Below are 288,358 nucleotides of genomic sequence, written 5' to 3' on the forward strand. Positions count from 1 at the left end.
CTATGCTTGGACGGGCAACACTTTGATTAGGAAGAAGCAAAACGTCACAAAATGGGGAGTAAGATTCTGAGTTCTCTTCATTAAGCTGCTTGGTGAAAAGCAGGGGTGTGGGGAGAAAGAGAAAAGCTGGCTTGATGTTTAAGCCACAGAAGTTTGCTTTTAATCAGTCGTAAGATGGAGTCTAGGAGGAGACAGCAGCCTTAAATGGATGAGGGTCAAGGAAGTACTGTATTAAGATTGTTGGGAGAGAGGAACACAGAAATGTGTGTGTGTGTGTGTGCCAGCAATTACCCAGATCTTCTTTCTCTTTCCCCTCCTCAAGGTTCTCTCTGCAAAAGGAGAGCTCCACCACATCCTTGACATGAATGACCCCGACTGCAGTAACTGGATGTGCTACGTGAATCCAGCTCCCACCCATCTGGCCCAGAACTTAATGGCTTGTCAGTGCGACCTGGAGATCTATTTCTATACCATAACACCCATCTTGGCTGGAGCTGAACTTTTGGTTTGGTACATGCATGGGGTACCTAGACAATTCCAAAGCTTGCTCTCAGGGGAGCTGGCAACTAAACCAGGTGAGGGCGCACTGTAGGTGGTGAACACCACACTTGTCAATAGTTTGAACAGCAACAATTCAGGCAAGGGCCATTTTGTTCCAGGACCAGCAGCATAAACACATAAATAAATCTCCTCCTATTCCCCATCACCCAGCTACATATGCTGAGATGGAAAAAGTTCATTTTTGAGAAACAGACTCAGATATAGCAACAGAGGAGAAAATCAGTTCTATGTGCATTTCTAATTTGCAGTTCTCAGTATGTCAGCTGAAATGCAGCTTTCCTTTGAAATGTGCACTTCTCTAAATTTTGTAATGCACTTTTCCCCAGCCAAGTAATGTGTACAAAAGTGCATATACTAGGGTAAAGTGTGCATAAAAATAATACATATGTTAGGGAAAATAACATGCAAAATGCATTCTATTAGGATAAATTGCTTTGCAAAAACGTGTGCCTTTGGAAAAATTGCAAACAAAAATGTCTGAGGAACTGGAACCAAAATGCTGATGGACTTTCAAAAGGACTTTTTATATTGCAATCTGATGTGGCAATGTGAAGCACTGGATTTAAGATTGGGGAAACAATTAATCCATCTTTACTTAGAACTAGTTTGTCTCATAGAATCTGAAAAGAGGTTTTAAAAATATGTGTTTGACATTCTTCATTTCTTTCCTTTTTTAAAAAAGAGGCGATGATTGTGGAAGATATATTTAAAGTTTTCAGATATTTTTGTTTGTTACCGCTGTATTTCATTTCTCTAAGTAAAAATAAATAAGTTTCAAGATAAAGAAGAACAATTAAAAGTAGATTTGCTTCTTACTTTGTAGAGTATCTAATCTCAAGGGATTTCCTGGTACAGCCCTTCCCTGGGAAAGTCAGTAGACCACCACAGAATGCCTCCAAAGATGACCAAAAATGCACAGCTATTTACACAAAGATAGACAAGGATGAGGAAGAGATAATTGATGTTGAAGAGCTAGAACAAGACATGCCGCCAAGGAAGACAGCAGAAAACCAAAAAGTGTATTCAAAGGCACAGATCCCTGGGAGCATGCAAAAACAGGCCACAAAGCTTAACTTTTCCCACAATGCATCCAAGGAAGAAGTTGCTTCTGAGAAGCCTGGTCTTCCAAGCCAAAGAGACATGGGCCCAGAGAGACAGTATGGCCCCAGTTGCTACCCATACAACGCAATTACCTCGCTCTGGAAGGAAATTCCACTCCATCTCAGCAACCCGTCTTCCTCCTACTCAGGGTGCCTGCCAAGAAGCAACCTGCCCCAGGCTTATCACTATGCCTACAACACCTCAGCTGCCCACCACCCCACACCTCTACTGGGCCCTCAGACCTTCTCATTTCCATTTGAATTGCCTCTAACTAGTCCTAGAGAAATCATATCCCTAAATTTGTCTTCCCTGGGGAAAAGGCAACCTCCCACTCCGGGGATGTCTCAAGCTGTCTTCCCTCCCATCTTGCCACATGGAAAACAAGTGGACCAGAAACCACCAAATCGTTTCTCTTCCCTCCACACCAGAATCTTCTCATTTCTGGACTCTGACCAAGGGCACTCTGCCATTTCACATGGCTCCATAGTTCAGCAGCTGAAAGCTCCCTCCCAGCTTGCCTGCCAGGATGAGACCATCAACCTCAGTACGCCAAAGACCAACCCACCAGATTCCCAGGAAAGCAGCAAGTCTACGACGTACCCTCTGGGGGAGAAGAATGGCAAAATCAAATATGAGTGCCGTATCTGCTCCAAGAGCTTTGGGCAGCTTTCTAATCTCAAGGTACATCTGGAGACATCAAATTGAGAACTAATTCATAATAACCAATTATCCTCCCCATCCATAATTGTCTAATCCTCTCTCCACATCCTACACGATGGCCTAGATCTGTTTCCTGAAGGTCTGGGCATGGTGACTAAATAGCATTTGCAAACAGCTGGCAAGTACCAGTTTGTGCAGTTTGTACCCAGATGCACACCCGCCCAAGACACTTGCTCCACCCATGTGCAATCGAGGTCTAGGTGTCTGTACCTGTGTTAACACTGGACTTTCCATTGTGACACTGTGTTTTGGGGGAAGATTCATAACTCAGCAGCAGGGGATCTGCCCTGTTTGCAGAAGATTCCCAGGTTCAATCCAAGGCATTGCTAGGTAAAGCTGGGAATGTTCCCTGCCTAAAACCCTGGCCAGCCACTGCCTGTCAGCTAGATGGGCCACTGGTCCAATCCAATTCAGTATTAAAGCAGCTCCCTCTGTTCCGAACCACAACTGAACCCTTTTGTTCCCTTCTCTATGTCTCTCTTCCTTTTCCCACCCCTTCCAAGCTCACGCTGAACTGTCCTCCTCCTACAGGTCCACCTGAGAGTGCACAGTGGCGAGAGGCCTTTTCAGTGCCAGGTCTGTAAAAAACGTTTCACCCAGCTGGCTCACCTGCAGAAACACCATCTGGTGCACACAGGCGAGAAGCCACACAAGTGCCTGGTAGGTGGCACTTTTATTTCTTCATTAAAAGGCCAGGTGAAGGGTGGGGGGAGGAGACCATTTGGCCCCTTGGAGATATGTGTGTATGGAAATATTACAGCATTTGTGGCTTTGGGGGGAAATGGTGTTTAAGGAGGAAAGTGATAGTGATATAAAATTATACATGGAGTGGAGAGGGAGAAGTTTTTTCTCCTTCTCCCAACAGTCAATATGAAATTGTCCAAACCATAAGGCTGGAAATATGGAGAGGGGAAGCTGTTCTCTGGTCCCTCAGTACTGGAAACACAGTTGGTAGATTATAGGGACAGGGCCTGGGATAGTGTCTATCCAACTGGTTAACTTTCACACAGGCCATCAAATCATACTTAATTTTATCATTAGTTTATTAGGCATATTAATATTTCAATATCTAAGTGTAAGAAACGGATGCCAAATCCTCAAACAAATCTTTCTTCACATTTCAGACCTCCTTAATTCTTTTATCATATGTGATTGTTGCATTTGTGTGTTGCATTAATTTGATTTAATGTATTCATGGATTTTTTTAAATAAAAGTTCTATATTTGTACATGGTTTTGGTTGCATTACAGTGCAGCAGGAAATAAAAGTCTCAGCAGGCAATAGAAACCTACAAATTATAATGCAATTCACCAGTGATTCATTGGGGCCACACTGAATTTGTAAGCAATTAGGACTAGAAACCAAAAGGAGAAAGCTTCTAATTAAAGTCATGTGGGCCTTATTTCTTTGTATGGCCACAAGGAAAGGCACTGCTGAATTACCCTACACTATACTCAGAGCTTGGAAACTTTAAAAAGAAACAAGTTCAAAATCAACATGTCTCAAAGAGAACATTCATGAACATCCCTTTACAAAACAAACCAGTTCAATCCATAGTTCAATTCAAGTTGATTCAAATAATCCTTGCTCATTTTTTTCTGCATTCAGAATGTTATAAGTCAATGCACTGAAGTATAAAATACAGTGATACCTCGTTCTGGAGGTCCGTTCTTAACCTGAAACTGTTCTTAACCTGAGGTACCACTTTAGCTAATGGGGCCTCCCGCTGCTGCTGTGCGGTTTCTGTTCTCATCCTGAAGCAAAGTTCTTAACCTGAGGTACTATTTCTGGGCTAGTGGAGTTTGTAACCTGAAGCATCTGTAACCCAAGGTACCACTGTATGCTTAAGACGACTAAGGGAACATCAAAATATACATACAGTGGAATGTAAATGGGTTAATCTCCTTTTCCTGATGATTATGATCTTTAAGTTTAAAGGCCCAAAGAGTCTAAAGAGGGGGGGGGGACACCACATGTAAGAGAATAAACTTGAAGATGAAGTAGAAATCATTCATAGTTCTATCCCAAACTGAAATTCAGTTCACCTGGCGTATAGGCAGTACTTTCAGGTGTAGTTCAGAGATTTCTCAACTAATTCAGTGAGCGTCATTAAACCAAACTAGTTCATTCTGAGCGGTATGAGGAAATTACCATTTTTAATTCCGCTTCCAGCTGATTGTTGAAAAGCAGCACCTCAGTGATGCTAAAGAGCTCCTAGGAGGCTGCTCTTCTGAAGTCTGACAAGTAAAGGAGCAAGCTCAAGGCTTAATATGAACCTCATTGTTCTGGAAATTAAGCACAGATGAGCCAGTCTAGGGCTTTCTCTTTTCCCATAATGCACTGGTGCCTAGGCTAACAAGAAACCAATCTCTCCCCTAGGTCTGCCCCAAACGCTTCAGTAGTACCAGCAACCTCAAAACCCATCTCCGCCTGCACTCTGGGATAAAGGCTTATGCATGCTGCCTATGCCACAGCCGTTTCACCCAGTACATCCACCTCAAACTCCACCAGCGCCTCCACGATCACCAGCGCCTGCACCACTGCCCCAGCTGCCGCAAGACCTACATCCACTGGGTTAGCCTGGAGGTACACCGGCGGGGGTATTGCCCGCTTAACCCGTGTGCCAACTGCTCGCCTGCCCAGCTCCGCCATTTCAATGACATGATTGACCGCTTTGACTTCAGCCCACATGCCGACCAGCTGGAGGAGGGAGAGCCTGATCCTGTCAGGGCTGCTGTGCTAGTGGAGGCCATCATCCTGAGGGAAATGGTGGCAGCTGGTCAGCACAACGCCCTCTGTTCACCAAACCCCCACAGGCAGTTTGCGTTCTTCCCAGAGATGAGCTACACCGTTTGTTTTAAGAGAGAGTCTTTGCCGACACAACCAGCCTAAATGTTTGGGCTCATGGCTGGCCCGCCAGTCTGTGAGTTAAGAGGCAGGATGGAAGCTTGCTGACTGCGTACACGCCATATACAGTGGTACCTTGGGTTACGAACTTAATTCGTTCCAGAGGTCCGTTCTTATCCCGAAACTGTTCTTAACCTGAGGTACCACTTTAGCTAATGGGGCCTCCTGCTGCACGCACGCATCCTAGGGGTAAAGTTCGCAACCAGGAACACCTACTTCTAGGTTAGCGGAGCTCGTAACCCAAAGCATTCGCAAGGAGGACAGTTCGTAACCAGAGGTATCACTGTACGTATTTAACACACATTTAAAGCACATGACTTGACCTCCCCCAAAGAATTCTGGGAATTGTAGTTTGGTGTTGTTTTTTTAAAGGGCACTGGGAATGGCAACTCTGTAAAGGGTTAACTACTGTTTCCAGGAATCTTTAGTGAAAATGTGTTTTAAACGTATGGTGTCTACGTAGCCACTAACTCTGGAAATAGCTCCCAAGAGGCGTGCCTTGAACCAGCCTTGGTGGTTCTTGTTAGTGATGATGCCATTGAAACCCTTTTTTCTTTTCCCAGGCCTTTTACATGTTTGGGGTTTTTAATGTTGCCGTTTTACCTTATTGTGTCGCTCAGCTGTGTCTTGTTTTATTTCAGTTTTTATTATTTCCATGTTTTATTGCTTATAAATTGTGATTATTCTCCCATTGTATGCTACTCTGAAAGTCTTTGCTGAAAAGTGGGCTATAAATAGCCCAAATACAGTGGTTCCTCGGGTTAAGTACTTAATTCGTTCTGGAGGTCCGTTCTTAACCTGAAACTGTTCTTAACCTGAAGCACCACTTTAGCTAATGGGGCCTCCTGCTGCCACTGCACCACCAGAGCATACAGTAATTTCTGTTCTTATCCTGAAGCAAAGTTCTTAACCTGAAGCGTTATTTCTGGGTTAGCGGAGTCTGTAACCTGAAGCGTATGTAACCTGAAGCGTACTTAACCCGAGGTACCACTGTAAATGAAAGAATTGAGCTGATCGAAGACATTTTGCCCCACCCACCACTGGAATGCACTTCCTCCCTGGTCCCCATGAGGAAACCATTTGTGCTGGGAAATGGTCCTGACCCCTTGATTAGAGGATATACAACCCTAGGACTTTACCCCACACTTCTAAAAATGCTTTAATTTCTCTTGGCCTTCTGGTATTGAGGCATGGGTAGCATGGCACAAGGAGATTATGCCTTGCTTTATAGGAAAAGTTCTGACTTTTTTAACTGCTAAAATTTTTCGTTATTCAAGCAAGTCTACACAGATAAGCAAGGTCAGCGTGTATTTAGCATGCAGTTTTATTTTATAATGCATGTTTATTAACTGCTGGTTTTATTGATATTTTGATTTTTGTTAGCTCTGTTTTAACTTTGGACTTTTATTGATAATTTTAATGTATTTTTTATGTAAACTGCCTGTAGGTTTATACAATAAAGTAGCTTCTAAAGTTTGATAAATAAATACACATATACAATACATGAATAATCCTCCACACCTGCCCCCTGGTGTCGAGAAGTATCCAAGAGTCAAAATAAATGCAAAATAAAACAAATCCATGGTTGCACCTCTCAACTGCTTTTGAAGCAGCCGTGGTGAGACAGAGAGGCAAACTGGATCAGCAGCACTTGTGGAGGGGTGTGCGGAATTCAGCCCTCATTCTACTTGCTCTGTTTTTAATCAAACTGTTCCCCCCTCCCTCTCTCAGCCCTGCTTTGCTTAACATCCAGCCAGATTAAGTCTTCTGGAAAATGCAACTCATTGTTCTGTGCTCGATGGGAGACATGGGTTCAAAAGTAGGTGTCATCATACAGGTGTTCTGGAAGGATGCTCCAAACATATGTGGCAAAGAAGGAGCCAAATGTCTTTGAAAAGTGGAAGGTGGGAGCAAAGATCATGGGTAGGGGTGTCTGGGGATTAGGGATGGAGGAATCGATCCATTTCAGTTTCTTGGCTTATCCCTATTTCTCCTTTTTCTAGTCTTAAGTTCAGGCTGAGGAAGAGGGATGTATAGGTGGAAGGATGAGAGAGAGAGAAGAAGAGACATGAAGGCGAATGGTTTCAGTTTTAGCACTAAAATTGCTTTCTTGAAATCTGAATGATCTGTTTATAATACAAATCCATCTACAAGCTCCCAAAGAATGAACTCCAAAGATAGAAAAGCAATAGGATGGGAGGATGCAGAGGGTCTGGAACTGTCAGGATTTGGAGGGAAGGAGGCCAGAATCACCAATAAGACCATCAGAGTGAGGAAAGTGGTCAAATGAGAGACCCCCAAAAGCAGAGGGCAGCAATGGTGGCTGTCTCAGAAGTAGGGAAGAGAGAAATTTGATTAAGTTTGCATTTCAAGGTGAAGCTAACTAATTCACTTTCTGAAACAATATGGGGATCAAAACACAGCCATCTTTGAAATGTGCACTTCTGTGAATTTAGCAACGCTGTTCTCCAGCTAACTAATACAAAAATGCACATGATAAGGTAAAATGTGCATAAAATACATGTATTAGTGAAAACACCACACACATATGCATTAGGGGAAACTTATTTGTAAAAATGTGTCTGGTAGGCAAAAGTGCATACAAAAATATGTATATCAGGATTTTGATAAGGACTTAATTTTTTTTTTTACAAACTGATGTAAAAATGTGGAGACCTGTCCTGAACTTAGTATTAGGAAATAAGAAACAGAACTGCTTTCTGGGTAAGGGAGCAAGCAGGACCGGCCCACCTATGAGGTCATGTGAAGTGACCGCCTCAGACGGCAAGATCCCCAGGGACAGCAGATTCCCAGTTTGGCTCAAGGAACCAACCAGGTTGAAAGAAAAGTACCTATAAGATGTCTTCAGCTCCTCCCACATATGTGCACATTTTGATGGTAAAATTAGCCACACCTACCACTTAATATGTAGATAAAGCAGTCACAAGAATAAATATGGCTTCCACCATGACATATAGTGGAGGAACTGCCATATTCGCTTGCTGCTGCTCTCACCAGCTGGGCTATGCCCTCTTTCCTGTCACAGAGTTGATCAATTCCACCTGCCCTGGAGGTGATGGCATCACCCGGGCTCCCATTAGCCTATCTGCTGCAATGGGAGTGACAAGAAGCTAGCAGTTCTCAGCTAGGCACCAGAAAGCCAAGGCCTCACCCAGTAAGATCAAGAGCTTTGGGTTGCATTACAGTCAAGCAAATGGGCAGCACCAACAGTCATGAGGAAGAAAAACAGGGTAGGGTTACTGAGAACACCTTGCTCAAGGACTCCCCAGAACCTGGAGCCAACACTGGCAGACAGCCGTCTGGCACCCTTGGGTATATGATGTGGGAGTGCTCACCAACAGCAGCCTTCTGGTGTAGTTTTGACCTGTATATAATTTGGTGCTTGTGGTTTCCTTCACTCTGCTGGTGGGGTATGTGCCAGTTTTATAGGACATAACCCTCGAGTAAATACTTCCCCAAGCAGTCCCAGCTGCCAAGCAACTCATCTTGCAAAACTGCGAGGACAAACCCTCCCCTTCCATCACCCAATGGGCTGACAACACCTCTACGAGCTCCAGCTACAAAACAGATTGCATCTATTAAAACAGCTCCAGGAGGACAGAAACCACACTGACTGTGTGGCAGTGACGTTGCTTTAATTACATTTGTCACCAAACTCTCGTGCTCAGGGCCAGCTCACGTCTGTATCTGTATTGGATTTGAAATGGTTCTTATATGCCAAATTGTTTTAATTGTGCTTTTATATGCGAAATTGCTGTAATTGTATTTTTTATATATTAAATGGTTTTAATTATTTGTATACAAGAAAATGTTTTATATGGGTTGCTATTGCTGATTTTTTTTAAATGTTAAATGTCTCTGAGACATTTCATATGAAGCAATTCAAAAGCGTAGCAATAATAATATAGGATTTTGCTACCTTTGGCAGAGCAGTAAATGGTGTGCAGGAGCCTCACCCCACAAGTAAAGGGGACTCACATCTTATGTGAGGGTTGGGTTTCAAGGGCTACGCAAACACTTTACTGAGGAAACAGCAAAAGTAGTGTAAAATATGAAGAGAAAGGAACAGAAAGATTTTGTCTATCTTAGTTCAGTGAGACATTCAGCTTAAACATACAGGGGGAAATTGCATCAGAACTACACATCCAATTGGAGCATGTGTTACCTCAGCAGAGAGCATGTCTCTTTGGTCTCTAAGCTACACCTCCACCCATCCTCTGGCCTTGGCTAGTTGATTTTAACATTAACATAATTAACCCTTATGCTGAACACTGAATAATCCCTGTTGTTGCACTTTGAACGTTTATAGTGTGGCAGCAACTGTTAGGCTTGCCTAAAACGGCATCAGGGAGGAATTATGGCAAGCCAGATGTATGGTAATGCACTTTGTGTGTGTCAGTAATGATACTTTTTGAAATAGGCAACCCTAGCACCTGTTCTGTGGAACTCACTGCCTGTTAATGTTGTTCAGGCACCTTCATTGTACAGTGGAAGCTCGGTTGTCGAACGCCTATTCATGTAGTCGTACGTTTCAGCTTTCGAACGCTGATAGCCTGGAAGTAACTGCTCCAGTTTTCAAACAATTTTTGGAAGCCGAAAATGCTACACGGCTTCAAGTTTGAGGTACTGAGGCTTCCGCTTTCGGTTTCCAAACGTTTCAGAAGTCAAGCGGTCTTCTGGAATGGATTACATTAAAAAACCGAGGTTCCACTGTACTGTTTTCGATGCCTGCTCAAAACATGGTGTGGTACGTAGGTTGAAAATGTGAATGACTGACCCAATGCCACCCAGCAAGCTTTGTGAGTTGAACCTGGGTCTCCACAGTCCTAATCTAAAATGCTAACCACCTCATCACACTGGCTCTCACATTCTATTCCATTTAAATCACTGATTTCACTGAACATATTGGTGACACACACGATCACCCACATTAATCAGACTGAGGTTTAACAGGATCTAGGAGTGGCTGACTCACTACAAAAAATAATTGTTATTCTCTGGGTGCTTATGAGATGCTTTCCCAATTCATTGCTAGCTGACAGCAGGTCACACACCCATTCGGATTGGATCTTTGACTCTTCTGAGTGGCTTATATATTTACTGGTGCTCTGCATCATAATGGGACACACCTATGTGCTGTGTAAAAATATTCCCTTCCCCACATCATCTCTCTGTATATTCCTATCCACTGAGGTTACCACTTTGTGCACCTGAAATAGAGGGTTCTGTGTAGGGATGGGCAAATCTGTCTATTTCAGTTTCTTCTGATTTCTAAATTCAATTCTCCACATTAATCTGCAGTTGTTGTTTGTTTTTTAAAAAAAGTCCTTGTGAAAATTCACCAGCGTTTTAGTGTGAATTTGTCCTAATATATGTATTTTTGCATACAAATTCGCTTATACACTTTAAATGCACCGCTGTAACTTCAGCTCCTTGAATTTCCTGTCTGTGACACAATTAATAATGATGATGAAATTGAAAAGCCAACCTCAACTTCATGTTTAACTTCACACATATATTTTTTCTTTAAAGTTTAACTAGCATAGAACAATTGGAGTATGTACTGTTTTGGTCTCTGTCTCTCCATTTTATCAACCAATGGAAATTGCTATGATAAATCAATTAAAATTGCTTTAATTGGAATGCAAGCCTTGAACATTATGAAGAATTAATATCTGAACTTGCTTTCCATTTCCCTTCCAATCCCTTATTCCATTCCTACCATGTCTTAGATGAAATGCCATTATTTCATGTAGCAGATAAATAAAATAAAGTGTGATAGAGGCAAGAATTGATTCAGTTTTAGGTTGTATCCAACTAAGTTCAACTCAGTGTTAATCCACTAAAATGACTGAATCTAATTTAGTCATGCCCATTAACTTCAATGGGTCTGCTCTGAGGACTAGCATTGTACACAACACTTTGTTTTGGAGAGGTCAAGGCTAGAATGGGAAACATCTTAAGTTCTACTCAAGGTTGTTAGGGGGAGTGTTTCAGAATGATTTGGATTTAGACTGGAAAGAAAGGGGAGTGGTGGTTGAAGAAGTCACTCACTGTATCTTAGCTTTATCTGTTGCTTTGATCATAACAAGGATACTACAGTTGCTGTTCTGGAATTTGGTCTTATGATCCAGCCTGTAAATCGATTTCACTGGAAGAGGATGCAAGATAACTAGAATTGTAAAGCATAATTGCAGGTTATTTGAAAATGCTAATGAATGAAGTACACATGAATCAAACAATAGGTGATAATTAAAATAATAATAATTAGAGTTCTTACATTTCCCCCCTTGGCAAGGCTCCTCCTGTGCCTTTAGCAACTACATAGCAGATAGATTTTAGCAGATAAAGTTTTCCCCATAGCACAGCCTCTCCATGCTGGAAAAAAAGCTATCCCTGTTGAAATTCTGCTTGCCTGTGTTGTTGTTCAGTCGTTCAGTCGTGTCCGACTCTTCGTGACCCCATGGACCAGAGCACGCCAGGCACGCCTACTGCTTGCCTACTGGCTGTTTAAGGCACAGGATCCCTACCAGAAGAAGAGTGGGCAGTGGATAGCCCTTCTTGCCAGCAGCCTTAAGTCTGAACTTTTATAATTTTCTAGAGGTAATGAACCTCCTGAAGCTGTTGGACAGTGACTACAACTCCTATAATCTGATCATTGGCTATCCAGGCTGGAGCTGATGGGAGTTGGAGTCCAAAAAGTCTGGAGGGTCAATGGCTCCCTAGCCCTATTCCAAAACCCTGCGGTATTCAAAAGGAGCCACTGGAAGCTCTTTTTCGAAGACAGAGACTGACAGAAACCTGAAGTTTCATTGAAGGTAAAGCAAACATTTTACAGTACATCCTTTTTTACATGCTTGCTAAATTCAGGCTATCACTTATCAGTGTTCTTAATGCAGACTGACAGCAGGGTTACTTCAGGAAATACAGATCATTAGTTATAAAATGCCAAATTTTCTAGGGCCCAGTACAAATGTTAAGAAAACCGTCAGCTCTCTATATTGGACAAACAGGCCAAACCCTACGCCAAAGGATAAATGGACATAAATCTGATATCAGGAATCACAAGACAGAGAAACCAGTAGAACACTTCAGTCTCCCAGGACATTCTATAAAATATCTCAAAGTAGCTGTCTTACTACAAAGGAATTTCAGAAATAGACTGGAAAGAGAAGTTGTTGAATTGTAACTCATTACCAAACTTAAAACCATACAGAGACCTGGTCTGAACAAATACATTGGATTCTTATCTCATTATACTTGACAAAGCTATCTTTAGCCATCTCACCCCTTGCTTTCTCCTGTAAGACCAATTGCAGTCGTTAACAGTCGTCAACAGGTTTTCCACCCCTATCAGCCAATCACCCATTCCCACCCCCACTCTCTCACTATATACCGGTATAAGGGTCTGGTGACTTCTGTTTCAGTGTTATCTGAAGAAGTGTGCATGCACACGAAAGCTCATACCAAGAACAAACTTAGTTGGTCTCTAAGGTGCTACTGGAAGGAATTTATTTTATTTTTATTTTTACTATGGCAGAACAACACGGCTACCCACCTGTAACAAGAAAACCAGTCACTGCACATACAGTATGCTTGCTATCAGATATAGGGGGTTGCCAACATGGCAAATGTGGGTTTCAAGATACTGAGGTTAGAGGTGGTTTTAGGGTAGCACAACCGGTGTGGCTGCACTGGGCACTGTGCTGCCAAGCGGCACAACAATGCTGTAAAACAGAGCGCGAGAGGCAGGGGACACCAAATTTTAGCATCACACAGGGCGACACTGAAATTTAAGAGCCCAAAGTCCACCACTGCTGAGGTCTTCCCTATTGCCCATGAAGCCTCTGAAGGGCCCATCTAATCACTCTTAAAGGATAGTCACCTTTTCCTTCCTCAAAAAGAACAGTTGAAGAAAAAAGTTGGAAGAGTCACTTCTTTTTCTTTCAGTGCCATGTGCTCAGATCAATTCTACTAGATCTGCCTTTTATTCAGATCCTTTGAAAAGTGAAGTGTGTGTGTGGTGTGCATGCTCTTTTCGTGTCTCGCATGGTGGTGGGGGGAAAGAAATGACCAGAGGGGTTGGTGCCCACAGCACTCACTGAAAAATCCTGGTGTGCTGATGGACGTAAAAAGATTGGTGACCCCTGAATGAACATGATAAAAAAGCGAGGAAATATTGGGAATGAACAGGAAAACAAGCAAATTGAAGAACTAATTATTCATAGTAAATAATCTTTTTTTTAAATAAAAAATGATGTCTTAATAATAATTACACACACACCTTTTTTGGCGGAAGCATTTGCTTTATCTTGGTTTGGTTTTAGTGTTTGTTTGTAGTTTTTATCAGTATCCTGGCATGTTTTAAGATAACTTTTGTTTAGCAGCGCTGTTTAATGTTATTTCATTACACCGTAACTGATGTTTTTATTATTGATTTTGAATTTTGCGCATTGACTTATAAGAAGTTATCCTAAAAGACAGAGTAAATAATAACGATGATAGCGGTGATATATTGCTGGCTACAACCCTATGCAAGTTTTCACCATTAAACTCCACGAGACTTACTTCGAGCAAACTGTGGGATCTGTCCCTGATACCCTTTTTCTCGCGGCTACAGACAGTGCCACGTGATTCGCCTGTACTTCAAGGCTGGTGAACAAAAGTCAGCTTGCCATTTATCCGCCATTTATATCTATCGTTTTACCTCTGCCTGCACTTCCAGTTATTATCGATACCAAGCGTTAATGCTGTTTTGATATCAAGCAGAATATTATCATCACTATTATTTTTACGATCAGAATTTAAATGTTTTGCACTGCAGTATTTAGAACTGATTTTCGTGTCACACACAGAGCTGTAGATATAAGATACATACACATATGCTAGGCTAAATTTTTATTGTATGCCAGCGCCGTTGTTGTCAGAATATCACGAGCCTCTTCGAACACCATCCGTTGCAGCTGCAACGCGAGCGTTCCAATTCGAATCTTTCAACGCTTGGCCCGGAGAATTCCAAACGCGCGCACGCGCACTCCCTCTTTCTTTGAGGGGGCAAGGCCTCGGAATCCTCCTCCCCTCCTGCAAGGGGCGCGCGCTCGCTGCGCACTTCCGAGACGGTGACGTAACTCGGAAGGCGGGTCGAGTCGCAGTGACATATACGGAAGGGCACGTCACGCTCCTTTGCAGAGCAGCTGCCGCCGCCGAGTCTCCAAGAGGTGCAACTTCAGACCTGGCAGGCGGGTGAGTGAGAGAAGCGCCGATGCCACAGTCCTGCGCATACTGGTCAAGCTCAGCGGGGCTTCCTTTGGAGTGACTGCCCTATAGAGACAAACACCCAGGAGTCCTTCTTAGGCGGGAAGAGGGATCGGGGCTCTTTCTGCCCCCTGCGGTGGTTTTAGGGGATCCAGTGCCCACTACGTCTTGGGAGGGACCCCTTTCAAGGTGGAGGGAAGAGAGAGGGGCCCCTCTTCCAGGTCGAATGGCTTTTCTTAGTTTGTTTCGGTGGGTGACAGGAACCATATGTTCATCTTTTTGAAAAGATTCGCCTGTTGCAGTGCCAAAGGAGTTTTTGTGGTGATTTAAAAGATGAGCGAATAAACTGCGGTGTGAGGTTTTGTGGTCTACAGCGCTGTTCACTGGGATGGGATTGACCTTTGATGAATCTGGTGAATTGGGGGGGTCATAGCTCAGGGGTAGAGCATCTGCCTTGCATGGGAACAGGTCCCTGGTTCAACCCCTGGTATCCTCAGGTGGAGCTGGGAGAGACTGACTCCCCTGAAACCCACTGCCAGCCAAGTGTAGACGAGCTGAGCTAGGTGGCTCAGTGGTCTGACTTGGTATGAGGTGGTTTTCTGGGTTCCTATGAACCCAGAAATCCTATGGACGCGGGTGGCGCTGTGGGTTAAACCACAGAGCCTAGGGCTTGCCGATCAGAAGGTCGGCGGTTCGAATCCCCGCGATGGGGTGAGCTCCCATTGTTCAGTCCCTGCTCCTGCCAACCTAGCAGTTCAAAAGCATGTCAAAGTGCAAGTAGATAAATAGGTACCGCTCCAGCAGGAATGTAAACGGCGTTTCCATGCGCTGCTCTAGTTCGCCAGAAGCACCACAACCCCAGAGTCGTCCGCGATTGGACCTAGTGGTTGGGGGTACCTTTACCTTTACCTTATGAACCTACAACAGGTTGTGCTGTAATTAATTGGTCACTCTGCAATCCTAAGCATGCCTACTCAGAAGTAAGTCCTGTTGAATTCAATGGACCTTTCTCCCAGGTAAGTGGGGTTAGGCTGGCAACTTAAGTCTCTTACAGGGCAAGATCCTATTGTTTTTTACTCTTTCATTGATGCTACTGCTGGAGATTTATAGAACAACTCTATAGCATATGGAAAGTAATCCCCATTCTGGGTCTCACTCTGAGATAAGTGGGTATAAGGTTGCAGTTTTTCTCCCTCCCTATATGTAAAAAGAAAATCCATGAAAGAATAACATGATCTTATATAGCTCTACTCAGAAGTAAGCCCCATTTAATTGGACTTTACAGGTAAGTTCCTAGGATTACAGCATATCATACTTCTAAGTACAGTAGATATGCATAGGGTTGAACTGTTAAGCACTTTTTCAGAAACCCTGGAACATACTAGGGGATAAGGAAGAATCTGTTCCAACTGTAAAGGCTTTCATCTTTGAGATACTTTATAGGAAAGATATAAATATTGATGATAAGTATGGTCATTCACGTGTGATGGTCATGTGTATATTTGTTTACCTATACACAGAGAGAGCACTAGGAAGTAAGGCCCAAGGGGGAATGTCTTGCTTCCACTCTCTTCATTTAGTTGGGCCATGAAAATGAACCTGCTTTATGATTTCTGTTTTTAAAGGTAGGGTTCCCCCTCCTCCTCCTCCTCCTCCTGTAATTAGAGAGGTGACAATAATTACATCTTCCTCTTTTCATGAAATACCTTGTTTTGCCCAACAACCTCAGTAATTAGGACGGGGGAGGTTACTGACATCTTTAGCGAAGTTACTCCCACTACCTTTTTCATATTGCCAAATAATCTATATGGATAGACCAGGAACTTCCTGGGTGTTTTCCTTTTCTGCGTGCAATGACTTTTGTATCATTATTTGTGGGGAGGAGCAGTCAATAATGTGAAAGATCTTGCCTTGTAATCTGAAGTGGAACCCTCCTAGGTTTGCCACTTCAGTGAAAACTACACCACATTCCTTCAAGTTTATTTTCAGACATCTTTTCCAAATGATTCTCAAAGTGGCTCTCAAGAGCAGTAAACAAAGCTAAAAAAAATAAAGCAGAAATGCTGATATATGGATGACTAACACCTCCATCATATTTCCAGCTGTGTTAATCTTGTCGCAGCAAGAACAACTAAGTCATGTGGCACCTTAAAGACTTAACAGGTTTATGATGGCATAAGCTTTCACGGACCACAGTTTGTTTTATCAGATGCACAAAGTGTTATCCTGAGTTACAGGTGCATATAGTCTTCATATTATATTACTATAGTCATAATTATGATTATGGATTGTATTAGTCACTTTTTCTCAGAAAGGCAAACATGAATTGACCTACAAAATTAAAAGCTAGTATAAAAAGAGGAAAAAATAACCTAAAATATTCGCCAATATTGTGTATAAAATAGAAGATCCAACTCAACCCCGCTCTACTAAAAGAAGCAGAAAATTAAAGTCCACAGGTCTGGGTGAATAAAAATGTATTTGCCAGGCACCTAAAACAGATAGTGATGGTGCTAACATGCCTCTCTGGGGTGAGCATTCCACAAATGGAGCTGCCATTATTTATTTTATGAAGTACAGCATCCCCTCCTTTTCTGCTGTGTTCTAACCCCACCTCAGCTTTTTCTTTCCACTGCCCCAGTAGCAGCCTTCCAATCTTGTCTTCAGATTGTATTTTAAAACATTCCTGTTCACAAAGGCATTTGATGGCTGAAAGATAACTGTTCCCAGCAGTTGTTCTAGTTGGCATCCACCTGTCTTGGGAGACAATGGAAGAGTGCACCTTTGTGGGTAAAGTCAAACCATTGGAGACTTAACAGCACTTGCTGTGGCTGTACAGACCAATACGGGAGAGACATGTTTTGTTTAGTAGAGACAGATGAAATTGTCTGGTGGTGGTGGTGCAGGTGCACCACAACATTTATTCTCTCTGCACTCCTCCCAGCAGTAATTCTTCCTCTGGTCATTGCTATGGATACACAACCTGACTGTCTCCTAATAGTGCAATTGTCTGCAAGGGATTCCCATAGGGCGGGATTAATGTTGCCAGCCTCCGTGTCACCTTTGCAGCTATCTTTGTAACACAGAGATGGTCTGTCAACTGACCTGGTGCCTAAAGCCAGCTCCCCATAGAGGATTCTGCCATCTTCCATTCTGTAGACATGACCAAGCTAGCGTAGATGTCACTGAGACCAGAGCGTAGACATGCTGGGAATGTGGGCTTGGGAGAGCACATCTTTGTTTGAGTCTCTGTCTTGTTAAGTGATACCCAAAACCTTCTTGATGCAGCTCATGTGCAAGGTGTCGAGGCATCACTCCTGCCAGTTGTAAGTTGTCCACAACTCAGTTACATAAAGCAGTGCGCTCAACATGCAAGCCTGGTAGACCTTCAATATTAACTCGAAGGATATGTGACTGTTTTTAGATGTTCTTGATGTTTTTTTGTTTTACTATTTTGTTTCACTGCTTTGTTTCCCATCCACACCACCACACCCAATCCTGGACTTCTTTGGGATAAAGGGCAGGATAGAAATTTAATTAATAATAAGGATGGTTAAAACTCTTTTTTTCTTCCCATAACTTTCAGGCTCTCCTTTCTCTTCATCTTAAAAAAGTTTGCTTGAAAAGGGAGGACCATGTCTTGGATAAAAGAAGGAGATTTGTCCATCTTGGAGAGATTCTGTGCCAGTGTGATAAAGGTAAGTGTTACGCTGATGCTATCACAAGTTATTTGACTTGGATGCTTGCATGTGAGTGTTAGAAATATTGCTACATGTATGATGCTATAGGGCTTGAAGGGTGAAGAGCTGAATCCTGCCAGCAAACCAGATCCCCTATCTTGTAGGCCATGAGATCTTGCAAAGCAACACACACCGTGATGTCATACATGACATTTAGGTGGGCATGCTTGGCCAGAACATCCTTATGGGCCAAGTGGGGAGGCCTGGCGGGTCTCATTAAGCCCATGAGCCATAGATTCCCACCTCTGCTATAGGGGAACACCTCTGGAAATTCTGGCCCTAGAGTCTCTCCTGGAGAACCCTTTTTCTGCAGTGGCACTCCTTCTCTTGCCAGTGATCTCTCATGGGCCAGTGCTAAATATAGGCAGGGGCATCCACCTCTCTCTCCTCCCCCATAGTGTACTGCCGAGGGGACAGGCAAATTACTATTCTCTAAGTTCTGTAGTGATCACTTTCAGAATGCCATATGTTTCCTCCCTTCAGGCTTCCCACCTAACATGATATTAGGCTAAGGGCCATGTATTGCCTGACCAAGAGCTGCAGGTTCCACAGCCCTGCCATAGAGGATAGCTCTTTTGGCCATAGGCAGGAAGGAATTTCAGGCAGATAAGTGAGTGGGATGGTGGAGAAGGGTTGGATGGCTCTGCCTGTCCTCTGCACCCAGCACAGAAACAATGTGGGCTGCTGCAGGGCAGACAGAACTCCCTGTTCCTGCTCCACTATTCCAAAGCAGGTTGGTGTGTTTGTGTGTGTGTGTACACACACACACATACATATATACATATATATTTGCAGGTTGCCAACCTTTATGAGCATATGAACAAGGCTATCCTATGGTGCTGTTAGATCTGCCAGGATTAGGTTCTGGACCACCTTTCAGTTTCTGTGTTTTTGTTCTAAAACTCAGCAGTTATTATTAAAAAACCTGTAATTTGGGGGGTAGGGGTGTACTGCTGACTTAATCTGTGTCGCTTTTGCTCCTGCACTCTCCTCTGCGCACAACTGTTATTTTAGGGTTCCCCCCCTTTGTGCTCACCTTTAGGGAGGGCAAGCCTGAGTTCATCCCTTGTCCTGGTTTTCGGGGCCATTAGCAAGACATTCTCATTGCGCCCCCCTCCCTTAGCAAGTCTACCCACGCACTTCTATTGTTGTGACTTATCATTGCTACCACCCGCTTGCTTGCCAGACAGAACCAGTGGGCCAGACAAGCAGTGGGCAGCAGGTCTTTATTTGCTCATCCCTTATGGGCCAGAATGAGGTACAGGTGAACAAGCAAGAATAGGAGGAGCGGGTCTAGGTGGCTCTTGTCTGAGCCAGCGTGATTGTGGGCTGTCAGCAAGTGCCTGATTCTGCAGACCTTTGATCTCTGCCCTGGCTCATGATACAATACATGCTTAGGGTGAAATTGAGTCTGATTATCATTTTTCTGACAGCTTAATAATTTCTCTGCTTCTTTCTCTCCCCCCCCCCCCCTTTGCATTTAGGCAGGCCCAATGCCCAAGCACATCGCCTTCATCATGGATGGCAACCGCCGTTATGCTCTAAAACACAAAGTGAAAAAAATAGAAGGACATTCACAGGGATTTGCAAAACTAGCACAGGTGAGGAGGGCCTTTTCTAGACAAGTGGCTGTTTAGGATGCAAAGACTGAGATAGTGGCTTCAAGGCTTGGTCCATATCTGCCATGGATAGTTAAAATCTGTGTGTGTGTGTCTAATCACCCTGTTGCCTGTTCTTTTTTCTGTCTGCCTGGGCCCAATTTCTTCCTTTTGAGGTCCAGATTTAAATTGTTGGCTTTAACCTTTACAGCCTTAAATGGCTTGGGACCAAGTTACTTTATATACAGTTTTCTCCCCTCTGTACTTACCTGAACCTTAAAAGCTTCAGGGGCCTTGTTTTGGGTTCTCTGGATGAATTGAGGTGGGTCACCTCCAGGGAGAGGGGCTTTCTAGTGGTAGCACCCTAGTGGTCATCGGAGAGCATGAAGGGAGAAAAAAAATACCTATTTAGCAGATATCTGTAAATCAAATGGGGAGAGAGGTTTGTGTGTGTTTCTGTAACCCACCCTAGAACTATTTGATGAAGGGCGACCCAAAAACACAAATTTAGTTTTAGTGACTTGTTTGTTGTCACTTTGGCTTTGAATAAATATCTCCCTTTCTACAGACACTGCAGTGGTGCTTGAGTCTGGGTATCAGGGAAGTCACAGTCTACGCCTTTAGTATTGAGAACTTCAAGCGATCCCAGGAAGAAGTGGAAGGCCTGATGGAGCTGGCAAGGCAAAAATTTACCCGTCTTCTAGAAGAACAGTAAGCTCCTTCTTTCTAAACCCCGCCACCGCCGCCGCGACCTGCAAGTCCAGGGCTGGGAACCTGAGACCTTCCAGTTGTCATTGGACTCCAACTTCCATCAGCCCCAGCTAGCATGGCTAATGGTCAGGGATGATGGGAGTTGTAGTCTAGCAAGATCTGGAGAGCCACAGGTTGCCCTCATTTGCTGTTAAGGAACATATTTAAAAGTTAGGCCTGACTTGAGTCATCACTTCTGTCACCAGCAGGAAACATTGAGTTGTATTAAACTGACTTTTACTCAGAAAAACTGATTTAAATTAATGGACCTAAGTGAGTCAAAGCCATTCATTTCAGTGGGTCCATTCTGGGTAAAAGTCAGTTGGAAAGAACCCATGAATTAATCCTGCATTAGAACATGATTTTTTACCTGGTGGGGGAAATTGCTGTAAATATACTTGATTCTAAAGTAGCTTTTCTGTATTGTCTCAAAGGCAAACTGTTGGAAGTAGGGTTTGGTTTAGTTATTTGTTTTACGTATTTATAACCTGCCATTCCGACAAATGTTCCCAAGCCAGTTTACCTAAGCAAAATATTCCTTTTATTAAAAAAAATATAAGAAACCACTGAATAAAAGCAGCATAAAATCATTTGGTGGAGAGAGAAAGACAGTTAAGCAGTTTAAACAAATTAACAGGCCTGGGGAAATGGAGGTCTTTGCTGGTGCCAAAAAGACATCAAGGTGGTTGCCAGGTAAACATATTGGGAAAGTATTCCATAATTGAGGTGCCACCACTGATAAGGCCCCGTCTTCATTGCCTGCCTGCCTGCCTGCCACATCTCACCTAGTGATTTGGAGAAAGACCTCAGGTGAAGATTTTTAAAGTCTTGGTAGGTACATATGGAGACAAATGTCACACTAGTTGTCAGTCTCCTTACTGACTAAAATTTTTGTATAATTCTACAGGGAAATGGCTGAGGTTTCTGTGAACTGACAGATTAGTAACTGAGGATATGGAATATTGCTGTGCTTTAACTTATTTTTGGAACAATAACTTCCCAAAGTTTCATCCATTTATTTTATTTTCATTATATAATTTCAAGGGCATAAGCTTTAGCACATTAGTGTCCACTTTGTGAAGTGCCACAGTAGGCACATATGTGGGGTGATGGTGGATGGAGGTAAAGAAAATCTGGTCAACAGTGACGGTTGGAGGGAAGTGAAATGGAAAAAATAGAGACTGTGACAATTAAAAGCTTAAATGTACATGCATGGACCAGTTACAAAGCAGTGTTGATCACATAAACATTAGTAGGCTAATTAACCCCCATGGTGATAATATGAGAGCAAGAAACTGACCTGCATCAAATTATTATAATTTTTTTGTGATCATTTCTAAATTCATAATTATAAAATTATTTACATACCATTCTTTTGCAAAAAACCAGGGTGATATTTACCAGCAAATCTCTCTTTTTTTAAAAAAAAAAATGATATTTTATTGAAGCGTTTTCAATTACAAAGCAATAAAGTGATACAAAACAAAAAAAGGCACAAAACTCTGTAAAGGGGAAAAAACCATATGAATATATACAACAATAACCTAACCCATACACACTTTTATAAATTTGATACTATTATTCTAATGCTAATGAAAATATTAATAGCCTACCACATTTTGTATAAATGCATTCCAAATATTGTCATTTATCCAAGCAGAGTCTACGTCTGTAAGCAGTCTGTTCATTAGTTGCAAGTGTTATCATATTATGAAAAGGAGATAATGTATTAATTCTTCCACTTCATCAATACCAGTCTCTTGGCTACCATTAAAGCGCATAAAATCTATTTCCGTTGTCCCATTGTTAACTTCCTACATCAAATTAAGCTAAGAAAGCTGGAGGTATATTATTTATAGGTATATTATTCACATTTCCACATATTTTTGCACTACAAAATAAAATAAAATTAGCCTGAGCTTTTAGAGGTCTTCCTGTGAATAGCTGCTGCTTGACTGTATTACAGCTGTTAGTGGTACCAGGATAAAAAGAGAGAAATGTGGTTGTGTTTTGGATTTTACTGGGTCAAATGGACCATTAGTGTATATTGACAGAGCAGCAGGAAGAAACTAGAGTAGTGGGTACTCACTGGGTTCTTTTCAGTTCTGTGCTGGACTATGGAGTGTTTGGAGGATTATTCCACATCCTTGTGCTATTATTGGGATGAAAATGGCCATCCACAGGCCGCAAGAATGCCTGCTTCCTCAAACAGTTGACCTAAAGAAATACTTGATAGAAGGGCTCTTTAGATGATGCTGGACTCTCAGTTCCATCAGTCCCAACCATTGGTGCCCACAGGGTCTCTGGGTATGGTCTGAAAATACATGAGGACCTCCATCTTGCAGGTTCTGAGCAAGACTCTGATCAGTGCCTGGATGGATAACCACCTGAGAATCTCATGTATGCCATGAGAGAAGAAAGTTGGGGTTTAAATAAACCTGAAGGGGCACAGGCTTTCCTACCATTATTATTATTATTATTATTATTATTATTATTATTATTATCATCATCACTTAATAAAAAAAATATACCGTCCTTCATCAAAAGATCTCAGGGCGGTTCACATAATAAAATACAAATTAAAACACATGTAAATAATTAAACCAAAGTTATTTATCATTGAGATGAGGGTAGCATGATGGTTAAGAGAATGAGCTGTGAACAAGGATGTCCTCAGATTAAAGTCAGCTGTCATGAATTCAGTGGGTGGTTTGGGGGCAAGCTCCAAATCCCATTCCCACTGCTGGGATAATCGCTGTAACCTACTTCACAAGATTGTGCATAAGAATTACAGAATAATTGTATGTGGAAAGTACTACAATTATAAACAATTAAATATTTTGTATGTAACAAATATGTAAGAAAAGTGTCATATGATAGCTATTACATTAATTATAATGTATGTTTCGTACTGTCCTGTCCTGTACTTGAAGTGAAACTTCAGGGTTTGCCAATTACTGACTGGTTAACTATAGGAAGAAAGGTTGTTTGCACTGGAAAAGTGGCTGGGGAAACCCAGACAGATGGGCGGGATATAAATAAGAAATTATTTATTTATTTATTTATTTATTTATTTATTTATTTATTTATTTATTTTTATTATTATTATTATTAGGAATTTTTATATTTTCAAATTATCTGTTGGTATAAAGCAAACTATTAATTGGAGCAGTTATATCCTTCCCTCCACTGCTCTCCTAAAGCTAAGACCTGCTCACAACCAAAACTTATTTCAAATGATACACTGATAAGAGGGATAGCCAGTAAAGGAAGTAAACAGGGATCCAAACGGCACTCTTGGAGCTTCAATGTGTGTCCTTCCTCTGAAGTGAAACAATTAAGATGCTTAATTTGTATATTTGCAGGTCTCCCTTTAAATTGAACAGCCTCCTTTTTACTGTAGCGTAAACCTGATTATATAATTTTTTCTCAGGTTACGTCTAAGAAGAGTGGGCATTCACTTGGGACCCTGAAGGCAATAATATTTATTGGGGATCTCTTAGCCAGTGAAGCCTAGCGATGGCAGGACTTGAGCACCTTTGCCTTCCACCCTAGGCTGAAGCAAAGTGCAACTGTGTAGATACCCTGGTCCTCTCTTGTAAAAGTCAGTAGACTAAATTAATGAATGCTTCCCCATGCAGTGGGTTTGAAAAACCAACACCTACACAATACACTTCATTGCTGTTCCTTCACAGCTTATTAAAGTACAGTGGTACCTTGGTTCTCAAACTTAATCCATTCTGGAAGTCCGTTCCAAAACCAAAATGTTCCAAAACCAAGGCGCGCTTTCCCATAGAAAGTAATGCAAAATGGATTAATCCGTTCCGGACTTTTAAAAACAACCCCTAAAACAGCAGCTTAACATGAATTTTACTATCTAACGAGACCATTGATCCATAAAATGAAAGCAATAAACAATGTACTGCAGTCACACAATCAATCAATCAATCAATCAATCAGTAGCTGAACTGGGTTCCATAAAGTCACAAAAACAAAACAAAAAAGAGCCGCAAAAACAAAAACGCAAAATACCATATTTTTCACTCCTAAAAAGTAAGGGGAAATGTCTGTGCGTCTTATGGAGCGAATGTGTGGTCAATCACTGGCTCCCTTTCTGGCCCCAGCCCCTTGCCCAGGCCTCCATTGTTGAATGTCCTGCAGATGGAGGCTGTTTGTTTCCCCAGCAACATGTGACTGGCTGATTAGATTATCTGTCTGGAAACTAGAAGCGGCTCCCTTTGCTTTCCTAAAGAAGCTGCAGAACTGTGAGTTGAACCCCATTAAAACAGGATTTTTTCCCCTTTGCAAAGTAAGCTCAACAACTTTGAGCTGATCCTCAAAAAAGGGGCTTTCCCCCTTTGCAAAAGAAGCTGCACAACTGTGAGCTGATCCCCAAAAAAACTGGGCCTTCCCCCTTTCCTCCTCTAAAAACTAGGTGCGTCTTATGATCGGATACGTCTTAAGGCACGAAAAATGCGGTAAATAGCAAAAACAGACAGACCTCAACGTAACACTCAAAACGGAAATGTGGCATTCAAATCAGAAACGTAACACTCAAAAAAGAAGCGTGGCACTCAGATCGTCAGCATAATACTCAAAACGGAAGCGTAACACTCAAAACGGAGCATGTTCGGCTTCTGAAAAAGGTTCTCAAACTGAAACACTTATTTCTTGGTTTGCAGTGTTTGGGTTCCAAGTTGTTTGAGTACCAAGGTACCACTGTAAGCTAAAATCATGGCTGCTGGATGATATAGTAAACGTCTTTGGAGCTTTTGGCAGGACAGTTTCAAATGTGTTGCTGTCTTGTCATTGTTCAAGTGGCCCCAGATCCAACTCTTGCTTGCGTGGAAAACCCTTGTGACTTGTATTCTTCTCTCCCCCACTCCTCCATGTGTCCTGTTGCAAGATGTAAGCAGAATCTCTGAATAACTTAGTGTCAGTTAATAATGACTATATACTGTATGTGCTGGCATCGCTGGGGTTTGTCTTGTCTGTTGTGTTAGTCAAATTCCTCCATCCTCTTCCTCTTCTCCCCTTTTAGGGAGAACTTGGAGAGACACGGTGTGTGCGTTCGTATCCTCGGGGACCTGACCCTCCTGCCGAAAGATATCCAGGAACTAATTGCCAAAGTTGTGCTGGCAACGAGGCACTACAACACGTGAGTCCTGTTGCAAAGTCTTGCCATTTTAAAACATGGTTTTTATTGGAGTGGTCACAAGAAGACCATAAAAACAAATAGAACATCAGTAGGGGCATGTTTGTCAGATGTTTGAACAAAAACCAAGTGATCATTCATTACTCTCATTGTGCATGTCTGTATTTAATGTCAAAATGGGGCAGGAAGGTATTAAGTCAGACCACTCCCTGTACATAACCTCTCCGCAATTGTATCAGAAACCCTGGGCCCGTCCATATCTTGGCTTTGTGTGGATTATGAACCCTTTGTGCTTCCTTTAATTGTGTAATAATAATAATAATAATAATAATAATAATAATAATAATAATAATTTTATTATTTATACCCCACCCATCTGGCTGAGTTTATTCAGGGCGGCTTACAGAATATATAAAATATAATAAAGCATCAAATATTAAAAACTTCCTTTCAGTTTCCTTTTAGGAGGAGATTCAGGATAGACTATCAGTTTAATTGGATGAACTCAAGTTTAGGTATGATAAGAGAGGGAGGAAAACTTTCTTAACACCATGCATCATTTTTCTTCTCTCTTTATTTTTTATTTTAAACAGGTGTTTTTTGAACATTGGTTTTTCATACACATCAAGACAAGAGATTAGCAATGCAGTGAAAGAGCTGGCTTGGGGAGTCGAGGAAGGACTGCTTCAACCCAGGTAACCTTGCATGTTTGGGGGCATGTTTGATTTCCGCAGTGGGGCTGCTGTGGAAGCATCCACTCTGTGGCATACCATCTTCAGTCGCAGGTTGAACTCTGTTCCTTAGGCTTGGCAGAAGTAGCTGGATCACCATAGTGCTGACTATCGGGCCTTTGTGCCCATCATGAAGCCATGTTTTCCCATCCCCCACCCCCATGCTGCTGCCACCACCACTCCTTGGAGCACATTCCTGCACACTGGTTGGCTGGCCATTGTGTCAGTCATGAAGAGCAGTTTTCAAAGCACGAAAACCGTTTTTAAAAAAAACAAACCAAAAAACACCAGCAACCTTAAAGCACTAAGCAAACATTGGAGGGCATAAATATGCAAGGCTCTTGGAAATGCAAACAGAGCAGTCATGAAATCTGAAGCCTTGGCGGAAGCGCAAGCTGGCAGTCAGGACTTGAGTCGCAGGCTCTACCTGTGCTGCTTAGGGAAAAGTAGAAGAAGAGTTTGGATTTGATATCCCGCTTTTCACTACCTGAAGGAGTCTTAAAGCGGCTAACATTCTCCTTTCCCTTCCTCCCCCATAACACTCTAGGGGAAAGCAAAGCTCTAGTAGGGGAAAGCAATGCTCATGCTGCAGGAGGAAAGCTCATGCTGCAGGCTACAGCTTCCCAGTCTGTTTGTATACAGCCATAATAATACTTTCGCAAGGCTAGCCTGCATGGTGACTTCCAGATGTTCTGGACTTCAACTCCCATCAGTCCCTGCCAGCATGGCCAGTGGTCAGAGATAATGGGGTTGTAGTCCACCAGCATCACGCTGACTTACTCCCAGTGTCCTACACCTCTTCCTCGTCTACATTCTCCAATGCAACTGTCTGGGCCTTCCCACAGAAGTCCGATGCCATTCTGAAACCCCTTAAATATTCTTAGGGAAGCAGTGGTGGAACTTGGGGTCTCAAATTTCAGCGGTGCCCTGGGTGATGCCAAATTTTGGCACCCCTCCACCTCTCGCACTCCATTCTAAATCCTAGTCGCAGGGGCCTGAGGCCCTGCACCAGGGCAACCAAACCTCTTGAGAGAAGTCACGTGTACTAAAAATTAGTGTGCCACCTTTCCGTCTCAAATACCTGCCCATATAGCTTTTTTAAAACCAAGCAAAACTATTTGAAAAACAAAAGAAACACATAGCAAGAATATGCTACAGCAAACAACATGAAACAGACCGCTGGGTACTCAATAGGAGGTTGCTAAGCAGTGCTGGTGTCATGTCCCAGGCTCCACCTGCTCCTGAGTCATACAAGTCTTGAGAGCCACTAAGAGGCCTGGAGGGGGCTGCATTTGGCCTCAGGGCTGAGGTTCCCCATACTTTCCCTAAATGAAAACTGATTTTCAGCTATTCAAGCCGCAAATCCTCATAAGACCCCCTCCTAGCAGCTTCCTATAGCACATGGGGAACAGAATGAAACTCGGCAGCACAATTGCCCTGGGGCTGAGTGAATGTCCCCCAGTGCTACTTTCTGGAAGTGGTCCTGCAGATAGGAGTGGAACTACCACAATACTCCACCTCTTGACTTCCATCTCACAGAGCCCCTTCAGGTGGATAGCATTGTGGACTGTATTGAAAGCTGCTGACTGATCAGTGTCACCCAGGAATGTCTTGCATTCTACACCCACCACCTGGGCACAGTCACAAAACTACCATTTTGGGGGTTGGAGGACCATTGGGGTGCAATGGGGGCTTCTCCACATACTAAAGTATTCTGGTCACTGAGACCCATAGGAATTTTTACATCAGTGGATGCATGGAGCAGGACCACCTTAGCAATGGTGCCATTCTTGTGGAATTTGCTTCTCAAGAGGCTCAACACATGCCATCCTCCTGTGCTAAGCCTTGTATTTAAGCACTAGTCTGGTAGCCATAGGTGATAAGGATTTGCATGTAGGCAAGCACATGGAGTTCCATTTAGGCAAATGATGACTGGGGAAGGAGGAGGAGGAGCACCTCCACACCTGGCACAGAAACCCAAGAAACCAAATCAGGCTGAAACAGGATGAGCAGAATTCTCCATCCCTCTCTGCCAGCCCCCAGCAGGCTGGTGACACAGTCTGCATGCTAGTTAGTATGTGCCTACTTACTCTTATTCACAAGGCTTTTCCATGCACTGAGATGCTTCTTTAGAACTTCCCTGTTCTTTCAAGTCTCTGGAGGGCATGAGGACCAAACACAAGTAGATTGATTTTAGTTTTATGATCTTAACAGATGTCATGGTCTTAAATGCTGGGACTCTTTGTATTGCCTTTTTGTGTTTGTGGTTGTAACTGTTTCATTTCTTCTTCACCTACCTGGCGCATTCTTCTCTAGCAGAAAAGTAGTATTGAAATGAGAAGGAAAAATAAGTGCCATAAACAAAGAATGAGCAATTAGGCATAGTGCTAGTATAGATTCAAGAGGGTTTTTTATTATTTTGAGTTTCTAATCTACCTTGTGCCCATTAGAATCTGCCCCACACTTTAGAAACAATAATAAAATGAGTCTGATCGTATATGGAACATGTTTATCGAATGTATCTTGTGCCAGTTTACTCCTTACCACCCAAAGCAAGTTCAAACAAAGTCCTCAGTGCTTTCAGAAAAATGCTTGGAATTTGCGTCTTGGGGAAGGCAGTTTCCTAAGTGAGTAGGCCATGCTGCTCTCTGCGCCCTCCTTTTCTTCTTCAATGAGATTGGCACTCAGATGGATTAATTTAAAGTTAAGATCCAGAGGTACAGAAATAAGCACATGGTGCAGTCTTTCTAGTCTTCATGGCTAGGAGCCTTACCACTGCCTCCTAGCCATGATTATGAGTGTAGGCTACCTCTGAATTCAGAGACAGTAAACCTCTGGATACCAGTTGGAGGAGCGACAGCAGGTGAGGGTTGATACCCGCGTGTACCACTTATGGGTTTTGCCATAGGCATCTGGATGGCTGCAGTGTGTGAAGGAGGATGCTGGAATAAGTGGGCTTCTTCTTCTTCTTCTTCTTCTTCTTTGCCTGATCCAGGTGGTCTTCATGGTCCACCTAATGTGCATTCCACTTTGTAGATAAACTTTGCCTCCCTAATTTAAATTTTGTGTCTCTTAGTGATGTATCGGAGTCGCTGATCGACAAGTGCCTGTATACATGTAAATCTCCTCATCCAGACATCCTAATAAGGACTTCCGGAGAAGTCAGACTTAGCGATTTCATGCTCTGGCAGGTAACAGTGAACTGAAATTACCCATGAGGTTGGAGGAGTGAGATCCACCTCTCCTGCTCTGCTTGGTCTTGTTTAGAAATAATTTAGCACTTTGGCTCTGGAGATTTTGTTGTAAGGTTTTAGGAAAGATTTTGTCTTTCAGCTTCGGGGTGGAATCTAAATCTCTCTTCATTAAACCATTAGAATAAAAATACATTCAAAGATATGCAGTCCTACACCATGTACTGGAATATCAGTGTGAACAAAGGAGCTGTCAGATCAGGGCTAAATGTTGAGAGTCAATATCAAGCTTTAAAAACAATAAAGCCACTCCTACTGGCTCAAAAAAAAATCTTGTCCAGATATAAAACTGTTGTTGCATAAATGACTGGGTCATGCCTCAAAGAAAGTCTTCTCAAACAAAAATGTACTTAGTAGGCACCTAGATAGCTTGATGCTGGTGACTGATTTCGGCTGGTAACTGATTCCAGAGAAATGGAACTGCAGAATCAAAAGTCTGGCTTCTAGTCCAAGTTAAGGTATATGGTACTCTCAACACTATTGCATCTGAGAAGAGCAATAGCTTGGTAGGGCTATATTGGGCAAGGGTCTCCCTTGCAGATCCTAGTCTCAAGTTTTTTCAGCCTTAGAATGCTAAAAGCAAAACCTTGAACTGTACCACTAGCTAGTGCAGCTCCCTCAGCAGAGGTGTTATATGTCAATGGAATACCTCAACAATCAACCTAGCTGCTGCATTCTGCATTAGCTGCAGCTTCTGGGTTAAGCTGCATGCAGGTGCCAGTCCTAAGCAATGGATAAGAGCTCTTCTTACCATACTGTTACAGCAGGAGTGGCCAGCCTATGGCCCTCCAGATGCCATTGAAGTCCAGCTCCCAACAACACCACCTTGATTGGTCAGTGGTCAAGGACAATCGCAATGACACTATACCGCAGCAGTGTCTGGAGGGCTGCAGGTTAGCTGCCCCTGAATTACAGCTTTCTGTTTTATGCTAAAGCATGAACTATAAATGGGGAAATTTCCTTTCAGGATTCCCCCTTTGATTTCTATGTCCCGTTTGCTAAGGGACCTCTTCACCCCATATATCCCTAGCTGGCAACTGCACCCCTCAGCTGGAGAATTCTGGGAGTACCACATGCCCCAGAGGTGCGCTTAGCCTGTACTAGAACCTGGGCTTTGAGTCTTGCAGCTACAGCCTTCTGGAATCAGTTACCAGCTGAGGTTAGACAGGCACCTATCATTTTGATGTTTAGAAGGCTAGTGAATTGTGTAGGTTGAATGTGAAGCAAGTGCAGCTCTTGCCCTGCTTTGCACATGCCACGGTCATTCTACCTGCTGGTTTCCTGCAATGTGATCCTTTTCCCAGCAGAAAAGGAGGAGTGCCCTTTGCTACAAAAAAGGACTGCAAGAAGCAGGCCTACAAGAATCTGTGCTCTTTGGCCTGCATTAGAGTTAGCTAACTTTTTCCAGGCAGAGGGCCACGTGGACCCCATGGTTGTCCAGGAGGTATGGCCAAAGTGGGAAAATGTGCACAACAAGAACTGTAGTTCTCAAGGCTGCTTTCCAAAACATTTCCCCCATAATGTTGTTTTGTTATTTTTATTGTAACATAAAAAGAGTTACTAGCAAACAAAAGTGCAGTAGCAGGGTATCACATCATACTATACAGAAAACAAGCAAGCAAACAAAAAAAGGATAAGAGGAAGAAATGGCAACACACCAGTCCAAACTGAGGCATCCATATTTCCTGAGCTGGCGTGGATGGTGAATGTTGGGCATTTAAGTCAAAGCATGAGAAATAAAATCCCACCAGGAAAAAAAATCCCACCAGCAATCTGGATCATCCATCCCTCTGGATAAACAGTGTTACCCACGCCCCACACCCCGCAATAGCTGAAGACCGTATGTTCTTAAACCATCCTGGCTGCAGTTAGCATCCATGCCAAAGGTTGTTTAGAGCAACAAGCCTTCACGTTAACAGTCAGCCTGTTCAGTAAAGACAATTGTGGGGAAGCCTGTACAGGTGATTTAATTATTTTAGATATTTCTTGATAAACTTGAGGCTATTCAAAACCATTGTTATAAATAAGTGTTAAAGTCATTGTTTTAAAATGGACCAATTGAACTGGGGTGGGGGTGGCTTGGAGGCACACAAGCCATTTGGCATCACAATAGTACAGTGAGGGACCTACATGAGCTGTTGGGGAGGGGGAGAGGATTTTTAAATTTATTTTTTATGGAGAAATTTGAAGGGAGCCACAAATAACTTTTGGTATCACAGCAGGGAGCCCACTGAAGTGGGGGGGGGAGAGATCTCCTAGAAATGTATGTACAGTAGTACATTTAGAGTAGGCCACAGGTTGTCACCCCAGGCATACATCCTTAAAGCTGAATTCCCTTCCTTCTCCTACCCCCAACCCCCACCCAAAAAACCAAAAAACTTTTTAGAGGTGTAGTGTTGGGTTGATCATGCTCCCTTCACTGCCAAAAGGATATTGAGGTGGAATGGCAATTGGTATTGGATGTGCACACTCTAGAATGAGTCCTCGCAGCCTCAGTTCTTTCTTTCAGTAGCAGTGGGGCAATGGGGAAGTCACTTTTCATGACTGCAAAGCTCATAGTGCAAAGCTAAACACCTCTCTGCCCTGTTTTCACATTCTTATAGTAGAATTTTGAGGTTACAGGATTCCAGCATGATCCAAAGTATCTGCACACAACCCATGCAATCAATGAGTAGGAATGTATGTAGCATATGGATGAAAGGCCTTTTGTGGGTTTGTGCTAGAATAATTTCACTGGCAACGTTGCTTGATTCTGTGGTGTTCTTCCCTCTGCAGGCTGCCTGTTAAACTCCTTGTCTTTCTTTCTGCAGACATCTCATACATGCTTGGTTTTCCAGTCTGTGTTGTGGCCAGATTACTCCTTCTGGAACTTGTGGGAGGCTGTCCTTCAGTTCCAAATGAACTACAATGCTTTGCAGGTAAGACCCGGAGGGCACACATCTGAGGCAAATCTGGCAAACTCAGAACTCCCCACCAACATATTATGAATATTAACTGACTTTCTCAAGACTTAAAAGACTGGGAATTGTGCCAGTTTTTTTAAAAAGAAAAAGAAAAACACCTTATTGCTTTTAAAAGCAAGCATTCCCCATCTCAACTGTAACACTTAAGCAAAAATTCATTGCATCTAATGTCATTTATACATTCACGGGCTAAACACAAGATTTAATAAATAAGAATAATATTATAAAAATCCCAATTTCTGGAGATCAAATTTTGAGTATGATTTGGTGAGGTCCTCCTAGTTTTTTTTATGGGTAGACCGTAGAATTAGTTCAAAGCTGATAAAAATAAGTTTCCTTATACCAAATTGGTTAAATATATGACATCATCATAAAAAGTAACTAAGCCCAAATGTGCCCCTAGTGAAAATGGTATTAGGTGATCTAGAAACAGATGTAGACATTGGGTGATGTTCAGTGTTAGTCATATGCAGAACAGACCTATGGAAATGGTTCTAATGGCTTTTCCATTGTGGGTAGATTTTACAGTGGGTCAGGTGTTTTCTTCTGTTTCAGTTAAATACTATTGTAAAATCAGAAGTGCAGAAATATTTGATAGTGACCAAATACACTGAATTTTTGCATGTAGCAAGACAAATGCATTGGCGTAGAACGGAATGCAGTCGCTTGGTGGAAGTGTGTATGGAAGAAAAATAATTTTAGGACAAGGGAGCAAACTCTTAACTTTGAGAAGGATTGGGTGTTCTTTGATTTGTTTTGTTTTTTGGAGCTGTTGCATGGTGGATGGAGAGGCCTTTGGGAACCAAACAGAAGCAAATTTCTCTAGCAATTTTTGCTTCTCTATTCCAGGGAAGCCAGTGAGGTGCTTTCAAGATGTTATGGCACACCACTCTCATCAACCTTGACAAGTGGCCATGCTGGCTGGGGCTGATGGGAGTTGTAGCCCCGCACACATCTGGATGGCACCACATTGACTATCCCCCATCTACACTATTAGGCTTGCTTCATTTTCACCAACTCATATGCCATTTCTTTTCAGAAAGCCAGGGATTTGTACATGGAAGAAAGGAAGTGGCAACAGATGGAAAATGACAAGATCTGCGTGCTGGAGAAACTGAAAGAGGAAGGTTCTGCATCATGTGCAGATGCGCAGAGACGGCGGACTCTCCTCCAGGAATGCAGAGCTAAACGGGAAGAGAGAATCCAGAGTTTTTTGCAAGCCCTGGAGAATAAGCAAATGGACTTCCTAGAAAAACTGAGTATGGCATCAGCATGACAAAAAGGAACTTGTAGGGCCAGGAGTCGGGTGCAGGAGGTGAAGGACATGAATCAAGTTACAAACAGTCCAGCTGCTGCCGGTGGTCTTCACTTGTTAATGGGAATGTAAAGTTTTGTTTCCCTTTTTGTTCTCAGTAGACATATACAAGACTTTACCACCTCTGTGTTTCTGGTTGTTAATCAAGCTTTGGTTGGGGAAGACGGTGTCTGAAATAAGTTTATGCTTCCTGAATTCCATGTGGGTTTATAAAGGTAACCAAACAAAGAGGTATTGGGTGTGGAATTGGTTAAATAAAGGACAACCTTGAGTAGATGTTCTTGGGAAGGTCTGTCCTTGTTTCACTCCCTCTTCCCAAACTGCCTCAGCTAAACAAGTTTCCTTAAACTTCTTCGAATTCTGAAAAGTTGCTTGCCGTGCAGGGAGGGGTGCAGTTGGGAAAAGTGGACAAGGACCCTGTTTGCATGCACACAGACAAATGGGTGTCTAGTTTTAGATAGGCTTTTTGATGCCTAATTAGAAGACTGGCTCTCCCATTAAATAAAAATAAAAATTCTCATCTCAAATTTCTGTGTGTGGCCAGAAACAACAGAATCGCCCTGATTTGGTGAACCTGTGTACTTGTGAGGCTCTACAAGGAAACATACATTGCCTGCCCCAGAACTATTTTGGCATTAAGTGGTACATAAATTAATAAAAACTAGATTGGGAGACTGTTCTTTCTGCTTGGCTCTGTATGTGCTACAGAGCTTTGGGCATTCCAGCTTGCTGGAGGTGTATCTAATGCAGCATACTTTGCTCTCTGTATGTGTGTGGTTTTTTTTAAAGTGTTTTACTTTCAGATGGCACCAGAAAATGTAATTTTTTAAAAATAAAAAAACTTGCAGATTCAGCATGCTGGATACAGCTGTGAAGAGGCTGATTAAGTCATCAAACCATGAATAAAGCAATTTTTGGGGGGAGACAACATATTTTAAAAATAAGCTGAATATTATTAAAAGTTGCTATTCTAAAGCTATGTGAATCCAAAGAAGAAATGTGCAGTTTAATTATCTTTTTAAAAAATGGTGAGGATGAGCCAATTGTCAGAGAACTGATACTGTAAATCATCAAACCATTTAAGAATTGTGTCCTTTTTCAATGCAAGTAGCTAAGGATATATACAGAAATACATGGTGACCAATAAATTATGGGAACTTTGTTCTCATGCAGTGGCTTTACCTACTGTGGGAAGCTGAATCTTTATAGCTTTTATGATGTCTGAAACAGCTGTTTTAGGAAAGACCTCGAATTCTAAAGGGAATGTCTCTTTCTTAAACAGGGCATGCACATAACCTCCCAGCCATGTGTTTTCAGAGGTGGGAAAGAATATTAGTAAATGTTTCTTCTGCATTAAAAACTTGCAATCAATAAGTTGAAAAACGTGAATGGTTTGTTCAGTGGGAAACAAGAGGTCCAACATCCTTAATGAAGGTGTTTCTTTATATGATTTAGAAGTAGATGTTGGCACACCAGTCCAAACCCGCTCAGGGGTGGGCAGCCTCCAGTGCATGGGTCAGTGTTGGTTGGTGCTTCAGGGAATCCAATTTGGTTTGTGATGCCATTTCCCCAAAAAATCACAACCACGTGTCCATCAGCTGATTGGCTTTTTAAAATCCTGCTGGGTGTTACTTCACCATGCATTCCCTATGGGGAACATCCTTCCATATCAGACTCCTGCAGGGAGCCTGACTGAACCCTGAGCAGGTGAGCAGAGGGTTCAATCCTACTTGGTGCTTCACCACCACCACCACATGGGTCAATTTTTGATAGGGAGTGGGACTGCCTAGCAACCTATCACTTCCATCATGATGACAGATGGATGGGTGATTCCCACTTACCTGCCAAAAGTTGGCCAGTAGAGTGGGGGAAGTAATGACCTGGCTCACTGGGTGTATACAGAACAGTTTGCATCAGTGTGGTCACTGTGGCATCCTATACTGGCAAGCATGCTAGCTGCCAGTTGCATCTGTCATGGTCACACATCAAAACTAGATTACTGTTAGTGTGCTGGTGGTGGGATGTTGTGTTTCTGAATCTTCTGAGACCTGATAGTACAGGATGCAGTAGCCAGACTACTGCACAGTGTTTTTGGAGCTTATTACTCTTGATTTACATTATTTGCACTGGCTCCTGGTCTAATTTCAGGAGCAATTGAAAGTGCTGGACACTTGCCTTCATAGTTCTCAACTGTGTGGGATCAGTACAACTAAAATACAGTCTGCTCCCATATGATCCTTCCCAGTGACCAAAATGTTTGGGTGTTTGGGAACTCCTTGGTGGAGCATACTCAGTTCTGGCAGGCAGGCTTTTGGACTGGATGGTGGGTCATTTTGCTGGATTCTGGGTTTTGTACTATCTGCTGCTTGCTTGTTCTGCACACACACACCCCCAGCATGCATTTGTGTTTGTTTTGTGGTTTTAATTCTTTGTCTTTTTAAAGCTGCTTTGGGTGGCTCAAATTATGAATGAAAAAGACATTCAACTACCCTCTAGCAGATTTTCAGGGTGTCCAGTAGGTTTTCAGTGGAACTTGCTTCTGTGTGCTTAATGTCAATGACTTTAATCTGACTAAACAGGCTTATAGTACATGCTTGCCTGTTTAAAAGGCTTGTAGATCACACTGAGAACAATTGGAATGAATGGCGGCTGTGTTGCAGTTATGTGGTTCATTGCACCTACTGTTAAGGGGTATTTCTGTTCCTGGAGAATGAGAATAAGAGGCCAACTTGAGTTATTTTTAAGAGTGCGAAGTTGTTTAGCTCTACTGTAGTAACTGTGTTCATAGTGAAATATAACTAGAATCCTGATGGAATAAAAGCAAGTTGAAGATTGTTAGATTTGGCAACTGGGATATGAAAAGTTAAATCTTAAAAGTTCTTAGTGTAGTTACCAGTATTGCTTCCAGCCTGTTTAAAATTCTAAAGCGATGGGAAACCTTGAGCCTGGGTACCAAAAGTGGCCCTCCATGACTGTGTCTGGCCTTCTGGGCTCCTTCAGTCTCATGCCCTTCCTAGAGTACTTTTTCCTGATTAGAATGTGACCTTGAATTGTGATAATGCCTCTTGCTTGCCTGATTGGAGGGAAGTACATACATTTTATAAACCTTTGCATCTCTGGAAGGAAGCTTAATATACAAAAGTAAATCTCTCTCTTTGCTTCACCCACCCTTGTGTCTGGCCACCCATGCAGCCTTGGATGGTTGCCAACAAAGGAATTTTGCCCTAAGACTGAAAAAGGTTCCCCATCCCTGAACTCAGGAGCGTATCTAGGAGTTTGTGAAGTTGGCCCTGCTAAGGGTGCAGGCCCAGCAGGGCACAAAAATCATGCCTTTCCACTCTGGCTAGGAGCCCACCTGCCCATCTACATGCTCCCCAGACTGTTCCTATGCTGCTCTGGACAGTCAGGTGAAGCATGCAGGCTCATCTGTGTGCCTTGGCAGGAGCACCTCCCAAGTGAAATGCGGTAAAGAAGGATGTCATAAGAAGACAAGCCCTGCTGACTCAGGCCAATGGTCCATGTAATCCAGCATCCTGTTCTCACAGTGCACGACCAGATGTCTGCTGGAAATCCAATTGGTGTTCTGCCGTGGAGGCAGAGCATAGCCACCATGGCTAGTAACCACTGATAGCCTCAACCCCCATGCATTTGTTTAATCCTCTTTTAAAGTCACCCAAGTTAGTAGCCATCACTACATCCTGTGAACAGTTGTGTCTAGTTCAGCATTCCGCTTCCAAAAGTAGCAAGGTTCCACATACAGCCCCCTCAGCAATTGCCTAGTCAGTGGCATGCTGCCTCTGAACAAAGACGATAAGATCCTCCATCATTAGCTGTGCATGTGCAATTGAAGAATGTGTTCTAATGCTATATAAGCCACATGAAATTATTTGTTTACTTCACCCTGAATGTAACCTTTACCAGTTAATAGTGCAAGCTGTAATGATGTTGCATGGTGTGTCCATTGCAAGGCAAGTTATGTTAAGGGAGACACTATATATATGATGACAGATCAAATGTGGGCAACATGCCTTATTCTGCAGGTATTCCATATCTGTCCCTGCCTCTTTCTAACTGCTGGGGTTTGGGGTGGGTATTCTACCAGCAGCAGGACAGAATGGTGCTGAAAAGGACAGCTCCTCACCTGGCCCCTGTCAAGGAAGCGTCTTCGGTAAAAGTGTCCCCGCGCCACAAGAATGCTTCCGTTTCCCCTCTTTCTTCCTTTGGAGAGTGGGAAGGCGAGGTGGCTGCTGCACCTGAGGCCCTTTGCTGCTCGCTCTTGAGGGAGACCCTGCCAGTTCGTAGTCAAGGTTGAAAAGGAAGAGGGCGCTGTGGGTTGCGTTCTGCCCTCCTCAGCTAGGCAATGACCGCACCTTCCTTTCCCTTCGAGCGCTAGAAGAGGCCACCATCTTCTTCTACCCAAGCTTCCACCCAGATTTCTTCTTGTTGTTGTTATTGGCTTGGAGTGCCTGGAAGAACAGGGGAAAGGCCCTTTCTCGGAAACATTTTCTTCCTGCCTGCGCCTTCGCAGGAGAGGCGCGCCATGGCTTGTGCAGGTGCGCCAGGCAGGTCGGTCTTTCGCCCTCCTGCAGCGAGAGAGAGACACTGCACTGGCTTCTCAGCGGTAACTTTCGACCGCAAGCTTTATATACGCTTACCTGGGCGCAAGTCCAGTCACCGCGCCAGAGGAGTTGTGAAGATTACGCAGAGAGTGCCTTGTCAGCCAAGATGATTTATTTATTTATTTATTTTTGCAGTGCATTTTTAAAGACCTAAGAGAGATTATTGTTTCTTTATTATTTTTAATGGAGGGGGGAGGCAGCAAGAGTGGTATGAAAATCTACGAAATGCATTTTCTTTCCTGAGTACATACGTAACGAAAAAGAGGTCCGTGTTACTATTATTATTAAAAAAAAATCTATACGGTGCCGAGGGTCGGTCTTAGTATTGCTATTTATTGTTGTCATTAAAACAAATTCGCGCCGTGGTCGAAAGACAGAGCAACAGCTCTTCAGGGAGGATTTACTAGTTGCGCGCGCGCCCCCTTAGCTTCTCGCCTCCCCTCGCAGCGCCCGCCCTGGCAGGCCCTTGCCACGTGACGCGCTCTGTCCAATAGGCGGCCGGGGCGGTGGGGATCCGGCTGGAACCGGTTGGGCCGCGTCCGGCTCTATATAAAACTTTATAAACACCCGATTCAAATTAGTGGGGTCGTGAGCGACACGAGCGAACCCAACAAACGGAGCCCCCCTTTCTCTTTTCCTCTTCTGCTCTTCCTTACTGCGCGGCTTCTCTGCACCCCCCCCCCTTTTTTTACAGGCGGTTGAGTTTCTCCCTTCCCTCCTCCAGAGACCGCGCTTTTATATTTCCAACCCAGCCTCCTTTTTCTCTTTCTCTCCCCCTCTGTCACGCGCCGCCGACATGCCCAAGAGAAAGGTACGTGGCTGCGGCGAGATAACCTAATGGCTCGGACGGGAGACGGGGAAGGAGGAAGTGGGGAAGATACATGGTAGTTTGCAGAAGGAGCGGTGCTTATGCGGGGATGAGATTTAGATCAGCCGCCATTTTCTTTCCTTTCTCCTCCTCTTTCTCCCTCCCCCCCACCCTCTCCGGTTCTCCTTTCCTTCCTCCTCCACGAGCAGTTAACGGTTGTGAGGCAGGGGGAAGCGCGCGCGCGAGGTGGCTCGACGGTGCTTCTGAGGACTTAAAAGTGGGGAGTGGGCGGAGCGGAGCGAGAACGACCGTTAACCGCCGCGCATTCTTGATCGCCGGGGTAGGGGGGGTAGCTATAAGGAAGAAGAGAGCGCGAGAGACGGCGCGCGCGCGCGCGCACTCGAATGGGCGCGAGAATATTAATCATTGGCAGTTTCTCGCCCGCGCGCTCACTTAAGTCCCCACCAATAGGGAAGGGGCACGCGCCCGCCAGCGGGTGGGCAGAGGAGTAAGATATAGAAAAGACTAAGCTTAGCCGGAACGAGCTGGCTGTTGTTTTTTTTTGGCGGGAGGGTGGTTGGCTGGAGAGAGGCACGTGCGTGGCTGGTTGTAGGTGTTTGGGCGCGGGTGCGCGCCCGTGCAAACATAAAGCGGGGTACGTTGGAAAAATGGGCGCGTGCGCGCACTCCCACTCGCGTTTTGTCATCCGCCTCCCCACCCCCTCTTCCTTCACAAATAAATAATGGGGGTGGGGTGCGTAGGCTTTTCTCCCCCGCCATCCCCCGCGCTTCCGAAAAAGGCGGGAAGGCCAAAAAAGCGGTAGTTTTGAAAGCCCTGGGGGAGGGGAAAGATCAGCCCTATTGAGTCCTGGCGAGAGACTTGTCAGTTGTTTGCGCGGGGGATGGAGGTTTCCCCTGTCAGTGAAGATGTTGAAGAGGCCCCGCCTCCCGCCCTACATGCGCTCCTTAGCGAATCTTTCCCGCCCCCTTCTCTCTAAGGGTGAAAGTGACCATCTTAAGTGTTGGGAGACGAAGGAGGGTTGGAGTTGCCCACACAGTACACGTTGTGGCTTGCTTCTCTGGAGCCCTTTAGGTTGCCAAATCCATGTTTCACTTCAAAGAGGCATTCGGGATTGGTTTTCCCAATTGTGTCTTGGGAGGAGGGGGTATGTTGGGCCCAGGGGAGTTGCCTGAGCTCTGAATCTAGGGATGATACCTTAAGGCTTAAAGCGACAGAGAGTCTGTGCAGCCTTAAATGTCCCACAGTGCGTGGTTTCATAGGTCTGAAGAGGCACTAGGGTTAGGCAGGCAAGCAAGGTTCAAATTGCAAGATCAAAATTCCAGAAATAAGTGAGATCTTGGGTCTGTTACATGGACTAAATAGAGGTCATAGTGTTCTGAAATAAAAGGAGCCATTATGTTGCCTAGAGCTGCAGTGTAAGGGAATAAAGAATAATGCATCAAAATTAGGGGCATCTGGCAATGCTGTTATCCACACAACCCTCCCACAAACACATCTCTCATTGGGAGAACATATGGTCACTAAGGATGCAGAAGTGCATACAATATAGCCATTTTTTAAAATGAGAAGATACTATGCCGCATAATATTTTCTTTATGCAACAAGAAAAATTATTTAATTTTTCACAAGCAATTTCTTGGTTTTCCGAGCATAGGATTTAACATGCCAACATCTTGATTTAAAATATAAATGCCATAGCTTAGTAGTAAAGCATCTGCCTTGCACACATAAGGTTCCAGGTTCAATCCATGCTTCTCCAGATTAGGCTGGGAAAGACTTGTCTGAAACCCTGGGAAGTGCTGCCAGTCACTGTAGACAATACTGAGCTACATTGACTAATGGTTTGATTCTATATATGGCAGCTTTCTGTACTTCATACAGGGAGGAAAAATAATATTAAGTAGTTGAGAGAGTGTGTGCTAATTTAAAATTTGAGGGGAAAGGAATCGGAAAAAGATGAGATTGTCAGCTTTGCAATGCATTAAATAATTTTCTTTATATATTTAAGTAACATCAGCTTATCCAAGTTTTTAAAACCTCCGAAGAAATTAGATTGATGGCGTAGGGTTTCTTCAGCTGTTTCACTTTTTAAATTCCTTATAGGCTGAAGGAGATACCAAGGGTGACAAGGCCAAAGCAAAGGATGAGGTAAGAGTATTACTATATTTTTATGTTATAGACTAAACCTGAAATCCCAAATGCATCCATTTTCCACTAAACCCCATTGAATTCAGTTGAGCTTACTTCTGAGTAGAGATGGTTAAGCTTGTGCTGTAATTTGCAAAGATTTGTATGTATCTAGCTTTCTTACCACATTGTCCTCATTTTAACTTTACCTGTCAGATGGAGAAATGCTACTAGAAGTATGTTAGCTTTCTGATCTTGAAAATTGTATCAGTAAAATGTAATGTGTGTATTTGAATGCTGGATTGTAGGTCTCTATTCTAAAAGAAATAACTCATTATTCTAATGGTTAACTTTTCTTTTTTAAAACAGCCACAGCGGAGATCAGCAAGGTTATCTGCAGTAAGTATGTTGTGTGATGGAATGTCCTTTAGGGTTGTTAGCAGTAGTAACTTCTAAAGAACTACTGATAGTCAACTCATTGACACCCTGAAAGGGATTAAGTTGGCTGTTAAGCATGACATCATATACTAAAGTGAACAAATACCTTATTGTTTCAAAACTACTTTTTAATTGTTCCGTCTTTTCTAGAAACCTGCTCCTCCAAAGCCAGAACCTAAACCTAAAAAAACAGCTCCAAAGGTAAAATTAAAATTGTATGCAATTTGAGCTCAAATACATTTTTGTTCTCTGGTCTGAGATACTTACGTTCAAACAATTGTTTTAAATCTTGTGAAGTCCTTTGTATCAGCAGATGTTTGTGTACTATTAATTATTTCCATTGATTGGCAGAAGGCTGAGAAGGTACCTAAGGGGAAGAAGGGGAAAGCTGATACAGGCAAGGATGGAAACAATCCTGCAGAAAATGGAGATGCCAAAACAGACCAGGTATAATAGCAATATAGCAGATTTCTTTACTTTGCTAAACTATATATTTAGTGCTGTGGACCAGCATGTTTTCCCCAAACTCCTTTGTTAATTTGTTGTGAAATGATTGTGTATGAATGGAATATGTATACTCCCGATTGTATATGATATTGCATTTTTAAAAATTCTGTAAGAAATATTTGTCTTTGTTCTTCTAAGTCTAACATCAATACTTTCTCATAATAGCTTGCGTTGTGTTAATGGGTGTGTGTCTATTTCATACAATTTACATAGATTCATGCAGACATTGGCCTATGTGGGTAGTAAGCTCGCATTAGCATAAATAACTCTGACGAGACTGCCTTTGTCTTTCAGGCACAGAAAGCTGAAGGTGCTGGGGATGCCAAGTGAATTGTGTGAATTTTTGATAACTGTGTACTTCTGGTGACTGTACAGTTTGAAATACTATTTTTTATCAAGTTTTATAACAATGCAGAATTTTGTTTTCCTTTTTTTTTAAAGCTATGTTGTTAGCACACAGAACGCTTCGTTGTTGTGTTTTGGGGGAAGGAGAGGGGACAAATGCCATTGACACTGTTACTTAGAACCTGGGCTTTTAAAAGCCCCCCTTCAATTTTACAAGAGGGGGTCTACATGGACACAAGAAAGGGGGATTCCCTGATATTGTTCATCTTTGGTTTCTGAAATACTTGAGTGAACACTGAAGTTCCCAAAATGCTTGTGTCTGAGGAGAAGGTACATTTAAAACAGTACTTAGACTTCCTCTGTCTGTTCTTTCACATTGTCATTTGCATTGCATTTACCACTCCTTTGAGTGTGGCATAGGGTCTTTTGATACTTGCTCTCATAAATCAGATTCGTACTCACAGTGTCAGGCAATCCAGACTTCTGGTGTCAAATACTATGGGGTGGGGGAAGGATGGCTCTCAGATGAACCACATTTCTTATATTGTGAATCTTCAAATTAAGAATTCTACGGTTTTGTTTTCCTCTAAAAGTCAGGGTAGGCTTGTGAAAAGTTGTTAAACAACATACTAAATGTGAAAGTGTCCACCCTCACTCTAAACTTTCCCTGTTCCAAGTAAGAATTGAAGATTTCATTGGGTTTTATATAGTAACTTTACATTTTGGTAGTCCAAGAAGAAAGGGGAGTTGGAACTTGTTGTAAAACATTGCAGATTGTAGACCATGTCCTGCCTGAATACCATTGATTGATTGTTTTATGAAAAGTACCTTTAATAAAGCTGGATATTGTTTGGCTTGGACTGTTTTTTTTTTTTTACTCTGTTCTCTTTGATTTCCAGTTCTTTTCTTTCAGGGTTACATTGGTGAGATTAAATGTAAGTATATACGTTTCAAAATAGCACCACTGTCATAGAAACACACTAAGCATTGATCTACATGATCAGAAAAATCATATGGTTCAATTCTCTTGGGAATTTTCCAGTTATAAATATAGGTGAAGGAATTGCATGACAAAATGCAAAAGTAGCACTCCAAGGAAAATTATTCTCCCCTCACCCCTGGTGCTATTGAATATTTTGTCATGCTTTTCCCCATCTGTGTTCTATAGTGGTATAATCTCAGAAGAGTTCTACCAGCCTTGTATTTAAGAACTAGCCCTGATACCCATAGGTGATAAGGAATTGCATGTGAGCAGACGGAGGATGGAAGCTCACAGCTGCTGTAAAAGAGGGTGTTTTGCCTCTTCTCCGAGCCCCCAGTAAGCTTAGTAAACATTTTTCAAGGCTAGTAACTTTTGTGGGCTTCTTTTGCAATACTGAGTTGTACTGTGTGCCTTTTATCTTAATGTTTAAGGCTCTAGACACGGGTAGGGAACCTTTTTCATTCCAATGGCCTCATTTCCTTGTGAACAAACTTCCAGGGACCATATGCCAGTGGTAGACAGGCAAAAGAGGGACAAAACAGATTTGACTCTTTACCTTTAGACTAGGATTGCCATGTGTCTGGAATATCCCAGACATACCCGGAATATTGCAGTTGGCAGCAGTGTCCGGGCGGAAATTGACAAAATGGGAAAATCCGGACATATGGCAGCCTGTGACGGCCGTGCCGTTTTTGCTGATTTTCCAGAAAAGTAGCTCAGAAACAGCAAATTTTTGTGATTTTTGCCAAGAAAGCCCAACAACTTTTCTGTCCAGATTTTCACTGTTTGAAATATGGGAACCCTACCTTTAGACAGGAGGGTACATTCCAGCCACACACAAGTTGGAGGTTTCAGCATACATGCATAGCTCTCCATCCAAGTAAGCAAGAAGCATTATTACAGTTCAACAATACATACCAGCCAGCAAAACTACTCAACAACAGTTGGTGAAGGGTGTGCCTCCTCTCTTTGAGGGCCCTATGCAGCTCTGAACCTGAGGCTCCACTCATCCTTTAGACTAAATCTGCTTAGGTAAATTACAGGATTTAGTCATCTTGCCTTTATTGTTCAGAAATAATAGTGATTGATTACATGTGACTCTTGGTGGCTACAGCAGTATGGAATGGAGTAGGAATTCATGAAGAAGTACAGGGTGGACAACTCCACTTGAATGGTTAACACAAGGTTGAATTGAAGGCCAAATAGTGGTATTGCACAATGTGGTTTAGATCTGATCATGTTATTAAATTAATCTTAGAATAACCAAAAACAAAGCTCAGGTTGGTAGCCGTGTTGGTCTGACACAGTCAAAATAAAGTAAAAAATTATCCAGTAGCACCTTAGAGACCAACTAAGTTAGTTCTGGGTATAAGCTTTTGTGTGCATGCACACTTCACTTCACTTTTTTTATTTATTTCAAAAACAAAGTAACACCATAAAAATGTGGAAGATTCAAAGGCTCTAGAATGCAGTGGGACTTTCTTTTTTGTAAGATGGAATCAAGTTGAATCCAGTAGGTTGAACAGACTAAGGTTGGGTGAGACGAAACCTTCCAGTGCATCAGCTCCTTTATAGCACTTTCTATAAGTCCTCATAATGTTTTCAAAATTAGTAACTTAGCATGACCTTCCAAAAGCAGATATGTGTAAATTTGCATAATTTGATTTTGTGACAGCAAAAAATAAAATTGGAAAATTAAAGTGTTTTGCAGATGCTTGCTGCTCCTTTCATTAGATTGCTTTTTCCTCATAAGCACACCACTCCCAACTATTTCCATGCTATAATGCTCCTGCTGTGGGCCTCTTCTCAGATGCGTAAGTTCAGCACACAAGGAAACCAAAACTTGCCCGTCACTACTAGGACGGTACTAAATTTCCTTCAGGAAATTATACAAATCTCCAGGTCTAATGTGGGTTACAGTGGTACCTCTGGTTATGTACTTCGTTCGTTCTGGAGGTCTGTTCTTAACCTTTTTGTTGCAGCACTTTAGCTAATGGGACCTCCCTCTGCTGCTGCGCCACCAGATCACGATTTCTGTTGTTGTCCTGAAGCAAAGTTCTTAACCTGAAGCATTATTTCTGGGTTAGCGGAGTATGTAACCTGAAGTGTATTTAACCCGAGGTACCACTGTATTTGAAACAACTAATGTTGCCAATATCCCATTGTAGGGAAGGTGCTTGAGAGGGTGGTGCTGGCTAAGCTCTTACCTGTTCTTGTAGGAAATGTTTAGACCCTTTCCAGTCTAGATTCAAGCCTGGTTTGGTGCCTGTACCAGCTTTGGTCATGCTGATGGATGGGGAAGGCAACCTTGTTAATTGTGGATCTCTGCAGCTTTTGATACTATCCACCAGGGCGGGGGTCAGCAACCTGCGGCTCCGGAGCCGCATGCGGCTCTCTGACAGGTTTCCCGCGGCTCCGGCACGCCCCCTTTCAATAATAATTAAATGGTTATCGGCAGGGGGCAAGAACCGGCCCTCGCGCCAGGCGCTGCCAGCAACCCTGCGGGAAGCTTTCCGGGCAGCTTTCCTGCACTCGAGGCGAGCCGCGCTGACGGGAGAAAGGCGTTGCCGACCTTTTCATTTCTCTTCTCCCACCTCCGGCACGGCGGCGAAGTTTGTTTTGGCCCAGCGGGATGAGCCTTCCTCCCTCCTTCATGCCCTGAGGGCGGGGGCTCCCTTCACCGACTTCCCCGGGCGCAGTCACCCGCTTTCGCCCCATGGAGAACCCGGCGGGCGGCAGCACCGTCCCAGCTGTAGTGCCCGCAGAGCAACAGCCCCAGCTGCCCCCTGCAGCGGGAGTGAACGGCGGGGATTCGTCAGAGCAGCCTGGCGGCGGCGCCGAGGCGCTTTCTGCGCCACCACCGGGCTCTGAGGTGTTGCCAGAGAACAACGGGCCGGTGCTTCGCCAGCGCTCGCTGCGGGCGGTGTACGTGCTCAAGGGCGGCTCGGGGGCCCGGAGCCCTGAGGCCGGCGCACTGCAGTGCCTGGCGCGATTCCCCCCCAAAAAAACCTGTTTTTTGCTTTTTGGCTATTTGCCTTGCTCTCCCATCCCCCCTCTCTTTTTCTTCCTCCCCTCCTTTTTTAATCCAAGGGGGGAAATCCCATTTTAAAAACAAACAAACAAACAAACGAAAACAAACAAACACCCCCCACAGCTGCTGCAGCCTCTCTATTTGAATTTTTATTATTACCCTTTTCTCCCTCTATCCCCCCTTTTTCTTTTCTCTTCCCCTTTTGTTTTTGTTTTCAAAAAAGGAAAAAGAAGAAAAAGATTTCCCCCCTTTATTTTTATTTTTTAAACTACTACATATTTTTAATAGATATTCTCCCCACCCCACCCCCAATTTATATTTTTCCACCCCACTTTTCCATTCCCACCCCCATCTGTTTTCTACCCCGTCTCTTCCTTTCTCTCTTTCCCTTTGTGTCCCTCCCTCTCCCTTTCTAAACCAAATTCCCCCCTTTTTTATTTCTTTCTTAGTTCGCTTGCCAACCTATCTTAGAGGGGGAAGCCCTCTCTCCCACCCACCACACCCCCCCAAAACAACTTTGAGCTGAACCCCAAAAAACGGGGGTAGATCAGTGCTGAAAGTAGATCACAGTTTCTTGGGAGTTGGCCACATGTAACTAGAATAAAAAATTTAAAAAACCAAGCAAATAATTGTAATAACTACTGTAATAAAGCACTGCTATAATTATATATAATTTCCCTAAAATTTTGGTTTCATTCGCCTTTCCGTGCTGAAATGTCACAACCTGAACGACCATGGCTCCCCCCCCCCCCCCCGTTTTGATCCTGGGTACGCCCCTGAGTCAATGCAAAAAAATAAGAACTTATTCTTGTTGTTTTTACTAATTATACTTTGCGTTGGCTCCTATACGTTATTTATTATTATTGCATTAAGGTAAGAAACAATATATGCAGCGTTATATTTGTTTTAAATGTCGCAATGGTTTTGCGGCTCCCAGTTTTTTTTTTCCTTTGGAAACGGGTCCAAGTGGCTCTTTTTGTCTTAAAGGTTGCAGACCCCTGCACCAGGGTATCCTGAGCAGCTCTGAGAATAGGTGTTGGAAGCACAGTTTTGCAACCATTATCGGCCCTTTGTGTTTTGAACTGTGGGAGTTTACAGGGTTCTGTCCCCAGTGGTGTTGAACATTTGGTGGTGTCATTGGGGTATTGGAGTGGCATCAGTATGCTCTCTATACAAGCCAGGTGAAGCTATGCAGGTTCCAGACTCATGCCTGAATTTAGTGGTCTGCCAGTGAATCCCAAAAAGATTGAGGTTCTGTGAGTAGATAGTATCCAGATATCAGGAAATTTGCTTGTTCTAGATAGGGCTGCACTCCATCTGAAGGAATGTACAATGGTACCTCAGGTTAAGAACTTAATTCATTCCAGAGGTCCGTTCTTAACCTGAAACTGTTCTTAACCTGAGGTACCACTTTAGCTAATGGGGCCTCCCGCTGCCGCCGTACCGCCGGAGCACGATTTCTGTTCTCATCCTGAAGCAAAGTTCTTAACCCGTGGTAGTATTTCTGTAACCTGAAGCGTCTGTAACCCGAGGTACCACTGTAGTCCTTTATGACCTTTGGCTGTCTGGTAGGTCAGTATGACAACTGGAAGACTACACTCCCAAGTTCACACTCTGGGAAGAGAGTTTGCCTACACATGTTAAAACAACTTCTGTTATAAATTATGGAAAGAATAATTTCTCTAGTACATAATACCCTTTTCAAGGCTATGTCCTTGTACAATGACTCAGCACTGCGGTCCTTTTCCCCAGTTGATTCCTGTATGATACCATGGTGTTGCCTGGGTGTTTCTGTGGAGCAATGTTTTCATGACACTCCTTGGTGTAGACTTCTGGATCCTCCTGCACCTCCCACACATTCCATCTCTGTTTTCTTCCAGATCCACATGCAGCACCTGATTACAGTCTCCATTAGCCAGATGTACTCCAAAAAATTCATAATCACACTTCCATCTCATTCTCCCTCTGTTTCTCCCTCCCCCCTTCCTTAACCACTTCAGCTTTCACTTTCCCAACATCCCAAATCCCATAGTAACAGTTGCCAAGACTGCCCATAACTGTCTCACACTTAACTATTTACATTTAACTTATTTCCTGTTTTCCCAGGTTAACTAGCCTTAGCAAATATATTCAATCCAAAACAGAAATGGTAAACTTGTCAACACAAACATGTATGCATAAAAATACACCTGCCACACCTATGTTATGTTCCTGAGCAGGAAAATCCTAGCCTGATGGCCCATGGGCTGGTAACCTCTACAAAGTATTGGTGTAATGGGCTCCTTTTCAAACTGGTTAGTAGCTATAGATACAAATTGCAACAGTCTCTTGTTGAATATGACCATTAGCATATAATGCCTCTTCTGAAGTTAGTGCAGTGGCTGCCAATATACTACAAGGCCCACTTCAGGATATTTGTACTGAGACAGCTGCTCCTGTACAGACCTCCTCACTTTTAAGATTTACCAGGGAGGCCCTATTAGCTGTAGCATCTCAAGCTGGGGCAAACTATGAAGTAAAAATGAGAGAGTTTTCTCGATAATGACACCCCAGCTCTCGAGCTCCCTGCTGAGTTTTGGCCTCCAATTGAAGATCTGGCTTTTTTCTGGGATATGCGCTAAAGTTTGGTGCCAGGATGGATATACTGTTCCTGGTTGTAATTCATCTGCTTTTTATGTGAGTTCTATTGCTGTTTTAACAATTTGTAAATTTTAGTATATATATATTTGTCACTGGTGATGTAAGTCATCTTGTGAAGGTAGGTTCTCTGAAAGGTGGGATAAAAATCTATATCAATAAATAGATTTGTTGGCCACATTTGTAAAGTGTGCCCCTTTCTGTATCTGGCTGGTCAAGGTAATTAACATGAATATACAATTCGAAGTGTAGGCTCAATTTATGCACACATTCTTAATGCAGTAATCAAATGATAGATTTTTTTACTACATTGGGGGTTCTGGTAAAACATTTTTCTACATTGTGGTCTTTGATGTTCCACTCATCAAATTTATCTGTCCCTGATAATTGATTTTTTACATGAATAATGGAAGGTAAATATGTAGTTAATTGTAGTTTGGTATTTACTCATTTAGCTTTGGGGAATAAAATAAGTAGCTATGCTCAAAACAACTTTTCCAGAAGTTTAGATTGAAATGTAATGCTGTTTCCAAAACCTATGGGTGCTGCCCAGATAGAATAGATTTTGTAACCTTAGGATAAGCAGTAGAAGCCAGATTTTATATTATGTGCTTGAAGCCACCCTTATATTTAATTCTTCCCTATTTGATTCCATCAATAAAGTGGTGGTTACTCCATTTAGTGTCTCATTTACTAATTTGAACTGGCCAGTCTTGACAGATTTTACTTGTCACATGATTTGATTTAGTAGTTACAAAGCTATGTTGTGCTTTTAGTTTGGAAATGAGGCACTTGTGGTCCACCAGATGTTGGTGAATTCCCAACTCCTGTCAACCCCAGCCAGGTCAGAGATGGCGGAGGTTGTACTCTGGCAACATCTGGGGTCCACATTAGTTTTATTTATTTGACAATATGTATACAGTATATCTTGGAACGCAGGTGGCGCTGTGGTGTAAACCACTGAGCCTTGGGGTTGCCTATCGGAAGGTTGGCGGTTCGAATCCCCATGATGGGGTGAGCTCCCTTTGCTCAGTCCCTGCTCCTACCAACCTAGCAGTTTGAAAGCACATCAAAGTGCAAGTAGATAAATAGGTGCTGCTCTGGCAGGAAGGTAAACGGCGTTTCCGTGCGCTGCTCTGGTTTTGCCAGAAGCGACTTAGTCATGCTGGCCACATGACCCTGAAAGACTGTCTGCGGACAAACGCTGGCTCCCTCGGCCACTAAAGCGAGATGAGCGCCGCAACCCCAGAGTTGTTCACGACTGGACTTAACTGTCAGGGGTCCTTTACCTTTTTTATATACGGTATACCATTTGATTGTAGTGGAACCTCTAAGTGGTTTACAAGAAATATTCAAATTTTCTTTTTCCTTTCTTAGTTAATATTCAGCAGAACTCAAAGATTGTAAGAGTTTACTCTGTTGAAAAGTATTGTGGTAAGTTTTGCCTTTGGTGATTTGTATTTTTATTTTACTTATCCTTTTAAAAGGAAATTGGACATACTGCTCTCCACAAATGTGCCTGTAGAAACTATCATTGAGCGCTTCTGATTTCTGTGCCAGGTTGCAAGTCTTCAGAATGTCAGTCACTTTCTTCATACTATACAATCCCTTGCTTGCCCGTACCTCCCAGGTGTATATGCCACTCTTTGGAGAGAGAAATAAATTTGTATCTACTAGAACTCAACTATGGAATTTAGAAAAAGAAGAAATCAAAATTGAGACAATACATTGGCACTTCAATGCATGTTTATTTGGAAGTACCGATAAGTTCCATTGAACTCACGGCTTTTGAGTAGACATGTCTAGAATTTGTAGCCTAACACCACCACTGTGAGTACATTGGTATTGTTTCCATTGAACACAATGAAATTTGCAAATATAGGATCTGACTGAAAGCAACTTTTGTACTTTGGATTCCCATACTGTAGATAAGAATGTTCACACTGCAAAGAAGACTGTGTAGATTTCATTTTCAATAATGGTGCTAAAGTGTCTACCATAGACCTTGCGTGTTCATGCAAACGTGAGTTTTTCATGTTCAAGTAATGGATGATTTGTACCTTCTCTTCAAATTGTAGTGCAGGAAATTGTGGTTTTCAGTCTCATGATATTTGTGCATGACTGCAAAAAAAAGCTTGATTAATGAAAAATACAAATCTTTTAAAGTGGCTGTACATTGCATAGCTTACCTTTACTATATTTTTAGTCCTTTTCTTCTAAGCATACTTTAGAATGTGTATTTGTACCTTTGACTATCAACAACCTCAGATATGCTGATGACACAACCTTGATGGCAGAAAGTGAGGAAGAATTAAAAAGAACCTTTTAATGAGGGTGAAAGAGGAGAGCACAAAATATGGTCTGAAGCTCAACATAAAAAAAACTAAGATCATGGCCACTGGTCCCATCACCTCCTGGGAAATAGAAGGGGAAGAAATGGAAGCAGTGAGATATTTTACTTTCTTGGGCTCCATGATCACTGCAGATGGTGACAGCAGTCACGAAATTAAAAGACACCTGCTTCTTGGGAGGAAAGCAATGACAAACCTAGACAGCATCTTAAAAAGCAGAGAATCACCTTGCTGACAAAAGTCCGTATAGTTAAAGCCATGGTTTTCCCAGTAGTAATGTATGGAAGTGAGAACTGGACCATAAAGAAGACTGATCGCCGAAGAATTGATGCTTTTGAATTATGGTGCTGGAGGAGACTCTTGAGAGTCCCATGGACTGCAAGAAGATCAAACTTATCCATCCTTAAAGAAATCAGCCCTGAGTGCTCACTGGAAGGACAGATCCTGAAGTTGAGGCTCCAGTACTTTGGCCACCTCATGAGAAGAGAAGATTCCCTAGAAAAGACCCTGATGTTGGGAAAGATGGAGGGCACAAGGGGAAGGGGATGAAAGAGGATGAGATGGTTGGACAGTGTTCTCGAAGCAACTAACATGAGTTTGGCCAAACTGCGAGAGGCAGTGAAAGATAGGCGTGCCTGGCGTGCTCGGGTCCATGGGGTCACGAGGAGTCGGACACGCCTGAACAACAACAACACCTTTGACTAATTTAGGCAGTTTTCCAAAATAATACTATAATTGTGCATAGAGGCTGAGGAGAGAGGATTCCTGTTTTAATCCAAATATAACAAGACTAATTGCAACAGTGTAGTGAAAGGGGCCATAGCTCAAGTGCTATAGTGTCCGATTTGCATGCAGAAGTACTTAGGTGCAATCCCTGGTATCTGATTAAAAAATGAGCTGCTGACAGGTTATGGAAAAAAATTCTGTCTAAGATCCTGGAAGGCTACTGCTGGATTATAGACAATAGTGAGCTAGACAGACAACAAGAGCTAGAGAGGCACAGGTTAGCTAACCTGATACAGATTTTCTGATAACTTGTATTTCTTTCCAATCCTTTTCCTTAAAAATCAAACTTTGCACACTTTTTATCACATTTGATTAAAGTTTTTTGGGCCCAGGCAGTTACTTTAGAGCCAAATAACTTCAGGCCTCCAGTTGTCCATTTCTGTTTCATATAATGTCCTAATACACTCTGATATGCCTTTTAGGGGAGAAAATGCTTTTGATTGCTCCCCAAAAAAGACAATTCTCAAAACCTATTGGTATAAATGTTTTGAGGAGCGTTACAGTGGGTTTTATTCAGTGTTCAGCCATGCTCAGAGTGGGCCCGGTGGAATTAATCAACACGGCTAACTTGGGTTTATTTAATTTCAATGGGTCTACTCTGATTAGAACTTCATTGGCTACCATCCAGGAGCTTTATCGTGATAAAAATTGAATTATTCTTTGTAATGACAATAATTATCATTATTGGCAAAGTTTGGGGGTGTTTGATGACCAAAAAGAAATATTTGTTTATGTATTTAAATACCAGTTCAATTCAGAAATTCCAATATGAAGCTATATCTGCTTTCCTCACACAAAAGGCATTTTTAAAAAGGTACAAGCTTATATGGTAGATGTGCATTGCAGTTGCCTATATATATAAGTGATCCACTTCATGAAGTGTGGAATGTGGAAGTGGGTTGCCCAATTTTTTTCTTGTTTGATGGCAAACCCCACAAAGACATTTGATCCAGTGAAAGATATGCCTCGGAGTTTACTAATCTCCAGTCTTGAGAGAAGGGAAATCCTTGATTCCTACAGTAGATGCAAAACATACAGAGTGATCCTTTTTCAGCTCAAGTGTGTGACAGTCTGTCAATTTGTTTATCATTACAGTGAGTAATTTCCCTTCACACATGCAATATTTGGTTATATTCCAGCACTTTGCATTTTAAAAGCGTCACAGGAAGCCCAGTTTAAGAGCTTTTGAAGATGTCAAGTAAATTGAACTTTCCCTTTGGAAATTCTCTCCTATGCTGGTCAGTTGCAGAATTGTGCACACTAGGAACAAAAGTGTTGTGTGTGTTTTTTTAAAGAGAAAACTTTAAATTTCCTATATATTGGCATAATCTTGCAAAACTATTTAATTGCCCAACAGGGAGGAAGTATTCCCCTTTTCTCTCTCTCTTAAAGTAGAGCAATTGAAGTTAGTGTAACCTGTATATTAACTTGCTTATTAATAAAAGTGGGGTGTTACATATGGAGGAATTTGGCAATGGGTTATTGGAACCTTCTCTCAAAACGAACTGGAACTGACACATTTTATGCATTCTTGGTCCAGTGAAATGGGGCACAGTGTATTTTATTCCTAAAACAAGAACAACTCAAATGAAGTCCCAGGTGTTGAATTATTTTATCCTATCACAAACTGAGGGTCTGTTTTTGAATTTGGTGAGTCTGGGCTCAAATTTCAGCTCTTTGGGGAATAATTGCTTTGTATGTTTCTATCTTAATTGCAATTACTTGCAATGTGCTACCTCGAATAGCAGGAAGGTCCCTCAGGTAAACCCTTAAAAAGGCATGTAGGAAAAAAGACTGTCGAAAACATAAAAGCTCCATTAATGACAATTCCATAAACTAAAATAACTGATTATTATCTGTTGTGTCCATTTTATTCAGTTTTAAAATATGCTGCTCTTCAACCAGAGTTAGGCAAATCTGTACATTTTGGTTTCTCTGAGGCTCGGTTTACATAACTATCTTAAAGCAGAGCTAGGTTGCTCCGCCCCCCCCCCATTTGAATCTAAGCTGGTTTAGCGGAGAATGCATCAAAATGCAGTCTTTTGCAAGGAATGACAGGATAGATAAGGATTGTGGCTAATGTGTATACTGCTTCCCAAAGCAGCAGTGAGAGCTCACTAGATGCATAGTAAACAGGAGTGTGTACACAGCCTCAAATTCTCGTTTTCCAAATCTTAAAGTTCAGTTCTCCACATTCCCATACCAGTTTGTGATTCAGAAAAATGTTCTGAAAATTCATCAGCATTTTAGTGTGAACTCATATAAATTTTTGTATGCCATTATCTTAATATATACATTTTTGCAAAGCAGGGTTCACTACTTTAAAGCATTTGTGTGTGTTATTTTCACTAATGTATGCCTTTTATGCACCCTGCATTTGCATTTTTATGCTCATTGCTTCATTGGAGAACAACACCGCAAATTTTGAAGGCTGGCTGTGCTTTGATTTGCTGATGATCTTGGAATGTGTGAATTAGGTCGATCCACCTTTAACTGCAAACTGAAATGATGTTCTCCCACAACCCTATTTTCAACCTTTACCTTATTAAGACCAGAATTCTGTGTGCTTAACTGGGAGTAGACCTTATTAAACTCGGTGAAACTTGCTTCTGAGTAGATAGCTTCAAGATTGCCCTGTAAAAATAACACTCTTTTCACAGCAGCCGCACAAGATTCAGAAGAGCTGGTTTACACTTTATGCAACAAACATGTTTGGCATAGCTACAGCAGTGTTTTGCTAGTGTTGCACCAGTATTTCCTGCTGTGAGGACACATTGTGCAAGAAAGACACACATCTCCAAACACACAGTTGCTCCAGCTGCTGCGCTGGACAGGCCACTGACAAAGAGAATATATTAAATGGCTTTTGCTTATCGAGAAAGCTCAACGATTAAACAAGTCATTGTTATTTTATTGCAGTGAAATCACATTGCAACTTTAAAAGGGATGGCTTCTTGTCATGTACCTAGTTTGAACTGCTGGAACTCTCTTTTATTAGAATACAGTTTGTTTCCACAATGAATTGATAGAGACTGCTTGAAATGGACTAGGTTAAACATCTGCAGTGATGTAATCTATTCTACTGGAGTGGTGTCTTGAACCAAAGTTGAAGGCAAGATACGAACCACCAGACAAATCTCCATTTAATGTCTACTGTAAACACAGTATTGCCTGGTTTTGGTCCACAAGGTCATTTCGCTAACGCATTTAGATAAGAACCATTTTGTTCTGCAGTTCAGTGTCTGAAAAAAATATGTTATTCATCTCACTGTCCACTGTGGGGGAATTTTACATAATTAATTACATTATCATGTTAGGACAGTAAATATCCTGCAGGCGGGATTAGGCTCGTGGGTGATGTTTATTTTAGCAATTTATATTCCACCTTTCCTCAAAGTAGCATACATAGTTCTCCACTCCATGTTATCCTCACAGCATCCCTTAAAGGTAGGTTGAGTTGAGAGTGAGTTATGAGCCCAACGTGTGTTACGAGTTTAAAAAGCAATTCCTCTCCTTGCAGATAACAGGGCTCTTTCAGACTGGAAAGAAAAAGTGATCCCTTATCTCTTTCCCACTTCTGGAAACTTCCTACGCATATGCTATATGCTACAGCAATAAGCCTCTCAGTTTTGGAGTTGGCAACCAGTCCCCAAGCTGTAATTCTTGATAGTGCAACAGAGGAGGTTTAGGAGGAAATAGTGTACCTTTTCCATCCCCTGAATCCTGCCCTACTTTGAGCTCCAGCAGAGTGCTCCAAGCTCCTCTTCCAAGTGGCATGGAATTCTGAACAAGAATACTGCTGTCCAGGGCTGGGGATTCTCACTGCAACATTTTATTGCAGCCCTCTCTTCTCATATCTAGCAGCTGTTTATCTTTTGTGGGTTTGTCAAATTCCTTTTGAAGTCACCTAAGCTGATTAGCTTATGGAATTCACTGCCAATAGCCAATTGTATTCTCTGTGCGGACGTACTTTCTGCTTACCCTGAATCTACTGCTAGTCAACTTCATAGGCTGACCCCGAGTTCTAGGATTATGGGGGCACAATATAAAGTCCTTTCTATCCATTTTCTCTACACCATGCATATTTTTTTCCAGACTTGATCATGTCCCTACCCCACCCCCCTTAGTAATATATTTTTTCTAAACCTGAGAGCCCAAAACTCTGTGATTCCTATAAGCATTGTGTTCCAACCTTCATTTTGGTTTCCCTTTTCCAGCTCATATATGGTGGGATGACCCGAACTGTTCAATGTATTCCAAATGTTGCCACGTGGCAAATTTATTTTAGGGCTTTACTATAATCCCAATCTTATTACCAGTCCCTTTAGGATGGAATTTGCCTTTTCACAACTGCCACAAACTGAGTTGATGTTGTAACTGATCCATCCACCGTGACCCACAGATCTCTTTCCTACTTAAAGCAGTTTTGCCCCCATCTCTCTGGATGTATTTGCCCTAATTTACACATGAAACCTTACTTACCATTTTGTTCCCCATTCGTCTAGTTTGAAAATATTATTTTGGAGTTCTTTACTTGGGTTCCATGACTGAATAATCCTTTTCACTCGTCATACATCTAATCAGGGACTGCTTTTAAAACCTATTTAGTTTTCAGCAACAGTTGTGATGCAATTGTAGAAGAAGGCAGGGAATTTTCACTGTAAGCTTTGATCTTGCCCTATTGTGGCCTAAATAGGGGGTGTTTCACTCTTGACTTAAGTGGCTCTTATTTCAATCAGGTTTGTAACTCGGATATAAAATCTTCATTCACCAGAATACACACTCATGTTGCAAATGCCACCCCTCCATTTTCACATAAATAATGGTGAGATAGTAACATATATGTCATCTGGTCGGCCACTGTGAGAAAAGGATGCTGAACTAGATGGGCCATTGGCTTGATCCAGCAGGCTCTTATAATCCTGCAAAAGGTCCTGCTGCTGAGAATTTACAGTTGCCTGAAATTTCTTTGACAGTGGAACTGAGGAATTGGGACTATCCTCTTTGATTGGGAGGAAATCTGCCAGGGATGCTTTAGTTGAGATTTCTGTATTGCGGGGGATTGGACTATATGACCCTTGGGTTCTCTTCCAACTCTACACTTCTATGATTCTATGGTGTGTGCTGCCGGAAGGTTGTGTGAAAAGGCTCCTAGACCTAGTCTAATCTTTTGCTAGCCTTCTTTTTCTCTGTGGTCATATGCCTATTCTACCACGTGGTGGCGCCAGCAAACTATTAAACCAGTGGCTGAAAAAAATCTGGAAGGAATCTGTGGGCTCTAGCACTGGAATTAAAAGACGGAGGCTTAAAATGCAACAATATTCTATAGAACTTTCCATTCCATACCCCACACACTCAGTGTTCTGTGCCCACTGAGCATGCTCAGTCCTCACTGAGCTGCTTTTGGTCTGATCCCATCCCCAGCTTTGGTTCCACCCCCCACCCAAAAATGTACTTCTACATCTACAAACCTTGGGGTTCCCCCAAACCTGCTGCTGATGCCTTCCTCGTGTGTGTGAATGGTACTGTTGTCCTTTGGGTGTGTGCATGTGAATGTAATATAGGTATGTTCATTTTTTTACTTGCCTGGGGTGGGTGTGATGACTACAGGGGCTATCAAGATGAATTCATTCTCTCCGGATTTTGCCACTGCACCACTGGTTACCTGTCTCTGAATTTCAGTGTTATCTAAACTCAATCTTCTATTTACTTTGCTCATTTGTCCAGATTTGCATACCACCTTTCATCATGACATCATTGATCCCAAGGCACTTCTCAGCAATACATAAAGAAGGCATAGAGAGAGAGGCATGCCACTTCTGAATGTGTTGCCCAAACTTTGAGAACCAGTTCTGCCTTTTGCCTGGAGGAAGGTGTTGCTGTTGCCTCACCCTAATTAAATTACTGCCATGTGGGACAATTCAAGGCAATGAAGTGGTTGTTAACTGAGCAAAGGAGGCCTTAGTTCTATCTTTCCTACTCAGAGCTGCCTAGATGGGTGGAAAGCATAGTTTTCTTAGAAATGATGGGGAGGGGAGGAAGAGAAGGAAGAAGACATGGTTTATTTAGTTTTGGTAGCTGAGGTTAGTGTGTAGAGGTAAGTAGAAGATCAGCTATTATGGCTCTAGGCTTGTCAGCATTGGGAATGCTGAACTGATCTAGTCCCATAGGACTTTCCTTTAAAATGTGTCCTACAAGGAGCTATTCTTTGATTTGAAGTTGTTTTGGGTTGCCCTGGGCAAGATAAAGTGACAGGCAAATTTAATAATAAAGTAAGTGAAAAGAACATCAGTTGGTGTTACTGTCAATGGACTGACATTAGGCAGGCATCCTACAGCATTCCTTTATTTTTATTTTAAATATGTATTATATTGGTTTTCAACACCAGAAATACAACATAAAAATGAAAACAGCATATGGAATACATATTATTGGATTGTCAGTTACAAAGAGTAACAGTAAGGAACATACATAATAGGTTCATTGATTAGTTAGCGCTCTACATGCCTTATAGTGGGTTGCAATAGCTGTGGCTGCAGCATTCCTTTATAGTTAGTGACAAAGCTGGCTCTGATCTTCTTAACAGAGGAAACAAAATTCAAGGGGCCTGCAAAGATTCTAGAGTATTGGTCTCAAAATTTAAGGTGACATTAACAAATCGGTGCAGAGACCAATATCAAGCATTGACAGTTAGAAAATATGCCTCTGTATAAGATGCGTTGGGCCTGGGGTACCTAAGTTGCCCTGCTTCATGTTTGTGATGGGCCACAAGCGCTCACTGGTTCATTGCCCCCACCTGGCCCTTTAAGCAAGCCCCAATCTACGCCACCACACTTCCAGGCACCAACCAGGCAACGTCTCCTGAGGAGTCCAGGGAAGAGGAAATAAATGTGAAGGGCTGAGTACCGTATGCCCTCCCAGGTCCAACAGTTTCTGGATACTTAGCAGTGTTTTCTTTTTTTCATACAAGTGCTTCTCAGCAGCTGAGAGGACAAAGGCTGCCGTTATCTGCACAGTGTCATGAATTTACCTTACATGCCACTAGGGGAAAAAAGTTGCAAGGAGGTCTCCCTCAAAGAGGATGCAAACTAAACTTTATATTTATTTATTTATTTATTTATTTATTTATTTATTTATTTATACATGCATGCATATAATTTATGTACTGCTCACCATTAAAAAAACTCTTTGATTTACAAGAAAGAATACAGTCATAGGATCCCAAGCTAAAATCTCCAGGATCCATAGTATCAAAATACAATAAATTGCAGCACTTACCAGCACAATTCCCCAAAAGGTTTCAGTACTTGTTTCAATAAATGATGACTGTGTGGGAGAGAAGGTCAGGGGAAGGGAAAGAGACATGGGGGAAGCAAGACTGACAACAGAGACAAGCAAGCAAATGGCTTTTGAATGTGCAGGGTGTAAGTTTCATGTGGGGATTTTTAACTGGGGGTTGAAGCAAGAGAGAAAAGTGGCTCCAAAAAGGGTAAGTCTGTCAATTTCAGTTTCAATTTTTCCCATCTTAAATTCTCCAAATCCCCACATCAGTTGGCAGTTTTTAAAAAATAAGTCTTAATGAAAATCATCAGCTTTTCAGTGTGAATTCCTCCTAATATACACATTTTTGCAAAGCATTTCCCCCAATAAAATGTATTTTTGTATGTTGTTTTCACTCATATATGCATTTTTGTGCACACACCATCCCAGTACATGCATTTTTGTACTCATCACTTGGCTGGAGAACTGCACTGCAAAATTTGGAGAAGTGTGAATTCTGAAGGTTGCCTGCATTTCAGGGCTTGTCCACACTTCTGCTTGTCCACACTTCTGCTTGTCCAGTGCCTACAAAGTGGTTTTCCACTTGATCCATGCTTTCTATGCATGGGTCCTAGCAGTTTTGCCTTTGCCTCCTGCTTTCCCCCTGGAAAGCCTGCTCTTTAGCATTAAATCAGAACAGACAGCAATCTGCAGAAAACCCAGTTGCCATTTCTTCCAATTCTCTGCTAAAGATCATGTTTCCCTAGGGGAAAGCAGCAGGGCAAACGAGGTGTGGATAAGTCCTCAGTTCATGCCTTGTATCAGAAAGTGCTAAGTAGGTAGAATTGCCTTTAAATGTGAACTGACTCTAATTTCTTCCCCCATTCCCAGCTCCACAGAGAGCTTCTAAGTGCCAGGCATAAGGGGCTAGTCAGAGACTTAAATGAAAGCATCAGGCTTTTAGATCAGCTGACCATGGTCATGCACATGGATATAATGGGAAAGAAGGGCAGAAAGAAGGTAAAGAGCAATTTCATGCTGCATGCATGAGATCCAGCACTCCTCGTCTGTAGGCTCAATCACCCATCACCACCAGATATATTGCAGACACATTCCTTTTCCTGCTCCTATATAGGTGATATACTCAAAGCCAGTCATAGCCTACTGTGGATTGTTATTAAACGTTTGGTGTTGGGACACCTTATGGGTGGAGTTGCATCTCCCCAACCTATCCAAACCATCTCATGGAAGAATGCAGCCTAATCCTCTCTTACAGCATCATTTAAACATCTCTTTCCACCGCACTGACCTCATTTCTGCTGTCATTTTGCATCTGAACTGCCAAAAGTGGGGCTTTATTTATGTTTGCAGCTTTTTGAAATAGGTAGGAAGGAATGCACAGACACTTGGAGGTGTAATAAATGATCTGGAAGCTGTAGCTCTCTTTAAAGGAGTTTCTGACGTCAAGTTTTGAGTACTGTAGTTTATTTTATCCCCATCTGCAGATCTGCATCCTTTACGTAATTGTAGCATACATGTGGCTCCCCAATCAACTAAATGCAATGTGATTAAAAGTGTAGCCAAACAAACGCACAGGAAAGTCAATGTCGAGTTCAGTGAAATGTGTGAAATGTGATGTAGCAGTGTTAAGGGTGCTGAGAGTTGCTAGGCAAACTATTCCTCTCATAGAGCTACAATTTCCAGAGTTCCTTTGGAAGAGGGATTGACTTTTAAACCACTCTAGATTGAAATGGTAGCTCTGAGAGGAATATGTGGCCTTCTAACAACTCTCAGCACCCTTAACAAACTATAGCTTGCAGCTTTATTCTGGGGAAGCTATGACTGCTTGAAGTGGTGTGTAGAGCAGGTGGGGTCTAGGACCTGGTGGCGGAGTCAGTGCCAATCTGTAGTGTAGTGAAGAGGGAATGCACCTCTGGTTTTTATTTTAATTATTTTTCTGCAGCACGAGCATCCAATAATGGAGAGACCCAACTTCTTTTGCCAAGAAAATGAGGCGTAGAGGAAGTTAGAGAATGAGGCAGACACCAAACCTGATCTTTCATTCCTTTTCTTTGATGGGGTTCACACTTTAAGTAGGAACATTTCTTTGCAAGATTGTTTGTATTTTAATTGAAAGCTAAAGGCTGCAGATGAGCTAGTTGAACATACTTTGGGTAAAGCTCATGATGTTTTACAAGTTGATCCTATGCAGTTCGAAGTAAGAAGTGGTGACTGGTGCCAATTGGGACTGGTGAGGCGGAAGACCGGATGGCCAGCAGTAGGTGGAGCCACAGCTAATGAGAGGCAAAGCCAATTAATTCTAGTTTTGTCACCATCATTCTCCCTGCTGAGTTCTACAAGGGCAACACTGAGCCTAAGCTGACAGACCTTGCACTCTGAACTGGATGTAGGTAAGTAAGAAGGCAGGAAGGTGGGGGCTGGCTGAGGACACGATGAGGTTGCTGGGCAAAGCTGGATTAAGAAACAGGCAGGGTAGGCCCCATGACAATGGATCAAAATAATATTGATTTGATCTTGAAAGAAATTTACAAGCAAGCTTTCTTAGTTCAATATTATCCCACTAAAGCACGCGAACAAGAAACCTCCAGATCCTGGTAGAATATGTGTGAGTAGCCAAGTAGAAGCTTGGAGATAGTTTGCAGTCCTGTCCCCCGTCCCCCGATTTTGACTGCCTTGGGCTTCCACAGGGTTTAATCCAGCACTGTTGCTAGGGCAGTATCCTATTCAACCTAATAGGCCAGCCTCCTCTGGAAGTAAGCACACCTCAGTGAGTTCAATGGAGCTTACTCGCACACAATTAAAAAATGCATAGAATTGCAGTCATGTTGATCCTAATAAACTAGGTGTTATGCTGTATACTGTGACTCTATCTATATCTATCTATCTATCTATCTAAATATGCACACGCATGTATACCCCACATTCCTCCACCACTATGCCTCTGGTGCCAATAATAGGTGGTAGGTCATGAGATCAGAGGCAGATTTAGGGCAGGGCACAGAGCTGAGGGGGCGTCTTCCTGCCTCCTTCCCAAAGTATAGTAAGCTCTTGCTTCGGGAAGGAGGCATGAGGGCTCTGGTAGGGTCCTAGAGCCAGTGGCGGACCTTGGCGTCTCAAATTTTAGTGGTTCCCTGTGTGATGCCAAAATCCAGCACCCCTCTGCCTCTCACCTTCCATTGGATGTCATAGTTGCGGTGCCTGCTGCAGCACCCCAGACATCTTGCACCCGGTGCAACCGCCTTTTCTGGAGCCCTCCATAGCCCTTCCCAAAGCTGAACAAGCACCAATTAGGCTTTGGGAAGGAGGCAGGAGGACTGTAGGACCTTGCCAGAGCCTCACATCTTCCCAAAGTCTGCTTAGGCAGGGGGTGTCAAATTTTAGCCGCCCACACAGCACTATATTACCAAAGTCCACCCCTGATGGGATGTGGTGTGCCTTCTCTTTGTGTAGCAGTTGATAGTGGAGACACCCATTTAACAGTTATGTAGAAGCCAGTGATTTTTAGCACATTCATCTTCTCTCACCCCTGCCCCTTGCAATGGCAAACTGCATCAGCTAAAATTCCATCCTTCTTTGCCACTTTCAACATCAGGACTGGTCCTCCAATTAGGCAGAGTGTGGCGACTGCCGCACGCAGTTGCTGGGTGTGGCTGTGGCAGTCCCCTGCCTTTTTCTACCATTCCTCCACAATCTCCCCACCATGGCTACCATTTTAGGATAGAGCTGTGTGTGCTAAACAGTCCGTCCCACACATCCTAAACTTGAGCTGAAGGACACTTTGCTGTTGCCAGGGTGGAAGCCAGTTTAGTTGGCTTCTGAATGTGGATTGGAGCGGGGGGAGGGGGTGTTTAGCCATCTTGGCCTCAAGTGGCCAAAATGTCTTGGCTGAGCCCTGATTAAAAGTGCAACAGCGCTATCCTCAGTGTCATTTTGTCACCATAGTAACAGAGGGTTGACCTAATTCATAAGAATGTGTGAAGCCACATTACCCTGAACCAGGTCATCATTTAATCAATGTACCTTCTTAACTGGAGAAGCCAGGGACTGAGACGTTCTGCTCTGCCTGTGAATTATTGAGCTGTGTGTGGTTGGTCTCTCCAAATTCTCCACCAAAACTGTGGGCTGAGAAATTAGGGGACGGGGATAATTTCACTGAATTTCCTCCAAGGAAGGGAAAATTATCCAACAGCTTCTCAAGGGCAGGGCTCGCCACTGGCAGTGGCACAGACCGTATTCTTTTAAGGCTGCAGGTGGCAGCAGCCACCGTCTTGGCATCCTGGACATTTTCTACTCTTCAGGTAATACACCATACCCAGGCTACATACACACCATACATTCAAAGCACACAAGCGCCTCCCCATAGAATAATGGGAACTGATTTTAGTTTACACCCTCAGCTATAATTCCCAGCACCCTTAACAAACTACAGTTCCCCAAATTATTGGAGGAGTGCTTTAAATGTAAGGGGTGTGTGCAGCGATAGTGTTGGTCCAGGACACTGTTTTTGGGGCATAGTGACTGCCACAAAAAAATGAAGAATATAGGGAGGTGGGATCTGCGAAGTGGCCTCCCCCCCCCAAAAAAAGAAATCTCAGAAATTTTGTCAGAAAAATGTCTTCTGAGAAATCTTGACTCAATTGGTTCAGCATTAATTTACCCCTTTCCTGAAACTGCCTTCACTGCATGAATTTTTAAGAGAGATGCCTGAAGGCACATTTTTATCCCATGAAAAATAAATTCCAGCCTAGATATTGCTTCCTGACTTGACCCCTGAGGTTAGAAAGAGCAGCATTTTATCAGCTTTGAACTTTCTCCTACCACTTCAACAACTACCTATTTGTAATGGGGAGGAAGAGAGAAGAAATGGCGGGCTTAATAAAAACAGAGAAATGAAAAATGAGGTTTTTTTAAAAAAGCAAATAGACAGTGTTCTCATTTTGCTTTATGGTGATACATGAAAGACATATATGCTAAAAGAGTTTCACAACAAAAAATTTAGAAAGAAAGTGTTCTAAATACATCTGTATTGTTTCTATATCTAATATATTGGTCCTTTCCAACACTATGATTCTATGATATTAATACAAACTTGAAAACCTATACAAATCCAAATAACAATGAATACAGTGGTACCTCGGTTTAAGAACAGCCCTGTTTACAAACTATTCAGTTTATGAACTCCTCAAAACCAGAAGTAGCGCCCCAGTTTGTGAACTTTACCTCAGTCTAAGAACGGAATCCGAACGGTGGAAGGGCACTGGCGGCAGGACGCCTCATTAGGAAAAGCGTGTCTCGGTTTAAGAACGGTTTCGGTTTAAGAACAGACTTCTGTAATGGATTAAGTTTGTAAACCGAGGTACCACTGTATTATAAAACCACAACAATTATGGATCACGGGCAAAGTGTCCATTTCAACAACAAATCTTTCTTGAGTTATTGGTAGCTTCAGATTTAATGACTCATGCTGGAATTTGACAAATAACATTTCCCTAAAAAATCAGAAGCTATCAATGACTTGAAAAAGGCTCATAGATGAAACAGACTTTTTACCAATGAACTAGCTAGCCCGCACCACTTCTCCTGGTGGTGAAATGCTGTGTATTTGAGCATCTGTTTATGTTTTGCGCTTTGCATGCCTGTGACCTCTGTTGATTTCAGAGGATGGCTGTCAAAGTTCAAGGCCTTGTGCTGTTCCTATGTTGCAGGCCTGTTTAGAAGTAGCAGCTTGGCAGCAGATTCTGAAATGAGAGGGAAACTGTGTTATGCTGTATACCTTCAAAGCACATTGTTTCCCTCAAAAAATTCTGGGCCCTGTAGTTTACCCCGGGCCCTCACAGAGTTACAATTCCCATAATCCCTTAACAAACTACAGTGCCCAGAATTCCTTGAAGGAAATAATGTGCTTCCAATATGTTTTAAAGGTATAATCAGGACTTTTTCCCAGCCGGAACTGGCCAGAATTCAGTTCTGGCACCTCTCAGGTGGGTGCCATGGTCATTAAGAGAGTTCATGGTAAGTTCCGGCACACCTATTTCTAGAAAAAAAATAGCACTGGGTATAGTGTGTACACAAGCAGATAGGGATGGAAGGAGAATGAGAATGGCTTTTTAATATTTATAGAAGGGATCTGGGTCAGGTAAATTCATTTTGATTAGTCAGGGGGTCCAGTCAGTGAAGAAAGGGCAGCTAACTGCCTGTTGAGAGAAATGATGGCAGCTGGAAATGTTGGCTGAAGATGGAAGTGTGAGGCAAACGCCAGGGGAGGCTGAGCTGAGGGTGGGTAGCTGAGCCTTCAGTATTAAGCTCTTCTTCCTGGTGTGATAGCTGTACTTTGCTGGCAAATATCAGAGGAAGGGAGCCAGTGGCTGTGTTGTACTATGAAGCTGTGTAAAGAACTTACTGGAATTAGGTGACACAAATGTTTTGTTTTTTAAAAAAATCAGCTGAAGCATTTGGAAATTCAACTGGAAGAGATTTGGGGTTAGAGGCAGATTATTCCTCATAGCTGGATGGGGTTGTGAGTGAATTTGCCTTGGTGTAAAAGCTACTTGGAGACTAGTGTCAGGATCAATGTCTCTGCCTTAGCATGGACCAACACTGGAGGGTATAATAATTCACTCTCAGGGAGTACCTTCACAAAAAACCCTACATTTATTTTAATTTATTAAATTTAAATCCTGTTCTTCAATAGAACATGCCCTAGGCAGCTTTATTGATTCTATGTAGCCATAGGTTCCCATAGTGAATTACAGGGAAGTGTTATTTTCGCAAGGGTTCTGAGAATTTGTCATCAGATATTCCCCTCCTCCCTTAAAAAAAACAACCCCTCTTTTGTATAAGTATATTTCTCACTGACTTCCCTGAGAAAACAAACATCTGTCACAGAGGCAGTGTGGTGCAGAGGTTAGACTGCCTGTGACTGGAGACACCCAGATTCAAATCTCCTCAACCCATGCCACCAAACTCCCTCAGCAACCTTGGACCAGTCACATTCTCTCTCAGCCTAGCCAACCTCACAGTGTTGTTGAGAGAATAACTGAGGCGCCGGGGGGGGGGGGCAGAATCATGTCCGCTGCCTTAAAATCATTGGGAGAAAAGTCGAATATAAAAGTAATAAATAAATTGGCCTGAACTGTAAAGTAAATACAATCTGAAAACTAATTCATATACCATTGTTTTTTCCTGCTCCCATCTTGTTTTTCTTTTCTGGGTTTTTGTATGCGGATGAGATGATGTATCACTTTGTCTGAGCAGTGCATACGTCTCCATTACTACTGGTATTTTATTTTTCCTTTTCCTGGGTGTGAATGTCACACTTTGAGAGAGAACAGAAGCTCCAGATGTGAGATATTTTGGCCAGCGCCCTTGAACATCACATTTAATAGATTTTTCCTTTTGTGATGGGTTTCTTTCCAACTTTTTTTTTAAAAAAGAATGCATTTTATTTGCTGCTACATTGTGATCACAGCTGCCCAAAATGCCACAGCCTTGTGAGGCAAGTCCGGGCAGGAACCCGAGTGTGGAAAATGCTTCACAGCAGCAGACAGCCTGCAAAATTAATGCCTGGGGGATGGCAAGGCAGGGAGAATGTGGATCTCCACTTCCCCTGAAAGAGGTGGCCGCAAGCATCTGATGAGTCTCTTGCACTTCTCTTTAATGACCAGGAGGCCATTCAGTTAAATGCAGTTACATAAGAGAAAATGTATTCAGTAATAGGTGGCCCTACCATTAGATGGAGTGAAACGGCTGCCTCAGGCAATAGATCTGGGATGTCATGAAAAAGCAGCAAATGGTTCTTAGGTGATTTTCTGAATGAAAAACCTAAAGAACCTGACTAGCTTTGGGTACTGTTCACCTTGACTAAAGGTCATTTGCTGCTGTGCCTTGGCCAGGAACCATTTTGAAACAAACCAAGGAGGGAAGAAGATAATTTCAGATTGGGGAAGGGTGAAGCATCTAAGTAAGGTTTAAAAGGCCTAGTTTTATTTATTTATAATCAAGGTTAAATCACAGGAAAAGCATAGCATTGTATTTTATGAGCTTATGTTATGGTTACTATATACCTTGTTATCAAAAGTAAAACAATGTTATCCACACAAGTCAGCTTCTTCTATACAAATACATTTGTGCCCTTGGCACATAGGTCTATTCATTTAAACACATATTATTTAGTGCGTAGAACAGCCTTCCCCCAAATTGGTGCCCTCCAGGTGTCTTGAATTACAACTCCCATCAGCCCCAACTAGAACACTGCAGTTGTGGAGACCCAATCTGGATGGTGACCACATCACTGGAGGGTGTAATGTACCTTTTCCCAAATTGAAATCTCCCCAAAGGAGCTATTTGCATAACATTACAAGGGTAAGTAGCAGCCTTGGAGGATGGAAAGTAATTTTAAAGAGGAAAACTCTGAAAGAAGGGATTTCATCCACACACATGCACCAATCCTGATCTCACCCAATAGGCTTCACTTTGCTCTGTCAGTAAGGAGTAGAGATCAAATGCTGTTCTTGTGTCATACACCCATGATGACAGTATTTATAATTAGTTTATTTATATTTTTCATATATCATCTAACAACATTACTCCTCCAGCCTCCAGCCCAATGTATCCCCAACCGACCAAATGTAATCCACCCCACTTGATAATTTAAACATTGTGTTACAAATGATTGACAGGGCTGAGTAGAATGTTGGACAGAGCTAGAGGAAGTGACTGGTAGAGATTGTCATTTAGGAAAATGGCAAACTGACAGCTGGAGACAGGTGGGGGGGAATGGGATTAGAGAGAGATGTCAGTAAATATGTAAACAGAGTAAGAATAGCAGCTAGGTAGTCTTTCTAGGATAAAACATTTAAACTCTGGAAAGTGTTATATTAGCGAAATAGAATTTGACATGTAATGATATGTGTTGTGGTCTGGGGGATTTCAAAAGCAGATAAATCTCATCCCATGTATGAAGTGACCAGCCTCAGTGCCTATACTTGCCTTCCACTGCCAGAGGCAGTATGCTTCTTAGTAAGAGTTGCTGAGAATTGCAAGTGAAGAGAGGGCTATTTCAGTCATGTTCTGCTTGTGGGCTTCCTATAGGCATCTGGATGACCACTGTGAGAACAGGACACTAGACTAAATGTGTCATTGGTCTGATCCAGCAGGGCTCTTCTTTTGTTCTTAAGTGGGACTGGGTCCAAGTCAGATTTCCAAGGGAGATTCCTACTGCTCTCTCCAAATCAGTAGGTGCCGGCAGCTGGTATCCAAGGAATGTTTGGACTTAATTGGATTGATGGAAAAGACTAATCTTAGGGACAACCTGGTGACAGAGCCTTTCAAAGGGTCCCAGGAACATCACAATGATATATCATAATTCCTATCAAACATCAAATTAGGTGCTGTGCATTTCTAACTTGATTTAGTCCTTGTGTCTGCTTGCACATTCTACTAGTGCAGGGAGTAGGAAAAGACTAGAAACAGATGTCCCTTGGAATGCCCACATGTTCAAAGCCCAATCAAGTGGTACAATCACAAAGCAGCTTTTAAAAGGGTTAACCAGGCTCAAGAAACAATGTTCCTTCCAACCACATCCTGTCTGATCTTCGTACATTGAGAATTCTATACTTCAGGTCCATAAATCTGCTCGAAGGAGCTTTCACTTGTGATAGAAACTTGCAAAAATATGGCAACCGAGCCAGATGTAATATATACCCACAAAGCAGAAAGAGACCCATCTCACTTGAGAGGTTAGCCAATCAAATGAGAGGAGCCCAGGCAGTAGAGGTCATCTCTGCTGGTTGCCATGGCTACAATCTCACCATCATCCTTCCCTCACCTCCCTATACCACAAATTTTCCGTTTCCTGGATGGAAAGAAATGAGCAATGAGGGTCTCGACTTATTTCCAAACACTGCAGAGTGCTTGACATTTCAAACAAGAAAAGAGGCTGCCTGTCTCTTCCTTGCACTAACTGAGCATGGTGGATGATGGCCAGCATATTTGAAATTCCAGCTGAACAGAACTCCAAACACTCTGGGTACCTCACCGTGGCCCCTTAGGACTGCAGACTTGCCTGCCAAATGCATTGCTTGAGCAAAGCAGATCTGGTTTAAGGGTGATTTCCCCCCCCATCTTCTCTTTTAATGCTCTTGGATCCAATCTATTCACTTGTAACTTTGCTTTAAATATGTAGTCAGGTGCCACAGCCCGCCGTGGAACTGGCCTTGATCTCAGGGCCAGTCACGTCTGGGGCTGCTATACCACTGTCTGGGAACCAAGTTCCTGGTGCTAACTGATTCAGAGCCCACAGACCCTGAAGCTGGTGGTCCTGAGCCCATATAACCTAGGCCATGTTAGCAGAGTCACTTAAAACAATGCAGGTAGAGTCCAGAGAGAAAAGAACATGATAATGCTTTACTGGGTAAACTTAAGAAAACAGTACATGACATGAGGAGAAATAGAGAGGTTTTGTCTTTCTTAAATCTGGCCTTGTTGGTAGTAGCATGATATTCAGCTAAACCAGGCATAGGCAAACTCAGCCCTCCAGATGTTTTGAGACTATAATGCCCATCATCCCTGACCACTGGTCCTGTTAGCTAGGGGTGATGGTAGTTGTAGTCCCAAAATATCTGGAGGGCCGAGTTTGCTTATGCCTGAGCTAAACATACAGAGGGGAAACCCCCTAAGAACTGCACAGCCAATTAGCACATTAGTTACCTCAGCAAGGATCATGCCATTCTGACTGGTTGCTAGGCAACACCTCCACCAACTTCTCTTGATTGGCTGCCAACAGAATAAACCATTAGGTGAAGGGTTCCTACAGCTGTAATTCCAACGAGCTGGTGGTCTAGCGCTCGAGCCAGGACACCCACAGAAGTGTCCCCTGGGCCTGACTCTCCTGAGGAATTGCTTCCCACACTGCCACACCTGCAGAGCACCACAGCAAGTGCTTCGGATAGAAGGCCTCGCCAAAGCAAATAAGTACTCAGGCCAGGGGATTAGCCCTTTAAGGTCCAGTTTTCAGGCCAGAGGGGTGGAGTTTGGGAAAGATGGAGTTGGGGAAAGGGCTCATTAAGATTTACTTCAGCTCTAGCCTTCATTGAAACAAGTTTACTGAAAGCTTTACGTAGTGTTGCAGCCACCTTGGTTACCTGATAGGGATGGGTCAGAGCACAGCTTGGAGGGGTCCCTTACTACATGTTGTGGCTGCTAGGACCTCTCAAGCAAAGGAACTGGAGTCCTGGACATTTGCAAAATTGGGATTTTGCTGGTGGGGTGGGGAGGCCAAGTCATTGAACTGGGCAGGGGCAGAGAAAAATGTTGCTAGAGAAATAGGATAGGTTCCAAAAGTTAGCCACAAAGAGAGCGAAGGAAGAAGAGAAACACTTGCAGGACTAGGTGCAGGGGGAATGAGCAATTTGTAGTAAAATTAGATAAACTCCCCTCTGGCAGTTTGAACAACCTGCCCTCGGGAGCCTCCACCAGCACCTTATGGGAGGGGGAGTCAGGGGGAGGGGGAGACACCCAAGCCTGAAGCTTAATGTGCCTTGTTACTAGTCACCCAGAAGGTGATTCTCCAAACCAGTCTAGAGTCTGCTAATGGAAGAACTTGATGTTAGGTTGTATGTATCATTAATGCCTCTGTAAACAGTTTAAAGAGTACATTACTACCAGGCTAACTCTTACTCAAGAGCAGAGGTGTCACAGAAAACTCTTGACACCCAGGAGGTCATCCATAACAGCCCCTTAACCAAACCCCCAAGAATGGTCCAAAGATGCAAGCAGCTGCACTGATCCATTATATGCACACATCAAAGCGCAGAAGCAGCACATATCCAAATACCCAACTTTAATAAAAAGCTGACAGTCACAGAATAGTAAACTGGCCTTGTCTTCTGATGGCCTCTTTTGTAACCCACTACGATATTAAAACAGCAGCAGCAACCTGAAAGTCTCCTTGGGGTCTGTTAATTACCCTGGTGCTCCAGCAGATGACGTCTTTGTTCCTGTTCTGAAAAAAGACCTGGAGCTGCATTCTCCTTCTACTATACCACTGATCAGGATCTGGGTGAGATAGGAGGGAGAGGCAAGAGAGCAAGAGTGGAGTTGTAAGTATTATTTACAGTATTTATTTAGGCTAAACATTTGCCCTTCATTCATATTCCTGGGTTGGTTTACAAAAAAATAAAATCAAAACCAAAACCAAACAATCAGAACATATATGTGCCTTTCAGTTGTGCAAACGATTGGATGGGATCATCAGGAAGCTACTGGAATGGTAAATAAAGTGAGGTTTTCATGCACGCTGCTAGCTAACCTGAACTAAGGGATGAAGAGCTGATGTGCCTCTCACTTCTCCCCCTTGTGCGTTTTTCATGTGATCCTGCCTGAGTGGTGAGATGTATTATCTGCAGTAGAAAGTATCCAGGACCAAACATGAACACCTTAGCCCTGATACGTCTGTACTGCTCAAGGTAGTACAGCTCAATGTTTTCAAACCCAGGACCAGCTTTGGGATCCACTTTTAATTTTGTAACCACCCATTTGTTGTTGTTCTATCGTTTAGTCGTGTCCGACTCTTCGTGACCCCATGGACCAGAGCACGCCAGGCACGCCTATCTTTCACTGCCTCCCACAGTTTGGCCAAACTCATGCTAGTCGCTTTGAGAACACTGTCCAACCATCTCATCCTCTGTCGTCCCCTTCTCCTTGTGCCCTCCATCTTTCCCAACATCAGGGTCTTTTCTAGGGAGTCTTCACTTCTCATGAGGTGGCCAAAGTACTGGAGCCTCAACTTCAGGATCTGTCCTTCCAGTGAGCACTCAGGGCTGATTTCTTTAAGTATGGATAAGTTTGATCTTCTTGCAGTCCATGGGGCTCTCAAGACTCTCCTCCAGCACCAGAATTGAAAGCAGTTGTTTGTTTGGCATTACATTTGGGGTGATCCACGAGTGGTCCAGAGGGTGCTGATATACAAATAATAATAATAATAATAATAATAATAATAATAATAATAATACCCCACCATCTGGGCAGCTTACAGTGCATATTAAAACATAGTAAAACATCAGACATTAAAAACTTTCTGTTACAGGGCTGGTGTTCAAAAAGTTGTGTAGTTCTTTATCTCATTGAAATCTGATTGGAGGGTGTTCCACAGGGAGGGCGCCACTGCTGAGAAGGCCTTCTGCCTCATTTCTTGCAGTGAGGTAACCGCTAGGAGACCCTCAAAAGAGGACCTCAGTGTCCAGGATGAGCGTCCAGGATGGGGGGGGGGGGGAGACGCTCCTTCAGGTCTGCTGTTTGGAGAAGCTACCAATGATACACAATCATGGATCAAACACAGCTGAAAACATTTTCCAGCACAGAAGAAACTACCACATCCCTCAAGGATTCTGTCTCTGACTATGATTTTAAGCAAGAGATACAATAATGGACTTAAACTTATGGAAAGGGAACAAACCTCCCTGAAATAACCATGCTGTAGTATATTCTGGTGTAATAATTTCTGCAAGAAGCTGCACCATGGAATCTATGACAGGTCAAGAAATAAATTGGTGCTGTTTAAATCTGCAGCCTCAGGCTGCTGAATAGATTGCCTTAAGCTGGAGACATCACTGGGGATGTCATACTTCCTTTCTTTTTTAAATCAGGCACAACATTTTCCCACAAGGGTTTTTGCAGCTGGCTTTGTACAATTTATTCTTTGCACAGGATTTGTTCATGTGATGAATTCTGTGATCCATGGCAATGTTTTTGGTACACATGTACAGCTGTGCCTGTGCCACAGAATTGGAAAATGAAAAAAGAACCAGTTATTTGTTAGCAGGGGAGTATGTATATTAAGAGTCTGAGAACTATTCACTCTGCATCTTGACAAATGAAGTTCTGGAATGACAACAAGGAATGTGCACAAAACCAGGAATAATTACACAGATTTGTAATTTTTCTCATTAAGCAACTTTTGAGTTTTCCCACAATTCAGAATATTTGGAAAGAACCATATGCCAGTACAGGAGTAGATGTTGGTGGAATGGGCCTGGGAAGTAAAGCTTCAACTTATGAGAGACTAAAATCTTTTATAGAATTTCCTGGGAGTCCGTACCATTTGAACCTACGACTGACTTTTGAGTAACCATGAATAGACTGTATGTGGAAGAACATGTAGTCTACATAGATAAAATTTCTGATATGACTCAGGAAAAGGCACTTTCATGTGTTCAATTTAGGGGTTTCTTTTCCGATTTCTTGGACCCATTTCCACCCCAAGTTTTGGTCAGCAATCTGTAGGACAACTTTTCTTCCCCTCCAAATGGGAATTCAAAGGATTAAATATTTGCCCCCAGATCCTGCACTTGATAGCTGGATTCTATTATTATATTTGTTTTTCTTAATGTTTATATATCACTTTTCTTCCATCGTGGAGACCAAGATGGTATATATGTAGTTTCTGGAAGTTCTCCCATCCAGACACTTACTGGGCCTAGATCTGCTTAGCTTCAGCCATATGATGGTCCCACATACCTTCAGACCATACCGTGGGATCCAAGGGTTGCAAATCCTGCAACTTATACAGCATGAAAAACAACTGGATGTTTTTGATGGTTATCCAGATGGCACTGGAAATTCAAACATGTTTTAGTTGGGGCATATAATTATCCCAATAATACAGTTTTTGTAGACTGAGCAGATTCTACATCCTAAGCAATAGTAATTTTGTGTATTTGCTCCTTCCCTCAGAAGACCTACAAACCTGATCATTCAAATGTAAACATGTGCTTTTCCTGGTATCTTTTGCTCTGCCCACTTTTGCTTCTGGTTCTGATGAGAAACTGATATTTTAAAAGTGATATATTACATGAAACACATTACATTATCTGAAGAAGTGTGCATGCACACGAAAGCTCATACCAAGAACAAACTCAGTTGGTCTCCAGGTGCTACTGGAAAGAATTTTCTATTTTGTTTCGACTATGGCAGACCAACACGGCTACCCACCTGTAACATTACAGGAGTGTTATTCCAATGGAGGAAGCACCTTATTTGCTTGTCAAAGTGGTGTACTGTACCTATTTTCAGTGGTGAAGTGCCAAGGGCCTGTAAACAATAACCCCATTGTTGGATGACTTCTGGCATTAAATATTGCTTGCTGATAGCATCAATCACATGCAGTGGGAATGCATTTTTGAATGTTTCAAAAGGATTTCAGTAATTATTATCAGGGCTGGACTGACTCTCCCCTCCCCAGGAAGAGAGGCTATTTCTTCAGCATTGCCACTTTAATTTCTTAGACTCTCTCCTCTGATACCGAGACTGTGAACGTGACACTTCGCTTGCTTTAGAAACCTGTGGTTTGGGAAGTATAACTTGGTCAGGTTTTGCCATTTCAAAGCCAGCCTCACCAATTCTGCCTCCCTATTGTAAGAGCCAATCAATCTTCCCATTTCTTTAGGAGTAAGAGTTGGGAATTCCTAGTGCACAGAAATATCTGAACCACATATATAATGCTGCCCTCCCATCCTCTCTGTCAGGTTCCAGACTCTGCTCCACTCCTTTCTTGAATGTGTTTCCCTGACTGGAATGTGTCCTTGAACTCTGATAATGCCTCTGGCTTGCCTGGATTGAGAGATGTTTGCAAATGGAATGTAGCCTGCTCCTGTGCCTGGAGACAATCAGTCAGGTCGTGTATCCACAGCAGTGACTAGGGGAGGAATGACTGCTGGGAGAAGCATAGGATGAAGAATTGCCATGGTACACCTGCATCAGCACAACTGGACGCCTTCATTTGTGCCAGCTGCAACAAAACATGTCTTTCCTGTATCAGTCTCTACAGCTACAGCAGGCAATGCAACTCCAATGGTTTGACTTCACCTCCAAAGGCATACTCCTCCATTGCCGGCTGAGACAGATGGATGCCAACAACAAAACTTGCTCTACAAAGGTAATAGTCACATCTTTTGTTCTGCCCACTTTTGCTTTTGTTCCTACCTATTCTTGGCTTTGGCCTCACCCACTACTGACATGTGGTACCTGGAAAGTTGCTCATGAGGGAATGTGGCCCTTGGACTGAAAAGGGTTATCTGCCTTTGCTTTAGAACAGGCTTCCTCAAACTTGGCCCTCCAGATGTTTTGAGACTACAATTCCCATCATCCCTGACCACTGGTCCTGCTAGCTAGGGATCATGGGAGTTGTGGGCCACAAACATCTGGAGGGCCAAGTTTGAGGAAGCCTGCTTTAGAATGTGATGTATTGAGTACTAAAGGGGGAATCATGGGGGATATGTTAGGCATCTGTTTGGTCACTGTGAGAACTGGATGCTGGACTAGGTGGGCTATTGGCCTGATTCAGCAGGCTGTTCATATTTATGTTCCTACGTCTTTTGATGGCTATTAGTCACCAATTTTAGGCTCTCCAGGTACAAAAGAAGACAGGGCTCCTGCACCTTTAATAATTATGTAGAAGAGGGGATTATAGCAGGTGTTACTTGTCAGGCAAACACCACCTACTGAAATTCCCTTTTCTACACTATAATTAAAGGTGCACGAGCCCTATCCTCTTTTGCACCAGGCCATCACATTCACCATGGCTAAACAGAGAACCTCTGCACTGAATACCAGTTGCTGAGGGATATGTATGACTGTATATGTAGAGGAGTGGGAAATTAGAAGAGAACTCAAAAGCAGGAGATGAAATGATTGTTGTTAACTCTCCACCATGAGTTTATCAACTGTCATTTTCACATCAACAATTTACAAGGCATTGCCAAGCATACTGATTTACATGACCCTTCACTCTTTGCATTTTTGTTTAAAGTCATACCATCCTGGAATTTCATTTACTTTGCTCCAGAGGCAGCAGCTGGTGTCACTTGTTATTTTTATTTTTATTTTAAATTGCATTCATTGATGTCTCCAAGTGCTGTTCTTTCCTTTCTGTTCACATCAAAGGAGCAGACGTGCCTGTGAATGGCAGCAACGTTCCTGTTGTGTTCCCCCTTTTTTTGTTAAGTTATTGCTGTAGCTGATTCATTTTAATCTCCATGAAAAGCAAACACAAGCTCTACGAGAGGTTCATTGCATATCATCATTTCATTACAGGGAAGGTGCTACTGAAAAGGCACCCCCCCCCCGGCAGCATTATTCCTCTTTTCTCTGCATGTCATGATGTAGCTATCCACACTGGCATCATTCTGCTCATATCAGTATTTTACACATTCAGAAGCAATAATGGAAACACAAGTAAAACATTTGTAACCCGCAAAGCTCACAGTAACAGGTTGCTTTGAGAGGGGATAGACTGTTACAGCAAACACATCAAAGCATTTTGCAACACCTTAAAGATGAACAGAAGCTTTGGTGGACTAGCGCCAACTTTGCCAGGTGCACGAAGTGTTATCCTTAGTTAGCAGACAGATACACAGATACACATTGATATGAAGAAGAAAGTGGGGCCAAATGGCAATGAAATGAAACACAGCACAATCTGTGACAACTCACTCTCTTAAGAGCTAATCCTTAGTAACCAACACAACACCATCCATGCACAAGAGAGAGGGATTGGCAGGCTTAGGAGAACCTCAAGGTTTGCAGAAGTACAAAAACACTTGAGAAAAAGAACCCGAAGCACCAGTGGGAGAGTTCCAGAAACAGCCTAAGGAGGCCCGAATGCTCAGTGGGCAGACAACAGCAAGCACCTGTTGAGGGGGAGAGATGGAAGCCCTTAGGGGAACGGCATGGAGTACTGTGGAAAAGGGCATGGCTAGCTGGAACACTCCACAATGTTGCTTCTCCCCCCCCCCCTTCTTTCGCAGACCTCAATTCCTCTACGTAAAACGTGCATGTATATAAGTGCAGTGGCTATTTGCTACTCACCATCTGCAAGAGGAAAGGCACAAATTCTATTCTGATCTGCCAAGGTTTCCTACCCGATTCCCTGGAACTGACCCTGAGTTGTCACCACAGGTAACTTGACAATTGGATTGTTCCACTTTTGTATAATACTATAGTGTAAATGCATTGCCCTTTTGCTTGGTCTTTCTGGCACTGTTCAGAAGTGATGCAGTTACATAATATTAGACTTACAGATTTAATACTATTATTGGTTGGGGTGGGGAGGCTTTTCAGAAGGCGTTGTGTGTATTGCTTCAGAACTGTGATAAGCCAGCCCTGCAACATTTTTTTTGGGGGGGGGGACCCTCCAGCTCATTCTGCTGAGTGGGGCCCTAGTCTTCAGCCCCTAAGTCCTGCTCTGATGGCACCAATGCTGTTCCAATGTGCCAGAACAAGGGTGTCACACTTCACTTGCAATTTAAATTAAGATATTTAAAACTACTGATATTTTAATTTCCCATTACCGTTGTCAGGTATGCTGTCAATATGCCAATTTTCTTGGGATGAAATACTTGCGGCAAGTCTATTAATGAGGAGGCGGAGAAGGAACAGCAGAGATTTTCCTCCAGTTTTTGAATTGTATTGGGCATCCTTTGCCATGCTGCACACATGATCCTTGTGGATGTTGGCCATTAACCTCCTACTGTGACCTTGACATCGCAGTGGTGCAATTCCTTCTGGTTACTGTGCACCTACCTATCTGGTGACTTTTGAATAAATAGAAAGGGAACTGTTTTATTTTTAACACATTTCCCACATTTACAGTGGGTAGTCCTGACCTCTGGGTCAGAGATTTCCTAGCAATTAAATAACCAAACCAATGAGATTTTGGCCACTTGTGTTGGCTAGAAATATTGATGAAAGTCCAGGCCTTGCAAAGCTTTGGTATGGCATGCCTCTTTAAAAATGTAAGCATTTCACATTCCAAGAATCTGAAGGGCCCTAACTTGTGGGAAATACTTTTCATATAAAGACTGCTTGGTGCTCAAAGGCAGTGGTGGTCATTCAGTTTCATGATGACTTGGGAAAGCCAGCATGTAACTGCAATAATATGGCTAGATACAAGGTAAAGGTAAAGGATCCCTGACAGTTAAGTCCATTCGCAAACAACTCTGGGGTTGCGGTGCTCATCTCGCTTTACTGGCTGAGGGAGCTGCTGTTTGTCCGCAGACAGTTTTTCCGGGTCATGTGGCTAGCATGACTAAGCCGCTTCTGGCAAAACCAGAGTAGTACACGGAAACACTGTTTACCTTCCCGCCAGAACTTTACCTATTTATCTATTTGCACTTTGACATGCTTTTGAACCGCTAGGTTGGCAGGAGCTGGGACCAAACAACGGGAGCTCACCCCATCGCGGGGATTCGAACCGCCTACCTTCTGATCGGCAAGCCCAAGGCTTAGTGATTTAGACCACCCCTTCCAAAAGACCTATCATGCTTCTAGTCCTTAGTGCATGGGTGGCTAACTTCTGCCACCTCCCAAGCCAATTCTTAATAGCCCCCAAAGTTCCCACCAGGTTTGGTGGCAGCAGCAAAAAGAATACACAAATAAATTAGATGCACTGCTTTGATGGACAAAGAGGCTTAAGCACCTCTGCCCAACCCAGCACCCTGGTGGGAATGCAAATTTCACCTACGGTCATCAGACTGATAAAGTGATGAGTGGGGGGGGGGCAAAAACTGCCCTCTTGAACTGATCTTCATGCATCTGCTACGGAGGGTGTATGTGTGTGAGAATGTGGGATGGTCTCATTGCTACTGGTGTGCATGCTCCAGATAGTTGGCCAAGGGTGAGTGTGGCCCTCAAGTCAAAGAGAATTAACTACTCCTGTGTTAGGATTTCAGAGGAAAACCGGGGGGGGGGGGTACTTAGGGTTAGGGAAGCTTTTTCAGCCTGAGACCCACATATCCTTGTAGGACACCCTTCAGGATCAACATGCCAGTGGTGGTCAGAACAAGGTTGTGACTCCTACCTTTGTACAGTAGGCTACACTGCAGCCATGCAAAAGTTGATGATTTGTACACATGCACACACACACACACACACACACACACGTAAGCAACAGAGCATCTGCACAATTCAAAAACACATTCAGCCAGGCAAAACCACATGGAGGGCATGCAGCAGGGCAAATACGGCATTCTGGGGGCAGTCCTGAGGCTGGATAGCAAGCAATGAGGCATTATCAGGGTTCAAGAACATTCAGCCAGGAAAATGGTAGGATTCATGGCTGTTTTCCTTCTCATTTCATTTTTACAATAACCCTCTGAGACAGGTTAAGATGAGATACAGTGGTACCTCGGGTTACATACGCTTCAGGTTACATATGCTTCAGGTTACAAACTCCGCTAACCCAGAAATAACGCTTCAGGTTAAGAACTTTGCTTCAGGTTAAGAACAGAAATTGTGCTCTGGTGGCGCAGCAGCAGTGGGAGGCCTCATTAGCTAAAGTGGTGCTTCAGGTTAAGAACAGTTTCAGGTTAAGAACAGACCTCCAGAGCAAATAAAGTACTTAACCAGAGGTATCACTGTACATTGATTGGCCCATGATCACTCAGTGAGCTTCATGATTGAGCAGGGATTCAGATCCTGTTTTACTTGATTCTAGAATCTAGCCCAAGAATGGGGAACCTCGGGTTCCCAGGACCCCACTGTGGTCTGCCACTGCCAGGCCTCTCCGGACTCTTCACAGGCTGCACCTTCAAGCCACACCCCTCACCAGCCCTGTTTTGCATTCTCATTGAGTGTTTTCACCTGGCCAGAATGTCTCTTTGATTTCTGATAATGCCTATTTCTTGCCTGGATAGAAAGAGAGGAGTGTTTGTAGAAACTAGCCTACTGCACAAAGGTAAAATTTGCATTCATTTTCTCCACTTTTGCCACTGGCCACACACACACCCATTGTCATGTGGCCTTCAAGCTGCAAAAAGTTCCTCCCCACTCTAACTCTACAGCAGCCTTCCCCAACCTGTTGCCCTCCGGGTGCTTTGGACTACACTACAGCGCTCATAAACTCCAGCTGCGGTAGTTTGCTAGAAAGGCTGCAATCCTATTCATGTCTATTTAAAAGTACCATGTGAATGACTGACTTCTCAGGTAAATCTGTATAGGACTGCAGGCTAATTCATGTTAGTCATTAAAAAAACGTGGTAGTTAACAGGGAATGAATGCTGGTGATTGGTTGCACGTGGTTATCAAACCTACGCGATTCTCAAGCTATGATTCCTTACTTGAGAGTAATACCCAGCGTCTCCCCCACCCCCGAATTCAACAGGACTTGCTTTCCTGCAAACACGGTTTAGCTAGGATCGAACTGCCACTAACAGCGCACTCCTTCGCCCTTTTACACGGAAGTAAGTCCCTTTACCTTTACCTTTAAGTCCCATGATATCTAATGTGGATGGGCGGGCAGGAGGCAGGTAACGGACTTTCTACCAAGCATGCTTAGGATCGCACGCAGCAGGATAAAGACGCCAGAGCGGCGGCCGCGATTGCGGATGGATGACTTAATCGGGAATTTACGACGGCGGGAGCGTTTTGAGGGGACGGAGGAGGAACTGCGGGGAAGCGAGGTACTACTACCTGGAGCAGCTGCGAGGAGGTGGGCTTTCTCGCTCTTCTCTGCCCTTCCCCGGGCTGGGCCGGAGAATCAGCCAGAGTCGAGGAGGAGCCACCCTCTCCTTCCCCGCTAGGCCGAGCAGCCAATAAGGCGCCAGGGGTCGGCATTCAGCTCCTCCTTCCCGGGGAGAGCGGAGCCCGACGCTGAGTGTGCTGGTGGAGCGGGGGAAACAAGCGGCGGCGCAGAAAGTCTCCAGGCGCCCGTGTAGCCCGCAGCGCCGAGAGGCGAAGGGCGGCAGTGGTCGAGCGCAGCCCCTGACTGCCCGGCCACCCTACTCACAGCTCCGCCGCAGCGCGCGTAAAGAAGCCTGAAGCGCGGCTGGAGGCGGAGGAAGGAGAGATCGAGATCCCCTATTAGCCGGACTTGCAGCATTTCTCGGGGCTCCGAGGAAGCAGCCGCAATGCCGCTTGCCCAGCTGGGAGAGGAACCTTGGCCCGACATGGAGCTGGTGGACATGGAGCTGGACGCGGAGGTGAGAGGTGGCGGCGGTGGGGCTCCGGAGGAGGGAGGGAGAGGGGCGCTAGGTGAGTCGAAGGAGGTGGCGGTGGGGCATCGCCTGCCTGCCTTTCCTCGGAGAGCGAAGGTCTCCTGGTGACTTTTTTTCCAGGATTGCCTGCAAAGGAGTGGCGTCTGCGCCTGTCGCCTCGTTGCGCCTCCGCGCAAAGGACCTAGAGCGCGCGTGTTCCAGCTCTTATTTGCAGGCTAGGATTGGGTCGTGGGGCTGCTCTGAGTTGGGGCGCGGGTGGCAGTGTGTCGAGTGCCCACCCCGCCCCTTTCATGCAAAAGTCACTACATAGGTTGACACATAATCTGTGAAGAAGTGGGTCGGATTCACTTAGATTGTATAAGTTTCGTTATCGTTGTCATTTGGCCCAATGGAAGCGGTTGCTTACCTCTCCTGGAAACTATTGCAGAAAAAGCTCTTTCCTGCAATTAAAAAGTAACCCAACCCTCATCATTGGGCCGATCAATGTGTAGCTCTATATGTTACGTCGGAGACCTGCAGCTAATGGTTAGGTCCTTCCGTCCTTCTTTCCTTCCCCGGTTGGAAAAGAGTTGAAGGAGGCCGGGGGTGGGGGCGGGAAGGAAGAGAGAGGATTGCTATTCCCGATCCTCGGTTGAACATGCCCACAAGCAGACTTCCAGTTGTCCTGACACGATTGAGTTATTATTCTCTTTAAGCAGAGCAGGAAGAGTCTGAACATTAAGAATCCTGGAGGGGATTTTATTCATTCTACCCTGAGATTGAGGCATTAATGCACTGCATTGATCTTAGCTTGCTGCACCAAGGTTGTTGTAACTTTGCCCCCTTGAGGAATGGCATCCTTGTGGATTTGCATCTGGGCCTTAGAAGGGTGTTTAAAAAGAAGAAATCTCCAAACTTCTGGCTCAAACTATTTTTAAGGACAACTCCCAGTTTTGCTCCAAAGGTATGAATAATTGGGGCTTCCAGGCCTGACTAGGATACAGTTTATTTAATGCTTGCCTGAAACAGCTGTGTGGTAAGATCTGATGTAAATGGAAAGGCAGGTGGAAAGTGGGGGGGGGGGGAATTGGATTGCAAATCTCTGAAGCAGCAGGTTAGTAGTCGAAACACACTGGAGCGTTCCCCATCCCCCCCCAAAGTGGTAATGTTTTAACATCTAAGGCAAGGAACCCACATAACTCTCAATCCATATATTTAGAATTAATTTTCTATCATAGGAATGCAAATGCAAGCTTTTACAGCTTTGTGAGGAGGGTGAGCCAGGCTGAAAAGGGCTCAGTGATTCATCCAAAGTAATGAAATTGTGTCCTGAGTATTTATGTGCGACACTTTTACTCCACTCTTCAACTAAAGGGATCAGGATAGCCCATTTTAGTCTCACAACAACCATGTTAGGTGGGTTAATTTGTGAGATGGTGAGAATTGCCCAAATTACCCAAGATAACCCAGTGAATTTCATGGCTGAATGGGGATTTGTACCTCTGTCTCTGACCTTAGTCAAACATTCTAAACTTAGTAATCCACATTTGCTCTTGAGACTATGAACTTGTGTTCTTGTCTGTCATGGTGTGGCTTGGCTTGTCACCTAGGAATGGTCTGGGTGACAGTCCTGGAAACCAGGTTTGGTAGGGTGCCAGGCCCTGCATTTTTTTACTTTGTTATAGAAAGATGTTGTTCTGAAAGCCTGTGGAATGGTTCTAAATATGTTCTTGGTCAAATGATCAGGCATCTCCATCAGGCCTCTTGGTCTGGACATGCAAGTAGTTGTTGTTGGCATCTCTCTCTAGAGACAATGGAGTGCACTTCTGAGGGTGAAGTCAAACAGCTGCGTTAGCAGCACCAACGTGACCTCCCTAGGGTGTATGCAGTGCTAGAGGCCTGAGGTGGAAAGATGGGCTATATTAGAGTGCCCAAGGTAAGTCTACCTCCTCCCCTACAAAACCATCTTGGGTATTAAGATTGGCAGATGGAGCCCTCTGGTTGCTCCACTGCCTTCAGAAATTTGGGGGTGGCAGTGACCCAGGATAGGGAATTCTCTGTGGCAGCCTCTAAGTTGTGGAACTCCCTCAGCACAGAGGTGCTTCTGGTATCTTCATTATACAGCTTTCAGCGAAGCATCTCTTTATGCTGACCTTTGACACTTGAGTGGTATATTTTTTAGGACCCACCTTATTTCTGTGATTGTAAGTTGTTATAAACTGTTTTTAATGTGTTTTTGTTTTGCCCTGGCATCTTAGAGTGAAGGGTGACAATAATAATAATAATAATAATCATCATCATCATCATCATAGTCTGCTGCCCCCTGGTTCACTGGATGGCATTGTTGGTGTTGAAGAAAAATTCAACAGCAAATCTAGTTGGCTTCTTACGAAGAATGAGAGGGTGCTCTTTCCCTTTACCTCAGGCAGGAAAATGTATTGGGCTGCTGGCCCTGGACTTACACCACTTTCAACTGCAGGCAGAATGCACTTCTGAATTCTCCCACCTTGCAATGTGGTGAGGGGAAACTTTTCGCAAGTAGAACATTATAAAACGGTAATGCTCTGCAGAGCCTTGCTCCCCTTTGACCTGCGGGGAATTTTTGTGCTATTCCTATATGAAGGTAGGGACAAAGTGCTTTAAGTGGCACAGTCCTCTCTGCCAGTTCAGGATTCTCATTCTGCTGTACCTGCAGACCAGGTCCAAATCTGTATATTATATTTGTCTTATACCAGTCATGGCTTCCGACAAACATCCTAGGACCTGTAGTTTGTTAAGGGTGTTGAAAGTTTGTTAGGAGACACCCCTTTTTCTCCATCACAGAGCTACCATTCTCAGAGTGGCCAGGCAGGGCATTGTGAGAATGGCAACTCTGTGAGGGAACAACTCTCTTTCTTAACAACTCTCAGCACCCTTAACAAGCTACAATTTCCCAACATTATTGGTATAAGAGTGCTTTAAGTGTATGGTGAAGATGTGTCCCGGGTCTCTCAATCTTTTCCCCATGATAGGATACCAAGGTGGCTCTGCAGGCCTTTTGTAATGCACAAGAATGAGCTAGTGCAGTATCATGGTCCAAAGGGGGAACATGAGCATATGAAGAATTCAACCTATCCATCCTTCAAGTTTAGCATTTTCCACACTGGCTGCCAGTGGTTCTCCAGGGTCTTGGGCAGGGCAAGGCTTTTCTCATATGCTGCTCTCTGAACCTTTTAAATGAAGATGTCTGGGATTGAATTTGGGACCTTCTGCTTGCCCTAACTTCCTTCTGAATCAGATGTCCATAGGATTGGGCTGATTAATGGCTGACTGTCTGGCAAATGGCATACTGGTGCTCTGGTTGCAAGGAACCATGACAGTTTTCCCTTAATGCTTTGCAGTATGCTTGATGCCATGCAGAATCTGGAGGTGATGCTGTAAGCTCCTAGTCTCAGTCTCACTTAGGACAGAGATCAGGCAAATCTTGATCAGTGCTTTATGTGGATGGTGTGTTGGGTGTGGGTGTGTTGTTCTGTTAAGGTGAACTTTAGGGTGGAGCACTGAAAGGCATAGCAGTAGTGTTATTTTGAAGAGGTTGTATTTAAAACTCTAGCCTGAGGCAGCTGCTTTTCTCTGCCTAATGGTAAAGCTGCCTGCTAATAAAGCTTTTCACAGGTTAACAATTTCCAGAGGGGTAGCCCAAATAGGTGTGTTGTAGCAAGACTATTTTGTTCTTCCCTGGTTAGTAAGGTTTGTGAGCTTATTTACAAGGCTGCTCTAACCTTTTCAGACCTGGACCCACCAGGCATTTGGGGACCCTTTTATTTTAACCACATATTTTTAGTTTGGTAGTGCTGTTGCTACAGCCCACCTTAGATCAGGCTGTGACTCAATAGGGGGTCCTGACCCACCAGTTGCAGGCCAGTGCCCTAGGCTGTGTGTCCAGGAGTTCCTAGGCTGTTGGTTCAGGAGTGTTAAACACAATCGGGACTTTAAGACTATTGCCTGGAAAGTGGGAATATATCCTTACTGTGAAGACTAGAAGAAGCTAGCATGGCTGATTATATGTGGCCCATACTGGCTACTGCCAGCCATCTCTGTTAGCAGGAACCTGACATAGCACAAGCATTCTGCCTCTTTTATAAATTTTAAGAATTTGAATGTTCAGCAAAGAAGAATTAGAAGCCTACACTGAGAGTGGGGCAAGGCAACCTTTTCAGCTCAGGTGCCACATTCCCATCTGGGAGATCTTGCAGAGGCCACATACCAGTGGTGGGTGGGACCAGAGGAAAACATGGGTGAAGCAAGCAACAAATGACATTCCAGCCAAGCAATAACACGAGGTAGGAAGTATGGTTGGTGAGGGGTGTGGCTTAGGAGAAGGTGTGGCCTTGAGAAGGGCTAGATAGAGTAGTTAAAGGGCTGCATTTGGACCCCAAGGGTTGGAGAGCCCCATTCCTGTCCTAAACAGTTCTTTGATTTATGTTAATTAAGGCACCTAGGGTGCTTCTTGAATGAGAAAAGAGGAAATGGCTCATAAGAGGGAGAGAAGGAAGGAAGGAAGGAAAGACGGACATCTTACTAAGTTAAAGAACATTGGATTTTTTTAATTGCATACAAAATGTAAAAGGGTGTGTAATATTCAGAATTATGTTGCACACCGTTTCCCTATCCACCCAGCCTAGAAGCACTAATGTAAAAGGTACTCTTGACCGTTAAGTCCAGTCGCGGACGACTCTGGGGTTGCAGCGCTCATCTCGCTTTACTGGCCGAGGGAGCCGGCGTTTGTCCGCAGGCAGCTTCCGGGTCACGTGGCCAGCATGACTAAGCCACTTCTGGCGAACCAGAGCAGCGCACAGAAACACTGTTTACCTTCCAGCCGGAGCAGTACCTATTTATCTACTTGCACTTTTGGCGTGCTTTCGAACTGCTAGGTTGGCAGGAGCTGGGACCGAGCGTCGCAGGGATTCAAACCGCCGACCTTCTGATTAGCAATCCCTGGGCTCTGTGGTTTTAGATCACAGCACTAATGTGGGGCGGCATTATTTGTAGATTTCAGTTTTGTCTGATTCCTTGTATTGGAAGGAAAGGATACAAAGGAGGGTGAATGTCACATTTTATCCCCTTTGTTGACTGTCTGGTTTACCCTATTGATTACCTGGTTTATGCTAATACATTTTTGGTTGTTTGAGATACAGCTAATCTTATGAGAACTGCAGTTTTATTGTAAGACTTTTCTGCAAAATACACAGTTCATTTTCAGGTGGAGTGACTTGACGCACACGCAATTGGAACAGCCATTGATCTGTTCAAACCTGGCTTTGCCAACCTTTGCCAGCACGTGATTGTTTAAAGGCATCACTACTTTCTCTGTCTATTACTATTTATTCTTAACCAGTTGGCTCAATGCAATAACCAAAGGAGTGGTTAAACTTTACATTAGGTAAAGGAAAAAGGAAGAAATGTACCCTGCTGTGTTTGTCTCAGACTGCGCTGTGGGGGTAGGTGGGTTTCCTCCAATTCTTTTCTTTGCTTCAGAAGAATAATGTTGCCTCATTAAATAAATAATTCAGTCCCTTCAAATACTGTGACATTTAAAGTAAAGGCTGGCAGTCTTTTCTGTCATAAACAACAGTAGCCTTAAGGGCTGAGTTGACCCTTAGGTTAACTAAGCTTTTGGAGTAGGATCCTTTACACAATCCAAAGGGCACCACTCCATACAGATTGGGACTTTGCCACTCTGGACTTGGGGTCCTCTTTAATGTCTTTAGTGCTGAAAGAGAGTTTGTTTACTCACCACATAACAGGGGAATGATACATCTATATTCTCAGTTTGGGAGAAGCTGGAAACTCTGGCTGCCTGCCTGGTGTGAGATGAGTATGAGGAGGGGAAATGATTGTGCTCTGTGTATGTGTGGCAGATGACAGGTGTGGGGATTAGCATGACAGTAAAAGGCTGCCTGCCTGTGAGAGCCATTCAGGGGAAAGGTAATGGGGGGGGGGTTCTGGACTGTGCTACTTTAGACTGCAGGTGAGGAACTGCACGTTGCAAGGGGCAAAACAAAATCGAAAATTCTTTCTAGTAGCACCTTAGAGACCAACTGAGTTTGTTCCTGGTATGAGCTTTCGTGTGCATGCACACTTCTTCAGTTGCAAGGGGGCGATGCAAAACCTTTTCTCTCTGATGTGCTAGTTTTCTGTACAGAGGGATTTTTTTTTTAAGTGCAAAGCATTCATAAGCTTCCATCACCACCACCATAGCACCAAGTGGGACTGCCCTGAAACATTGTGAACTCATGCAACCACATCATTCTGCATATCTAGGGAACTCTTTATACAATCCACAGAATTCAGTGCTGATGCTTTTCCTAGAGAGCGCTACTTCAAGCAGTAAGTGCAGGGTTGCATGTTTAGGGAGGATTGTAGGGAGTTGCCTTGTAGAGTCAGATTGTTGGTCCATCCAGTTGAGTACTGTCCACACTGACTGGCAGGGGCTGTCCAGGTTTTCAGGCAGGGGTGCATTGCCAGCCCAATCAGAGATACCAGGAATTGAACCCGACGCCTCTGCATGCAAAGCAAATCCTCTACCACTGAGCTACAGCCGTTCCTCTTAAATTCCCATGCATTAAAAAAAAATAATCCTGCAAATAGGGTGGTAGCGTGATAGGCAAATGGGTGAAGTCTATTTTTCACATATACATCCAAAATGTGGTATTTTTCCTATGTGAAAAGAGGAATCTGTTGTGCACACAACATTCAAACATGGAATCCCCACTACCTGCAGCTCCAGGTGGTATAATCTCACTTTGATTTTGCTGACCCTATAAACTGGCCATAGAACAGCTCTCACATTATCAGTTCTTCTTTGTGCAGGGCAGGCATTGTTTGGAGTGTAGCTGAGAGCAGCAACTCCCATGATTAGGTTCCACCAACAATTCCCTCAATTCCAGCTTCACGAATTACAGTTCAGTGTAACTCATGCTGTGAAATGTTACGGGAAATGTTCTAGGCCCAGGGCATTTCAAAAAAGCAGTGAGCTCTTCCTTATGACATGTGGGCATGGAGGCAGATTTACAAAAAAATTAGACATCTCTATGCAGCGGGGGGAGGACTGAGTCTTGGTGGCACCTTGGTGTGGGGAGCAGGAACATTATTATGTCATTTTTTTAAAAAAGGTATGAACCCATGAGGGGGGGGGGAAATGCATAAAACATGCAAGTGCTAATTTATATGCATGGATGCAGGCTGAGCCTTTAAATGTCACAGAAGGCAAGCCAAATAATTTCATGTCCAAATCACCCCAGGTATGCTTTTAATTTTTGCCCCACCTCGTATCAGTTCATCTTCGGTTCATTTTCTCCCAATTTCCCAGCAGATCCTGCTCCAAATCAGTTCAACCCTCCTTCAGTTACTCCAATTCATTTTCATCCAATCTCTGGATATCATCCTAAATTGATTTATTTCCCCAAATTAATATCCTACCCAGTAATCAAGATCAACACTGGTTCAGTTTCCACCTAAAGTGTATCACCTGCTTGATAATGCTTGGAGTGCTCAGATAAAGATTCGGGGCACACATTTCCCAGGCCCACAGCTAACAACGCCCAAGGGGGGAACCACCTTTGCCACACAAGGCTGGAAAATGTAGGTCTTTGCCTATCTAAACTCTTGGGAAGCTATTTGCTTTTCCAGCTTGGTGACCCTTTCAACTCTTCATTCTTGTCTCTGTTTCAGAACATCACTCCGCAGTTGTTTAATTGCCTCCCCTAGTGTTATGTCAGGCTTTGTGTTCAGCTTGTCCCTCGTTCCCTGCGTGCCATCCATGCTATCTAGAAAAGGCCAGAGCATCAAGTAACAAGTTGTGGCAGGGGGATGGAGGGGGGAATGGTCACAGAAAGAATCCTCTTATTGTTTCTGTCAAATCGGGCAGAGTGCTGTCAGGACACATGGAAACTGCTCTGGGCCTTCCTTGGGATGGTCTTATGGATAGCTCACCCCCCCCCCCCGAGCTACAATTCCAAGAGTTCCCTGGGAAAGAGGGACTGACTGTTAGAGCACTCTGGGAATGGTAGCTCTGTGAAGGGAATAGGGGTCCCCTATCAACCCTCAGCATCCATAACAAGCCACAGTTCCCAGGATTCTTTGGGGGAAGCTATAACTGTTCAAAGTGGCAGGGTGGTGGGTCTACTTAGGCCCCTGGACTCATAATCTGGTGAACCGGGTTTGCGTCCTGCTCCTCCACATGCAGCTGCTGTGTGACCTTGGGCTAGTAGTCACACTTTTTTGAAGTCTCTCAGCCCCACTCACCTCACAGAGTGTTTGTTGTGGGGGAGGAAGGTAAGGAGAATGTTAGCCGCTTTGAGACTCCTTAGGATAGTGATAAAGCGGGATATCAAATCCAAACTCTTCTTCTTCTACTACTACTACTACTACTACTACTATTATACCAACAGCCTGACCTGATGCGGAGAGTAGGAATCTGTGATGGCTATTGAGTTGGGTGGGGTGGCTGCTTTCTTCTTCCAGTGCAAAGGGTTTGTTTTAACTCTAGTTATCAGGAATCTCACTCCAGTAACCAGGAGAAAGGTTAGTGCCAGCCTCTGTGACATGTAAGGCTTTTGTCATGCTTGGGATTTATTCATTAATCCTGCTGGACAGGCAGCCGTGCATTTTTTCCTGACTCTGGTCTCAGGTCTGCAAGCACTGCAGCTTGGCTGCCTTCTGGGTGGGGGTGTTTAATGGGGCTTGCATTTAATTCAGAGTGATAGTTGGGTTCTTTTTGTTCATTTGTTACAAACAACTTGGAATTTAAGGGATCCAGAATTTCTATCAGTGCCAAAAGCAAGCAGGAGATAATAAGTTGATAAGTTGACACCAAACAAAAGTTGAGAAGCTTAGTAAAAAATAATAATAATGGGGGGGGGGGGAATAATGATGGGAGTACTTCTCCTCCCTGGCTCCATCTTTATTGTTACCTTCAAGAAAATATAGTAAGTGAAATTTCTTCACAACTGCTGTGTAGCTGAATGCACATCCCTTTGCCGAACACTTAATATTTCAAGAAAACAAAGCACTTTGGCTTTCATCTTCCCTTGCCCTTTGTCACCGCCACTTCCTTAATGCCATTTTCACAAACAACAAGAAGCATTGTACATATGTATTTTACATTCTCTGTCTTGTTTCATACTGTTGTAATAATCTTGGCTTCCCCCACTGCACCCCACCCTGAAGAATTCTGGGCATTGTTTGTGGATATTAAAAATCTTTCATCAGAGGTCCATAGTAGCTCCTACTTTTTTTTAGAATTACAATTCCGTGGGGAGACAGAATGAATTTCATTCCCCACCCACCCACTGTGCATTTCATGTTTTGGAGTGACATTTCACAAATGGTTTTCGCTAGGTTTTTTAAAATTTATTTTAACATTTTTTATACAAGAAGCAACAATCAGCATTCAACCACCCCCACACCCACCTCCAGAAGCAATATTTAAATAATATTTAAATGTTAAATAAATATTAAATCATATTAAAGATATTTGCATGTTGCCCCATAACTGGACAGTTTTCGGGCAGTATACAAGAAATAAAGTTTTGGTGATGGTTCCCCCCCCCTCACCGACCCCCCACTGCAGATACACCTTCTGCCTGAACTCCCTTTTTAAAAAAAAATCCCCTGCAAACCATTTAAGGAAGAAAGGGATCGTGCCCTGTGCGTGCCAGAAATACTAAGCCATATCGCCAAGTCAGAGGGAATTTGAATATATAAGTTGTACCCTCTGGCTCTCTGTATGCAGTATGTTGTGTGATCAGGATTACAGCAGTTAACTTGGTTTGTGTGGGTAGGGCTGATAGATGGATAATCCTGCTTTAAGAGTGGGTGTTAGTGACCTTCTGATCCCTTCCAGCCATAAAATCCTAGGATTGGCCCAGGCAGGGAGCTGTTCACTTGCCCTGGGACTTGCAGTGATTTTTTCCTACAAACTTTTTGCATTGATGCAAGATATGTAGGAATTGGTCTAACCCCCCCCCCAGGGGAGGTACAATCCATAATGTGAAACTGCCAAAAAGACAGGAATGCTATTTTTCAGCATAGGTAGTTGCGTTCTAGCAAATGAAGCAGCTATGCCTGCAAGGCCAGAAATGTTACTATTTTTGATGATATGTTTTTTTTTGGGGGGGACCAGATTCCCCTAAATGTGTTATAACACTGAACAAATCAGTGCCTGGTGTATTAAGGGAAGCTGGCAGGTGCTGAATCAAGCAGTGTCAAAAAGACCGGCCAAACCAGTCTTCTGTGCTCAGAAAGTGACCTGAAAGATGGGCCATTAGCAAGAAACAAAGAGAGCAGAGTGCTGGACCATTAAGAACAGTCTGGGGATGCAAATACTGCTGCCCAGCAGAGAGGTGGAGCCCTCCCCCCATCCCTTTGAGTAGCAGAGGCAAAGGCCAATGGTAGCAGGCAAAGGCTAGATTAGGCCCAGGTTTCAGCTGGGGGCGGGGAGCTCCTTGGAGTCAGTTAGGGAGAAGGAGGGGCAGAATTCCATGTGATTTGGGGATGATAGGCTGGAACTAAGAAACCAAGAGGATGACTTTTTGCTGTCCTTTGAATCCAATGCTGTCCTTAAGGGGGAAGCCAGACCCTCATAGGATGTGAGTGCTTTGCAGTCCCTCCATCTAGGTGTAGGTTTTATGTACCTTGGTTTACAACCATAATCTGTTCCGGAGGTCTGTTTGTAAACCAAAACAGGTTGTAACCCAAGGCGTGCTTTTGCCAATGGGTCCTCCCTAAAAAAATTGTTTGTAATTTTAAAAAAAAGGTTGTAATAATAAAAAAAGGTTGCAAACCAGGACACGCACTTCCGAGTTTGACGTGTTTGTAATCCAAAACGTATGCAAACCAAGGTACCACTGTACAGTCATACCTCTGGTTACAGCCGCTTCAGGTTGTGTTTTTTTCATGTGAAGAACGCGGCAAACCCAGAAGTGTTTACTTCCGGGTTTCGCTGCACACGCAGAAGCGTTCTGTGCGGTTTGCGAATGCGCAGAAGTGCACTCTCGGCGCTTCGCACATGCGCAAAAGCTCCGCTCTGGTTGCAGACTTTTCAGGGTGCGAACGGCTCCCTGTAACGGATGGTGTCCACAACCAGAGGTACCACTGTATGTGCACATAAAAGCACATGTCATAAAGACACTACAAGTCTCTCTTGTGTTTCATTGTCCCTGAAGGGAACATGGATCCTGGTAAGCACACCTGCAGCCCTTGGGCTCTTGGATTGCTTGTGGAAATTGGGATGGCATGTAAGTATGGTGTTAGAAGTGGGATCTGTGTTTCCTGCAGGGGAAGCTGAGAACTAGGTGTGCCTGAGCCAAAATGGAGGGAGGAGTAGTGACACCCCTTGAGCAGCTGGGCCAAATCCAGCAGCAAATCAAGCAACAGATAAAGCAGCGGAACCAGTGGTTCAGTGAAATGAAACAACTTCAAGCAGACTATGTGAGAAGTCTCTGTGAGAGGAAAGTGTGACTCCCTGCTAGGCAGGAGCCCTGCTTGGTGAGATGCTACAAGGTGTCAGGAGTGACCCAGGAGCTCAGCTGCAAGGCACTCAAAAGGAAGGGGTAGCTAGAGAGATCCAAACCATGGGTGGGCAGTGGAAGGGCTTAAACTGAGAAGAGATGCCGTCTGTAGCTGAAGGTGTGGGGGAAGGCATGTTGGCTGGAGCTGAGAGGCTGATGATTGATTTTTCTCCCCCCTGGGTTGCCTGCTGTAGAAGAAGGTGCAAAAGGAGAAAGGCAGGCAGGCAATTTGAACTACTTCAAATTGATTTCTCCACCCCTGGGGTGCCTGTTGTGGAAAAAGGGGGTGCAAGAGGACAGTGGCTGCAGAGATGCCAGAAAAAGAGAGAGCAGAAGGTTCCTGCTGAATTGGTGAACTTGCCCAGTTTCTGAAGGTGATCAAATAGTGGACTGCTTCGCGCATATGCCTTTCTCCACTGCAGATTTATTAAACTGGAAAGCCACCACCCCTGGAAGGTTGTCAAGAGAGGAATGTGGCCCTTGGGCTGAAAAATGTTTTCCCATAGCTGGGGCACAGGAAACTGCAGATCACTGCCTGACCCCAGAGTGACCCCTTGCCATCCATCCCTAATTAATTAAACAAATATTTTTTCCTTTACTTATAACTTCTGCATGGCAGGGAGAAATCCAATGGGTACAGCATTCCTGATCAATGCTGGAGAAGGCATTACCTGCTGAATTTCTGCTAAATATGCTGCTGAGAGAGGCAGGGGAGCTCTGCCCACCCCACAAAAGGTAGCAACCCTGGACCAGAATGTCAGTTATGTAAATTGCTCTGGGATCCTTGCCATGAAGGTCTTAACAAGGTTTTCTTAAACCTTTGGGTGTCAGTGAGTCACAAGGCAGGGGTGTTATCACAGTTGCGCTGGGGGGGGGGGGGAGAAGAGTTATACAGTATTTGCAATTGCCAGGCTATTCTAGTACTGTATTAATGATTCAGTTTTAGATACTAGTTACGTGTTTGTGCATGTGTTTTGTGTCCATCTCAAGAGTTAGAGCACTTGATTCAACTTGCAGGGTGGGGCTGTTGGGAGTTGTAGTCCAAAGCATCTGGAGGGTGCCAGCTTGGTGAAGGTGGCTTTAGCATTTAGTAGCCTGACTACTGTGGTCCATGCGTTAGGCACCTTGAGGCTGGATTACTGTAATGCTGCCCTTGGGTCTGGTTTGGAAGCTCCAGCTAGTAGAGAATGTGGTGGCCAGATTGCTGATGGGGGCATCTAGCTGGCTGCAGTGTCTGCCCATCTAACTATTGAGCCAGGTTCAAGGTTGAGCTGCACTATGCAATTCTTCTGGTCATCGATTTTGACCTGCTGTCCAGATGCTTAATATTTCAGACCATGCACAATCTGTGGGTTCATTACCACAAGTTGTAGCAATGCTCATGAGTTTCATCTGAGTTTGGCACGAATGCAGTCGGTTAAGTACTGGATCAATGGCAGGCAACCTCAGGCCCAAGGGCCATATGTGGCCCTCCAGGCCTGTCCTGTCTGTTCGGCCCCTGGAACTCTCCCCAGGCCACACCCCTCACTGACCTTGCTTCTCTTCCTCTTTGAGTGTATTTGCCTGGCTTGGATGTTGTCCTTGAACTCTGACAAAGCTACTGGCTTGTCTGGATGTAGGATGGAGAGAGCTGTGTATAGAAGCTAGCCTACTTTACAAAGGTATCATTCATAATGGTTGCTCCACCCACCACTGGCATGTGGTCTCCTGAAAGTTGCCCAGAAGAGAATGTGGCCTTTGGGCCAGGGGCGTTTCTAGCCCCCTGGCTGCCAGGGGCGGCAAGCCAAGAGGCACCCCTGGGGGCGGGGCATTGCGGCATGTGCATGCGTCATGACGTCATGACGCACGTGCACAGCGCGATGCCACGCCCCTGGGGATGCCCCCGCAGGGGAAAAAAAGGAAAGCAAAGCGGGCGCTTGAACGCGCCTGCTTTGCTTCCTTTTCTCTCCCTTTTGGCGCCCAAAGGGGCGGCCGAAAGGGGGGGGGAGAAGCAAACAGGCGCGTTTAAGCGGCCGTTTGCTCCCCCCCTTTCCCTTTTGGACGCTTCTTTCGGCGCTGGCTGGGCTGCGCCTCTGCAGCCCAGCCGGCACCGAAAGAAGCGACCGAAAGGGGAGAAAAGCGCCCGTTTGCTTCCCCCCCCCTTTTCATTTTCGGACGCTTCTTTCGGTGCCGGCTGGGCTGCAGAGCCGCAGCCCAGCCAGTGCCGAAAGAAGCGTCCGAAAATGAAAAGGGGGGGGAAGCAAACGGGCGCTTTTCTCCCCTTTCGGCTGCTTAAACGCGCCTGTTTGCTTCTCCCCCCCCTTTCGGCTCCGCAGCCCAGCCAGCGCTGAAAGGGGCGGCCGAAAGGGGGGGGGAGAAGCAAAGCTGGCGCGTTTAAGCAGCCAAAAGGGGAGAAAAGCGCCCGTTTGCTCCCCCCTTTCCCTTTTGCCGCCGTTCGTTCCGTCGCCCCAGGAGCAGCAGCACCGCACACACTGTGCGCTGCTGCTCCCACGGTGACGGAGCGAGCGGCGGTGAGCAGGGTGAGCAGCGGCGGGTGGGGGTGTCAAGCGGCGGCCCCTCCCACCACTCCCCAAGCACCACCGGTCACCCCGGGAGGAGCAGCGCTGCTGCTCCCGGGGTGACGGAGGGAGCGGCGGCGCGTGGGAGTGACGGGAGGGGCCGCCGCTTGACACCCCCACCCGCCGCTGCTCACCCTGTCACTGGGGGCGTACCGCCCCTACCGCCCCTCCCCAGCGACGCCCCTGCTTTGGGCTGTAAAATGTTCCCCACATATGGACTAGAAGAATCTTCATCTTCTGACCTGACCTGACAAGACAGCTCTTCTGTGTTTTGGGAGACATAAAAGAATTGTCTCCACTAGTGGAAGGGAGTTCTTCCCTTGGGGTTCTTCAAAGGACTGTGCTAGTACTAGTAAATTATTATTAATGCTACAAGTTGCACTGAAGTTTGGATCTTGCTGTTGGTGACATCAGCAGTGGCAAACTGTACTGTGGCAAGCCAGGTGAGCTTTGATACAGCTGTGCTTTTCTAAGCCATTCAAAGGAGTGTACCTTTGCAGGGCTAATTTTCTGTAAGGAAACCGTACATAGTTGAGGGATTTATTGAACCTTATTTATTTCCTAGTGTCTCATTATATGGTTCGGTGTGGTTTTTTGTGGGGTTTTGTTTTTTTTAACCTATTGATAACAATGACTGGGAAGCAATGGGAAAAAAGGAATCAAATGAGTTTGTTCCCAAATCTGCTAAACAGCCTTCAAACCATGCTGACGCTTTATTATGCTAATATAACAGCAGTGTAGCTGATGTAAAATTACACAACCAACCCCAGGTGATTTCAAGCTGGAATGAATTTGCTTTTCATGAAATACACAACCCTCACACTTGAAAAAAATAAATAAATATTAATTAAAACTTCTTCAATTCTCCAATATTAAGTGGCTTATTTGGACACATTATTACAACAGAAAGTGGATTCCCTCATGCCCCCATAGGCAGTTTTGCATTTTAACCCACATTCAGGGGGTCTTAAGGCAAAGCTCTCTGTGTTAATTGGGAGCCTGTTTTTTTCTCTCCCCCCCCCTTCCGAGGGTTTGAAACAGCAACAACCCACCCTGCTGCACACCTGTAAATAGGGCACAGCCCCGAACATTTTGGCGCCCAAAGTGGGAAACCCAAATTCCCCACCTCTGCATGCACACTCTAATTAGCAGAGGACGCAATCCACTGGAAGTTCTTATTTGTGTGCTTCATTTTAAATGAACATAAAACGAGTTTTCTGGTAATTTTTAAAGAACAAACAGGTTTATTGCAGCATAACTCCACCGGGTAGCCACCTTTTCCTCTAGCATAGGAAGCTGCCTTATACAGAGGCAGACCGTTGGACCACCTAGCTCAGTACTGTCTATACTGTCAGCAGCTCTCCAGGGTCTCAGGCCCAGGGACATTTCCAGCCCTATCTGGAGATGCCGAAAATCAAACCAGGGACCTTTTACATGCCAGGCAGATGCTATACCACTGAGCTACGGCCCTCTTTTAATAGCAACTGGTGGGAAAGGAGGAATAATTTTGTGACTACAATAAATCTGCTGTTTAAGGTATTGGGAATAGGAACAGAAAGCAATGGGGTTGACAGAAATTTAGGGACGTGTGTGGTGCTGTGGTCTAAACCACTCAGCCTCTTGGGCTTGTTCATCAGAAGATTGGCAGTTCAAATCGGCGCAATGGGGTGAGCTCGCGTTGCTCTGTCCCAGCTTCTGCCAACCTAGCAGTTCGAAAGTACACCAGTGCGAGTAGATAAATAGGTACCGCTGTGGCGGGAAGGTAAATGGTGTTTCCGTGCGCTCTGGTTTCCGTCACAGTGTTCTGTTGGTTACACCAGAAGCGGTTTAGTCCTGCTAGCCACATGACCCGGAAAGCTTTCTGTGGACAAACGCTGGCTCCCTCGGTCTGAAAGTGAGATGAGCTTTGCACCCCATAGTTGCCTTTGACTGGACTTAACCATGCAGGGGTCTTTTACTTTTACCTATTGATGCAATGCCTTTTGGACCCTACTAGTCCTTCTTGAAGAAAAGGAATTAATTCTTCAAGGAACTTCTGAGAATCAAACATTGAGATCTGCTGCCTCTTTTCATTGGATGTGTCTACAGTACACCATTGCTTTTTGCTCCTACTACCAATGCTGTTTTGGAGTTCCCATTTGTGTTGCATTTCTTTTTAGGTGTCACAAAATGTGTGTGTGTGTGTGTGTGTGTGTGTGTGCATGTTGCTGTAACAGACTAACACACCTACCCCATGAATTGAATGTTCAGGATATCTGAGACTCGCATAGAAAAGGCCAAAGACTTGGGCCACATGCACACCATATATATTTTAAAGCCCTTAGCTTCCCCCCCTAAAAAAATCCTGGGAACTGTACTTTACCTCTCACAGAGCTACCATACATATCTCAACACAAATTGCAGTTCCTGGGATTCTTTAGGGGAAGCCATGAGATTTAAATCATGCTGTTGGTAGTGCCTTGTGCTCTGTCCTGCAATAGACTATCCTTGATCATCATGCATTTAAAGCAGTTCCCGTCTGCCAGAATCCTGGGACCTGTAGTTTGTTAAGGGTGCTAGGCATTATAGCTTTGAGGGATAAACTTCAGTTCCCAAGGTTCTTTGTTGGAGGAGAAAGTGTTTTAAATGTATAGTGTGTACACAGCTTTAATGGGCCTAAATTACGGTAAATTAGGTTGGTTTTTTTTTTTTGGTTGCTGAATTGGGTGGATGGGCTCTTTCTATCACTGGAGGTCTTCAGGCATAGGCCAGCCAGGCCATCTGTTGGTTATGTTCTAGCCTCTGGATTTCCTCCATTGGGGCACAGGTTGGACTAGGTGACCTAAAAGCCCCCCCCCCCCCCGGTCTGTGATTTAACCAACTTTCTGGAAGAAGTTGGGAGAAAGGTTTATTGCTTAGCCTCCTGCACATCATCCCGTGGTTGGGATCTCCTCTGGCTATCAGGCTCCCATTTCTCCCCTTTTCCCCGTGGTCTGAGGCTTGACCAGTGCTCCATGGCTGATGCCACGGCTATTCTTTATGGCAAAAGCAGCAGCAGCAGTCTGGTTTCATATTTCCTGTGTTGAATTCCTACGGATCCCCTTTGCTTGGCTTTAGAACTTTCTTTGGCTTCCATGGTCCAGTTCAGCAGATTGCTTTCTGTCTGCATGGAGGATTATGTGGAATTAAAGAGCTTTAACCAGCAGTTGTCCCCAGATAAACATCTTCTCCAAATTCAGCAGCCCCAGGTGGGAAGTTATGTAACCTACCTGGGCTTGGTTGGGTAACTGAGTTTGTTTTATTGGTCAAAACAAAATAAAAAATAAAAAAAATCCTTCCAGTAGCACCTTAGAGACCAACTAAGTTTGTTCTTGGTATGAGCTTCCGTGTGCATGCACACTTCTTCAGATACACACGAAAGCTCATACCAAGAACAAACTTAGTTGGTCTCTAAAGTGCTACTGGAAGAATTTTTATTATTATTTTGTTTTTACTATGGCAGACCAACACGGCTACCTACCTGTAACTTGTTTTATTGGTGGGAGGGATACCTTTTTTGCGATAATTGGTTACATCTGGTATGGTTTGTGGGGTGAATCTTTCTTGGCAAAACTGCTTTCTTAAATTGCAGGTGAAATAAAGCGTTGTCAATGGTTAAGAGACTAAGCTATAGACTTGGCAAGTCTGCAGTTTGAATCTCACCTCATATTATGAGCTTGGGTCACACCCAAACCATACATTTGAAGTACATATAACTTTAACAAAGTTGGAGAATCCTAGGAACTGTAGTTTGTTAAGGGTGCTGGGAATCATAGGTCTAGTGAGGTCAACCCACTTAACACACCACAGCCCATGACTGTTAAAATGATATAATAGTGCTCTAACTGTATGGTGTGGATGTGGTCATTTTTACCAGTTCTGCTCCTGGATTGGATTGGAGTGGGAGTGCTTCTAGGGAGGGCAAGACAGCCAGAGCCACCACTGAAAATCAGTGAGAATTCTTCTACACAGCAAGTGACATAGATAGAACTACCATATTTTTATGTGTATAAGACGCCCCCTATTTTGGGGGACCAAATTTAAAGAAAATGAGGGGAGATGGCCCAAAGTTATTGAGCTTTTTAAAGGGGGAATTGCACACGCACCATCACCCCAGCAGGGCCGTTGCTGGGGGTTGGCAAAGTGGGCAGCTGCTCCCCCCACGCCATTGAGGGTGGGAAGCTCCCTAGAGCATGGGCCACCAACCAGCTGGCTGGCAGTTTCCCCTCCACGCTGCTGTGTGAAACGCTCCCTAGAGTGCGCACCTCCTGCAGCTGCATGGGGGTGGGAGTTGCGCGCCCGCCAACCAGCTGGTTGGCAGTGCGCAGCTTCCCCCCATGCCACTATCTGTGTATAGGATGACCCCAGTTTTTTTACATGATTTTTGAGTCAAAAAACCTTGTCTAACACACAGAAAAATATGGTATATATTTGAATTGTAACTTCAGTGATTTATACCCGAGTTGCCTTTCCACTTCCAGATTTGGTTAAGGTGTTTGTTCATGTAAATTAGAAGTGCAGATGTATGTTGTTTGGGATTTTTGGCGTAGAAAATGAAGGACTGTATAAGGGCTTCATTTGGTTATGTTGTTGGCAATTCAACAGATAAATATATTTGTTTCCTTAACGAGTTGCTGTTGGAAGCAAGGCTTTATAAATGTTGAAATAAAATGGGGTAAGAGCTTTGCAATGAGTCTCTCTGGTTAAAACCCAGGATGTGAGAAGCTACTGCTCACTTTGGCAGTATCGGTTCTCCTTGGTTGACTTTGTTCTTGCTTGGTGCCTGGGGAGGAAGTGCTGATAAAAGGGGCTTCCGGCAGCTGCCTTGGCTACCTGTGGCACACCTACCCAGATTACTCTCTGCTGAGTCATCCTTAAGATGTTGAACTACGTTTAACTCTTTCTTCTCAACAGCAAGGAAAGGATTTTCTTAGTGCACTGAAAAGAGTACCATAACACACCCATGGGAGTGGGTGGCGCTGTGGTCTAAATCACTCTGCCTCTTGGGCTTGCTGATCAGAAGGTTGGTGGTTCGAATCCGCGTGACAGGGTGAGCTCCCGTTGCTCTGTCCCAGCTTCTGCCAACCTAGCAGTTCGAAAGCATACCAGTGCGAGTAGAGAAATATTGGTGGCAGGAAGATAAACGGTGTTTCCATGCGCTCTGGCACTCGTCATGGTGTTCCGCTGTGCCAGAAGCGGTTTAGTCATGCTGACTACATGGCCCAGAAAGTTGTCTGTGGACACACACCGGCTCCTTCGGCCTGAAAGCAAGATGAGCGTCACACCCCATAGTCATTTTTGACTGGACTTAACTGTCCAGAGGTCCTTTACCTTTACCTTTACCTTACCATAACACACCACTGTTGTACAATATCACTTTGGGTTAAAACTGTGTTCTTCACATTTATGTATTTTGTTACATGGTCCTGGTCTCTTGGGAATAGCTGTATAGAGAGAGGGGGCGTTGTTAAAAGTACCACATGTACTCATTCCACATTTGTAAGAAATCAATATTTTAGCATGGCAGCACACACGCTTTGGAATTCCTTGCTTATTGACATCAGGCAAGACACCTTCCCTGTACTCTTTTTTTGGTGCCTGCTGAAAACGTTTTTGCTTAGGCATGCCTACACAGGCATGTAGAATGTTAGCATGTGTTTTAACCCAGTTTTTAGCTTATTGTCAAACCTAGTTATTTTTTGAACATTTTAAATAATTGTTTTTAACTATTCTGTTACTTATAATGTTACTGCTTTATCTGTTTTGTAAACCGCTTTGAAGAAAGATGCTAAGTCTTGTAGTAGGCTTGGAGCCTTCTGGCGGTTCCCTCGCTGCGTGAAGCCAAGTTACAGGGAAGCAGGCAGAGGGCCTTCTCGATAGTGGCACCCGCCCTGTGGAACGCCCTCCCACCAAATGTCAAAGAGAAAAACAACTACCAGACTTTTAGAAGACATCTGAAGGCAGCCCTGTTTAGGGAAGCTTTTAATGTTTAATAGATTATTGTATTTTAATATTCTGTTGGAAGCTGCTCAGAGTGACTGGGAAAACCCAGCCAGATGGGTGGGGTATAAATAAATTATTATTATTATTATTTATTATCACCAAACTGTGTTTAGATCATTGCTGTTTTTGTTCAGCAAGGGATGGTGCTGCTGGACACATTACTAATGGGAAGTTTGGCTTTTTTGCTTTGCAGAATGGACAAGCTGCTCCAGAAGGAAAAAAGGGAGCTCTGCCAAAGGTAAAACCGCACACATCAATCTTTTCCTGCTTTTATTACACAGTGCTGGTTTGGATGTTTCACTATGGCGTAGGTTCCAGAATCTTCCTCTATGCGACTTTGGTGTCTGGTGGTTTCCCCCCCAGCACAGCTGAGAGTGAAATTAGTGATAGGTTAGTCTGTGGCTTTAATAATCTACTGCTTCTCCCCCTGCCTCCCCAAAAGGTGTGTTGACAGAGATGGTATTGCCTGATTTGCCATTTCAAATCGCAAATATTTTTTACTACCTGATTCAAATTTTCTTTTTTAACCAACTCAGGATCTCTACCATTCCCACTGAATTGCCTTGCCTTTGTCAAGGAGAAGTTTTGAACTACTTGTGTGTGACTTCACTCACGGAGGGTGGTGGGCTTGCTAAGATATGCAGCGCCTGGAAAATGCACTCTGCCTGCAACGGAAGCACAACTTTGGGGAAAGGTTCTGGACTGGTTGCAGAAAGCTAGTAACAACTGCAGTCATGAGTGATGAGAAATCAGGAAAGATTTTTCAGTTTTGACGTGGGTGGGTGGTCAAGATTTACAGCAAGGAAATTTGGCCCCAACTTCCTACAAATCCTCAAACAAATATACTCCCAAGCAGAGAAAACTACACTCCTTTAGATCTTCTCACACAAAAAAACAAGAATAAGCCCCAAATACCTGCACCTCCCCACCTCAGAAGGAGGATGGGGAATCCCCAACATAGAAACATATTACATTGCCAACCAAATATGCCCTATAATCCCATATATATTAGAAGATGAGACAAAACAATGGATACACCTAGAGAGGGACACAATTGAAAATATCTGCACCACAGCATACCCTATCCTCCTAAACAAACTAAGGAAAATTCCCACAACACTTAACAGGTACACAGACCATGCTCAAAGCATGGAAAACAGTAATAGGCAAACTATCCCCAACCCCATCCCCACTAATTCCCCTGGCGTACCACCCATTATTCCACTATGCAGCACAAAACCTCCAGATTAAAACCTGGCAAACCAAAGGTTTATATCGCCTAATAGACTTGTATAAAAATAACAAACCTTTGTCAACACAAGAAATACAAGTCAAACTAGAAGATACCCAAATGCCCTGTTTAACACATCACCAATTACATGTGCTCTTAAACAATCCAGTAGTAAAATCAGCAGTAACTAGGCCCCTGACAACCTTCGAAAACCTCATCCTAACAACAAAGGGACACGGCAGAGGGATGATATCTGCAATATACAAAATACTACTCAAAAATCCCACAAACTCACTAGACGCAATAAAAAAACAATGGGAGGATGACATAGGCTATGAGATTAACCCCACTCAATGGACCAGAATGTGGTCTAAACCCCCCTTTAAATCCATATCAACAAAAAGAAAAGAACTCACTCTGAAACTCACCTACAGGTGGTACCTAACGCCAAGAAAATTAGCGCTAATACGCCCAGGAACCTCACCAAAATGCTGGAGAGGGTGCACCTCCACAGGCACATATCTCCAAATGTGGTGGGAGTGCCCCAAAATCCAACTATTCTGGACAACAGCCACACGAAAAATATGTAAAATAACCAAGCAAGTATTAGAAATCTCCCCAGAATTGGCCTTACTAAACATTTTCCAAGACAATAATGCCCACTTACACCACAAAGAACTCATAACCCACCTACTTTCAGCAGCCAGAAACATCATAACCACACACTGAAGAGACCTGTCAGGAGTAAGCATGGACCCAATGGTACTAAATAGTATGGGAAACAGCCTTACTAGAAAAATTAACCGATAAGCTGAAACTGACACGGGGACAAATAGAAGAAGACGCCTTCACCCCGGTATGGCTCCCCTTTATCACACACACAGCCCAACAAGACAATGACAAAAATCCACCAACAGCATACACATCAATATGGCTAACCTGATCCAAAACACCCACCCACCGCACTCACACATGAAAACAAAGACCACCACAGCCAACCACAAATGAACAACCACACCCTAGGCCAACCCCAACCTCTCTCACCACCAAAAGAACACAAGCAAACACCACAGAACCTGCACAAGCAACGCTGACACCAAACCCTACATATATTAAGTAAAATAGAAACATTGTCACCCGACCCCACCCCCACCTATCTTTCCCCCTCTCCACCTCTTTCCCCCTTTTCTTCCTGTAATGCAAACTCAGTTTGTTGTATTCTTGGCTCATTTGGTTCCCATGATTTAGATGCTCAGATTACTTACAGCCTGGATAGCTCAGTTGGTTAGAGCAGTGTTTTTCAACCACTGTTCCGCGGCACACTAGTGTGCCGCGAGATGTTGCCTGGTGTGCCGTGGGAAAAATTGAAAAATTCAAGAGAATTACTTTATATATAGTCAATATAGGCACAGAGTTAATTTTTTAAACATTTTCTAATGGTGGTGTGCCTCGTGATTTTTTTCATGAAACAAGTGTGCCTTTGCCCAAAAAAGGTTGAAAAACACTGGGTTAGAGCACGATGCTGATAATGGCAAGGTTGCAAGTTTGATCCCCGTACGGTATAGGACAGCTGCATATTTCTGTATTGCAGGGGTTTGGACTAGATGATCCTTGGGGCCCTTCCAATTCTACGATTTCTTGAATCAGAAGGGGGTTTCAGAAGGGGAGATGAGCCTGGAGGAAACGGTGGCTAGCATTTTGGATTTGCTGAGAATGTAGGTCCTGACACTGTCTGTACGCATTAATAACAGCTGCCTGACTTCTGTGTAAAAGTATTCCCCACCCCACTCGTTTAAAATATTGTTTGGTTGACTAGGGATTATTTTCTTTAAGAGTGAGATTCCTATCTCTTTGGCGTCACTAAAACTCTGTTTTCTAACTTTATTCCTGAAATTGTAGATTAGTGGGTGTCACAAGATTCCGCCTGACTTGTACAGAGGGTACTTTGTCCTACAGTGCCAGCCTCAGAGAGGATTTGTATAGCAGGGTAGCCAATGTGATACCCTCCAGAAAGCCCAACAGCTCCAGCCAGCATGACCAATGATTAGAGATAGGGGAAGTTCTACTCCAACAACACTGAAGATTGTAGGCTGGCCTCCCCTACTTGGAAAAGGTGCAAATTTACAAATTTCACCATCACTCAACCTAGGTATCTTCAACCTTTTCAAACCCAGCATCCACTTTTAACCCAAACATGCATTTGGGGACCCATTTTTCAGTCTTTTACCATATATTTGCATGGTGGTAATGCTCCGGTTGTGACCCACCTTGGATCAAGCCACAACCTAGTAGTGGGTCCAGACTCAACAGCTGAAGACCAGTGACTGAACCGACCTCTTTTCCAAAGTTGTAAGTCACTTGAAAACAGAGGAAGCATAACAGCCTGGTGAAATGAATGTGAATTAAGTTCATTTTGGGATAGAACTTCTAGTTCAATCTCTTGCATGTGGTTGTTTGTTTGTTTTACTCTTTGGGTCTTTAACCTTAAAGGTCATTATTGTTGGGGAATGTAAAGTAAACAATTCTCATTCCACTGTGTTTGTGTTTTGACGTTTTCTTAATCTTCTGTATATTTTATCCTTCAGCACAGCAGCTTGTAATGTTCTGAATGCTGGAAATTTTTTATTTTTATTTTTGCTGAGGTTCATTTGGATGAACTTGAATTGATCTGTGAACTGAACATGAACCCAAACTAGTTTGTTTTGTAAAGAGACGAATGGGAATGGGAACCAGTTCCTTTTGGGACATGTCAAACTAAAACTAGTTCTTTTGAAAAATGAACTTTCTAAGTTCTGGTAGGATGTTTGCCTGCTTCCTGGCCTGAATTTAACTTTTTCTTTTAAATTCTGCACAAATGTATCTATCGGGTTAGTAGTTTTTCCGGGCAGCGTTCTTTAGCTTGGCACCCTTTCTTTCTTTTTTTTTAGAAACAGGAGCTTCTGACTTTGTTAAAAAAAAAAAAAAAGCAAGGAAGATGGTGGACAATCCTCAAAACAGTCTTCATGCACCTTAGCATTTTGATCACGTTAACTGTGAAACTAGCTATAGACTGTTCTTTCTCTGAGCTTTTCTGAAGTTCTGCGTGTCCACAGTGCTTAGCCTTCAAATCCTCTGTACGTTTCTGAACTTGCAGAGTTAAAAAAAAAGTTGTAGTCTTTTAATCTCTCAGATAGCTGACTTGAACTTTAAAATTGAATATGTCTTCATCATATTTTGGAGACTTTTTAGTGGGGAAAACAACTGCCTAATAAAATTATTTTTTATTTAATTGAAACCGAAATAACATCCCCTTTCCTGCAAATTTTAACAAGGAGACCAATATACTGGCACGTTGTCTTCCTGCATAAGGTCCAGTGAAATGAGTCAGAACAAAGTCTTCCTGTAGCTCAAGCTCCAATTCACTTCATATGCTGCAAAACTTCTCATTTTGCATTGAATTCAGTGGGTCAGATCTGTTTGCTTTCAAAATCTGTTGTCCTTAATGGCCCCCTGGATCTACCATCAAAAGTAGCCATATTTCCCTGCCATATTGCAGGACTGCCTCTAAAGATGCTTAGCTTACTGGTTTATTTTATGATTTCCATTTAGAGACTATCTGAAGGCCTTGAAACAGTTTGCAATATACGTAGGAACACTGCAAAGGAAGGTCTTGTAAGATGCTCAACCCATTTCTGAAGCACAGATGAGCTCATTCTTCACACCCACTAGACCATCTAACATTCCTCCATCTCTCATCTAGGAGAGGCCCAGTTTTATACCAGAGCAGGCTCTCATTCTGGAGAATGTAAAACTATTTCCATCCACTCACACAGTCATAACCTCCATGGTTCAACACAACTCCTAATAAATAACCAGTCAGCACTGGTAGCAGAGGCAAACATCAACATCATACCTAAAGTGACCCTGAAGGCTACTGTAAACTGAAAGGTTGTTATAGGGTCCAGGAACCATATTACCATGGTGGAGCAAAGTTTTTGCTCCAGGAGGTCACGGGATCAATCCCCAACATCTCCCGTTAAAAGCAGCCTAACATAGGAAAGACCTTTGCTTTCAACCCTGGAGAGCTGCTGGCAGTCAGAGTACACACTACTGGGCCAGATGCTCTGACCTGGTAACAACTGGCAGCTTCCATTGTTGGCTGGTCAGGTCAGGGAGGTCCCATTTACATGCCAGACCTACCTTCCAGTGGGAAAGGGTGCCTGTCTCTCTTCAATTGCAGACATAGCATAAATTATGGTGACAGAAGGACAAGAAGTTCCCAGCAATCCAATCACTTGCTGGTATCAGATGCTCTAATGTTAAAAAAACCTTTTTTTTTTAAGCAGCCGAATTGGGCAGAGGGCTTTCCTTGAAAACAGCTGGCTAGATCTTGCCAGTGCAATGTTATCCGTGATGCGGGGGAGCAGGATGGGTTGAGTTATAGGCTTGTAATCTAGCTAAATTGGTTTCCTAGCTAGTGCTTATGAACTGGCAAATCTGCTAGCTTGCCTGCATCCCATGACTCCTCTAGAGTCTGTGCAGTCGATTAGCAAAATATTAAGGGCTTGCTACTGAGATCTCTGTTGCTTTCTGTTGCTCCAGCGTTTCCTCTTTCCCTTTTTTGTTTTTTTAAAAAAGGTCTAGCCCACCTTATTCCTTAGGCTCAGGGTAAGTTACAAACTGCTTTAAAATACCAGCCTAAAGATCTGATCAGTTTATGTTAAGTCTTGCATTGCTGCTTCAAAGTGCCCTTGGGGAAACGTTTCCTAGAACAAAGGAGTGCCAGGCTGCGTTGCATTGCCCCATAGAACTAAGAAAAAGTCAGTGGCATGCAGCCCTGTTGGGACTCCTTGTCCCAGGTTGAAGGGTCTCCATTTGCAATTGCAAGGTTTCAGCTCTGTATGGATGAGGAAGCCACTAAGCACTGGTGTTTGAACAGTGCTGGAGTTCTTTGATAAGCGTTTTTAGCTCTCCACAGCTATTGTGATGTACTGCCTAGATTGTTAGACATCAGTGTTGCCTAGATCAGAGATGGAAAATCTGTGTGCCCTGCTTGATATTGCTGGATCCCATCGTCCCTGACCATTAGCAAGGCAAGGTGGGGTTGAGGGGAGTTGAAGGCAAGCAACAATTAGCAGGCCACACATTCCTCATTCCTGGTCTAGATAGCATGGCCCTGTCTGCAGGCCCTAGCTAGCAAAGCAAGGGGATCTGGGCCACTCAACATCTTTCAGCCTAATCTACCTTGCAGGGTTGATGTGAGTATAAAATAGGGGCGAGCCATATTTGCTGTACTGGGCTCCCTGAAGGAAGTGTAGGATAAAAACTTATATGCAATACTGTGTTTTCAAATGTCCAATCTTCAGGGAAACATTTCTTTCATGGACTTGTCTGCTGAAGATCTTGCCATGGAACGCTTGCATCTTTCACAAGACTCTTGGGAGAGCACACAGTCTACATATAAATAAAATTGTTGTTGTTAGGGTTCTGTGTGAGTGACCCCTAAAACAGGGGTTCTTGGCTTATCAGTGCAGTTTGGAAGTTTGCTGCCCTGCTTAGATAGGAAGTCACTTCCCCAAGGTAGAGGGCTTTCCAAGCTGTGCCATCTGAGCCTCTTGTTAACCAGAGGTACCAGGGGTTGAACCTTGGATCTTTCTGCATGTAGAACTCATCTCTTCCGACTGAGCTATCCTCAGCCCCCAGGGTCACACAATCTACCCAACAGGCTTAATACGGCACACCCATGATATCTTCAGTAAACACCCTTGGAAACATTGTGGTTGAGAAGGGCACATGGGTGATCCTTTTGGGTCACTGTCAACTACCTCCGCCCCATATTACAGGGTGAGTATGGCAGGAGGAAAATGAAACTGCAAAGATTGCAGATTTGCTTCGTGCGTGTGTGTTTGGTGCCATTAAACAAATATATCAATCCTTCTCTCTCTCTCTCTCTCTCTCTCTCTCTCTCTCTCTCTCTCTCTCTCTCTGCCGTAGGCTTCAATTAATAATTGAATAAGGATCAGCTTTCAGAGCCCTGCATTCCTCATAACCAGCTAGCTTTTTCTGGCGCTGTGGAAATAGCTTAGTTGCACAGCCAGGGGTGGGCTGGGGGGATGGAAGTCTTGAAAGCACTCCAAACTTCTTCTCTTGCTGTTTGTAACAATGCACTGAGCTGCCACAGGTTCTTGGTGTCCTGAAAATCCCCTAACAGTCTCCTAAACATTTAGGAGCAGTCTAGTGGTGTATTGCTTCAATGGATAATTTGTTGTCTAATGATATTTTGGAGAGAGAAGGTGTTGTTGTTTTTTAGTGGGTGATACAAGGAAGGAAGAAATATTTTAAGTTTACAAGCAAATGATGACCTTTTTTCCAAAGTACACAAATAAATAAGAATCTCCTTATTTATTTGTGTACTCGATTTCTCAGATTTATATATCCTGTCTTTCCTCCAGGGACCTTAAAGCAGCATACATAGCCTTCCTCCCCCCCACCTGCCTGTTGGTATCCTTAAAACAACCTTGTAAGGTAGGTGTGAGGGTGAGAGAATGATTGGTCCAAGGTCACCCAGTGAACTACATGGTTGGGTGTGCATTTGAATTTGGGCCTCCCGGGTCCTAGTTTGAAACTCTGAAGCAGAGGTTCAAAGAGCACAGTGGGGCTGTTTGCAAAAGGGCTTTCAAACAGTCCCATGCTGCACTTTGTAGTCTTGACAGCTGTGTCTTCAAAGCCATCACCTATTCCCCTTGCATAGCTACAATTCCCATAATGGTGTAACAATCCTTCCTCCCAAGAAACTGGGAATTATAGCTTTGTGTGGGGAATTGGGGTGTCCTAACAAGTCTCAATGCCCTTAAATAACAGTTCCAGAATTCTTTGGGGGAAGCCGTGGCTGCTTGAAGTGGTTCAATGCTGCTTTAAGTGTATTGTGCAGATGGGGGCCTAGGTTGGACATGAAGCCCACAGGGTGATGTTGGGCCAGTCACGATCTCACAGACTAACCTGCCTCACAGGGCTGTTGTGAGGATAAAAGTGTTGGCATATTAAGCTGAGCAGCTGCACAACAAGAAGGTTGAGGAGACTGTAGAGCAAAACTAGGAGTGGTTTTAATGAAAAGCAAAAATAACAGAAATTACATCAGCTAACATTACATTACAGAAACATGACCCATACGGTGACCCACCACCCAGGGCACTGAGGAAGGTACGCAGACCTCCTTATATACCGTACCCGATTACTGCCACGCCCAAATCAAGACAAACTCAGCATCACCTGCTGCACTGTCCCACAGCTGGAAAACTTGGTCAATTTACTTCTTTCATTCTCTTAAAGAGATATCCCTGTGGAACAATAATGAACCTTGAATTAACATCCAACAAAAAGGTGGGGGGGGGACACAAACACTGTGTGCCAGCTGGTGCTCATCAGAGGAAAAGTAGAACCTAACTGTAATAATGTCTCATACCATTTTCAATTCTTAATTGATTATGTATTTCATAAATTGTATTATGTATTATATACCAAAATAATTGGATTAATCAGAGGGGAAAGCCTACTATTAGTGGATATAAAGAGCACTTCAACCTCCAATTCCTGCTGTTGGATCAAAGGTCTATTCCAAAAGAAAATAAAACCCCCACAACTATCTTGTAATTAGTTACCAATTAAGAATATGAGGTTAGTGAGTCTGCCCATATCTCCTACAGCAGAAATAAATGACTTGGGTTTCAGTCAGTGATGCATTTAAATTGTGGAGAATTTGCAATGTGCACATATAAATATTGCAGAGATTTCAGACTTCTTTATATGAAAAGATCAAGCTTAAGACTGGCAATAAGAAATCAAGTTGGTTTGAATTCTTGCAGTTAAGATCTCTGTGTTACAAGACAGCATTTTCAATACTATGGTCTAATTTGGACTTGAGAGAGAGGTTATGTGTGAAAATACAGAACACTTTAGCCCCAATCCAGCAGAAATTGCTCCTTCTTTAAGCCCCAGTGAAATCAATAACCATTTTGCAGATGATGTGCAGCATGGAATGAATGCATGCATGTGTCGGGGTTTGGGTGCTGGAGCTCCTCGTGCACGGCCTTGGACTGGTTATGCACGAGGTACCAGTTGCGGGGAAAGCGGCCAGCGTTCCACGTGCTTTTGAGCACGGCCGCCGGCCAAGCCTCACAGTCTGAAGGATAATGAGTAAGCCAATTGAAGACTCTGATGGTGTGTGAGTTTCTAGTTGCCTTCTTTAAAGAAAAGTTGCCTCGTGAAATAAAATATATACCCTGACTCTGAATAGACGGATCAGTTTAAAGAAATAAAATTTTTTACTTTACTCCCCCCTTTAACCCCAAAGGAAGACAGACACCGGTTGTATCTTTAGTGGCTTCGGCAGAACCCGCGTAGGCTCGTCCCCTAAGCTAAGTTCTCCTAAGCTTAAAGACCCTGCGCGCCCAATCTTCCGCGAGGCTAACTAAATAAACTAAAACCGAAATATCTTCCGCAATTCTAGCCCTAGGCTAAACCTAAAGAAAACCTAACTAAGGCTAAACCGAATGATCTTCCGCGATCTAACTCTAACTAAAAGAAAAACCCATCCAACCCGTCCAGCCCGCTCCTAGTCCCTTAAACTAAACTTGACTTCAACTAAAACCCAACTAAAAGAACATAAACGAACTTCTTCTAAAGAACGTGCGGTCTCTTGCCTAAGCGGGGTGCCTCTGCCTTTTATTAGGGAACAAACGTGACATCATCATTAGTACTTTAACCAATAAAATCACTGTTGCTGCCCTCCAAAAGGGCGGGAAGCAAGTTTAACGCTCATTAACAACTTTGAACATGACCGGATCTACAAAATAAAGGCGGATTAATCTTGTAAGTGAATCACACTATTCATTCATGCTTTCACTTTCACTTTTGCGCGCAATTATACCAAAAGTAGACCTCGAAAAACTTATAAAATAACCAAATAAATATGAATCCATGGCGGATCCGTGAAACGTATTCCGACATATCATCTTTCTTTTTTTTGTTTTAAATTAAATTATTTTTGTTTTAGTTATATAAAAAAAATTAGAGATATCATAAGCATTTATCTGACATAAACATTACCATTTGTTTTGATATAGAACTCGACATGAAAGGGCAGAGCATCAACAGTGCCAACAGTGTCCACATCAAAACTGTGATATAAACACCAGCAACACTATTAACATCCACCCCCTTCATAAGAGGAAATACTTGTACAATAATGTAGCAATAAAGTCATGAAAATAACAAACCACTAGCCGAACATAAAAAATGATCGATCCGATACACTGTAAACCTTTAAGGCATATATAAATACTTCAATATGTAGTGTAACACAACAAATCACCTTATAAGCATGTATACTTTCGCATGCAGCGTAAAACAACAAATTACTCCCCAAACACAAGAGAGGACCTGATACAGGTCCAAAATTAAAAATAACGGATAACGACTGCCCAAACATAAGAGAGGTCCCGATCCGGGACCCAAAATTAAAGTATAACTAGAGCTGGGGCTACATGGCCTACCCAGACCCCTCCCCCATTTTTTTTTAATTTTTATTTGTAAAACCAAGGAAAATGGATAAGGAAACATAAAAGGTGTGTGGCTCTGAGGCTACAGAATCGAGGGAACTTTAGATTCTGGACTTACCACAGCGACCACAGGTAACGGGGAACTAGGGTCCGATTCCAGAGAGGGGATTTAAGCCACCTATGTACAAGTGGTTTTTCGCCACAAGAGGGGATTTAAGCTACCTACATAAAGGTGTCCCAGCCAGGATGAGGATTTAAACCATCTACGCAAGGGTTTCCAGCGAAACGAGATGGGATTTAAACCAGCTACATAAGGGTCTCCCATCAACAGCAGGAAACAGAGTGAAGGGAAAAGCTGGGAACCTGGTTTACTGCCAAAAGGTAGCATATAGAGGGGTATTCTTCAAAGAAAATAGGGGTACCAAAAGGGTAGGACGCCACCAGACTTGACATATATATCTTGAACAAATCCGAGAATGACCAATTCTTTGACCAAAGGAAATATCTCAAATAAGGCATATAAGAGTTACCACATTTTGAACTACAACTTTTGCAAGCACAACGTGGAGATTTAGGATTATAAAACATATATGCATGAATATGTCTATGACTAGAACTGCACAAAGGCGATGCTTTGACCTTACATAAACATTTCCATATCATCAAAATTGTGACGCTCTAAATGGAAACCATTTCAGAAAAGCTTTGCATATATAAACATCCATATCATTAATTACCAAGCTATATGGAAAACACATGTAATATGCGAGGCGGATATTTCAAGAAGCATACAAAGGTAAATATGCAATTTTTACAAGTACAATATAAAGTACAAGACAGGTTTAGAACTGCAAAATGGTGTTGGAGAGGAGGATGAAGACGATGAATGAGTTGCCGGTCGTCTTCTTCTCCGATTACACACGACCATGCAGAAGAAATAGTCCTGGAACTCAGGAAAAGTTCATGGAGCTCAGGAAAGTACTGAAACATCGAGTTCTGAAGAAACAACGATACCTGTAGAAGAAAGGAGGTTAAGCAAGCAAATCAAGGTGATCTGCTAGTGAATGCAGGTATGAGAGTAACTGGAACAAATCTAGGCAGCCAGGAACCAAGGGGCTGCCCAGAGGCAAACAAAAGGCCTAGGTTGAGGATAGTTGAAGAGTTGCTGCATTTGACACTGGAAACTAGTGCAGTCAAACAACGAGGTGGATATTCTCAACTTGGTTCCTTAGCTCTCCAAGGGCGCACACACCTGGCAGGCACCCAAACAGCCTTTTCTTCAAGGGCAACGGCAGCATACCCACGACCCCAAGTGATGAGTGGAACTGGTCCTCGCCATTCAATGTCAGGCAAGAGGCGATAAGAGACCAAAGGTCGAGGAAGCTGTTCTTCTTTCTTGAAGTGGAGATCCACTGGGGAATGAGGCTTGTTATGTGGAAAGAGAAGAAAATTTAAGGTGAACAGCACCTTTGCAACTGCCAAAGGGATCTCCGAGGCTGGAAGGTGACGTCCTGCGGTCTGTTTGTGGAGCAGAGTTTTGAAAGTGAGGTGTGTCCTTTCAATGAGAGCTTGGCCTGTCGAATTAAACGGAATCCCGTGGGACAGGGAAACACTCCACTGCACACAAAAGTCATTAAAGGCCTGAGAAGCATAGGCCGGGCCATTATCTGTTTTAATGGCTTGAGGTTTTCCCATAACTGAAAAGGTTCTCATGCAGTGCTGTATGACGTGCCTCGTAGTTTCTCCCTTCAGTGCTGTAGCCCAAATGAAACCTGAAAAGGTGTCCACTGTGACATGCAACTTAGACATTGGAGCAAGGGCTGGGACATGTGTCACATCCATCTGCCACAGCTGATTCGCCTCCGTGCCTCGAGGATTTACAGCGTCAAATGGCAAGCAGATAGGAGACTTGGAGCACGAAGGGCAGCATGAAATAATGTCCCTTGCTTGTGACATTGGAATGTTGAAGGTCTTGTGTAGAACCTTTGCTGATTGGTGGAAAGTTTCATGGCTTGTCACAGGATTGTCGAACAAGGAGAAAGCTAGAGTCCTGAGGGCAGCGTCTGCTACTGCATTTCCTTCCACCAGGAATCCTGGAAGGTTAGAATGAGAGCGCAAATGTGCAGCAAAAAAGGGAAATGAACGTCTCTGTAGTAGTTCTTGAAGCTGCGCGAACAAATTAAAAAGATTTTCGTCCATGGACGGAGACAGATAAGCAACTGGAAGCGATGATAACAGTCTATATACATACTGAGAATCTACAACGAGGTTGAATGCTTCTGTAGTGAAAGTTTGAAAAGCGAGAATCACTGCTGCCAGTTCCGATCTTTGTGCTGAAAGTTGTTTCTCTGTAAACACAGTTTTCCATTGTCCATCCTCCCGCCAAGCAAGGACACCATAGGAAGAGGAGCCATCTGTGAACAGAGTTTTTGCAGTGGGAATGGGTTGAAGCACCAACATAGATGAAAGGTGATAGTTTACTTGTTGCAACAAAGTGAATCTTTTGTCCTTAGGAGGATTATACAAGAATGAACCGACAAAATCTGCAATAGCAATTTGGAAACTATCTGAAAACTGAATCAAAGTTAGTACTTGTTCTTGAGAGAAAGGAAGGTAGATGGAAAGCAGATCATTTCCACTCAGGCGAATTGCACGGCCTCTGCACTTAACAAGGAGATCAGCAACAGCGTCCATACTGGGGTACACATTCCTTTGAGGCGTGTGCGAAAGATGAATCCACTCCACGATTGCCACCTTTGAGGAAGTATCCGGAACGTATAAGGCTGCTGTCGGCAATCTTGGTGTAGTGAAGATAGCACATGAAAGAGCGCAGTTGGCTGTTGGCACACGATCTACAGCTATTTGGTGCAGTTTTGTGTTTACCCCTTGTAAAGCAAGACGCATCTCAGAAGTGCATGGAATAACATCCGAAGGAGATGTATGTCCCTTAAGAGCAGAAAACAATGGCGAGAGTTCAGATGTTGGAACTGCTAGAGACTTTCGAGCCCAGTTTATCTGTCCCAAGAGATGCTGCAATTGTGTTAAAGTAAAGGATTCTGGAATGACTATGCTCGGCATCTCTGGCAGGGCTGTATCTTGAAGCAGTCTGTGACCCAAGTAATGAAATGGAGCAGTGCGCTGTACCTTTTCTGGGGCAATACAAAGCCCAAAAGAGTTCAGGATGCGCGTAAGATGCTCAATATGATGCTCTGAGACCTTTTCTCCATGGATCAAGATGTCATCCATGTAATGACAAACTTCTAAGGCTGGATATTGTGCTCTGAAAGGCTGTAATGCTTTATCCACAAAGTTCTGGCAGAGAGTCGGCGAATTCACCATTCCTTGAGGGAGTACCTTCCAAGAGTATCTGGAAGCTGGTCTGGTGTTATTGAACACCGGTAGAGTGAAAGCGAACTTTTCTTGATCTGCAGGTGCCAGTGGGATGGTAAAGAAACAATCTTTAAGATCGATGATTGCAAGCTGATGGTTTCTAGGAATGAGGTTAGGGTTAGGAAGTCCACATTGAAGGGGACCCATTGGAACAATTCTTTCGTTGATCTTTCTCAGGTCTTGAAGCAAACGCCATTTTCCACTTTTCTTCTTGATGACGAAAATTGGAGTGTTCCAAGGGCTATTAGAGGGTTGCACACGATCCTGGTGTAGCAGCTCTTTGATTAGGGCCTCTGCTGCAGCGAGCTTTTCTGACGTCAGCGCCCATTGGTCGACCCATACAGGGGGTCCTTCCTTCCATGTGAGTGGAAGAGCATGTACTGGCGCTGATGCAAAGGCCCACATCAAAAATGTGTATGGACAACAGTTCTTGCTTTAGACAATAAGTCTCTACCCCAAAGGGTGATAGGCACATCCATAACAAGTGGACGGAGCTGCACCACGGAGCCTGAGTCTGACTGGAAGGTAATCGGATGCACGCTCTGGTGGGCGGGTTCGAAACCTCCGACTCCGAAGACTTCCTGGGTGACAGTCGTTGCCCACTGGTCAGGCCAATCTTTTCTGGCGATCACTGTAACATCTGCGCCTGTATCAAGAAGACCCTTGATCTTTCGTCCACCCATTTCTAAGACGAGATGAGGGCGTTCTTCTGTAATCTTGATTAGCGCCATTGCTGTCTGAGGAGGCAAAGAGTCTACAGGAGCTGTAGGTGTGGAAGTAAGCAAATAGAGTCTGGCAATTTCCAAACCTTTTGTTAGGACACAAGGAACAGTTGAAAATCCTGGAATCAGCAACTGCGATGAATCTGTGATTCGAACTAGGCCTGCAGTCAATGTGACTGTGGCAGGGAGGCGATCCATCCTAGGCAGGATAAGGCAAATTGAGGTGTCTGGGAATGGACCACGAATGGATGTTGGCAATTGCTGAGCAAACCATGGATTTGAAAAGTAACAGTCCTCTGTTAAGAAGAGTGGTATACCTGGGACAGAAGATTCTTCTTGTTCTTCGTTGGCAGTGTTTGAAGATATCTTTTTGGCTTCGGGTTTTTTGCACTGCTGAAGTTGGCAACTCTGAAGCTGCTTGGCGTTGAGTTGGCAAACTTGAGGTTCTTCCGTTGGTAAGAGTTGCTGATGCTGTTGAACCTGCTGGCATTCAGTCAGTTGTGCATCAAACTGACAGGATGGAGCTTCTTCTTTGACACGAGGCAGTCGAAGTTGTTGTTCCTGATAGTTGTTTGGTTGTGGCGGGCTGAGCTTAAAAGCTGAAGGTGACACAAAGGTGTGGACATTGTTAACTGGAGTGATGTTGAAGCTTCCACAAGAGGGAGCTGGCTCACTCACTTGCATTCTTTGGCCACATGGAAAGTGATCATCAGCTGGGTTGCTACCTGGATATTGCTGTTTCATCAAGGGCAAATGTCCTTCAATGACAGATTGACCTTGACTCGAAGGTGAATAAAGCTCAGGTGCTGCAAGGTTGACTTCAGTAGGATGTCTTCTCAACGTTGAAGGCAATTCTGCGATCAGAGACTTGACTGTGATTGCTTGCTGTGAAGCAGGATCAACATCAGCAGGAACTGAAGGGCGGTCAGCAGAAGGTGAACTGAATGCTGTGTTCTCTACTGGAACCCTTTGAATAGGTAAGGCAGATGATGAAACCTCTGGAACCTGAATGCTTGATGAGGTCACATCTTTTCTCTGGACATCTGGAGAGTAGATATCTCTTTGGATCACTCTTTTTTCCTGATGACCTGGATAAGGAGTAGCGTTGTTCACCTTTCTGGGACGATTGACCTTCATGATGTTCTTGAACTTGCACCCTATTGTTTTACCGGGGCCGGGGCGCGGCCCGCAGAACCGTTTCCCTGAACTGGAGATGAGGTAGGTGATGTATTTTGTGGATTCAAACGACAATCGTTCGCCCAATGAAATCCTTTCTGACAGATGGGACATCTCTCTGGCGGCTTGGCAGAAGGCCTTGGCGTTGTTGTGCACTGCGACCGGAAATGCCCATCGCCTCCACACCCATAGCACTTCTTGACTGGCGTAGAGCTGTCTTGACGTGGCATCTGTACTGCAGCTGCCAAGAGCTGTGCTTTGTAGGAGTGGGTACCGACATTCTGGCAGACGCGTAGCATCTCAGTCAATGTGGCATCTGGACGAGCTGCAACTGCTGTTAGGGCATTCTTGCAGTCATCATTGGCATTTTCAAAGGCAAGTTGTTTTGTCAGCATGTTTCTGGCATGACGATCTTCTATCTGGCGTTCCACTGCAACAATCAGGCGATCCACGAAGTCCCCATAAGGTTCTTTTGGACCTTGCCTAACTGCAGCGAATCCTGATACTGAGCTAGCATCTGTGCGATTGGGTAGTCTGCGCCAAGCTTTGACTACAATGTCTGCTATGGTGACAAGTGCAGCATCAGGTATGGCTAGCTGTTGATTGAGATTGGAGTAATGTCCTGATCCTGTGAGCATATCTTCTGTGGCAAGTGGCGTTGCACGTCTGGCTGCTACTTCTTTCCACTCTTGCAGGCACAGAAGAGCATCTGTAGGCGACAGGAAGGTGCGAAGAATCAACTTCCAATCAGATGGCAGAAGTCTACTAGTGGACAGTCCTTCAAGTAAACTTCTAGTATAAGGAGCTTGAAGTCCATTTTCGCGTATGGCTTTTCGCAGTTCACGTAGTGTTTCAAAAGGAATGGCTTGATATCTTGCAGGTTGTCCTCCATTAGCACGAATTACTGGAAAGATGTGCATTGGATCAGCACTAAAGTCTATTTGTCCCAAAGCTGCTTCCAAAGCTTGGGTTCTGCAAATGGGCTGCATTGCTGTTGGATCTGTAGGTGGCATCAGTGAGTTTAAATCTTCTTGATGCTTTCCAAATGATGAGCCACTAGATGGTGCTAAAGAGTCTTTGACATCTGGATGCCTTGAAGATGGCTGACTATGAAGACAAGATGGCTGACTTGAAGTTGGATGAAGACAAGATGGCTGACTTGGAGTTGGAGCATAAGGTTGTTGGCTCTGTACTGCAAGTCCTGGCATCTGGATCATCATTGTTTGGCTTTGCTCTTGTCTTGGAATCTGCATTGGCATTGGAGGTGCTGAAGGGTTGGTAAATTGCTGTTGTGCTGCTTGCATTGAAGCTTGGATTGCTGTTGATTGGAAATCAGCTTGCTGCAAAACTGGAGCTGCTGGCTTGAGCGCGGCCTGCAGGGCAGCAGGGTTTGCTGGCAAAAAAGCTGCTTGCTGCTGCTGCTGCTGGATCGCTGGCAAAAGCGCGGCTTGCGGTGGAGGAAGCGGGACCGTTGCTTGGAGCGAGGTCCGCGGCTGCTGCTGACTTGAAATCGCTGGCTGGTAAAAGGCCTGCGATGACTGCTGAGCGACTGGCGGTGGGGCAGTCCGCGGCGGGGCTTGAAAGGCCGACGGCGTCTGCTGCACCGGCACAGGCGGCAATGAATCTGGCAATGACAAATTGGACAAGGGCGAGTGCGTGTACGACAACGGGGCCTGAACTGGCTGCTGCGAGGGGGCCGAAAATGGCACAACCGCAAGCGGCAGCACAGGGGCACTATTAAAAGCAGTATTTCCTAAATTCACTGTTCCATTAAGCAAAACATTTCTTGGAGCGATTTGTTGAAAGCAGTTTCTTACTTTGCTCCATACTAATTGTACAGGAATTCCGATTTTCGGGTTGGCCATAAATTCTAACCCGATCCTTTCCCATGAGGCTAAATCTTTCGTTCCTTCCTTAGGGACCCAGGGACAAATTTCCCCAATGGTTTTAACTAAAAGCTCTACTTCTGATTCAGAGACAGGGTGACCATTTCTTTTCAAAAGGTACAATAAATCTTCACAAAATTTTACTTGAGCAGTTGAGAGTGAGGAGCCCATTTTTTTTTTTAAACACTTTTCAAAACTTTTCCTCCCCCACCCGTAGGCTTCTACTAGGGGACACCGGTTCTACCCGTAGGCTTTAACCGAAAAACCTGGCACCCGTAGGCTTTAGCCAGAAAACCTCCGCCCCCACCCGTGGGCTTCTACTAGGGGCTACCGGCCCTACCCGTAGGCTTTGACCGAAAAACCTGGCACCCGTAGGCTTTTGCCAGAAAACCTTTCCCTCCCACCCGTAGGCTTTTTCGGGAGACACCGGCCCTACCCGTAGGCTTTGACCGAAAACCCTGGCACCCGTAGGCTTTTGCCAGACCCTGGCACCCGTAGGCTTTTGCCAGAACCCTTCCCACCCGTAGGCTTTAGGGAAGACCTTATCCTGCCCGTAGGCTTACACTAAACTCCTTGCCGCTCTACCCGGGGACCCCTTGGGGCAAAATACACGCGCGCAATTTCTATTTACACTATTTTTGGGCAAGCGGTGGATTCGCGCTACTGCAGCGAAATCCTGGATAAACCGGGCCGTTATACCTCACCTCTCAATGTCTGTTTCCGAGCCACTTCCGATATGTTGCCTTCAACCGGAGTCTTCGTGGAAGCGATTTTTGACTACGCTTTGCCTCAGAGAGGGCACCACTTGTCGGGGTTTGGGTGCTGGAGCTCCTCGTGCACGGCCTTGGACTGGTTATGCACGAGGTACCAGTTGCGGGGAAAGCGGCCAGCATTCCACGTGCTTTTGAGCACGGCCGCCGGCCAAGCCTCACAGTCTGAAGGATAATGAGTAAGCCAATTGAAGACTCTGATGGTGTGTGAGTTTCTAGTTGCCTTCTTTAAAGAAAAGTTGCCTCGTGAAATAAAATATATACCCTGACTCTGAATAGACGGATCAGTTTAAAGAAATAAAATTTTTTACTTTACTCCCCCCTTTAACCCCAAAGGAAGACAGACACCGGTTGTATCTTTAGTGGCTTCGGCAGAACCCGCGTAGGCTCGTCCCCTAAGCTAAGTTCTCCTAAGCTTAAAGACCCTGCGCGCCCAATCTTCCGCGAGGCTAACTAAATAAACTAAAACCGAAATATCTTCCGCAATTCTAGCCCTAGGCTAAACCTAAAGAAAACCTAACTAAGGCTAAACCGAATGATCTTCCGCGATCTAACTCTAACTAAAAGAAAAACCCATCCAACCCGTCCAGCCCGCTCCTAGTCCCTTAAACTAAACTTGACTTCAACTAAAACCCAACTAAAAGAACATAAACGAACTTCTTCTAAAGAACGTGCGGTCTCTTGCCTAAGCGGGGTGCCTCTGCCTTTTATTAGGGAACAAACGTGACATCATCATTAGTACTTTAACCAATAAAATCACTGTTGCTGCCCTCCAAAAGGGCGGGAAGCAAGTTTAACGCTCATTAACAACTTTGAACATGACCGGATCTACAAAATAAAGGCGGATTAATCTTGTAAGTGAATCACACTATTCATTCATGCTTTCACTTTCACTTTTGCGCGCAATTATACCAAAAGTAGACCTCGAAAAACTTATAAAATAACCAAATAAATATGAATCCATGGCGGATCCGTGAAACGTATTCCGACATGCATGTTGAGGGGAGGGAGCAGGGTTGCAGCCGTAGTCTCCATCTCCTACTTAAAAGTAAAGGGACCCCTGGTCATTAGGTCCAGTCGTGTCTGACTCTGGGGTTGCGGCGCTCATCTCGCGTTAGTGGCCGAGGGAGCCAGCGTGCAGCTTCCGGGTCATGTGGCCAGCATGACAAAGCCGCTTCTGGCGAACCAGAGCAGCACACGGAAACACAGTTTACCTTCCCGCCGGAGTGGTACCTATTTATCTACTTGCACTTTGACGTGCTTTCAAACCGCTAGGTGGGCAGGAGCTGGGACCGAGCAATGGGAGCTCACCCTGTCACGGGGATTCGAACCACCAACCTTCTGATCAGCAAGCCCTAGGCTCTGTGGTTTAACCCACAACGCCACCCGCGTCCCCTGTCTCCCACTTACACACATGGATTTATAAACGTGTACAGCTCAGGATTCCCGGTTGTACAAAGAGAACCACAGGCATGTTCAGTTGTATGCAAATCTTCAAATGAACATGTGTAGGTCAGGGGTGCAACTTAGCACGGCAATTCTGCTTCTTTTGCCAGCCCCCAGCCTCAGCCTGCACATTTTTTTCTCTCTGTTGCATGTTGTCTGGCCTAACAGGACAAGCTGATAATCGCAATTTCACGTGTGTCCTGTTGATTTTAATTCAACTTAAGCATCACTTAAGTCTAGCTGTTGTTGTTGTTGTTGTTGTTGTTTTTACATTATCTGCAGAGTTGGAAGGTACCATGGAGGAGAGGGCTATAATGGAGGCAGTAATGCTTTTGAATACAGTCATACCTTGGTTTATGAGTGCCAGTGTGGTGTAGTGGTTAAGAGCGGTAGACTCGTAATCTGGGGAACCGGGTTCGCGTCTCCGCTCCTCCACATGCAGCTGCTGGGTGACCTTGGGCTAGTCACACATCTCTGAAGTCTCTCAGCCCCACTCACCTCACAGAGTGTTTGTTGTGGGGGAGGAAGGGAAAGGAGAATGTTAGCCGCTTTGAGACTCCTTCGGGTAGTGATAAAGCGGGATATCAAATCCAAACTCTTCTTCTCTTCTTCTTCTTCTTCTTCAGGTTGTGTTTTTTCATGTTAAGAACGCGGCAAGCCCAGAAGTGTTTACTTCCGGGTTTCGCCGTGTGCAAATGTGTAGAAGCGTTCTTCGCGCTACGCGCACACGCAGAAGCGCTTTATTGGCGCTTCGCACATGCGCAAAAGCACCACTCTGGTTGTGGACTTTTCGGGGTGAAAACAGCACCCCAAAACGGATCGGGTCCACAACCAGAGGTACCACTGTACCAGTTGTGGAAACTGCAGGAGGGGTGAGTTGCTCATCCACCGGGTCCTGCTCATAGGCTTCCCATAGTCATCTGGTTGGCCACTGTGAGAACAGGATGCTGGACTAGATGGGCCATTGGCCTGATCCAGCGGGCTCTTTTTACATTCTTTATAGTGGCTACTGCTTTGCAAGTAAGTCCTATAACTCTGTCCTTCAATATACTCGTTTTAAATAAAAGCAGCTAATACTGCAAAACCTGTTCTGGTTTTGGCTGATGGTACATCTAATGAAGAACCTGTTCTCCCACAGTTTCTAACTCTGGATTCTTTTTGGCTGTTGTTACTACATAAACTTTCCCTGAGCATTGTTGCTTTGGAGGCAAACTGTATCTCCTGCCTGAGGTTGGCTTGTTCCTTCCCAAATGTTTTTGACAGTTATTACATCACGCTTGTGTGTTAACCAAGGGATGAGATGTAATATATTCTTACAGAATTACAGGGTAATATTAGAACATTCTGTTTCCTGTTGTGTTTTCTTGAGCTGTTTCAAGTTCAGCAACAGCCTCAAGCATGAGAGGGGAATGTACTTGGCCTTAATGCTTTTTGTTTTCAGTAATCCTGTTTTTAGTTATAGAGTGACTGTTGTTTTAAAAGCTTTAGGAAGGTTAAGCATGCTTACACCTCGTAACTGTGAGTTCCACAGATGGTATCTGTGCTATGTGAAAAATTATCACCATGGCTTGGCATAGTTGGACACGCTTAAGCTTTCAAGCGTCGGTGAAGTCTAAAATATGGTGAACATTGCAGTGGACTTCGGCCTGCTTATTGTGTGTTGACCATAATGCAGGTTAGTATAAGAATTGGCTGCTTTTGGCGAACCCTCATTACCATCTTTCTGGCTCCAACCTCAGTGAGGCAGCAATTCTAGACATGTTTGCTAGGGGGTAAGCCCCACTGAACACCCTAAGACTTGCTTCCAAGTAGACATGTATAGGTTTGTGCTGTGATTATTATTTTTATGATAACAATACTGTAAACTGTTAATTCTGTCTCCTGGGTTCAGTCACCAGTAGAAGGTGATAGTGATGATAGATTTTGACAGAAGCAAATGTGCTTGCTCTGAGGAGTCTTCTGTCTTTGAAAATCTGCCTTAGTTGGTGCTGTGTATACAGGGTGGTGGCTGAACAAAAATATCGACCTTTGCATCTGTTTGCTTTCTTGCACTGCCTTTTTTTTTAAGTGCAGCTGCAGCATGGATTATGTGTTAAAGGTTCTTTACATCTGCAAGGAAGGATATTCTTGCTTGGAATGGTGTCCCCTTCCTTTTTGGAAAGGTGACTCCTTCCTTCACCGTTCAGTGTTGAGTGTCTCCTTTTTCCCTTGTGTTGTGTCTCTCTTCTAACCTGCCCCGCTTGCTGGGTTGTGGTGGGCAATGAAGCTTTCTTAGTTTGGCATTGTATAGCTGAAATAACATTAGTGCTAGAAGTCAGGAAGACTCTGCTTTAGATTATTGCGAAACAAAATAAAAAAAAACTCCTTCCAGTAGCACCTTAGAGACCAACTAAGTTTGTTCTTGGTATGAGCTTTCATGTGCATGCACACTACTTCAGATACACTGAAAAGAAGTCAGCAGACCCTTATATATAGTGGGGGGGGGGTGAGGAGGGGTATTACTCAGAAGGGTGGTGGGAATGAGTGATTGGCTGATAGGTGGGGTAAACCAGTCATTGTTGTATGGATTACTGAAATGAAGTTCATGAATAATGAACTGGAAGCCTGGGACTCCTACACTTCGACCCTATCTGCACTATACATTTAAAACACCATCGTATCACTTTAAACTGTCAAGGCTTCCCCCAAAGAGTCCTGGGAATTGTAGTTCTTTCAAAGGTGCTGGGAGGAGATCCCTATTGCCAGAGCCGTCTTAAGGGGATCTGCCGCCCTGGCGCGGCTATCCCTCCGGCGCCCCCGCCATGCCGCCTCTCCGCCGCCTCCCTCCCGCGCTTGCCGCCCCTTGGGAGGGGGGTGGGCGAGCGGGGGATGAGGGGCGTGGCGCTGGAGCGGGGCTCTGCGCGCCCTTCCAGCGCTTCCGGGATGGGAGGCGAGGGCGGCCGGCTCGCGCTCCCGCGCGCAGCCGGACGGCGCGGCGCGGCTGGGCAGCTCGCGCTGCATCGGGCGGGCGGGCGGCCGGCTGCGCGCGGAGCGCGATCGGGCGGGCGGGCGGCCGGCTGCGCGCGGAGCGCGTTCGGGCGGGCGGGCGGCCGGCTGCGCGCGGAGCGCGATCGGGCGGGCGGCCGGCCGGCTGCGCGCGGAGCGCGATCCGGCTGCCCTCGCCTCCCGTCCCGGAAGCGCTGGAAGGGCGCACAGAGCTCCTGTGCTCTGCTGGGCAGCCAGAGGGCGTGGCGTGGCCGGCCAGCTCCCTTGCCGGGAGTCAGAGGGCGCTGCCGGCAGGCGCTGCCAGCGGGGCTGGAGGGCGGAGGCGCCCTCCAGGCCATTGCGCCCTGGTGCGCCGCGCCACCAGCCCCAATGGATGAGACGGCTCTGCCTATTGCCTTCCCAGAGCTACAATTCCCAGAGTAGTTCAACGAACAATTATTCTTCCCATGGAGCTCTTGGAATTGTAGCTCTGTGCAAGGAACAGGATCTCCTAACAGCTCTCAGCAGCCTCAACAGACTACAGGTCCCAGGACCTGGGTTCTTTGGGGAAGCCATGACTATTTAAAGTGGTGTGATAATGCTTTAAATGTATATTGTAGATGGGGCCTGTGTGTGCTTTAAATTGAAGGATCACCAACCTGACATAAGTGCCTTCATTGTTACGTTTCCTTACATGTGAAATTCATAAACATTCTGGGAGCATAAAGTTTTCTTTGATGTGGTGGTTTACATGTTTCATTTTATTGCATTACAAGTACATGCACTGCTATATGACAAAATGAGTTTAAAAAGCAAATTTGGATAAAAGAGGACAGAACAAAAACAATTGGAGCCATAGCCCCAAAGAATAATAAGTGGTGATGTGGCTACCTGCATCAGAAAATTTTCAGTTTGCACGGGGAAATTTTCTGTCCTAGGGCATGATATCATTTTAGCATGTTTACTTTACTTGTATTTAGTAAATGAAGCTAAAACATTGACTTTGTTAAGCCTGCCTAATATTTGTTTGTAGCTGTCACTAATAGATTTATGTAATGCCCATTTTGCCTTGGGCAAACAAAGCACAGAGAAGGATGTGGGTCTATTTTTTTGGGAGGGGGGTAATTATACCTAATGTCCCTGCTTATAAAGTTAATTACAATAGAAACATTTTCAAAAGTGTGATGTATCTTTACAAAAGGGTAATGGAAATGGTGGCGGAGGATGAATCCCTGACACCCCTCTGTTTATGGAGAAGATGTAGGAGAACTACATTTCAAAGAAAGAAATAGATTTTAGGTGCGTGAGCTAACTTTTCAGTGCTACAAACCAAATCAGAGTCCATCTCTGTCCCCCCCCCCGTCTCCCCCCCCCAGTATCTAGCTGCCTCCATTCTAGCATCTGTAAATGTGCGTGTTTGGGGTGTGTGTGCAAAATAGGATGTGGCCTTTCCTTGTGCAGAAGCTGCTGCTGGTCATGCGTGGCTTGTCTCTCATGCTTAACACCGACAAGGCCTCCCTATATGTCTGCCTCTGCACTTAAAGCTGCCTTAAGTTTCTGGGTGTCTAAGGTCAAGCTGTAGGGTTATTTTGCCCTGAAAAACAAAATGTGCCAATTTTGGGCCACTCTCCAAACCCATCCTGCTTCTCCCCTGCCAAAAAAGAAAAAACAGTGCCATCTTCATTTACCTTTTGCCCCTGCCACATCTCTGCTGTTCTGGCGCTGCCCGTTTTAAATCTTGAGTATCAGTGAGATGAGCTTATGGGGCTTGGGGAGATACCATAGCTGAGAGAGAGAGAGAGAGCACCTGCATTATATGGACAAGTTCCCAGTTCAGCCCCCAGCATCTCCAGACTTTTCTTTCTTTCTTCAAGGAGCAGAAAAAACTTCTGCCTGAGACCCTCTGCCATTCAGAGGAGACAAATAGTCTGCTCCGATGGAAGGCAACCTCCTAAGCTTTTAGCATCTAAATTGCATGATGATTGTGTTTGCCCCCTGGTCTCTAATTCTTAGACATGCTGCCGTCAGGTTTTCAAGCTTGTCTGTTCAGTGATGAGTACAATTAAAAAGTACTACCAGAAACCTTTTAGTGCATGGTTTCTCAATATGTGGTGGCCAGCCACTTTTGTTGCAGCCATCAAGGCACCAGATTTCTTTTATGGGCTGGAATATGACTCTGCTGTCACATTCCATATCTACATACATGCACATGATTCCGTAATCCCATCTGCAGCCACAGCTGCATACCAGTTTGAGAATCCTTGCTGTAGCTCAGGTGTGGGTCAAAGGAAGGCTGAGAGGTGGCCCAGCATCTGCTGGCTTCAGGGCTCCTTGCAAAGAGTTCTGGACTAGCGTGAACTATGTTGGTCTAATCCAGCAAAGCACGACTTGCCCTTAAGCAAAGGGATAAAGGGTTTGGAGGAGTTGTTTTTCATGTGCAGTTGGACACAAAATAAGGAGTTGGAAAAAATGGTGTACAGTTAGAAAGCTGATAGTGTGCAATTTGTTAAATGGGCATTGGGGTAGATTTACATGTTAGACATATGTGCTTATGAAGCACTTAACATGTCAGGAATAGCATGTATGCAAATTATATACAGTAAGGGTAGAATGCACTCAGTTAACTGTCCAAACCATATTAAAGCATTTTCTTCTTTTTGGCCAGAATCTCTGCTTGCTGCACCTTTGGGCAGTTAATGCTTCATCACATCCTTGCATATATCCTTAAAGTACTCCTTTTCTGTGTGCTTGTTAGTTACTGGGTTATGGCAGATTCATCAATGAATCGCTGCTGTATAGTAGATATTGCAGAGGGTTGGACTAGATGACCCTTGGGAGTTGCTTCCAACTCTGATTCCGTGATAAGAACTACTGACTCCTATGGAGAAACCACCACTGATGCAGGGTGTAAACAAGGAGCAAAGTACGCTTCGTGTTCATTCAGCTGTGCATCTGATGGGGAATCTTTGCAGTGGGAAATTCTGCTTTTAAAATGCTGCTTGGGATCACAGAGCACAAGACCACATATGGCTTTATTGCTAAGAAATCCTGCATATCCGTTTAAAAACACATCAGTGGACCACTGGGAATTCTAGTTTTAAAAAGAAAAGTGGCCCCCATAAGCCTAAAGATAGCCGATCCCTCCTGTTGTCCTCTGCAAACAAAAACTCTTGGATAACACTTTTTAGTGAAATACTTATCCTTCCTGCTTCTTACTGTGGAGAGGGAACTTCCTCTGTGGAACCCCTCAGCTATGCAATTTCTTGCCCACAGAGGTGCATCTGGCACCTTCACTGTGTACTTTCTGTTGTACTGTATTCTGAAAATGCGCCTTTTACCCTGACCTTTGAGATACATATTTTGGACCCACCCTGTTCTCTTAAGTGTCACTTGCTTTAACTTGATTTAACTTGATTTTAACAGTGGTACCTCGGGTTACAGACGCTTCAGGTTACAGACTCCACTAACCCAGAAATAGTACCTCAGGTTAAGAACTTTGCTTCAGGATAAGAACAGAAATCGTGCTCTGGCGGCGTGGTGGCAGGGGGAGGCCCCATTAGCTAAAGTGGTACCTCAGGTTAAGAACAGTTTCTGGTTATGAATGGACCTCCAGAACAAATTAAGTTCTTAACCCGAGGTACCACTGTATTGTATTTTAAAATGCTTGTAGAAATCCACTAATTAATAATAGGTTGTCTCCAACTAAGTTCTACCCAGAGTAGACTGACTGAAATTAATTGATGTACAGTGGTACCCCAGGTTGCGTACATAATTGGTTACGGGGGACAGTTCGTAACCCGAAAAGTACGTAACCTGGAGCATACGTAACCCGAGGTACGACTGTACACTAGTCATATTTTAAAAGATGATGCTGTTAAGGTGCTACACTCAATATGCCAGCAAGTTTGGAAAACTCAGCAGTGGCCAGAGGATTGGAGAAGATCAGTGTACATCCCAACCCCAAAGAAGGGCAATGCCAAAGAATGCTTGCAACTACTGCACAATTGCACTTATTTCACAAGGTTATGCTTAAAATTCTACAAGGCAGGCTTAAGCAGTATGTGGACCAAGAACTCCCAGAAGTGCAAGCTGGATTTCGAAGGGGCAGAGGTACCAGATACCAAATTGCAAACATGCGCTGGATTATGGAGAAAGCTAGAGAGTTCCAGAAAAACATCTACTTCTGCTTCAATGACTACACAAAAGCATTTGAGTGTGTCAACCACAGCAAACTATGGCAAGTTCTTAAAGAAATGGGAGTGCCTGATCACCTCATCTGTATCCTGAGAAATCTCTATGTGGGACAAGAAACTACAGTTAGAACTGGATATGGAATAACTGATTGGTTCAAAATTGGGAAAGGGGTACGACAAGGCTGTATATTGTCTCCCTGCTTATTTAATGTATATGCAGAATTCATCATGCGAATGGCTGGACTGGATGAATCCCAAGCCGGAATTAAGATTGCCGGAATAAATATCAACAACCTCAGATATGCTGATGACACAACCTTGATGGCAGAAAGTGAGGAGGAATTAAAGAACCTTTTAATGAGGGTGAAAGAAGAGAGCACAAAGTATGGTCTGAAGCATCTTAAAAAGTAGAGACATCACCTTGCCGACAAAGGTCCATATAGTTAAAGCTATGGTTTTCCCAGAAGTGCTGTATGGAAGTGAGAGCTGGACAAAGAAGGCTGATTGCCGAAGAATTGATGCTTTTGAATTATGGTGCTGGAGGAGAGTCTTGAGAGTCCCTTGGACTGCAAGAAGATCAAACCTATCCATTCTAAAGGAAATCAGGCCTGAGTGCTCACTGGAAGGACAGATCCTGAAGTTGAGTCTCCAATACTTTGGCCACCTCATGAGAAGCGAAGACTCCCTGGAAAAGACCCTGATGTTGGGAAAGATTGAGGGCACAAGGAGAAGGGGACGACAGAGGATGAGATGGTTGGACAGTGTTCTCGAAGCTACCAACATGAGTCTGACCGAACTGTGGGAGGCAGTGGACAACAGGAGTGCCTGGCATGCTCTGGTCCATGGGGTCACGAAGAGTCGGACACGACTAAACAACTAAACAACAACAAAGTCATACCCATTCATATCAGTGGGTTTAATCTGAATATAGGTATTGTTGAATACAACCTAATACAGTGGTACTTCAGGTTACATATGCTTCAGGTTACACACTCCGCTAACCCAGAAATTAACGCTTAAGGTTAAGAACTTTGCTTCAGGATAAGAACAGAAATTGTGCTCTGGCAGCGCAGCGGCAGTGGGAGGTCCCATTAGCTAAAGTGGTGCTTCAGGTTAAGAACCGTTTCAGGTTAAGAACAGACCTCCAGAATGAATTAAGTTCTTAACCCAAGGTACCTCTGTAATAATAGCAGCAGCAGCGACCTGACTTATGTAGGTGAATTACTCCAGGATTCAAGAGGGCTGCCCATCACTTAAATCGTTATATAGTCAGTGGAATATTCCTAATGGTATATTTCAGTTCCTTGGGGAGTCTCAGTCTTGCATTCTACATGCATGACAGGCCTCTATATGAAATAGGATGCTGCTGTGGGTCTAGGTTGGGCTTGGAGAATACTTCTGGTCTTGGATGGAGAAACAGGCAGGGCTTTGTTTTAAAGCAGGTACTGTACCTTGGCTGTTTCAGTGACCTCACTGGGAGAGACTGTGGCAGCGGTACTCCTTTTTATTTTTCCCTTGCAGCTTTTGTTTCATTGGGGTTGGCATACATAACTTTCCTCAGGCAGCAGTTTGGGGAGTTATCATTAGGGCTGCAAATTGTCAATTATTTAGCTTATTAAATGTTTTAACCACTCGGGCTTCCTCCCTCCGGCATCAAAATACCTTTGAAGATCTTGAAGCGCTTCTACATCTGCTATTTTCTAACATGCAGTACACCATTTGCTAATTAGGAAAAAAAGGAAAGGAAATGAAAACCCAGGTGACATTGCTGTCCAGTTGTTGCATTCTGGTATTTCCTGTGTTTTGTCCTTCCGTCTCTTAAGATTATTCTTAGTATATATTAATTTATACCCCACCTTTTCCCCTGATAGGGCTCAAGACAACTTACAGATAAAACAAGAATAGCTAAAAACATGGGGGGGGGGCCAATCATTTAAAAAAAACACCACCTGCTTTGTGGTATATTTAAGGGCAATTAATGCCAGCTTTTTGCAGAACTGGCTGGACTGGTAAAGCCTAATTCACTCCGTTCTGCATTGCATGTCCAGCATTTTTTGGTTGCAGTGCTGCTTTTTACTTGTCCAGAATTCATAGGGCTCTTGTTAAAAGTTAAATAGCAGAGGTAGGGAACATTTTTCCACCTTAGGGCTCCATTTCCTCATGGGAAAACCTTCTGGAGGTCACATGCCTGTGATAGGCAGCACCAGACGCAGAACTGGGGGGAGCAATAGATGTATCTCCTACCATTGTAGAGTCAGCTACACCCCTGCCATGCGAAAGGGAACAGTTTCTAGTCAATCTCTCTTTCTCTTTCTCTTTCTCTGTCTCTCTCCCTTGCACATGGACAAACACACTCTCTTTCCTCCATCCAGGCAAACAAGAAGCATTATCACAGTTCAAGGACACATTCCAGCCAAGCAAAAGCACTCAGGAGTGGACCAGTGAGGGGTGTTGCCTGGGGAGACTACCAAAGGCTGGACAGAGAGAGCTGGATGCTGCATTTGGCCCCCAGTCCTGAGGTTGACCACAACAGCTTAAAGGAAGCGGGAGGTTCAGTTCAGCCCACTTCCATTTCCAGTCCATGAACAGAGTGTTTACCTGCATTGGTCTCTGGCACCTCTCCTATCATATGTTCTGTGGTACAGTCCCTTTCCTCCCACCGCTTCTTTTTTCAACAGCTACCTCTTACCTTTTGTCAGCTTTTAATTCTTGCACTGAAATGCAAGTGTGGGAGAGAGAGAGAGAAGACAAATAAATGTTGATGGCACCACCCACTTTTTCCTCTGGTGTTGGGGTGGCAGGACTGTTGTAATGGGCACTAATTCAAGCATGTTGTGTAACCAGAATGAAAGACCACCTTTTGGGGAGTGCAGTGTAGACCAGCGTGTTAACTGCTCCTAAAATCCACACTCTTTGCACAAAGCTGACTTAGTCAACCTATCCCTTTTGTGTTTCCTGTGAGTGTCAGATTACTCCTTTTCTCACTGCTGCTGTTGTCTCTGGCTTCTGTCCTTTCAAACACCAAGCACCCATGGCTGTTTAAACAGGGAATAATGGAGGACTGTTGGGACTTGCCTTGGAAATAGTTGACCCTGTTTCCCCCACCCACCCACAACCTGCCTTTATTCCACAGAGTTATCATGCCCCCTTGAGGCTTGTGCAGTTAGTACAACTTGCGTTGAAAGCACACAGGGAATTTGTTTGTTGTTTGCTGGGATCCTAACCTACAGAGAAGCCGTCCCTCACATTGGGCTCCATCTCCCATCAACACCAGCCAGCATGACCAGTCATTGGGCATGATGGGAGCTGTAGTCCAACGACATCTGGAGGACCAAAGGTCCCCCACCCAGCCCTGATCTGAATGTAAACTCGTGTTTCTAGGCATAGAAAAGCATCTGTCCTTGAGCATTGCTTGGAAATACAGTATAGGAATCTGCCATATACCACTTCAGACCATTTGTCCATATTGTCTATATTGATTGGCGTGACTCCTCAGGGTCTCAGGCAAAGGGTCTTTCCTAGAACCTGCTTACCTGATCTTTCTGTGTTGGGGATTGAACTTAAGGCTTCCTATATGAACAGCAGGTGTTTTGCCTCTGATACCCCCATGATTCAGTAGGGCAGCCCCATGGGCAAGATGCTGCTGCTTCCTTTCGGCTCTCCTTGCAGGAGGTACCTGAGCACTGCGTTTGTAACTCTTAGCGCCCAAAAGTGCCAGAGTCAGTCCCCAGCAAATGGGAAGTGCAAATGCAAATTATGTGTCTCTTGTTGCAAGACGCACAAGGAATTTTACAACTCTGAGAACTCATTCCGCATTAAACCACAAAAGCACTTTGCTTAATCCTACCAGCAAGTACAGACACTGGCCTGAGCTGTACATGCAGGAGAATGATGTAGGACTGAGGTGATAGAATGGGCTGCACCACTTCAGTTTGCAGCTTCTAAGATGGGTCCCCGTGAATGCTCTTTCTTTAAAAACAAAACAAACAAAACTTTACTACTGAAAATAGAAAAGCAGCATAATAAGGGAAAGAGCTGGGATGAATTTCCGCTGAAAGGGGAGCATGTGCAAATATGACCATCCCACTACAGTGTGAAGTGGTACAGTCTCTTCTGCCACCTTATTCTGTTGCATATATAACGAAGCTGGCTCAGGTTTCTGGCTCTTCTTCTTCTTCTTCTTCTTCCACACCCTAGAAATACACCAGAGGTGTGGAATGTGAAGGAGTCTGGAATCTAAATGTTTAAAATGAAACAGAAGAGCAAGAGTGTGGTTGGGGCAGAGGGCGTTCTTATTTCCTGCTGCAGTTATTTGCTAACCTGAAACTCGGTCTTGTGGCTTTACCATCCCTTAACTTACTGGATTAGTCGCCTGCGGGGGAGGAGGGGAGGACTCACAAACCCCATTCCTATGCCATACAGCAGAAAATTAAGCTGTGGGATTTGCTCACACATGAGATGCAGTGAGGGGCACCAGCTTGTTTGGCTTTAAACAGGGTTTAGATAATTTCATGAAAGATAAGACTATCATGGTGACTAGTCATTATGGCTATGTTCTACCTCCAGCGTCGGAGGCAGCCTACCTCTGAACAGAAATTGCTGGGGTGCACCAGCAGGAAGCATGCTAATGTGCTCATGTCCTGCTTGCAGGTTTCCCATAGGACATGAGCACATTAGCTTGCAGGGAGACAAGCACTCGCTGGAGCTAGAGGCAATGACAGGCAGAGCCACCCGCGGACTGGTTTTAAGTAGGCACGCACTGCCCCATTTGCCCTAATGGTCCAGCTTCTGCTTGTGTGTTACTATGGATTATGGAAGTTAACTTTAGGAGGAGGAAGGGACAAATTTAAAGTGTCTTTTAAAAAATCCTGCCTTAGTCAGTTAACTTGGGGCTCAAGGCGAAAGACCCAGGGCACTTCCATGGAACGTATCCTGGCGTTGTTCCCCAGCCCTGCTTTCCATTAGCTCAGTTTGGCAACTTCCACCCCTGAATTGATTTTCTCATTTTTATGAGGCATCCACACACTGCCAAATTCCTCTTTAGCAACTGGCAGTGTCTATTTGCAGCCCCCTGGACTTCACACCTTCCGGAAGAGGGTTTCCTTCCTGTGACAACTTTATCTTCCTTGTAATGAGAGATAGAGACATAAATAACCACCTTTTGTTCATTTGTGAACCTGTGTTGTGTGGTTGTCTGTAGGATGGCTTTACTGCTAGGCAGAACAATTCAAACCCTCTCCACACCCACCCAGCCTGTTCATGGCCAGAGTTTTGGCTTCATCTAAGGCAGAGATGGGGAAGCTGTGGCCCTCCAGATGTTGTTGGACTCCCAACTCCCACCAGCCCCAACCAGCTGCATCTAAAGAGACTCCACTCCTCAACCCTGCTGAAAGAGCTTGAGATTAAGAGATTGTCTTGCCCATTTTGTATCTCTTGTTGTCCAACCAGTGTTAGTGTAAGTAGAGGTGGGGAAGAGGTCTGGCCCGCAGACCTCTTTAATGAAACATGTCACCTGCCCCATACCTGATGCTCCCCGCAGTGAGCAGTTAAAGGATACCACGATGCTCTGCCTGCTCATGGGCAAGCGGGGAGAGCACTGGGGGCTGTCTCAGCTGGAGAGGGGGAACCTTCCTGATCCCCAGCTGAGCTGCGCAAACAGGCTGCCTTGTTCCAGCCCACAAACGCCTGGGTGAAACTGCCTCAGCTCTCAAGGTGAGAGCTACGGCAGTTTCACCCAGTGTCTCGCAGGCAGAGGCCAATGCATCTTGTTTTTTCAACATTACGGTATATCACCGAACCGCAGTGTTTGGCTTGCGATACACTGCGATGTTGAAAAGCTGGTGTCGCCCTTCCCTAGTAGATGGTCCCACCCACCTGTCAAAGTTGACCTGCCACAGTGGTGAAGAGAGAAAGATGTCGCCCACCGGGCCAAAAAGCCGCCCAGCTGCAATAATTTTCTACACCTTTCCTTGTTAATAAGCGATTAGGTAAGTGATCATGGCAGGTGTTTAAATATTTACTTGTACATGCAATACAAAATAAATTAGGCGTAAGTAGAGTACTTCAATCTCTGGTTTCTTTTGTAGTTTAAAAAAGAAAGAAAGAAAGAAAGAAAGAAAGAAAGAAAGAAAGAAATCTAGGTTCTACTAATACACACTTCTGCAAAAATAGAAAGAAAAAGGCTTTAAATGTGCAGAGGGTGTGAGAATCTGAGGCTAATTTTTTAATTCAGATTCTTCAACACAGCTTTCTAAGGCATCTCCCTTCCTGGCTTTTGACACCATCCCACCTTCTCTGGGTTATTTCCTTGGGTGGTTATTTTTTTTTCTATTATTCTTTCAGGCTACTGATTTAGAAACTGTGTTCCGGGGAACCTTGAGATTTCTTGGTGCCTTATCAACCGTTTCCTCTTCGGTCAAAGTGTTTTAATAACAGCGGGCAACATTCCCTGAAAGAGAACTTGTTTATCTTTGCTGATCTTCCTCTGCAGTGCTCTGATGCCAGAGACTTGTTTTGAGGGATTTGCTCAGTGCACTGAGCATGAGGGAGACAAGGAAATTTTGGCCAAAGAACTGTTTGTGCTCCAGTGTACTCCTCTGAGCCCTCTTCTGAGGAACCCCCGTGTGTTGCAATAACTGACAGTGTTCCCTGAAGGTTGAAAGTTTGAAAGCTACCGCTGCGAACTGTGCCAAGTGTGCTGGTTGCGCCTAAACACAGCGCTTATCATTTTCCAGAAGAAAATAGGGTGTCAACACAAGTCTGTGCATGCAGCACTTGCTTATGTACACAGTAAAAGTGTATCAAAGCACGCAAGGGACCCAGATGTGTGTTCCGCTGCGTGTAAGCATTTTCTCACAAGTTCTTAAGTTCTCCTTCCAACTTTTATTCACCTTTCACAATACAGCAGTAATTCTGTTTCACTGAGCAGTTTCATATTGCCTGGAGACTTGCCTTGCCCACCGTGGCATCCCCTAAATATGAAATGATAATTGTCCAATTTGTTTACAAATGAGATGTCACGTTTTTACTTGCTCCCCACGTTTTAATGGCTATAACTCTGAATGCAGCTCTGGGTACAGCTTCATGCTTTTCATTTTCCAGGGTTGTGAGCCATAAAAATGCCTGCGTAGGGAACAGTAGGGTGTGCCTGGAGTAACTGTGCACGTTTGGCTCTTGTGGCTTTCCTACATGTGCGTGCATGCACACACATGTATATCTCTACGCATCAGTGTTTGGCATAGCCACATATTGAGGCTGTAGTGGCCAACCTCTTCCCAGAACCTAGGAGGTGGAAGTGCATCTCTTGACTATCCACAGCAAGGCTTACATTCTCCATAATGTACTGGGAATGCCATACTTTGCCATCCATGTTACAAACAGCAGTGGGGGGTGGGGGCTCTGGCTCAAAGGCTGCCTGTGGCCCTTGGCCTAATTTTCATGTGGGTGGGAGGAGCCTGGGCCCCTGGCCAGAGCCACCTGTTTCTCCTCCATCAGCCCAAAGAAGAGTTGTTGGAGAGTGAGTGAAGGGGGCAGGCAGAAGGTTCCTGGTTCAGTCCCTGGCATCTGTGGGTAGGGCTGCAAAGTCTTCCATCTGAAACGCTTGATTGCTGCTGCCAGTTAGTGCAGACAGTACTGAGCTACATGGACCCAAAGGTCTGACCTTGTATGTCCTGTGGGGAAGGGATATAGCTGCTAAAGTTTTAGGTACACAAAGTTATGGTCCGAGTCTGACATAAGGCAGCTTCATTTGTTTAAAACACCCTGGAGAATACAATATTGTATTCTAGCCTGAATACGGGTGCCAGGGGAATCTCCTTGCTGGAGGGCATTCCATAACCAGGATCCTGTGGTGTCACATTCTGTGATTGCTAGATGTCAAGGAAGCCCTAAGAGGCCTCAGCAAATGTTGGTATGGAAGAAGGCACTCCATTTGGGTTAACACCACAATGAGACCAACATTTATTTGATTCTATTATTTGTGTGTGCTGTGATCTGCACTTGCAGGCTTTTTATATATAGCCTTCAAAGTGAGGCCAGAAGCCCACTTCTAGTGCATAGTGCAAGAGACAGCTGCTGTTTTGGAGCAGCTTTTATCACACCGGCAGCTTCCTGTTTATGAAATTCTGATCCGTGCTCTGGTTGTAACCAATACTGATTTAGCCACCTTCTACAGGATGCATTTGATTTCTGTACAGGAGAATGGCTGGCTTGCCTCTCTCTCTTTTCTCTCTCTCTGCAGATCCACAACTCTGCTGGGAGATCAGAACATCTCCCAATCAACTGGTGCATGTGTGTGTTAGCCTAGCAGCTACTAAGGTAGCGCAAGAGCTACAGTATTTCACACAACCTGCAAAGGTGTGGGGGGTGGGAGAGGAGAGTGAATTTGGACAGAGTTTGTAGCTTGCAGAGAAGCGGTCGGGCATCTGGTCTGTCTAGGGCTCAAGCCAAAATTCTTTTTCCATGCTGGTATTGTATTACTGCAGAGAGTTTATCAGTAAGCAGTAGCAAAGCAACTGCAGTCAAAGCACTCAAGTGGGATTTTCTGTTATACACTCGTGTCAATTTCCATTCTTATACAACAATTCTTTTCTTTTGGAAAAGGAAACCTATAAATACAATTCACATACAAAAAAAGCACTCAAGTTGGAGTCCAGAACATAAGAAAAAATGAAAAATTTCATAGGGTGGCTGTGTTTTGGTTTGCATATTGTTTTGACAAGTGCAAATTAGGTATGTTTTGCCATTTAAAGCAAACTGAAAAAATATGTCTTCCATTCATACTCCTGTGCAGGTCTGCCTAGATTTGGTAATTCTGCTCTGTTGTAGCCACAGTGAAAATTAAAGTCAGGGTGACCTTTCTTCCCAATTTCTTAACCCACAACACTTTTTCTGCCTCTAGTTCCACCCATCATCCTTTCTGGCTATGCCCAGCACCAGCACACGGCCCCTGCCCTCAACAGATTATAGACTCTCCAAATGTCCCTATTTTCCAGTCCCAATTTTACAGAAGCCGTCCTGGTTTCTGATTTGATCCTGAAATGTCCCGTTCTTCCTTAGGACGTCCCTATTTTTATCAGAGAAATGTTGGAGGGTATGGAATTATCCAACCCCTGAGCCATCTGAAGGTAGCACTGAATAGGGAAGTTTTCTTAATGTTTAATGTCTTATTATGTTTTTATATATATCGGAAGCCGCCCAGAGTGGCTGGGGCAACCCAGTCAGATACAGGTGAAACTCGAAAAATTAGAATATCGTGGAAAAGTCCATTTATGTAAGCAATTGTTTTCATTAGCTACTGGAGTTGAATATATGAGATAGACTCATGACATGCAAAGTGAGATATGTCAAGCCTTTGTTTGTTATAATTGTGATGATTATGGCGTATAGCTGATGAAAACTCCAAAACTGAAATTGTTAATTTGGGGTTCTCATCAGCTGTATGCCATAATCATCACACTTATAACAAATAAAGGCTTGACATATCTTGCTTTGCATGTCATGAGTCTATCTCATATATTAGTTTCACCTTTTAAGTTGAATTACTGAAAGAAATGAACCTTTCCACAATATTCTAATTTTTGGAGTTTCACCTGTAGTTGGGGTATAAATTGTTGTTGTTGTTCAGTCGTTCAGTCGTGTCCGACTCTTCGTGACCCCATGGACCAGAGCACGCCAGGCATGCCTATCCTTCACTGCCTCCCGCAGTTTGGCCAAACTCATGTTAGTAGCTTCGAGAATACTGTCCAACCATCTCATCCTCTGTCGTCCCCTTCTCCTTGTGCCCTCCATCTTTCCCAACATCAGGGTCTTTTCCAGGGAGTCTTCTCTTCTCATGAGGTGGCCAAAGTACTGGAGCCTCAACTTCAGGATCTGTCCTTCTAGTGAGCACTCAGGGCCGATTTCCTTGAGAATGGATAGGTTTGAGCTTCTTGCAGTCCATGGGACTCTCCATGGTATAAATAGTATTGTTATTATGGAATAGGATGCCCCTATATTCATTGGAGAAATGTTGGAGGGTATGAGATTCCCCATTAGGGCAGGGATTTGCTGGGCTCCATGTCGCAGCCAGCATGGCCAGTGGTCAGGGATGATGAGAGTTTTAGCTAAGCAACATCTGGAGCAATTCATGATGGGCATACTGCACTTGGATCCCACCCTTCCTCCTAGAAGCTCAGTCAGGTAAGCATTCGTCCTTAGTGTAACCTTCACAATAAGCTTGTGAGGTAGCTTAGGCTGAAAGAAAGTGAGTGACCCGTGGTTGCACCAAGGGTGAGCATCACAACTGAATGTGAGGTGGAGATTCCAAGGCTCTATCCACTACTGTAGAGTGGTTTCAAAGTCTGTACCTTGAAGGAATCCTCTTCACCTTGATGAACTTCTGTTCATGCTTATAAAGCATTCTTGCACTTAGTATTAAGTCCCATGTGGCTTTTCAAGGGATCCTAATAACTGCCTTGCACCAGATCAGACTTACTTATTCATCTAGTCCACTATGGTTCAACCCTGATTGACAGTGGCTTTCCAAGTTCTCGGGCAAAGAAAAGCATTTCCCACCACCTGCTTACTGATCCTTCTAACAGAAGGTACTAGGTATTGAACCTGAGATCTTCACACGAAGCAGATGTGTGCATGAGATACCTTGCAATCACTATGGATGAAGTTGGTGTTCTCTAGAATACACCCAGCGCTTCAGTGCCTTTATATTGTGGAGGAAGTTCATTCATGGTGGGCAAGGTGTCTTTTTCGCAGAAGTGTGTCTGCTGTTAACTTCTCGTTTAAGGAGCCCTTGCTAAGCTTTTGCAGAACAGAAGAGTTCCTAGGAACACAGTTGAGATCCCCTGCATAGTTTGAAGTCCAGCTTCAGGGTGATTCTCAAGAAGATGATCAAATCTTAACTTTATCTGGAAAGTTCTCTGCACCCCTTGTTTGCTCCCATCTCTGTATGTATATGTAACCATCCCATCTCTATGTAAGGCAGGGGTAGGGAACCTGTGACACTCCTGACATTGCTAGACTCTGACTCCCATCAGCCCCAGCCAGCCTGGGCGATGGTCAGAGAAAGTAGGAATTCTAGTGCAGCAACACCTGGACCTCACCATGTTGGCTTCCTCTGCTGTAAAGCATGTCATCTGTACCTGTTTCAGATCATAATGTTATTGCGAAGAAGGCTGCTTCAAAATGGCGGTAACTTTCTGCAAATGGTACTTGCCTCCTTTCACACTTTTCCTGCATACACACACCTACCTTACGGATTTGGTGGTCGATATAGGGGACACGGATGGCGCTGTGGGTTAAACCACAGAGCCTAGGGCTTGCTGATCAGAAGGTCAGCAGTTCGAATCCCCGCGACGGGGTGAGCTCCCGTTGCTCGGTCCCAGCTCCTGCCCACCTAGCAGTTTGAAAGCACTTCAAAGTGCAAGTAGATAAATAGGTATTGCTCCGGCGGGAAGGTAAATGGCGTTTCTGTGCGCTGCTCTGGTTTGCCAGAAGCGGCTTTGTCATGCTGGCCACATGACCCGGAAGCTGTACGCCGGCTCCCTCGGCCATTAACACGAGATGAGCTCCGCAACCCCAGAGTCGGACACGACTGGACCTAATGGTCAGGGTCCCTTTACCTTTACCTTTATAGGGGAACTGTGTGGGAGTTATCAGCTCTCCACATTTCCACATCAATTTGCGATTAAAAAAAAAAGTCCTCATGAAAATTCATCAGCAATTCAGTTCAAACATCTCTTAATCATGGATACATCTTTGTATGTAAGCTTGCCAAATGTACACATTTTTTGCATTGCAATTTCCCCTTATATAGTGCATCCTTCTGTGCAATTCTCAATAATACATGAATTCTGTATGCACAATAGCATATGCACTTTTTGAATGCAGAGAAGTGCTAATTTTATAGGCCAATATTTTAAAGCTGTGTTTTGGTTCACATATATTGTTTGGAAATGTGCAAATTAGGTAGATTCACATTTCTGCCTTATCCCTATCTACGAAGCACATTAGGGATCACACCCGAGGTCATTTGCCCTTTCAGTACCTTTCTGATTCATCAGCTGGGCTGCATGCTAGAAGCACTCTGTGGTTTATCTGTGGGGAAATTACACAGTTTCCTCTAGTCGGAAAGTTCCAAAATATGCCCAGATGACATAGCGCTGCTGCCCAGAGCAACCCTGCTGGCGTCCATGCTGTGGAGAAGGTGGCTAGCAGGCGATGGGAGAACAACTTCCTAGAGCTACGGAGATGATGATGAGGCTTCTCTTCCGCACCAAGGCAAGTGCTATGATCCCTTGTGGTTGTTTGGGCTGGGCTGGCTGTTTACAACACAGCTGGCCCCCTGCTGGTTTGTCTGCTTGGAGCAGGGGGGCAGAAGGCCTGAGAGATTAGCAGGGATGTGTGATGAGAACTGAGGGCCTGTGGGCAACTTTTAAGTGTAGATTGTTGCTAGATTGTTGTAGAATTTGTTGCTAAATTTAGGAAAGTCCAGAATTTTAGGGAGGCCCTCTAAACAAAAGGGATGGGGGACGTTGCCGTATACCAGCTGACATTGTTTTGTCCATCTAGCTGCATGTTGTCTCCTCTTAGTGGCAGTGTGTGTCCAGGGTCCCTGGCAGGGAGAAGTCTTCCACCTTTGCTTGCACTTCAGGCTTTTCAAACAAATTCATGTGTTTCCACTGGCCACCGCTAAGTACTTTTTTGTTGCTGCTGTTGTCCCAGCCACTGGATGGGGTTTGGAATATTGTTGTTGGAGTTGTGAATCTGTTTTAGTTTTTTATAATACTGAAGTTTGTTTATACTGGGTATTTTAATGGTGGCAAGCTGCTTTGAGTGGACAATTTTAATTTTAAAAATTATGAGATATTTTTTTGCAGCCGGGATTGAACGTGTCCCATCTGAATGCAGTGTTTGTGCTCTCCCACTGAGCCATGTTTATTCCATTTATTATTGTTATCTTTATATTATTATTATTATTATTATTATTATTTGTTGTTGTTGTCTGAAAAAATATATTACGGAGACTGATTTCCACGGTCAAAATTACACTTTGTCTTGTTGTAGAATGTGGAAAAGATTTTTGAAGATGTTTTTGGCTTTGATTGCTGGCGCTTTGGTTAGAATGGAGGCACTGAGGAATACCTTTGTGTGAGTGAATGAGAGAGAAGAAGTGGGTATTTGTAGGGGTCAACTGGTCTAGTAGCCAGACTCAAGGGTCAGCTGCCTGGGCTGCTTCTTGTGGTGGCACCTTGACTTTTGGAAAATCCGCTCCACTTCCGGGTGGGGAGGAGTTGCGGTGGACCGCAGAGCCGCTCTTCCCCACTTCCTGTGGGCGGGGGACTTTGTCCCTCGCAGCTTAGGGAGTCCCCGGCCACGTCAGCAGGCATCCGGCCAATCAGCCGGCTGGGGGCGTGGCCGGGGGCTCCCTTTCAAAAAGAGAGGCGCGAGCCGAGAGACTCCCTTTCGGCTCGCTTCCTCGGATCTCCCACCCTCCCTCCCTTCCCTGTAGGCAGGTTTCACCCTATGGCCTTGCTTTGGACTACGGTTGGTCGCCTGCCCTTGTCAGGGGCCTGGTAGGAATTTTTCCACTTGGCAGATTGGCTGGGCCATTTGGTTTTCGCCTACCACTTAGCAATCGTCACAACTTTGTAAGGTGGCGGTTAGGCATTGAGTGACCTAATGTTGGGGGAGGGGAGGCCTGGCCATCGCCTGCCCCTCCAAGCTTAAGGGTAGTCCGTTAAAGGAATCCGGGGGTGTGGGATCTTGTCCGAAGCCCGGGGCGGGGCTAGGGCCATGCCACGACCCCATTGGAACCCAAGGGGAACTCGAGTTGGTCTGAATCAACGGGGCTCCCCTTATCAGTGGTTTACCCTTACTGGACTTCCTGCTCTGCGGGCAGGAGTCAGATATAGTCAGGTCCACTCAATGCCTAAGCCAATACCGCTCACATGCTGTAATCAATAAAGTTGTGGCCAAATTTTTTCCCAACATCATTAACCTTATATTCTGTGTCCTGGTCTCTTTATTTCATTCCCGGGAGGGCGGCTTTGGGGTCTCGACACGCAACTTCCCTTCCCATTTGCCTAGCACCAAATTTAATTTCTCCTCAGCACTGAATAAAAGCATTTCTTTTTTTGCTGGGGCTGTGAGCTTTTCATGGCTTTTAGATCAGTCTTGCTACCTGCCTTAAGTATCTGCTGCTGCTTTAATAGTGCTATCTTAAACATTGTTTTAATCTAATGAAATGTTCGTTAGTTGCCTTGATTGAGGACACTGTTCTGGACGGCAGAACAAAATCATCTTAAAAGCATTTTAAGTAGGCTGTGTTTGGCCTAATGGTAATTACACTGGGTGATATTGAGCTAAATCATACTCAAGAATAGATCTATTGAAATCAATAGGCTCTGGACTATTTATTCCAGTGGATCTACTGAGTTTGATTTAGTTGTATTTAACTCTAGGTTAGCCTTTCCCAACCTGGTGCTCTCCAAATATTGTCTAGTTGAAATGCCTCTCATTCCTGACCGTTAGCTGTGCTTGCTGGGCCTGATGGGATTTGTAGTCCTAAGTGTCTAGAGGGCACAAGTTTGGGAGGTTATTTCCAAGACAGCAATAGCCAGAGACAAAAGGATGGTCATGCCAGCCCTTGATCTATTTTTCCATTTTTGGCTTATGGTTACTGCACTATATTTATGTTTGTGTGTGCGCGCTTCTTTTGCATATGCTATAAAGGCTAAGATCTGGATTTGTTTAAGGCTTCTTCTTCTTTTCTAATCAATTAAACAAACAAGCTCATAAAACCCCAAAGTTTTGACTATTTGCACAGATTTAAAAGAAGAGTTAAAGGGTCAGGAGGTGGAAATGTGTTTTGGCTTGGCACTTTTGAATGGCACCTGGCTTTGCCTGCTTAGAGCTGTCATTCTGCAGGGTAAAGTGCCATGTATTAGGCACCACCATGAAGATGGAGGGGATAAATTAAGGGCAGGGGAAACTTTTTGGCCTGGCGGACCAGATCTTTTACCTCCCCATCTCCACACCACAGATCAACTGTTGACACCAGGGGACTGATAGGTAGGTGCCCCATGCACTTGTCACAGCCCAAGGGGGGAGGGGGAGGGTCTGCTGATTGGAGTACACCAAACTGAGGCCAATTCCTGCTCCTTCCTGAAAGTGAATTGCACTAAAATGTAGGTGTTTAGTGGTGTGGATGCACAAAGTATTTTACAAGAAACAATAACGTGCATCTTTCTTGGTTTATGCAGGGTACACTTTTTCTTTTCTTTTAGAGGGGTCACTGGAAGGAGGAACATCAATTAGAAGCTGTCATTGCTGCCTCTAGCTCAGTGCTGTCTACACCAGGCATGTCCAAAGTCCATATCGGGGGCCTAATCCAGGCCGCTAGTTAGTTTAATCTGGCCCCTGTGGCAGTTTATTTTCTGGGGCAAAATCCTTTTTAAAAAAAACCTTGACTACTTCTATCCTAAAAAAAGGTCAATAACCTTGGTCGGCCCTTGCGGCCCTTCACTTCATCAAATCTGGCCCTCTGATTAGCAGCAAATCTCCAGGTTTTTAGCCCTACCTGGAGAAGCCAGAGATTGACTCCCCCCCCCCCCCCACAAAGCATATGCTGTACCATTGAACTGCACTTACCTCTGTGTGTCAATTTGGCTTCCGTTTCCAATAAGCCTAGCAAGTATTTCATAAATGAGTTGCCAGGGAATTTTGCCCATACTGTTCCTTCCACCTTAAAAAAACAAACAAACCCCAAACCTAAACCATCTAAATAAGCTGTGAAGACGCTAGTTCCTCTTTATCTTGGAATACAAATGAACATCCTGTTTCCAAAACCACCTGCAAGATACGGAAGCGGGTGAAATGGCAAGAAGAGTGCTTCCCCCACACCCATATGCACACACCCACACACACTTTTTCTTGTCTTAAAGGAAGGGGGATGAGCAGGATACATATCTCCTGAAAGCTTCTTGAGAGCAGGGCTGCTGCCTGCCAGAGGAAGCACAGTAAATCAGTTAACCAGCCTTGCCCAACCTGGTGCCCTCCATATGCATCTGACTACAACTTCCATCAACCCTAGCCAGAGTGGCCACACTAGCTGGGTCTTATGGGAGTTATCCAGATCGTCCGATAGGCACCTGGTTGGCAATGACTGCAACAGACTGTTCCCTGGGTGTGTGAGGTTGTCACTGGCTCCTTCTGCTTCAGCCTTGGTGCTTGTCAAAATATTTGCCTGGTGGTTGTATAGAGGGAGACTTCTGCCTGTGGGGGAGGGGGAAGTTAGCAGGAGTTGGAGTGCTGCACAGTTTGCATGCTTTGGCGGACAACGCATGTGTGGATTATCATTGGATCTAGCCTTGGTTGGTACCATTCAGCAACTACTTGGCTAAGGCCCGACTTTGGCCTTGTGGTTGCTGTTGTTTATCCCCTTTTTTCACTAGAATCCCTCTGGATTCAAACTACACCCAGGTTTTCCAAACAGAGGCAAGGCTTTAGAATCAAGGGTTTATGGTTACGGCAGAGGAACTCGTTATTTGGCCTCGCTCATCACAACAACCCTGTGAAAAAGATAGCAAGTGGCTCCTGGTGCGATGGCCAGAGACCCTTCATGACTGATTGGGAATTTGAACCTGGATCTCCTCAGTCAGCGCCACATTATTATCCTAGCCTTAGGAATTGGGGTGCGGGGAGCTGTTGAGCAATGCATTTTAAGCGAGGGACCCCCTTAAACCTGCAAGAGGCAGTTTGTGCACCTCACCACTGACACCCTTCTTGGATGGACTCCACGCTGTGTGAAGATAGCAGCATCAGCACTGGATTAGTGCTTGCCCTTTCTTCCTCAGATTTTAAATGGTCAGACAGTTCCCGGTTACAGATTTGCGGCTTCTCTTTTCGGCCTGGGCTCAGAGAAGCCCAATTGTTCCGGAAACGGTTCCCTCTTCATCCTGCCAGCTGTAGAGACTTTGCTGCACATTGAGATAAGTGGAAGTAAGAACAGCTTTTGCAAGGGACTCTTTACGGTTCACGTCGTAGAGAGTCCTGCTTGCAGGAGGCTTGCGGTTTGAGCATTTATTTGGTTCATTTCCTCTGCTGTGTTTTTATGTTTGTTTTTAAAGTGCGTTAAAGAGCCTATCCTCACCTCTGCACATTTAAATCAGCTTGGGGGTGGGGTGGGGTGGGGTGGGGTCGTGCCATCCAAACCTTTTCGAGAGACATGCTTTTCAGATGTGCTCCTCTTTGCACTTAAGCAGTTCAGTGGGTGGAAGCAGATCATCTAGGAGATGAAGTAATTTATGAAATAAAAATGAAATTGGTTGCATGTCCCCCCCCTTCCTCGTACTATGCAGGTGAAAGACAGGTGTCCTTTAAATGCCAACGGGCAGAGGCCTTTTACCTATATGCAACATTATAATAATTACTCCACTCATCAACTTTATTTTTTAAAATTTGTTTATTATGCCATCACTGCACATGGTACTTGAGAGTGACACAGGGCCAGTCTGGTTGACTGGTTGGGTTGAGACTAGGGAGGCGAGGAGTTCAAATCCCTTTTCAGCCATGAAGCTTATTGGCTGGCACTGGATCTGTTGCTGTCTGAGCCGGCCCTACCATTTGTTAAAATGAGTCAGGAAGATGAAAGATTCACATCCTTACTCCATTGGCAGCAGTGCCCCGCCAACCTCCGTCTGCCCATGCCAGTCCTCACCTGCTTGCCTTCTTACATGCATCCAGTTTGGGGGGGGGGGTGATCAGCTTTCTCGTCCTTAGTCTCAGTGTTTCCCCTTGTAGAACTCAGGACGTAGGGGCAAATCTAGAATGAATAGGCTCTGCTTGTCATTGGTTCTGGCTCCTCCAGCTACTGTCGGGCTGGCTGCCTTCTGTCCCACCAGCCTTAAAGGGCAGGTTATTTGTTCTAAATCTTCCAACATTCAGCTTCATTGGATGCCCACGGGTTCTCATGTTGTTCTCCCTCTTTCATAACTTTTCAATGTCCACTTTCTCCATGCCATGCATAATTTTATGAACTTCTATCAAGTCACCTCTTTCTTGTCTTTTCTCTAAATCAAAAAGCTTACAGGATTGCACCCATGACCTTCATGCAAAACAGGTGCTTTATTACAGAGCACCTCAAGAGTGCTTACAATTACCGGTAACTTCTGTTGTGGATGCATGCTGCAGGAATGAAAATAGGAGGTTTTGAAAAAGGATTCCAACTTGAATTTCAGCCTGTGCTAGTACAAGATCGCAGGAGCAATTCCTAACTCTTACACACAAACAGTTGGACATAAAGACTAAGGCACCAGGACTTTCATGTGGTGGGCACCAACATTTTGGAATTCCCTTACCTTGAATATGAGGCAGGTGCTATCTTTCTCTCATCTTTTCAGCATCTACTGAAGACCTTCCTCTTCCAACTAGCCTTTTAAGTGGAGATCATTATCCCAGTCTGATTTTGCACTGGAACTATTTTAACTGTTTTTTAAAAGTGAAATGTTGCTGAAATGTTGCTACTGTTTTTATATGTGGAATTGTTTTTGATCGTTTCATATATGAAACTGCTTTGGATTGGTTTTTACACTTGTTTCCTGATTATAGCTGTTTTACTTGGTTGATAATTTTTTCTAAGTTCAGTTAAAGACCTCTCAAAGAGAACAGCAAATGGATTAATGACCTTTTATTGTATTGTATTCTCATTTGGTGAACTGACAAGAAATTGTATGTTAGGAACAAAATCGGATGAGATTGGGGCAATGGAACTTACGTTGGTTGAGCATGTTGTGTTGGTCTGAAAAAGTTACCCAACCAAGTTCCAAATGAATTCTTGAGGTTGCAAAACTGCTACATTGGGCACATCTTTTAAAAACACAATGAAAAGAAGGCATTTAAGCGACCTGTGGCATTCTTGTTGATTATTTTTTGCAAAGTTAATCATGCCAGCTAACAGGCAAATAATTTATTGTTAAATGGAGTTTAAATAATATTAGCTAAAGCACAAAACATTCTGTAAAGAAACTTACATTGGTCACTATGGAATTACTCCATGGCTTGTCTGCCACTATTCTGTAAAGAGTATATAAACCTGTTGGCCCTTACCCAGTACCAAGAAGTATCCAAATTCTGCTGTCTAACACAAATATGTATGTAAAACTTTCTTGTGGCATATCGGCATTGCTCGCTGCCTGCTGCTTCCATGATTCACAAATATTTTGTCACAAAGAAGAAAATGTCAAAGAAAGATTCACTTTTTTTCTTCCATTCTTTTTCTGCCGCCACTGCTGCTGCTACTACTACTACTATATCAATATGAACTGGGAATTTTACCAGAAAAATTGAAACCTAAGGTTCAGTAGATAATTGTATTCTGTGTTGAAAAGCATGGAAGTCACAACCTTTTGTTTGTGGTGTACTTTTGACACTTTAGAGGGACAGCGGCAATTTGGCTATGTCCACAATTTGATATCCATGCTTCAGATGAACATTTTTTAGAAAGTGTTGCTGTTGTTTCAGGTTCCATAGACCTCCTGCTCAGACACCATTTTCTCATTTTGTTTTGCAGGCAAAACGGAACACCACTTGGATAGAGAAAGACAACGCGAACACAGCAGATAAGGTAAAAATTGCATGCTTGCGGAACACCTGTTTGGGAGAGATGTCTTAATTTGTGTTCTCACCTTACTTCACAAGCAGATACTGAGAGATGGGCTGATTATTTCTGTACAAGACTTGAGCTGAGTTAATGTAAGCTGTCTTTCTCATTCTTTCCTTTTGAGGTCATACTGTCTTTGTGCTTTTAACTCTGTGTGAACTGAAGTTTGGAAGGGTGGAAATAGGTTGTCTAAGCAGGGAAGATAGGACGGCATTGTTAGTCACATACCAACGAATTCACCAATATGACCCAATCCCCAAAATCAAAGATGGCGGACTTTTCAGTCTCTTGCAGACTGAAGGGCTACAGTTAACATTCAGACTAAAGGGTTACAGCGAACATCAGCTGCCTGTTACGAACAATTCATATTTCCATTTTCATGAATGAAGCAGGTAGCAAAAACCAGCAATTGGGGGCTGTTCTGCAGTTCTGCATCTTCAAATTACAGTATTACAAATATGGTTTTAGCCCTTGAAATTTTTTGATGTGGACCAAAACTGAGATTTTAGTGAACAATTTATTTTGGGTTTTATTATTTGTACAATCATTTTCATGCACTTAGAAAAAAACGAAAGAGAGAAAGTTGATCTCTAAATTATATCCACTTCAGTATTACGGGCTAATGAGTTGATAAGGTGTGTATATCTAATATGTTACAGGTGCCACATAAAACTTGTTCCACATTGTAAGAAATTGATATTTTAGTGTGGGAGCACCTACGCTCTGGAATTTCCTGCCTACTGACATCAGGCAGGTGCCTGCTAAAAATATTTTTCATTTAGGAAGGCCTATCAAGGCAAGTTGAATTTTGAGGTGTGTTTAAAAACTGGTTTTATCTGATTGCTGATTTTGACTATTATTATAATGTTTTAAAAAGTTGTTGGTTTTTTTACTCTTTTTATTGATAATTTTCCTTGTTTTACTCTTTTGTAAACTAGTGGCATATAATTTTCGTGAAATGAATAAATATGGATAAACACACACAAATATACATACACACATACAGAGAATGAGAAAAATAACCTGACCTTTGCCTGCCTAGAATGTAGCCTACTGATAAAGGTCAGATTCCTATCCATTGTCCCACCTACTTCTGCCTCCAGCCCCACCTGCCATCATCATGCGGCCCCCAGTAGTCTGTTCATGAAAGAATATGGTCCTTGTGCTGAAAAAAAGGCTCCCCACGCCCCCTGCCAAAAGAATTAAGGGGAGAGGCTTCACTTTGAACATAAAAAGTGAAACTGGAACATGAAAGAAGCTTGAAGGTGTTTAAAGTGAACTAACCACAAGTGTTTTTGTTTGAGGGAGGGCCGGAAGTGCTGTTTTTAACCTGCTTTGCTTCTTAAGGCAGCCCTAGCTCCCAGCTTCCACTTGGCTTGGCTTGGCTTGGCTTTGGGTACATGTATCGGCAGCTGGTCCCCTGTGAGACCCAGAGTGCGCCCCAGCTGATGGTCTGCCTGCAGCCAACAGCCATGCTCCCTTAGGGGACCTTGTCATGAGAGATGTGCCGCTCTCACCAGAGTCGGACGATGAGTGTGGCTAAGGAACCCAGGCTCCCTCGCATCCTTGCCCTCCTCACGCTATGGATCAATGGGAAGCGCCGCCCCGAGCCTTGCAGCCTCCCACTGCCTCCTGCAAGCAACCTCAGCAACCCGGTCAGTACTTTGGCTTGGCCTGGCGGACAGTCTGTTCTAGCTGCGCTTACTTGCTTTTGTAAGCTGTAGCAGTGAGGCAGCTTCATGGATGGTGGCTTTTTCTTCTCTTTTGGGTGTCCTCTCATCAACTGGCTGGTCCAAATGCCAGCTTGCTGGGGAAAAAAGCAGGTCTGGGTGTGGTTGGTGCCAGGAATGGGAACTGTACATATGAGTCCTGTTGAAGAAAGGGGATGTAGGAAGCTGCCTTCTACTGAGTCAGACCACTGGTCCCTCTAGCTCAGTGTTGTCCACACTGACTGGCAGTGACTCTACGGCATTTCAGACAGGGATCTCTCCCAACCTTATCCAGAGATGCCACGGATTGAACCTTGGATTTTTTTCAATGCAAAGCAGGTGCTCTCTACCGCTATAAATGGAAATTTCGGTTCTCCATTTCGGTTCTCTCAGTTTCTCATTTTTTTCTATCTTAAATTCAGTACTTTACATCTCTGCAGCAATTTGTTGCTGTTTTTTTTTATAAAAAAAAAGTTTGTTAATCTTCTTCAAAGATTCATCACTGTGTCTGTGCAGCTTTCTCCTAACAAACACATATTATATGAAGTTTTGACTAATGTACACGTTTTTGCAAGCAATTTCCCCAAATATACAGCATTTTTTTTAAAAGACTTTGGTCATTTGGAGAGCTGCATTGCAAAATTTTGGAAAAATGTGGATATCGAAGGATAGCTGCGTTTCAGTTCTCATATTGTTTTGGAAAGTGCAGATTCGATAGATTCGCCGTTGAATACAAACTGAGTCAAATGTCTCCCCATCTACACTGAGCTACGCAAATATAAATAATGTACAAGCCGAGGTGGAGAGCTTGTGGCCCTCCTGATGTCCCTGGACTATAGTTCCCATCATCTGCAGCTATGCTGGGGCTGTGGGAGTTTATTCTGGGTAGGACTATACTTAGTACCTTTACCTTTTTTATACTGAGTACCACCCACAATTTTTCCTTTTTGCAAGCGAAACATAGGAAGCTGCTTAAAGTGACTCAGATCTAGGTTCCATCTAGCTCAATATTGTCCACATTGACTGGCAGTGGCTTTTCAGGGTTTCAGGACAGGGGACATTCCCAGCTCTACCTGGAGTAGCCAGGGATTGAACCTAAGACCTTCTGTGTGCAGAACGTGTGCTCTCTTCCCATGAGCTTAAGGCTCTTCCCCTTAAAATAAAGTTAAGACTATAGTCCTCATAGTTCTGCATAAAGAACTGCATTAAATAGAAACATAGCCCTCTACTGAGTTATCTAGCTCAGTATAGACTACACAGGCAGAATCTCCTGTTTCCCAGCTGTGCCTTGAGAAGCTGAGGATTTAACCTGGGGTCTTTTAAATGCAATGCATGTGCTCTACCACTGAGCCATGAGCCAAGCAAATCAGTTACCATGCCTTGGTTACAAGCCCTCTGCAAATGTGACTTCTGAGTTTGCTTACTCAGTCTTCTTGTTTCTGATACAAAGTCTGTCTCTGGTTCGATATTTCCGTCTCAAGACCGTGCCAGTTTCAAGCGTTGGCATTTCCTCAGTCTCCCCCAGAAGTGAAGAGGAAAGTTGAGGGGGGCGGGCAAGGCTGCCAAGAGGCAGATAGACTCCTTGGTTCCCCCCCCCCCGAACTGCTCATGTAGCTAAGCAGATGGCTTTGGGGGTGGGGGGTCTGCTTCCTCCATGTGCCAGCCACACTGACTCTGTTTTGTAACAAACAAGCGTATTTGCTGTAGGGTGGTGGGTAATTCTGGTGGCGCAAACATTCGCACTTGTTGCCACCCGCCAAAAAGCAACGGGAGTAGATGGCAAAATGTACTTCAGTGCTTAATACCGTGGGAGGGGAGGGGGGAGAGTGCATATGTTAATTGTGGGGAAACAGCAAATGTTTGCAAGCCACCAAGCTGCTGACTTGAAAGCTTTCCTGCAGACAGAAGCACGACACTGAGGCAAAAGCCAGAGTCTGGTGGCTTCTTTAGATCAGAGAAAGGGGAACTTCAAGCCCCAGGGACCAAATATGGCCTTACAAGCCTCTATCTGGGCCTCTGGTCTCTCCCCAGGCCACAACCCCTACATAGCCATACCCCTGACAGGCCATGTTGTGCATCCTCCTTGAGTGTTTTTGCCTAGCTGGATTGCATCCTTGGACTCCGACAATGCCTCTTCCTTGCCTGAATGGAGGTTTTCACACCTGTGCACATGCATCCCTGTTCCCTCTTCCCCTTCCCTTCAGTCTGACTTCTCCCAGCAGTTTCTCCAAAGCTGCTGTCTTTGGGCAGCTGCTAGGGTTCAGTGCCCTGGCAAGGTCCCCTCAAACCTGGAGCCATCCCAAGGTATCTCACAAGATAGCTGTGCATGCAACTGCTGCTGACCCTTCTCTCTCCACCGGGGGTCTGCAACCTGCGGCTCCGGAGCCGCATGCGGCTCTTTTACACCTTTGCCGCGGCTCCGGGGCTCCGGGGCGGATACGCCTGTCCACTTCTCCAGCTGGCCAGCGGCAGCAGCCGTCCTCCAGCTGGCCGGTGGCCCACCCTCCGGAGGCTGAGGGCGCTGCTGCTGTGCTGCTCTGCTCATGCGTCGTGCCTCGTTTCTGCCAGCGCAGGCGCAGCAGCAGACAGCAGCAGTTTCCCTCCAGAGGTGTGGCTGCTGCTGCTGGTGTGGAGCTGCTGCTGGCTGCTGCATCGAGGCGACGACGAGGTAGGCAGCTGTGGGCTGGGCCAGGGGCGGCGGGTGGTGGGCGAGGGCGAGGGGGGAAGCCCTCCTTTTAAAAATGGTCGAGGAAGCTGCGCCCGTTTCCCTGCCGCTGCCTCCTTCACTCCTGGTTCCGCTCGCAGCCTCAGACCGCGCTCTCGCGGGCGCGCATCTCTCTCCGCCCCGGAGCAAGGCCGGGACTCGCCCTTGCCCGGGACCCGCGTCTCAGGAGCCAATGGGTGCATGTGTCGCGAGGGGGCTTGGAGGCTCCTAGGAGCCCGAGCACGCACAGCAGGGACGTGGCTGCTTAAAAAGGCTGCATGGAGGAAAAGGCAGTTGTGCGTTCTTCCGCAGCAGCGTCGAGCGGAGCCGCCGCCGGACCTCACCAGGCAAGGTTAGTCACGTCGCCCCCGCCTTCCAGGGCGCAAAGCTGGGCTGGCTGGGCAGAAACCACCGTTGAGCTCTCTGCCTGCCGTGGGCGGGGGGCTTTGCAACCCCCCCAATGAGTCCCTTGGGGTGGGGGACTGGGACTGGGGAGGGGGAGTCCTCTGCCGCTGCTTCCTCAGGTGTGTTGCTTAGGCTGCCGGGCGGAGCACGGGAGCGCAAGTTGGCCGCCTGCGCCGCGCCCTCCGGCTGTGGCTTCTCCAAAGTGGCCTCTCCAAACTCGTGGCGCAAAGAGCGGCGCCTTGGCTTTGCCCCGGTTTGGTTGGGCAGCCTGTGGCTGGAGGAGATCCGGGGGATTCCTCCTTGGCGGCTGAAAGAGGGGCTTGTTCTCCCGCGCTTTCTTTTCTCCCAGTTCTAGGTCACTCGACCCACAATAGCACTTCTTTAGTCTCCTTGCTGCACGCGCTCTGGCAACTTTTCAGGCTCCGGCTTGCGTAAAAACTGGGAAAGCTTTCTCTCGCTTCCCCCCTCCCCCTCTCATTTCCTTCCCCCCTCCCCCTCCAATGCTGCTCTCCAACCACCTACCTGCTTGTCACAAGTTTTGGACCCCCCCCCCACTGCTTGGAAGGGTTTCATTATTGGAGCTGAGCTTGTCCCCTGCTGAGGTAAATGACTTATTGCTCTGCTTTGACCGGGGTGGGTGGGTGGGTGGGCTGGTAAAGAAAACCAAACCTGAGTAACTTATGCAGAGGCAGAATTTACTAGGTGGGGGGAGAAGCCCCTGCCGTGACTTCCAGGTGTTTGGAAGCACGGACAGCCCACCAAAAATAAAACTTGTGAAAATGCTTCCTTCGCGAGGGCAAGGAGTAATAGGGGTGGAGATGGGCCGGAAGTCCAAAGGAAATGATTTCTTGAAGGGGGAGGATGTACTACGGGAGGCAGAATAAAGGGCTGGTTCTCACAGAGACATGGGTAGGAGAATGACGCCCCAAAAGGTTGCAGTTTTTCCTCTGTCCTGAGTGTGTGTTAGGGGAGCCTTGACAAAGTACTTGTTGGCGTGGAAGAGAGGAGTCCTAACTTGGATCTGTGTTCATGTGCAAAATCTATTGCCATTGTCATTAAGGGGGCAGGGAACTCCCCTAAAAAGGTTTGAACACTATGAACTACTACAGCCACCTGTATGCAAGTCAGCACAAACATCACAGGCTCCTCTGGTGCAATTCTGTGCTTTATTTAGCAAGAGAGGAGGTTGGAAGAGGTGAGCATAGCCTCTGGTCTGGAATATTAAGGGTAAAAGACACTAAGATTATTGTAAAAGCCAGCAGTCTTCAATTAGACATGGGACAAACATTTAACACAAGTGTGCAGTTGAGGACTCATTTTTTTTAAAAAAAAAAACAACAACAAATCAAATATTTGTATGCTGTTGCAACCCACCTTGGATCAGGCTGTGACCTGGTAGTGGTCCCCAGGTTGGATTGGAAGGGGTTAATTAGCTAACCTATATATTTACCTGAATGTATTGTTAGTCCAGTGAATGTATTAAGTATAAAAGTGCCCCTGTTAAGCTTTTCTGTATGAAACTGCTCTGTAAAGCTGTGAACTTTGATCTGCATTGTACTTCTCTCTGGCAAGCTTTGCCTTACTAAGTGTCTGGAGATAACAGTAGACCTTACGCAGAGAGTACTGTAGCTGTCCTTCATTGAGAGGAACTGTTGCCTAGGTCAAGAGATAGGATGGCCTTGCTGGAGTGCACATGAACCAACTCTGGCTAAATGTCATTTGCCTTATATGTACAACAGGAAATGTTCCTTATATGGACAAGAGGAAGTTTTCTGGGGTGGGAAGAGAGCCAGAGAACTGTCTATAAGAACTGTCTGAAATTTGACTAGTTTTGTACTTGCTTGGCTATCTAAACACCGAAGTACCTCTGCATGCAGAAATTAAATCTTTCTCTCTCTGAAGCCAGAAGCCTCAGGTGTTTTTTTTTTTGCTTCCATGTTTTCTCACCGGGCGCAACAATGGGAACCCGTAGGGGCAAATAAGGCTCCATAACGTGGTGCATTGGCCGGGAACCCTTCGCTGTTCCCCGGGATTGAGAAAACAGGGAGTCCGAGGCGTCGCTGCACAGCAAAAAGGCTCTCCTGGTCTGGCGTTTGCTGGCCCCAAGCGCGCTTCCTGCCTGTTTGTGGGAAGGGACTGGCTTACCCCAGGGGGAGAGCCAAACTGCACCGTGGCGACGGGAGAAAGAGACAAGCGGCCGCAGGGGGGAAGGGAAGTGTGATCTGCAGAAGACAGGTGAGAATAGCTCCGCAGGGGGAGCAGCTTCCCAGGGAAGGGGAAGCGCAGGATGCGATCGATCCTGCAGCGGCCGTGAGCCGTAGAGGGCCGCCGCTAAAATCCGGTAGTGTGCAAGCAGTTGCCACCGGAGCCTGGCCGTGAGCCGTAGAGGGCCGCCAGGAAGGGGGAAAAGAAGGGGGTGCCCTCTCTGAGGAGAGAGAAGGGGGTTAAGAATTTTTCTGTGATTTTACTCTGTGTATGGGAATGGTGTGGGGACGCTCCAGTGGATGTATTGAGTGAATGAGACGCAGGAACTCAGTGTCCCTAGCAAAGCGGAGAGTGTGTGCATGAAAAAAGTCTGGTTAGGTGGAAGGAGTGTCCCACTGTCCCAGGTTGAACCTGAGCTTGCTGAGATGGGGAATTGGAATTTTTGTTGCTGTGTAAAAATTTATGACTTGTAATAATTTTATGATTTTTCCTTCAGTATGTGTGTGTGTTGTATGAGTTCTGTGTTTGCAGTGATTGTGCAGTGTGATTTTTGTGAGTTTGTCTGTATCTGTAGTGCCTGTGTGTGTGTGTTGGTCCCTGTTTGAGGCTTGCATTTATTTTGGAAAGGTGGTGCAGAAAGCAGCCCTAAAATGTGTGTTCCCAAACTCTGTGTTCCCAAAATTGTTTCATTTCCTGCTGCATTGCCAATGAAGTCTGGGAAGTCTGTTTTTTCCCTTGTATATGTGGCTGCACAATTTGTATTTGTTGTTTTGTTTTGTTGTCCCTTCAAGGAATCTGTTTGAACCCCAGGGTTTGGTGAGTGTGTTTTGGAAATTGTTTGTGTGCCAAGGTATGTGTCTTTAATAGAATGGACTGTAAAAGCATTTCTCTGCAATGTTTAGGTGAATGTGAAAGTTTTCTTAGCATTGAAAGGAGGGCTGCTCTTGCAATAAGGAATGTTTGTTAGTTTGTTTTTAAAGTTGGTACAGTCTTATTTTGTTTCTTAATTGACCTTTGGTAAAGCAATGAGAGTGGGGAGATGGACAGAAATGGAGAGAAGCCTTAGTTTAAACAGCAATGATTTTTTTCTCTTTGCAGCAGTGAATCTTGCAAAGGAAGGAAATTTGCCTCCCACAAAGGGGGGGAGAAGATTATGTCTTCTGAGCAGTTTGATTGTTTCCAACAGAAGTTGATTAGAGGGAAAAGTTTTATTTTATATCCCAGGTTTTAAGTTTTTCAGGGAAGGTTTTGAAATAGAAGAAATGGCTTCTTAGCAGGATGTATTTCGGAATGTAGATGTAGGTTTGTGGGATGTAGAATGAAGGAGAAGAGAATGTTGAAGTAGAATGGGAAGGGGCTCATGGTTAGCAACTGACAGTGTAGCCCTGACAGTGTAAGTTAGGATTTGGAGGAAGTTTGAACCTCAGGAGGAAAAGGGGGCAGAAATTTTTGGAATGATTGGAAGAAAAATTGATGATAAAGTGAAGGTATACATATCATAGAATCATAGAGTTGGAAGGGACCCCAAGGGTCATCTAGTCCAACCCCCTGCCCAGCAGGAAACAATATTGAAGGCAATACACCACCCTCCATGCCAAGGTTGCAGAGCACATCTAGGGGGGGTGAATCCATTGTCCAAACCATGGAGAGGACCGCCAGGTTGTTGCTATGGAAGCATGAGACAATGAGAGAGGCCTGAAGATGGCTCTGATTCAAGAGGTGGTAGATATAGTAAGCCCTTCAAAGATTGTTTAAAAAAAAAAAAAAGACAGGAGCTTTTCCCTATTGCCTTGTCCATAATTTGTTGTTACCTAAAAGAAACCTGAAAAATGTCACTATTTGAATGAGCACATCAATGAAACACCATTGTGAGGAGTTAGCAATTTTGCTAAGCTGGCCGCCACGTGTGAGATGATGAGAGTGACCTACCGATGGCTCTGAAGCGAGATAAATAGGCCAAGTTCTATTCTGTCTGACAACCCAACTCTGTCAGAATTTGTTCCCTACTGCCCTGTTTCCACCCTAAGTCCTCCTGAGGGTCAAAAATAGGTTGGTGGTGGTGAGTTAATTCTTGGACACAAGGTCCTGATAGGCTTGGTGAGGTGGTAAGTAGAAAATTAAGTACTAAGGATCAATGGCTGGTGCTTGGATGCAGGAAAAAGAAGAGGAGGGGAAGTTAGTCTCTGATATGGCTGTTGGAACTGGTAATATAATTGGGATGGAGAAATGGAACATTAGGAAAGAGAAGACAGTAAGGAGAAAATAGCTATACCCAAACACCCTAGATCACTTGTACAATGTTATATTGGAGAGGATTAGTTGCTAGGAGAATGTTCTGAAGGATGTCCAGATAGTGAGAATTGCAATGGCTCTAGTAGTGTGTCTGGAAGGTGATGTTGAAGAAGTGGATCTTATTTGGGAAAAATTGTATCTTTCTATTCCCTGACATTAGCAGAGTTTTATGTTAAATTGGTCTGAAATTGTGGTGATGGTAATGATGATAGTGTGTATGATTGTATTGTGTATTTGTTTATATTTGTGTGTATTCTAAGTTTAGAGTGTTTGTATGGATTGGAAAAATGAACTAAATTATTATTCTGGGCCAAAGAAGTAGACCAAGGAGCTATGGGATAATCATTGCGGAAGAATATTGTATTTCGAGGAGATAGTGATCCGGCATGGTCAGTAATATCTTGTGAGTGTATGGGAGGCTGTCCTTATTTGATTGGGTTATTCTAGCTTACCTCCAACAGGGAGGAGGACTGAGGTGTGATTAATATCGATACCTGAGAGGTTAATCTGTGAGGCAAAAGAAAGGCAGGAGGGGCCCAAGACACCACCCTCCAAGGGCAGATATAATCTCTGTAACTATCTCCTATTCTTTTAGCAGGTGCCCTAATGCCATGTAGCTTTGCTGTGCTAAGTTTTATCCCTATGCAGCGACTCTGAAACCTAAGTGGCAAAGATCCTACACAGTCTTTATGACAACACTGCCAGTGGTGAAAGTGGCTGGTGTCCGCCTCCTCATGTAGAGACAGGACCTGCCACAGTGTGCTGAAACACCCCTTGAAGTTGAAGATCCAGGGAAGCAACAAAGGCCAAGAAGCAACAAACCTGCTGCTGATGCACAGGGGAGGGGCCATTGGCCCTGCGCACGCCAATAGAAGAAAGGGAAGGAAAAGAACTCTGAATGGGAGGACTGAATGATCATATTGCCTTAATTTGTGTTGACCAGTTACCAGATAATGTGACCAGTTGAACAGTTTCTGTAATTAGTGTTAGGAATATTTGAAGTAAAAGATCTTTAGTTGTATCTGTTGTATCTGTTGATATTGTGTCCCCCATTGTTATTTTGCTTCTAAGCCTCTGTATTCTCTGCTTAAAGCAATGCATGCATATGGTGATTTATAAAGTTGTGTCATGGATTCTTTAGCTCATTGCCCTCGCTAGAGAATATCAGTCATTTCCCAGGGACGCGCTGGAGAAAGAATTCCAGCGGTCCAAGAGAACAGGAGGGAATGGAAGGGGTTAATTAGCTAACCTATATATTTACCTGAATGTATTGTTAGTCCAGTGAATGTATTAAGTATAAAAGTGCCCCTGTTAAGCTTTTCTGTATGAAACTGCTCTGTAAAGCTGTGAACTTTGATCTGCATTGTACTTCTCTCTGGCAAGCTTTGCCTTACTAAGTGTCTGGAGATAACAGTAGACCTTACGCAGAGAGTACTGTAGCTGTCCTTCATTGAGAGGAACTGTTGCCTAGGTCAAGAGATAGGATGGCCTTGCTGGAGTGCACATGAACCAACTCTGGCTAAATGTCATTTGCCTTATATGTACAACAGGAAATGTTCCTTATATGGACAAGAGGAAGTTTTCTGGGGTGGGAAGAGAGCCAGAGAACTGTCTATAAGAACTGTCTGAAATTTGACTAGTTTTGTACTTGCTTGGCTATCTAAACACCGAAGTACCTCTGCATGCAGAAATTAAATCTTTCTCTCTCTGAAGCCAGAAGCCTCAGGTTTTTTTTTTGCTTCCATGTTTTCTCACCGGGCGCAACAATGGGAACCCGTAGGGGCAAATAAGGCTCCATAACGAATGATTAAAAAAAAAAAATCAAAAAAATTGGATTTTTTTTATTTAAATCAGATTTTTTTAATTTAAATCGGATTTTTTAAATTTAAATCGGATTTTTTAAAATAAAATGCAGTGTTATATTTGTTTTAAATGTCGCAGTGGTTTTGCGGCTCCCAGTTTCTTTTTTTTTCTTCAGAAATGGGTCCAAGTGGCTCTTTTTGTCTTAAAGGTTGCAGACCCCTGACCTACACCATCCTCAGTGATCTGCTTAACTGATGCCAAATGTTTGGACAGCTTTACTTGTCCCCCGCAGTAAAGCTGTCCAAACATCGCCCTCCTGAACGTGTGCCCAGATCTGCTTCCTGGAGCCAAGGCCCTTTGCTCCTGTCCTGTTCACTGTAAACTGTGGCCATGCTTGGGGTGGGGCAATGTCCATGTAATGTATGAGTTGACAGATCCCGCAGTGTCATGAGATTGTTTATGGAACGCTGAATTTCTCAGGGCTGTGAGTGACTCAGACGCGTGTGCTGTCGAATCTCACTTTGCAGCTACAGTACCTGCATTTGCATAAAGGATGTGCAGCTGGTCTCCTCAACTGCAGGAAGTGAGATAAATACAAAGCACTGCAGCCCTCCAGATGTTGTTGGACTCCAGCTCCCATCAGCCATGACAATTGGCCATGCTGACAGGGGCTGATGGGAGTTGGAGTCCAACCGCACCTGGAGGCAGCTAAAGAGGAGCTCCTTTCAACGACCGCCACTCTCCACTGTGTTGCTGTTCACCAAAGGAATGCATGTTGCAGTTGCCAGCACCTTGTCCACCTGAATGTCTTCTACATATTATAAATATAATGTGGCCCTGGCATGTCCCTTGATTATAATAGGAAAAGCCCTATACAAACACTGTAAGAGTTCATAGCACTTCATACACTTGCACTGCTTGCTCAGTGCTGGCAATTCAGTACAAATGCACAAAGATGGGTTTTGTGCACAACTACCAACATCTCGTTGGCTTCAGCTTGCATGATGGGCTCAAGCATATTTTTGTGCCTGGAATCAGTGGGGTAGTTAAATAATTTTAGACCCTGAACTTAGTGGTTTTACTGGGAAGGGGGAGTGGGTGCTTTTAAAGATGGTTAATGTGTATTACTTGATTTAACTTCAACCAGCCCTGCTCATCTCTGATTGTCTTATTGTTCTTTTTAAAGCAAGAGGTCTTCCGGTCTGTGGGACCAGCTAACCTTCCCCCCCCCCCTCTTTAATTTTAGAATGAAGGCTGTGTCCAAGAATATTCTATCACCTACCTTGTGAAAGAGGGGTCTGAGAAGGCTGATCCATCACAGTTTGAGCTTCTTAAAGTCCTGGGACAGGGTTCGTTTGGCAAAGTGAGTTCACCTTTTTGGCGTCTGTTAGCTGAGGTGATGAAGAGTAAAATTGGTGTCTTGTACTCTCAAGAGAACTCCAACACTGTGCATGAAAGAGATGTGTGCTCCACAGTATTGTGCAAACTTTTTTTGATCATCTGGATCGAGTAGTCTGGATGCAGACTTTGTCCTTTTTGCAGGGAATCTAGAGTGGAGGCAGACACAAGGGCACATTTATGCACACATCCTAGCTTTTTTATTTGTTGGACGCTCTGGCCAAGGCTTCTACTTTCCACTTGCTCAGTAGGCACTGCCTACTCTATCTGTAGATCTTTTGCCTCTATGTGGACTAGAAGCTTAGGATTTCTGGCTTCACCTGAGACAAGATCCTGTAAGTGCAGAGTCTAGTAGTGGAACAAATATGCCTGGGAGTAACAGGGTCCCAGATTAGACCTGCATGTTACATTTGCCAACACAAAAAATGACTGCTGTGGTGAGCCCATCATTTAATGCTTTATTATGGCCTTATCTAACCTGGTACACCCCAGATGCTGTTGGACTGCAACTCCCACCAGGCCCATACAGTGTGACCAATTGTCAAGGGTGGTAAGTGTTGTAAGAGGGCACCTGGTTGGGGAAGGCTGCTCTACAAAGTCTTCAGCAGTACGTGTGTTCCCAGAAGTAAGTTGCATTCAGTTCAGTGGCCTTACTCCCAAGTAATATATCTAGTAACCTTCTTTGAGTTAGTGCCTTCCAGATGTAGAACTCCAGCTCCCATTATCCCTTGCCATTGGCCATGCTAGCTGGAGCTGATGGGGGTTGTAGTCCAACACACCTAAAGAGCACCAGGTTGGGATTCGATGTTGTATAGAATTATAGCCCTTGGCCATGTAGCTTCATTTATTTCAGTGGTGGCTGCCAGTGGTGGCAGAAATACTCAACATTTCTTGATTCTGAAAAAACAGAGGGGTGTGTGAATATTCCTGCAAGTAGTGTTGATCTTGGACTTATATGCACATCCCTCTTCCTTTTTAACTATGTGCACCAAGCCACACGCCTCTTCTTTTAAAGAAAAAAAGTAAAGTAGTAATACCTCTGATCATGATTGTGCACAGCACCTTGCCACTCAGATGCCACACACACACACACACACACACACACACACACACACACTTAGAAACAGTGCTTCCTTTTAGGGCAGGCAGCTGGGTTCCCAGTCAAGCCTGAGGCCGTTTTGTTCTTATAAATGGAGTGCTTAACCTTCCATTGCAGCATTCAGAGAACACAGCCCAAAAGCGTGGAGCAAACACAGAGATGGCATTGCTTCAAGCTGCTCATCCACACCCAAATTCAGTGGCAAGCTGGCACATTCTGCACTGACTGCCGCTTCCATAAAGCACCCAGACTCTGTTAATCAGCTGATTGTCAGGGCTTGCGCATAGCTCCGTGCACAAGTGCCAAAGCCCTAACTATCACCTGCATTGCTCTGTGTGCAAGCCCCAACAATCAGCTGTTGTTCAGCGTGGGTAAAAACAGGTCATCTGACATCACTGTGACTGACAGGTTGGGTGCTCTGCCCCACCTGTCAAATGTGTCCCATAGGCGATGGAGGAGGTAAGGACCCGGCCCAGTTCTCCACTCCTGCGTTAAGGCCTTCAAATCTGGGGAAAGGCTTGTCACACTCAACTTATCCTATCTCTATGCATAGACATCTAGAGACAATTTGGGGTTTTGCGGAAAGGGTGCAGAGTGGCAAAATGCAGAGGACAGACCTGTTGGCTTTTGTTTTTTCCCCCTTTAAGATGAGAGCAGCCCCATCCAGTGTTGGAATTGGCAGTTGCAGTCAACTTAATTTATTGGCTTGAAAACACTAGGGAACAGTTACAACTTGCCTCCTCCCCACTTCCAAACTTCAAGGTGCTCCTTTCACTGAAATTCAGCTGAGTGTGACTCTCTCTGTCTCTTTCTGTCCTGGCCTTTCTCTGTGCAGGTTTTCCTCGTAAGAAAAGTCACCCCACCAGACAGTGGCCACCTTTATGCCATGAAGGTCCTAAAGAAAGCCACCCTGAAAGGTAACGAGACCCACTTTGTGCTAGGAACCTGAATGAACCAGGAAGTTGTGGTGCAGGGGATACATTTCAGGCGCACGTCATCCTTGGCAATAATTATCCTCGTGCTCACTTGCCCCCGCTAAATGTCAGATTGTTGTGGACCTACACTAGCTTTGGTTTGAAACTCAGTCTTCAGAGTTGATGCTGGGTGCTTTTTTTCAGTTGTGATATGTCTGAATTGAGCTTTCTGTGTTGACAGTGCGTGATCGTGTAAGAACAAAAATGGAAAGAGACATTTTAGTAGAAGTCAACCACCCATTCATCGTGAAACTCCACTATGGTGAGTGCAAAACTTCAACCTTCTTGTGGCGTTCTCTGTCTCTTTCCATCTCCCTCCCTCCCCATCCCTTGAAATTCTGCCACTTTCTAGACCAAATCTCTGTTATCCCCTCCTATTAAACGATTTGTTAGTTGACACTGATTCTATCTAATTCCCCTTAACTTGGAATCAGAAGCCCACTTCAACCCCCTGTTTGAAACTTGGTTAAATGGTTCATGTGGGGCACTTTGTTTCTGGGGGAGAGCCAGAGGAACAGCCGCCTTCCCCAATCTAGTGCCCACTAGAGGTTTTGGACTATAACTCCCATCAGCCCCAGTCAACATGGGACTGTCCTTGTGCGTGCCTAAGGCTCCTTTAAACACTTGAGACATTGCCCAGGTTCTCCTCCAGCCACTGGCAAGCTCTGGGGATGGTGATTGTCTGTTCTGTATCTCACATCTCAGCTTTCCAAACCGAAGGGAAGCTATACCTCATCCTCGACTTCCTCAGAGGAGGAGACCTCTTCATGCGCCTTTCCAAAGAGGTGAGTACATGCATGCACCATGTGGCTCATGGGCAGTTTGGCTGTATCTGATTAGAGGCTGGGGAATTAAAAAAACTGTGCAATGCAGGTATTGTGCAGTGGGGTGGGGATGCGTGGCTAAACTTCTAGGTTAGAGTGTAGGACTGGGACTTGGGAGATCCTGGCTCTTAAGTCCTGCTGAGCCATGAAGCGCAGTGGGTGGCCAGTAACTGTCTCTCAGCCTAACCTACCTCATAGAGTGGTTGTGAGACTAAAATAGGGGTAACCATGAAAGCGACTTTGAGCTCCCTGGAATAATGCATGCATATATAATGGAGATGGGCTGTTTTTTGAAGTAATGAGCAAACACCAGCCCTCTTTAGAACGGCACATACATTCTGCTACATGTTGCAGGGTAGTACGCTGGCATCTGCAGGGAGACCGCACATAGATCTGTACATGTGCAAAGATACCCATCTCTGCAGATGTTCGCATTGTACTTGTGGACAACATGGGAGGGGGCAATGGCAGCGGTGGGGTGTCTCAGCATGCGGCCGTGTCCCTGCTCCCATGTACAGGAGCATTAATGCCAGAATAGGGCAAGTGCTTATGAAAGTCTCCACTGCTGTCATTGATGTATGTTGCCCATCTATGCAGTGGGGATAATGCTGATCCCAGTAAGTCGGCTAGATCTTCTCTTGGCACTGTAAAATGCTGAAGAAATATAATTGAGCCCATGTATATCCCACAGCTTGAGAATCTCATCACACAAGCATGCAGACTCTCTTATGCAGCAACCCTCATTTTGCCTTTCATCTTTGAAAGTTTCTAACCCTCAAGATGGCAAAAGATGAAAAATACATTTTGCTGCCTCAAGGCAGCTTTGTGCAATCAGAGATCCAGAACCGCTTGCAGAATGCATTGAGTTGAACCTTTCAGATAGCCTACTACTTTATTACTGTCTCTAAAAATAGTTTTGCCATAAGCAAATGCTTGCCATGCCTAGCCAGTCCTGCCAGTCCTATGAAAACATGTGGGCAGTGCTGGTGAAATCTCCCCAAGGCCTTGCAGCGGATGTTGCAGACTCTACAATGTTAGAGGGTCAGGTGTGGGGCTTAAGTGTTGTTCACCTAAACCACATCAATGCCTTACATTTAAAGCAGTCTTATGCCACTCTGTCAGTCATTACTTCCTCCTATGAATCCTGGGAACTGTAGCTTGTTATTGGTGCTGTGAGGGGTCTCATAACAACTCTCAGCACCCTTAGCAAAGTACAGTTCCCAAGATTCTTTGGAGGAAGGAAGCCATGACAGTTTAAACTGGCATAGAGGTGCTTTAAATGTAGGGGGTGGGCAGGCAGAGATGCAGCGGACTGGCCACATGACCCCTGTGGGAGACTTGATCACATAGCAGATCCCTGCAGAAAGCAGGCGTGAAGTCACTGCCCATCAGCTGATAGGCAGTGATTTCATGGCTGCTGATCAACCGTGATCAATTTAGATTCCAAACTCACAAAGTGGAGAGACTATAGAGGGAAGAGTAAGGAGAAGGTACAGCAATTCTGTTTCCAGACGATTTAGGCTGCCTCAAAATATGCAGATTGTCACGTTTTTAAGACCTGTAGGAGGAAGATTGCGAGACTCTGTGTCAGCATTGGGAGGCAATGCAGTAGGTGGAAGGAGAGAGCAATGGATTTGGCAATATTGTTCCAGCTTAATTTGTTCCCTGGTTTCCAACTGTCTTCAGAGCTTATACGGCGGTGGGTCCATTTGCCATTTCCTCTGCACTAAATTTGGCAAAGGGGGGGGGGTGCTTGGAATTCCAAAAGCCAGTTTCTCAGAGAGGATGGATGCTGTAAGTTTCGGCATTTGAAGAAGCAGGCTTTTGGAAGAAGACAAGAAGCCTAGCCCCCCACCCCCTTTTTTCTTCTTTGTCAAGCAGAGCAAAAAAGGATTGCAAAACAGTAACACATTCTCTCCTGTTACACCATAGCTGCTTGAGCAAAGCGATTGGTTACCTTGGAGTAGGGGGGGGAAGGCTGGCAGGAAGTGTGGGGAAGAAGAGGCCCCGATGGGGTAACAGGAAACTGCTCTGAGAACAAGGAAGCATGTGACACCAGGAGGACAACAACTGGATGATCTGCAAACAAAGATTCCAAATCTGTTCCCCCCTACCCCACCCACCCATTGCTGCTTAGCAACTTCTAAATGTGCTTTTAAAATTGATGCATTTACTAGAATGTGCTTGTAGAATTGAAGCAACGAAGTATATTTTTAAAATGGTGGGAAAGGAATGGGGAAAGGATCTTCGACAGAGCTGTATGTGCTCAGCGCATTCACACTGAGAGTGACTCCTGGGGCTTAAGAAAAAGCTGTGCAGGAATGGAACCCAGATTCTGCTGCAAGAATAAATTATATCTGTCTGTCCAGATTCAGAGATGCTGCTTCAAAGAGCTTAATAGCCTCATCCCTCCAAAAAAATAGTTTAGCACAATTACTTCTTTGAAACCTGGCCTGCCCTCTTTTGAGATTTACCGACATCTGTGCATATATTTTTTAGCCATTTCTCTACATGAGTAGTGAGGTCTAGAAACTTGCAATTCTTTTTCTTTTTTAAAAAAAGAAAAATATTATTATTATTATTGAAATTTATTAGTCACTTTTTTCAGAAAAATGAAACTCAAAGCTGCTTTGAACATTAAGAACAAGGATAAACAACCTAAAACACACAAGTAATATATGTAAGAAACTGATCTAACGCAACCCCACTAAAGGAAAAGCATAAAATTAAGGTCCAGATGCCTGGGATAATAAGGATATTTTTACCTGGCATCTACAGATAGTGATGGTGCCAGGCATGCCTCCCTGGGGAAAGCATTCCATACATGGGGAGCCACCACTAAGAATGCCCGTTCTCATGTCACCCCTCCACCTCTCCCTCAGGGGGCACAAGGCAAAGGGCCTCAGATGAAGACTGCGGAGCCTAGGTTGCTTCATGTGGAGAGTGGTGGCCCTTCAGGTATTGGGGTCATGAGCCTCATAAGGCTTTATAGGTTACAGAATTTGACATGGAATATCAATAGTACTTGCTTGCCCAACAGTCTTAACAGACACATGAGGCATACTCAGACCTTTGTTGCTATGTTAGTTCTGCATTTCCTGACCTCATCTGCCTTCTCCGTTCCTCCCAGGTAATGTTCACGGAGGAAGATGTGAAATTCTACCTTGCTGAGCTGGCACTTGGCCTCGGCCACTTGCACCGTTTGGGAATCGTATACCGGGACCTTAAACCAGAGAAGTATGCCCCTACCCCTTCCTGGCTCTCAGGCAGGCCCTGATCCAGGCCGGTGTTTACATGTACTTCCCCTTTTCCTGAATGTACAGCTTGTCAGGCACTTCACCAGAAACCCTGCAACTCTGACCTGACTCACCACTACCTCTGCTCCAGGGGGTGATGGGTGGAATCTGAGAGCTATTCAGAAACCCTGGCAACTGGTGTGGAGACACCTGGGTCCGGCTTTTCCTCTTCAATTGAGACCCCAAATTCTAGGTTTGGGCAGAGATGAAGCCCCGCCACACCAGGCTTCAGGGGCTACCAACTGTTCCTAAGCAGACCATCATTCTGCCAAGGGCATTTTGAGGGGGGGGGGGACAGGATGAAATGTCATGTACTATGTCATTTTTTGGCCTTCCCCTCTGTCACAATTCGCCCCAGTGCTCTGTCTTCTGTAGAGCCAAGAAGGCAGCTGGAACTAATTCCAGGGCGACAGGGCCAAGCTTGTTTCTAGCTTGATTTCTGAACATAAAATGGTGCTGAGTTGTAGAAGAACTTAAGAGCATTAACCAGCCAACATCTAGCTAATGGGTCATGTGGGAGATGGAATGCAGTTGAATTCTGTTTTGCAAACTGTTTTGCAATGAGGCTTGTATCCAGTGTTGCACTAAGTAACCATCCTGTCAGTGCAAGTATTATCCCCCCTTCCCCCTGCATGCCCCCTAAATCTGCTCTGGATTTCCACCCCACCCCCCAACCCTCCAGAGCAGATTTGGGGAGAGCCCAGGAGGGGTGGGGGAGTCCCATTGCACAAGCGGAAATCCTTGCACTGACAGGGTGGTTACGTAGGCTTGTATCTAATGTGGTGTTTTGTGTTCTGCTGATTCTATTCTACCGGTATTTGTTTCTTCACCTTTTGTTCTTTCCCTCTTTTCCTCGCAGTATCCTCCTGGATGACGAAGGCCACATCAAACTCACAGGTACAGCATCCCCTAAAAAGTTGATTGATTACTGAATGTGATGATAAACTACTTCTCTCTGTCTTGTCAAGCAAGCAGCTCATTTATTTTACTTTTTGCTCTCTCTATCCCCAATCCCCCCCTACTGCCCCAACTTCTTGCCCCTTTTGCAGACTTTGGTCTGAGCAAGGAAGCCATTGACCATGAGAAGAAAGCTTACTCTTTCTGTGGGACAGTGGAGTACATGGCGCCAGAAGTGGTGAATCGCCAAGGCCACACCCAGAGTGCTGACTGGTGGTCGTACGGGATTTTAATGGTACAGTGTTTTCTTTCTTTCTTTCTTTCTTTCTTTCTTTCTTTCTTTCTTTCTTTCTTTCTTTCTTTCTTTTTTCTGCCCGGAAGCTGTCATGGCAGCTAACACGGCCTTCCCCAACCTGGTGCCTTTGATATGTTTTGGACTGCAGCTCCCATTGAGACCCAGCCAGTACGGCCAATGGTCAGGGATGATGGGAGTTGTAGTCCCAACAACATCGGAAGGGATGCAAACTAGGAAAGGTTTAGTGAACAAGGCATAGCGGGCGTCTGAAGGCTCTTTTGACATCTGCTTGCTTGCTAAGTTGAAGAAGGCCACATACCACTTGGAAAGAGTTCTCATGACAGGCATTGAAAGGATGCAGTGGTGGCAGGAAAGTGTTGCTGCATAATGCCCATTGGGACTGGTACGGCAGGAATGTTACAGGCATGTGAAGTTAAATAGACCATTCCCTCCCTAGTCTTTATTGAAACCTTCAACAACCTACAGATGTTTAGAACTACGACCCCTATCGGTCTCAGCCAGCACATAGTTTTGGTCTGAAACATCTGGAGGGCCCCCACTTGAGGAAGGTTGCTGTATAGAATGACCCTGGCCTATGTATTAATTTTATGCTGCAGTTTTGCCACTGTTTGGGGGTTGTTTTTTGATAATATTATTTTATATTTTATATTAGCTACCTTGAAAGAGCTTTGCCCTTTAAAGCAGCCTTATAAACACTTATATAAATAAATAGTCAGGAGAGGAATGTTCCACATCCAGATTGCCAGCCTTCTTGATGAGAACTTCAGATCCACTAGCCAGATGTATTGGGCCCATGAAAAGGCGTTGTGGATGCCCCCCCCCCCCCGAGAAGATAGCCTTAGCATCGTCCTTGTTGTCCAATAGGAGAATCGTCCTAAGGACCTTCAATACCACACCCAAGACCTCTTCCATCAGCTCAGGAATGGGCTGTAGGGAAGCATTTTGAAACCTGGCGTTTGGCTGTGTGGAAGCTGCTAGTGAGGGTGGGTGTTAGCTGAAGAAGTGCCGCCATCTTGTGGCAATTAAATGTAAAAACTGGCCTTGCTGTGAAGTTGTTGTTGTTTTTTAAAGGGGGAGGTGAAAACAGCACAGGGGGCCTTGTGGAACAGGTTTCTTTGGTCTAAGCTGTCATGGAGGAGAGGAGGTCATTTTATCAAATGCATCCTTTGTTCATCTTCAGTTGGCAGAGTGAAAGAGCAGCCATGGGTGGTGCTGCTGCCATTGTCCAGGAAGGTGAGAGGTGGCTGCCACCACTTACACCTCTTCCTGGCCAGCCAGCACCAATAGAATCACCCTCTTTATTGAACACTGAATCCCTCTCCTCAAGGAGGAATTATTTTTTGAACAGAGCATACTGCTTGCAACAACACCGTGAGGTTGGTTGTGCTGAGCAATGGCGACATGCCCAAGGTTACCCAGGGAGGCCCATGACTGAGCAAAGAATTAAACCTACCCCAACACTGGTCCTACTCAGACCCTCCAGTCCAGGGGTAGCCAACACAGGACCTTTCAGCTGTTGCTGGGCTACAACTTCCAGCATGGCCCAAGAAAAAGGATGATGGGATATGTAACATTAAGCACACTGAAAGTTGTCCCCAGGGCCCCCTGGTTTGTGAGTGTGCTACTTTTGCTTGCTCTCCTTTGCAGTTTGAGATGCTGACAGGGGCCCTGCCATTCCAGGGGAAGGACCGGAAGGAGACAATGACTCTCATTCTCAAGTAAGACACACAGCTGCAGAGGGTTTGCCTTGTGCTAAAGACCGAGCCAGCAACTCGTTTACATGGAGGCCCTTCCTTTGCCCAATACCACCAAATGATTTACTGCATAGTGTCACAGAGGCTGTTCCTTGGTCTTCCCTGGAGTGGATAATGGGGTGGGCCAAATAGCATCGCTTGGAGTGCAGGGGGTGGTTTGGACCCAGGGTCTGCTGGTTGCCGATCTCTGCTGTATGCACTTGGAAGCCATGCCATGTGGCCTGAGGGCCGCATTCCTTCATGGCCAGCCTTCCAGAGTCTGCATGCCAGTGATAGACAGGGTCAGAGGCATAAGCAGGCAGAATCTCAGGTATGACTTTTAGCTTTCATACAGCCAGCTAAATTCCAGCCATGAAAAGTCTGAAGTTTCTACAGCCCTTTATAAACCTCTCTCCATTCAGGCAAAAAAGAGGCAATGTCACAGTTGAAGGGCACATTCCAGGCAAGGGGGAAACACTCAAGGAGGATTTGGGGCAGGGCCATGATGGGGTGTGTGGCTTCTGAAGAGACTTGAGAGCCAAATATAGAGATAGGGGGAGCTGCATTCAGTCCACGGACTGGAGGCTCCCCACCCTTGCATTGGAAACATAGTTCTGTGTCCCCTCTGCCATTTCAAGAGCCCAGGTTTGTGTTGTGGAAATGACAGAGCACACTGTATCCTTTGGCTCTGTGCTGTGAGAGGAAAGACAGCAGAGGGCGGTGGCGTGTTGGGGAGATGGAGATGCTACAGTCTGTTTGCTGCCTTCTCTTTCTCTCTGTGACTCATGGTTGGTTGCACAATTCTTTGCCTTTTGTTTAGAGCAAAGCTGGGCATGCCCCAGTTTCTGAGCTCTGAAGCGCAGAGTCTCCTGCGAGCCCTTTTCAAGAGGAACCCAGCCAATAGGTTAGGTAAGATGTCCCGACTTGCTTTGTATCCAACCACATCCCTGACACAAAAAAGTCTGCCATAGATCGGTAGTCAGATGCACGTTGAGTTTTTTCAGCGACATGGCACAATGCTGCTGGAACTCACTGACACAAAAAGTTTAAATCCTCCTGTGAAATTAAAACTTTTTTAGGGTTCAGAGGGGTTTGTTTGTTTGATTTGCAGATTTATAACCTGCTTGGCAGCAAGAAGCTATCGGAGCAGTGTACAATAATGAAATGAAATGCAAATGATACAGACTTTAAAAGCAATGAAACTGTTTCTTCAGTCGTACAGTTAAAGTTCCATAAAATGAGTGGGTCACACACCAGGGAATGCCTTCTTAAACAAAAATGTATTCAGTATCTGCCTAAGCAGCAAGACGCTAGGCCGATTCCAGAGGGCTGGAACCACAACACTAAAAGCCTGGTTTCAAAGTGCACCTCTGGGGCATGCAGCACTCCCAGCAGTGCCCCATCTGTGGAGCACAGTTGCCAGGCAGGGATATACGGGGGGAAATAGCACCTTAGCTACCCTGGCATCAGCAGTATGATGGAAATCAAAGGGGTGGGTGTGTGAAATCCTCAAAGGAAAGGATGCTTCCCCCATTCCTATTTCATGCTTTAGCTCAAAACTGAGAGCTACAGTGCAGGGGTGGCTCACCTGTGACCCTCCAGATAGATACTGCTGGACTACCAACTCCATTGCCATTGACTATTCTGGTGGGAGCTGGGCTTCAACAACATCTGGACAGCCACAGATTATCCCTTCCTGCTGTGATAATGTTAGCAATACAGTCAGGAAACCCCTATTTAATCAGATCAAATGCCCATGTAGCCGATCCACCAAGACACTCTGTTTGCTTTTTTTATTTAGAAATTTATAGATGATCCTTTGCCAGAAAGTCACGGGACAGTTTGCAGCATAATAAACAAAATGGTGTCTTTCTGTTTCAGGTTCTGGTTCAGATGGGGTTGAGGAAATAAAGCGCCACCCTTTCTATTCCACTATTGACTGGAATGTGAGTGCCAGTCTTTTCCTCTCAGTTTTTCTCTTCAGTCCTGCAAGTTATTTAAAATTCACATCTGTAACTGGTAAACAGTACAGCTGTGGCTTTTGATTTGCTGTAATAGGTGCTAGTTTGGACATACTGGCTGTTCCGGAGAAGGGAACCAGAATTCTGGATCCTGAAAGCAACTTCTGTGGCTCCCCAAAATTATGCAAATGGCTGAAGAGCAGCTGCAGGTGGTGGTCTCCTTTCAGTTTAAAAAGCCAACCAATTGCTATCCTAACTCTGGTCTATGCAGTTATCTGTATACAAAATGGCACCCAACTTCAGTCCATGTTGTCCCGTGATGTCATTTCCCCCAAGCCGTGCCCATGTGACATCAGCTGATCGGCAGGGTTCAATCCTGCTGGGTGCTGCTTTGCCAGCACATACCCTGCAGGGAACACATTGGCAAAGACCCATCCCCACAGGTCAACTTTGACAGGTCGGTGAGACCACCTGCTTATCAGTCATTTGCTGTCAGCATGATGTCAGGTAATTGACAATTGGACAGGACTACCTGCCTGTCATAGTTGACCCAGCATTGGGGTGGGATAAAGATTTGGCCCATGAAGCCAAAAAGGTGCGCCCCCCCCCCCCCCCCGTTTCACATAAAGATAATGTTGGCTTTCTTGGTGCATCTGTGTCTCAGTTTTTGGAATGACTTATTTGGTGAAATGGATTCAGCTGTCCCTTGTGTATACCTTTTCACTCTGCAGAAACTCTTTCGCCGAGAAATCAAGCCACCTTTCAAACCTGCCGTTGGCCAACCAGATGATACTTTTTATTTTGACAAAGAGTTTACTTCACGAACGCCAAAAGGTTCGTATTTTGGACTTTGGCACAATAGGAGAGGTGTCTCATGATGCTGCATTAAGCCTAAACTGGGAATGGGAAATACAGTGCCCTCCAGATTTTGCTGAACTACAACTCCCATCTTCTCTGTCCACTGACCATGCTGGCTGGGGCTGTTGGGAGTTGTAGTCCAGCAACATCTGGAGGGCCACACATTCCCCATCCCTCACCTTTTAAACCCTGATGTCTGGAACTGTTGGGTTATACCCAGCTAAGTTCTACTCAGTGTAGACCCATCAAAATTACCATTTGAAACAACTGCTTGTTAATAAGACACAAATAAGCCCTGAATTTGGTTTTAAGATCATGCATTGATGCCCAAGTTCAGTTTGGGATGTTGTTTGCAGTGAACTTTGCATATTTTCTCCCTTGGAAGCTTGATGGATGGATTTTGCTTGTTGTTTCATGCCCATCTGCAGGATCAGAAGTTTCCCATTTGCTTTTCCGGTATGAAAACCTTCCTTGTGTGCTAATGAAAGTCTAATAAAATTAGTGTCCTGGGATGTACAGAGAGACCTTATCTAAAAGGGAGCATTCTGTCACCTAGCTCCTCTCCTCTGCCTCTCCCCAAATGCTACAGCCCAGCAAAAGTGGAACCATGTGAAATGCCCTTCTCATTTGTTTCTGTTCCAACATTGTGGGTGGAATCAAGGAAAACCTTATTGTCCCTGGATTGCTCTCGCTTGATGGTCCTTATCTTGGCTCCACCTTGATTGTTCGGAGGGGGCATAAAACAGCCACCTGCCAACAAGCTGCTGTTTCAATACAGTTAGTTTTCTTCTTTCCTCCCTCCCTCCCCTTTTCCAGACTCCCCTGGGATTCCGCCTAGCGCAGGGGCCCACCAGCTTTTCCGAGGGTTCAGCTTTGTGGCCACTGGGTTGAATGAGGATGAGAAGGCCAAATCCCCACCAGTGCCTTTGCATTCTATGGTACAGGTAAGAAAAGGTGGGGAGGGTCACAGACAAGCATCGTGAGAGCTGGTGGGGTGGGCCTGCAGCGTGTTGAAGTAGAGCTGGGCTTAATTGAAGCTGCCTTCCCAAAATTATAGCCTTGGGTCTCTACCACCCCCAATTTCCAAAGCAAATAACATTACAAAATAGCATGCATTTCAAAAGATAGACATTTCACAGCCTAGAGGCAGTTTTCGTCAGACGCAAATGGTCTCTTCAGAACTGCCTTATATGGAGTCATCATCCATCTAGCTTAGTACTGTCCACACTGACTGGCAGGGGCTCTCCAGGATTTCACGCAGGCTCTTTTCCCAGCCCTATTGAACCAGGGACTTTCAGAGGAAAGTAGTAGTTTTGGGGAAGGATGTTCATGGGGGAAATCATTCTGGAGAGCAAAGGTTAAACCTCCCCCCAAAAAAAAACCTCACCTGGAGGCCCAGTCTGGGTCCTCTGCACACCCACCCACCCACAGCCTATTTTTGAAGTAAATAAATTAAAGAGACAGAAGCCCTTTGTGTGCCTCAGTCAGCATAGGAAGTTTGGCCCACTGAAGCAGCCTAAATTCTCCCCCTCCTCTTCTCTTTGTACTCAATCTGACTCCCAGCAACTGCATGGTAAGAATCACCAGTTTAGTGACGGCTACGTGGTGAAGGAGGCCATTGGCGTAGGTTCCTACTCGGTGTGCAAGCGCTGCATTCACAAGGCAACGGGAACAGAATATGCTGTCAAGGTCAGAGCCTCTCTCTCGTCAACCTGCTCATGAATAGCTATGCCTTTTAAAAATAATAATAAATCTCATGACATCGTTATGGGGATTTTTATTTGCAGATGCTTTTTTTAGCGGGGAGGAACCAAGGCTGGCAACCAGCACTTAAATCCTAAGCCTTGTGGCATCAGACTCCAGAGTCCCAACCTTTGCCAGCCTTCTCTTTGCACAGCAAGACCTTGGACCTGAGTTGGCGCAGCTTAGTAGTTAAGTGAACTCAGGTTTCAAATCTCAGTACCACCATGGATTTGCCAGGTGGCTTCGGGCATTTGTGCTGCTGCTGCTGCTGCTGCCCTCTCTGTCTCTGTCTTACGCCTTCAGCCTCAGTCTGCAGTATGGGGATCATGCTAGGACTGTTGGAACAATTGCTGAGCCAATGTATACAAAGTGTTTTGAACACTCATGTGATATAAATGCTAAATGGGTGTGGCTTTGTAATAAGCGAGATACCTTCTTGCAGGTGATTGACAAGAGTAAGCAGGATCCCTCGGAGGAGATTGAGATACTCCTACGGTATGGACAGCACCCAAATATCATCACCCTGAAGGATGTGAGTGTAATAATAGAATAGGGTTGATGGGAAACTCAGGGCCTTGCTTGCTGGTGGGTTGCATGTGTCTCAGGAACTAAAATTGTAGTTCTTCCATGAAAACATGTAGATTTGTGTCCCTTCTCTCCCTCTGTTCCATCCAGTTTGGATCCACAGCTGACCGTTTGCAAAGCAAAAGCCTTACAACTTTCATAGTCTCTACATAGCCGTGTGCAAGTGAATTCTGATGTTTCACTCCAATATAGCTTTGAATCTCCTTTGTTCCAGCACAGAACTTCCCCTTGCAATGGCAATGTGTTTCCGGATGCCTGGGAACAAGCATGAATCGGACACTTTCTCTGAGAGACTAGTCACTGTGCCCTCATGCAGGCTGTCTTTTTTCCAGTGTGCTTTGCTGGATCAGATGCAACAGTTTCTCTAATTTCGTGGACTGGGCATCACAAAGCCCAAGCCCACCACAAAGCCAAATTTTGTCCGCATCATGGAGCAAATGTGTGCAGGACACACTTTGCCCTGTGCAGTTTCCTACCCTTTAATGGACTCTATGCGAAGCTGGATAACTTGGTCATAAATCCCACTCTGTATGCTTATAAAAGGTTTCAGGAGTGTAGTTAAATAGTAACTTCTTTAAAACGTGTCCATCTGATAGGTGTATGACGATGGCAAGCATGTTTACCTGGTGACCGACTTAATGAGAGGAGGGGAGCTGCTGGATCGGATCCTCAAGCAGAAGTGCTTCTCTGAAAGGGAGGCCAGCTCTGTCCTGCACACGATCTGCAAGACTGTGGAATATCTTCACTCGCAAGGCGTAAGTTGGAGATATGGAGAAGCCTGCCAATGCTGCAGAGATCTCTCCTTCTCTCATCCAGTTGCAAAGAAGCAAGTGTGTCAACTGGAGAAAAGCAACATAACCAATTAGGGCCTTAAATCACCTGGTAGATATTAAGGTATTTGCCTAGTGTCAGAAGGATGAAACTTTGAGTGTGTTTGAACAGAAAAACCGGGGTATAAGTGAATACATAGCTATTGTTTGTAAATTGGAAGGCAGCCCATGACCAGAGGGAATAACCTGTGGTTTCCACTGTTGCCTTCACAGGTGGTCCACAGAGACTTGAAACCTAGCAACATCCTCTATGTAGATGAATCTGGCAACCCAGAGTCTATTCGCATTTGTGACTTCGGCTTCGCCAAGCAGCTGAGGGCAGACAATGGGCTCCTCATGACCCCTTGCTATACTGCCAATTTTGTGGCTCCAGAGGTGAGTAGCTCATGAGCCTCACTGCATCTGTTGCTGCCATAGTCTACAAAATACACTCATTCTACTGTTCTCAACCATTTCAGCATATAGGTGCAAACAAGCAGATTTCCACTGTGCCTGGCTGGAATATGTCCTTGTACTGATGGTGCCTCTTGCTAGCTATTGCACAAATATGACATTTACATTGACTGACGTGGACACTTTCATTTTGACCTGCTAGCTGTCCCTTCCTTGCTTGACCTAACTGTTGCTAAACAGGTTCACACACAGTTTGATTGCTGAACACAGACCAGAATTGCCTTTCCAGTAAACATCCAATTTCATCAAATCATCTTAGGCCTAGAACAAACTAGATGATATCAAGATGTCTGTGCTGCAGATTATAATATGACAGAATTATATTCAGTAGATTAATAGATCCTGGTGGTTGTATGCTCTGCTTGGCAGATGCATCAGGCAGGCAGTCAAATTTATCTGCTAAAAAACATTGGCCATCACAAAAAATGCAAACAGTATTGAGGTACAATTTAGCACCAGTGGTCTCCAGCACACTGGACCCCATGTTGTTCAATGAAATTTTGTCTAATCCATTGGGCTGCTAAAGCAAACACAGAAACCTAATATGCAGAGTATTTATCTCCACCCATTGGCAAATAATCGATTATCTCTCTACTATTCCAGAAAAATCCTTCTTGTTCTTTATACAGCAGTTACGGTGGCCAATTGTTGGCTTTGCCATAGCTTCTTTTAAACTTTTGGCAGGCAAAATTGAGTTTCTCAGATCCACCTATGCCGTAAGGCATAAATGTTTTCCGAGACTCAGCTGTGAGACACCATACACACATGTCCCTAAACATCTCTGAGTTTTGGCTTTTGTGTGTTTGACGCAGTCTTTTTAGTTCATGGTGCTACAGGCCTAAAAACAGATAAAATCCACTCGTGTTCTTCTCTTCACTACTTTCTTTTTAGAGCCGAAGGAACAGGGAAGAGGCTACCAGCTCAAGTTGTCCCCACTTCTTATCGCATCCATTCTCATGCTTATTGGGGAGATAAAGCACTCCTGTACCCCTTGGCTTTCTCCCAAGAATCCTGGGAACTAGCTTGTTAATGACGCTGGAAGTGTGGCTTTGTAAGGGGTCTCCTAAGAACGCTCAGCATCCTTAACAAGCGACAGCTACCAGCATTCTAAGTAGTATAATGGAGCTTTAAATGTGTGGTATGGATGTGACCTGATGTTCTCTCTCGTTTTTCTTGGTTCTTATCTCATTTAGGTATTGAAGCGACAAGGTTATGATGAAGCCTGTGATATCTGGAGCTTAGGGATCCTCCTCTACACAATGTTGGCAGGGTAGGTGCCAGCATCCATTGTGCTTGGTTAACAGTAGGTTTTCAGCTCTATTTATTTATTAATTACAGTTTTATCCCACCCTTCCACCAAGGAGCTGAAGGGGGGACATACATCGTTGTCCTCTCTCTGCCTTTTATCTTCACAACACCCCTGTGAGGCAGGTTGAGCTAGAAGAGAGCCAGTGTACCTAATGGCTGAGCAAGAGATTTGAGTCCTTCCTATTTCTCATCCATCACTCTTAAGCACTGCACCGTGCTAGCTCCCTGCGAAATTTTAATTGCTTAATTGTATGGTTTTTTTATTTAAAAAAACCACACATATGCACATGTGCACCTATGCCCACGCACACACATTTCTATATAATATTTGCACTAGTCCATCATCACAATGTTTTCATTGGCTGTTTACCAAGGTTCTCAAGGCAGGGGCGGGGCAGGGTGAGGTCGCCCTGTGAAAACAGCATGTTGGCAGGGGAAGAGAAGCAAGAAGCAAGTGGGGGCAGGTTAATATCAGGGCAGAGAGAAGCAGGCGGGAGACGACAGAAGGCGCAGGACCAAGAAGAGTAGGCAGCCTGAGTAAGCAGCCATGCTGGGATCCCATCTGTTTAGAGAAGCTCCCTGGCAGAGCAAGGACAGCATCACCCATGGTGGTGGAGGTCAGGAAGGAGGAGAAGGGGGAGGCACAGGAAGGAGAAGGAAAAAGGAGGGAGCCATGTCTGTGGTGGTGAATGACTGTGGCGTGGTGGCAAAATAAGGCCTGGGCAGAGGCTGAGACAGGTGGAACTGGCATGGGGCTAAATGTGGTGTTTGGAGGGGAATATGAGGGGGAGGGGTAAAGGTGTGTGTGAGAGAGAATTGTAGGGCTCTAGTGATGGGGGGAAGAAAGCTAGAGAGGAGGAGGAATTGGGGAGAGGGCAGGTGGCAGTGCCTGGGGTTGAAGAGGGCATTTCTAGCTAGGGGAGCATTTGGAGGAATAAGGGGGAATATGGCAAGGAGGGAAGAAGGTAGGTCCAGGAGGAGGGTTGATAGCCGATATAGGGCTGCTGGAAGGGGGCAGGGTAGGGTTAAAGGGGGGCGGTTCTTGAAGAAGACTGGGTGAGGCAAATGTTAGTCTGTGAGGAAAGTGGGGAGAGAGATGGATGAGATAACAGAGATGGCTGGTGAAAGTGGTGGTGGGGAGCAAGGATTACACTTGGTTCCTTGAAAGGGCTGGGGGAAACAACAGGAGGAGGCATGGGAATGGGGCTGAAGATGAAAAATGGAGGTACAATAAGAGAGAGAAGCACCTTCAAAATAGTGCTGGGTAAGTAAAAAAGGGGATTAGCAGTTGCATTGGGTGGAAGGAGGAAGGTTGAAAGGGTTACCCTGGGGAAAGTGGTATGGGGGTCAGTGGCTAAGCATTAAAGATTTAGGTAAAAACAGTATTTCCAAAGCAAGAAGCATATACTCTTCATTTTTACATAATACACGTGTGTAGCTGACATCATCTTATTGTTGTTGTTGCTACTACTACTGCGGCGGCGGCGGCTGCTGCTACTACTACTACTACTACTACTACAAATTGTACACTTAAAAACTGATGTGAACATATTATTAACCATTGTAGAGCAATAATGAACCTGAAGTTTGGTCTGACCAACCCTTTGCCCTGTGGCAAAATCTTCTACACCCAGCCAATCATTGACAAGACTAGAGCATATAATTCAGCTTTTAATAAGGCACTCTTGAGTTATTGCACAGTCATAATTATAATGATTTATGACATCTTCTAGTGTGGAGACTGAGTCTGTCTGTCTGTCTATCTGTCTCTCCTGAGAATCCCAACTTTCATGAAGGTATTTTTTTAACCCCTTTCTTTGCAAAAAAGCAACTTGTGCAGAAAAACTTTGTCTGCTGAAGTCTCTGCTAGGAGTTTAGCACCTCTTCTTTGTCCCTAGCTAGTCCCACCCCCATCTCCAACCTCCTTCCTCCCACTGTTCCAGGCTTACCACCCCTCCTTTCCATCTGCTACCATAGTGTTGCTGTTTAAAAATAATAATACAATTTCCCCTCTCTTGCAGGTACACCCCATTTGCAAATGGGCCCGGCGACACCCCTGAGGAGATCCTCATGCGAATAGGTGGGGGAAAGTTCTCCCTCAAAGGGGGGAATTGGGACACAGTTTCGGACGCAGCCAAGGTAAGACTGAGTGCCGATGTTTGAAGTGGAGTTTGGGTGCTGCCATCCTCCTTCTGGCTTGGGGCAGGGGCTTGCTATATCCCTGGGCTCCAAAGGAAGGAATGAAGTGACCCCTGCACCTTTCTCTTGTCATTAGCATGGTATCTGGAGAGCTATTGGTCCCTTTCAATTCTCTGCAGAATTTTTGTGTGTGGAACAACACTTGGATTCCTGAGAACATCTCCTTGCTCACTTTTGTTTTCTAGTTTCAAACTCTGTGGTTAGGAAGGTTTTCAGGCAATATTTGCAAGGCTGTGATGCCTGTTCCCTGAACGCTGTCTGTGGCTTCTGCTTCTCTTGCCCCCATCCTATAACACATCCTGACCTCGTTCCTGCATCTTCTGCTCCATCTTTTTCTCACTGCCCTTCAGAACAAAACATGCAGATCTTAAATGGGCAGAGATGTGTGTGAGATGTTGATACTGAGCACTTTTACGTAAAATGGGCAGGTCTGCCAAAATGGCATTGGATGTTCAATCCTGGTTGCAGAGTTTCTTGACCTCATTGCCCAGACCTTAGGGTGTGGTATTCAATGCTAGTCTTACTTGGATCAGACACACTGAAGTTGATAGACATGGCTAACTTATGTTCATTCATTTCAATGAGTCTTGAGTAGAACTTAGTTGACTATCCCTCAGTTATTATAATTTGGCTTGGAGCATGAACACCAACACCCATGGTAATGGCAAGAATTTTCTACATGTTCAGTGTGTCATACAAGAGAAATTTAGACATCTGGTATTTCCCCAAATATTGGGCCTGGTGACTGTCATGTTTCATTGTGGGGGCGGCAGACATTTTTTCCTTCACGATGCCCCAGAATAATTGAACATCCAGGACATTGAATGGTGAAGCGAGATGGTGGCTGGAATCTAGTCAGCACTAGATTCTAAAGGTATGAAAAAGTGTGACATTATTTGGCTTTTAAAATTATTTGTTTAATCAACAAGGTTTATAAACCACTTAATCACCCATAACTGATTAATGTTTATTAAGAAAAACTCACAAAATCAAAAGTTAAAAGCAAGTTCACTTGAAATTTATAAAAATATATGTAAAATCAGCCATTATTTTAAAATACATATAATAAAATAAGATTACATGTCAAGATAGGCTAAACACAGAAGGGGCTTTTTTGTTGCAGGCACTGAAATCAATACAGCAAAGGCAATATCAATGGGGGCAGGAAATTAAGAGGTCCTAGGGCAGGTGTCATCTGTGTCCACCCTCAAAAATGTTGCTGGGCTGTTGCCTGCTGGGATCTTGAATCAAAGCAGCACACACACTTCAGGAAGTTCTGTCTTACCTATTCCTACAATGGACTGCGATCTTGTTATCAGCCTTTTTTGGAATGCAGAAATTTCCCCTATGGGTTGATAGTAATCTATGCAGTCCTCTTGCCATCAATGGGTACTTGGAATGGAATAGGAGTGTAGATTAAATAGAAGAGCTATTACAATAAGAAGGGCAGGAGGAAAGAGAGAGATTGGGGGGATCCTTAACTACTTTAAAAAAATAATAATCAGATGCACAAGGAAGAAACAAAGCTTACTCTCTGTAGAAGAGAGAGGTCTACACCTGGCTATCAAGGGTACGCTTTCTTCTTCAAGACAACCAAAGTCAGATTCTGGGAACAGGCCTCAAATAAATATAGCCAGGAGCTTGAGAAATAGCAGCGCAGGCCTTATAAACCAGTCAAAAATCTGTGAATTTATAGATCACCCAGGTGAAAAAGGCATACAGCAGCTATATTCTCTGAACTCTTGTTGCAGGACCTGGTATCGAAGATGCTCCACGTTGATCCTCATCAACGCCTGACAGCCAAACAAGTCCTCCAGCACTTGTGGATAACCCAGAAGGACAAGTTGCCCCAGAGCCAGTTAAATCACCAGGATGTACAGCTTGTAAAGGTACAAACCGGGTGGGAGGTGGTGGCAGAGGGAGAGGGATTTGTGTGCTTCCTGCATTATCACCTTACATATAAACACATTGGCCATGTTGATATTTATTTATTTATTCATTTAAAATATTTGTAGGGTGTTTCTCTGCTCTTTAGCTGAAAATGAGGAACAGTGGCGTAGCAAGGGAGGGGCGATAGGGCCCCAGGTTCCAGGGGAGGGGGTGACATTTGGCAGCCCCTCCCGCCACTCCCCGCCGCCCGGCACCCCATCTGTGCTGCTCCACAAACGGCCGGGGCAACCCCACGAGCCACTGGTTGCCGCGGCGGCAGCAGCACCGGGCCGGATGCACTGCGCATGCCCAGAAATTCCGGGCATGCGTAGTGCATCCGAGTCGGCACCACTGCTCCCATGGCAACCGAGCAAGCGGCGGCTCATGGAGCTGCCCCGGCTGTCTGTGGAGCAGCACAGACGGGGCAGCCCACAAGCCGCTGCCCACCCGGCGGCCCGCCCGGTCGTTGCGGGAGCAGCAGCGCTGGGCTGGATGGACTGCGCATGCGTGGCATTTCTGCACATGCTCGGCCCATCCGACATGCGTCACAACACCCTGCCCCCAGGGGGGTGCCTCTGCGTGCCATCCCGGGCAGCCAAGAGGCTTCCTCCGCCACTGCTGAGGAATAGAGGTAACCAACAGAGCCAAAAAGCTGCTAGACATGAAAAAGCATCGAAAATATGTTACATTAAAAGCAGCATCATAAATAGGAATGGCAACAGTCGCTATTATCTCTATTGAGCAGCTCTCAATTCTCTCCAAATCCTCCAGGAAGTAAGACAAAGAGGAAGTCAGTCCACATTGTTATGGTAACTGTGAGCAGGTCCTGCTCCTAGTTGATACACTAAGGGATGGGATGCTGGGCAGGGACTCCCTGGCAGATTTCAAAATTTGGGGAAGAAGGAATGCAAAATCACATGGGAGACGATGTTCCCTGAGGCATTCCAGCCCCAGACCATTTAAGTGAAGGTTAGCCAGTGGCCAAAACTGATGAAAGTTGTAATGACATTGGGAGAGCCACAGGTCCACTGTCCCTGCTTTATAAGTCAAATCCCAGCACCTAGAACTGGGTGTGGAAACACACTGGGTACAGTACAAGGGGAATACATTGTAATTGGCACAGCCAGTCCCTCCTGGCAGAAGCAGCCAGCCAAGCAGAGCAAGGATTCATGCATATGGGTGGTAGGTTGCACCACTCCAAGGAGCTCGTTCACAAAAACAGGCACTGTGGACTACTCTCTCAGAAGCAACAACAGTAACCCCTTTGCGTGAGGCTGTTTCACACATTGCATGAGCTTGCTTCAAATGTATGTTCAACATGGAGACTGCCGCCAATTACAGCTGCCGAGGAAGTCTACCTGGTACGATGCATGTGTTTGCAAGCATATTGGCGCATCCATACTTTACCGAAGTAGCACTGGCTTGGCTTTGTTTCAGGCTCTTGGTCAGGTACCGGGAAGGGTTTCTGTGTGTGTGTAACTTAAGCAAACACCTGTGGCTCTTCTCTCCTAGGGCGCTATGGCTGCCACGTACTCCGCACTGAATAACTCAAAGCCAGGACCCCAGCTGAAACCCATCGAGTTTTCCTTCTTGGCTCAGAGGCGGGTCAAGAAGCTCCCGTCTACCACACTGTGACATGGGAATGTTGGGCTCTCTCTCTCTCTCTCTCTCTCTCACACACACACACCCAGTGCTGCTTCCTGACTGCACAAGCTGCTCTGGACATCCGGAGGAGCTGGAAAATATCACCCCAGCTAGAAGTCGACTTTGAAGCACTTCCTCAAATGCACATCAGGCCCAAGTGCCTTCAGGAAGACTAGCTCTTGCTATCCCTGTGGATTTCTTTTTTGTTTGTTTGTTTTAAATGTACAGAGAGACTGTAAAGAGAGTACAGAGAGACTGTAAAGCGATCTATATAGGTGAATGACAGAATTTGAACTTGCAGCAGTCCGTGGCGTGATGCTAGTGACACAGGCAATCTCCTCCACTTGCAAAAAAAGGCACCTTGGGCAAGTTGATGGCCCTGCAATGCAAACCTGGTTCAGCTGGAACAGCATTCGCTCCTCCCCTCTCACCAAGGTCACTCTCATGGGGTGGCTTGTTTGTTCTTAGGATCCCCTCTGTTTGTGCAGACTCTCTCTCTTTTACATAATCTATGAGTTATTGTGTGCATGAGCTTCTTGAACTTCATGCTTCCTATCCTCCAGGCCATGTGGCTGCTATCCAATAAGATTTCAAACTTCTTGTTCCCCCCCTCCTTCCCCATTTGGACATCACAATGTCATGGACACTCTCCCACTTGGCAGGGTTCTGGGATTACTCCTTTTTCTATATCCTTGAATCCAGTTGACTCCTAGACCTCTGCCGGATTATATCTAGCTTTTGAACGTGTAATGGGCTTGTAAGAAACTTTTCCCACTGTGAAAATATCATTATTTTTTAGGTGGGGGGTTGTCTTTGGTTTTTAAAAACTATCAAATAGCACAATCCAGAGCCTCATGATGCAAAGTGCAAAAAATCAGCTTTTTAATTATTTAACTGATTCTGTGGCTGGTAACTCAGGGTTTCTGTCCGAATTTTCAAATAAAACATACCATGCAGTTGAAGGTTTTTTTTTTCTGGTTGACTTCATACTCCCCTGTCCATCCTTGTTGCGCTGTAGGGTTTCTTCTACATTGCACCTAGTGTGAAGACGAACTAGTTTATTCCTTATTGGTAATATTTTTGTAATCCCAGTTTATTGTTCCTGTGCATGGTTTGCATACTCTAAATCTCCAGTAATCATAATGTGTTAGAGAATGCCTGAAAGGGTAGTGTGTTCATGTTGATGTGCCTACTTAGGATTTCTTGGAGAATGTTACAAAGATCTCTTGCAGTATGGTCTAAACTAAACATGGAGCAGGTTGCCATGGGTGGCTATTCCATTCACCTTGATTAAAAGGGCTGCACAGAACAGGAGAGCTTGAACCCTCCCATACCTTGCCTCCCTGTGCCTCCCTGTGCTTTTTCCAGCCTGGTTCACTTCTCACATCAGAGTTCCACAATATAGGTGAAGACCCTCTCCCATGTTCCAAATACTCATGCCTCCAAAACCAATAGAAATGTGGAGCCCCTCTCCCCACATCTTTAAGAGGAAGGAGGTTCATATGGGAGGAGATAGCCTTTGTTATCCTGGATGCAAACCTTTTAGAGCAGGAATGGGGAACCTCAGTCCCAGAGGCCAAAAACTGTCCTCCCTTTCCAGATCTCTGGGCTCTTCCCCAAGCTGTAGCCCCTCACTGGGCCTGCTCCTCACCCCTCCTCGGTTGCTTTTGCCTGGCTGGAATGTGTCCTTGAACTCTGCCTGGTCAGAGATGGAGTGTGTCTGTGTCTGTGTGTGGAAACCTTTGACTCCTGCATAGTTGGAATATAGCCACCTATACACCTGTAAGAATCTCATCTGTTTTCCCCAGCCACCATTGCCTCTGACCACACTGACAACTGTCATGTGGTCCCTGGGCTGGAAAAGGTTCCTTATCTTGATGGGAAGCACTAGCACCTTGAACAAACTGGTACCCAGCAGAGCTTTTTGGTCAAATAAGCATTAAATGTTGTTGCTTTCTCTTCACCTCTGGGGCTAATATATAACATACCGCTGCTGCGCCTTGCATCTTTTCTTGGCAGCTCTTCCTCGTAAATAACAGTATTAGGAGGACCCCACTCTTGTCCCTGATTAACCCCCCATAGAACAGACTGGTGAGCTCATCTAAATAATAAAACAATGCAGTGTCTAGGAGTTTCCAGACTCAGTTTGTGCTTTGAAGATGGCCCGTGCAGAACTCGATCTGAGATCACCCTACTAAATCAGCTTCATGTACTGGAGAATATTAACATCCTTCCCCCCAACCCTACCCCAAGTTTCCTGTATTTTTACCAGCTGTCAGAGCAGAAATTCAACAGATGGAGCTTTAACTGGGATGCAGCAAGGAAACAACACCTGCTCGAATTTTGCCTGTGTCAGTCATTTAAAAGCCTAGGGAGTCCCTGCCAGCAACAACTGAGCAGCAGATGGAGGACCTTTCATGTCAGTCCATGAGTTCAGTATCTCAACCTGCATTTGATAATTGTATAGATCCTTTAACCACATTACCAGTCTACCCTGGAACAACGGTGGATGGAAAAGCAGACTTCAGTGACATCAAACTCAAACAGGGCTGGGATTAGGAAATGGGTGAGGATTCTTTAGTCAGAAGACTTTAAAAGATGTCCGAAGATTTTTGGTAGGGGTAGAGAGGGTTTTTTTTAATTATTTTTAGCTCTGAGCACCCTGTAACTAAAAGAAACCTCTACTTATGTCCTAACTGAGGTCATATAATAAAAATGTACTGTATATATGCTGTTATATGCCACTGTGGCTGTTAACACTGTTGTAATATAGTTGCTGAGTATTAGGCAGTGTACACACTATGCACATGACTTGCCCCAAATAATCCTGGGAACTGTAGCTCTCTGAAGGGTAAACTACAGTTCCCAGGATTTTTTGTCTGGTGTGTACACAGCCTTCCTTAGAAAAGAAGTCAAATACAGGTGCAGTTATTAATATATGATCTAGAGATGCAAATGTTGTGATAGATAAATATTTGATATATGAATTTCATGTATTTTGTGTTATATCTCTAGTGGTAGAATTTTGTAAAATTAATTTTAAAAACAAAGTAGAAAATAAGCAGGGGTGTGTGGAAGAGTATAATTAAGTTCCCCTCCAAGGGAATGGCTGGTTGGAATCTTCAACAGCAGCGCTCTTGTTTGGAGAAGGATACACTGCAACCTTTAACCACCAGTTCCACTTTTACAAAGTGCAGTGTCAGAATACTATGCCTTGTTTTATACCCAGCCCCAAGCCCTAATTCCTCCTATTGTTATCTAGGCCAGTGCTAGCAGTCAGACTACTTTTTGTGTGTACAGTGGCTCTGAAGTAATAGCAATTGCCAGTCCAGAGAAATTATCCTCATGTTCAGAATGGTTCCGGCTTAGATTTGACTAAATGCAGGTCAGGTTAAGGAGGAGAAAATGGCAAAAATCTCATTTTTTGTGTGTGTGATTTATTTTCCCACAGTAGTATCAAAGAACTAACATAATTGGCACATCAGAGTTTCTAAAATATCAGATAACACCAATTCATTAGAATGCATGTCACCATTTAGGGGCTACTTTATCCTCCTGTATTACTGGTACGTACACATTTACCCTCTTTATGTATCATAGAGAGCCAAAATTAGTTTTTCTTGCTCTTTTTGCGGGGTAGGGGTGCCAAACCACATTTAACTTTTGCCAGTTGAAGATGCCACACAGTAGTAGGCTCTACATCAAGGGTAGAGAGCCTACGAACTCTCTGCCTGGTCCTCAGAACCCTTCCTTCACTTGCTCTGCATCACACCCTTGCTTTTGCTTGGTTGAAATGTATTCTTGAATTCTAATGCCTCCTGCTTGTCTGGATGGAGCTTTAAGAGGATGTGCAAGTGTGTGTAGAAACTAGCCTACTGGACAAAGGCAAAGTTTAACTTCCTTGCTCTATCAGCTGTTGCTTCTGGCCCTGTCAGAATGTAGCCCCTAGTAGGTAGTCCAGAAGGGAATTTGGCCCTCAGGCTACAAAGGCTTCCACACCACTGTTCTACAGCAACAGGAGTTGTGCTGATGAATGTGGGGCTTTCAGACATGGATGGAAGATGCACCAGGCCAGGCACCCCAAGTTGGAATAGTAGAAGAAAAAGTAGAAGAGGCTATGCTACTTGGATTACAGTGCTATTTCAAACATAGCATAATCCGCATAAATCCAGGTATTTGGCCTGATCCACAACATTTGAGTAAACAGAGCACCAGAGGAAACACTGCTGGTACCCATGGTTCTGGTGCGTTTGTTTATTATGCCTTGGGCTCTGGGTGCTTTCGGTGGAGGCGAGAGAAGCTATTTTAATAGTTCCTCAAAAGGAACTGCAAACCTGTGGCTCTGTTCTGTGGGTGAAGCTCTTGTGATTGGCCTGAGCAAATGCCAAACTTCCAGTCAGGAAAGTAGTTGGTCTGCAGTTCTAATCTCTAGTTGTCGGGTACGTTTTGACATCTTCTAGGTCTGATCTGGCTGTCTGCATTCCTGCGAAGGTAGTGGTTGTGCATCAGCATGGTGCATGAGAACAAAGTTCCAGATTGTGCCCTGACTCTGTGCAGGTCATTGGAAACAAAGCTAACCCAGAATGGGAATTTCCCCCATTATTTTACCATGTCCTTCTGTGTGGACTTCTGCAGTGTGTGTGGATAAGATAGATAGATAGATATAGATAGATAGGAGAATGTTCCATCTCCAAGTGCTTGAAGTGCAGGCGAGGGAATCATTCTCTATGTTTTGGGATGGCTCCCTTTGCTGCAGTTTTAGAAGGCTGGGATGGGGCATGATTTGACCCCTTTTTCTATGTGAAGGACCTCCATGGCCCCTCTACCTGGATCTTTCCATCATGTGTTTCTTTAGCAGTATGCAAGGAGCAGGACATGGCTAACATTGGGCTGAAGCTTGTAGGTTTCACCTCCCTGCACACTTCTCATCCTTTGAGCATTGCAAGCAAACAAACATTTTTTAAAAACCTAAAGAAAACGGAGTCTGGTGCCCTCATTGCCACATATAAGCATATACTGGAAACAGTTTTATTTTAGTGGACAAAGCATTGCTTGTTTATTAGACCTTTAAGTGAACTGTTTTCCCAGCTACCTGCTGTCTTCAGTTTGCTGTGTATTAAATCATTTTGCTTATTTTAAATTGTTTAAAATAGCCTTGAGTTTTAAATTTTAATGCCACATTGGATAAAACTCTTGAAAGCTACCAATCTCTGTACTGTGATTGCTTTTCAATCTTTCTGCAAGGGAGAAGTGATGATCTTTTGGTCTGACAAAACATAATTCACCTCAATGAGGATTACTTCTGAGTAAAATGGCTAGCTTTTTGTTGCAAATTATACCAAAACTCTTATGTAAATAGCACTCCATGTTATGCAAATATTTAGATTAGTCTTCCTTCTACCCAAAGCCCAGGACGATTAGATGAATGAAGGAGCTGCATGGTGTAATTAATTGATTCATAACCGATCAAAATTTGATTTGATTTTTATTTTATTTTTTTACTTGGAATTTGCCAATCTGTTTGTCATTGGTGGAAAAAAAACCCACCTTCAACTGACTACGCAGGGATGTTTTACAAAAAAAAATGCACCACTACCATCTCTCTAATTCCTTTAATGTGATGTAAGAGCGACACAAGCTGGACAATATGGTTTTTTTCCTAACTTGATGGACTTATGAGCATGGCTGGTGCAGAATGTGGTGGCCAGACTGCTGATAGGACACATGGCTTTCAACGCTAGAATTGTAGCGTTGGAAGGGAGTGAAACCATTGTTAAAATATCTTGCTGCACATTTATTACTAAACCAAGTTCAAGGTCCTTGTATGAATCTACAACTTTACGCAATTTCAGTCCAGGGTGCATTATGGACCACCTAAACCTTTATATCCCAGCTCATTCACTGAGATAATATGCAGTAGTGTTGTTAGTTGTTTCCCCAGTTGGCGAGGCTCACATGACAGCAACAAGAAACTGAGCCATTACAGAGGTACCTCAGGTTACATATGCTTCAGGTTACTTACTCCGCTAACCCAGAAATAACGCTTCAGGTTAAGAATTTTTCTTCAGGACAAGAACAGAAATCGCGTTCTGGCGGCGCAGCAGCAGAAGGAGGTCCCATTAGCTAAAGTGGTGCTTCAGGTTAAGAACAGATTCAGGTTAAGAACGGACCTCCAGAAGGAATTAAGTTCTTAACCTGAGGTACCACTGTAGTACAATCAGCCCAATCCTGTTCAACACTCTGCCAATAGAAATTCAGCAGGCACCTTCTGTTTTAACCTTCAGATGTCTACTGGAAGCTTTTCTGTGCCACCAAGCTTATTAGGAAATTCAGAAAATATTTTTCTGTAATAGTTATATGATCTCTGATTTTACGTGGTATTTACTGTACATACATGTGATTGTTGAAAACTGCTTTGATATTTTAATTAATAGTGGTGTACAAATATTTTTATAAATAAGGCAAGAGACAAAAGATGGACTCTTGGGGTAGGAAAATTAAAGGCCACTCACTTGCTGGACTTATATAGCAGAGTAGTTAGGGAGACAAATGAGAAAAGGATTGCAAGCCAAGGGCAATATAAGCTAATATGGAATAAATACTATCTTAGTTGCAAATAAAACATGGTGAGAATTTTGCCTGGTGCTTTAGATGTGCCAGGGGAAGTTTGTCTGCATTATTCACACACAGCGTATGGATTTATTCCAACAACACCCACAAATGTTGAAATAGGCTTTGGGGACAACATGAATACCCTTGCCTAGGTGACTCTTGCCGGTTTGCCTTTGACTGAATTACATTGTGAATCAACTCTTTTTAGGGTTTTCAGTTGTTATAAGAGTATGGAATAAGAGGGATGCTGCAGTCCTGGATTTCCATTTCTTTCTCAATCAGGACACCTGCTCCCTTTCTCTGCCCTATCAATCCAGTGGCTGGTCTGTCTCAATTATGTCAATTAGAGGTTCAGTGCTGCCTTACTGAATTGAGCTGGCTTTTCCTCCCCTGATAGAATTGGAATCCAAACTGCGGATGGGAATCACCCAGGCTGCTTTTTATTGTTTGCTTATTAGAAAATTAGTTTCCATGGACCCAATGGAAAACAGTGTTGCTGAAACATAACAAACTGGTTTTCCCCGCTCCCAATATATTTGAAGTTTCACTGAGGTTTTCAAGACCCAGACTCACTAGTATCTTATGCAACTATTAATTCATCTGTTGTAGCAATGCTGCTTGCCTCCTGCCCAGTCTTTTTCCAAACTGGTGCTTAGATGGACAACAAGACAATGTTTTCAGTGAGTATTATCGTGTGTATTATTTATTCACATGTGAGCCTGCTGCCTTCCCACCCCACCCCACCCCATCAACCAACGCAACATATTCACTGGTATTCTAACTATTGAGCCTCACTGCTAGGCTATGAAACAGCCATTGATTGTCATAAAGTCTACCAACAAAGTACCGGTAAATGACAAACTGCAGAATGCAAATAATGTGCAGACAGAATTTGGGGGTGGGGGTGGAGAAGGTTTAAGTGTGGACTTTAATGTTTACATCGATGATGAAGGGGCTGGTCATGCAACCCCAGAGAGGATTTTGTATTGTGGGTGGGGAGGCAGGAGCAAATAGCAGTGGAGTCCAGCATCCTATTCTCACAGTGGCTCACCAGGTGCCTTCTCTGGGAAGCCCAAAGCAGGATGTGAGTGCAACAGAACTCTCCCATCTGTGATTCCCGGGAACTGGCATTCAGAGACACGCTGCCTCTGCGTTAGAGACAGAACATAGCCAGCATTCATGGCTCACTGAGAAAGCAGTATTCATGGGGCTTTAGGCTAAAAGGCAGTATATAAACAAGCCATGCCATACACTACTTCTAAAATTACCAATGCATCTTTTTAATTAGTAGTGTTGGGGCGATCTACATTGTTTTAGTGTGTTCACACTTCTTATTTTGAGGTCTTCCCAAGTTTAGCATGGAAGAGGGTAGACCTGCCAGAGTATCTCCTATTCCCAGTCCTAGAGGGAATGTGAAGTAAAGTAAAAGGATAAAAGGTTTTTGTCCCTGCAATAAGCACACAGCCATCAGTTTGCTTCCTATTCCGTGAAAGGCTGCCTCAGTGCCTCAATGCCACATCAGGCCCACCACGCTGGGCCAGTCCCTTTGAACACAGGACAATAATAAAAGCCCTGCTGGATCAGACCAGTGGCTCATCTAGTTCAGCATCCTGTTCTCACAGTAGGCAAGCAGAATTCCATAATTTAACTTTGTGCTGTGTGAAGAAGTCCTTTTTTTTTTTTTTTTTGTCTGTCCTGGATTTTGGTGTAAAATCTCTCTCGCCCATCTTTCCACATCTAACCCTGCAGTTTCAAGCTTCTCAATTGTCTCTCTTCCCTTGCTTTCAGTTCTTGGGTACATAACTGGTTTAGGCTTCTTAAATGTTGTTTATTTCTATTAAAACTGTTTATAGCTTGTCCTTCATCTGTCTGGATATCTGAGCTGTCTACTTTTCTGGCTTCCGTTCTCCTGCTTCAACCAACACGGCAAGTGCTCTCTCAACACAGAATCCCGAGACTAGACAGCTACTACGCTTCTGACCTGACGGCTGACAATTTTCTGGTTTCAAATTAAAGAGAAGACGAAATTAGCAAATTAATTGTTTGCTGTATTTTTGCTAGGTGTTGTGTCAGCTGCCTTAAGCTTGGCAGCCAATTGAAAGCTCAGCTGGAGCCATCCTGTATAGGAGGTGGAGCTCTGCGTTGGGCCTTGCTATCCACAGAGTGTCAATCACATTAATTTTAAATTACTTCTGTACAGCCTGGTGTCAAAATGATTAAAGCATGAAGAGGAAAGCAGAGAGGAAGAGACACTTACCTTGCAATTACAACAAGGACACATCTCCCCCCCCCTTTCATCAGTCTCCAAACTTAAAATATTTGTCCTCTACAAGCATACCCAAGATATTGGAAAATTGAGAGTGATTTTTTTCTTAAATGTAGCTACATTTATGAGGCATTAACTTCTAAGATACATTAAATAATACAGTGAATGATTAAATAATGAGTAATCTTCCTTATAGTGTGGATTATCATAGTCTATGTGGTGCCCTCCACATTCAACAATGCAAGGGTGAGTACAAAGAAAGTAGAGAATATTTCTTACATCTTATGAGATCTTATCAGCTGATCATTTCTGGATTCATTTTGTCTAGTTAAAAAAGGAAGAAGAGGAAATTGTTAACATGTGAAGAGAGAAGTCACTTAAATATGATTTGTTCTGTTTTCATACACATGCCTTCCCCCTACCCTGAACCCCTTTCCCCAGATTTAAGGGTGCTTCAAGTATCTGAAGGAGAAACTCCACATTTCCATCCTATTTGTGCCTTTACTTGCTCTCAGCAGCTGTACTAAGTCACTGTCATGTCCATGTTTCGAGAGTCCAGGGTAAAAAGGTCTAGTAACTGGACTAGAGATGTACAAGATTCATTCTCTGTTGCTTTCAGAACTACCATAACAATTTTGAGAATATGGAGAGGGACTGCTTGAAAATGAGAAAAGGGTACAGAATTTAAAAATTGCATCCATTATACCATGCCAATAGCAAATTCATTCTCCCTGGATCCTTACGTAGCCAAAACAGCACCATCCATGTATAAAAGGGAGATACTTGCAGGCTTGGGAGAACTTCAAGGTTTACAAAAAAGAGACAAAAAGAAAATCCCAACTAGAACAGTGTGGGCTGAATATGCTCAGTGGGCACAGAATGCTAATTGACTTTCTGGGGTAGGAGAAAACCAGGGAGAATGGCATGGAGAATCCTGGCAGAAGCAAGGAACGCTGACCACAGGGCAAAATTTGTACTACTAAAGTTGTCTGGTTTTAAGTAGAAAGGGGAGAGGTGATAACTTAGTACCAGAGCATGTGTTTTCTATGTGTAAAGGCTCTTTTTTAACCTCCAACATCTTCAGTTACTTTTCTCAACTCTGGAGGCTGAGAGAGATCCCTCCCTTAAGACCCTGGAGGGCTGCCTCTAGTCAGCGTAAACAATAAGGAGCCAGATGGACTGTTGGACTGACATGATACAAGGCAGATCCTTATTCTTGTGAGGCAATATTATGTCCAGACAAATTGGTACCACTTGTAGATATACTCTAGTAAGATTTAGAACATGCAAGCAATTGACAACCTCTGAAAACACTATACCCACGAATGATTTCTACAATTTTAACGTTTACTTAGCACCAAAAGTGTGCTAGGCTCTATTAAACAGGAATCTGTTGAAGCAAATGCATGGAACCCTGCTGGCACTGGTGTTAGCTTAATGCCTCCCTTTGTCAGCACTGGCAGAAATGGAAGAGGATTGATAATGATCCTATCTTAAGTAAAACAACAACAACAATGTGTGTGGTGGGAAGTGTCTTGTACCATGTTTTTCCTTCAGTAACAGAAGTAAGAAGCTCTTGAAAGTGCTTTTAATCGGCGTTTCTCAATGTGGGAGCCATGGACAGTTGCCAGGGAAGTCCAGGATTAAAAGTATAACCATGCTTCCTTTCTTTTAGGGTTGAAGTTGGATGTATGGCCCTAAATCTGGGTTGAGATTATACTGTTAACTGAATTGTCTGTCATACATTTGAAGAGGTTTGCATAGCAATAGCTGCGAAAGTATTTTCCAGCAAAACCAAGAGCCTATTGTGACATCTTAAAAGCTAACAAATTTATTATGGTTTAAACTTAAATAGATTACAGCCCACTTTATCAGATGCACAAATCTTGAGTTTTACACACTCACACATATTACACAGAGAGACACACACATACATAGACTGAAGTTTGGGGGAGGGGATTATAAACAGTGAAGTCAGAGGGAAATGGAATCCAGAAAGTACAGAGGTGGTGATAATTATGTAATTAACAGGGGCCATTCACCAAAAATATAAAAAATAGCTGCTGATAACATAGACATCTTGTCATTGGTAAGCAGAGCTGCCCAAGGCATTTTGCTGCTTGAGGCAGAAAGCAAATACCGCTTCCCCTAGTCAAGGCATATAGTTTGGCACCCGAGGCAGAGAATCACACGTGCCTCTTTCCCTCCCCAGGCAGTAAAAACAATCATAAAATTTAAAAACTAGCAATTTGCTGCCCTTCCATAACACACAAAACCAGAACAAAATCGAAAATTCTTTCTAGTAGCACCTTAGAGACCAACTGAGTTTGTTCCTGGTATGAGCTTTCGTGTGCATGCACACTTCTTCAGATACACAAAACCAGGTGACTCTGTCTGCCTAATGGTAGGGCCAACCATGTTGGTGTCGATTAACACATGTAATGTGAAAAACCATTGTTATTACTAAATAAATCTGTTAGTCTAATGTGGCACAAGAGTCATTGTTGTTGGTGTTTGTTGTTAGTACTAGGAGAGGTCCACTCTGACAAAGTTAAGAAAGCTCTTGCTTTGATTGTTTGCCACCAAGTGTAGGATATGGCTGGCATCATTTGCTAAGTGTAGCAGAACTATTTGCTCTGCAACCATTTCCTGTGGAATATTCTCTTTGCTTAGGCAAACAGTGGTCTAGGTGGTATGGGAACTGATGGATGGTCCATCTACAACAATTTCTTTTTATTTCTATTTTAAATACCATAATTGTGCTCTGCTACATATGAATAATGGAGTGCCCGGAGAAGGTGCAGACAAGCTTTTCCCACCCCAGCCACACATAGTTTTTTATTGATAAATTAACCAGTGGTTCCTAACTCACATCTCTTTTGCTTTCACAACAGCACCCACCCCCAAAAATCCTCTCTTCCCAAAGCTCGCACATCCTTGCTTGCTTACTTGCTTGCTTCCTCCTTCCCTACTTATACCCTTGATCCTATGACCAGATAAGCCCCTGTTGTGAATAAGAGATGGCTATGGAATGTGCACATCATAGTATTAACATGAATCTGAACTTGAGCTAACGCTGCCTGCAATCTAGGAGCTCGTCTGTGTGCTTGGCCTGTTTCACATGCAAATGAAAGTAACCAAACAGAAAGAAAGAAAGAACAGTTTAATTGAAGTAATGACATATTTTCTCATTTTACTAAGGGAAATTTGCAAGAACCGGCGCCAGGGGGCAGCACAGGGAGAGTTTTTGTTCTCTTCCCTGCAGTTGGGCCGTTTTTCCTCCTGATTGTGCTAAATGCTTATGTACCAATGTTTCCATTTACAAACCCTGCCTCCCCTCCCCCATCCTCCAGCTCTGCTCTGCCGTTAACCCTCTGCGATGCTGCTGTAGCAGCAGCTTGCTATGGAGCCTATTCCCCACCTCCCAGCTGACATGCAGCTTCGTGATGGGATAAATTGAAGGTCTCAGAAAGGAGACTGAGAAAGAGGAGTGTGGGGGGGGGGCTCTCTAGTAGCAAAAATAAAATAAAATAAAGGGAGATAAAGCGGGGAGGGGGGGACACACACCGAACGGGGTTTGCCCCTTATTCTAGCCCTTTCTAAATCTGTAGGAGTATGGAGGGGTGGGGGAAACTGCTGCTGTGCGCTTTCCAGATTGGGGGGGGGGGGTTAATTAACACTCCATTTGGGATAGTGGCGCAAGCTACAGCCGACTCTGAAACACACACATACACACACCCCTGGAAAAGTTAATTTTCCTTGTTTGGAAGTAAGCAAACGCCGACCTGCCTTAGATTTTAGTGGACTGGGCGCCCCCTCGCCTTCAGAGAAGGCGCTCCACTATCTCACGTTTCGGGGTTCACCCCTCTCTCAAACGCGCCCGTGGGGTTTTGTTTTTTTAAAAATTATTATTTGAAGGAGTGGGCTTTCTTCAGTGGACAACAAAGGTTCCTCGTTTCGCCCCACCCCAATTTCGGGGTTCCGCTTTGGAAAAGTGCTTCTGCGCCCCTTGACTTTTTAAAAAAAGTGTTATTGGGGTCATTATGCCCTTCCCCCCTGCTGTGTTCTGTAAACGGATGACAATTTTTTCTCCTTATGTTCCTGTTTGGACGACAGATACCAAACGCCTCTGCTCTTTTTAGGTCAAGTGTACATCTGTACCCCCTTTAAAATGTGCGGGTTTTGTGGTCTTTTTTTGTTGTTGTTCAGACAGTGAGCACTGTATGTGGTGCCCCCGTGACGATTACTTTTGAGTTCTGTACTCTTGCGCTGCCCTCTGGGCTCAGGCTCGCTTTTTACCTGACTGACTGACTACCCGCCCATTCCCCTCACAGTATAGGACGTGCTCCCCGCCCCCCTCCTGGCCGCCCCACCCGCTCCTAAGCGGGAGTTTCCAGGAAGCGCTGAGCAGAGCCGCAGTATCGCTCAGCCGCTCTCTCTCGCTAAAACCCCTCCGCCGAGACTGTGGCAACCACGTCAAGTAGTTCCCCGGTCTCACCGCCGCGAGCCCTCGCTTTCTCTTCCCCTTGCGAGGGTTAGGGCGAGCGAAGAGCAAGCCCGGCGCGTACTGGGATTTGAAGGACGCTTCGGCCGGCGTGAAAAACGAAGTTGTGCGTGTAAATATGCTGTATGTGAGGTGGGGGGAACGAGTCCCGGCCGCGGCGGCGGCATACAGTCGACAAACGACGGAGTGAGAGAGCCGAATATCTCGTTTAGCGAGAGGGGAGGGGAGTGAGCGGGAAAACGCGGTTCGGAGCTGGGAACAGCCTTTCCCTCCCCCACCCCCACTCCCTAGCCGGGGGCGCTTCTCACTGAGTTTCAGAGGCGCCAAGCTCTGCCGAGCCAGGGAGCTTCGAGCCTGTCCTCTTTACACAGAGTAAAGGGGGCGCCTGCTCCCTGCCTTTCATTTAGTCCTCCTCGCAAGCCATGTGTATGTGCCAGTTTCAGCCAGACAACCCCCCCACCCCACCCGACGCACACACTGAGGGCGCCCCAGTTTTCAGTCACGGGGCATCCGCCTCAGATTTCTGTTGCCCAACCTAACACGGACGTTTGCGGCGAAATAAATAGCTGGAAAAACACACACGTACACGTTTTCACCCCTTCCCCAATTATTGCCACACTACAAGAGCTTTAAAGTGTGGCTTTTGAAAATAAGGCAACCCCCCCCACACACACACACACCCCACTAGAATCCTGGAATTCACTTCATAAAACACCTCAGCAATATCAAGAGCCCAACTGAGTTAAGAATTTCCCCTTTATGTTTTAAAAAGCCTTCTCTGACCCATGAAACAACCTTCCTATGAAGTACAGAGCTCCCTGGAAGCTGTGCAGTTGGGCTTTTATACTGTAAACTATCCTGTGATCCTCAAATGAAGGGTGATATAGAAATTAAATAACTGCAGACACTGGACTATAAACCAGCCCTGCTCCATTTGGGGGGGTCTCCTGCACATTGCCCTAAACTTTGGTTCCAAAGCCCTGCCTTGACAACAGCCCTGAAGCTGTGCCTGCGGTGACAACATTTTTTAGAGAGAGAAAACGTTTCGTTGTAGACACCCTCAGGATTAGGGGGAATATTCCTTCATTTCTGTGGATCATTCCCTCAAGTGTACAGATATAACTAGAGCAGCAAATTTGTCCTCTGAAATAGTGATGACGTCGCAGAATTGAAAGCAGGACTGAAGTGAAGCAGGGAGATGGGGAGCAAAGTTGGAAAGTGGGAAAGGCCCTGCTTGTAGATGAGATAGGGGTGGATGGGTTAAGAACAAAGGAATCAGCAGCCTTTGGTGATTAATTTGCAGAAAATATAGACAGGAAGGACACAGGAATCATAGGAAGAAGCTAGTGGCACTGCTTCCAATTCAGACATTCATTTCTCGCTGTGTTGCATCTGGTTCTGAGCTCTCATTCTGACAAGAGTGAAGGATTTAAGAGGAAATGCTGAAGGGAAAGGGCGATTTGAAAAGTTGGTGGATATTTCAGGAGGAAGTACTAATTAGAACTTGGGCAAGCAACAAGATTTGTAAAAATTGAGCCAGCTTTCAACAGAGAGCCAGTGATACTGGCTCTGCTCATGCACTCATGCCCAAGGGCTTAACAGTGGTGTCCAAACCCAACAAAGAGGGCCAGATTTGATGAAGTGAAGGGCTGTGGGGGCTGACCAAAGTTGTTGAGCTTTTTTTTAGCATTCAAGTTTTTTAGGGTTGGAGTTGTTGAGCTTCTTTTAGGATTGTTATTGAGGTTTTTTGAGGATTTTACCCCAGGAAATAAACTGCCACGGGAGATGTATTAAACTGACCGGCGAGCCAAATTAGACCCCCAAAACAGACTTTGGACATTCCTGGCTTATATGGAGGCAAAGGGCTCTTTTAAAAACATCTCCACAGTACAAACTACAACAGCAGCTTTGGCAGAGCCCTTTCCTTAGGCATCTCGAAGGCTCACTACCATTTCCCAATATCTTGGCTTGCTCGCAGGAGAGAGTCACCGAGGTGCATAATAAGGAGAGGGCCATGCCAAAGCCTTCTTTGCTGTATATGCTGACAGAGAGTAGGTTAGAAAGCCTTTTGCTTGTGACTCAACTTGGGAGTAAGTAAGATGAGTGTCCTTGGGATCAGAGGATATGCAGGAGACCAGATGAAAAACTTTTAGGGGATGACTGTGCTCCCCAGGCTTTCCTCTCATAAAATATATGTCAATTAACACGTGGCTTACAATTTCTAAAAGTATTGTTTTTAAACAGGGCTGCAGAGTGGTTAATGGGGCAACTGACAGAGTCCTTCCTAATACACCTTCGTTCCCATTGATTCTGCAAAAGAGAAGTTCTGAGCTCTACTATGGTATTTTTTCCACCAAAATCAAATCCAAACAGAGAAGTCCTGCTTTGTCAAACAGTAAGTATACAGTTACATAGGTTCTTTCCTTTGTGGAAATCACATTCTGGCAGAAGTACAGCATATATCACACTTTTTGGGCCTTTAGTTTAGACCAGCTTATTTTTAAAAAATGGGTTTTTAAATTATTTGTCTTTCCAAAGGAAATACTTTTCTCATTACCCCTTTCCACTGGGTATGTTATTCCCACCCACATGGAATGATAATCCCGAGTCTCTTTCCCAGATAAAGAAAATTCAGAATCTGGCCAGGCTTGCTGCACATTTTACTTTGCACTACACTCTGCAAATCCTAACTCTGGATTTCTACCAGAGCTTCGCATCCTCCAATTAAGCTGGCTGGGAGACAGGGGCAAAAACAGTGAACATTCTGAAGACTTGTTTTCTACTGATTCAATTTCTACATCTCAGTTACCCAGTGTACCTATTAACCCAGAGAAAGAGGGCAAAATCCTAAGTATTCGCAAGCTTATTTTTGCTGTTTTTCGTATCCCATTTGTAGCTACAAAGGCTTCGCATCCTCCTGTTAGTGCTGCTGAATAGAACAGAGGACTGATGAGAATTCTCAGGCCTTGCTCTGGTTTCCCCGCCCCCTCCATTACCCCATCCTCCCCCTCAAGGCTCCCATAACTTGCATCCCTCCTGTTAACACTGAAAAGAGGGGAATACAAGAAGCTCTGATGGTTTCCTCCCAGATATATATATATTCTCTACCAGTCAAAACCTACATACGCTGCCCTGTCTAATTACAAAACCCACAGCCTGCTTTGTTGTCACATCTGACTGACACACACAGCCCAACTACTCAGCTCAACAGAAAACAAAAACAGGACTGCCTGCATTTCACTTCTATTTACATTTTAGCGCCCTTTTTAAAAAGTTAAATCTTTGTCATTTTTTCTGAATTGCAAAGTGTCTCTTTAACCCAGAGGTTTTCAACCTTTTTGTGTCCATGGCTCCCCTGACCAACTACATTCTTTCTGCCTCCTCTCCTCTCTCCTTGGGAGTCCTTTGGGCAGCAGCTGCCACCACCCCTGGTCTCTGAGCAGCTCCCACCCTAAAGAGAGGTGCCTCCTTATACCACCCCACAGGGGCCTGGGAAGAGGATACCCCCAGCCTTCGTGGACTGACAGAGACTGGCCAAAGGTGAACCTAACTCAACTTGTTATTAACACAACACAACACAACACAACACACACACACACACACAGAGAGAGAGAGAGAGAGAGAGAGAGAGAGAGAGAGAGAGTTACCAATGTGTTTCCCCCATACCCCTTGTTGATCATTGAGGCTACCCACTTACTTGGGAATAAGATTGCAGTATACTGACCTGGGATTTGGGAATACATTACTCTGACATAATGGGACTTCCTTATAAAGAAACATGTATAGGACTCCTCTGTAAAATGCTTCTGATAACACATTCTCTAAGATGCTCACATCTGTATGGGCAAATTTGTGGTTCAGCTATCTATGTCAGCATAAATGTCCAAAAAGGGCATGACAAGAGGAGATGTAGCTGGGGTGGAGATGCCCTTACATTGGATTCTTTAGCTGCTTTTGAAAAAATGATGGGGCTTGAGGAAAGACAAGAAATAACTACAGCAATGGCCTGTGGCAAAGTCCCTGTATTTGTTACATTAAAAAACGACTGGAGAATCTGATGCATATTCTCTCCAACCATCCCCAAACTCATTGTCAGGAGCGAGCCAGCAGTAAAGCACACTGGAAATAACTCTTTATTAGGAAAAAAGGGATCTGCACAGGAGTGCCCAGCCCTAATGAGCACAGTAACTCTTTGCTAGGTCCTTGCCCCCATGAAGCAGTTGTGGAGACTGAATGTCCCTCCCCCCCAATAGCTGCCTAAGTCCCCTCCTCTCCAGGGTTTTCCCCAATCTGAGACTGTGCCTTCATGCCTGACTTTGCTCCTCCCACTTTATGCCTCTCCTGGTCCTGGGAGACCAGGAGGGAGAGGAGTTTGCCTCAACAGGATAGAGAGATACCTGTACTTCTTCACCAGCCTGATTCTTCTCTGCCTCTTGGCCTCTATAATAATAATAATAAAACTTTATTGCAGCTATAAGCTCATACATAAATAGACACGCAAATCATACCTGCCTTACAATCCATGCAAAAACAGCTAAAATAATTACATTAAAATAAAAATAATAACATAAAATATTTACAATCAGGAGAAATAAATATAAATTCAACCTATGCTACTATCAGGAGTTATGGGCCCAAAAGGGGTGGAAAAGAACCATTAGGATTCCTGTAATAGGCCATTTCGCCTCTTATTGTTCAGATACCTTGCCACTTGCAAGGTTACTGTTGGGTTAGAATCCTGGAGTAAAAGGGTAAGCTGGATCTCAACTGGAAGTCCAGAGAATTTTTGGACCAGTGGGCTCAACAAATTTCTCCTGACATCACTGTATAAAGGGCAGATAAAAACAATATGCAGGAGGGATTCCCTCGACAACTCATCACACGAGCATAAATCTGATACACGGCCCTTCTCTCTTCTCCTGTTTGAGTTTCTGCCTCTGAGTCTGGACTGTTTTCTGCCACAGACTCTCCCTATTCACTAAGCCCTGTTACCTTTTCAGCTTCCAACACCTGCCCCCAGTCTTCTCTCTCTGACCACTCACTCTTGTCCTATGAACACTCCCTGGGCTCTGAGTCTTCTTCCCTTGGGGGTTCCCACTACTTTGCATCTAATCAGTCCCTAACACTTCTTCATGTAATGGACAGAGAGATGAATTTGCCAGTCTCATAGATCAGGCTAAATATTACCAATAATATTAATTTATTCCAGAGCTGTAGCTGTGTTTGTTGCAGCAAAAATAACTAACAAATGTATTATTTAATAAGCTTTTGTGGACCAGAGCCTACTTAATCAGATGCAAGTAAAGTCCTATATCTCTAGAGTAGTTGATGCCACCTGTAATAAATAGATAATAACACACCCTCTAGTCATATATATGTAGGCTCACTCCCAACGAAGTGTTATGATGCCTGATTTATAATCACTCCTTACAAATATTTTTTATATACCAGTGTTATACGTGAGTGTTACAATTCCCAAAAGGCAGGTTCTCAATATATGAATAAGCATTTTTAGAGTTTGTTTAACTTACCATTTTTCCACCAAAAAACCCAACATTTTGTAAGTGCTAGTTAATGTTTGTGAAGCACTTTGAGTTAATAATTGTGTGCAGTATTTATTAAATGCTAAGGAAATAGGCACTGTAGAAGATTGCTATAATATAGACAATCATTAAATGCAGTCCAGAAATCCAAGGCAAGGCCTAAACACACTGATGGAGGAAGCCCTATTGAACACAGTGTGTCTTCCTTCTGAGTAAATTTGCATATCAGATATATAGGATCTTTATCCTCAGATAAACGTATGATGCAGTACAGAGTTTTTAAATTGATTTTTAAAATACCAATTTTATTTTTTAACTAATTTATATTAATACGTTGTTTGCAAACTCCAAGATGCTTATATTATAGTATCCCATCATGACAGCATCTTATTCATGGGATTTCTTGCTGGAAGAGATCCAGTCAAGAGTAATGCTGGATGGAGGCCAAAGGCTTGTATTTTGAAAAATGTGTTCCTTTGCAAAGAGAGAGAGAGAGAGAGAAAAGTGAGCAAGCAAAACAAAATATCCTTCAGCTTATTGCAGAACATTCACACTTTTAATATATTCTGATACATTTTTACTATTGTGCTTAGATGTCAAGGTGAAATGTGTTGTAAAAACAAGTAGTGTGCTATAATAAATATTTTAGAAGAATTTTTTTTTCGTTTTTTTTAGGACAGGAGAGACAAGACCCTTAACTGAGAGTTATATGCAGCTCACACTCAGTTGAAGTGTTCCTTTAAGGACAATTTAAAGAAGTGCAAAGACATGCACATATGAACAGGTGGCTTAATAGAAAGTTGCTTGTTCCCTGTCTTCTCTCCCAGTTATAGTAGGTTAAGAAGATTGTGTAGGGCTCCAGATTAGGAGACACCCCCCCCCCCCAAACTGCAGATGAGACATAAAGGAGAAACACATCAGCTGCATGTTGAGGTGGTAGGGAGAAGTTAGGAGGAAGAGTGTCCTTATAACAGCATTGAAGAAACAGTTAAACAGGAAAGAGAAAGTGAGTGTGTCAATGACAAGTAAATATGTATGTGTGCGTGTGTGCATGCGATGTAAGACTGAAAGTTGAATATGGTAATATACAGTCTTTACCTGGAATGTAAATTTATTAGGAAAAACTAATTTTAAATAGGGCAGTGATAAACATGAGTTTGCCTTTTCTTAACAGGAAAGCAGAAACAATAACATGGGAAACATAGACTTTTATAGATCTTTATTGAACTACTGTTGCAATTACAATGCATCCATATTCAGGTAATTCAGAATAGAATCAATATTTTCCAATTGTTGATATGTCTTTTTCAAATGATTAAACAAGCTTAATCTTTCTGTTGCCTCTTACTATCAACAAGCAGCATGCTGGTGTATGCAGTCCATTTACACCTCTCTTCCTGCAAGCTTGGAAATTAACAAGGAAGGGCTAGCTTACTGTGATATGCCAAACAGGGAACCCAGTTGTTGCTTCCAAACGAGCAAGGATTTGTAAGCCTTCAAACCCTGGCTCCTTTGGAAACAACAAATCAGGATCCTGGGTTTGGAGAGCATGATAAACAAGCTCTTCCTGGTTAGTTTTATCTGCTCGTGTAAGGGAAGGGGTGAAGCAGGTGTAAACAGTGAGTATTAGTCAGGGCATGGCCAATGTTGCTTGGTCATTTGGACCTGGGCTACTAGTCTGCATCTATATATTATTATTTGATGGTGGTGGTGATGTTTGTGATGCTTGTTAGAATCTAATGCAGTGTCCCCAATCTTTTTGGAGCAAGGAGCACATTTGAAAATCTACAAAACTATTGTGGCCAAAAACAATGGGCAAAATAGCTGCAAAAAAACCAAATAAAACACTTTTTTAAAAAAATCTGTCAGCGTTCCCAAACACAGACAACCCGCCTCAATCAAACAACAAAAGCCCCCAAAATCAAATAAATAAATAAATACATGGGAGGGGCAGATGGACATGGGGTTCCCTGAAGGTGTCAGCATGCCATTATGGAGAGTACAGATATAGTGTCTGACTTTGGCCTTTTTAGTTTGAAGTGAATTTGAAAATTGCCATGCAATTAAACAATGGAAGAAATAATTCCTTGGGGCACAATACTATGCTAAATTTCCATCAGTTACTCTAAATTTAGCACCTTATGATTTAGTTTAAGTCTTGGAGATATCCCACCCTCAGAAATTATACACTGTTAGATCACTAGGAATAAACCAGCGTGATATGATGCCAGTGTGTCCCCACTGCCAGTACAAGTCAACAATCAGGGGAACAAAAAAGGAGCATATGCTAGGAGAGGGGTGACTTTGAATCTTGACATCCCTCACATATCTCCTACACTAGCCTTTCTCAACCTTGGGTCCCCAGATGTTGCTAGACTACAACTCCCATCATCCCTGACCACTGGTCCTGTGAGCTAGGAATGATGGGAGTTGCGGTCCAGCAACATCTATCTCATATATTCAATTACAGTAGCTAATGAAAACAATTGCTTCCATAAATGGACTTTTCCACGATATTCTAATTTTTTGAGTTTCACCTGTATATACACGCCATTACAGTGGTACCTCAAAAACCAAAAGTGGAAGCCTCAAAATGGAAGCCTCAATACGGAAAACTCAAAACAGAAGCTGCGTTTCCTGTTCAACTTCTGAGGTATGTTCAAAAACCAAGGCACTTCCATGTTTTCAGTGTTCGAGTTCCAAAGCGTTCAACTATGGAGGTGTTCAGAAACCGAGGTGCCACTGTATATCTGATCCTGTACAACCGTTCTTCATTTCCTAATATGTTGAAATGTCAAAGGTTTGAGGAAGCAAATACCGGTATTAGAAAAGAGGTCAGGGAAGGTAGATTAAAGAACTCCGGGGTCAAAGCAAAATATAAGCTAATGAGAAAATAAGTGAGCCTTCTGGTTTCCTCAATGAAAGTTTCATTTGAGGAGGTAGCAAAGTGAGAATTGAATTAAAGCAAATGAACATGGAGAAGGTTGAGAATCAGGAGGATAACAGAATAAAGGGTAAAGAGGAGTGAATAAAAATATCCAGCTGACTAGAAATGTGTAACAATCAAATGGAAATGGAAGATACAACGTATGCATAAATTGATACAATTCTGAAAAAGTTTGAAGGAGGAATCCACCAATCCATTTGGAATGAAAATAAAATAAAGAGTAAAAGCAAAGCAAAATAAAATAATAAATGCAAGTACCGCTAACACTATATTACATTTTATAAATTACTTGTATACATGTATGAGGACCATGTTATGCATGGCTTATTAATAGCAATTATTTTCCACATAAATTAGCACATTGGTTCAGGTTGGATAGTTTGCCAAACCATGGTTTGAGTTTCCAGGCTACAGGAAACAAACCATGGTGTAGAGCTGCTTGTCTGTGTTTGTTGGCTCCCCCCCCCCCCCAAAGAATTTTGGAAGTGCAGTTTGGTGAGAGTACAATACTAAAATTTATCTGTTGACAATCACTTGCCTCTCTCACAGAAACTACAGCTCCTGTACTGTCACATAATCACATTTAACACCTTATCTCTTGCTCGAGTTGTGTTTATCATACTTCATTGGTATTTTGAACTCTGCTTATAATTATAGTCATCTTTGTATTCCTGTTTCTAAGACTAATAGCAAAAAAAATGTAATTAAGCAAAGCTATGGCAATTTTTAATATACTCATCTACTCAGAAGTAAGTTATATTGAGTTTAATGGGTCTTCCTCCTAAATAAGTAGGTATAGGTGTGCAACCTTTAATAATAATAATAATTTTTTATTTATACCCCGCCCTTCCCAGCCAAAAACCGAGCTCAGGGCAGCTAACACTAATTAAAATCACAGCAAAAACATAAAAACAATCAATTTAAAACACAGATTAAAATACAAATTCAAAATTCAAAATTAAAACTGCTGTCTCATTTTCAAATAGCCCACCAATAAAAGAATGAAGCATAAGTATCAAACAGAAACCAACCCAAAGGCCAGGTGGAACAGCTCCGTCTTGCAGGCCCTGCGGAAAGATGCCAAATCCCGCAGGGCCCTGGTCTCTTGTGATAGACTGTTCCACCAAGTCGGGGCCAATACTGAGAAAGCCCTGGCCCTAGTTGAGGCCAACCTAGCATCTTTGTTGCTTGGGACCTCCAAAAGATTATTATTTGATGACCTTAGGGTCCTACACGGGACATACCAGGAGAGGCGGTCCCTTAGGTACGAGGGTCCTAAGCCGCATAGGGCTTTAAAGGTCAAAACTAGCACCTTAAACCTGACCCTGTACTCCACCGGGAGCCAGTGCAGCATGCAACCTCATGTTCAGAGGATACCTGATCATCTGATTGCTAAATTATGGATTGCCTGCTGGGGCCTTGTTGACAAACATTAAACTATAGTTTAAAATAAAGTATGGTTTAACATGCATAAGCTGCTTGCTCTTTTCCTGCTCTTGACTGTACTGTGTGGGGAAGGAAGCAAAGTCAGAAAGAGTCTGGCATGTCATGACATGCAAACCCAGGCTCATGATTTGTTTCCTCCAATCAAACCACAAGCAGTAAGTTTAAAACAAAACTTGGCTTATACTCATGGTTTGTTTGAAGAGAAACAAACAATGAACATAGGTTCACGTCACGATAAACCAGATTGGCTTGTTTCTTCCCACATACAGCACAGTCAGAAGTGGTAGTGGGGAACAAAATGCCAGTGTGCATTACATCAAACTAACAGTTTAACATTGCGTGTGAACTGGACGGAGTGACTACCGGTAACTATGAAGTCTTGAGCCCTTCCCCTGCAATGTTCCAGTGAGCCCTGTTGCACAGATCTGGCAGCTGAAGCCTTGAGAATGCCTGATATTGCATGAAAGAAATAAAAGAAATCTCTCAATCACAATAAATACCGAAATGAATATACATAATAAGCATGAGCCCATTTTTTCCATGTTATAGGAAGAACAGCATATGGCTATTCAGGCAAGCTGATTCTGTATGAAGGGAAAGAAAAAAATCACAGTGAATACTGTATAACATTACACTGAAATTGGGCATCATTTGCCTGAGCCTGAGGAAGTCTTAGGTTTCTTAAGCTGTCCAGCCTCAGACATGTCTAGAGGAAGGCTCACTATAGTTTTCCAAGTACAGTACAGTCTGAGACAGAGAATTTGCTGAGCATGCTTGTATTCTAGGGATAGGTCAGCCTACCTTCTACTCACTGTGTATTTTATGCTTCTTTGCACTCTTGTTACCTGATTGGCTTTTGGAAGGGAGATAATCATTTTATTTTGGTTTTCCTTTGTAGGGTCCCTTCGTTTTTGTTATGTTACTTCATATTGTTGGTTTGTTACAGGGTAGATTAATTTAAATCAAACCAAATTAAATAATTGATTTAAATAAGATTCACCATTTATACATTCTTTACTTTCTGAAGGAAGATATAACCATTGAAATATGTTGATTTATGAAGAAATAGAGCCTTTGCATTGCATTTGTAATGATGTTCGACTTAAAACAATATACCTTAACTATATTAATTTATTTCACAATTAAACAGTTTGATAACCTTATTAACTGAACGTTTTAGTAACTGCTAAATAAAGGTGAATTATATATTTACTTTAAATATACAAAAATTAGTACTGATATTAATGAACAAATAATTGAAATTCCATGATGGATATAAAATCTTTTTTAAAAAATAAGAATTTATTGAATTTTAACCATAAAAACCAAACAAAATACAACAAACACTACAAAAAAGAACTAGAAAACAATTCAAAAAAATACAAAAAAGAAAACTTACACACAATTATTTAACTATCCTTATCCTCTTTAAAGCATTATTTTGAGACTTCCTCACGTCCTCCCTTCTGCGTTCATTTCTAATCTTCTTTAGTAACTTTATAACATTGTAAAATCTTCCTTCTCACAACTAATCTTATTCTCACAAATCATAATCATCATATACCTAAAATCTTGTTCCTAATAAAATAAACATTACACAACTCCAACTTCTTATATCCTCTTTTAACTTAAGTAGCCTAAATCTCTTCTGATTCCAATTTCAGATATTAATTAATCACATCCTATCAAATAATTAAATGTTTCTTCCAGTTCTCATACACCATTTCCCCCCTCTGGTTTTGGAGTTCCGTGGTCAGCCATTTTTATATCCCCTTTAAATAATCTTCCTTTACCCCATACCTTTCCTAACCATCCTAACCCTTCCCTTTTCCCTTCCCATCCCCCACAGGTCTCCCCCCCCAAAGTCCACTCTTTCCAGCTCCTTCATCTTCTTTTGTTGTTTCCATCATGCCCAGTTTTAAGCTTGACATTCTTAGTTGTATCTTCTTCTTTTCCAGGTTGTATCTTTCTTCTTGGTGGGTAACTGCTCTGACATAGCCATAAAGTATCTCTTCTTCATTGTCTGTTACATGTTGCATTTTCCTTTGTTGCTGTCCTTGAACTCTTGGACTCTTACTCAAAGAGCCCTCTATTCTGTCCAGTCCCTGGCTCCAAGCCTCTCACACTTAACGAGCCCTTCTTGTTTTCCTAATTGTAAATCCTTATAAAGCACCTCTTATTCAGCAATTTCCTGCAGTTCTACAACCTTTCCATCCAGTAAATTCATGAAACAATTTGCAAAAACAGTTCCAATCCGGGCAAACTTATCAGTAACCCTCTGTTGAAGCAATTCACACTCTGCTAACAGCCTCTGCTGGAGAGCTGTCAGTGTTGCGTCTTCCATTCTCTCGGCTTCAAGGCCACCGTGAGGATTAGAAAAACAGGAAATGGTGGGGTCTCAGTAACTTTCCTACTGTGCATTACAATCCAGCCCAATGGCCGCCATTCACTGCCTGACCCGAACTCCTTAACCCAGAGGGTTAACGGTATCTTCTCCTTTTAATTTTGTAATCCACAGAAAGAAAGAAATCCTAATACTCAGTCTTGCCCCCAAACAGAGTTTTCTACGGTTTGCAAAATCAGCGATCCACTTGAAAGCAAGTCTTTCGCGGCTGCAGCTTATTGTTGTTACTTTGATCTTGCCGCTGTCAGAGAGAGACAGACTTCCTCTTTAATCTCTCTCCGTAAGCCGAATTTCAATAACTTTATAAAAACGAATTGCACTTAGTACTTACAGAGTCCTTCTTTTAAGTCCAAATCGAGGAAAAGCAAAACGCTCAAAAACCGCCAGCAGTCGCTGCTTCGTGTAATCCGGGAAGTGGCAGATCCTCAGTACTGCGCCGGAGCCCCGCTCGCTTGAATAGACCTTACTAGGTCTACTCAAGAGCAAGGACGTCGCTTCTTGTACCAGCTGGATCCCAGGTCCTCAGGACGTTCCTCCTGAGGTTTTTACGGAGCCCGCAGCGCAGTTGCGGTAACTCCTAACCCGAAAACACCGGAGCCCCCTCAGAGCTGAGAGAGCTCCCGACTGAACGGAATGGCGCTTCACCGGAAGTCCCCATGATGGATATAAAATCAAATATTATAATGAAACATCTGAAACAGGGTTTGTAATGTTTCTGTTTTTTAAAAAAACATGTCTTCCCTACTGTTCACAATAAAATTTCCAAGGCAGCTTACAACATAATTTAAAATATTTAAGACGGAAATACTTGAGGTTGGGGAACCTTTTTTTCAGACAGAAGGACATATTCCCTCTTGGGCTGCCCTCCAGGGGCCACATGCCAGAGGTGGGTTAGGCCATAAGCAGAGCCGGGCAGAACAATAGATGTGAATGTTAACTTTTGTACAATGGGTATATTCCAGCCAATCTACACAACTCACATATCTTCATCCTCTGTCTATGCAAACGAGTAGTATCATAGCACAAGGACACATTCCACCCGGGAAAAAGCACGAAGGAGAGTGCAGAGCAGTGTTGATGAGGGATGTGGCCTTGGAAGAGTTTTGAGGACTGAATAGAGAGGCTTGGAAGGCCATATCTGACCACAAAGCTTGAGGTTCCCCACCCCTGCTATACTTGCTCATCTTATAGCAAGTACCACTGAATTCAGTGAAAGTTACTTCTTTGTAGACATGTATAAGTGGTACTTAGTGAGTGGCTGCTGATTTTAATCTAAGCAACCAAGCAAGTTCATGTGGGAGTAGGCAGTCCTTCAAATACCATGGTCCTAGGCTTTCTTTTCACTCCTTCCCTTACCTAGCTTTGGAGCTTCTTTCCTGACTTATTAAATCACCGTTTTCCATAATGTCTGAAATGGGAGACTGTCACTTAATCACTGCATGTACTTTTAAAACAAATTTATTTGTTAAAAGTAAAAGTACTATTGTTTAAATTTTAAAAATTTGATTTAATAAAAAAATGATGATGCTACTGAATCCCAGACAAGCTATACCAGTGTTCCATTGTTCTTCTTCCCAATGTCCAGTTCAAACCTTTCCAGCTGCGTTTTAACCCTATGTTTCTTGGTTGTGTTTAACTTCAGCCAGAAAATAGCCAAACTGATTCTAAACATTCTTCTGAAACTTGGTCTTTCTCAACCATTTAATAACTGAAATATATTCCAGTATAACGATGCAGTTTTATTTCTGCCAGCTTTGAATGCCGATAGATTAGGGGTGGGATAGAAATTTGTTTCAGTTTGCATTTAAAGGCAAACCTATCTAATTCACACTTTCCAAAATAATATGCAAACCAAAACACAGCCATCCCTCAAAATTCAAACTTCTCTGAATTTTGCAATGCAGTTCTCCAGCCAGGTAATGTGTACAAAAATCCATATGCTAGGGTAAGGTAAAGGTAAAGGGACCCCTGACCATCAGGTCCAGTCGTGTCCGACTCTGGGGTTGCGGCGCTCATCTCGCTCTATAGGCCGAGGGAGCCAGCGTTTGACCGCAGACAGCTTCCGGGTCATGTGGCCAGCATGACAAAGCCGCTTCTGGCGAACCAGAGCAGCACACGGAAATGCTGTTTACCTTTCCGCCGGAGCGGTACCTATTTATCTACTTGCACTTTGATGTGCTTTCAAACTGCTAGGTGGGCAGGAGCTGGGACCGAGCAACGGGAGCTCACCCCGTGGCAGGGATTCGAACTGCTGACCTTCTGATCAGCAAGCCCTAGACTCTGTGGTTTAACCCACAGCGCCACCTGGGTCCCCGGATATGCTAGGGTTGTGTGCATTAAATGCATATATTAGCGGTGCAAAAATGCATGATAGTATGGAAACTTGCTTTGTAAAAATTTGTATATTAGTAGAAATTCACTGATGGATTTTCATGAGGACTTTTTATTCACAAACTGATGTCAAAATGTGGAGTACTGAACTTAAGGTTGGGAAAATGGGAACCTGAGAGAGACCAAAATTGATAGATATGTCCATACCTACTATAGATGATGTACACAAATAAGGAACATGGCAGAGAAGTTGTTTGTTCACACTGAAGCTTACTGAAGCTCCAGCGTGCACTGCATTGATTCATAGGGCTTATACCACATTGTTTCTGACCATGAACTCCTTTAATAATTACTGAATGAGAAATTATACCAGTGTTTAAACAGATCATCCTGTATACAGTAAACACAGACCAGCCTTGGATTATTCTGTATCAGATGGTGGTTTTTGCCAGGATGGTTCTTGTCTGGTATTCTCATAAATCTGGGATAGCCAGCCTTTCAGCATCAGTGCCTCTGTTTCTTTAACAACTATGTCGGAATTCCAGTAGGTGTAGTTTGTCATGTCTCAGTACTACAGGAATTTGAAAAACTGTGTGTGCCAAACTTCCCTCATCTACTGTTAAAGGGACAAGGCCTGTTGACCATATTATGCAGATGTGATCTCAATTGCATGGGTTTCCAGTCTACTTCCAGGCCCAATTCAAAGTGACATTTTTATAAATATAGCTCTTCAAGGCATGGAGTCAGGGTACCTGATAGACTACCTGTTTCCATATGTGCCCACCCTTACACTAAGGACACTTCCAGACTGTGACTATTTTGCATGGGATTCAACCACATATTGGCAAATTCAGGTTGCTCAATGAAAAAATTATTCAGAGCTCTTGCACAACAAATCCTAAAATATCAAACTTTTTGATATAAGGAAAATGACAGAAAAATGCACTGGGAAGTGTACAATAATACTTGCTTTAATGCAGTGTCCTCTAACATCCCCACAAACAGCTCAATAAATAGCTGAAGTTGTCTATCACCTTGCAAACAAATTAGGATGAGTGCTTAGTAAACAGGTTGTATGGAAGTAATGTACATAATATCTTCAACAGAGACCCTATTCCATTTGTTGCTACCACCTGAGATACCGGTAGTAATGACTACTGGGGAGAAAGGCTTTTCAATGGTGGTATCATTTGATGCCTTCCTTGCTTTTGTTCTGGTACCAGGTGAAGATTTACTTGATTTTCATAGACTTTTAAATTCAGTTTGTTTTATCTCAGCTGAATTTTTTCTGATGGTTTTAGATTTTTCTGTTTTTATCTGTGTTTGTGTTAATTGTTTTATTTTGATTTGATTTTATTAGCTTTTAAATGATCCTAGAATTTAGTCATAGAGTAGGCTCAGTGAAATCAGTGGACTTAATAATTAGTTAAGTTTGACTTAGTTGGATATCACACATAGTAAGTAAAGTTAAAGGAATCCTAAAGCTTGAAGGTTGGCATATTATATTTTAGCCTTAGGATAAATGCTTGATTTGGGCATTGTCACCGTCCTAAAGCAGCACTGTTGCACAAATTTATAACTGCACAAGGAACAAAACAGCATTAAAAGAGCAATCAGGTGGAAATAGACCAATTGATGCACTGTCATCTTCCACATCATGTAACAGAAGGAACAAACTGGAAAAGACTCAAAGGCAATCAGTTTGGCCCATACATATTAATTTTGATACATGTCAAATACACTTATGTGTACTTGTCATCATGTTTATAAAGAATTTCTGCTCTGACCTGCACACTATTTTCTATACATTTAGTTAGTTGAATGTTACCCACCTAGGTCCTGCTGATGTATTTGTTAGTTTATTCATTTACATTTACATTTTATGCCACTTTTCAAGTGAACCTTACAAAGTAGTTTAAGTAAAATCATGGGTAAATTGTTATGTCTACTCCCTCATACTAGACGCTCTTCCAAACATGGCTACCAATTCTCATCTGATATCCTATACTACCCTCAAGAGCCACAAGCACTCCTGGCCAAAATGTAAAATCATTTCTCTGCTATGGTGGCTGAGCAAATGTGAGGCCAGCAGTATTTCTAGTGCAGCATATTTTTGTATTTGCTAGATTTATAGGAAGCTTTTCCCCACTATAAACTGGAGCTACTTATACTATGCAAAGATATTATCTAATGGAGCTTACAGTATGGATACTACATGTCAGCTGTTGAGTGGACAATCCTGGAGTATAAGAACAATATCAGATCATTAATGCACCACAGAAATAGTAAACTTCAGATTAATGTTTTCCCATATGGCTAGGAGCTAATAATGTATATAGAACATAATATTTTTTTCAAGCTATCTCAAAAAAGCAAAATATTACCATATATTTAGCAAAAGCTAGTGTTTAACACCATCAAAGGCTATGAAAAGTTTGTTCTATTTACCTGTCTGTTGGCAATGTAACTATGAAAAATGTAGTGAACTCCAGGGAATAAGCAACATATCAAGGGCAGAACCTTACTGGTTTCAGTAGCTATACAATTAGCCAAAACACAAACCTTAATTATTCATAATTTTCCATTGGGCTGCCATATACCGGTACACCATGGTGTTTGGTTCTTGGGTGAAAAATACAGAATGTGGCATTCTGTACTATGCTGGTTTTCTCAACTAATACTGAAGGTGCACACAATGCTGGTGTTACAAAGTGAAATTTGTTTACACATCAATTTTAATACCTTAAATACAAAAATATAGCTTATAATACCAAAATAATACAGTCTTACATCACTTTGTTTATAAATGAAAGGTAGCTAACCTGTAGCACTCCAGATGTTGCTAGACTACAGTGCCTTTCATCCCTGACCATAGGCCATGCTGGCTGGGGCTGATGAGAGTTATAAACATAGTATGTAATTATTTACCGGTAACTGTATCCACAATTGAGTGGTAGTTGCCTCAATACCATATGGTAGGGCTGGCCCTGATGTCAAGTCACTAAGAATGCTCACACTTTCAGAGTTGCATTGTTTATATTAAATTGTAAGCTGCCTTGAATATAGCAATTTTAAAATAGAAGGGAGCATTTTACAATTTCTCCTAATATCACAGCTGATGAGGGGAGACCTCGTCTTGTTTCATAATGCTAATGATGCAAGGGCTGCAGAGATTTTTGAAAGGAAGGATTGATGGGCAGGAAGGAGTGCTTAACCTTTTTCTCTTGCTTGCTGATTTTACCCTGCAAACCCCCTACAAGCAATGTTTAGCCTGTTGTTCTCTTGTTATAACCCAGAATAAAGCCCCACTAGGGTAAATTCAGTCTCTCAGGCTATTTGGCAGCAGGATTGAAGTACATGAGTAAAAACACCTCCTCCTCCCATCTGCAGCAGCATAGCAAGATGGAGGCGATGGGTGCTTGCCGCTCCCAGTGCCACCCTGGAGGGGGTGACATTCTGGGTGCCTCTTCCCCCCCCCCCCGCTGCAACTGCTGCCAGCGCTCTCCGCTTGCAAAAGCGGAGTGCGCTGGCGGCGGCTTCGGCGGCGAGAGAAAGAGTGGCGAGCAGGTTTGCGAGCAAGCTGCGGAGCGAGGCTGCCTAACTTCATGGCTTGCTCACTGGGTTTGCCGGCGGCGTGGGGTGTGTGACAAAAACAATTCCGCACTGGGTACCACCTGGACTTGCTACGCCTCTGCCCATCTGTTAATTCACCAACCAAACCCCACATCCATGGGCATAGCTGGGAGGGGCAGCTTCCCCCCTAAATCAATAAAAATACATAGCTAACTGAGGTTCTGCCCCCCTAACAAAAGGCCTGCCCCTCCTAACAAAAAACCCTGCCTACGCTCATGCCCCCACCTTTGTGTCACCTTAGCAAATGTGGTTTTTGGGAACACACATTTGGCAAGGTGGCGTGTAGTTCCACCTTTCTACAAGAACTCTTTCAGGGTGTAGATCTGGCAGCCTATTTTGTGCTTAGAATCTTTTATCAACCCTTCCCCATATTGTTCTGTGTATTGTGTATGTTTAATTTCAAACATTTTGGCCTTCAGTTTGTCTATATGTAGTGAGTTTTATAACATTTTTATACTTCCTAATAATGGGCTTTAAAATTGAAACAATGGCAGATGTTTAGCTAACATACACAATGCTCTAGCTTGAAAGATCAAGAAGGGTAGGGAATACAGTCATAATTCCTCAAAGCTGATAAATTTGCATTAAATTTATTATTGTTTCTCTTGAATCCAAGTGCTCTCTCCTACTGCACAGTCTAAAAATGTTTACTTAGAAGTAAGTCCTACCAAATTTACTGGCTTTCATATCATAGTAAGTATTCTTAGGATTGTATCATTGGTGAAAGAAAGCAGGATTTCTCTTCTTAGTAATACTCCATTCCTATTAGCTCCTTGTCCATATTTTCTGTCTGTTTCATTTTGTTTGGAAAATGGCAGGGTAGAATGTGTTTGGTGTAACCTTAATCCTGACCAGCATCTGGGCTCTGTTTAAAAAAAAAATAAAGCAGCTTCGAACAGAGGCTTCTGTATACATTTGCATGCTTTAAGAATAGAATGAACGTTTTAAGATCCAGAACAAAATATGTGATATTTTCTTTTGTCTTGAAACAAAGGCTATATCCAGGTTTATTATTATTATTATTATTATTATTATTATTTTAATGTAAATGAAATGTAACTGTGGTATACAGATATAATATGAATTCTCTTGTACATCAGATGTTATCAAGATTGGCATTCTCAAACATGATACTCATTGCAATCCCATGCACACTTTGCTGGGAGTAAATACCGTATTGAACATAGTGGGGCAAGTAGACATGCAGAAAACTGCACTGTAAATAACTTTGTTCTTTTTGCTGTTTGTGCTGTGTTTTAATCTTATTAATTCAGAACAGAAACTGTATGAGAAGGACACATGTTTCAATTTGAAATTTACATCATGGCCAATCTATGGTTTGCATTTGTGTTATAAATCAGATTAAGCCTTGTGGTCAAAAGCAACCTACCTCATATTCCAGTGCTATTCCCACATATTTAGGAATAAGCTCCATTAGTCAGTGGGTTTTATTATTGACTGCAAATATATAACATTCAACTGATCAAATACAAGAGAAAATGATAAAGAAGAATAGAGGGTTTAAAAAGAAAAGAAAAGAAAAAGAAAACATTGATCATTCAGGGGCACTTAATTGAGAATTTTCACATTTAAAGTACTGATAACAAATTTAACTTCTCTGTTATAGTTTTACTTCAGCCTTCACAAGCTTTTCTTATCAAATGTGCAAAGACCCACCGAATAAGATGTCGACAATAGCTTGTTGGGACCCTAAGGTCTTTCCTGGCACAACATTGTGACTGCCCTAAGAACCAGGAAGTCCTTGGTTTTCAAATTTTACCCACTTTGATTGTGTACACTTTCACAAGCCCACTCTGTGATGCAGTGGTTTGAATGTTGGAGTAGGACTGGAGAAACCCAAGTTCAAATCCCAACCATATGACTGTGGGCCAGTCACAAAATCTCAGCCTAATCTACTGCATCACAGAGTTTTTGTGATTATAAAATATGGGAGAGGGCCATGCACAGTGCCTTGAGCTCTTTGGAAGAAAGGTGGAATATAAATAAAATAAATCAGTAAACCTCAGTAAGCCCCACAATCTGTATGATGACTGTATGGGCCTTAAAGGTTGTTTGAGGCTTACAACAAGGTAGTGAATGCTGAAGGACTTTGAACACTTTAAAGTACTTTATAAATTATTTTCCTTCTTATTACTTCCAGACTATTGGCTTTATAAGCACAAATATGGCACAATATCCAGGCGTTGTTCTCAAGGAAGTCATTTTGTTGTATTACTGTGAAGATGCAGTTATTTTTCTATCTAGTCCAGTTATTGTGATTTGAAATGTTGCCTAGAAAGTGGTTATGCAAGTGTTATGGGCACTATAATGCATGTGCCAACAGAGACAATTTCTCATGTTGGGATCCTAAAACTGGTATGCTCAGCTTGAGGTTAAGGAACTAGTATAGGCACTAAATTCACTTAATTGAAGGCAAGGTTTAGCAATGGTCCTTTAGATTGTGTCCAACTTACATCCTCCCATCTGACAGCAAAACTGCATCCAAGCCAATCTGAATGGTTGTCAGAAAGGCTCAATATAAAACTCTTCAAAATAACTAGGCAGACATCTATCTATAATAAATATTGACTTTCTAGCTGATAACCTGGATAAACTCTGGACATAGCTATCCTATTCATATTAAGCTTGGACTGGAGGGATACTACTGTTATGCTAGCAGATCAGCTGCCATATCTAATACATGCTCAGAAAATACAAAAGTGGTAGTAAAACAACAGACATGCCTCAGCATCCTTGGAACCACTGCCAGAGTCCCTCAATCAGGAACTGTGGTCATAACAACACCTATATCTAGTGAACTCATGGCACAGGGAAGATGTTCCCAGTACATGCCCCTGCACCACCACACACACAACATGCAAACTCTGCTGCATTGGATACCACTCACAGTGTTTGCACTCCATCAGCTCCAGTGGCTCACTCAGCAACAATTCTTCTGCTGGTTCCCAGGCATTCCTTCAGTAAAGCTTCAAATTCCTTTATGTTGTACACAGTCCTTATTTTGGAACACAGCACATACATTGGGGAGGAAAGGAAGCCTACACAGCACAGCTCTCACCTAGCTCATTGGGCAGGACACCTGCACAGAGCACACACTGTCTTCTTGGAATGAGGGTTTAAAGTGCATCTAGAATGGGGGGAGCAGTGGTCTTCAACCAGTGTGCTATGCCACCGTGCTTTGAATGATGGTTAGCGGTGCTGTGTGCAACACTGGCCTCTGTCCCTCTTTCTTTCCCTCCCTCCTCTGATGCTCTCTCATGTCTGTGACTCCCAAAGGCTTGCACGGCTGTTTGTTGCAGCAGCCCAGGCTACAAGCTCCCCAAGAGAATGGTGCCTCTGGGAGGCACCTCTCTTTGGGGTGAGGTGGGGCAGCTCAGAGACCAGGGATGGCAGAAGCAGCTGTCCAGAGGACTCCCAAGGAGAGGGGAGAGGAAAGGAGGCTGAGGGAACACTCCACAAGGGAGGGTGTTCAAAAAAGGGTGAGAGGCTGCCAGCTCTGCAAGCAAGGGGTGACATAACTGGACTCCTGAGCCCCACAGGAGTGCCACAGAAAGAATGTAGTTGTTTAAGGGAGCTGTGGACTCAAAAAGGTTGAAAACCTCTGCTTTAGAGAAAAAGCCAAAGGGAGGAGTCAGGAGTGGCATAAAGGGAAACTGAGTCAGCTGTGGTCACCCTGATTGATGACCGTTGAAGAGAGTGGGATGGAAGAGTGTGACCTTGCTCCTGCTTCTTGATCTCTCATTGACTTTTGATACCATTGGTCATGGTATTCACCTGGATCAGCTCTGGGGAATGGGAACTGAGGGCACTGTGTTCCAATGGTTCCAATTGTACCTTCAAGATCATGTCCAGACAAAAGCATTATATGAGTGCTTTTTTTGTCCCTTGGCAGCAATGCTATCTTATCTCCAGTGCTATCTATGAAGCCACTGGGATTGGTTAAGGTGCTGTCATCAACCAATAACCCTCAGCTTTATTTCTCTATAGCAGGGGTGTCCAATAGGTCGATTGCGATCTTCCAGTTGATCGCCCCCCCAAAAAAAGCTCAACAACTTCGTGTGATTCTCCCTCAGAAAAGCTCAACAACATCTCCCCCCCCCAAAAAGCTTTGATGGGTAAACAACTTTGATGGGTAGATCCCTGCCAGTTTTTTTAGTGGGAGTAGATCGCAGTCTCTTGGAAGTTGGATGTGCCTGCTCTATAGCATCTGAATTGGGGGAGGTTTGTAGTCCCTTGACCAGTGCTTGGATACAGTGGTGAGATGGATGAGGGGAAAACAAGCTGAGCTTGAATCCTGGCAAGATGGAGGCAATGTGGGAGAGTGGTTCTTGTGTCTGATAAATAGGTCAATTGCCTAACCTGGATAGGGTTGCACTGCCCTTGAAGGAGCAGGTTCACAGGCTAGGGGTGCTTTTGGATCCAGCTTTGTCACTGGAGACCCAGGCAGCCTCAGTGACTGGTACCAGTTGTGACTGGTACAACAGCTGCAACAATTTCTAGTCGGGGAAAGCCTGGCCACAGTAGTTAATGTATTGGTTATTTCATTATAGGATTACTGCACTATGCTGCATGTGGGGCTTCCCTTGGCTCTCCTTCCTCATCTTTCTCCCTCACCGTCATCCTCAACTGACTACCTAATATGCTCTGGCAGGAGTACCCACCCTACTTTTGTATTTTGAGAGGCCTGACCTATTATATTCCAATAAATTTTAGTGAGCAGAGAGAGGGGAGGGCACTATTCCTGTCCTGAACCCATCAAGCACCCTGCATGCCCTCTCAGTCCCATCCTGAGTAATATCACACTAGGACATGGGAAAGTGATCCCTATCTACTACTCCCCAAAAACCAAATCAAAGTGTTTACTGATCAGTACCCAAAATGCAGTAGATCTTGAAATGGGGTTGCAGCAGTATCACCCCAGCATGGCTCTTGTGCTTTGGACAGTGACTTTATAGACAGCAGGGCAGCTGGTGCTGTCTATGGCACCAGCTCATTTAGAATTTGCATGTATCATAACTGTGCTGGAGCTTGCACCAGCACAAAACTTTTCATGGACCAAGTAGGTTAGCCCCACAAGAACAGTCAGGAGCATCCTTATTCATTATCTGCACAGAACAGGGTTTGGGGAGGATTGTCTACCTATGGGAGTGGGACCAGGGCTTTTTTTCAGCCGTAACTCAATCACCTAAACTCAGTTCTGGCACGTCTTAGGTGGGCACCATTGCCATTCTAAGAGAACAAGGGAGGTGTTCATGGTGAATTCCGGCACATCTTTTTCTAGAAAAATAGCACTGAGCAGGACCTGTGGGGAGAGAGAGACAACAATGAGCAGCAATCAGCAGCTGTCCTGAACCTGGATACACAGAAGGTGATTCTGAGAGAGTGATCTTAAACTGAATGGTGACACTTGGGTACTCTGCCAGTGCTCATGTCTTAGCCTCCCCATTGCAGTGACTATGAGTTTTCCCTCTTCCCCTTTGTGGGTTTGTAATGAAACACTGTTTGTCCAGTGACTATTTGTTCTGCTACATGCTGGTCTATGATCCAACAAGGATCATAGGACTCTCCTTCCTTGGAGGTTTTTAAGCAGAGATTGGATGGCCATCATGGATGCTTTAGCTGAGATTCCTGCATTGCAGGGAGTTGGACTAGATGGCCCTTGGGGTGCCTTCCAACTCTACAATTCTCTGATTCTAAGGCAAAAAGTGACAGCAGTGACAATGGTTGAAGTGGAGCACCTGGTCTTTGCTGCAGAGACCTTAACTGCATGTGTGGATGAGTGCATCTCCTGTGTGGGACACTACTTTCTACTCCTGGGGGTGGGGAGTGATAGAATTCACACAAAACCCAATTGTCACATATGATAAAAAGGGTGGGTGGGTGGTTGGGTATGTGGGAGAGAGAGAGATGGGAGACAGTCGCAGTAGTTGTATATTAGTGTGTGTTCCGCTTTCCCTTGTTTATCTATGTGGAGTATTCTGTTCTCACTAGAGATGGGTGAATCTGTTCGGTTACCAGTACTTGGCTACAAAACTGTATTGCAGAATTTAGAAAAGTGTTAATTTTGAAATTCACAGAGCCTTGGGGGCGCTGCTGGGGGTGCCACAGCTACAATGTAAAATGGAAGGTGAGAGGTGGGGTTGGTGCCGAATTTTGGCATCACATAGGGAATCACTGAAATTTGAGAACCCAAGGTCTGCCATTGGTTCTGCTGGTGCATCTGTCATGATGGTGGTGTATCTGGCTAGTGTAGGGGGGCTTCCACCAAATCCTAAAGCCCTTCAGGTGGTATAAGTCATACCATATTCAGTAATCTTTTAAAAGTAGTACAGGGAGCAAAATTGTTTGGCCTCCTGGGAGAAGGAGTTCCATAATCAGGGTGCCATCACCCGGAAGAACTGACTCATTATACCCATTACAGTTAAAGAGGGGGATCTGAGTCCTATAAAGTGACATTAACACATGGGGGGCATTTTCTCATATATTTTGAACCTGATCCATTTTAGGGCCTCAAAATAAAAACTAATAGTTTGAGTTGACCCCAGAATCCAGTGGAGTTCTTTCACCACAAATGTTATCGACTCCCTTTGACTGACTGACTTACTAACCAACTGATGTTTTTGGATAGCTTTCATACATTTACATACATTGTGTTATAATAGTTTAACTTAGAGGTTAACAAGGAGTGTATATAATGGTAGCCAAGTCACCATTCACCAGTATAGGCCACTAAAGCTTACAAAACAAAGGTGGTAAAAGGAGCTGGGGAAATGTTGCAGTTTAAATTGTGAGCCTTTGGGCTTGTGTGCAGCTACCACATGTGTTCCAGTATCTGCCTAGGTCAGGGGTCAGAAACCTTTATTTCTATGAAGAGCCATTGACACATGGAAACAGCAAATTTGAAGGCAGAGCTAATCTTGGGTGAAAATGTGAGTTTCAGATTTTCTCTTTTTCTTGTTTTTCCTTCTTGTTTTTCCAATCTTTAGTTTGGTTCTCCACATTTCCTCATCAGTTTCTCTCTCTGAAAGATACTCGGAGTCCAGTGTGACTTTCATGCTCTTTATTCAGCTCATAGTAGTGAGGAATGCAGTTCCCCCAAACGTTTGCTTTATATACACTATTTACACAATGGGCCCCACGTGATTGGCTAATTCCGGGATACTCCTGTATGCCAATCAGAGTGCAGATTCAGTTCCACCTGGAGCTGGATTGGGTGGCTCCTGCAGACCAATCAGACTGCTGCAATCTCAATCCTATTGTTCTGGGACCAATCAGACTGCTGCAATCTCAATCCTATTGTTCTGGGACCAGTCAGCCTGCTGCAATCTAAATCCTATTGTTCTAGGACCAATCAGCCTGCTGCAGTTTGGATCCTATTCAGCTCAGTACATAACACCCCTCCCCTCTAAGTTCCAGTCCTGCCTGGGAGGTTGCATCCATAGTCCTCAAGGTACGCTGGCCGCCTACGTGTGCGTTGCGGCCTGGGCTGTTCCCTGGTCAGGGGTTCTGGTTCTGGCTCGTGTTCCAAGGCTGCTGGTTGTGATGGGGCTGTTTGGTCTGGCGCAACCAGCTCGCTCTGTCGTGGCTCTGGTTCCGGTGCCCTTTCGGCCTCACGGGTCCTCTCAGTATTTACTGATTCTGCCTCCCCTGCCGGCCCCTCCTGCTCTACAGGTCTCAATGCCCCACTGTTCCCTTGGGACTCCTCTGACCTGTCCTCCTCCTGGTTTTCTCCTGGGTATCGTCGCCGTAGCTGGTCGCAGTGGCGGCGCCAGCATTGCCCCCCCTATGTTAGCACCTCGTATGACACGGGGCCCGTCACCCTGGTGACTGTGGCGGGTACCCATGCCGGGCCTGCCCCAAAATTCTTTGCGTACACTGGATCCTGGGCCACAAAGGTCCGGGGGTTCCTGCCTTCACCCACCACTACCTCATCCTGAGCTCCGTCGGGGTGGAGGCGGTCCAGTCTGATTGCGAGGCGCCGGCCCATTAGTAGTTCAGCGGGGCTCCGGCCAGTCGTTGAGCTGGGGGTGCTGTGCTGTGCTAGAAGGAATGTGGCAAGGCGGTACTCCCAGTCCCCTTGCGTCATGTGGCGTAGGGTGTCCTTGGTGGTCCGCACCATGCGCTCTGCTTGGCCATTGGTGGCAGGGTGGAATGGTGCTGAGCGGATGTGGCGGATGGCATTCTGCGCTGTGAAGGTCTGGAATTCTTCTGACGTAAATGCTGTTCCGTTGTCTGAGACGAGAGTGTCAGGGAGTCCATGGGTTGCAAACAGCCTGCGTAGTACCCGGATGGCTGCGGACGTAGAAGTGGATGGTACCAGTGCGACTTCCAGCCATTTGGTGTAGGAGTCCACCACTATGAAGAATGTTTTCCCCTGGAAGGGGCCCGCGAAGTCCATGTGCAGGCGTGACCATGGTGCTCGGGCGGACTCCCAGGACTGCACTGGGGACCTTGGGGGATCTGGGCGGGATTCTTGGCAGGCCTGGCAGTGTTTGACCCAGGTCTCTATCTCTCCGTCAATCCCTGGCCACCATACATAACTCCTGGCGAGGGCCTTCATTCTCACTACCCCTGGGTGTGTCTCGTGTAGGGCTGCAAGGACCCTTTTGCGAAGGGGCTCAGGAACGACGACCCTGCTTCCCCATAACAGGCACCCCTTGTGGGCCGACAGTTCATGTTTACGGGTTGTGTAGCCAGCGAATTCTGGCCCGGGGCTGCTGCTGGGCCATCCCCTCCACACCCAGTCCAGGACCCGGGAGATGACCCTATCTTTCTTGGAATGGTGTGCAACTTCTTGTGCCTGAATAGGGCGGTCGGGAAGCAGCTCCAGGCTCATAACCTCTTGTACGGGTGCTGGGTCGGGGCCTGTTTCTGGTAGTGGTAGCCTGCTGAGGGCGTCTGCATGGCCCATCGCTTTCCCAGGGCGATGAATCAGTGCATACTGGTAGCCGGCAAGGAAAATTGACCACCTGAGGACGCGAGGAGACAGCACTTGGGGGGTCTGCTTTTCGGGGGCAAACAAACCAAGCAACGGCTTGTGATCAGTCACCACGGTAAAGGGCCGCCCGTACAAGAAATCATGGAATTTTTTTACTCCCTTCACGATTGCCAGACCTTCCTTGTCGATTTGCGAGTAGTTCCGCTCGGCTGCGGTGAGTGTCTGGGAAAAGTATGCCACTGGCACCTCTCTTCCATCTGGGAGTTGGTGTCCAAGGACAGCGCCGATGCCGTAGGGTGAGGCGTCGCATGCTAGCACCACTGGCAGCCTCTCGTCGAAGTGTGCCAAGACTGAGTTTGAGACGAGCAAGTCCTTGACTGCCTGGAATGCGGCCTCCTGGCGCTGGCCCCACACCCAAGGGGCCCACTTGTTCAGGAGTCTGTGTAGGGGCTCTGCTACTGCTGCCTTATGGGGAAGGAAGGCATGGTAAAAATTCAATAGCCCCAAGAAGGCCTGAAGTTCAGTCTTGCCCTTGGGCGCTGGGGCATCACAAATGGCCCGTACCTTGTCCCCAGTCGGGTGGACCCCTTCTGCATCCACCATAAATCCCAGAAAGTCCACCTGAGGCACTCCTAGTAGACACTTTTCCCGCTTCACCTTGAGACCCGCCGTCTGGAAACGGTGCAGAACGGTGCGAAGGCGGTCCTCAAACTCCTCTGCCGTGGGCCCGGCAATCAACACATCATCGAAGAAGGGGGTGACGCCAGGAATCCCTTTAAGCAGCGAGTCCATTAGATTCTGGAATACGCCTGGTGCCACGCTGACACCGAATTGCAGCCGCTTTACCTTGAACACTCCCCTGTGCGTCACAATCGTCTGTACCTCTGCTGTGGCTTCATCTACAGGCAGCTGTTGATAGGCTTGGGCCAAGTCCAGCTTGCCAAAAAAATTTGACCCAGCCAGGGTGGCGAGGACATGGCTGACCACTGGCACTGGGTATGCGTGGGCCATGAGGGCCTTGTTTATGGTACATTTGTAGTCTGCGCAGATGCGGACCGAACCATTAGGCTTGACGGGTGTGACGATCGGGGTTTCCCAGGTGGCATTAGGCACAGGCTCCAGCACTCCTTGCTCCACGAGCCGGTCCAATTCCTCCTCTATACGGGGTTTCAGGGCGAACGGGACCCGGCGGGCCTTGAGCCTGACAGGTCGTACTGCGGGGTCCAGCTGTAGGGCAATGGGGGGGCCCGTATACTGTCCCAATTTCCCCTCGAAAACTGCCGGAAACTCCTTGCATATGGCGTCCACATCCACTTGTAAGCTAGTGCGGTTCACCCCGGTGACGGCTAGCCCCAGTGGTCCAAACCATGCCAATCCCAGTAAGCTAACGTAGGAACCCTTGACCACGAGCAAGTCCAGTTGCCGCGTCCGCCCTCGATATTGCACCCTGAAGGTCCCCACCCCCATTGTGGGGACCTTATGTTTCTGGAAGTCCCGGAGGGTGAATGGGGCCGGCCTGAGTTTGGGACCCCCACTAGGGCACAGTTTCCTTAAAGTCCGTGCCGAGATTATGGATAGGGTTGAACCTGTGTCCAGCTCCATGCGGCACGGGGCCCCCTCTATCTGTACCTCTACATAAATTTTCTCTATTTTGGGGTGGGGCAACTGGTATACCTGGTAGTCCGTGGTCTCTGTCGAGTTGCCTTGGTGCGTTGGGACCTGGGACCTGGGGCTCTTGGGGCGGTCATCTGATGCCTGGCGTCGGATGGGCCGAGCCTGACACACCCGGGCGATGTGGCCTGATTTTCTGCACTGCCGGCACTCGGCATTGCGGAAACGGCAGGTCCTCCTCTCGTGATTCTCCCCGCAGCTTGCGCAGTTCCCTCCTTCTGGTCGAGGCAGCTGTGGTGTGTGCATGGCTTGAGTGCGCCGCTGTACTCTGTGCACCTCCTCCCTGTCTGATCCTGAATCGTCGATGAGGTCCTCGTGGTGGACCCTTGGTTGGGACGGCACGCTCGGCCGTGCCTCTTGCATCGACCTCTCGGCGGCTTCTGTTGCCAGGGCCTCCTCCAGAGCGACCTGGAACGTTAGGTCCTTCTTGGCATAGAGGCGTCGTTGCAGCTTCTCGTCCCTCAGGCCACCGATGAGGCAGTCACGCAGCATGTTCTCCAACTCTGAGAAGTTGCAGAACCGAGCGGCTTGGTGGAGGGAGGTCACAAACCCCGTTATGGTTTTCCCAGGGGCTTGCCGCTTTGCATAGAAGGCATTTCGACGAGCCACCACCGAGGGCTGTGGCGAGAAGTGCCCCTTCAGCCGTTCCACTATTGTTTTGTAAGGAACGGTAGCGACATCATCAGGCGCAAGGAGAGCCCGGGCGATTTCGAATGTCTCCTCTCCGCAGACGCTGAAGAATATCGCCCTCTTCTTGGCATCGTTGGTGACCCCTTTAGCTTCTAGAAGAAAGGTGAAACGGGTGGCGTATCCTTCCCAGTCTCCTGATGCTGGGTTGAACGGCGAGAAGCTGCTGTCCGTTGCCATCTTGAGTTCCTTGGGACCCGGAGCTGAAGCCTGGATACACGGTGCGAGGCAGCTGTGCGGCAGGTGGCGTTGCTGCGGTGCTGTGTGTGGCAGTCAGCTCAGCGGGATCCCACCTTCGTCGCCAGTGCAAGATACTCGGAGTCCAGTGTGACTTTCATGCTCTTTATTCAGCTCATAGTAGTGAGGAATGCAGTTCCCCCAAACGTTTGCTTTATATACACTATTTACACAATGGGCCCCACGTGATTGGCTAATTCCGGGATACTCCTGTATGCCAATCAGAGTGCAGATTCAGTTCCACCTGGAGCTGGATTGGGTGGCTCCTGCAGACCAATCAGACTGCTGCAATCTCAATCCTATTGTTCTGGGACCAATCAGACTGCTGCAATCTCAATCCTATTGTTCTGGGACCAGTTAGACTGCTGCAATCTCAATCCTATTGTTCTAGGACCAATCAGACTGCTGCAGTTTGGATCCTATTCAACTCAGTACATAACACTCTCTCTCTCTCTCTCTCTCTCTCTCTCTCTATATATATATATATATACACACAGAGGAATTATACCAGAAAGATATGGAGGTCTCATACACCCCAGGTAATGTGGTTGCTGACCTTGAGCCAGACATCCTGGAGAGTGAAGTCAAATGGGCCTTAGAAAGCCTCGCTAACAACAAGGTCAGTGGAAGTGATGATATTCCAGCTGAACTATTTAAAATTTTAAAAGATGATGCTGTTAAGGTGCTACACTCAATATGCCAGCAAGTTTGGAAAACTCAGCAGTGGCCAGAGGATTGGAGAAGATCAGTCTACATCCCAATCCCAAAGAAGGGCAGTGCCAAAGAATGCTCCAACTACCACACAATTGCACTCATTTCACATGCTAGCAAGGTTATGCTTAAAATTCTACAAGGCAGGCTTAAGCAGTATGTGGACCGAGAACTCCCAGAAGTGCAAGCTGGATTTCGAAGGGGCAGAGGAACCAGAGACCAAATTGCAAACATGCGCTGGATTATGGAGAAAGCTAGAGAGTTCCAGAAAAACATCTACTTCTGCTTCATTGACTACGCAAAACATTTGACTGTGTCGACCACAGCAAACTATGGCAAGTTCTTAAAGAAATGGGAGTGCCGGATCACCTCATTTGTCTCCTGAGAAATCTCTATGTGGGACAAGAAGCTACAGTTAGAACTGGATATGGAACAACTAATTGGTTCAAAATTGGGAAAGGAGTACGACAAGGCTGTATATTGTCCCCCTGCTTATTTAACTTATATGCAGAATTCATCATGCGAAAGGCTGGACTGGATGAATCCCAAACCGGAATTAAGATTGCCGGAAAAAATATCAACAACCTCAGATATGCTGATGATACTACCTTGATGGCAGAAAGTGAGGAGGAATTAAAGAACCTTTTAATGAGGGTGAAAGAGAAGAGCGCAAAATATGGTCTGAAGCTCAACATCAAAAAACTAAGATCATGGCCACTGGTCCCATCACCTCCTGGCAAATAGAAGGGGAAGAAATGGAGGCAGTGAGAGATTTCACTTTCTTGGGTTCCATGATCACTACAGATGGTGACAGCAGTCACGAAATTAGAAGACGCCTGCTTATTGGGAGAAAAGCAATGACAAACCTAGACAGCATCTTAAAAAGCAGAGACATCACCTTGCCGACAAAGGTCCGTATAGTTAAAGCTATGGTTTTCCCAGTAGTAATGTACGGAAGTGAGAGCTGGACCATCAAGAAGGCTGATCGCCGAAGAATTGATGCTTTTGAATTATGGTGCTGGAGGAGACTCTTGAGAGTCCCATGGACTGCAAGAAGATCAAACCTATCCATTCTCAAAGAAATCAGCCCTGAGTGCTCACTAGAAGGACAGATCCTGAAGTTGAGGCTCCAGTACTTTGGCCACCTCATGAGAAGAGAAGACTCCCTAGAAAAGACCCTGATGTTGGGAAAGATGGAGGGCACAAGGAGAAGGGGACGACAGAGGATGAGATGGTTGGACAGTGTTCTCGAAGCTACTAACATGAGTTTGGCCAAACTGCGAGAGGCAGTGAAGGATAGGCGTGCCTGGCGTGCTCTGGTCCATGGGGTCACGAAGAGTCGGACCCGACTGAACGACTGAACAACAACAACAAATATATACCAGTATATGAAATTCACCAGCATTTTTGTGTGCATTTCTCCTTACGTACACTTTTTGCATGTGATTTTGCCGTGTGTGGGGGTGTTAAAACACACACACACACACAGAGCGCTTCATATTCAGCATTGCTCGGGAATTCTGAGAAGCAAAAAATCAGTACAGAGAATATCAGTGTACATTGAAAAGATCAGTCAGCCATTCAAAATTGCATTAAACTTAGGTCTGAGCAGTTTATCCACTTGTTCCGCATTTTATGAGTATGGGTCCAATCATGGCCTTTGTCCCACTGCTTTCCCCTTGAAAACCTGCTCTTTAGATCTAAATCGGAATAAATGGCAATCTGCAGAAAACCCAGTTGCCATTTGTTCCTCTTCAGTGCTAAACCACAGGTTTTCCTGGGGGAAAGCGATGGGACAAACAGAGATGTGGATAAGTCCTTTAGATGAAAACCTGCTCCTTGACCACAGGAACCATTGTGCCAAATTTGGTGATACTTAAGAGGTGCCTAAATATATACTGAATAGACAAACAAATGTAAGTTATACCACACAAGCGATTTCCCCTACTATAGTGTATTTTTTATTGTTATTTTCACTAATATATGCATTTATGCACACTTTCCACTATTATATGCTTTTTGTGCACATTATTTGGTTGGAGAACTGCATTACAAAATTTGGAGAAGTATTAATTTCTAATTATGTCTGTATTTTGGTTCACATACTGTTTCAGGAAGTGCAATTTAGGTAGAGTTACCTTTAAATGAGAACTGGATCAAATTTCTCCCTCATAGTCCTCCCCACCCCACCCCGTTCTTTCTGTCACACCTTTCCCATCAAATAAAACCTGCAGTCTTAAAATTCATGTGCACTTCTCACTACCCATTCTTTCTCCAGTTGCCCTCTCAGGCTCCTGCCTTTGAAGGGCCACAGATTCCCCACCTCTGCTGTATACATTTTAGATGGGAAAGGATGAAGAGCTTCTAAAAGAAATGGTCTGGCTTTCAGGCAAGTTTCAGACACAGTTCTCTTTCTGCAAAGTAGGCAGCATTCTCCTCTATGTTTATTAGATGGTTCCTTAAGCAACTATTGTCTTTTAGGTGACTGCAGTTCTATTTGTGCATGTATATCATATGTGTCATGGTGTATTAGAAATGTGTGTGGGGTAAAATACAATCAGTGTTGTTTATGAGAACACAGTATGTGGTGTAGGTTGGGTTTTTTCCTCATTGTCTTCTGTTCAAATGGATCTGTTTATACACAGTGCTTCCAAAGCACTACTGAAGAAGGAAACCAAATGAACCAACCTGCTGTTATCCAGATCTGATACTGAGTTGACAATAAGTATTAGAGAAGAAGGAGGTGTTCTCATTTGTTAGGTGCTCCACGAATCACTACCTCCAGTGCAGAAGAAGAGGCCTTCCTTAGTTGCTTCTAGTAATAAGGAGGGGGGACTTTTAAAATCATCCTCTCAGCAAATAGATTTAGATGTGGCAAATAGAACCTTAAAAACACAGTCTCTGTGTTGGCTTTTCCCATGAGTGTCGACTCGGCTTAACAATATTTATTTTATGAAATTTATATCCCACTCTTCCTGTCAGTAAGAAAAGGGTAACATGCATGGTTTTCCTCCCTATTTGAGCATCGCAACAACCGTGGGAGGTGAGGTAGGTTAGGTTGAGAACAAGTGACTGAACCTAGGTCATCCAGTGAGCTTCAGATTTGAACCTGACCTGGGATTCGAATGTGGTATTTGAACCAAAAAGGCTTACCCATGCTTAATGTAGTTTGAGCACATATTTCTGGATAAACCTGTAGCTGAGCCTAAGCATTTGCAACTGAAGCAATTGCTTATTCTTTCCCTGCTTACTGCCATCTTCAATCTGCTGTAACTTTTGAGTTGAATTTTATATTGTATGCTCTTTGGGACAAGGACCTGACCTCTTGTGATCTGTAAAGCAGTACCGGTATATACAGTGGTACCTTGGTTGTCAAACTTAATTTGTTCTGGGAGTCTGTTCGACTCCTGGAATGGTTCTAAAACCAAGGCACGACTTCTGATTGGCTGCAGGAGCTTCCTGCACTTAATCAGAATCCACAGAAGCCATGTTGGATATTCGGCTTCCAAAAAAGTTTGCAAAGTGGAACACTCACTTCTGGGTTTGCAGCGTTTGGGATCCGATTTGTTCAGGAGCCAAGCCGTTCGACAACCAAGGTACAACTGTACATTGACTGTATTATAAATTGATGATTTCATGGTAATGCCAGCAGTGCCCTGGAGTGCTGCTATGTTGGGCATTGAAGGAAATATGTTAATAATGGCTTATTGCCTCCTGATGTGTGGCGGGGGTGGTGTTTGGGTAGGAAAGTTGTCAGTGCTGGGAGGAAGGTTGACTGAGGTTGCTGTGTGCTAATGCTGGCCCTGAATGCTAATTCTGATTTCTAAAAACTTAAATACACGGACAGTTGTATTTTACAAAGGAAATACTGGGTCCTGATAAATGTTATGGGTTAGGCTATAAATAACATTCTATAGGTGGCGACAAATAGGTATGAATGAATGGATGTTGAAGTATCCCTTCTCAAGTATGAAGTAATCTAGGATGACTTTGAGACTCAAACAAGACTTTTAGAAATCACATTGTTAAATTCCCGATGTGGGACAGGGGTTTCATAAACCTGTAGCCAGTGTTATCACACATGAATTGTTGATATATACTCAGCATCAGTTATAGTAAAAGGTAAAGGGACCCCTGACTGTTAAGTCCAGTCACGGACAAACCTGGGGTTATGGCGCTCATCTTGCTTTACTGGCCGAAGGAGCTGGTGTTTTGTCCACAGACAGCTTCCGGGTCATGTGGCGAGCATGACTAGCTGCTTCTGGCGAACCAGAGCAGCGCATGGAAATGCCGTTTACCTTCCTGCTGGAGCAGTACCTATTTATCTACTTGCACTTTGACGTGCTTTCGAACTGCTAGGTTGGCAGGAGCAGGGACTGAACAACGGTAGCTCACCCTATTGTGGGGATTCGAACCGCTGACCTTCTGATCAGCAAGCCCTAGGCTCTGTGGTTTAGACCACAGCGCCACCCGCATCCGAGTTATAGTAGAGAGGTTTATATCTAGGGACTGTTGTATTTGCCTGTGTGTGTACTGGTAATAAAACAAGATTTATTTTTAATTGGCCATTAAAGCTAGATAGGTTTTTAAAATTCAGAATATCTCACTGGTCTGATCTTGGTTCCATGATTAACTGTTCAGTGTTTACCATACTGTAAAATGACAACAGTTGCCTCTTCTCCCTGTTCTTGTTCATTCTAAGTTCAGCATCGCTAGAACTAGATGTTGGATTACTCACTTTTGCATTTATATTATTCTACATTATTATGAATGTGCAGAGGTCACAAAACAAGCACACTGAAGCTTTAAACCCGACTCATACACTTGGCAGGGTCTATTCTCATACTTTTCAAGCTTCTTCAGTTTGCACTCCCCTTTTGAGCCCCTGCAGGTTGAGAATTATATTACAGGAACTGAATGTGCCGCATGCGCCGCTCCATCTGACTCTATGTAGATCCAGTTCATATTTTGCATTTCACAGGCTAGGACTGGTAAAATAATAGATTTCCTTGACTCAGATTCGGTCCACTTTCTTGTCTTTTAATATGCAGCTCAAAGTTTTGGAACTCACTGTAAAATTATAATCAGGCATTAGTGCCAAGGTTTAGTAACCTGCTGGGTCCTTAACATGTTATGTTTTTGAGAACCATGTTGTTACCTTTAATGAAGAGTATGCTCACATTTAAAATCCATGCCACTCTTTGAGTGTTTCAGCTTGTGTTCAGCAAATGCTCAAACTCCACATCAGTTTTTGCTATAACATTTTCTCTTCATGTTCCCGAGTACCATTCTGTCAGTACTAGGAGTGGGGGAGAGTAGGAAGGTTGATAGATCTTGGTGGTACCAAATAACAATTTAAGCACAATTATTGCAGCTTTTGTTATACAATCAGGAATTCAACATAATCTATTTTATTTGGAATTATTTTGATCTCTCCTAGTACTCTAAGGACTATTAGGATATTTTATAGGAGATGATGCACAAAAAGTAGGTAACAGCATACATCGAAGGCATTGCATATTTATAATGTAGCTTCAAAACTACTTAGTATCCACTTGGCTTATTCTGCAAAGTAACCCAACCCTCTTTTGACTCCATTCCACAGCTTGTAACTCACTCTATTAATTATAAATAATAGATGGATCTCCTGTTCTTGGTCCTGTGGTATATCAGAATGCTGTGCATTTTAGTCAGTATTTGCCTTATATTTTCTTTCCTTTCTACCTCTGTTTTTGCTTTCAACCTTGGAAGCATTTATTGTTGAAATGTTATCCTATTCCGGAAGATCACTCCATGCCATGTTTGCAGACTGCTTAGGGGCCAGGGGTAATGATAAGGGGTATGTGTGTGTATGTGCACTGCATGAGGGAGACAGCGTGTCCCAATCCTGTTTCCATGTCAACGATTCAGTCCACATTTGCCATCACACAGTTGGCAGAACAGGTTTGTTGTTTTTTTTATTAGAGAAACCCTATTCCCCTCTTTTTTAGCATCCTAATCTATACCAGGTTTCCTAAACTGCCTTGGTACTATGTTAAATGGCAGGACTACTTTCATGAAACTCCACTTAATAGCAGCCAACCTAGTGGTGGTGGTCTGTACTGCCATCTGGGAGACTTAAGTTAGCTGAACCATGATAGCAAAGCAAGTAGGAACTGGCACTGCTGTGGAGGCCATGTGCTCAGTAAATAACAAGAAGGGGGGGGGGGAGTGCACCATGTTTGTGAGCAACTGTCCTGCAAAGAAAGGAGGAGCTGGCTCCCTGTGGTCTCTGCCTTTTGCCTGCCTCCTTAAGCTTCTAGTTATGTTATTAAAAAAAATTTATTATTAAAATAGGCATAAGCTGTCATTCATCAGCACTGTTTGCAGCAATATAAAATAATAAGCACAAAGTTAAAATACAACACAAAATAGGGCATCGCTGAGGGGTAAAAAAAACAAACCTTTTTTCCATGCCCAAGGCATGGAAAATCCCTAGCACCTCCAACCCCTTTCTGAGACCATGAAGAGCTGCTGCCAGTCAATGTCATTGGTCTTCAACTGGTGGATCAGGCCCTATTACTGGATCACAGCCTGATCTAAGGTATGTCACAGCAGCAGCACAATGTTGTTGTTAAGATATAAGAAATGGGTACCAAAATACATTCTACATCCAAAGAGGTAGAAGGCCACTGGTTTAGGCAGTGCAGTGCTCAATGGCCCAATGATCTAGCATAGTATAAGAAACCTTCATATCTTCTCAAAAAAGGACAATGTGGTATAGTGGTTAGAATGTCAGGCTAGGACATAGACAAAGAGACTGAGGGTCTCCACTCAGCTATGAAACTGACTGGGTGACCTTGAGCCAGTCACTATCTTTTAGATCTGATTGTGCCAAACTTATCATGAATTAAATCTTCACATGCAGTATTATAGACCTCATTAAAGTGGGAAGTGATGCCATGCTAAATTATGATCTCCAGTCTTGAGTTCACACAATTTGACTTCTAGGCTTAGCCTACCATCCATACCCTTCTCTTTGCTCTATGCAAGATCAGTTGATGACAGCCCTCTCTCATTCTACTTTTCTGGCTTTTGCCTTACCTTCCCCTAAGAACAAAACAAAACTCCTTCCCTCACACTATCTCCTTGAAATCAACTACTGTATATTTAAAGGGGTTTCCAAGATTTGAAAAAGCTCCCAGTTTGTATTTCTGTCTTTTATCAGCTTGCTTCTGTCCTATTGCTTTTGATCAAATCTTTCTTTTCCCTTCACCTTGATCCATGTTACCAACACTGTGATTCTAAGTCCACTCTTGGAAGCAAATACAATTGAATCTGCTAAGTTTATTGTCAAGTAAATGTTTTAAGCCTTTCTGAGCAGTTGCCATACCACTCTGTGTTCTTGTACCAGAATCTAGCTTTCTGCTGATACAAAATACATATTTAGTAGTAACAGCAGACATAATAGTACTCATTCTGCTAAGATTATTGGGTTTGGGGAAGAGGATTGGTTGAATGAAATAAATGGTCACAGAATCATAGAACTGGAGAGTTGGAAGCATAACTGTCAAGTTTCGGATTTGAAAATAAGGGATCAGCAGCCTCACCTATCCCGGGGACAGTCACATGGCAGTGGTGGGCGGAGCCAGAAGCAAAAGTGGGCGGCACTGGTGTGAACGCGCGCAGTAGGCTTACTGTATTTTGGAAACGCTGCCCATGGGCTACAACGCCTGTAAGCGCGGGAAATGGCTCCCGCTTGCTTTGAGGCTGCAAGGAGGCAAGGTATTCCCAGTCCCTGGCCAGCAGGGGGTGGGAGAGGAGCTGCTTCCTTTGAAAAAACGGGAAATTAAAGGGATATAAAAAATAAGGGATAGCAGCGGGAAACTGCTTGAAATAAGGGAGATTCCTGGGGAAAACGGGATACTTGACAGCACTGGTTGGAAGGGATCCTGAGGGTCATCTAGTTCAACCCCCTGCAATGCAGGAATTCTGCCAACCGGGGGGGGGCTTGAACCCCCAGTCTTCTGGTTAACAGCCAAATGCACTGACCCATTGTGCCACAGAGAACAATTTTTCAAATCCCAGTGTTTGGAGTAAATATAATGCTTCAATATTTTTACTTTTAAAATCAATGATTGTATTTTCCTAGATTTGTGCGGAACTCAACATACTGAGTGGCTGATGCTGACTGGCATCTTTGTGAGCACAAATGTTTGAACATAGTCATCATAACTGTTTCATTTTTTAAATCCTATTTCTATAATTTTATTTATTTACTAGTTGGCCCTGCCACGCGTTGCTGTGGGTTTTTTTGCTTTTTTAAATTCTGACCCCGAAAGTATTCTGGAAGCTCCTGTTTTCATTCTTCCCTGTCCCTCTAGAGCAGGGGTCAACAACCTTTTCTAGCTGTGGGCTGGTCCACTGTCCCTCAGACCATGTGAATGAATGAATTCCTATGCCCCACAAATAACCCAGAGATGCATTTTACATAAAAGAACACATTGGTCGGTGGTATTGATCACTTGGGACTGTGTGTGTTGAACATGCGAAGCTGCAGCGGCCATTTTAGGTGAGGGCACGTGAGAAATTTTAAAATGCCTGTGAGTGTGCAACGGCCATTTTAAGTGAGGGCACTGGGCACCTTATGGAGGCCTACTGCAGGCCTTGCTGTGGTTTTTTTTACCCCACACAAAGACCCCCCTCCTCACAATTAACTGGCCCCATGCTCTATGCCATTAAAAAGAGCATTCTCCCCCACCCCAGTCCCAAAATTACGCACCCCAGCGACAAAATCCCCTCAGAGCCGGTCTTACTCAGTGTGACCTGTCAGGCAGCCTTGGGCTTATTTTGCTCCCGCATTTTTTTCCTCCCCCCTCTCTTCCGCAACTGCCCCGCCTCCTGCTCCATCTTTTTTCCACATTTCCACTAAGCAGTTTGTGTCAGAAAGTCCTTGGGTGCTTACAGATGGCAGTTATAAAATGGTGGGCATTATTTGTCGGCGCAGGTCTGATGACGTCAGCAGGCAATCTGCCTTTCTATTGGATGCTGTTGGAGTCTTCATTCCTATTGCTGGTGAGGTATAATAGGCGCACCACTTCCCCCCCTTTGTCCTTTATTTTAGGTATGACAGGTGTGGTTTTTTAAAAAATTTTATTATGCCAGATTCTTCCTTGATAGTCAAGTTACGCTTTGTCCTAATTTGATGCTGTTTGGTGCAGCGGTTACGGAGAACATAGGTTTCCGGTGTACACGCAATGGGAACATTTATATATATATATAGATTTTACTTATTTTGTAGAATATTTATAGCAAAAGGTCTGTGCTGTGTTAAAGCTTGCAATGTGGATTCAGAACCACTACTTACATTTGATTACTTACATCCCAGTTTTCTGCTATGGATGGGACTCCCTATGGGATCCATTCTATTATGCAGATATACCAGATGTAGCACATATGGTTTAAATGTTTTGTTCTGAATTTTATGTTACTCCCTCTGTGGAACCTTGAACATGCCATAAATGTACAAAAACAGCATATTTACACATTATTTTCTTTCTTATACTTATAACCAGCTTTTCAGCCAAGATTGGCTCTCAAAGAAGCTCACAACAATGATCATCCATCACGAAGATACCATGGAAGATAGTAAGTATGCATGAGTATGTGTATATCTTGCAGACTCTTTAGATCACTGCTACCGTGTAATTATTAGATAGATGATGCCCTTAAAAGAGCAAAGCTACTTTAGAACAGTAGCCTGATCTGGTGGTGTTAGAAGTATCACCGAATTAGAGAAATCTTACAGCACAATCTTATCCATGCCCACTTAGAAGCAAGTCCTATTGAATTTAATGGGGCTTGTTCCCAGGTAAGTGTGGTTAGGATTGCAGCCTCTGAGTAGACCATGGTTAGGATTGTGCTGTTGAGTAATGATAAGAGTGGTAATCTAGTTTTTAAATGTACCTAAATTTGTATATGAATAAAACAATGGCTTTGAAGAGAAATATGTTTTGCTCATGAATGCATATGGAAGGGGTGTTCCATTCCTGTGTGAGAGTGATTAATGGTGGGTGCCTTTCTAGCCAAAGTAGATAATTACTTAATGTATCTGAGTAAAGGTTGCAGTCCTAATTAAAAATGAGCAGTGGGTTGTCCAAATGGAACACAGGAAGCTGTCTTATACCATGTAAAACCATTGGTCCATCTCATTCAGCATTGTCTTAACTGATTAGCAGTATCATTCCAGGGCAGGTATAGACAAACTTGGCCCTCCAGATGTTTTTGGGACTACAACTCCCATCATCCCTAGCTAACAGGACCAGTGGTCAGGGATGATGGGAGTTGTAGTCCCAAAAACATCTGGAGGGGCCGAGGTTGCCTATGTTCCAGGGTTTCAAACTGGAATCTTCCTAGCCCTACACCAGGAAATGCCAGGGATTGAACCCAGGAACTTTTCAATGTAAAACATGTGCTTCAGCATTGACCTATGGCTCAGTAATTAGGAAAAAGCCATTGGCTATACATCTAGGAAACACCTAGGTTTTTGTGGAACATCTGTCCTGTGCATGTCCATGTTGGAAAGCATGTATTGAAAAATCATTACTGAAGAAGCATGTCTATCAGGGAAGCATTTGTCAATTGGAAGATCTTGGGGTGGTGAGGGGAGGGGAAGGGAGATGCTATCTATTCTGTCCAAAATATATGAAAATGAGAAAGAACTGTAGTTGGATGGATTTTAAGAGGACGGTTGGAACACCACTTCATATTTTTACATACTAGAAGCTTAAGTGAAGTAAGAGCAGTTTTTCAGTTATATAATGTTAGGGTAACAGGGAAATTGTGTAAAAAAATTGTAGTTGCTGAAACTCAAAAAAGAAGAAAGGTAACTACAAAATACAGGGGCACTTCCAGTTGCGGATGGGATCTGTTCTGGAGCTCCAGTTGGATCCCAAGGTTTCCGCAACTGGAGGGAACTTTTCTGCACATGCGCACACGGTGGTAGAGCACTTCTGCACATGTGCAGAAGCATGCGCACCCAACAAAAACCCGGAAATATACTTCCGAGTTTGCCACTTACGTATCCCGAACTCAACTCATTTTATTTCGGCTTTAAGTCCATATACATAACAACCAAAAACAGAAACAGAACAGCACAGTCTGGTTTACAATTACTAACAATAAAATAGATTTAAAAAAACTCAGAACATATCCCGAAGTTTACGTAACCGGAGAGATACGTAAGTGGAGGTACTACTGTACCGGTGCTGGGTATAGGGGGCGCTAGGAGTTCCACCCCATCAGTATTTTGAATCAGGTGGCCCGGACCCTCAATATTGAGGGGGTCGACATCCCCTGCTGCCGCCAGGTGCCCTCCGTGCACTCCAGCCTCCACCCTGGAGCTGGGAGGGGGCTAGGATGAGCAAGGGCAAAGATCACCCTCCGCATGTCCTGCCCCCGCGGGGAGCCCATTGCCGTACTCCTCCTCTCCGCCTGATGCCACATCACGGAGGCAGGACATCTGTGCAGCCTGGTGCCTAAGCGCTCACGCACTGGGCGGGATGCATCAAATTATGCCCCCCCCTAATGTGGGGGGCAAGTCAGTGCCCCTGCTACAAAATATAGCCTTGCATTAAATGAATGCTTGATAGACTGAAGTACATATATTTTATGAAACAAACTATACTATGGTCTGGTTTGCATATCACAGTAAGCCAAGTTATGGCTTACCAGAACTACCAGGTACATGAGTGTGTGGAACATGAGAGTGGAACCTGTAGCCACTTTGCTCCTCTCTGATGTTGTTTACTTCTGTGCCACTCTGAGCTAAGTCAAGGTTTGGTTTAGGCTGTTGTCTCCATTTGGACTCTCTTCTTGTTAATTACGAAATGTAACCAAAGTTTATTTTTAAGACTTTTCGCTGTTCTCACAATGGCTGACCCAATACCTATGGAAAGCATGCAAGCAACAGCACTCCCCCCACTTTTGATTCCCATCAACTGGGGTAGACCATACCCATCACGGCTAGTAGGCATTGATAGTCTTATCCTACATGAATTTGTCTAATTTTTTTTCAAGCCATCACACTGATGGCTATAATTACAAGTTGAAAAAGAACAATATAAGTCCTGCCTCCAGCCCCATGCCTGTAGCATTTTGTGGCATTTACGGTATATTTTCATGCATCTGTTTTGTTTAGTGGATGAGCACTTACCTGCTGTCCCACTCGGGCATGGGTGTTTTAATGATAAGTGTTAAAAACAAAAACCATGCAAAACACTAGCAAGTCTTCTTCCGTGTCCTCCTCCCCTAAGCCAATGCCTCATTCGTTTGTGAACTTTTTGTTTCTTTGTTGTTGTTGTTGTTGCTGTTGTTGTTGTTCTTGGAGGTTATGAACTCCTGTTCCTGCATGGAAGGAGGGGGTGGAAGTGGCAGCCTTGGTTGAACCTAAAATCATGGGGCCAATAATGTGATGTGACCACAAAGCAAATGAAAATTCAGGATAGTGTTGTGCACATATAGGGAAGTTTTAAGGACTTATTTGAGCTGTGTCCAATTCCGGTCTACTAAAACTGCAGTGAAGAATCTACCTAGGATGGTTATTGGCTTATTAGCTTAAAAAGGAAGAGTGAGCTTGGATGAAAGGTCCTAGGTACAAGAATAAACATATAGTTGGAATTATTATACCCAATGTGTGGCTGATAAACCCAACTATGAATAAAGACAGTAAATACTGAAGTAGGCTACAACTTTCCAAAAAGGTACAGCAAAAACTGAGTAATAGTCTTCTAGTAAATAATTGTACTATCTTCCAGAATCAACCATGGGATAAAAAACCTAAGCTTTAACTTGAACTGGTTAACTGTATGAATGAAGGGTGCTGTGTAATACTTAGTGTTTCAAGTTTGTTTACTGTTCTTCATATGAAGTCATAACTGGAGATAACTAACTCCAATTAATGTGGGTTAACTTGAAGAGGTTATTGGGTGAGTGGATATGTAGTGCTGAGAAGACTTGGTGTATGGATTTCTGCTTTCCTGTCAAGTTTTATTGTGGTTTCTGTAGTAAGGAAGGAATTTCACCCGTCAGCTTGGCTGGTTAGCCTGTTGTCATGTGGTACACTTTGGTCTTTCCTTTTATGGCCCTTGTATGCTTACCTGAGCTATCTGAATTTGTTTTTACTACACATATTGCTCTGGTGATATTGCATACTTCTGCTGTTGGCCTAATATAATCTGGATGATGAAGGCACCTAGTAGATGTTTAGATTTACCAGATCTCGTTTTGAGTGGAAGGGTACACGCCTTGTACTCAACAAGAGACTAGCTGTGAGCCTTGCACACTACATCTGGCACTGCTAATGCAGCATGGCATCAGAGCTCTGCACCCTGCAATCCATTGCAAGATGGCAGGGGTTTGGGTGCATGCTTCTGGTCTCACATGTTGTTACTGATGAAAGAAGCTTATGGATAAAAAGGATGCTCCTGAATTCCCTGCAACCTTAAACAGTAACTCATAGACAAGTTAGTTCACTAGTTTTGCTTGAACAAAGTAACTAACCATTGTCATAGAATGGCAAGTGGGATAATGGATTTTGCTGCAATGGATTTCTTGCAACACAACTCTTAAGAATGTTTATGCAGAAGTAACTCCCCCAGTTAAGTAGGATTTAGCTCAATTAAGTATCCGTGCTTGATGTCTGGACTGCAGGAAGTGTGAAAATGCATAAAACTGTCCTGGTTAAAAAGTATTAAATTGAACAGCCTACATTATTGGTAGTAACAGTTGGAGTGGTGTGAATGAAGTTTTGATCTATTCTAGTTGCCCTTCTACCAGGCCCTCTATGCAGTGCCTCCTTAATCCCATCTGCCCTTAAAGGCCTTTCCTGGTTGCAGGAGTCTTTGTGCCCTGAGCAAATGAGAGGAAGCACCGGAGCATTCGCTTGCGAGGCTTCTGAGAACTGGCGGGAATGAGGCTTTGCGAACAGTTCTGTTCACCTAGCTTCCTCCAACCCGCCTTGTGTTTTGTCAGCAGAGAAGCTTCCTTTTGTGGCTCAGAGGCTGAGCTCGGCTCCCTTTGCTGCCGATCCGTGGCGGATTTTGCGAGCGGCAGGCTGCTGTTAGCTTCAAGCTTCAGCCTTGCTGAGTTGAAAGCGTCCAGGGCCTGGCAGCTCCTCCTTTGTGAAGGGGGAGGGGAAGAAAGCTCCAGTCCGGGCCATATTCCAGTCCGGGTTTGGCAGGCTGCCGCGGCGCTGGGTAAAATGGCAGTGCTGAGCCTCGTGTCGGAGTGAGCAGGACTCGGCGGACGAGAGTCGGAAGCTGCCGCCACTCGGCTCGCCTAGTCTAGCCTCTCCGGCCGCACCGCCCGGCTCCGAGAACGGGGGTCCGTCCGGTCCTCCCTCGCCCGCCGTGTCCCCCTTCCCTTCCTCCTCTCCCACACCGGGAGCCCCGTCCTACCCCCCTCCCCCTTTCCTCCTCCTCCCCCTTTCTCCGCCGGCTGCAACTGAGCGAGGAGGCACAGTGGGGCCAGGCCCCTCGCACCCGCGTCCAGCCCGCCGGAGCTCGCCGCGCCTCGCCGGGGGAGGAATGAGACCCCGTTGTCCCGAGGATCCCACCGCCGCCTGAGCGCGGAGGAGGAGGAGGAGGAGGAGAGGAGCGGTGAGGCCTTGTGCCGGCCGGCCGGCCAAGCAGGGAGTAGGTCGGGGGAGGAGGAGGCGGGGGAGGGGGGCTGGCTGGGTGGGGAGGGGGGATCATGGCCGCTCAGGTGGCCCCCGCCGCCGCGAGCAGCTTGGGTGCCCCGGCTCCATCCGAGCTGAAGAAAGCGGAGGTGCAGCAGCGGGATTGTTCGTCGGAGGAGGCGGGGGGCGAGGCGGCGGCGGCAGAGCGCGGCGGAGAGAAGCAGTCGGAAAGTGAAGGTCCCCCGGGAAAGGAGCTACAGGACGGGGCCGAGAGCAATGGCGGGGGCGCAGGGACCGAGCCCGACCTGAAGAGCTCCAACGGGAACCCGGGCCCTAGGCCCGTCGCCACACTGAACAATAACCTCCCGGAGCCGCCCGGCGGTGGTGGCGGCGGTGTTAGTGGCGGCAGCAACAGCAGCGACGGGGTGGGGACGCCGCAGCAACAACCGCCGCAACAGCAGCAGCAGCCGCCTCCCCCTACTCATCCGGCCGCCTTGCCCCCGCCAGCCTACGGTTTCGGGCAGCCGTACGGTCGAGGCGCCCAGGCTGCTGCGGCCGTCGCGGCGGCCGCTGCCTTCCACCAACATGGCGGACAACAAAGCCCTGGCATGGCAGCGCTGCAGAGCGGGGGCCTGGAGCAGCCGTATTCGGGGCCCACCGGGGGCCCACCGGGGCCTCCCCCTCCCCAGAACTCCCACGGCGGCGGCAGTTCGGAGCACGGCTTCCCCAACCACCAGTACAACAACTACTACCCTACAACCGGGCGCAGCGCTGGCGCCTACCCGCCTCCCTCTCAGGCCTACGCCCTGAGCTCCCCTCGGGGAAACGCTCAGAGCCCCGCACAAGCCGGGGCCAAACCTCCAGCTTCGGCATTCCAGCAGCAGCGTTTCGGGGCCATGGGGCCCTCGGCCGCCGCCGTCGGCGCAGGAGGAAGCGCAGGAGGAGGCAGCGGCGGGGGCGCCACCCCACAGCCCACTTCCACCCCCACCCTCAACCAGCTGCTCACTTCCCCAAGCTCGGCTCGGGGCTATCAAGGGTATCCTGGGGCCGACTACGGAAGCGGGCCCCAGGATGGGGGAGCGACGGCCAAGGCCCCGGCAGCAGCGGACATTGCCTCCCAGTACACTGGGGGCACCAGCCAAGGTTGGGCGGCAGCAGCCACGGGAGGCCAACAAAGGAGTCACCACGCGCCCATGAGCCCCGGGAGTAGCAGCGCTGGAGGGGGACAGCCGCTCACCCGGACTCAGCAGGTAAAAAGGCACCGGGAGGGCGTGGAGAGAGGACCGGGGCAGCGGGCGCACATGGGCTGGGGGTTGGGTGGTCAGCTGGGCGCGGGTGAGGGAAGGGGCTTGAGGACGCCTCTGGGCGTGGGAGGGCAAGGGCACTAGGGGAGCGCACCCGAGGTCGAGGTTGGGGTGTCCTTTAACGTGACAAGCTTTCTGTGGTCGTCTTCGGGCCCACATTACTAGGGAGCTGCCATTGTCTGTCTCTTTCCTCTGTCTCTAAAATGGCTGCCTCTCTGCCTTCCCTTCCTCCCTTTCCTAGCCTTTGTGTAAGCTCTCTTGGAGAGAGCCCTTCTTCTTTCCCCCTTTCCTGTCCCTGCTGGGAGCCTTTAGGGGGGTCCTGGGGTGGGGTGGGGTGGGGGTAAGGCTTGCCACCACCACCTCTGGGGAGGGAGGGGTTGGGGTGGCAAAAATAGCTCTCATGTTGCTGGGTTGGAAAAAAGAGGGTGTGCTGAGCAGATTGCTGCTGTTCAGCTCTACTGTGCTCCACTCCTTTGCGGCTCCTTTTTCCTCTCGTGTTGTGGGTTGAATTGAGTTGTTCCTGTGCTTCAAGGGGGTAAAAAGAGGGCAAGTGACCTGCTCTGACACCCTCATCTTGTCCAGGCTAGCTGAAGCCATTTTCTGAGCAGCCTTTTTAGATAGCCTAGTGCCTTGAGCTCCTGCTTGGAAGTGCTGGTAAACAGTTCAGTGATTGGAGTAGTAAGTGCAGATTGCTTTGGTTTGGGATTTGAATTATGGAGGTAAAATCCTTCTGTCAAAGCCAGGAGACAGTTGGTCTTAGGTTGACATCCTATCTGTGATCTGATTGGCTCCCCATCTCCTGCTCTTGGCCATTTATAATTGCCTCTGATGTAATGGTACAACAATCCTGATGAGCTCATAAACTTTTACACTCTGCTTTTTCTACCAGCCATAACCCACTGCCACTTTCTGCCTTTTTTTAAAATTCCACAGCTGAAATTGGCTGTGACCTTGAGGAGGTTCAGCAGGAGCAGTTCCACAGACGCTGCCCTCAATGCATTGTGCCTGAAACAAAAGAGGGAGCGATGGCATTTTGTTGTACCTTGGATTTATTTTGCTTGTTAAGCTTTTATGCAGCCTGGAGTAGATTCTATAGGGCTGAAGCAAAATGGGGCGTGTGTGTGTTTGTGGATGCTTTTCTCTCAAACCTATATGTTTTTGGGTTTGTGAATTTCCTGGGTATAAGTGATTTCTCTAGTTTCTAAGTGTTCATCAGTTTCTAGTAGAAATTGACCATTGTAGTAAAATACTAGCTACAGAACCAGAAATGCTGCAAATGTTGTAATTTAATATTTTCAGAATTGTCATTTTTTCTGAAAGGCAATAAAATAGCACAGTTTTCTTATGGGGGAAAGAGTTGAAAGTTTGCATTTAATATATTTTAAAGACTTTTCAAAAGAAAGAGAATGAACAGAAAAGCAAACGGACAGAGAGATAAAAATAACAGAATAAAGAGAAAGAGGGGGAAATAAGTAAGAGTGGCTTCAAACTATCCATCTGTTAGTTGTGCCTGTAATAGTTCCTCATAATAATCCAGTGCAATGTCCAGTTATTCCTCCCTCTGCTAGCTGATGTTTGCATCAGAATAATAGAATTGTAGTATTGCAGAGTTGGAAGGGACCCTGAGGATCATCTAGTCCAACCCCCCCTGCAGGAAAATGCAGCTGTCCCATACAGGGATCACAAACCTGCAACCTTGCCACTATCAGCACTGCTCTCTAACCAACTGAGCTATCCAGGCTGTATCTACTGCAACAATATTAGGTAATGAACAGAAGGACATAGAAATTCTTGATATTTTCCTGGATATAATGTAGTTCAGTAAATAAGTATTTAGTATCATAAGCAAATTTGGAATGCTAAAAAATGAAGTCATTTCACAAGTTATGTGATGGATGATGTCCCCGGTCTTAGAAGTCCATAATGTAAATCTGATATATTGAACTGATGAGAGACCAGTATTCTTTCTTGGTCCTCCCTAGTCATCTTCAAGGTTCTAGGTCAGGATTTGTTCAGGTTATAGTTTAAAGTTTCCCAGTTATTTGTAAACTAACCCCTAGAAAAAAGTTTGGTTTAATTGTGTTCTTTAATTACTGTGGTAAGGACAATTCTTAATTATGCTCAAATATAAGCATTTATAAAAATATTTTTGTTGAGTTCCTTACTTGTATGCATTCTTCAGCTCATTTTTTTAAATTGTTAAGCTCTTTGTAGTACTGGCACTTCTAGACGAGCAGGTAGAAGAATGGTCTCCATCCCAAGGAGCTTGCAATACTACAACATGACTCAGGGGACGGAAAGAAAAATGAAAGATACTGACCATGAGAGAGATTCTGGCTATTGAACTAATTCAACTCAAGTAGTATTTTTAAAAGTTTCTGGGCATTTTGCACAACACAGGATAAAGTGATTGTTTGTGTGCTGGGTTGAGCCTCTGAGGACGTTTTGTAGGGCTAATTCAAATGCTACAGGCCAGCAAAGCCTGGTACACTTAGTAGGGAGCCTGCAGTCAGTCTTGGCAGCCTGAAGTTTATGAGTGAGGCCTATTAATTTCAGTTACAGTTTTCACTTTTAAGGATTCACACTTGCATGTATCCTAAACATTGGAATATGTGAAGAGGCCCTCTATATTATATAGACAAGGCTTGTTCACACATTACAGTGCAGACCACGTTTTATTAGAGAAGGTCTGCTTACTCAGTAGCAGTCCTGTTTCTCATTCATGGTTAAAACCAGTCTTGATTGTTTAAGGTGGTGGTTTTCAACCTTTCTGAGTCCATGGCTGCCTTGATGAACTGCATTCTTTCTGCAGCACTCCTGTGGGGATCAGGAGCACAGTTATGTCACCCCGTGCTTGCAGAGCTGGCAGCCTCTCACCCTTTTTCAAACAACCTCCCTTGAGTATTCCTTCAGCCTCCTCTCCCCTTTCCTTGGAGCAGCCGCCCCTGGTTTCTGAGCTGCCCCATCTGCCCCAAAGAGAAGTGCCTCCTCACCCTGCCCCACAGGGGCCTGAGAAAAACCCCTTTGCCAACCCCAGAGGCACCATTCGCCTGGGGAGCTTGTAGCCAGGGCTGCTGCAACAAACAGCTGTGCAAGCCTTTGGCAGGCAGAGGTGCAAGAGGGCATTAGAGGAGGGAAGGAAGGAAAAAGGGACAGAGGCTAGTGTTGCCAGCGGCTCGCTTGACCATCATTCAAGGCACCCCAGGGTTTCACGGCACACTGGTTGAAAACCACTGGTTTAATGATATGCATTTAGGTGTGGAGCTATTAATGTGTCAATATCTGGAATTAGTGGATAGATAGTAGAAACTGAAATTTATATGTCAAAATGGTTTTCTTTTTCAAACCAACTTCCTATCCGTATGCATGTTTGCATCTGACCAGGCATCTTAAACTTTTTCAGACCCCGGGCCCACTTTTAACCCAAACATGCATTTGGGGATCCATTTCTTAATCCTTTACACTATATTTTTATAGTGGTAATGCTGTCACAACCTACTTTCGATTAGGCTGCGACCTACCAGTTGAAGACTAGTGCCTTAGACAGATATTGGATGGGTGGTATAAAAACAATCTAGAGTTAGGGACGAGTTCCTTCTCTTCCCTATCTTGGTGGCTAGGTTAGTTTGAAGCATACAAGTGAGCTTGAAAAAATTCTTGAAGGTGTGCAACTTTTGTAAGGTTTTGGTTCAATGTTGGTTTTTGGACCTTGCATGAATCTTTGTTCCAAGTCTGGGGTATAGAGGGAAGAATGTAAAATAAGATCAGAAATGAAATATATTAAGGCTGTGCACACACCATACATTTAAAGCACACAGCTTCCCCCAAATAATCCTGGGAATTTAGTTGTTAGGGGTGCTGGGAATTGTAGCTCTGCGAGGAGTAAACCACAATTCCCAGGATTCCTTGTTGGAAGTTGTGTACTTTTAAGTGTATGATGTATATACAGCCTAATTTTTGTTTTCTGCTTAACACTGTTGCATGATTTGATTTGATAATTGCTACATCCGACTTGGGCTGTAATCCTAAAAACACTTGATAGGGAGTAAGATCCATTTGGACTCAAGGGAACCTAAACATGTGCTGTTAGTCCCTTGTGTGCAACTGTTGCAGTAGTATCACAGTTTATCTGTTCAGCATTATGTGGAAGGTTATGATATATTTAAAATTAAATAAACTCTGAAAACAGCAAGATGAGAGAACCCCCACAGAATGTGTACTTGAGGAATACCTTTTTCATGGAAATAAATATGTGGTATTTGTGCCTGCTGCTGAGGTTGATATAGATACATACTGCCTGTTATGATGTTTCTGAATGGGAAATATCAAAGTGAGTAAAGGGAACATATTTTCTGCTTGAAGTATAATAGAGTGGAAATCTAGAGAGTTCCTGATCAATTCTGAGTGACTGTTATAGACTCTGTAGTGTATCTTGAGAAAGTGAGGAACTTTGGGACCAGTTGACTGGTTAATGTTCATCATACTGCAATACCTACTACCCCTTAAATGTTTTTAAAATGAAGGAATGAAAATTGATCTTCCAAAACTGACTGTTTGACTTTTATATAGCAGCAAAAATGAAAATTTGGAACTTTTAAGTGATCACCTCTTTGCAAACTTCAGTGAAGCTGTGTTCTTATCAAGCAGTTTTTCCTGAACTCTGTTTTTAAAATAATGGCATACTTACAAAAAGATACATTCTGGCCTCTCTTTGATCTGTACTATTGCTATTGAAGTGTAGGTGTTCAGGCTAGAGTGCTTTCAATTAAATTGGTGCTAAGTGTTGCTGTGATACCTTGGAATCAGAAGCTGTGTCCTAACTGCTATGCTGTCTACTTAGTACTGTATATCTTCGATTATGTGAGGCTTTGTATAAAGTAACATAGGAGCAGTGAGCCATTCCACGCAATAACAAAGTGTTGGGAAAATGTGGCCTAGTTGCCTCAGGAATATTTATGTATATTTGGTTCTGCATATGTTTTTTCACAAAAGCTAGAGGAGGTAAGGAACCAGGTCAGGAAAATCATTTGATGTTCCTAGGTGCCAGAATTAAATTGTTGGGTGTTGTAACTCTATAGACATTCCTGGCTTGAGAAAAGATAGTTACTAGGGAAGATGCTGACAAAACAACAATGCTTTGAAAATTATCCCAGTTAGTTGAACCTGCAGAACTCTTCAGTGCAACGTCATAGTTCAAAATAAGAAAAATGCGCTGCACATCCATAATTTGGTCATGTGTCCTCCTGGGGGAAATTGGCTCCTATATAGGTGTGGGCAGCCTGTCTTATCTTCTAATGGTGCAAATGAAAATACTATAGTCCTGGAAATTTGTATCAAATATAAACTTTATCACCATACCATGGAGATTAGCAGAGACTAGAAAACTCAGTTGGTTAGAGCATGGTGCTGATGATGCCAAGGTTGCAAGTTCGATCCCTGTATGGGTTAGCTGCATATTCCCTCATTGCAGAGGGTTGGACAAGATGATCCTCAGGGTCCCTTCCAACACTGCAGTTCTATGATTCTATATACAGTTTTCATGGATGTGTAAAATGTTAATCCATTGCATGTTTAGATCCCACAGCCTGCATTCAAACTTAACATTAAACAACACTTTGTAAAGATTGCAGAACGGCTGCCTGAGAGTGGTGTGTTACGCCCCCTTACTGCTTCCTTTTAAGCTAGTGCATAAGGCAGTGTTTAAGGAGGCTTTTTTTAGTTGTTTCTGTATTAATGATATGCTCACACTGTTGGGTTTATTCTTTCACATATTTGGTTTTTATTTTTAACAGTAAGTTGTTCTATGTGTACTTTGTGGGTGGCATTACCTCTGAACATGCACCACCTTGCAAGGTATAGTTTGTAAGCGAGGATCATAATCCGCAGTTTGAAGCTGATGTTAAAAACTAGTGTCCATATTAATTGTGGTTTGTTATGTCTGAATTCACAAGCCACGTTTAGGCCTGTTGCTCTACTTCAGATGCTCCAGCATGGGGATGAGAGACAATTTAGGAACTTAAGAAGCAGAGTCCTGAGCAGATGGAAAATGAATGTAGAGTAGGAAATCTAAGTCATGGTTTGCTTGCTGTGCATCAGAAAGCTTAAACAATGGTGTGTAAGCTTTTTATGTATGGTTGGTAACACTGTGGTTTGGCATAGTGCTACAGTGTCTACATTCTAAATCTGCTCACAGAGAATTGTCTTCTCTTGATGCACCAGAGTTTGGGCTTTTTTGTTTTTAAACCGAACAGCTTTTAATCTGGCTTTTGTTTCTGGTTCTTGAATCATATCATCTTGTTCTTGTGCATGAGGGCAGGCACTCTTGTTTTGGAAAGGTGGTTTCTAAGTCTGTAGATTGAAGTGTTGCCCACCCCTGAATTAAAGCCTGTGCATCTTGAGGGTAAAAAGCAGTGAAGTCCAGCTGCATTGCCCTTCAAATGCTGAGTTTACTGCTGGGGATGGCTGAACCCCCCCCCCTTTGCTAATTTATACAATAACTTGTATAGTAATAATATTATGCCAAGGTTCTTCATCGAGTTATGTACTGTGGAGCCAATGGGACTGTTGCTTTATGAACCATTTCTGGTCAGAATCTCCTGCCAATGTTCTAAACTAATTGGTCTCTTTCCACTGTCATTTCATCTGTCTTTTTTCCGCTTAATGTTGAGTAGTAATATTGTAATAGTTCATTCACAAATTGTGCCCTGTAGGGAGGGATCTTTCTGGCACCAGGAGCTTTTTTAATGTGAATATGAAGAGGAAACTGCCTGAATTTTTAAAGCTTCTTGTATTCAAATTAGAAATTAGGCATATTCTAACTAGAGAGGAGGCTCCAACTTTAAGAACTTTTGAGTTGACAGTGCTCTGGTAAAAATGTTAAGATTGCAATGTTCCTGTGTTCTTTAATGGTTGGCAAATGAGTAATGTGCTATAAAATTTCAAATGTGAAGCCATTCTTTCCCTCTTTCCTATTTTGGACCTAACCATAGTAAAGGGTACATACATTAAACCTGTAGTGATAGAAATTGTAACCAATGGGAGGAATAAAATAATGGCAATAGGGTGCAGGGAGAAAGAGTCTGTGGTATGCTTTCATTCTGAGCCATGGTTAGGAAAAAACACTACATCTGCACTTGATCAATAGCATTGTGCTCTCTCATTTTAAATAGGTGAACTTCAGTCTTTTAAGATTTGTTCATATTTGTGAAACAGCAACAACAACCAGGTTTCCAAAAAGCTGCTCACCTGCTATGCCAAGTAAGAATGGACTTCTGGGTGACCATGTTGCAAACCTGGAAGGTGATTGTGTATTTTTTTAAGGCAACAAATGAGTTATGTAGGCTGGTAACTTTTTGACTTGTTTGAAAGGCTGGAAAAGTACTTTCTAATTTCTTCATCCCCCAGCCCAATTATATTACAGCCAGAGAGACATCATGCAGTTAGGAATTCATTGGGGGGTTGTATTTGAGATCAATAGGGTGGAGCATGCAAAAGCATACCTAATTGCCATTCTTGGTCAGATCTATGTTCCCATCTTTCCATTTTTGCTCTGATAGATGCAGTACCGGTACCTCAAGGATCTCTACTATAGACCCCCAGAATCTGCTGGTTTGGGCTATCTTTGCTGACAAGCTTATTCTCTTGGTACTTCACTTTCATTAAAATTGCTTATGCTGGCTTTAGAGAAGCATTTCACAGGTGTGTGTTCATTGTTAACTAGCTCCATCTTATGATGCTGATCAGTTTGAGTGAATGACCCTTGACATATGACCCAAGCCATAGACTAAAAATCTATTTTCTATATGATGGCGGGTGTCTGAACATTTTCTTGTAATTTGATACAACCCACTCACCAATGTGGTTCCATTTTCCTGCATTTGTAACAGGAAAATATAGTTGTAGATTCCATATTTGGTCAATCTGTGTTGTGAACTCGTGTGTACTAGTTGTACTTTAATGAAATCTGCTAAGAATGGGAGGAGGAAGAGAAGGCAGTTTATTTTTATTCCTGTAAAATGATTTGAATGTGAATGGGCAGTGCATTTGTTAGCAGGTTTATTTTTATTTGAAGTATCCGTGTCCAGGCTTACTATCGATACATTACATTACGTTCACAAGTAGGCCTGGGTGATACATCAATATCGTACGCAAGTAGCAGTAGGATCGTGACTGCTCAGCTGGGGAGCATGAAGCCCCTGCTCCTCAGCTGAGAGAGCCCCAACTCCTGCTTCCATAGCTTCTCAGCTGGGGAGTGAGGAAAGAGGCAGTGCGCCTGCATGGGTGAAAGTGAAGGCAGTCGAACACATGGAGCCTGACAGGCTCTGTGCACATGGCTGCTGCCACTTGGTCTGTCTTTGGGGAGTGGGATGTGCGTGAGATAGCTCACCCACCCCCCACGCTGGTGAAAACAGAGGGAGCCTCAAAAAGGAGCCCCAGGTCCCTTGTGAGTGGCAGGGACATTGAAGTTTTGTTCACCTGGGGGGAGGGGCCAGTGCAGCTTCTTTTAACATTGCGGTAAGCCTAGCTAGTGATACATTGTGATGTTGAAAACGCAACATCGCCCAGCCCTATTCACCAGGTGGCTTTCAAAGAACATCATGGACAATCAAGAACCCATACGATCAGAATAAAATAGAAAAGGTAATAATAGACTTCAGTAACTTCAAAAATTTATGGAGAGGCAGTACAACATCCTTGCTCTTAATTGAAAAGTTGTAGAGAGAAGATCTGTTCTAATGGTAGGCAAACCCCTCTGAGGTGTGAGTGTTCTATACATAGAGAAGTCCCTCTCCTCCTGAAAACAGAAGCAACTGTATGCTTTCACTGATGAGCCCAACATATAGGTACATTTATGTGGGAACAAGGAATACCCTGAGCCCAAGCCATTTAGGGCTTTAAAACTTAGGACCCATGCTTTGCATTGTGCCCAGACACACAGTGGATGCCAGTGGAGCTGTTTTTTTTTTTTTAACAATAGCATGATGTGGCTAGTTCCAAGTAATAATTAGCTGCTATGGGGTGTAGCCAACTAAGGTCTGCTCAAGAATAGACCTATCAAAATTAATGAACCTAAGCTAGTTATGTCAGCTAATTTCAAGGGGTCTGCTTTGAGTAGGACTAGCATTGGAATCAACCCTATGTCTTGCACCTGCTGATGTTTAAAATTTGCCTTCAAAGGCAGACCCATATGCAGTTGTCACCGGAAGCATGTGATCCTGTACAAGAGGGATCAAAATCGGCATTTTAATCAAAGCTCGTGAAAGGTACTTTATGCCATTGATGCTGTGTGAACATCTAAAATATGAATCAGACCAGTAAGTACACTAAAGTTGTGCATCTATTCCTTAAGGAGAAATGCAACCCATCCAGAACAGGATGGAACACTATATTCGTAGTTTACCTGTACAGTTGCACCTTGTGTTGCGTTTGCTGCAGGTTGTGAACGACGTGGGTTACGAACGGCCGAACCCAGAAGTACCGGAACGGGTTACTTCCAGGTTCGGCGGTTCACGCATGCGCAGATGTGTCAAATGACGTCATGTGCAGAAGCACCGAATCATGACCCGCGCGTGTGCAGAAGTGGCACTGCGGACTGCTCATGATGCGAACGGAACGGATCCTGTTTGCATCCAGAGTTGCCGCTGTATATTGCTCTTAAGGCCAATAAAATAAAATAAAATAAAATAAAATGTAGTTGATAAATGTTCTTTGAAGTTATCTCTCCCCTATAAACATACAGTGGTACCTTGGGTTACATACGCTTCAGGTTACATATGTTTCAGGTTACAGACTCCGCTAACCAAGAAATAACGCTTCAGGTTAAGAACTTTGCTTCAGGACAAGAACAGAAATTTTGCTCTGGCGGCACAGCAGCATCGGGAGGTCCCATTAGCTAAAGTGGTGCTTCAGGTTAAGAACAGTTTCAGGTTAAGAACGGACCTCCAGAACAAATTAAGTACCGGTACTTAACCAGAGGTACCACTGTATAGGTACAAATTGTAACTAAAACGACAACGGCAATAAAAGATTTTAAATAATAGGAGAGAAAAATAATTATCCACCTTGTCATAGAAACTGTTGCTATACTGTACATACATATTAGGTAAAAGTAAAATGGGAGGTGGCATAGACATCTAGGTGCTTTGCTATAATAAAATCCATATTTTGAACAGCTTGAGAACAGTTACAAGCATTGTATGTGTGTGCCTTTACTGTAATCTCCCAAATTTAGAGGTGAGTGGATCCCTGTGTAGTGAAAACAACACCATTCTTGCACAAGGAGGGAGTGTGCTATCTGCAGGTTCAATGAAACCCCAATAGAAGTGGGGCCCTAAAAGGTGGATGTGAAGCCCCAGTAACGAATAGGCCATTGAGGACTGAGTATGCTCAGTGGGCAAGGAATGCTGATTAACTGTTATGGTATGGAGGAGGGTCAATGGAAAAGTGTGGGAATAGAATGAAGCATCCCAGAAGAGGACAGGCTTGCTGGCTGGTATACTGAACAGCAGGAGTACTCCTCACTGCAGCATTTTATTGCAGGCCCACTTGTATAACCTGAAAACACATTGGGTGGTTTTGTGGAAAAACTAAGCCTTCCAGTCGCTGATTGGTAAATATTATGGCTTTTCATTTGTTTAAATATGAATGTATGGGTTTTTGTATCTTACTGACTATACCACCTTCATTTTGGATCATCAAGTGGCTATTTAATTGTTGTGTTGTGCTCATGATGGGCTGGACAGCAATGAAGAGAACGCCCCCCCCCCCAGCAGACCTAGATTCAGCATTCTCTTTTCAGTACTTTTCATAGTGCTGAACAGTGCAGCTCTTCCAAAGTTACAAATCTATTACAGTGGTACCTCGGGTTAAGTACTTAATTCATTCTGGAGGTCTGTTCTTAACCTGAAACGGTTCTTAACCTGAAGCACCACTTTAGTTAATGGGGCCTCCTGCTGCTGCTACGCTGCCAGAGCACAAATTCTGTTCTTATCCTGAAGCAAAGTTCTTAACCTGAATCGTTATTTCTGGGTTAGCGGAGTTTGTAACCTGAAGCGTATGTAACCCGAGGTACCACTGTAATTCAGTTGTGAAACTGAATTCACATAGAAACATTAGGTTAGTGGCTTTTTTGCCAGTGAAATATTATTCTGTATTAGCATGCAAGAAGAACATTAAATGTCTATTTCTATATAAAAAGAAGCTTTAGCTTGCCCAAAATGGTGGTGTGTCTGTTCCAACAACTAGGTACAGAAGCTAGGCCTTTGATTTCTAGTCCTGTGCCTGAACTACAAGGTCATTCCTCCTTAGTGCATTTCTTTCTTTATGCTCTGTGTTTAAAGTAATAATGCCCAAACTTGCCTTATGAGGCACACAGAGGGTGGAATAAGCACCAACAAGGCTAGAACAGGAAGAACTGCTTCTCTTGGGATTAATGTATTGCTTGTTACAAAAAGGTATAGTGATCTGCCCATGTGATATAATTAGGTATGTGTTGGGGAGGGATTCATATTTCTTTATGCAGCTGGACTTGCAGGTCTAGGCATTGCTCAGCAGTTTAGTGAGGCAACTTTGGTAACAATCGTAGCATTGCTTCTAGAGGAATCAAGTGCTCCTGAGTGAAATTGTGCAGTAATCTTAAGAAAACATCTAGTTTCTTTGGAAGATATTTGAGAACATATTCAAGCTGTGTGACTTCAATATATGCCTTCCCAATAACCATGTGATTCAGTATACAAATTTCCCTGTTGGGGAGCTTAAGATGCACACAGACATATGTTTGGAATTTAATCCAAGTCCAGTGATGGTGTTTTAGCAGTTGGACCTTTTTATTTATGGATTTGTTGGCAGGTTATACTTGGTTGTCTGAAATTCAGATATGAAAGTGTTAGTTGGTGCTTTGAAGAACCTAGATAGTAGTTTAGGAAGTTGCCAGTGATCTAGCGAAGTGTGTAGGAGCTTCTTGCCAAATATGTGACAAATCCTGCCTTCCAACAACTTCGATATTAATATGTCCACCGAGCATAATAGAAGTCATTGTCAAATTATTTGCTCTCTCTTGAGTGAGCAGAGGTGTTCAGCCATAGTACTGCCTGCTGAATTGGGGCAGGGGTGGGGTCTGACAATCTTTTCTTTGTACAGATTACTTCCATAAGTTCATATTGATTCTTTCCTAGGAGGTTCATGGAGTGGAAGGAATTAACAGAGATGAGAGAAATGGTCTGTATGACTGCTAAGGAGTGAACACTGGCTTGGAAAAACATAAAATGCTTTATACTTTCCACATGGTGAAAGTATATTGTCCTCTCAAGTTCACTTTTACTAGGTTGAATTTCTTAGTTATAACACTGTTAGATTTAATATTAAATATTATATGATAAATGTACTTAACTTGCCTTCACGATTTGTTTCAAGGTTCATTAGTACATGTTGCAAAACAGATTGGCCACACAGCATGGCCATTTATTTGAAGACCAAGATTGCAGTTACCAGGAGGCAGGTACCTTTGAATTAGGACCACTTCCTGGCAACTATTCATAGGATTGTCATGCAAATGTTCCAAACTTTCCAGCAGCTAAATTCATTTGGCAGGACAGTGTTTCCCCATGAAAAGAGAAGTACACTTGTGGTTGTCAGGTGGAACTGTGAAAATATTCAAAATTGGTCAAACTTTGCAATTATTTTAGATAAAAGGACATAAAAATAAAATTTGAACATTACAGGCTCTGCCTTCCTTGGAGATGGGGGTTGGATTCCTGTGCCTGTGATGCTATGCCAGGCAGTAGCTCCATCCACATATTTATCTACTGTATATTTTGGAAAGTGATTTGTTTGTCCATTTGTTCTCTATAGTTTTGGGTGCTTCCTAAATATAGTTGCCAAATCGTGCTTGAGGGTTCTGAAGGCAGGGACACTGGTCTTCATCAGCATTTGGACTTTGGTCGTCATTTTGAATGAAGATGGCAATTTGAAATGTACCTTCGCTGTGACTTTGTACAGTTGTTGGCATAGGTTCGGCCACCTCTCGAGATACTATCACCAAACTTGGCACAAGGGTTTCTGAGGTGGGCGTGGGGGCCTGTATTTAGGTGCCATCACCATTTTGGATCAAGATGGCGGACTGAAACATGACTTTGTGTGACTGCTCATTTTGGGGCATAGGTTTGGCCACTTCCTAAGATTGTCACCAAACTTGGCTTGGGAGTTCAGGGTGTGAGTGATGATTTTTGTCAATGTTTGGATGCCAGGTGCCATTTTGATTCAATATGGAGGACCAAAATGTGGCACTGGTGTGACTTTACAGTACCCACTTTTTGGAATGGCATGCCCAAACTCACAAATTACACTTTAAAAAAAAACACAACTCAAAATATTTTTTGGTTTCTAAAAATTCCCCAGGAGGCCCAGCACTCCCTGCTAGTATTCAATACAAGTGTGGCCTATAACAAAAAGTTGCAGTGTAGAGTACTCCTCTTCAGGTTGCCAGCCATGCCCTTCTCCATAGTACTTCACCCCATTCCCATTCAATTTTCTACCTTTCTGTCCCTATTTCTTGAACATTTGACATTCTGACTGATCATGGTTGGTCCACATTGGGTTGTTTTGGGAGTTCTCCCTCTATGGGTTTTTCCCCTAAATATATTTTTCTTTTGGCACTTCTGCAGGCCTCAAGGTTTGCAGTAGCCTGCTGATAGCAACCCCCCCCACACACACACAAAAGGGAGGTGTTTGTGACTACATAGGCACTCCCCACCAAACACTGGAAATAGAGGGGGTGATTTTGGGATGAACTGTGCCATATTTATAACATTTAACCAAACAAGGCAAATATTTTCCTTTCCACTGACGTGGTGGTGGAAGGCATTGCTTGGTGAATACATCTTGCAGTTGGCTACAGAAAGCTTAATAACACTTTGCTTCTAGCTGAGAGTATCTCAGTCCTAATTTCAGCTACTCTTTTCGACTTGTACAAACTGAGTACAGTGGCACAGTTAAAGGCTAACTTACTGTAGCATGAGCCGTGGTATACAAGAGCCTGCTTCATTGGATGGACGGAGGAGGTGCTAGGAGTATACATCATGAGATGTCCCCTGCCAAGTAAGAATTTGGTTGGTTGTCATGGGGTGACTGGGGCCTAAATACACCCAAAGTTGTTGCTGAAGATGTTCTAACAGCATCTGAGTTGTATAATGGAGAAAGTCCAACTGTATGCAATGGGCTTCGTTCATACTTCATGTTGCAAGTCATGGTTCCTGAATGAAGATTGGTGAATTTAGGCCAGATGGCTGTAGGACTAAATAAATGGTATTTATTAACTTGATGGTATAAGAGAAATAACTGGCATTTATTAACTTGATGTAAATAATTAAACAGGAATACCAAGCTTAACAGTGGCCTCACTGTGGAATCTCTAAAGACCTGTCTTTCCCTAGAAAAGAAATCTTAACTATTAAAAGGTGTTTGCCTTTGAATTAATAAATATGGGAAATATTTCTACAAGCTTTGTAGTATTGGGTGATGTCTGATTTGTCACATAGTCTGCAGGTCTTGCAGTGCCTTGTTAAGGATCTGTTCATGCAGAGTACTTTAGTGTTTCTATCTCTTCTGTCTTCATAGTAGTCTACTTTTTTTTTCATTTTATCAGAGTGAGACTTATCCCAGAACACTTAGGTAAATTCTTAACAGCAGTAGAATACAAATCTTTGGCTCTTTGACTCGAACATACTGGCTCAACAGTAGTGGTTCTTGGCTCTTGTTTGCTACTACAGGAAAAGCTTGGGAAATTACTCCTGATTCTGTAGTAAGAAATTCTTTCCCCATACCCTAGCATAGTTAATATCTGTGCATGGTGGTGCCATATCTCGCAGTGATATAGTATGGGAATGACATCGCATCATGTAGAATAGAGATAACCAACATGGTGCCAGCCAGATGTTGTTGTATTACAAATCCCATCCCTGACAATTGGCAGTGTTGCTAGGACTTGTAGTCCAACATCTGGAGTACCGTGTTGGCTATCCATGCCCTAGAACAAGGTACTGTATTGTTTTAGGAGGTACCAATTTATTTCTATAGGCCTCCAATTTTGTTTGATCTGCTATCTCACATAAAAGGGCGCTTCATCTACAGTGGTACCTCTGGTTGTGAACCCCTCTGGTTGCGCACACTGTGGGTTATGAGCTCCGGTAACCCGGAAGTAGCCGCTCCCGGTTGTGAACTGTTCCCTGGGATGTGAGTGGAAATCGCGTGCAAGAGGCACGTGCACAGCGGGAGGCGTACTTTCGCTAATGGTGCCTCGGCTATGAGCGGTTTCCAGTTACAATTGGACTCCTGGAACGGATTCCATTATTAACCAGAGGTACCACTTTATTCACTTTTTTAAAAAAATCTTCAATTTAAAGTTTCATTTTAACTGATCACGTGGAACATACATTATCTTAGCAAAGTGGAGAAGGTGGGGTTTTAGTTGTTTGTGGTGGTTTGCTGTGATTGTTCTTCTTTGTAGCCACTGGCTACAGGAGTGAAAACCTGATTACAAAATACTGATTGATGCAATAAGATTAATTCCATTTCAGTTTAACATTTTGCACCCCACTTTTCATTCAAAAGCATCTAACAATGACATCCCTTAACACAATACCAAAATAATATGCAAAACACTCTTACAATGAAATTGTGGTTACAGGTAGGTGGCAATTGTGATTGTGCAATGTAAAATGCTACACACACACACACAAACACACGTACATAAAGCTGCCCTGAGGCTTTTTTGAAGCATGTGATTGGCAAATAAAAACAAAATGTTTTTGATCTGCTTGCTGTCTCAAAGAAAGTAACTGCAAAGAACAGAATTGTAAACAATTACATTTCTTTACATTCCAAACGTGTAACTATATTGGTCACAAGAGTTTGAATTGAAAACTGGAGACCACTGCTCCATATGGCCCTGATCCTGCTGGGCAGTCTTAGCCAAGAACTCCCGCTGTCTGAGTATTGGAATAATGGCCTAACTAGCATGGTTGTTGTAAGAAATAATGAAATGCTGCATGTTGCAAACTTAATAGAAGTACTGAAAGTTGCCCACAAAGTTATGCCTTGATGAGTGTCTGGTGTGACGACCTCAACCCGAAGTTGTCCTTTTCTTCTGTCTAGTGAAACTGTTACTAGAATTTTCGATTTTGTTTTGACTATGGCAGACCAACACGGCTACCCACCTGTAACTGTTACTAGATGTGACCCATGGTGTTCAAAAATCATTCAGAGAGCTCTGCTTCAGGATTTGCTATCATCATAAGAATTGAAATTGGCTCTGCCTCCTAGTATTATGGTTTCCTGCTATACTTGTTCTTATCCTACTGGAAGGTTTGCAGCATCGGCTGTTCCTCCTTTCCCCCTGGCATTAGCGTAATATGAATTTCAGTATCTATTCATCTGTAGCCAGGGATCCCTCTCCTTGCTGAACAACTCCTGGTGTTGCTAACTTTGCTTTTATAAGCAGTCCAATTAATTCATCTGAACTGATGTGGATGGTTGGTGTGCGCTTCTTGCCACAAATAGAAGCTTTTGCTATAATATGGCATTTTGGTTTTGTTGATAGTTTACATTGCTTGCATCCTGGCTTTCCTGCTAGCAGCTCTGTACAACATACAGGGTTCTCCTCCTTTCTCCTTTTTACCCATTCAATAACCCTGTTAGGACAAGAGACTGTGACCTGCCGAAGGCAATTCAGTGAGATTCATGACGAAATTGGGATTTGAACCCTGGTTTTGTAAGAGCTAGTCTGACAGTGTAACCACTGCAATATTCTGGCTCTCCTCATGTCACTGAAAATTTATTCCATGTGGAATTTTACAAAAGCAGCATATACCAAGCCCATAGGATATTGGAGTTAAATCAGCTCTTGAGTTGGCAATAGTTGTTACACTTGCAGGTGTGTTGGATATATATTTGACCCCAAGTTGGATTATCTGATACAAAATCACTGGGTTGTATTCAGTGCTATCACTACTCAGAGTAGACCCATTGATATTAATATGCATGATTAACTTGGGTCTACTCAGAATGGAACAAAGCTGATTTGAGCTTGAACTGTAAATAGTAAGGAGCTCAAAGGGTAGTAACTTTTAATGAAAAAGGTAATAAAGACTGTGAGGCTGTTTAATAGTAGTGTTTTACAAATACACATTCCATTAATGATAGCAGTTAGTTGCTTTTTGTTTTGTTTTGGGGTTTTCCTGGACCTGCTTTTGTTTGGATGTGAATGAAAAGAGTGAAGGAAGGAGGACAGGATTCAGACTTTGGGAACCCTTGAGTAGGGCCTTAATAGTAAACTATTTTATATTTACAAGGAGATGGTGCTTTGAGTGTGTAGGGTGTTAGCACTAGTTGACACAGTTTTGGCCTGGGTGTGTAGTACCGTTTCCCTTCTGCCTTAATGTGACTGATGTCTGTCCTTGATGGCAGTCTGAGCATGGGGGGGGCAATTTTGAGTTTCCACTGGGGACCAGTAGCATGAAAACTAAAGGACTTTGATAGTATGGAATACATGCCCTGCAAGGCAAGGCTGAGGGAGCTGGGTTGGCTCAGCATCAACTAAGTTCAGGTGGGAACTTCAGTTCAGATGACTGTTGCCAAAACATTGATATAAAGGTTGGGAAATTGGTTTTTTTCTGGAAGGTGGGAATGAGACTAGCTCTTGTTCCTTGTAGCCTTCCCAGGCAGGCTGGCCCCTCACCCAGTTTTGCAGCTTTTGAGGCAGCTTGCATGCTACAGAAGGAGGATTTAATTCCTTAGGGCTCCCATTTCCCTGACACTGCATTGCATTCCTCTCCATTCTCAATGTCCTATATGTGTTCCAGTTCTTACCTTTGGTATTCTGCTAATTGTCTCTTAGGACCACAGCAGCCAACCACTCTTCTTCTTCCCTAGCTGCCATCTGGATTCTTTTCTGCTGCCGCTGGAATTGAGTGGCCCCAAAAAGCAGTTATCTCCTCCAACCCATGATTTCTTCAAGACTTTGCTCTTATCTAGATTCCCCCCTTTCTCTTCACCCTGCAAAAGTTGCTGTCATTCTTTGTTTTTAGTTTTCTCGTAAGTATACTGCCCTCCAAACAGGGTGAGAGCATTGGCTAAGTGCTCCCAGGTGTCTACCCTTCCATTGTTTCTCAGCCATTAAGCTGCTTTTTGTAGATCTCCACTTCCCTTTTGCATCTCTGAATTGGTTGTATTGGCCTCATGACTCCCCTTCTCTTTCTTTATTTCAGGCCTTGATGCTTGGTATGCTGCCTTTCTCTTAAATGTTTTCACGGAGCTCTTTAGTGGCTTCAGCCATTTGCATTGTGATTGTCTGTGACTGAGCAGCCTCCTGCTACCTCCCCATCAACTTGATTTCCATCCTTTGGAATGACTTCCTCACCTATTGCCACTCTCAATCTCATCCTCTCTTAAGTATTGCTTGTGTGACCTTTCTGGTTTGGATTTTTTTCCTGACTGTTGCTGTGGCTGTCACAGTTGACCCTCCACCTTTATCTATCTTACCAGCCATGATAGTTCTGCTTGACCTCCACTGCCTACAGCAGTATGCTTCTGAATACAGGTTGCTGGGAATCTCAAGAGGGGACAGTGCTTTTGCACTCAGGTCCTGCTTTCAGGCTTCCCATAGGCATCTGGTTGACCACTGTGAGTACAGGATGCCTGATTAGATGGCTACTGAACTGATCCAGTAGGGCACTTCTTGTTCCTTTTGGGAACTTCAGATTTCTTAAAAACCATGTGTGAATTGTCACTTCTGCCAACAGATTTTTTTAGACTCCACTAAAAGCCTTATATTCCTTGTCCCCTACCCCATTGTACTGACTGCCTGTTTACTCCAGTAATCATGCTAATAGTGTACAGTCCTAACTTTGTTCTACTCCCATGTTGCTGAGTGCCTCCAGTGGATCCATAGCCACATTACTCATCTTAGCTCTTAGCACTTTTGGGTGTCTACTGCTTCACTTTTCACACACGTGCTTTCTTTCTTCAGTAAAAAAAAATAATGAAAACAAATAACTGATTTTTCTCCTCTTTTTTAAATGTGATGGCTTCTTTGGGATTAGCTGTATATATCTAACCCAGTCATACTCAAGTGTAGAGCCATTGACTTAAAAAACCCATTGATTTTATTGGATCTACTCTGTGTATGGCTTTTGTTGGATATCGCCTGATAGGAAACATAAAACAACTACCAGTAGATGTTGAGGTGAATCAACTTGGAACAGGAGGGGCTTCATATAACTTAAGTGAATTGTTATGCTGCTTGGGCTGCAAAGTAGACTGGTTGAACTACCATACTTCTGTATTTAATTATGGTCTTGAAATCTGGTTGAAGTTCAGCTATAGCCATGTGAAATGCCTTTTCTGTTAATCATCTTTTATTGTGTGTCTAGACAACTATCCCAGACTTATTCATTAGACAGGAAGGACTTGCAAAAGGACCCTACGTATATTATCAACAAACTCCTCATTGGATAGGCTATAGCTCAGACATGGTTTTTTGTTAACTTTCATTCCTTACTGTGTGTGTGTGTGTACATTAACAACAACGTTGGTAGTTTGTGTTATTCAGGCATGACAGCAGCAATTGCAGCTACTGCAGTTTATGAAAAAACCTCATGCTACAAGTGGGGGGTGGGGGTGGGGAGCCATTAGCACAATCAAGACACATTGGTGTGATGCTTCTGATACTAGTTCCTGTAAGAGAGGCTAGTCACATCCAGTATCTCCCTTTATCACTAGTGGCAAACATAATTCTGTGTCTTTAGTCCTCTTGAAACATACAACATCAGTAAAGGAAAAATGTGTCTGATACCAGAGTGATCTAGCTGATGTTAATTCATTGTTACTTAGTTCATTTCAGTTTATTTTAATCAGTTAACTGGTTAGATGAAAAAAATTCATTTTTTAAAAGGCTACTTCTGTTTAATTAGTGAATTTCTTTAAAATTGAGTTTTCTAATGCAGGTACTTAACCACAGGCGATATGCACCATCTTAGAAGAGGCATTCCCTTCTGTGTGAAGGAGGAGAAATGCATTTTCAAAAAAGACTTAATTAAGAGCTTTAAAATTGGGGTTTGGTGTGAAAATAGCCCTAGTATTTATGGCCTCTATTTCTAACCTATACTGTATCTGAAGTATATTTGGTTCTTGTTCTTTTCTTCTTCTCACCCAATATTTAGATGTTATACTGTCACTTCTATTAATCCTTTAAAGAACTCGTGCTGCTTCTGACAGTAGAGATGTTAGAGCAATGTGTAGATTGACCTAGCTGCCCACAGATTTTTACACAACTTCAAATATTGTGACACCATTCTCTGCCCAATGCATATTTTGAAGTACAAGTACTATATGCCTAGTTAATGTGTGTGGTGCTTTTCACAGTAACAAGAGAAGTCTCCCCCAATAAGCTTAAAAGGTAAAAGGACCCCTGACCGTTAGGTCCAGTCACGGACGACTCTGGGGTTGCGGCGCTCATCCAGCTTCCAGGTCATGTGGCCAGCATGACTAAGCCGCTTCTGGTGAACCAGAGCAGCACACGGAAACGCTGTTTACCTTCCCGCCGGAGCGGTACCTATTTATCTACTTGCACTTTGACGTGCTTTTGAACTTCTAGGTTGGCAGGAGCAGGGACTGAGCCACGGGAGCTCACCCCATCGCAGGGATTCGAACCGCCGACCTTCTGATCAGCAAGCCCTAGGCTCTGTGGTTTAGACTGCAGCTTACATTCAGCTTGCACTCAGTTAATTCTACCTGGTCTTGCCTATTTGTCCTACAAGCACTGCTATAGACAAGTAGTACTGGTAGCATGGCTTGGAAGTTACACCATTTTACAAGTGCCCATCTTGGCAGGAGTTGCTAGAACTCTCTTGTCCCTGGTAGCTACTTCCACATTTGGAGGTTGTATGCTTTGAATACCAGTGGTTGGAAGCCACAGGAAGGGAGAGTGCTTTTGTGCTCAAGTCCTACTTTTGAGCTTCCCATATTTAACTGGTTGGCCCCTGTGAGAACAGAATACCGTCATAACTCTGGTTGTGAATGGGATCCGTTCCGGAGCCCTGTTCGCAACACGAGCAGCGTGCAACCTGAAGCACCCGCGTCTGCACATGTGCGCGACGCAATTCGGTGCTTCTGCGCATGTGCGAATCGCTGAACCCAGAAGTAACTCGTTCCTGTACTTCTGAGTTCGGCGCATTCGTAACCTGTGATGAATGCAACACACATCGTTCGTATCCAGAGGTATGACTGTACTGGACTTGATGGGCCACTGGCTTGATCCAACAGATCCTTCCTATGTTCTCATAGGTGCAGTGCACATAGGTAGATTTAAGGGAGCATGACTGGTTCACCTGCACTGAGCCAAAAGGCTGCTACAGGGCCCCCCACAACAGTGCCTTACAACAGAAGGTAAGAAGGTGTGGGGGTGCCAAAATTTGGCGTTGCACAGGGTGCTGCTGAAATTTGAAATCCCAAAGTCTGCCACTGCAGTACAATACTAGCAATGTTGCCAATTAATACTTGCAAGCTGTGGTCAGTCTTTCCCACATAGGCGGTGCTGGGTGGACACAACTTAAAGCTTTATGACAAATACGAATACTCGAAAATACTTACAGTTGTGAGATTAACCCGAAGATGGGATTTGGGTGGGTCTAAAGCCATGTGGAAACCAGCGTTAGAAACTCAGAAATAAAAGCTATTCACCAAATGGCCCCTTAAACCTAGTTACTGGCTCCGCAAGGGAATGTTTAGGTACATTTTTTTCTTTTTTAAAAAGTTCAGAAAGCTGAAAATGAATCGTGTATATTGTCAGCACAATAAAATTCAAAGAGCATAATGTGGTGTTTTCCCACTTTTTTTGCTGCTGTTTTAATTCCCGTGGGTTATTTAAAGTGTCTTTGTTGGCCTTTTGAAAATGGAGGCAATTATTCATTCCAAAAAGAGAGCATCAAATAAAAGGAGCACCCCAAACCCATACCTTTGTATTTTGGGCAGATTAATCTGGAATAACTACAATTTCTTGATTCTGTACTAACAACAACTAAAAAAAGCTGCAGTGTAGGCTGCACAAGACACTAATGCCATCTTCTATAACATTTTAATTACAGTACATCCAATTTATCCAAGAAAGTAACTTAGATTCCTCCTGTAGCCCCCCCCCCCCGGTACTGTCATCACAACCCTGGGTATAAATCCAGGTGAAACAAAGCCATGCCCCCCCTATTCTTATGTAGGTCCCTTCTCAGAGTGTCTGGAAGTAGATTGAAGGAGAGTGTGTTAGATTTGGTTTGAAACCTCAGCCATGAATCTTAAGAGGTTACCTTGACCCAACATCTGACTTGTGCCTGCCAGACTCTGGAGAGATCTTCCCCTTTAGGATTCTGCTATGGGAAAATGTTTGTTAAAGGATGTATTGTCTCTTCATTGGAATTTGATGTGTTCTTCCCAGGGTTCGAAATTAGCATAGCCCCAGGCTCATTTTGTGCCTAAAGACTCTCCATTTGCGAGCATCTCAAAAAGTCTGGGTGCCATTTTTTGCGCCTGGCTGACACTCAAGGATTACTGAAATGTATGTGATTGGAAACATCAACGTATATCTTAAGGATAGACAATATGTTAAGGAGTTTAACAATAAAGAAAGTGTTTTGAAAACTGAAGTATGGTACCAATATTTTATTGTAAACACCAAAATAAAATGTGTCACTTAGGTGAACTGCTTATTAATTCATGCTTATAAAAAATAAATTAAAAGTGTTGCCTCCCCCCCCCCCCGGGCAACTAAACATTCTGTTTTGGCGCCCTAGCTTTTTGGCTCCCAGCTTTTCTATCCTAGTTTCTAGCATTCGTTCTTCATGCATGTATGTGGTCCTCTTTGGGAAATTCCAAATAAGCAGTATAAAGGCATGTGAATTGTTGGGGAACAACTGGATTTCACTAGAGATACCTTCAGCAAGTAGTGCCTTTAGCAAGGGTTAAGCTGATATATCCCCTTGCTACTCAGTACTGCATTTGTTGCAGCTAAGTGAGAGAATGGTAAGTTTTAGAGCTAAGCAAAAATATGTGTGCTTTCCTAGAAGCATGACTCTTCATGGACTCACTCGGATATACCTTATACCATAGACTAGTGTTTAGACGGGTGAGTCAGCATGAGACTTAGGTTTGTGCTTTCTCTTGCACACACACCCCACATTCGATGTGACCAGAAGAGAAGTTTGGAAGATTTCACTTCTGTTTTTAGATTAATCTTAGTTTGTCAATATGATCAAACTTGGACAAACTGTGGTTAATCTTAACTACGTCTTGTTTCTGAAACAAAGAAGCTTCATACACTTTGATTAGGGTTGTAACACTAAACAATGGTTAATCTGAAAGGAAAGTAGAAGCTTCTGATCTCATGGCCATGCTGAAGAAAAAAACAGGGAAGGGGGAGCATACAGGCCTAAGGCTTGCTGTAGCATATTCTAGAAGTGTTACTCAGAAGCCGAACATTTTGGTTTTCAATGCTGAAAACCCGGAGGTAAGTGCTTCCATTTCCGAATGCACCTTGGAAGTCGAATGGCTTCCGCTGCATATTTTTTGATTTCCTCAATGGAAATTGCAGGCGGCCCTTTGCACCTCAATTTTCAAACGTTTCGGAAGCCAAATGGTCTTCTGGAACAGATTACATTAAAAAACCGAGGTACCACTGTATATCTGAATGCCACCAACATTTCAGCTAATGCTGAAACTATGAAAATGCCTCTAAAAACAAAGAGCTAGTAGCCCTTTGCTGAAACAATAACTCCCCTGATTAAAGCTATTTTCATATTTAAACTCAGCAATGTGTACCTAAAACATTACCTGGTCAGTTCTCTGCATCTCAGGAGAGTGCCTTTGTTGACTTGAAATAGTGTGCTGTTTACAGCACAGGGAAGACAACACACACACCCCGCCCCAACGTGGAAAAGAAAACTAATTTCTTTCTTTGGCCCGTGATCCCATCTGCGTTCAGCTGTGGGGAGTTGATGGAGGCTGCATATGTGCATTTGCCCAGCTGCATTAAATATGTGTTTTGTTGGTGAGAGCTTTCGTCTGTTTGGTGGCTTCCAAGTCCCAGGGGTTCAGTGGTCTCTGTCCTCTCTGCTAGCTAGCTTGAGTGTGGCAGGGCTCAATAGAAGAAGCTGCTGGAGCAGCTGCTGCTTCTCCTTGAACTGCATAGGAAGCATTTTTGCTGTCTTTTGTACAGCAGCCCCGTTGGCCAAACAATAGTTTGTGCTTTCAAGGCCATGTGGAGAGTCACGTGTCCCGTTGCTGTTGCTGCTGGGGTCCTTACCCATCTGTTCTCTCCACTCTTTCTGGGTTATCAGGCACAGGTCCAAGTTCTCTCCAGCAGCCAGCCTCCTGGTCAGAGATTACCAGCCAGCGGGGGTGGTGTGGCTTTGCTTTTATGCAGATTAGCCATGTGCTTCTCACTTCAAGACATTTGAGGAAAACACATTTCCTGTGTTTAGCTCTCAGTGGGTGGTTCCTGGCTTTACTGTACAGGGACAGAGGGTTGGGGCCTATGAACTAAGAGCACTCTGGAGAGGGATTACAGTACACTGCCCCCCTTCCCATTCCACCTCCGCTGCTACGTCACCACAACATAACCACTCGTGCTCTCATAGTGTTGGTGTCATTCATTCAGTGCCAAGATTGCTTTAAAAAATTCCCTTGGCCCCAGTTCAAACAGGAGTACAGCTGGGATGTGTTAGATTTTAGGCAGTCTGCCCTCAATTTGAGATGAGTTATAAATAGCTGTGCTGACTTCCTTAACTAGCACACTCTGAGGTAAAATGCAGGTTAATTACTGTGGGAATCAATTAGGGCTTCTCTCCGTTAAAGAGCCAGCAAGACTTTTTATTATTATTATAATAAATCAGATGACAAATCTGGTCAGGAATGAATTCCAGACCTAAGGTGGGGTTTTCATTTTCTCCATAATCCAAGGAATCTGATTTCTACTTCTGCTCAACACATATACAGTCTTTTTAAAAGTCCTTTGTCTTTTGCCTTCATTTCTACAATTAACTATGATAACCTTGTAACAATTTCCAGAGGGATAGCTGTGTTACGCTCTTGTAGCAAGAACAAAGAAGGGTCTTGTACACCTTAAAAAACTTGACAAATTTATTATGGCATAAGATTTTGTGGACTTCCGAGAAGTAGAACCTGAAGCAGTCGATTCAAATACAACAAAGAAGATTCTGACTAAACATTAGGAAGAACTTTCTCACAGTAAGAGCTGTTTGACCGTGAAATGGACTATCCTGGAAAGTGGTGGACTCCACCAGAGGTTTTTAAATGGAGGTTGGATAGCATCAGCCAATGATTCTTTAGCTGTAATTCTTGCATTACAGTTGGTTGGACTACATGGCCCTTGGGATCCCTTTCAACTCTAAAATTCTTTGATTCATCAAATGCACAAAAGTAAATTACCCTGAATTTCAGGTATGTAGATACATGATGGGGGAAATCGTAAACAGTGAGGACATGAAATTTTATAATAACCTTGAACAAAAGGGCCTCCTTGCTTTATTTTGCTATCAGAAACCAGATTTATGGCACTGTCAGAGCAAGCTTTGACAGGAAACAATTGTTTTCTGATCCCTGAAAAGTTGACAGCATTGTTAGAACAATGGCTGAAACATACTTCATTTAGCCAGGAAGCAACTGACTATCCTTGGGTCTAGGCCAGGGGTCCTCAAACTACAGTCCGCAGGCCAGCCAGGGTCCTGAACCTCGCCCATCCGCAAGGCCTGAGGCTCGGACGTGGCTGGGCAGGAAGAGCCCTGAGGTAAAAGTGTGCATGTGTAACAAACCCCAGGTAATGCAGTTGCTACCACTGGTCCTGGCTGCTTGATAACGGCGTGCTGCCCCTTTAAGCTGCCGGAGGGCAAGATGGCGACGAAGGAGCGCCTCGCCCGCCAGTTTCTCACATGGATCCCATGTGGCGGCCTTGGCAACCTTCAAAGTTAGGGGAGCACCAAAAACACAGGCAACATATGCAAATAGAATTAGCAAGAAGAGAAGTCTCAATCACAACAGTTTATTGTACAAGGGAATCTCCATGTAAATAGTGGTGGGTTAATCTTTAAAATAAAGCTCTCCACCCAAACTTCCCCAAGTTTCAGTTACAGGTACATAGCCGTGTTGGTCTGCCATAGTCAAAACAAAATAAAAATGCAGAGAAAGTCATACGCATGAGGAACAACAACATCAAAAAATAACCCAGAAGAAATGAAGTATAAATGTGAGGTATAGGTAACTTATATTATTACTGATAGTGCCTGTTGTGTGTCTGTTCTGGCTATTATTTTCAAACAGGGTTTTTTTTTAATTAAAAAAAATACATTAAAAAGAGCATGTTTCTGCCACCTCTTTAGTCCGGCCCCCAACAGTGTCTGAGGGACAGTGAACTGGTCCCCTGTTTAAAAAGTTTGAGGACCCCTGGTCTAGGCAGAAGGGGTGAGAGATGGGAATTGGGAAGGTGTGTGTCTTGCTCAAAGAGGGCCAAAGAACAGAATCTTTAAGCTCTTCTTCGCCTGTCACTGCTAACGCATGTTTCAAAATATTTCAGTCCTATGCATAGTGGTATTTGTGTATGAGCAGGTCACCACAGTTGGGGAAAGAATATGCTATGTGGTTTTAAACCAGATTTCCAGTTACCTCATGTATGTTTAATTGTCATAAAGTTGGACTAAGACATTTTGGGGAAGAGTTGCTCTTCACACAGAAATAACTTAAACTGCTCCCACTCCATTTACATGTTTTACAACTGCATTATTGGGGGAAGGTGTTAATTCTGCTTCTAAAGTATTTAGACCCTCTTGTACCTGAGAGCAAAGTGGCATTTCATAGGTTAATTACATTCGGTACAGTACTGCTTTAGTAAATACCCTTGTAGGAAAGCTATTGTATTTGATACTCCTACTGTTTGGAGGTGAGAATTCTGAATTGGGACCAATTAGGCCAGTAGCTATTGAAGTCTGTTGTATTGCTAATTGTCTATTCAAAATAAAAGTGCAAGGAGAGTAACTGTAAATATCTATGTGGTGATCAGGCTTCTCACTTTGTACAGATGTGGGTTTTGGGAAAACTGCTATGGAATTGCCAATTTTGAGATTGCTTCTCATTTCTTTGAATGTAGGTGAGTTGCAAGCAGGGGGTTGGGGTTTCAATGTTCAAGGAGTAGCGCCTTTTCTGTTATGTATGTCTGTGGAAGGACCTTCAGCTTTTGAAGTGCAATCATGATAATCTATTCCTGTGGTTTCCTTTTGAAAGGATTTCCCCTGTGTCAGTCCAGAAGAGAATCTCCAGCGCTTTTCAGTCAGGGTTTGGTATTTCCTTATTTATCCTGATGTATTCTTGCAAATGAGCCAGTATCACTTTTTTTCTGCCAGTAACAGCTTCTGTCTCTTGTATAATATCATTCCCTGTATTCAACTCCGGCAGCTGTTCCTCACATCAACATTCACTGATAAATACTCAATTCAAAGTTTAAGTGGAATTTTTGAGAATAGTGTAACTGGTACAAAAGGGTGGGCTGTAATGAAAGATTTGTGGAGGGGGCAACATATTTTATTACTGTGATTACAAACCCAAACCTTTTACTACTTCGGGGTCTTTCAGACCCTTGGTCCTTTCAAACCAGAACTTGCTGGTGTATATGGATTTCAATATTACATACCGCTTTTTCAGGCAGAACAAAAACAAGAGAGTGTTGGCAGAGGTGGTTCCACTTTTTTAAAGTTAAGATAAACATGGTTAACACTCAGAAAGAAGACGCGTGTCTGCCTCAAGAAAAGAATATCTATGACACTTCTATAAATATGGCATTTTGGGTGCTTTGGAAATTTGAAGCTTTGTTTTTTTGTCAAAGTACTTGGCATCATCTTAACTATATTTGAACTCAAATGTGAGGAAAGTAATGAGTGTTAATCTGTTCTCCTAAAAGCTGTTTGTTTAACTTGCAGGCATTTGTCTATTGGTCTTTAATGCTAATAACATCTATAAAATTTTGGAATACGTAACTTACCCTGGAGGGGTGAAGTTTCCTTGGAGTGTGTAGTGAGCTACAATATGATGCCTATGCCTTAGTTGACTGAGAATTTACTTTTTCTTTATGGATAATTTTATATGTTGGCAACTTTATTTAAGTGAAATGTATTTGACTTTTGCCTTGTCTTTATTTTTGTCTTTTACTGATGAGTCTACCTTTCATGAGTAAGACTGTAACATTTATATAGTTACAAAATATCAAATTGCTATTTAAAACAAATCTTACAATTTTCTTTCCTAGCCATCCAGCCCAATGGATCAGATGGGGAAGATGAGACCTCAGCCTTATGGGGGAAACAACCCATACTCACAACAGCAGGGACCTCAGTCAGGGCAACAGCAGGGCCATGGATATCCAGGACAGCCTTATGGGCCTCAGACTCCCCAGAGATACCCAATGGGAACTCTAAGCAGGACACAAACTGCAATGGGCACCGTCTCTTATGCACAGCAGGTAAAGAGAAGTGAATTGTGGATTGATGTTAAAAATCTGAAATGCATAGAATTAACTGTTTGTGTGTAGTGGCCAAATGCCAGTGTAATAGGCAAGAACGCCTGAAGTTATCGTGTGATGAGGTGTTGCCACAAGATAAGCAAAATAGTGTGTGTTATTTATTGTTGAGTATACGTTAACCAGCTGCAGCAGCAAAGAGGTTCTTTACAGAATCCTAAAGCTTCTGGGTAGCATTAGATTTTCTGGCTGCATCTTTGCACTTTGTTTGGATCTCCACCCAGAGGCGTAGGAAGGTCAGGTGGTACCCAGTGCGGAAAATTTATTGTGGTTCTCCCCCCCCCCAATGATTTTTTTTTCTGCCTGCAAAAATGGTTTTATGTTATTTCATATTTTCTTACAAAGGAATGTGGATTCTGGGCCTCTGATAACAAGTAGGCGACTGTGGACAGATACTTAAATCTACAGGATGGATTGTGTTTAGGCTTGTGTTACTTTATATTTATTGTTCATTTATTTAATAAAATTTATTTTTATAAATCTGCAAAGTGGTTTACCACAAACAAACAAACACCACAGCAAGAAAAATTAACAACCCTACTTTAGAACATACAAAAGCTAAAATATTAAGATTAAAATTACTTCAACTTCCTAAGCTTCTAGGTATGCTTGCCTAAAGTAGAATGCTTTTAGCAGGTGCCCGAAAAGAGTCTAGCAAAGGCACATGCTTTGTTGCAATAGGTGGGGAGTTACAAAGTGCAGGTGCTTTCACAGTAAACAATGCAGTACAGTCATACTTCGGGTTACAGCTGCTTCAGGTTGTGTGATTTCGGGTTGTGCACCGTGCCAAACCCAGAAGTACTGGAACGGGTTACTTCCGGGTTTCGGCGCATGCGCAGAAGCGCCAAATTGCGTCACGCGCATGTGCAGACTCAGCAGCATGGGTTGCAAATGTGCCTCCTGCATGGATCGTGTTCGCAACCTGAGCGTCCACTGTACAGATATTATGTGGAACCTGTAGTAGTGCTTGAAACTATTGAAGGGGAGGTTTTATTTATTGTGATTTCACCATGCTGTATATTATCTGAAAAGGAAAACATTTATTTAAAAAACAGGACTGCACAGCAGCAATCTAATCTCATCATGATCAGTGGGACTTATTCCTGAGCTGACGGTGCGTAAGATGGGCTGCAATCCTATGCACCCCTTGCATCCAACTTGTACCTAAAACTCTGCACAAGCCTGCACCAGAGAATTGTAGAGTTGGAAGGGACCCCTGAGGGCAATGCAGGAATCTAGCCAAACCCCCGGGGCAATGCAGGAATCTCAACTAGACCATCCCTGACTCATGGCCACCCGTCATCTGTTTTTCCCCTCAGCCAGGACACACAACAACGGAGACTGGAGGTGGGGAAAAAGATAAATTTTGACAATGGGGCAGATTTGTCAGGCGTGTGCAGGAACAGCTTGAAGACTTTACACAGAGAAGAAACCCACACGGGTTTCCCCGCATGTAACGTAACAGGCAGGGAGCCAGCTCAGATAGAGGGAAAGACATTGGGGGAGGACAGGACAAAAGATTACCAAAGTCTGCCCATTTTATCCTCTTTGGGATGGTGGCAATAGGGCTCTGGGACCATCCCCCCCAAAATATTTACTTGTCTTCAATGTATTTTACCACTATTATTCTGTAGTACAGATCCTTTTTAAATTAAACACTTTCTCTAAAAATTAAAACAGCAGAAGTAATCAGTAGCGTAGATATCAAAGGAAAGGCGAGAGAATAGTCTCTAATAGATACAAGGGAGACACAGATACAAAAGCACACAGAAGTAAATAACCCAGACTTGGGGAGAGGGGTGGGAATGTACAGTTTGCTGTACCTAGCCTCAAGATGGGAGACTGAAAGGGCTTAAAAAATAAAAAATAAGTCTCTTGTCTAGGAACATTTTTCTGCAAAAGCATCAGACTGGTTGTCAAAAGTGTGAACTTCATTAATAGACCTTATTTAAAGGAACTGGTCAGTTAGCCACAGAATTGCTTTGCTGATTTTTCTCATCTTCTTTTAATTACACAACTGCTTTTGGGGGTCCTAGCTTCATGCAGGGAAGACTGGGGTGTGTGACTGCGGAGGGGTCTTCATGCAGGGAAGATTGGTGGGGGGTGGCGGAGGAAGGGGGATCCTACCTTCATGCAGGGGAGGCTGGGGGCAAAGGGGAGGCCAACCTGCCAAGCGCCCAGGGTGGTGCTGAGCTGCTCCTTCCGGCGCCATGCGCAGGCAAAATGGGGCGGCAGCAGCCTTGGCAGGCTTCCCCAGCAGCCCAGAAAGTCGGCCTATGTGAAGAAAATGAGACTAGGCCGAGTAGATTCGGCCTTGCCTTGCCTTGCCTTCGCCCCGCCCCCAACCCAGCTGGCCAATTGGCTGTGGGCTGTGGGCGGGGCAAAGACAAGACAAGGCCTAATCTACTTGGCCTAGTCTCATTTTCTTCACATAGGCCGACTTTCCAGGACTTGGGAAGCCCAATGGAGGGTAGGGCAGTAGGGCGGTTCATAAAACACTTTTAAAAAATGCCTGCTCCAAAGGTCTTATTTTACTAAACTAGGGATTATATAGCTATATCTGAAATTTCATGCATATCAGTTAATATCTTGACCCTGCTCCACTGAATTGAAATTTCAGCCTTCATGACATAGGAAAATGGCCAAGTAAACCACTATTTTCATGGAGGAGGGTCAAGATATTAACTGATATGCATGAAATTTCATATATAGCTATATAACCCTTAGTGTAGTAAGATAATGCCTTTGGAGCAGACATTTTTCCAAAAAAAGTCTTTTTTTATGAACTGCCCTAGTAGGGCAGTAATTGTTCCTTGATAATTTGTCACCCTCTTCCATGATGGCACCTGGGGCGGAATGCCCCCCCCCTTCCTACACTCCTGTCTCCACCTGCATTTTCTCTTTCTTCCTTGCATAGATTCCTCCTTATGGACAGCAGGGACCTAGTGGATATGGGCAGCAGAGCCAGACTCCCTATTACAACCAGCAGAGTCCTCATCCCCAGCAGCAGCAGCAGCCTTCCTATGCCCAACAGCCGCCATCTCAGACCCCTCACACCCAGCCTTCTTATCAGCAACAGCAAACTCAGCCTCAGCCTCCACAGCTCCAGTCATCCCAGCCCCCATACTCCCAGCAGCAGTCGCAGCCACCACATCAGCAGTCTCCATCTCCGTATCCTCAGCAGTCAGCGGCTGCCCAGCAGCATCCACAGAGTCAGCCTCCCTACTCCCAGCAGCAGTCACAGTCACCCTACCAGCAGCAGCAAGCTCAGCAGTCTGCTACCTCGGCGCTTTCTCAACAGTCTGCATCTTACCCTCAGTCTCAGTCGCAGCAGCAGTCGGCATATACTCAGCAGCGCTTCCCACCTCCACAGGTAAGACTTATTCCAGGTGCTGCTGCAGACCTGTTCTTGGATGGCAAGTGCCAGCACAAAGCAGTGTTGCGTCTCTTGGAAAAATTACACAGTGACACTAACTGATTTGGTTGTGTTGTAGCCTTTTACACCTTGAATAAGGTTCTTTATGCTTTTAAAGGAAGAAATAAGGATAAGTGCAGCTCTGTTAGGGAGCAAGTGACCACTCAGGTGTGGAAAATCATAAAGTGTTGTTGGCTCGTAAATACAAATTGGGTCAGGCATGTACAACTTGTGACCCGGCAAGCTGAACGTTCTCATTAGCCATCCACAGCTGCCCACCAGGAAGTTCAATAAAAAGAACCTTCTTTTGCCTGTCTGTGAACGCAAAACAGGGAGTTGCTAAGTAGGTGGGAAGCCACAGCACATAAGTGACCTGAATTAGATACTTCTGTTACATTTTATATCCTTCCTTTCCTCCAAAGAGGTCAAGGAGGTGTGTGTCTATTCTTTCTTCCACGCCCCATGACAACAGGTTAGACAGAGACATAGTGATTGTCCCAAGGCCACAATGATTTTCAAAGTTGGGGTGGGTTGGGTTTTGGAGATTTGAACCATCACCTCCCCAGTCCTAGTCTGACACACTAACCAATATATCACAGTGTGACTATCAAATATAGGACACGGTAATACAAAATGTATATTTAAGCAACTGGATGGAGAATAGATCAAAGCTAGAATCCATGTGCCAAGTACCTTAAAAGTGGAGAGAGGATTCCCTTCTCAACCTTTAGGCCAGAAACAAGTATGAAGGGCAGTGGGGAGAGGTAATTAATGTTCCATCTCCATCCTTTGGGCCAACACCGGGGTGGGTAACCCTTTTCACTCCCAAGGCCCACATTCTCTCATAGGGAACATCTTGGGAACTGCATGCCAATGATAGGAGGGGCTAGAGACAAAAGGCAGCAGATCAATGGATGTGACTTTCTCATGCCTGTTAATGGGCCCTTCAGGAGCTGACAGGCACAATCTTCCTGGCCTAGACTTCTTCCCTGTTCTACCTCCCACTCCCATTACAAATAGGGTTTTTTTAGTCTCACAGGAAGAGAGAGGAGGGAGAGAAGCCCGCTCCTGACGAAAACAAGGAGCAGCTGAGCAGCTGCGTGGCATTCAAAGGGGTCTGGGATCCTGGCTCTGCGACCTCCCCCTCCCCCTCCCCCTTTTCATGATTCAGACTCCACACCATTGAAACTAGAGACATCATATGGGGCAGTTGATTGGAACACTGTGTGTTGATAGAGCAAGGCTAATGCTGTGAGCCAGGGTGAGGTTAAAATAGGGATTATTTTTCCATTTCCAAGATCTCTTCTGTTTTGTTCATTGGATGGATCTCTTGCATTTCAGGAGTTATCACAAGACTCATTTGGGTCCCAGGCATCATCGGCTGCCTCAATGGCTTCCAGTAAAGGGCAAGATGATGTGAATTTGAATCTTCAGTCCAGACCCTCTAGCTTGCCGGTGAGTCAAAGGCCCGATCTTATAAATGGCTTGGGTTTAAGTTATTGGAAGCACTGTAAGGTACTTAATATGCATAGCACATGTTCGCATTGGAAATAAAAAGTAGGGCCATGTATTTATTAAAGCCAACATTTGGGGACCCACTTGCAGCAGTGTTGGAAATGGATTAAAAATAATAATGTGGAATTCTGAAAATAACACCTCCTACCATACCAGAATATAAATAAAATTTCTGCTTGGGCTACAGAATTATGCCTGAAATTTACAGATTATATGTGATAAAATCTCTTTACTTCATTACACATCAACACCTGCTATACTCTAGTGGAACTTGTTACTGAGTTAGTTACTGTGTTATAGGTGTGGACACATTTTGGTGTCAGTTTAGATTTATTGCTGCTGTGAAACCAACCAGCAGAAGATGAAGTCAACAAAGCTGCCCTGATACTCTGCAGAAGAGAGAAACCATATTCTACCATCAAATCTTGGTCAGCTATTGCTTCTATACTCTGTGTCCTCTAGCCATTTATCAGTCATTCATCAATATTCTTTTAGTTTTAGTCTGAGTGTGATAAGGCTGTGGGATTCACGTTTTAGTGGTGGTCCAATTCATTGTTGGTGCCTAGCAGTGCTGTAGCTGGAGATGTAAAGGATCATACATACTGCTAGCTATTTATGGCTGTTGCTGTATCTTCTGTGTCTCATTGAGAATAATTAGTAGGCTAATGACTTCATATGTATAGCTCTTCCCTGTTCCTGAAAGGACAGCCTTTTCATAGTGTTTGGGAAAGCTGTTTAGTGCATTGGCCCAGTGCCAGGTCTCTCCTCATGAGACTGCCCCCAGCAGGCTCAAAGGAGAGTTTGAGCTGCTGACCTAGAATTGGTTACTTCTGCTTGTGCTGGAGTGCTATTTGGCTTTCAGAGCAAAGCTCTGAATGCTCTCAAATATGCAGTTGCATGAGCAAAATGCAGAAGAGGTTAAATGGATGGCAGAACTGCATGCTTTAAATATTTCTATGATTTATTAGATTACTTTCTGAAGAGGAAGTTGACACACAACAGTTCAATAAAAAGTTATATTTAATATATGTAGCAGAATGCAGTCGTATGTTTCTCCCCTCCTTCTGAACTAATGCAAGTTGCAGAGTAGATTCATGCTTTCTGATATGATAACTTGTTCAGTGTTACCACCACTTCTTTTAGGAAATATTGCTTCTTGTAATGAGTGGTTTCCCTTCACATCACATAGTTCTTCCGAAACTGTATCTTATTTGACTAGATCAGCCTTATTCAATCTGATGCCCTCTAGATATTTTGAGCTACAGCATCCATAAGCTCTGACCACCAGCCATGCTTGCTGTGGCAAATAAGAGTTGTAGTCCAAAAAGTTTGGTGGCGGGCATGGGTTGGGAAAGGCTGGACTAGACAATGTGGACTTCCTCTAGGTTTTGGTGTTAGCTGTTAATTCTTAAGTGACAGAATAAGTTCTGATGTTGAATTGGAATGCAAAATAGAAGTGTCATTTAGTAGTGTAGTGGTACTGTTTCCGCAAATTCTTCCAATTGATGGTTTGTCACTCGTTGAAATTAGTTACTATCTTTAGTGGGGTGATTTCTTTTCAGAACAAAGTAGGGGTATTTCACATTTTTGTGACTTAAAGGGTGGCTAAGCATATAGTCCGCTAGTGTTTCAGGATGTGCTTATGAGAAAGTCTCCATCTTTTTAACCAACACTAGGACCAATTAAAGTCCCTAGATGCTTGAAGATTTAGTATATTCACTAGGGATTGATGGGTGTGCTTTTCTTTCTAGATGACCTCCGTCTCTCTGGAAATTTAGGTTAGTTCTGCTGGCTTAGTGGATTCTGGGTTGATAGACGGCTGCTTAGCAGCCTCTTGCGTTCTCTAGCTTGGTAATCTGCAGTCTCCTTACACTTGTGACAACTAATTGGCACGAGAAAGTGTGTCCAAACCAAAATATCTGGGTGCCAGGTCTCTGCTCCTCCAGGGCAGTCATATGCATGTCCATTCAGTCCACATGTGTTGAGTGGGACATACTTTCAGATCACTGCGGTTCTGTGTAAATGACACTGAATTCAGTAGGATGACCTCTGTGTCAAAATGCATAATATTGGGCTGTTGGTGTCTGTCCTAATACTGCACCTCTGAGAGGTCTGGGACAGCCCCCTGCTCATGTCCCCCTCTCCTTTAATTTTGGTGCTGGAAAGGGGATTGGCAGGATCCCATAATTGTCTTGGGCATTGGTGGCTCTTGAAAGTCTAGTACAACTGTGAGAACCCTGCCAGCTCTAACCTTCCAAATTCAAATTTGCTGCTGGATAAGGGAGCATAGGTGTTTGTTTTGTTGCTGGGAAGCCAAGGCCCTTGAACTTCTTCTGCTTGCCTTCCAAAAGAGTCCCAACCTTGGCTTTCTCTCTGCCTCTTTCTCTTTCTACCATTTTCTTGACATTTTAACCTAGAAAGGAACAAGCAAACAAAAAATGCTACTGCTGTTGTGACATGCCTGAGGTTGGGGCATGGCCCTCTAACTTAAGGCCACTTTTCTAAATTGAGCACCTGAAGGCCACAACATAATCCACAAATCCTTTGTCATGGCCAAGTTCACATCTGCCTATATCATATACCGTATTTTTCGCTCCATACGATGCACTTTTTTTCTCCTAAAAAGTAAGGGGAAATATCTGTGCGTCTTATGGAGTGAACGGTGGTCCCTGGAGCCGAATTGCCCAGGGGCCAAAAGAGGGTCGTGCTTTTTCTTTTACAAAGAGAAAAGGGGGTGTTGAAAGGACCCTGCTCAGCAGCTGATCAGCAAGAGATCAGGAGAGAGATAAGAGTCCCCAGCTCCCTTTCAGCCCCGCCCCCTTGCCCAGGCCTCCATTGTTGAATATGCTGCAGAGGGAGGCTGTGACATGTGACTGGCTGATTACATTATCTGTCTGGAAACTGTAGAAAAGGCTCCCTTTCCTTAAGTTTTTTCAGAAATGTGAGTTGAACCCCATAAAAAAGGGGCTTTTCCTCTTTGCTTTTCTCCCTTTGCAAAAGGAGCTTTGCTTTTCCCCCTTTGCAAAAAAAGCTGCAAAACTTTTAGCTGATCCTCAAAAAAAGGGCTTTTCCCCTTGCAAAAAAGCTGCAAAACTTTTAGCTGATCCTAAAAAAAACAACAACAGGGCTTTTAGAGGAGGAAAACCAGAAAATATTTTTTTTCTTGTTTCCTCCTCTAAAAACGAGGTGCGACCTGTGGTCTGGTGCGCCCTATGGAGCAAAAAATACAGTACATTATGCACAAAGGAACATTTCTCCCACACTACCTCATTTTTATATAAATAGATTGGTTTTCTGAGCCCTCAGTGTGCAGATAGAAATGTTGCTTGTTCTTTCAGCAGTACCAGGGGGAATCTTGGGAATTCATTGTTAAGGGGCATGAATGCACTCCATCCCTTCTCCAATCTAGACAGATCTCTATTAAAAAAAACCCCAAAGTGTCTAGTTTTGAGTTACACACAGTGGGCAGAATTCAACTAAGTTGTTGTGCGCATGGAACAAGTTCCACATGTGCATTGAGACCTCCCCTCTCTCCTTTTCCCGTGCACTCCCCTGTGCCACCCGAGTCTTCTCTGAAAGGTTCGGGGAACACCAGAGGGTGAGAGTGGGTGCAGAGAAAGTGGGGGAGAGACCTGTTGGGCTGAGAGGACCTTGTTTCCTGTTCACATATCCCACTTAGCGGTGCATTGAACTCCATCCATTGAATTTCTCTAACGTATTCTACACAGTCTAAAATGGGAAATAGATCACTTTGGTATTGCTTCTACAACATTTTGGATTGAGAAGCAGCTGCATGTACAGCTCTGAATGCTAGTAATAAAATGCACATAGTTAAGATGGCCTCCTCCTTAAGATGGCGGTAGTGATGGCGAATAGTTCAGTAGAGAACAGGACTGGGTGAAGTTGGGGGATTTCAGTGAATGACAGTTGAAATGTTCACTTTTGACTCCTCCCCAGCCCCTCACCCTTTTCTTTATTTGGAATGGGAAGACTGTATGCATTTAAAGAGCTAAACTTCCATCTTTCCCAGCCAGCATGGTCAGTGGTGAGGGACAGTGGGAGTTTTGAGACCCACAATGTCTGGAGGGGCACAGGTTCCTCATCCCTGGCCTAAAAAAGGTAGGCAGAGCTGTTGTTGGTGTATACTTGGTGGAGGCTGTATCGCAGCAATTCAAGAAACTATATGTGAGGACTGAGATACAGTCTCATAGTTGTGACTGGAACTTAATCTTTTTTTTTTTTTTTTGCTTTTGCTTTATACACCTTTTACTTCATCTTGACAACTTTAGAATTTCTCTTTTTATATCTCTAAGGAATTCCGTATTAAGTTATTTGTATTTAAAGCACTGGTTTTTCGAAGAGTGACTTTTGAGAGAGTGCGTCAGCAACCCAACTTACATAAAGTGACTTGCCAGCATGTTTTGTTGCCATGAATGTGGTACTTTTACAACACTTCTTCCCCTGCAACTTGACACAGAGGACTGCATTTAATAGAAGGCTGCCTAGGTGCCCTAACTTAAAAAGAATAGCTTAAGGGTATAGCCACCTAACTCTTACTCAAGGTAGACCCATTGAAATTAATGGACTTGACCAATTTAGGGCCAATAATTTCAATAGGTCTACTCTGAGCAAAGGTTTGTAGAAAACTACCATTATTTTTCTTTACTAAGCAGTGTTCACTCTTAAGTGACTATATCATTTGTTAGCAGTATGTGCACAGTAAAATAGGAGGAGGAATGGAAATAGGGCTGTAGCTCAGGTAGAATACATGCTTTGCATCTTGACAGTTCCCGGTTCAAGCCATAGCATGTTCAGGTCGAGTTGGGAGAGACTGGTTGGCTGAAACCGTGAAGAGCTACTGCCAGTCAGTGTAGACAATATAGAGCAAGATGGGCTAATGGTCTGATTCAGTATTAGCAACACCCTAAATTCATTGGGTTACAGTGTTACTTAGGCTCAAATAACTTCGCCACAGCTCAAAATTTGATAAAAATGTTTCACCTTGCTTCCAAGAAATACTTTTTTAATTGGCAGGTTGACACTCCCCTCCCCTCTAACACAAATGATCAGACGCTAAGTTGGTAGTATTATTTTATTGCCACAATCTAACTTGTGCAGAGGACTACTCTTTTTGAGGTGTTCGTTACAGCAATAAGTTGACCTTGTTTTCATGTTTCCTTAGCTGGCTAAACTCACTCCACTTCTGTGATACCGAGTGGCGTGGCATTTTGACAGCCTGGTATATACTGTCTGGCTATGCTGAATGAACTGTGGGTTGCTTAGACTGTATGATGAGATACTTCTGACTGGGTGCCTTGCACTTAATCAGAACTTGAAACTAACGGTAAACATGATTATAGCTCCAAAGATCAGGTGTGTGCTCCTTTTCAATCCACTCTTTTTAGTGTATTTTAGGCAGCTTCACAATAATAAATAATAACAGCACTTACAGTGCTTCAGGGTGTTTAAAGTGTTTCATGTTATCTTGTTGTAATCCCTTGCAACAACCCTCTGAAAACTGTATTACCATCATATTTGGGTGGGAAGCTTAGGCTGAAAGTGAGTTCCTTAAGGCCATATAGCAGAGGCAAGATCTGAACCACAGGCTTTGTAATTCATCCCTCAGACTCTTAGCCACTGTGCTATACAAGCCATGATGATCGTTTGTGCTGATACAACGCTGAACAGCAGTACAAGGCAGGAGGAATTTGTATTCTAGAAAGGAGTGGGTGGTGTGGGGAGTGGCTAAGTGATTCTGTGGCCTTTTTCCAATTGCTTAACCATGTTAAGCAAATTGTGATTGTGTGCATATGCACATAACCTCCCTTGGTTGCATAGACAATTTTAAAAGGATTCAAAACGAATAACAGTCCAAGCAAGCCTTGCTCAAAATGGTCAGTCAGTTGGTAAATCAAATGCTATATAAACTCTGAATTCATATAGCTGTGGTCTGCTCAGGAATCATTTTGGCTGTGCTGCTGGAAAAGGTACCACTGGGAAGCTGAGAGGGTGTCAAATGTGTCATGCAAAGACCAACACAGTTCTATCGGGAAGCAGAACTGTGCATATCTTGAAGCAAGGACAGAAATAAGGGGCCCAAAGGAATGGAGGAGGAGGAAGGAGGAGAGACCAAGGGGAAGAAAGAGGGGACAAAGCTAGATGAGAATGAAAGTAAATATGTGCCCTTCCTTTAGTGTGCATTTTGCATATTTAAAGCATTTATTGAGAACTGCAATCAATAATACTGAAATCAAATTCTGAATCACTGAATAGGTATAGAAATATAAATCTATATGAGTAACATGTAGGATGTGAAAACTTAACTTTGGTTAGCCCTTGTTTTCAAAGATAAAAGCCAATGTGGTACCCTCCAGATGTTGGACTACAACTCCTACTGCCTTTGACCTATGGCCCTGCTGGCTGGAGCTGATGGGAGTTTAAATCCATTAATATCTAGAGGACACAATGTTGGCTACCCCTGCCTGAAGCGTTTTCAAATCTTATATCATGGAATTTTGCAGCATCTGTGAAGAAAGAAGAAGAAAAAGCCAGTTTACAAATGCAGTTAACAATAGTAGAGGAGGTTCCTAAAATTAGGGTGATGATGGTGCTGACTCCTACAGGACTAGGAGCAAGGCAGGGCTATATCTCAGTACTAGAGCACTTGTTTTACATGTGGAAAGTCCCAGATTAAATTTCTAGTACAGAGATGAGGATCCAGTGCTCCTCTAGATGTTATTGGACTCCCTAGTCACATCTGTCACAGCCAACATGGGCAGCGGTCATTGAGTTGCCTCCCAAATTTTTCTGGACAATTGTAGTTTCCTCACCCCTGCTCTAGAATCTCCACTTAAAAAGGTCAGGTAGTAGGTGATGTGAAAGACATTTGCTTCAGACTCTGGAAAGCCACTGCCAATCAGCGTGGAAAATACTAGATGGATCAATGGTTTGACTTTGTGTAAGGCAGTTTCCTGTGTAAAGCTTCACTCTAGCCTTTGCATTTGGATGACATCATGAAGAAATAAGGTAGGCTGCTACCTACAAAGGGCAGTCTTGGCTTGATGGAAGATATGACTACAGATAGAGGTCAGTAGGTGTATTTATCCCATTCCAACCCTAATCAAACTATATTTTCTCTTTTATGGAAATTCCTTCAGAAAAAGGATTATGGTCCAATAAATAGGTCCACTAATAATATAATGCTTATAAGATACCTTCCTAAAAAACACGGGCTTTTCATTGTGACTTTAGCTGCCATGTGTGTTACTCCGAGTTAAAAAAGGAATCCTCAGAGCATGTTACACATAGACCTGTTTTACATTTGACTAAACCATGGCTTAAGCACTATAAGCATGAGCAGGAAGGATCCATTGCCCATGGCTGCGAGGATGACATCAGCAGAATTTAGTTTCACTTTCCATGTAAACTTGCTTGCTGTTCTATGCAAACTAGAGATTGTGGTTTAAAATGAACTCGGGTCCATATGTAAATAAACCAAACTATAAACCATAGTGGCCAGTGTTTTGAACCATGATCTGCGGTTTATACATAGCAACAATCCATGTTAACGGAAAGTGAAACAAAACAGCTGAAGCGATTGTCCTGCTGATGGGAGCAAGTCAAGGCAGCTTCATCCTGGAAGCTGACAAGCCATTTCACCTATCCTCTTAGCTTCTGAGATTTCAACAAGCATTGCTCAAGCACTTCCCATCTGATCTTTGCTGTCATAAGGACTCAATACTTGAACTTTATAAAAATGTTACAAGAAGTTTGTTCTTCATTTAGCACCATAATTTACAGTTGTCATACCTTGAACATTATCATGGACATAAGCCTACTTTTGAAAATACATATCCACCTATAGTCATAAATAGCTACAATTTTTTTATCACCAGTTATTCTAGTACATAATGATCAGGAATTTATGTGCCTCAAATTCAAGTCCAAAGGTTAGAAATCTGTCCAGATTGGCCTGGGTACCAAGCATAATGTCAACAATACCAATTACAACTTATTGTTATATAGAAGAGAATTACCACAGAAGCACTGACACTAATGGTTCTGTAACAAACAAATTGTATTTTATGTGTGAAGATTTATTGAATAAAATTTATGGGTCTCACACTACTTCAGGCCCAGTGCTCCTAAGAGGGACAGCCAATTATGCAACACAGAGGCATTAGCGTAAGTTGTGCTTATGTAGGTATGTTGCTACCCAGGCATTCTGCTGAGTGTAACGAGTACTAATACATTTAAGTTGTGGTTGAATACATCTGTATTTGTGTGTTATTGAGCTAGGAATTGCATCGATTGCTCAGGTTATCTGATGTGCAGAAGACGTTTCTTCATTTGTGGTTCTGCCAGCTTCTCTCTACCCCCACCCCACAGTGCCCCAAATGTATAACGATCCTCAGAAGCTGAAAGTAGAGCACAAAGAGCAAGTGTTCCTTTCAGTACAGTTGTAGCTCATAAAATGGGCTCTACTGACCAGGCTTCATGTAGTGGTGGGGCAAGATGATGATTTGGGGGGCTGCACTTGCTCAAATTTTGCTGAGGTAGATGATATCACCTGTTTTGAAGTTTCTGTCTGAAATTTGTTCCCTTGGCCTTGGCGTTTGTGACTCCTTCCCCTCTTTTTGTGGTGTGGAACTGGGCCCAGCAATTTGTAAATTCATGGGAAAATAATATTTGCTTGCTAATTATAACTTGTCTAGGCATTGCTGTAAATGGTCCCAGAGTACAACAGTGCCAGAGATCCATATGGCATTTGAAGGATCAGTGCCTCCCAAATTTGTTCTGGCAGAAAGGTTCCTATAAAGCCTGGCTGTTAATGACTCTGCTCATTTGCATGGAAAGACTAATAGCAAAACAAACTCTGCACGTGACTACACACATCTTCCCCCCACTTCTTTTCTAGAGCCCAAGCCCTTTGAGCCTTTTATAAACATTCAAACAATGTGTTCTAACACCATTACCAAGTCTCTTGCTGGGAATTTTTTGTGTCATTCCAGTGACATAAGTATGACCCGCTTCTTGGAACTGATCTGCTATTTGTCTATGTGGCGCTCCCACCTCTGAACTAAGCCAGTCTAACCTGGTGCTGGCAAGGAAATTCCCCACCCCCCACTGCTGTGTCAGTCATGGCCGTGCAGCACAGAATGCTGTGTGCTTGATTCTCTTCGAAGAGGCAGCCAATCAGCGCCTGCCTTATAAATCATGTTGCTCTGAGCCACTGATGCAGTTTGCTGTCCCTGTGCTTCGTGCAGGAGGCTGTGTTAGCAGCAGATCGCTCTATGCTCGATCCAGGGCCCGTTTCCTGTTTCTATTCTAGTCATTGGTGGCTCAGCACGGCTTCCTGCCTGTATACGTTACAGATTCCCCTGATGGAAGCTTTTTGTTTTTTAAGGAACAATTTCGGTTAGAAAATTAACTGAAATATGAAGCCAGCTGCGACTTGGAAAGGAGCAGATTTAGACAACAGGCGCGTGCGCTTTAAACAGTGCTGCCATTTCTTTCTTGTTCTGCTTTGAGCCTAGCTTCTGTAAGCAGGACAGGCTGGTTTTTAATCAGAAAATTGCTAGAGGATACCCAGTTCTGATCTTGGATTCCCAAGAGTGGCGGTTTCTTAATCTTGTATAACCACTGAATTGGAAGAGCCACAATTGCAATTGCTGCTTGCTTCAAATGAATAAACTAAATCAATGTATTTTAACTGTGTAGAGAGAGAAAAACCAAAAACAGTGAGGGTGAGAGGAAGAGTAGTGTGTAAAAGATAGTATGGATAAGCATTACAATGTTTTAAAGTCATCTCTGCACATTCTGATTTGGAGTTATATTTAATAAACCTCAAACTGGTAAGCTCTCATTAAAAATAGCTAGGTTTTATCTGAATTAAGCAAAGCCTGTACTTAAACCGAAGCAGTGATCTTCTATTGCATGACTGCCATATCACCCACCAAAAAAAAAACACAGTTCAATACCTGATTTTTCTATTTATAAAGAGGGGTTTTTTCAGGCTGGTGATTATAAGGATGACACAATAGTGTAGATAGTAGACATAGGTTTAGAAGCTGAGACCTAGAAACTGTTAACTGCTTACCAGAACTAAGATCTATTTGTCTCAAGAAACACAATTCAGTTTTTGACCAGGTTAATTCATTGAGCCCACCCACATGACTTCACACTTTTTCCTCTCACTAACTAAGCACTGTAATTTTGGTAAGGCCTATAATATTTATCCCACCTGATTTGAAACCTGATTGTTCATCAACTACCACTACTTATTCCTGAAATGTTTGGCTGTACCATGGGTTCACTCATACTTGAGAGAGCACCCTGTGTAATTGCATTGACAACATCCAGGGCCACCTCTGGGCTTGTATCCAAACAGGATTTGTATGACTGTGGTTGGTTCATTATTGTTGATGATATGATGCTGTCCAACCCTGTACTCCAGCAGGAGCTGTATTATTTACCCATGTGCTTGATTCAGGCCTGTTGGACCCTTACCTTCAAGTAAAAGGTCTTACTCAGTTTTCTTGATGGTTGTTTTGAAATAAAATTACAATTTGTGGTATATGCATACAATTCACTTCTAGTTAATGACCTCTGATAATAAGGGCTAGTCGGTAGGAGGGGTTGCATATTCTCAGATGGGATAGTATAGGGG

General features: G+C 44.1%; 5 protein-coding genes and 1 long non-coding RNA gene across 10 annotated transcripts in view; 5 read left to right on the forward strand and 1 right to left on the reverse strand.

Annotated features, from left to right (window-relative positions):
- Window positions 1-5,360, forward strand: part of ZNF683 (zinc finger protein 683) — a 12,923-nt gene extending 7,563 nt beyond the window's left edge. The window contains exons 4-7 of the mRNA XM_033157840.1: window positions 323-575; window positions 1,385-2,343; window positions 2,914-3,042; window positions 4,762-5,360. Coding sequence (XP_033013731.1) covers window positions 323-575; window positions 1,385-2,343; window positions 2,914-3,042; window positions 4,762-5,274 — 1,854 coding nt within the window. The 3' untranslated portion in view covers window positions 5,275-5,360. The remainder of the gene's footprint in view (window positions 1-322; window positions 576-1,384; window positions 2,344-2,913; window positions 3,043-4,761) is intronic.
- Window positions 5,361-14,427: 9,067 nt separating this feature from the next.
- Window positions 14,428-34,344, forward strand: DHDDS (dehydrodolichyl diphosphate synthase subunit). Its single transcript, XM_033157841.1, has 9 exons — window positions 14,428-14,553; window positions 18,152-18,263; window positions 19,790-19,906; window positions 20,472-20,614; window positions 25,695-25,811; window positions 26,402-26,503; window positions 29,616-29,730; window positions 32,601-32,708; window positions 33,793-34,344. Exons 2-9 carry the CDS (start codon window positions 18,201-18,203, stop codon window positions 34,027-34,029), a joined length of 1,002 nt encoding a protein of 333 aa, XP_033013732.1. The 5' UTR covers window positions 14,428-14,553; window positions 18,152-18,200; the 3' UTR covers window positions 34,030-34,344.
- A 4,848-nt stretch (window positions 34,345-39,192) lies between these two features.
- HMGN2 (high mobility group nucleosomal binding domain 2) lies at window positions 39,193-43,793 on the forward strand. Its single transcript, XM_033157842.1, has 6 exons — window positions 39,193-39,498; window positions 41,620-41,664; window positions 42,013-42,042; window positions 42,232-42,282; window positions 42,433-42,528; window positions 42,883-43,793. The coding sequence occupies exons 1-6, from the start codon at window positions 39,484-39,486 to the stop codon at window positions 42,916-42,918; spliced, it is 273 nt and encodes a 90-aa protein (XP_033013733.1). The 5' UTR covers window positions 39,193-39,483; the 3' UTR covers window positions 42,919-43,793.
- Window positions 43,794-81,503: 37,710 nt separating this feature from the next.
- On the forward strand, window positions 81,504-201,223 carry RPS6KA1 (ribosomal protein S6 kinase A1). 4 transcript variants are annotated; one of them, XM_033157845.1, is made up of 23 exons: window positions 81,504-81,972; window positions 102,291-102,335; window positions 148,976-149,029; window positions 161,430-161,546; window positions 163,516-163,597; window positions 163,836-163,916; window positions 164,360-164,439; window positions 167,609-167,715; window positions 168,634-168,671; window positions 168,824-168,966; window positions 170,635-170,705; window positions 171,541-171,629; window positions 172,602-172,666; window positions 173,413-173,515; window positions 174,356-174,483; window positions 175,103-175,228; window positions 175,725-175,814; window positions 176,464-176,622; window positions 176,911-177,072; window positions 178,344-178,420; window positions 180,480-180,597; window positions 182,409-182,546; window positions 184,099-185,192. In XM_033157845.1, exons 1-23 carry the CDS (start codon window positions 81,901-81,903, stop codon window positions 184,219-184,221), a joined length of 2,268 nt encoding a protein of 755 aa, XP_033013736.1. In that variant the 5' UTR covers window positions 81,504-81,900; the 3' UTR covers window positions 184,222-185,192. The 4 variants fall into 4 exon arrangements, 2 of the variants coding, with proteins under 2 accessions (XP_033013736.1, XP_033013737.1); XR_004427183.1 differs by lacking the exon at window positions 102,291-102,335 and adding an exon at window positions 201,198-201,223 and having other exon boundaries at window positions 81,505-81,972; window positions 184,099-184,273; XR_004427184.1 differs by lacking the exons at window positions 81,504-81,972; window positions 102,291-102,335 and adding exons at window positions 134,111-134,155; window positions 201,198-201,223 and having other exon boundaries at window positions 184,099-184,273.
- Window positions 192,607-197,435, reverse strand: LOC117051454. Its single transcript, XR_004427185.1, has 3 exons — window positions 197,356-197,435; window positions 193,388-193,432; window positions 192,607-192,841 (listed from the first exon to the last, which is right to left on the reverse strand). It is a non-coding gene; the product is annotated as an uncharacterized LOC117051454 (long non-coding RNA).
- Window positions 201,224-237,783: 36,560 nt separating the features above from the next.
- The window catches only part of ARID1A (AT-rich interaction domain 1A), a 91,070-nt gene continuing 40,495 nt past the window's right edge, over window positions 237,784-288,358 (forward strand). The window contains exons 1-4 of one of the 2 annotated variants that reach the window (XM_033157844.1): window positions 237,784-237,808; window positions 272,490-272,702; window positions 275,677-276,132; window positions 277,516-277,629. In XM_033157844.1, coding sequence (XP_033013735.1) covers window positions 272,502-272,702; window positions 275,677-276,132; window positions 277,516-277,629 — 771 coding nt within the window. In that variant the 5' untranslated portion in view covers window positions 237,784-237,808; window positions 272,490-272,501. Of the gene's footprint in view, window positions 237,809-242,873; window positions 244,088-272,489; window positions 272,703-275,676; window positions 276,133-277,515; window positions 277,630-288,358 lie in introns of those variants that run through there. The other variant, XM_033157843.1, reaches the window with a different exon arrangement.

The sequence above is a fragment of the Lacerta agilis genome, chromosome 8 (genome assembly GCF_009819535.1).
Source record: "Lacerta agilis isolate rLacAgi1 chromosome 8, rLacAgi1.pri, whole genome shotgun sequence".
Taxonomy (NCBI): Eukaryota; Metazoa; Chordata; class Lepidosauria; order Squamata; family Lacertidae; genus Lacerta; species Lacerta agilis.

What these genes read in the sequence shown, in the direction of transcription:
- DHDDS (XM_033157841.1), top strand. Translation starts at nt 18,201, where the DNA reads ATGTCTTGGATAAAAGAAGGAGATTTGTCCATCTTGGAGAGATTCTGT. An exon ending in TCTGTGCCAGTGTGATAAAG is followed by an intron (nt 18,264 to 19,789) that starts GTAAGTGTTACG and finishes CTTTGCATTTAG; the next exon opens with GCAGGCCCAATGCCCAAGCA. An exon ending in TGAACTACAATGCTTTGCAG is followed by an intron (nt 32,709 to 33,792) that starts GTAAGACCCGGA and finishes ATTTCTTTTCAG; the next exon opens with AAAGCCAGGGATTTGTACAT.
- HMGN2 (XM_033157842.1), top strand. An exon ending in CTAAAAAAACAGCTCCAAAG is followed by an intron (nt 42,283 to 42,432) that starts GTAAAATTAAAA and finishes ATTGATTGGCAG; the next exon opens with AAGGCTGAGAAGGTACCTAA. An exon ending in GAGATGCCAAAACAGACCAG is followed by an intron (nt 42,529 to 42,882) that starts GTATAATAGCAA and finishes TTTGTCTTTCAG; the next exon opens with GCACAGAAAGCTGAAGGTGC.
- RPS6KA1 (XM_033157845.1), top strand. Translation starts at nt 81,901, where the DNA reads ATGCCGCTTGCCCAGCTGGGAGAGGAACCTTGGCCCGACATGGAGCTG. An exon ending in AGGCCACATCAAACTCACAG is followed by an intron (nt 168,672 to 168,823) that starts GTACAGCATCCC and finishes CCCCTTTTGCAG; the next exon opens with ACTTTGGTCTGAGCAAGGAA. An exon ending in ACAATGACTCTCATTCTCAA is followed by an intron (nt 170,706 to 171,540) that starts GTAAGACACACA and finishes CCTTTTGTTTAG; the next exon opens with AGCAAAGCTGGGCATGCCCC.